The 273970-nt window shown below is 55.4% G+C and overlaps 15 protein-coding genes, 2 long non-coding RNA genes and 9 other non-coding genes across 34 annotated transcripts; 8 read left to right on the top strand and 18 right to left on the bottom strand.

Moving 5' to 3' along the window:
• Positions 1-6747: 6747 nt before the first annotated feature.
• TCEA3 (transcription elongation factor A3) lies at positions 6748-16699 on the bottom strand. Of its 2 annotated transcripts, XM_029080212.2 has the most exons (11): positions 16564-16699; positions 11713-11775; positions 11279-11384; positions 10575-10731; positions 9378-9455; positions 8687-8871; positions 8481-8537; positions 7770-7924; positions 7328-7474; positions 7140-7211; positions 6748-6930 (listed from the first exon to the last, which is right to left on the bottom strand). In XM_029080212.2, the coding sequence occupies exons 1-11, from the start codon at positions 16630-16632 to the stop codon at positions 6922-6924; spliced, it is 1098 nt and encodes a 365-aa protein (XP_028936045.1). In that variant the 5' UTR covers positions 16633-16699; the 3' UTR covers positions 6748-6921. The 2 variants fall into 2 exon arrangements, with proteins under 2 accessions (XP_028936045.1, XP_028936046.1); XM_029080213.2 differs by lacking the exon at positions 9378-9455 and having other exon boundaries at positions 16564-16697.
• A 6413-nt stretch (positions 16700-23112) lies between these two features.
• E2F2 (E2F transcription factor 2) lies at positions 23113-31598 on the bottom strand. The gene is made up of 9 exons (XM_029080304.1): positions 31460-31598; positions 31268-31368; positions 27613-27718; positions 27258-27477; positions 26905-27067; positions 25923-26015; positions 25674-25827; positions 25595-25629; positions 23113-24952 (listed from the first exon to the last, which is right to left on the bottom strand). Exons 1-9 carry the CDS (start codon positions 31596-31598, stop codon positions 24692-24694), a joined length of 1272 nt encoding a protein of 423 aa, XP_028936137.1. The 3' UTR covers positions 23113-24691.
• A 16910-nt stretch (positions 31599-48508) lies between these two features.
• Positions 48509-49332, bottom strand: ID3 (inhibitor of DNA binding 3, HLH protein). Its single transcript, XM_001514193.5, has 2 exons — positions 48953-49332; positions 48509-48839 (listed from the first exon to the last, which is right to left on the bottom strand). Exons 1-2 carry the CDS (start codon positions 49268-49270, stop codon positions 48783-48785), a joined length of 375 nt encoding a protein of 124 aa, XP_001514243.1. The 5' UTR covers positions 49271-49332; the 3' UTR covers positions 48509-48782.
• A 15955-nt stretch (positions 49333-65287) lies between these two features.
• On the bottom strand, positions 65288-75435 carry YTHDF2 (YTH N6-methyladenosine RNA binding protein 2). Its single transcript, XM_029081265.1, is given in 6 exon segments — positions 65288-66182; positions 69335-70108; positions 70111-70980; positions 74021-74100; positions 74430-74454; positions 75362-75435. Coding segments are annotated over 6 exon segments (1800 nt in total). The 5' UTR covers positions 75389-75435; the 3' UTR covers positions 65288-66158.
• Positions 75436-80110: 4675 nt separating this feature from the next.
• On the bottom strand, positions 80111-96676 carry GMEB1 (glucocorticoid modulatory element binding protein 1). Of its 2 annotated transcripts, none has more exons than XM_029081131.1 (10): positions 96647-96676; positions 93221-93577; positions 88742-88824; positions 87937-88061; positions 87121-87224; positions 86565-86722; positions 84412-84543; positions 83748-83885; positions 82567-82689; positions 80111-81567 (listed from the first exon to the last, which is right to left on the bottom strand). In XM_029081131.1, the coding sequence occupies exons 2-10, from the start codon at positions 93346-93348 to the stop codon at positions 80867-80869; spliced, it is 1692 nt and encodes a 563-aa protein (XP_028936964.1). In that variant the 5' UTR covers positions 93349-93577; positions 96647-96676; the 3' UTR covers positions 80111-80866. The 2 variants fall into 2 exon arrangements, with proteins under 2 accessions (XP_028936964.1, XP_028936965.1); XM_029081132.2 differs by lacking the exon at positions 96647-96676 and adding an exon at positions 96103-96228.
• A 9372-nt stretch (positions 96677-106048) lies between these two features.
• On the bottom strand, positions 106049-106190 carry LOC114817576. Its single transcript, XR_003765438.1, has one exon. It is a non-coding gene; the product is annotated as a U11 spliceosomal RNA (small nuclear RNA).
• A 2921-nt stretch (positions 106191-109111) lies between these two features.
• Positions 109112-116351, top strand: TAF12 (TATA-box binding protein associated factor 12). The gene is made up of 6 exons (XM_001520054.5): positions 109112-109257; positions 113647-113898; positions 114239-114316; positions 114797-114911; positions 115046-115134; positions 115849-116351. The coding sequence occupies exons 2-6, from the start codon at positions 113731-113733 to the stop codon at positions 115882-115884; spliced, it is 486 nt and encodes a 161-aa protein (XP_001520104.2). The 5' UTR covers positions 109112-109257; positions 113647-113730; the 3' UTR covers positions 115885-116351.
• Positions 116352-116422: 71 nt separating this feature from the next.
• RAB42 (RAB42, member RAS oncogene family) lies at positions 116423-119187 on the bottom strand. The gene is made up of 2 exons (XM_029080925.1): positions 118793-119187; positions 116423-117877 (listed from the first exon to the last, which is right to left on the bottom strand). Exons 1-2 carry the CDS (start codon positions 119017-119019, stop codon positions 117454-117456), a joined length of 651 nt encoding a protein of 216 aa, XP_028936758.1. The 5' UTR covers positions 119020-119187; the 3' UTR covers positions 116423-117453.
• A 4235-nt stretch (positions 119188-123422) lies between these two features.
• Positions 123423-126017, top strand: LOC107547267. Its single transcript, XR_001604219.2, has 5 exons — positions 123423-123456; positions 124522-124588; positions 125178-125277; positions 125521-125586; positions 125854-126017. It is a non-coding gene; the product is annotated as an uncharacterized LOC107547267 (long non-coding RNA).
• Positions 124293-124426, top strand: LOC114817592. The gene has a single exon (XR_003765454.1). It is a non-coding gene; the product is annotated as a small nucleolar RNA SNORA16B/SNORA16A family (small nucleolar RNA).
• Positions 124965-125095, top strand: LOC114817598. Its single transcript, XR_003765459.1, has one exon. It is a non-coding gene; the product is annotated as a small nucleolar RNA SNORA44 (small nucleolar RNA).
• On the top strand, positions 125322-125449 carry LOC114817571. The gene has a single exon (XR_003765434.1). It is a non-coding gene; the product is annotated as a small nucleolar RNA SNORA61 (small nucleolar RNA).
• LOC114817583 lies at positions 125711-125781 on the top strand. The gene has a single exon (XR_003765446.1). It is a non-coding gene; the product is annotated as a small nucleolar RNA SNORD99 (small nucleolar RNA).
• A 648-nt stretch (positions 126018-126665) lies between the features above and the next one.
• On the bottom strand, positions 126666-133141 carry LOC100089150 (tRNA selenocysteine 1 associated protein 1). Its single transcript, XM_029080924.2, has 9 exons — positions 133040-133141; positions 131238-131335; positions 129997-130096; positions 128796-128848; positions 128548-128679; positions 128173-128292; positions 127491-127653; positions 127126-127159; positions 126666-126888 (listed from the first exon to the last, which is right to left on the bottom strand). The coding sequence occupies exons 1-9, from the start codon at positions 133064-133066 to the stop codon at positions 126752-126754; spliced, it is 864 nt and encodes a 287-aa protein (XP_028936757.1). The 5' UTR covers positions 133067-133141; the 3' UTR covers positions 126666-126751.
• Positions 133142-134498: 1357 nt separating this feature from the next.
• On the bottom strand, positions 134499-139172 carry RCC1 (regulator of chromosome condensation 1). 2 transcript variants are annotated; one of them, XM_029080257.2, is made up of 10 exons: positions 139076-139172; positions 138153-138233; positions 137614-137801; positions 137301-137480; positions 137116-137212; positions 136679-136801; positions 136323-136478; positions 136104-136223; positions 135831-135983; positions 134499-135368 (listed from the first exon to the last, which is right to left on the bottom strand). In XM_029080257.2, the coding sequence occupies exons 2-10, from the start codon at positions 138223-138225 to the stop codon at positions 135193-135195; spliced, it is 1266 nt and encodes a 421-aa protein (XP_028936090.1). In that variant the 5' UTR covers positions 138226-138233; positions 139076-139172; the 3' UTR covers positions 134499-135192. The 2 variants fall into 2 exon arrangements, with proteins under 2 accessions (XP_028936090.1, XP_028936091.1); XM_029080258.1 differs by lacking the exon at positions 139076-139172 and adding an exon at positions 138384-138637.
• Positions 139173-140946: 1774 nt separating this feature from the next.
• LOC103169453 lies at positions 140947-143513 on the bottom strand. Its single transcript, XR_003765023.2, has 6 exons — positions 143449-143513; positions 143119-143158; positions 142696-142735; positions 142269-142308; positions 141854-141893; positions 140947-141484 (listed from the first exon to the last, which is right to left on the bottom strand). It is a non-coding gene; the product is annotated as an uncharacterized LOC103169453 (long non-coding RNA).
• LOC114817568 lies at positions 141576-141780 on the bottom strand. Its single transcript, XR_003765430.1, has one exon. It is a non-coding gene; the product is annotated as a small nucleolar RNA SNORA73 family (small nucleolar RNA).
• LOC114817556 lies at positions 141998-142202 on the bottom strand. The gene has a single exon (XR_003765418.1). It is a non-coding gene; the product is annotated as a small nucleolar RNA SNORA73 family (small nucleolar RNA).
• LOC114817544 lies at positions 142413-142617 on the bottom strand. The gene has a single exon (XR_003765406.1). It is a non-coding gene; the product is annotated as a small nucleolar RNA SNORA73 family (small nucleolar RNA).
• On the bottom strand, positions 142841-143045 carry LOC114817580. Its single transcript, XR_003765443.1, has one exon. It is a non-coding gene; the product is annotated as a small nucleolar RNA SNORA73 family (small nucleolar RNA).
• A 3412-nt stretch (positions 143514-146925) lies between the features above and the next one.
• Positions 146926-197857, bottom strand: PHACTR4 (phosphatase and actin regulator 4). 4 transcript variants are annotated; one of them, XM_029080929.1, is made up of 14 exons: positions 197839-197857; positions 183789-183837; positions 161963-162136; positions 161290-161370; positions 159594-159743; positions 158879-159304; positions 155276-155876; positions 154289-154524; positions 153548-153698; positions 153124-153179; positions 151708-151766; positions 151278-151415; positions 150222-150298; positions 146926-148780 (listed from the first exon to the last, which is right to left on the bottom strand). In XM_029080929.1, exons 2-14 carry the CDS (start codon positions 183802-183804, stop codon positions 148765-148767), a joined length of 2181 nt encoding a protein of 726 aa, XP_028936762.1. In that variant the 5' UTR covers positions 183805-183837; positions 197839-197857; the 3' UTR covers positions 146926-148764. The 4 variants fall into 4 exon arrangements, with proteins under 4 accessions (XP_028936762.1, XP_028936761.1, XP_028936759.1 ...); XM_029080928.2 differs by lacking the exon at positions 197839-197857 and adding an exon at positions 197790-197809; XM_029080926.2 differs by lacking the exons at positions 183789-183837; positions 197839-197857 and adding an exon at positions 172863-173270.
• A 6465-nt stretch (positions 197858-204322) lies between these two features.
• MED18 (mediator complex subunit 18) lies at positions 204323-207948 on the bottom strand. 2 transcript variants are annotated; one of them, XM_007663839.3, is made up of 3 exons: positions 207833-207948; positions 206417-206502; positions 204323-205398 (listed from the first exon to the last, which is right to left on the bottom strand). In XM_007663839.3, exons 2-3 carry the CDS (start codon positions 206487-206489, stop codon positions 204845-204847), a joined length of 627 nt encoding a protein of 208 aa, XP_007662029.1. In that variant the 5' UTR covers positions 206490-206502; positions 207833-207948; the 3' UTR covers positions 204323-204844. The 2 variants fall into 2 exon arrangements, with proteins under 2 accessions (XP_007662029.1, XP_001509575.1); XM_001509525.4 differs by having other exon boundaries at positions 206417-206498.
• Positions 207949-212626: 4678 nt separating this feature from the next.
• SESN2 (sestrin 2) lies at positions 212627-221779 on the bottom strand. Of its 2 annotated transcripts, XM_029081334.2 has the most exons (10): positions 220840-221779; positions 218103-218168; positions 216921-217106; positions 216309-216491; positions 215826-216038; positions 215516-215675; positions 215130-215248; positions 214651-214841; positions 214109-214253; positions 212627-213920 (listed from the first exon to the last, which is right to left on the bottom strand). In XM_029081334.2, the coding sequence occupies exons 1-10, from the start codon at positions 220921-220923 to the stop codon at positions 213834-213836; spliced, it is 1434 nt and encodes a 477-aa protein (XP_028937167.1). In that variant the 5' UTR covers positions 220924-221779; the 3' UTR covers positions 212627-213833. The 2 variants fall into 2 exon arrangements, with proteins under 2 accessions (XP_028937167.1, XP_028937168.1); XM_029081335.2 differs by lacking the exon at positions 218103-218168 and having other exon boundaries at positions 220840-221778.
• A 2495-nt stretch (positions 221780-224274) lies between these two features.
• ATP5IF1 (ATP synthase inhibitory factor subunit 1) lies at positions 224275-226928 on the bottom strand. Its single transcript, XM_029080350.2, has 3 exons — positions 226812-226928; positions 226553-226665; positions 224275-224548 (listed from the first exon to the last, which is right to left on the bottom strand). Exons 1-3 carry the CDS (start codon positions 226896-226898, stop codon positions 224407-224409), a joined length of 342 nt encoding a protein of 113 aa, XP_028936183.1. The 5' UTR covers positions 226899-226928; the 3' UTR covers positions 224275-224406.
• A 5989-nt stretch (positions 226929-232917) lies between these two features.
• DNAJC8 (DnaJ heat shock protein family (Hsp40) member C8) lies at positions 232918-250931 on the top strand. Its single transcript, XM_029081314.2, has 9 exons — positions 232918-233027; positions 238268-238369; positions 241195-241251; positions 242970-243036; positions 243763-243857; positions 244920-244991; positions 249096-249187; positions 249432-249507; positions 250105-250931. The coding sequence occupies exons 1-9, from the start codon at positions 232944-232946 to the stop codon at positions 250225-250227; spliced, it is 768 nt and encodes a 255-aa protein (XP_028937147.1). The 5' UTR covers positions 232918-232943; the 3' UTR covers positions 250228-250931.
• Positions 250932-251637: 706 nt separating this feature from the next.
• On the top strand, positions 251638-273123 carry PTAFR (platelet activating factor receptor). Its single transcript, XM_029080445.2, has 3 exons — positions 251638-251735; positions 265984-266135; positions 271302-273123. The coding sequence occupies exon 3, from the start codon at positions 271342-271344 to the stop codon at positions 272398-272400; it is 1059 nt and encodes a 352-aa protein (XP_028936278.1). The 5' UTR covers positions 251638-251735; positions 265984-266135; positions 271302-271341; the 3' UTR covers positions 272401-273123.
• Positions 273124-273970: the final 847 nt, after the last annotated feature.

Genomic DNA, 273970 nt, shown 5'->3' with positions numbered 1-273970 from the left:
GGTCATCAGGTTGTCCCACGTGAGGCTCCCAGTCTTCATCCCCGTTTTACAGATGAGGTCACTGAGGCCCAGAGAAGGGAAGTGACTTGCCCACAGTCACACAGCTGCCAAGTGGTAGAGCCGGGATTCGAACCCATGCCCTCTGACTCCCAAGCCCGGGCTCTTTCCACTGAGCCACGCTGCTTCTCTGGACGCTTATTAGATGCTTACTGTCAGCAGAGTGCTGTACTGAGCGCTGGGAAGAATTACAATCGAGGTGGTAAGCAAGATCCCTGCCGTCGTGGACCTAATAATAACTATGATACTTATTAAGCGCTTACTCTGTGCCAGGCCCTCTTCTAAGCGCTGGGGCGGATACGAGATAATCGGGTTGTCCCCCGTGGGGCTCATCGACTTAATCCCCATTTTAGAGATGAGGTAACTGAGGCACCGGGAAGTTAAGCGGCTTGCCCAGGGTCACCCAGCAGACAAAGTGGCGGAGCCGGGATGAGAACCCGCATCCTCTTACTCCCAGGCCCGGGCTCTTTCCCCTAAACTATGGTGTCTCTAGGTGGGGAGAAAGAAATGAAGATGAATTACAAGTAGGGGGAAGTGACAGAATATAAGGATATGTTCATAAATGCTGTGTGGGAGTGGGGCGAGTATCAAAGGGCTTACTTAAGGGGGTGCAGACTTGAAGCGCACAGATGACACAGAAGGGAGGGAGAATAGGTGGGAAGATGAGAGCTTAGTCATAGGTGACACAGAAGGGAGAGAGAATTGGGTGGGGAGATGATAGTTTAGTCAGGAATTCGCTCTTTACCACTAAAATACCACCTCCTCTGGGGATTTGCTTCTCTCCACCCCAGCGCTTAGAAGAGTGCCTGGCACACTGTAAGCCCTTAACAATAACTGTGGTATTCGTTAAGCGCTTACTGGGTGTCAGGCACTGTACTAAGCGCTGGGCTCAATATGGACAAGTCGAGTTGGACACAGTCCCTATCCCACATGGGGCTCCCAGTCTCGATCCCCATTTTACAGGTGAGGTAGCTGAGGCACAGAGGAGAGAAGTGACTTGCCCAAGATCACACGGCAGACAATCGGCAGAGCCGGCATTAGAACCCGTGACCTTCTGACTCCCAAGACTGTGCTCTGTCCACTACACCATGCTGCTTAACAGAAATCACAGTTATTATTACGGTCTTGGCCAGTCAGAAACCCCCACGGTACTAACTCTGGGTCAATCTGTCTTCTTTCCTCCCCGGGTGGAGGTAATACAGCCCTACCGCCTTGAGACTCTGCTCATTTTTGAAGGAAAGTGAACCCCAGGAGCCTTGGGCAAATACTGCCAACCCTCTAGACTGTAAGCTCATTGTGGGCAGAAAACGTGTCTACCGACTGTCATGTTGTCGTCTACCTAGCGTTTAGAACAGTGCACTGCACACAAGCAAGCGCTCAATAAATATGATTGATCGATTCCTCTGCTAGTTCAGATTTCCTCTTACCGGCAGTCCTTATATCTTTACACTCTGTGGCTCCCCCCTATATAATTTATTTTAGTGCCTCTTCCTTCCATTAGATTGTAAAGTTTTTGAGGGCAGGGATCATGGCACAAACTTCACAGAGAAACAGCATGGCCTAGGGGAATGGGCACGGGCCTTGGAGTCAGAGGAACTGGGTTCTTCAATCCATCAAGCAATGGCATTTATTGAGCGCTTACTGTGGGCAGAGCACTGTACTAAGCGCTTGGGAGAGTAAGAACAATGCATCATAACTGGGAGATCCGGTCTCTGCCCACAAGGAACTTACAGCCTACAGGGAAGACAGGCATTAAAATAGAACTCTTTTCCCAGTAAAATTCTCCCCCTCTAGACTGTAAACTCATTTTGGGCAGAGAATGTGTCTACCAACTCTGTTATACTGTACTCTCCCAAGTGCTTAGTACAATACTCTGCACATAGTAAGCACTCAATCAATACAATTGATGGATAGAACTCTGTGTCCCAGTTTCCTCATCTGTATAACAGGGATTCAATACCTGTTCTCCCCCCAACTTTGACTCTGAGCCCCACGTGGGACAGGGATTGTGTCTGACCTGATTATCTTGTATCTACCTCAGTACTTAGCACAGAGTAAGTGTTTTACAGATATCACAATTATTACTATTATGATTATTCCAAGCATTTAGAACAGCATTCAGCCCACATTCGGTGCTCGATCAATCGATCGATCGATCACTGGCATTTATCAAGCACTAGGTGTGGAGCCCTATCCCAAGTACTTGGGAGAATACAATACAGTGGAATTAGCGGATCCATTCCCTGCCCATTACGAGTTTATGGTCTAGAATTTGTTGCTCGATAAATACCACAGATTCCACTGGCACCTTCCCCATTTGGAGCCTCCTGCGGGCCAGAACTAGGGAGCAGTAGGTCGTGCACGAGGGACCTGGGGCGGGAGCCAGCTTTGCCGGGAAAGCAGCCTGGTACCTCACCGGCACCCGCCCTCCTAACCTAACCTTACTCCTCTGCCACGACAAGCCAGCCTGCTCACTTCACTCCTCTAACACAGCCTCATCTCTGGACCTCGCTCTTGCCTCTCTCATTATTCACCCCTTGCTCATACCCTCCCTCCTGGCTGGGATCTCCTCCCCCTTGCCATCTGACAGACCACCTTCAAAGTGCTACTAAAATGGCTCTCCTCCAGGAAGCCTTCCCTAACTTCTCCCCGCCACCTTATTCTCCCTCTTTTCTGCATCACCTCTGCATTAAGTCCCTACCCCCAAGCACTTTGACACTCACCCACACAGCACTTATGTATACATCTTTACAATCTACTGCTACCTATAATTAATTTTAATGTTGTCTCCCCCAGTAGATTGTAAGTAGTAGCAGTAATGGTATTTATTAAGCACTGTGTGCCCGAACACTGTATTAAGTGGTGGGAGAGAATACACAGGAGAATACACTGCTCTACCTAGAGGTAGCACTCAAAAAATACCATTGATTACTTGATTTCATTTTTAATGATTTTTGTTAAGCATTTACCATGTGCCAGGCTCTGTACTAAATGCTGAGAAAGATACATGATAATCAGATTGGGCACAGTTCATATTCCACAAAGGGCTCACAGGCTTAATCAGATGAAGTAACTGAGGCACAGGGACATTAAGTGACTTGCCCAAGGTCACACAATAGACAAACGGCAGAGCCAGGGATTAGAACCCAGGTCCCTCTGATTCCCAGGCCCGTACTCTATCCACTAGGCCAACCTGTTTCTTGGCTGATTGACGGCGGGGGTGGAGTTGGGTATTAAGAGTGGAGAGGGTCTAAATACCCAAGGTGAGGATTAGCCCCCCGGCTACCCACCTTGCCCAACTGGAGGAGTCTGGCCCCCCTGGTCCTGGCCTATCCAGCACCACCCACTGAGCCACAGCAACCACTGTGGACTTGAGGCCTGGTTCCTGCAGGAAGAGTAATAATAATAATTTTGGTATTTGTTAAGTGCTTACTATGTGCCAAGCACTGCACTGAGCACTGGGATGGATAAAAGCAAATGGGGTTGGATACAGTCCCTGCCCCACTTGGGGTTTACGGTCCCAATCCCCACTTTACAGATTAGGGAACTGAGGCACTGAGAAATGAAGTGACTTGGCCAGGGGCGGAGCCTGGATTAGAACCCATGACCTTCTGACTCCCAGGCTCGGGCTTTACCCACTATGCCATGCTGCTTCTCGGGATCCATAATTGCCCAGGGTCTCAGGCATCCGTAACTGCCCAGGTTTTGGGGGAGGCCCTGGAGGGCAAAGGACTCAGGTTGTGCTGCAGGGAAGGGGAAGAAAAAGACGAGGGGGAGAGGGAGCATCTCTGCTGGCGTCTATTTTTCGACTGTGCTCTCCCAGGTGCTTAGTACAGTGCTCTGCACACAATAAGCGATCAATAAATACAATTAAGGGAATGAATGAATGCTGGGAACAGTGGCCCTTAGTGAGGATGGGGGAACCGGATCTCTCTACCGCCCCCGGTCTCGCTCTGGGACAAAGTGGGAGGGAATTTACCGGAAAAGATTTCTTCCCCCTCCAATCAATCAATCAGTTGTATTTACAGGGTACTGTATGTAGTACTAAGCACTTGGGCGAGTACAACACGACAATATGACAGACATATTCCCTGCTCACAAAGAGCTTACAGTCTAGAGCGGGAGACAGACATTAATATACATAAATTACGGATATGTACATAAGTGCCGTGGGGCTGGGGCGGGGGTGGTGAATAAAGGGAGCAAGTCGGGGCAAAGCAAAAGGGAGTGGAAAAAGAGGAAATGAGGGCTTAGCCAGGGAAGGCCTCTTGGAGGAGATGCACCTTCAATAAGGCTTTGAAGGTGGGGAGAGCAAACTGTCTGTCAGATATGAAAAGGGAGGGCGTTCCAGGCCAGAGGCAGGATGTGGGTGAGAGGTTGGCAGCGAGAAAAATGAGATCGAGGTACAGAGAAGGTTGGCCCTGGAGGAGCAAAGTGTGTGGGCTGGGTTGTAGTAGGAGAGTAGCGAGGTGAAGTAGGAGGGGGGACGGATAATAATAATAATAATGTTGGTATTTGTTAAGCGCTTACTATGTGCCGAGCACTGTTCTAAGCGCTGGGGTAGACACAGGGGAATCAGGTTGTCCCACGTGGGGCTCACAGTCTTAATCCCCATTTTACAGATGAGGGAACTGAGGCACCGAGAAGTTAAGTGACTTGCCCAAAGTCACACAGCTGGCAAGTGGCAGAGCCGGGGTTTGAACCCATGACCTCTGACTCCAAAGCCCGTGCTCTTTCCAGTGAGCCACGCTGCTTCTCAGGATGGTAAGGAGATTCTGTTTGATGCGTAGGAGGGTAGGCAACGACTGGAGGTTTTTGAGGAGTGGGGAAGCATGGACTGAAGATTTCTGTAGAAAAAGGATCCGGGCAACTGAATGAAGTATGGAGTGGGGAGAGACAGGAGGCTGGGAGATCAACAAGGAGTCTGATACAATAATCAAGGCAGGATAGGATAAATGCTTGGATTAGCTTGGTAGCAGTTTGGATGGAGAGGAAAAGTTGTAGTTTAGCGATGTTGTGGAGGTTGAACTGACAGGATTTAGTGTTAGATTGAATATGTGGGTTGAATGAGAAAGAGGAGTCAAGGATAACGCCAAGGCTCATGTGACAGGAAGAATGGTGGTGCTGTCTATAATGATGGGAAAGTCAGGGGAAGGACAAGGTTGGGTGTGAAGGCTAGGAGTTCTGTTTAGGACTTGATAAGTTTCAGGTGACGGCAGGACATCCAAATAGAGATATCTTGAAGGCTGGGGGAAATGAAAGACTGCAGAGAGGGAGAGAGATCACGGCTGAAGATGTAGATGAAGGAATTACCCACATAGAGGTGGTGGTTGAAGCCACGGGAGCGAATGAGTTTTCCATTACCGTCAGAGAGGGGCTGTAGGAAGCTCACACTCCCGTGGCCTGGACCTTCTTCCCCCATCCTTCATTTCCTGCAGCCCCTTCTCACCTTGTTCCTCAGCCTTGCTCCACCCCCTCCCCTGCAACCCGTGGCCTTCCACCCTGCCCTCACAGGATCACTCACAGACACCTCCGCCACTTACCCCCAAAACCGTGGCCCAGCTCCAAACACACATCCTGAGAAGCAGCATGGCCTAGTGGATAGAGCTCGGGCCTGGGAGCCAGAAGGACCTCAGTTCTAATCCCGGCTCTACCACTTGCCTGCTTCGTGACCTTGGGCAAGTCACTTCACTTCTCCATGCCTCAGTTACCTCATCTGTAAAATGGGGATTAAGACTGTGAGCCCTCTAGACTGTCAGCTCCTCTAAATGGCAAGCTCGTTGTGGCCAGGGAATATGTCTGTTTAATAATAATAATAATGTTGGTATTTGTTAAGCGCTTACTATGTGCAGAGCACTGTTCTAAGCGCTGGGGGAGATACAGGGTAATCAGGTTGTCCCATGTGAGACTCACAGTTAATCCCCATTTTACAGATGAGGTAACTGAGGCACAGAGAAGCTAAGTGACTTGCCCACAGTCACACAGCTGACAAGTGGCAGATCCGGGATTCGAACTCATGACCTCTGACTCCCAAGCCCGTGCTCTTTCCACTGAGCTATGCTGCTCCTCTACTGTTGTGTACTCTATCAAGCACTTAGTACAGTGTTCTGCACACAGTAAGGACTAAATAAATACAAGTGAATGAGTGAATGACATTGATTGGGTCCCATCTGATTACCTTGTATAAGAATAATAATATAAATGATGGTATTTGTTAAGAGCTTACTATGTGCCAGGCACTGTACTAAGCGCTGGAAAGTATACAAGCAAATCAAGTTGGACACAGTCCCTGACCCAGGTGGGGTTCACAGCCTCAATCCCCATTTTACAGATGAGGTAACTGAGGCTCAGAGAAGTGAAACAACTTGGCCAAGATCACGCAACAGACAAGTGGCAAAGCTGGAAATAGAACCCATGATCTTCTGACCCTCAGGCCCATGCTCTAACCACTAGACCCTGCTGCTTCTCTATCTACCCCATCACTTAGAACAGTGCTTGGCACAAAGTAAGCACTTAACAAATACCACAAAAACAATAAAACAAACCCTGCCGGGCACATGTTGGCCCAGGATTCAACTGTTAAGGACAAAGGTCAAAGGAGCCATCGGGATTCCCCCCTCACAACCTCTCAGGGTCACACATGCACGCACATGCGCGCACACATACACACAAACACACACACACACCCTCTCTCTGTCGGGCACACATTGGCCCAGCATTTAATTAAGAACAAGGGTCAAAGGAGCCATTGGGATCCCCCACCACATCCCCCCCTCCCCACACCCCCACTCTACTGGGAAGATCGGGGAGTCTCTGTTTCCTGGGTTCTGTTTTCTCCGCCAGCCGGACACCTGCTGGATCCCATCAGCAGAACTGAAAGGACCAAAGGTGCTGGTCAGTGGTCAACCGGGTCCCCTGGATATCCGCTCTGGGCCACCTGGGGCCTTGGGGGGGACAGGGGAATAGGGGAGGGAATCAAGGACAGAGGGTAGGGGAAGCAGGGAACGGGAGCGTGAGAGCACGGGAGCAGGTAATGGGGGGCAAGGGACGGAGGGGACGGGGGGATGAGGGGACGCCCGGACCTTCCAGCGGTTCCCACACTCGTTGCACAGGACGAAGGTCGTCATGGGTTCATCAGCGCTGCGGGTTTGGACCTGCCCAAGACCCAGAGGGGAAACAAAACCCAATTATGGACGATGGGACTCAGGAAGGGTCAACCCGATCAGCCTCCGCCTCTTGGCCAGGCCCCTGGCCTCCCCCCGCCACCCACCTGGTTGTAGGTGCAGTTCTTCTTCTTGCACTTGCTGCACTGGAAGAGGTCGGTGGTGGTGCCACCCGTCTTGGCCATCTGGTGCTCACGGATGGCCTCCAGGGTCATGGCGTTTCTTAGTTCCTTGAGCTCATCGCTGGCCATCTCCTGCTGGGAAGGGAGCGGCTGAGCCCTGGCTACGGGACCAGTCGACAGCCCGGGATGGACACAGAGGCACGGATGTCCGACCCCTCAACCGCCACTACCCGCGACCAATGCTGCCTCAGGACCCAGGATGGACACTCGGCCCCTGGTCCATCTGCCCCGCTCGGGGCACACTGTCATTTCTGGCCCCAGGTTCCCGCAAGGACAGGCCTACGTGGCCCCTCGCGCTGCTCCAGAGACCACCGTCCCCCCGCCAAATCCCCACCGATTCCAGACCGTGGCCGGCACCGGGCCCCACCTCCGCCGTCATCCTGGCAATGCGGCTGGCGGCGATGCCCCCGCAGAGCACGCTGCGCCGCAGGGCCGGGTTGCGCGGGTCCCGGAGGTTACTGATGCGGCTGCGCACGCGGTTTCGGTACTTCATGTCCGTGCTCTTCAGCTCCTGGTAGATATGTGGCATCGCTCGCACCGTCAAGGAGCAGCACCGGGGGTGAGGCGGGGGCGGTAACATGGCTGGGAGGCCGAGCTCTAAGCCGAAACTGTGCCATCCTCACCGAGCACACTCCCCTCCTCCCCTCTGAGGACCAACAAAGCCCTGCTCTGCAGAGCAACTTGGCGATGGGTCCTGGGGATGGGTCCCTAACGAGACGGGGATTTCGGAGGACAAAGAATCCTGGGGACACAGAGAAGCGGTGGGACCTAGTGGATTGAACCCGAGCCTGGGAGTCAGAAGGACCTGGGTTTTAATCCCGGCTCCGCCACCTGTCTGGAGTGTGACCTTGGGCAAGTCACTTCTCTGTGCCTCAGTCCCCTCATCTGTAAAATGGAAATTAAGACTGAGCCCCACGTGGGACGGGGACTATGTCTGACTCAATTAGCCTCCATCTACCGCAGCACCTGGTACAGTGGCAGGTGCATAGGAAGTGTTTAAATACCATTAAAAACACACACACAAAACACACAAAAACAGCAGAGAGGGTGAACAGGACAATGCTCGACCAAAGGATATGGTCTTCAATCTCTGATGCCAGCTGCTCACAGTTGACCCCGAACTCCTTGTAGTCACCTGCACCACGGAGCCCACCATCAGCATCTTAGACCAGGGGTGGGGGGCAGACAGCACCGGCCCGGTGCCCCCAACTACCCAGCCCTTCTCCCCGCCCAGCCAGTGCCCCCCCGCCCAACCTTTGCCCGCCCGGGCCTGTGGCCTCTCACCGTCCACCTTGAGGACGGCCGCCAGCATCTCCACACACTTGTCCCTGACGGAGTCACCCGTGAGGTAACAGGGAGCCAGGAGGCATCCGGCGGAGCCCAGCGAGGGGGACGGCATGGGGGAGGTGGGTGATGTTGGAGGTGAGGGGCTCTGCGGGATCTCCACCTTGGCTTTGCCGCCGTTGTCTCTGAGGGAAGCAGGGGGGTGAGACCCTCACCGGCAGGGTCGGCTGGGCAGGGCAGACAGAGCTGGGTAGGTTTGGGAACCAGGCTGGGGGCGAGGTGCTTATTGTAGGGTCCTCAGATCCAGTGACCCATTTCAGAAAGTCCCCCAACTCCGGCCTCCCAGTCCCCGCCGCAATCGGAATAATAATAATTGTGGTATTTGTTAAGCCTTACTATGTGCCAGGCACTGTACTGAGCGCTGGAGTAGGTACAAGGTAATTGGATTGCAGACAGTCCCTGTCCCACATTGAACTCACAGTCTTAATCCCCACTGTACAGATGAGGTCACCGAGGCCCAGAGGAGTGAAGGGACTTGCCCAACATCACACAGCAGACTGGTGGCGGAGGCGGAATTAGAAGCCAGGTCCTTCTGACTCCCAGGCCCGAGCTCTAGCCATCAGGCCACGGGGCTTCCCGGATCCCATCCCGGCCCTTCCCCCATGTCCGCCCCCAGGCTTCGCGTGGATACCTGTCCCCCGGGGGTCGCCGCGAGGATGGGGCGCTGCAGGGGGGGGTCGACGGCGAAGTGGAGCCTGCAGACTCTCTCCTGAGAAAAAAACTCTTCACTATTGGCTTCAAAGCTCTCCCATCCCCTTGCCCCCTCCTACCTCACCTCCCTTCTCTCCTTCTCCAACCCAGCCGGCACACTCCACTCCTCTGCTGCCGCTAACTCCTCACTGGGCCTCGTTTTCACCTGTCCCAGGTCCTACCTCTGGCCTGGAACACCCTCCCTCCCCACGTCCGCCAATTACACTTCCCCCCCTTCAAAGCCCTCCTGAAGGCTCACCTCCCCCAGGAGGCCTTCCCTGCTAAGCTCCCCTTTTCCTCAGCTCCCCCACCCCTCCGCGTCACCCCGACTCTCTCCCTTTGCTCTAACCCCCTCCCCACAGACTTGTGTATATAAGTACATATCTATAATTCTAGTTATTTACATTAATGCCTATTTACTTGTTTTGATGTGCATATATATCTCTAATTCTATTTATTTATATCGTTGCTATTGATGCCTATTTACTTGCTTTGATGCCCGCCTCCCCCCTTCTAGACCGTGAGCCCGTTGGGCAGGGATTGTCTCTATCTCTTGCCAAATTGTACTTTCCAAGCGTTTAGTACAGTGCCCTGCACACAGTAAGCGCTCAGTAAATACGAGAGAATTAGTGTTTATTCATATCGATGCTATTGATGCCTGTTTACTTGTTTTGCTGTCTGTCTCCCCCCTTCTAGACCGTGAGCCCGTTGTTGGGCAGGGATTGTCTCTATCTGTTGTCCAGTTGTACTTTCCAAGCGCTTAGTCCTGTGCCCTACACGGTGAGTGCTCGATAAATACGACGGAATGAGTGTTTATTCATATCAACGCTATTGATGCCTGTTTACTTGTTCATTCCAAGCGCTTAGTACAGTGCTCTGCACATAGTAAGCGCTCAATAAATAAATACTATTGAATACTTGTCTTGCCGTCTGTCTCCCCCCTTATAGACCATGAGCCCGTTGGGCAGGGATTGTCTCTATCTCTTCCCGAACTGTACTTTCCAAGCGCTTAGTCCAGTGGCCTGCACACAGTAAGCGCTCAATAAATACGACAGAATGAATGAATGGAGAAGGGGCGTGGCCTGGTTTGGGGGCGTGGCCTCAGCCCCGCTGGCCCCGCCCCCTCGATCGGCCTCACCTGTGCCGGGGGGTGACCCCGGAGCGCCCCCTGTCGTCCCCAGCGGGAGCGGTCGCAGCTGCGCCTGGTCTGTGGCCAGAGGGAGCCGCATGGCCTTTGGCTTTCTTCTCTTTCTCCCCGGACGCTTCTTTGTCCCGGTGCGGGGTCCCTGAGGAATCTGGACGAAAGGACCGACCGTCAGTGACTGCCAAGGCCCCGCCCCGACGTCCCTCTGTGTGGCAGGCCGCAGGCCCGAGCCCGCCCTCCGGCCAGCAGCTCAACCTCAAACTCCTCAACCACCTATGCCACCACAGGATTTCCCCCAACACCGGGAAGTTCTTCCTGACTACTGACATCCAACCCTCTGTGGACTAACTGGCCCGCCCCACCCCCCTGAGGTTCGAGTCGGGGGTCTTTCGGGTGGAGGTCCCCACGAGGGTGTCAGAAAATGGGGCTGGGAGCGGGAAGCGGGGGGCCTCGGAGGAGAACCTCACCCAGAGCCAGAGACGATGTTAGAGGGCTGTGGCTGGGTGTGCATGAATGGACGTGTGTGCCTATGAGAGGTGGATGTGTTTGTGTGGGTGTGGGGGGCGGGGAGAGCACGCACGCACCCACATGGGTGGGCATGTGTGCATACACGAGGATATGGGTGCCTGGGTTTGGAGATCCAAGCACCCGCGGACGGGGACTCTGCCGGGAAATGGCCCACCGGGGCAGCCTCTCACCCAGGAGTCGTTTCCAGTTTTTGATGAGGACTTTAGCGAGCGCCACCACCTGCTGGTCCGGGCAGCGTTTGCGGACGGCATTGACGGCCACCCCGATCCTGGTGGTCTGCGTGGGGCAGAGAGGGAGAGGCAGTGCCCATGCCCTCGGCCCCTTCCCCGAGCTGCTCGGGCAGCCCGTGGGTTTGAGCCGGGGCCCCGGTCCACCCCATCCCGCATGGTGCCCCAGGTACAGTAACTGCCCACCTGGCTGGGTGGAGTGGTGCTCCTTTGTGGCCTACACTGGGCTTCCTCCTGCCCCACCGTGCCCCCCCCCTCAGCTCCGCCCTGCCCATCTTCCAAGCCCCATCGTGTCCTTCGCCAACCCCCAGCCCCACCCCTTTCATCCTACAAGCCTCATCATATCCCCCACTGCCCTCTGTGCCAGATGTGCCCACCTGCAGCAGCTGGATGGTCATCGTGCAGCTGCTCAGCTCCTTCAGCAGCTCCAGTGCCCCTTCCTGCCAGAGACAACAAGTCAATCAATCTTGATGTTTATCGAGTGCTTACTGGGTGCAGAACACTGTACTAAGTGCTTAAGCCCTCTGCTGATCCCTGGCCCTCGCCTGCTTTCAGAACCCATGTCATCTATCTCCCCGTTTCCAAAGGCTCTCAGGCCTCCATCGTCCTGAAGTAGTGTGGTCTAGTAGAAAGAGCCTGAACCTGGGAGTCAGGACATGGGTTCTAATCCTGGCTCTGCCACATGTCTGCTTGTGACCTTGGACAAGTGGCTTCACTTCTCTGTGCCTCAGTTACCTCATCTGTAAAATGGGAACTAAGACTGTGAGCCCCATGTGGAGCAGGGACTGGGTCCAGCTTAACTTTCATTCATTCATTCATTCATTCAATTCAATAGTATTTATTGAGCGCTTACTATGTGCAGAGCACTGTACTAAGCGCTTGGGATGAACAAGTCGGCAACAGATAGAGACAGTCCCTGCCGTTTGACGGGCTTACAGTCTAATCGGGGGAGACGGACAGACAAGAACAATGGCACTAAACAGCATCGAGGGGAAGAACATCTCGTAAAAACCGATGGCAACTAAATAGAATCAAGGCGATGTACAATTCATTAACAAAATAAATGGGGTAACGAAAATATATACAGTTGAGCGGACAAGTACGGTGCCGTGGGGATGGGAAGGGAGAGGTGGAGGAGCAGAGGGAAAAGGGGAAAATGAGGCTTTAGCTGCGGAGAGGTAAAGGGGGGATGCAGAGGGAGTTAGAGGGGAAGAGGAGCTCAGTCTGGGAACGCCTCTTGGAGGAGGTGATTTTTAAGTAAGGTTTTGAAGAGGGAAAGAGAATCAGTTTGGCGGAGGTGAGGAGGGAGGGCGTTCCAGGACGCGGGAAGACGTGACCCGGGGGTCGACGGCGGGATAGGCGAGACCGAGGACGGCGAGGAGGTGGGCGGCAGAGGAGCGGAGCGTGCGGGGTGGGCGGTAGAAAGAGAGAAGGAGGAGAGGTAGGAAGGGGCAAGGTGATGGAGAGCCTTGAAGCCTAGAGTGAGGAGTTTTTGTTTGGAGGCGGAGGTCGATAGGCAACCACTGGAGTTGTTTAAGAAGGGGAGTGACATGCCCAGATCGTTTCTGCAGGAAGATGAGCCGGGCAGCGGAGTGAAGAATAGACCGGAGCGGGGCGAGAGAGGAGGAAGGGAGGTCAGAGAGAAGGCTGACACAGTAGTCTAGCCGGGATATAACGAGATATAACTTCTATCTACCCCAGTTACTGGCTGGCTGAGAGGGCTGTGGGCTGCATGGGGAGGGAAGAGAGGGGAATCAATCAATGAATGGCATTTATTGAGTGCTTACTGTGTGCAGAACACTGGAGTAATTACTTGGGAGAGTACAATAGAATATGTGGACATGCTCCCTGCCCTCAATGAGTTTACAGTCTAGTGGGGAGATGACACTAAAATTGCAGGTATGGGAAGCAACAGAATATCAGACTATGTACAAAATTAATGATAACAATGATAGTAATAATAATAATAATGATATCTGCCTTTTCCTCTTCATCGAAACTGCAACCATGTTGATTCAAGCACTTATCCTACTCATCTCTGACTACTGCATCTTCCTCCTTACTGACTTCCCTGCTTCCTATCCCTCCCTACTCCAGTCCTGACTTCACTCCCCACTCCTCAGTGCAGGGTAACAACTGCTTGGGAGAGTACGATATAACAGAGTTGGCAGATGTTCCCTTCCCGGGACAAGCTTACACAGTCTAGAGGACGAGACAAACCGAGACCAAGAATTAGAACTCAGGTCCTCTGATTTTCAAGCCCTGGTCTTTCCACTAGATCATGCAGCTTCTCCATTGTTAAGGATAAAATGCTTAGGGAGGTACAGATTTAAACAGCATTTGTTAAGTACCAAACACTGTACTAAGCACTGGGGTAGATGCAAGATAATTGGGCTGGACAAAGTTCCTCTCCCACATAGGGCTCACAGTCTTAATCCCCATTTTACAGATGAGGACACTGAGGCACAGGGAAGTTAAGTGACTTGCCCAACGCCACCCAGCAGACAAGTGGCAGAGCCGGATTTAGAACCCAGGTCCTCTGACTCTCAGGACGGTGTTCTTTCCACACTGCTCTTGCATAGCGCATTAAAGTGCATAGATGACGCAGAAAGGAGGGAATATAGAATGGAGGAATGAGTGATTAGTCAGGGAAAGCTTCCTGGAGGTGGTAGTCTCGGAAGAGAGGAAGAAAGGTTTGAAAGGGGAAGCGGGACAAACAGGGAGAGGAGAAAGAGGATTTGGAGGGGGGAGAGCAGCAAAAGGGGAGGAGCAGGGAAGGACGCCCTTTTTTCATGCAGGACTGGTTAGGCTGGGGGTTTCTAATCTCTCATTACGCCACCCTATTTTCCCACCGGGCTCTGTCATCTCTGCGCTTGAGCCTGTACCCCCTAGGTACTCACCCCACCCCCACAACACTTATATACTTATCTTTCTATTACCTGTAATTTATTTTAATGTCTGCCTCTCCAGCTAGAGTGTCTTTAAGGCCAGGGATGAGTTTACCAACTTGAGACGCTGTACTTAGTACAGTGCTCTGCACAAAACAGACGTTCAGTAAATACCACGGATTGACTGGACCTTATTCTCTTCAATCAAATTTAGGGAGTGCTTACTGTGTGCAGAGCATTGCTCTAAGTGTGAGGGAGAATACAAGTACAACAGAGTTGGTAAGACAGGTTCCTTGCCCACGACGAGCTTACAGTCTACAGGGGGAGACAGACATTAATATAAACGAAGAAATCACAGATATGTACATAAGTGCTGTGGGGCTGAGGGAAGGGATAATAAAGGGTGCAAGAGCTAAGCGGAAGGGAGTGGGAGAAGATGAGGGCCTAGTCGGGGAAGACCTCTTGGAGGACATGTGCTGTTAACAAGACTTTGAAGGTGGGGAGAGTGATCGGTTATGAAGAGGGAGGGCGTTCCGGGCTGAGGCAGGACGTGAGCGAGGGGTCGGTGGCGAGCTAGCTGGGATCGAGATGATACAGTGAGTAGATTGGCATTAGAGGAGGGAAGTGTTCAGATTGGGTTGCAGTAGAAAATCAGGGAGGTAAGATAAGAGGGGGAAAGGTGATTGAGTAGTTTAAAACCGAAGGTAAGGAGTTTCTGTTGGACAAGGAGGTGGATGGGCTGCCCCCGGAGGCTCTTGAGGCCTGGGGAAACGTGGACTGAACAGTTTTGTGGAAAAATGATCTGGGAGCGGAGTGAAGTATGGACTGGAGAGGGGAGAGACAGGAGGCAGGGAGGTCACCGAGGAGGCTGACACAAATCAAGGCGAGATAAGGTAACTACTCAGATCAACGTGGTAGCAGTTTTGGATGGCAAGAAAGGAGGGATTTTAGCCACGCTGGTGAAGGTAGAAGAGGCAGGATACGTTTGAAGCCCATGGGAGCGAGTGACTCCTCCAAGAGAGTGAGTGCAGGTGGAGAACAGAAACAGGGAGCCAGAACTGAGGTCTTAGGAACGCGAAGCGTGGAAAGTGCACGAGAAGCAGCGTGGCCCGGTGAACTAGCACAGGCCTGGGACTCGGCGGAGGCTGAGTTTCTAACACCGGGTCTACCACTTGCCTGCTTGTGTGACCTTGGGCAAGTCGCCTAACTTCTCTGACGCCTCAGTTTCCCTCATCTGCCACAAATGGGGATTCAATTCCTGTTCTCCCTCCTACTTAGACTGTGAGTCCCATGTGGGACCTGATTACTTCTGTACCTACCCCGGTGCTTAGTACAGGGCTTGGCCCCCAGTAAAAGCTTAACGTGGGCTTCCAACTATAGCAGATAGGTGCACGCGATGGGTGTGGGTTTGGGCACGGACCTCGGCCACCTCTGGCCTTGTGCAGCCGGATCACCCTCCCTGCCTGCCACGTGGTGGTTTAATGCCCCGCAGGCCCGTGCCAGCTGCTCGAGTGGGGGCGGGAGGCGGAGCGGCTGGCGGTGCTCTAGTGCTGGAGGTGGAGTCCTGGCTTGGCTCTGCCAGCTGGGAGACGTGACCTTGGGCAGCTTCGGCCGCCTCCCCCGGACCCCTAAGGGTGGAGGCTGGACGGAGCCCGCTGGGGCCTGGGTTGGGAGCATCCCGCAGCGGTCTGAGAGTGGGGATAGCCCCGGTGGAGGTCCCAGCGCCCGCCCACCCACGGTGGACTTAGGGGACCCCAAGGGGGGGCAATCCCCAGCTGCCTGTTGCGTGGAAACGGTTTAGGGCCTGGACGGCCGTGTAAGGCGAAGCGCCCGCAGCCTTAACCCCGCAACCCACCTCCCCGAGGCTGCCCGGCCCCAGCAGGGGGAGGGGGCTGGGGGCGGGGCCAGGGGCAAGGAGCCTATCCCAGGGCGACCCCCCACCCACCTCCACCACCCCCGCTTCTAGGCCAGCCCCTCCCCCACCCCTCTCCTCCCTCCACCCCTCCCCTCCCTCTGCTCTAAATGTGGTTGGGCCCGGGCCCGGTGCAGGAGGGCCGGATCACGGGAAAGTCAAAGATGGCCAACTCTCGGGCCGTCCGGGTCCCGCCCAGGGAACCTTCGGCCCCGGGAGGGCCCCCGCCCCTCGCCCCCCGCCCCAATCCCCCTGGGCCGCCCCGCGGGCTATGGGGGGTAAGAGGGTGGGCCCGGGGGTCGCGGCCCGGCCCAGGCCGCTCCGCACCAACCGTCGGGGAATACCCCAGCGGCGAAGCTTGCGTGGGCCGTGTCCGTGTCCCCCGTGGCCGTGCCCCCCGTGTCCCCCGCCCGCTGCCCGCCTCTCACCGCGCTGTCCCCGGACACCATCTTCTCCAGCTTCTTGGCGATCCGCAGCAACTCCTCTTGGCGGCCCATGGCTGGGGGCTCTGCGGACTCGGGGGTCCGGGGGGGGTCGGGGGCCGGAGTCCGGGGGGCGGAGTCCGTTTGCCGTCCGGCGGGGGGCGGGGCCGGTACCGGTGGGTCCGTCCTTCCGTCCCTCCCTCCGTGGGCGTTGCAACGCGAGGCGAAGGGGGCGGGGGACCCCCCGGAACCGCTGGTTTTGTCCCCGCGCTTACACACACACACACACACACACACACACACACTCGTGCACAAACTCACACACACACACACATACACGCAGCGTGGCTCAATGGAAAGAGCCCGGGCTTGGGAGTCAGAGGTCATGGGTTCGAATTCCCGGCTCCGCCACTTGTCAGTTGGGTGACTGTGGGCCAGTCACTTCACTTCTCTGGGCCCCAGTTACACCTGTAAAATGTACAGATGTACATTTACAATTATATCTGTGAAATGGGGATTAACTGTGAGCCTCAGGTGGGACTACCTGATTATCCTGTATCTACTCCAGTGCTTATACCAGTGCTCGGCTCATAGTAAGCGCTTAACAAATACCAACATTATTATTATTATTAACTCACTCGCACACACTCTCACACACACACAAACTCACTCTCATACACACAAACTCACACTCACACACACATAAAAACACACACAAACACACACACACACACACACACACTTTCACGGCCACTCACGCACTCCCCACCCCCAGCTCCCCCCGCGGGACAAGCCTCGGGAGACCCCATCCTCGCCTTCGGGGGCTGTCGGTCATAAGACTAATAATAATGGCATTAAGTTTTTAACTCTGTGCCAGGCACTGTACTAAGTACTGGGGTGGATAGAAGCAGATGGGGTTGGGCACAATGGCTGTCCCCAGGTGGGGCTCCACGGTCTCAACGTGGACTGTCGGAAGGGGGTGGGGAGGCAGGATATCGAGTGCCCTGACACAGGCCTCTGCCCCCCATCAGCCCCTACTTCAGTCACATCATCCATCATAATAATGATGATGGTATTCTGTTAAGCCACTTAGTAAGTTTCAGGCACTGTTCTAAGCGCTGGGGTAGATACAAGGTAATCAGGTTGTCCCACGTGGGCTCAGTCTTCATCCCCATTTGATGGACGAGTTAACTGAAACACAGAGAAGGGAATTGACTTGGCCCCCAAGGTCACACAGCTGACAAGTGCAGAGCTGGGATGAAAACCCACGACCTCTGACTCCCAAGCCCGGGCTCTGCCACTCAGCCCGCTATCCCCCTCCAAGAAGCCTTCCCTAATTAGCTCCGACTCCCCATCTATTCTCCCCAATGCCAGCCTTGTCACTGTACCTCCATCTCCTCTGTCTCGCTGCTGCCGCCCATTTGCCTCGAACCTGGAACACCTGTTCCTTCTTCATAACCATCAGATGATGACTCTCTGCCCCCTTCAAATCCTTACTGAAGGCCCACCTCCTCCAAGGGGCCTTCTGACTAAACCTTCCTTTCCTCTTCTCCCATTCCTTTCTGCATCTCCTTGACTTGCTCCTTTTATTCACCTCCCCTCCCAGCTCCACAGCACTTATGCACTTGCCTGTAATTCATTTATATTAATGCCTGTCTCCCCCTCTGTTTGATGTCTGTCTTCCCCCTTCTGGACTGTGAGCTCGGTGTGGGCAGGGATTGTCTCTATTTTTCTGAATTGTACTTTCCAAGCGTTTAGTTCAGTGCTCTGCACACCGTAAGTGCCCAATAAATATGATTGAATGAATGGGCTGTAAGCTCACTGTGGGAAGGGAATGTATCTGTTATATTGTATTCTCCCAAATGCTGAGTAGAGTGTTCGCACACAGTAAGTGCAGTATTCTCCCTCTTTTCTGCATCGTCTATGCACTTGGGTCCGTTTCCTCTAAGCAGTTTGATACTCCCACCCCCAAAGCATTTATGAAGGTACCCTCTGTTGCTCCCTTATTTGTAGTTGTTTTATAATGTTGCCTTCCCCACAAGATTGTAAACTCCTTGAGGGCAGGAATTGCCTAATGGTCTTGTGGGAAGAGCACAAGCCTGGGCTTTGGAAGACCTCATCTTGGCTTTTCTCTGCCGGTTTCCTCCTATCCAACTAAACATTGGTTATTCATTAAGGCTTTATTGTGCATGGAACATTGTACTAAACATTTAGGAAAGTACATTACAAATAGGGGTCATATACTGAACTAAGGACTGGAATAGATACAGGATACTCTCCCAAGCTCTTAGTACAGTGCTCTGCCCGTAGTAAGCATTCAGTAAACACCACTGACTGATATTGAGGTCAGACACAGGTCCCACACAGGTTTTACTCTAAGCAGAAGGGAGAACAGGTAGTGAATTCCCATTTGACAAATGAATGAACATGCATGGAGTTAAATGACTTACCCAAGGTAGAGCTTGGATTAGAATCAATTGATAATAATAATAATTAATTATGGTATTTGTTGAGAACTTTCTGTGTGTCCTAAGAGCTGGGTAGATACAAGCTAATCCGATTGGACACAGTCCCTGCCCCATAAAGGACTCAGTTAAAGTTAAAAGATAAAAAAGACAGTTAATTCCCATTTTACAGATGAGGAAACTGAGGCCTAGAGAAGCTTAGTGACTTGCCCAAAGACACAGAGCAGGCAAGTGGCAGAATCAGACCCTCTGCCTCCCAGAATCATGCTCTTTGCACTAGGCCATGCTGATTCTCAATCAGTAGTATTTATTGAGTACTTACTGTGTGCAGGATAGTCAATCTTTTCTCTAAATCGTATTGTTTCTACTTTTACAACATCCTTAAAATCTGCCCTTTCCTCACCAACCAAACTGCTACCACACTAATTCAAGTACTTATAATCTGCCTCGATTACTGTTATCAGGTTCCTCACTACTCTCCCTGCCTCAGGTCTCCATGCTTCCGGCCTTCCTTCACTCTGCTACAAAGATCATTTTTCTAAAAAAAAAAGTTCATTCTACATCTCCCTGACTCTATAAGAACCTCCAGAGGTTGCCCATCCATCTCTGCATCCATCAAAAAAGTTCTTACCATTGGCTTTAAGACACTCCCACTCCCTCTCACTTCTGCATTGTCTATTCATTTGGATCTGTGATCTTTGGGCATCTGCTTTTCATCCCACAGCTATAAGTTATATTATAAATTATTTTATATTTATGTCGGACTCTCCCCGGTTGTTATATTGTACTCTCCCAAGCAGTGTGCTGCACACAGTAAGCGCTCAAAAAATAGTACTGAATAAATGAATCCCAGTTCCGCCACACGTCTGGCGGGTGGCCTTGGGCAAGTCGCTTAATTCCTCTATGCCTGTTACCTCGTCTGTAAAATGGGGATTAAGACTGTGAGCCCCACGTGGGACAACCTGATTCCCCCGTGTCTACCCCAGCGCTTAGAACAGTGCTCTGCACATAATAAGCGCTTAACAAATACCACCATTATTATTATTAAGCAGGCCAAACAGGCTCTGTCCCACCTGAAACCCAGTCTAAGGGAGGAGAACGGGCATCCATTGTTGGGCAGGGATTGTCTCTATGGGTGAATTGCACATGACAAGCGCTTAGTACAGCGCTCTATACACAGTCAGCGCTCAATAAATACGAGTGAATGAATTTAATCTCCATTTTACGTATGAGAAAACTGAAGCAGAGAGAATGATTGATGGGAAAAATGGAGTCATAGCCAGTGTTTGCAGTCAGTGGCCACAGGGGGGCGGTCAAATCCAACATAGGAGCGCGCGCGCACATATACACATACACATATATACACTTACATATATAATAATACTAATGTTGGTATTTAAGCGCTTACTATGTGCAGAGCACTGTTCTAAGCGCTGGGGGAGATACAGCGTAATCAGGTTGTCCCACGTGACACTCACAGTTAATCCCCATTTTACAGATGAGGTAACTGAGGCACAGAGAAGTGAAGTGACTTGCCCCCAGTCACATATACACACACGCTCACTCTCTCCCTCTCCTAAACACTGCCCAACTCCCCCCAATTCCTAGACTCAGTCAGACCTGCACGGGCTCAGAGACCCTCCAGACTCTCCCACCATGCCGTAGGCCTGAAGTCCTAATTGCTTTCCAGATTCCGGCACCCTGGGATTGCTTTGCTTGTGATGACAGTTTTATCTGTCAAGCACTATGTACCAAGCAGTGTGGTAGATAGGAGAAGCAGCATGGCTTAGTAGAAAGAGCACAGTCTTGGCAGTCAGAGGACGTGGGTTCTAATCCCACTCCGCCATTGGTCTGCTGTGTGACCTTGGGCAAGACAATTTCTTTGCCTCAGTTACCTCAAGATTAAGACCGTTAGCCCCCGGTGGGACCACTTGATTACCTTGTATCCACCCCAGTCCTCAGAGCAGTGCTTGGTACAGTAAGTGCTTAACAAATACCATCATTATTGTTATGCGAGATAATCACGGACAGTTCCTGTCCCGGATGGGACTTGCAGTAGGTAGGTATCAAACCCCTATTTTTACAGAAGAGGAAACAATAATAATAATAATGTTGGTATTTGTTAAGCGCTTACTATGTGCCGAGCACTGTTCTAAGCGCTGGGGATAATAATGTTGATATTTGTTAAGCACTTACTATGTGCCAAGCACTGTTCTAAGCGCTGGGGTAGACACAGGGGAATCAGGTTGTCCCACGTGGGGCTCACAGTCTTCATCCCCATTTTACAGATGAGGTAACTGAGGCACCGAGAAGTTAAGTGACTTGCCCAAAGTCACACAGCTGACAAATGGCCGAGCCAGGATTTGAACCCATGACCTGACTCCAAAGCCCGTGCTCTTTCCACTGAGCCACACTGCTTCTCTAACAGTCACAGAGAAGTTAAATGACTTGCCAAATTTCAAACAGCAAGCAAGTGGCATAGCCGGGGCACCACAAAGACCGATCTGCCCACGATCTTGTCTCTGTAGCCCCACCAGAGGAGAGCTGAGTCACTGGGGAAGTCACGGATAGAGGGATAGAGAGGTGTCAAGGGTGTCTTATGGCATCTGCACTGGGTCAGTGCTCTGCACACAGTAAGAGCTTAATAAATACGATTGAATGACTAGGGGGGTTTGGATGGCCCATGTGGAATCACAATGGTGAGAGTCAGGGGTGTTGGATGGTGCTGTGCTGGATCACAGAAAAAGACTTGGAGAGCTTTTTTGTTTGGTTTTTTTTTAATGGTACTTAAGCACTTACCTCATACCAGATACTCCACTAAATAATGGGGTAGATACAAGATAATCAAGTTGAACATAGTCCACATTCCACAGTGTGTCACCATAATAATGTTGGTATTTAAGCGCTTACTATGTGCCAAGCACTGTTCTAAGCACTGGGGTAGACACAGGGGAATCAGGTTGTCCCACGTGGGCTCAGTCTTAATCCCCATTTTACAGACGAGGTAACTGAGGCACCGAGAAGTTAAGTGACCTGCCCAAAGTCACACAGCTGACAAGTGGCCGAGCCGGGATTTGAACCCATGACCTCTGACTCCAAAGCCTGTGCTCTTTCCACTGAGCCACACAGCTTCTCATGGGGCTCAGTCTTGATTCCCACTTTACAGATGAGGTATCTGAGCCATAGAGAAGTATCCCAGCTCTGCCACTTGTCAGCTGTGTGACTGTGGGCAAGTCATTTAACTTCTCTGTGCCTCAGTTACCTCATCTGTAAAATGGGGATTGACTGTGTGGCTCACGTGGGACAACCCGATTACCCTGTATCTACCCCAGCACTTAGAACAGTGTTCTGCACATAGTAAGCGCTTAACAAATACCAACATTATTATTATCTGCTAGGCCACCCTGGGGCTGGATGGTTTATACTGGGTCACAAAACCAGGGAGAAAGGAGTTGGATGGACACCTGTACCTATGAAGTTGGGCATCCATCTATTCATTCATTCCATTCAATTGTATTTACTGAGCACTTCCTGTGTGCAGAGCACTGCTTGGGAAAGTACAAAAATAAACAGTGACATTACCTGCCCGTGTTGAGCTCACAGTCTAGAGCTGGGGAGACAGACATCAATACAAATAAATAAAATTACATAGATGGCCTGAGAAGCAGCATCGCCTAGAGGGTAGGTCCCAGGCCTGGGAGTCAGAAGGACCTGGGTTCTACTCTTGGTTCTACCCCTTATCTGCTGTATGACCATAGGCAAGTCACTTCACTTCTCTATGGCCCTCAGTTACTTCACCTTGTAAAACGGTTGAATAAGACTATGAGCACTATGTGGGACAGGGATTGTTTCCAACCCGATTAGCTTTTATCTACCCCGGTGCTTCAGTACAGTGCCTGGCACAGAGTAAGCACCAAAACCCTGCTTTCTCCTAGTATCGGGGGGATCCGTGGGAAAAGTCCTGATCTGGGGGGAGAAGAGAGGATTGTTGTCTGGGGAGGACAGAGATTGCTCACTGAATTGTCTCTGGAAGTCTCAGACCATATGCCTCTCCCACACCCCCAGTCAATCCCCAGACCCACACCAGCTGTTCACTCGGTTCTCACCTTTATTCACAATGGAACACAAAGGTCTCCACCCCCCACGGGCCCCCTGGGCCCAGTACAAGGCAGCCTCAATCCGGTACTCCGTCTGGATCTGCCTAATGCTTTAGGTTTGTCCGGGAAGCAATGGCAGGGCCGGGAGAACTTCCCACCAGCTCCCCTCCCCACAACACACACATGCACACTCACACACACACTCCGTTAAGTTAAAATGCTTAAGTTACACCACGACTGAAACATTCCCCAACAGGCAAAACCCCAACTATGTACAAGATACACCTCTCCCGGCCCCAGGCTGGTCTGCCCGTTTGGGGGGTGGAGGGGTTTGGGTCCAGTCCTCAACACATTTAAGACATAGTTGAGATCCTGCTTGAAACATACATAACTGCAGCCAGATCAACACTGGGCTGGCTGGCTTGCTAAAAGTAGGACTCTGGTGGTTCCCCTAAGACTTCTCCAAGCCCAACTCCCCCTCTCCTAGCTGCACCAAGGTTGGAGCTCTGGTCAGGGAGCAAGGCAAGGTCAGCGGGGCACGAGGTGACAAGCTGGACGTGCCTGTCCAAGCTCAAACCCACCCCACAAGTGGAGGGGGCCTCCCCCTACAAAGTGGATTATTTCTGGACCCTCTACCAAAATCTTGTACCCCCCCCCCCACTGCTTGGAAACATATAGTAAAAATCCGTGGATAGCCCCAGTCAATTGCTTCCATCTCCTCTCCAGCCACAGAGCAGCCCCCATCCCCGGGCGTGAGGTAGGGCATCAGGCAAGGTGCCAAAGGCCTGGATATAATGGAGGCAGCTCCCAACACAGACTGGGCTGTGGAAGACCCGACTCTGGCCCTTTCTAGGCCCAGTTTTGTGGGTGGGTGGTCCCCATGTGCCCTGCAGGATGTCCCAGGCCCAGTTCCCATCCCAGGACAGGAGCCCCGATCATGGTCCCCACAGCCTTCCGCTGAGTACACGGGTCTGACCCTGCCCCGGCCCCCTCCCACCTCCCTGGAAAACCAATCACCTGACATACCCAAAAGCTTCAACTGAGCCAGGGGATCCCACCACCCCTCCCCACCAACACCCTGTGAGGGGGCGCCTGGCCTTCCTCCCGTTCTACACAGCCACAGATTGGCCTAAGATTCCCGTCCCCTCGGTCCGGGCCGGGTGGCTGAGTACCCTGCCCCGGGGCCGCCCAAAAGATAGAGGGTCCTGGAAGGAGCTGACTCCTTCCCCGCTCCATGGGCGAGCCGACTGGGTGGGGAGGAGAGCACGAGAGCTCGGCGGACCCCGGGGGCTACCACCCACTCATGACACAAACCCAAACCTTCAACTCTAAATAAATAAAAAGTATTAAGTGCACTGTGGGTCCCGGCAGGGCTCTGACCCCTCCAGCCCAAGCCCCCTGGAACAAGAAGAGAACCAATCCATCCTCCAGCAGGCTACACGCAGGCTCCTACCCAGAAGCAGGTCAGGGGAAGGGGAGGGCACAAACCAGTGGCAGCCCACCCACCATGATCCACCAAGGAGAGGGCCCAGGGTCAGACCGTCCCACCCATCAGTCACTCGAGGGTCTCGGTCAGTTCTTGAGAAGGTCCCCGAGATCATAGGACTCGAAGAGGTCACTGACCCCCTCGCCCTCATCCAGCCCCCACAGGTAATCGTCGTGGTCGAGCTGGGGGGAGAAACCGGTCATAGGGCCCCCGAAGACCAACTGGTCCTCCGTCTGGGGCAGCAGGCTCTGGGGCAGGTCCAGCAGTCCGATGTCCACGTCCAGGCAGGAGCCGGGCAGCTCCAGCTTCGGGGGGTCACCTGAAGGTGGGCAGAGACCGATCACACCCTTTCTCGGGGCAGGGAGACAAGAAGCCATGCCATCCCCCCTCCCAGGGCAACAAACGATCGGGTTCAGAGAGGAATAGCACCCCATCCCGGATCACCCAGCACGCCTCGGCTGTCAGCGGAGACTCTAGGTACACCGGCTCTCCGCCCGTCCTCCCTCCCGGAAAGGCTTTGAGCAAGCTACAAGATTATGAAAACCGGGCGTGTGCAATCGGCCGGGACCTGACGCCACCTCCGGGGTGCTGGGCACTGGGGGCGGGGGTTGGGGAAAGCAGGCGGTGAGGGATTCTGCACTGTCAGCACTGGCATGGCAGAAACCCCAGGACTGGGGCCTGAGGAGAGCCTCTTGGTCAGACTGGGAGTGACCCATGCTAGTTTCCACAGCGGCGGGGAGGAGAGGGTCAGTGTCTGTTATTTCTCCACAACTGTTGGCCCGGCCAGCGACCACAGCGGTGACCAAGCATGAAAGGAGACCCTCGTCCACCCCGGATATACCCCGGGGTGCTGTTGGTTCTGCCCCGTTCCCGAAGTCACTCGTACGGAGTGGGCTCTTGCTGTTAGGGCCCCCTCGGCTTTGCTTGGGGAAAGGTGAGGGGGCTGGAGGAGGGCGGGGGGTGGGGGAAAGAGAACAGGCCAAGCCCACAGACTGCCCTTTGGCCTCCAAGAAGACGCTGAATCCTGCCGGATGCCCCCAGCCCCCATTGACCCCCAAATCCCTATACCTTCGGTGGCGGCGGCTCGGGGGCTGAGGCTTGCAGGCGCTGGGACGGTCCTCGCCGTCCTTGGCGGGCTGGGGCTCTCGTCCGAGACCTCCTCGGGGCACAGGTACACCTCAATGGGCCCATTGGTGCTCTTCAGGTAGATCTGCAGAGTCTCCTGGGGGCCAGAGCAAAAGCGAAATGGGGGGTCAGGAGGTCTCCAAGGTGCCCCCTACAACCTCTCCCACTTCCCTCCCCCAGACCCTTCCCCACCTCATCGAGGGCCGGGACCTCCAGCCGGGTCTCGGCAGGGGCCTTCACGGCGATCACCGTCTGTTCCCTGAAGTTGCTGATGGCCCGGATGTCCTATAGGTGACATAGGCCAGCGTTGGGGCCGGGGGTTAAGGCAAACGGGAGCCGGGCCTGGGCCTGAGCGAGCCTGCCGCTGGGGTCCGGCCAGTAAGCCCGAGGCCCTCATCTGGGTTGCCTTGCAAGGGAGGACAAGGGGAATCTGTTAGTGCTCTAGAAGCAGAGCAGCCTAGTGGGAAAGAGCACAGTGCCCGGGGTCCTGGGCTCTATCCCAGCTCTGCTGCTGGCCTGTGTGACTTTGGCTAGTCATTTAACTCCCCCGTGCCTCAGTTCCCTCACCTGCAAAGCGAGAATCAAATATGTGTCCTCCCTTCCCCCTTAGCCTGTGAGTTTCAGATGGGACAGGACTGTGCACAACCAGATGACCTTATATCCACCGCAGCACTTTGTACAGTATTGGGCATAGAGTAGGCATTTAGCGATTATCACAGATCCTATTATTATTTACTAGGTGGGGTGTCACCTTTCTCGGCCAGTTGTCTTTTGCCTGTGTTGTTTGAGTCCTCGGCACCAGGCGTGGTTCCCTGGGAGGGTGGTGTCCCCCCCCGACCACCCAGCTGCATACACTCATCTCCCCATGGAGGTAAACTCTCCTAGCCAATGATAGCCAGAGAAGCAGCACGGCCTAGTGGAAAGAGCACAGGCCTGGGAGTCAGGACGTGGATTCTAATCCTGACTCTGCCACTTTCTACTGCGTGACCTAGGACAAGTCACTTCACTTCTCGATGCCTCAGTTACCTCATCTGTAAAACAGGGATTAAGACTGGGGGCCCCATGTGGGAATGTATCCAATCTGATTATCTCTACCTCACTGCTTAGTACAGTGCCAGGCACATAGTAACCACTTAAGTACTATTAAAAAAATATAAAGAAGAAAAGAAAAGGATATCTCTGGTTCTCTGGGGTCCTCGGTCAGGTCCTTCAGGCGGGTGGTGGAGGACTGGATGAGCTCATCCAGCGAGCGCTCGGCCGCGCTTAATCCGCTCAGGTCCCGCCTCAGCGCCTGCTGCTGCCTCACCGCCGTCGAGTCCCCAAAGAGCCCGGTGCCCCTGGGGATGTAGCAGCGACTCAAGCCTTAGAACAGTGCTTGGCACATAATAAGTGCTTAACAAATACCATTATTATTATTGTTATTATTAAGTCCAGGCTAAGCCCCCCACCCCAACGCCCGAGCCCCTCCACCCCCAAGCTCCAGCCATCGCACATCCTTGGCCTGCCCAGCCCCAGACCCGCACTCACACCCACTGGATGTGGTTTTTGGATTTTTTCCGGATGAGCTGGATGCCCTCGAGTACATTGGTGATGTCGTAGATGCGGCGCTTCTGCACCTCCAGGACCTCGGCCGCGCGGTTCAGGTCCAGCACGCCGTCGTCCGACGCACTCAGGAGCTGGATGAATTTCTTGGTCAGCAGCCCCAGTGACGTATCGTAGCGGGTCTTCTCCCCGGGAGACTTGGGGGCTGGAGGAAAGGGGAGGCGTCACCCAGGCCAAGGGGAGGGACCACTGCCGCCTGCAGTGGGGCAGGAGTGAGGTCCAGAGTGCGCGCACGGACACACACACACACACACACACACACACACACACACACACTTACTCTTGGGGCTGGGCAGTCCAGGTGCCGGACTGTGCTTGCCCTTAGGTGTCCGGAACCCAGGCAGACCCTGTTGGCCAATCCCCTCCAGATCCAGTTTCCTCTTGGCCTGGACACACCGTGGGGAGGGGAAAAGACCAATAGATCATTCAATCATCAAAGGTATTTATTGAGCACTTACTGTACTAAGCACTTGGGAGAGTACGAATACAACAAAATCGGTAGACGTAATCCCTGCCCACAAAGAGCTTACAGTGGGAGACGGACATTAATTAAGAACGGCAAATGGGGGAACAGTAGACTATTAAGGGTATGTACATAAGTGTTGTGGGGAGTATCAAAGCATTTAAGGGGTACACGACCAAGTGCTTAGTTGACACTGAGGGGAAGGTGGACGGGGAAACGAGGGCTTAGTCAGGGAAGGCCTCTTGGAGGAGATGTAATTTTAAAAGACACTGTCAGACCCTTACCGTCTTCCCTACTCAGGCTCGCCTTCCCTCTGTCCTCCAACACATCAGAGCAAGGCTGGGCCTCTCCTCCAGTCCCCCCCCACCCCCAGAGTGGAGGGGACATTGTGGGAAGTGAAAGGGGAAAGAAGTCGGGCACCCCTCCCCAAGCCCCCGCCAAGGCCAGGGCACCACACCCATTTCTAGGCGGGGAACCGGCTTGTCCTTATCGAGCCTGGGAGAGGCTTGGTGAGGCAGCTGGCACAGCTTGGCAAGAGGACCAAACAACTCCTTCCTGCCCACATCCTGTCCCCCACCCCATCCCATCACACTCTCCATGCAGGTGACTTGTCAACCAGAGGGATGGATGGGAGGAAGGGAATTGCCCCTAAGTCTAGGGCAGGCACCCCACCATCCCAACTCCTTTGCCCCCTCCCTTTGTGAGCTCCAGTGGTGAGGGAAAGCCGGACTTGTGTGAGGCTGCCAAGTCAGGGGCAGTGATGGGTTAAATGGCTGGGAACACCTGCCCCAAGCACATCCTGCTGCTAGAGCCCGCCCAGCCCCCCCCCCATTTTCCCTCCTAACGACCATGTAAATGGTGTGTGTGTATGTGTGTAGTGGGCGGGTGTCCTGGCTTCCCCTCATCTGTTTGCATTAGTTTAGCCAGAAACTAGGCAACAGGTGACCATGGGGTGGGGGGCGACACTGACCCTTTAAGGGTTAGGTAGGGGATTTTTGCTATGTCTCCACACTCTCTGGGGAAGGGAGGGCTGCAGAACTGGTGGGGGAGAGGAAGGGGAGTGGGCACAGCTGCCACCGGGGTCAGGAGCAGCTGCCACAGTGGGGAGGAGGCGATGGGCAGCGGGAGAGCCCACCCCCTGCCCCCAGGGACCAGCCCAGCCCTCCCAGGCTCATCCTAGGCGGGAAAAGGATTTTGACCCGGGAGCGGGTGGAGCTGTGGAGTGGCAGTTTGCCGCCGTTGCCGGGCGGGGAAGGTCCAGGGAAGCCAGGGGAACTTGGCAGCCTCTGCCTCCCCTCCCCCGACACTGGGGGGTCCTCCCCTAACAGAGGGGGCCCCTGACCGCAGGGCCCGGGGACTCACAGGCCTAGGTTCTAAACTGATCCGCTGGTGACCTTGAGCACGTTAACCTTGGTCTCCCCTTCAATTAAGTGGGCAAAACTTGTCCCGCGCCCCCGCAACCCTGGCGAGGGGCTGCAGTGAACCCCTCCAAAAAGGCAGCTCGGTCTCCCAGGCAGTCGAGTAGGGAAGAGGGAGGAGGAGAGCCCCGGGGCAGGCCTGGCTACCGAGACCAGGAGGGACCTTTTAGGCTAACGTGCCAGTCAGGCTTTCCAAGGTTTAAACCCAATCCCACCCCTCATTTGGTCCACTTGTTCCCCCCCCTTCTCCCCACCCCCACCCCCAAATCATAGAGCCCTCCCTCCGGCGCTGGAGATGTGGGGGCGGGCGAGGAGAGCCCGGGGTAGCTCAGCCCGGCCTGTGGTGACCAAAAGCCTGTAGGCCCCAAATTCAAGAGTAACCCGGCCCCCTCCTGCTTGTGCCCACCGCCACCTCGGAGGGTCGGGCACTGGTCGGAGTTTCTTCAAGGATCATCATGCCCCAGCTGCCGTTGGAAGGGCAGAGCCAACTGGGGGGGGGGGGGGGGGGCCCTCGGGTAAATTGATTTAGACACCCCTCCCCCCGATTCACCCCCCAGGGATGGCGCGAAGAAACCTCAATCATTGCCCTCCTGGCGCCCCACTCCCATTCACCCCCAGCCCAGGACTCCCTCCACCTCAGAGTTGGGGGGGGGACTCCCTGGGTGGGGAAACTGAGGCTCTCCTTCCCCCCACCTTTGCTGGGTCGGCCCAACCCCGGGATTGGCGGGGGTGGGGGTTGTTACCGTATTTTGGGGAGCGCCAGGTCGGGGCTGCTTCCCGCCCGGGGGCACAGAGGGTGGCTCGGAGAGGAGGGAGGGCGGGCAACCGGGAGGCCAATCCCTGCCCCGAGTGGCCCTTGGCCCGCTGCCCAGGTCCGACCCGGACCCCTTATCGAGGAGAAGCACCTTGGCCTTCGGGCGTGTCCGCTCCACCTCGGCCCGGACCCTCCCACCCCGCCCTGCCCCACGGGCCCCCGGCACCCGAGGAACCGGCTCATCAGCTGACCCGGCTTCGATCAAACCGGATCCGTCAATCAATGTCTCCCCACCCCCAGACCGTCAGCTCGTTGTGGCAGGGATTGTCTCTCTTATTGCTGTATTGTACTTTTCCGAGCGCTTAGTCCAGGGCTGTGCACACAGTAAAGCGCTCGATAAACACGACTGAATAATAAATGAATCAATCAATCGTAGCAGACGTGTCCCTGCTCAACCCCCACCAACGAGAGTCCTGGGGAGGGGGAGGAGAGGGCAACCGGGGGGCTCCGAGGCGGGAGATCGGGCCCGGCTGCCGCCCGGCCCAGACTCCGAGGGTGTTGTGGTTCGGACGCAAAGACCCCACTGCCCTTCCCCATGCCCACCACTGCCACAGGGGACAGACCCCACCGTGCAGGCACCCACAGACGGCGGACACACTTCCCAGCCCCCCCAGGCAGGCCGGCGGGCAGACAGAAGGCCCAAGTCCTTATCCCAAGGGAGCCTCGGTTGGAGGGAAGGGGTGCTGCCCAGGGAGGGAGAGAAATGTGGGGGTGCTGCCCGGGGGGAGGGGGAGAAGAAGGGGAGGGAAGAGAAGAAGGGGGTACTGCCCAGGGAAGGAGGAAGAGGAAGGGGTGCTGCCCAGGGAAGGAGGGAGAAGAAGGGGTGCTGCCCAGGGAAGGAGGGAGAAGAAGGGAAGGAGGGAGAAGGTGTGCTGCCCAGGGAGGGAGGGAATAGAACGGGTGCTGTTGGGGGGGGGGTGCTGCCCAGGGAGGGGAGAAATAAGAAGGGGTGCCTGCTGGGGTGGGGGGGGAAGACGGGTGCTGCCAGGGAAGGAGAAGAAGGGGGGCGGCCGAGGGAGGGAATAGAAGGGATGCTGCCGAGGGAGGGAGAAAGGGTACTGTCCGAGGAGGGAGGGAGAAGAAGGGAGCTGCGGGGGGGGGGGGGGAGAGACGGGGTGCTGCCCAGGGAGGGGAAGGGGTGCTTCCTTGGGAAGAAGGAGTCCGGGCTGAGGGAGGCGGTCCCGCAGCCGGGCCGCACAAAGGGCCCGAGGGTTTTTTCCGGGGGTGAGCGGCGGGTTACCGGCAGGCGGCCGGAGGGCGGGCAGCGGGCAGCTCTGGTGTCCGGTCCATGCGGGGTGGCGTAGAGGCAGCGGCCCCGGCGGGGGCGCGGGGGCCGAGGCGCTCAGCGGGTAGAGCGGGGAGAAGAAGCCGGAGGCGGCGGCGGAGGCGGAGGCGGCGGAGGAAGCGGCGGGGCCCGGGCCTGCGCCGGGGCCTGGGCCCGGGCCCAGCTGGGGGCTGCCCAGCCCGGGCAGCAGCGAGTCGGCGGGGAGCAGGCCCGGAGGGAGCTTCTTCTGCAGGGGGGCCGGGGTCGGGGTCGGGGTCGGGGGCAGGTCCTTGATGACCCGGATCATGGCAGCGGCGGGGCTCGGGGGGGGGGGTCTGCGCCCCGGACTAGCGGGCCGCCCGCTCGGGGGCCATCTCCCCCTCCCCCGGGGCCGCGGCCCGGCGAGGCTGGTGCCGGAGAGCCGGGCGGGGGCTGGTCCGGACCCCGGGGGCCCGCGGGCCGACAGCGGGGCCGGGCGGAGGCGGGATGGGGCCGGATTGGGGGACCGATGGCTCCCGCCTTCGCCCCTCTCTTCTCCTTCTCGCCCTCCCGGCCTTTCTCTTTCTGTTTCTTTTTTTTTTTTTTTTTAGCGCCAAACTCCGTGCCGCGAAATTCGGATCTCCCGCGGAAAATGCCGCCCTCTGATTGGCCGCCGCAACGAGCGGGGGGCCCCGCCCGCCGGAAAGGCTCCATTCTGCGGGAGGCGCCCGCACCGCCGCCGGCCCGCCTTAAAGGGCCCGGGCACCGGCCCTCCGCCGCCAGCTTCATTCGATCGGCCTGACGGAGCCCTCGCTATGTGCAGACCGCTGCACTGAGCGCTCGCAAGGTGCAGTTCGGCAACGGAATAGACACCCTCCCTGCCCAGTGACCCGCTCGGACTGCAGAGCGAAAGACATCCAAACAAGTCAACATCATCAAGACCGATAGGATCAAGGAGATGTACATCTCATTAACAATACAGATTAATAAATCATGCATATTCATTCAAGAGTATTTATTGAACGCTTACTATGTGCAGAGCACTGCACTACACGCTTGGAGTGGACAATTCGGCGACACAATTCGGCCCAGTGACAGGCTCCCGGTCTAAACGGGGGAGACAGCAGAGCAAAAGAGAACAAAACCAAAACAAGACAACATCATCAAGATCAATAGAATCAAGGAGATATACACCTCATTCACAAAATAAATAGGGTAATAAATAATATATATTCATTCAATCGTACTTATTGAGGGCTTACTATGTGCAGAGCACCGCACTGAGCGCTTGGAAGGTACAGTTCGGCAACAGAATTGACACCCTCCCTGCCCAATGACCCGCTCACCGTCTAAACGGGGGAGACGGACTGCAGAGCGAAAGAGAACAAAACCAAAACAAGTCAACGTCTTCAAGACCGATAGAATCGAGGAGATATACACCTCATTAACAATATAAATAGAGTAATAAATAATACATATCCATTCAATAGTATTTATTGAGCGCTTACTATGTGCACAGCACTGCACTAAACGCTTGGAGTGGACAATTCGGCAACAGACAGAGACAATCCCTGCCCAGTGACAGGCTCACGATCTAAATGGGGGAGACAGACAGAGCGAAAGAGAACAAAACAAAAACAAGACAACATCATCAACAGAATCAAGGAGATATATAACTCATTAACAAAATAAATAGGGAAATCAATAATATGAATTCTTTCATTCAATAGTATTTATTGAGCGCTTACTATGGGCCGAGCACTGCACTAGGCGCTTGGAAGGTACAATTCGACAATAGACAGAGACAATCCCTGCCCAGTGACGGGCTCACGGTCTAAACGAGCGAGACGGACAGAAGAGCAAAACAGAACAAAACCAAAACAAGACATCATCATCAAGATCGATAGAATCAAGGAGATATACATCTCATTAACAAAATAAATAGAGTAATAATATATATTCATTCATTAGTATTTATTGAGTGCTTAGTATGTGCAGAGCACTGCACTAAGCGCTTGGAAGGTACAATTCGGCAAAACATAGAAACCCTCCTGCCCAGTGACCGGATCACGGTCTCACGGGGGAGACGAAGAGAACAAAACAAAAACAAGACATCATCATCAAGATAAATAGAATCAAGGTGTGCTAGGGGAAGATACAAAGAAAGTTCTCCAAACACCACTGTTGACCCACGAAGAACTTGCCTTCTTTTTGGCTTTCTCTGTTTTCTTTGATTTCCAATGGGGTTTGAGTTTAGGCTTGCCGGGGAAGACCAACACGCTCATATCATAATAACGTGGTATTTGTTAAGCCCTTACTAGGTGATGAGGTTGTCCCACGTGGGGGCTCCCAGTCTTTCATCCCCATTTTACAGATGAGGGAACTGAGGCCCAGAGAAGTGGAGTGACTTGCCCGAAGTCACTCAGCTGAGGAGCTGCTTAGAACAGCGCTTAGAACGGTGTTTGGTACATCGTAAGCACTTAACAAATACCATATTATTATAAGTGGCGGAGTCAGGAATAGAACCCACGACTAATCTGGGTTCTGACTCGCAAGGCCAAGCCCTTTCTGCTGAGCCATGCTGCTTCAAATATGATTGAATGAGTGTAATAATAATAATAATGATGGTATTTGTTGAGTGCTTACTATGTGCCAAGCACTGTTCTAAGCGCTGGAGGGCATACGAGGCGATCAGGTTGTCCCACGTGGGTGCTCCCAGTCTTCATCCCCATTTTACAGATGAGGTCACTGAGGCCCAGAGAAGTGAAGTGACTGGTCCGAAGTCACACAGCTCATCGAGTCGTGCCCCGGGGCACATGCATTGGAAGCGGTGGCATGGCTCAGCGGAAAGGGCCCGGCCTTGGGAGTCAGAGGTCGTGGGTTCTAATCCCCGCCTCTGCACTTGTCAGCTGGGTGACTTTGGACAAGTCACTTCACTTTTCTGGGCCTCAGAGACCTCACTGGAAAATGGGGATTAAGAACTGGCAGCCCCACATGGGACAACCTGATCACCTTGTAAGGTTCCAATCCCGCCTCCGCCACATATAATAATACTAGTGGTATTTGCTAAGCGCTTACTATGTGCCAAGCACTGTTCTAAGCAGCTTCTCAGCTGAGTGATTTTGGGCAAGTCACTCCACTTCTCTGTGCCTCAGTTACCTCATCTGTAAAATGGGATTAAGACTGGAAGGCCCACATGGGACAACCTGATCATTCTTGTATCCCCCACAGCACTTAGAGCAGTGCTTGGCACATAGTAGGCACTTAAATACCATTCTTCTTATTTATTGAGCGATTACTGTACGCAGAGCACTGTACCAAGCACTTGGGAGAGTAGTCTAACAATAGACACATCCCCTGCCCACAATGAGTTTACAGTCTAGAGGCGGAAACAGACATTCATTCATTCATTAAGTCAGTCGTATTTATTCATGATGATAATTATGGTACTTGTTGAGTGCTTACTTACAAGGTGTTAAGCACCATTCTAAGCACTGAAGTAGATACAGGTTAATCAGGTTGGTCACAGTCCCTATCCTATGTGGGCTCACACTTTTCATCCCCATTTTCCAGATGAGGTAACTGAAGCCCAGAGAAGTTAAGTGACCTGCCCAAGGCCACAAAGCAGACATGTGGCAGAGTCAGGATTAGAAGCCAGGACCATCTGACTCCCAGACCCATGTTCTTTCCACTTATGCATTTACTCTGTGCAAAGCACTGTACTAAGCGCTTGGGAGAGTACAATACAGTGATAAACAGTGACAATCCATGCTCACAGGGAGCTCACAGTCTAGAGGATATAATCAAATTAATAAATCAAATTACAGATATGTACATAAGTACCGTGGGACTGGGAGAGGATGGGTCTTGGGGTTTGAACTGGGGAAAATTACCGGTGTCACTGGCTTGCTTACAAAACTGGAGGGTGATTTTAGCTTTCAATTTTATTATGCTCAAGTATAGGGACATCTTTGCCACAGGTAGGCTATTTTTAATGATATTTATTAGACACTTACTATGTGCCAGTAGCTGTACTAATGCGCCAAGGTAGATACAAGGTAATCAGGTCACACAGCAGACAAGTGGTGGAGCTGGGCTTAGAACACAGTTCTTCTAACTCCCAGACCCCTACTATTTCTACTAGGCCATGCTGCTTCTCTACTGGGGGCAGAGATGTTGTTGACAACTGTAACATACTCCCCTAAGCCTACAGTGCAGTGGTCCTTAGGGAGTTGGTGCTCAGTAAATAGTACTGATTGAAGAAAGTGTCCCAACTCCCTACTCCTGTCTATCCCCTCTCCTCCCCAGAAGCCTTCCCCGACTTGGTTCTCATTTTCCCTATTTACCCTCTTTTCAGTATTACTGAAAATATCAGTACTGATATTCACCCCAACTCCAGCCCCACAGCATTTATGTATTTTTCTTTATACTCTCCCGTATCCCCCATCGATCAATCAATCAGTGGTATTTATTGAGCACTTACTACATGCAGAGCACTGTACTAAGCACTTGGGAGAGTACCTTAGCTATACTTTATTAATGTCCTGTCTCTGGGATTATAATAATAATGTTGGTATTTGTTAAGCGCTTACTATGTGCCGAGCACTGTTCTAAGCGCTGGGGTAGACATAGGGGAATCAGGTTGTCCCACGTGGGGCTCACAGTCTTAATCCCATTTTACAGATGAGGGAACTGAGGCACAGAGAAGTTAAGTGACTTGCCCACAGTCACACAGCCGACAAGTGGCAGAGCTGGGATTCGAACTCATGAGCCCTGACTCCAAAGCCCATGCTCTTTCCACTGAGCCACGCTGCTTCTCCAATAAACTTGCTGTGGGCAGGGAATGTGTCTGTTTATTGTTAATACTCTTCCAATTGCTCAGTACAGTGTTCTCTGCACACAGTAAGCCCTCAGTAATAGGGATACAAATAATGAATTATGCCTTCCAATTCTGTTGCACTGTACTCTCCCAGTTCTCTGCAAACAAGTAAGCCTCAGTAAATACCATCGATTTGATGGATTGCCTCTGACATTGGTGAATGATGGAGATTTGAGTCTGAAGCTAAAAACTTTGTTTTTTAATTTAACTGGAATTTAAAATAAGAAATAAAATAAATTTAAAATAAAAAATAAATGGTGGAATAGGGTGAAACCTCCAAAATCCATCCATCCATCTTCAGCTAATATGAGAGAAGAACATAGCCTGGCCCACCCCCTGCCCTAGGGAACTGCAGTGGAAATAATAATAATAATAATAATAATAATAATAATAATAATAATGATAATGGTATTTGTTAAGCGCTTACATGTGCCAAACACTGTTCTAAGTGCTGGGGTAGATACGGGATAATCAGGTTGTTCCCCTTGGGGCTCACAGTCTTAATCTCCATTTTACAGATGAGGTAACTGAGGCACAGAGAAGTTAAGCAACTTGCCCAAAATCACATAGCTGACAAGTGGCGGAGTCAGGATTAGAACCCACGACCTCTGATTCCCAAGCCGTGTTCCTTCCACTAAGCCATGCTGCTTCTGGAAATGCTGGAGTGAGTTGTCATCATCATCATCAATGGTATTTATTTGAGTGCTACCTGTGTGTGAGCACTGTACTAAGTGGTTAGAAGAGTACAATACAACTGAGTTGGCAGACATGTTCCTTACCCACATCAATCAACTGTATTTTATTGAGCACTTACTGTGGAAAGAGCACTGTATTGAGCACTTGGGAGACTACTATATAATGGAGTTGGTAGGCATGTTCCCTGCCCACAACGAGTTACTGTCTAGAGGAGCAACAGACATTAATCTAAATAAATTACATTTATGTACATATGTGCTGTGAGGATGAAGGAGGGGTGAATAAAGGGTGCAAATCCAAGCTCAAGGGTGGCGCAGAAGGTGGAGGTGGAGTGGGTGGATTTAAGAGAAGGCAGGATCTCTCCTCTTGAAATATTGCTGGGAAAGATGGGAGAGTTGAAGAAGAGACAGGAGGAGGGAGGGACAGGAATAGGGGAGATTTCAGGGAGATCACATCTGATGGTTTCAATTTTCTCAATAAAGTATGTGGCGAGGTCATAAGGGGGAAGAGATGGCGGACAGGGGGTTTGAGGACGGAGTTAAATGTCTGGGACAACTGGCAAGGGCAATAGGCACAGGAGTCAATAAGGATGGAGAAATAATTTTGCCGGGCAGTGTTAAAGCAAAGCAAAGATTAATTTGAGGTGAAGGAGATCGGCCCGATATCTGGATTTCTGCCAGCAGGGCTCTGCGGCTCCTGTAGAGGAACGAAAGAAGCAGACTGTGAAGGTGATTCCAGGGCTGTGGGTTGGGTGGTATGAGATCGACAGTGGGATAGGGGAGCGAGTGAGCTGAGTTCAGTAGAGAGGGTGACGTTGAGGGCATCAATTTTGTCGTGGGGGAAGCCAGTTTGGGTCTGGAGGCTAAATGGGGCGTGACAATTTGAGAAAATTGGAAGTAGTCAAAAGACCAGAGGACAGATTTGCGGAGAGGAGGTTTGTGGGAGAGAAGGCAGGTGAGATTGTGGCCAGATAGCAGATTTTCAGAGTAGGTGCGAGTAGAGATTGTAGGGACTAGAAATGATGAGATTGAGTGTGTGACCAAGCTGCTGAGTGGGTGGGTGGGTGAAGCAGGAGGTCAGTGGAGTTAAGGAATGATAGAAAGTGGGCAGTGAGTTTACAGCCTAGAGTGGGAGACAGACCTCGATATAAATAGCTGATTTATAATATATAATTTATAGATAGGTACTGGAGTGCTGGGGGCTGAGGGTGGGACGAATATCAAACGCCCAAAGGTCACAGATCCCAAGTGCAGAGGATCACTGCAGAAGCATTGGCCTGGGGTCAATTTAACTGGAATTAAACTGGGATCGCAGAAGGAAGAGGGAGCCAGGGGGGAAAATAGGGCTTCATCTGGAAAAGCCTCTTGGAGTCCAGGGGAGGAGGGAGGAGGGATTAGCCAACAGGGAAAGAGGAGAGTTACCCTGGGTGCCTGGAGAAGGAAAGCCTGAGGGGATTCTGGCAGTCGTCACATTCCTGTTCAGGGACTCTTTCTTCCCCTTCTGAGAAAGCACAAGGGAAAAGAGGCTGAGACAGCAGGAGAGATCATGGTTAGGCTCCAGGAGGAACTTCCTGGCTATCAGGCGATCAGAGGAGCCCTGCAGCCAGCGAGCTAGGGCGTCCTGGACAGGTAAGCCAATAGCCACCTGAACTACATCGACCAATCGCATTTATTGATACAGATGGCTTGAGAGACAGAGAGAGGAGGAGGATGGAATCTACATGCCCTTGGGTTTTTGGTAGGACTATGTCTCAAGGGGATGAAAGAACTCACAAACACACACACACATTCACACATTTTCTCTCTTTCTGTGTGTCTTACTGGGAGGAGATGACCATGGTCTCCTTGTTTTGGAAGACTGCCCAGACTGATTAATGAAGGAAATGGGACACACACACACACACACACACACAGAAACTGCCTGAATTTTCTTCCTGAAATGCCCCTTAGCACGCAACTCTTCACTCCTCAAAAACCTCCAATGTTTGCCCGTCTCCCTTCAAGTCTCCCCTATCCTACATTTCCACTGTCCACCCAGCACGCCCCAACTTCTTGCATAATAAAATAATAATTGTGGTATTTTTAAGTGCTTACTTTGTGCCAATGCACCATACTAACCACTGGAGTAGATACAAGATCATCAGGTCCCACATGGAGCTCACAGTCTAAATAGGAGGGAGAAGAGGTATGGAATCCTATTTTGCAAATGAGGCAACTGAGGCACAGAGAAGTAAAGCAATGGGATTAGACGCCAGGCCAATGCTTCACTCTTACCAAGCTCACCTTTTAATTCCTTCCTCGCAGCTCTTGGGTCTCCGCTCCATTGCTCATGCAGTTCCCCTGGCTTGAAACATGAACCTACCCGACTCAAGCTCTCCCCATCTTCTAAGCCTAAAATTCCACCTCCTTCAGTCAACTTTCCCCAGTTAATTCCCAAAAGCTATAGTAACGACTCAACAGAATCCCCAGAGCTTAAATTTTCCTTAATCCCACCCTCAGCACTTGTGCATCTAGTCAATTTCATTTCTACCCTCAATTGTTTTAATCTGATTTATTCCCATATATCGTCCTGGCATGTGTACACATTCTTACACTCTAGTGCTTCCCCTCCCCTATAACATTTCCACTGCTAGATTATAATCACCTTGATGGTAGGGATCATGAGTACTAACTCCGTTGCGCTCTCCAGGCACATAATAATTGATAATAATTGAGCTGTTTGTTAAGCGCTTACTAAGTGCCAGACACTGAACTGAGCGCTAGGGTAGATACAAGGTAATTGGATTGGACACAGACCAATCATAGTGCAGGGTTCTGTACACAGTAAATCCTCAATAAATGCTTTGGATTTGTTGATTATTAGTTCTACTCCTTATGCTGATGATAATGATCTTTGTTAAAACACTTATTCCTAGAAGTAGCATGGCTCAGTGGAAAGAGCACGGGCTGGGGAGTCAGAGATCATGGGTCCTAATCCCGGCTCCGCCGTTTGTCAGCTGTGTGAATTTGGGTAAGTCACTTAACTTCTCTGTGCCTCAGTTACCTCATCTGTAAAATGGGGATTAAGACTGTGAGCCCCATGTGGGACAACCTGATTACCTTGTATCCTCCCCAGTGCTTAGAACAGTGCCTTGCACATAATAAGCGCTTAACAAATGCCATCATCATCATCATCATCATTGTTCTCCCTCCTGCTCTCACAGTTTATAAGTATTATAATGCTGCTGCTGCTGATCATTTATTGAGCGCTTACTTTGGGCAGTGCACTGTACTAAGCATTTGGGAGAGTACAATATATCAGAATGAGTAGACACATTTCCTGCCCAGAAAGATCTTTCAGTTTAGAGGGGGTGATAGACATTAAGATAAATGAATAAACTGTTGGTTATATACATAGGTGCTGTGGACCTGAGGGAGGGGTGAGTACAGGGAAAAAATTAAAGTACAAGTGTGATGCAGAAGGGAGTGGGAGAGGAGGAAATGAGGGCTTAATCAGGGAAGGTCTCTTGGAGGAGATATTTCTTCAATAAGGCTTGGAAGACGGGAAGAGTAATTGCCTGTCAGATATGAAGAGGGAGGGTGTTCCAGGCCAGAGGCAGATGTGGGCAAGAGATTGGCGGCAAAATAAATGAGATTGAAGTACAGTGAGTAGGTTGGCATTAGAGGAGTGAAGTTGGAGGGCTGGGTTGTAATAGGAGAGCACCGAGATAAGATAGGAGGGGGCAAGGTGATTTAACTTATTACAGTGCCCTGCACACAGTAAGTACCCAATAAATATGATTGATTTATTTAATGCTTTAAAGCCGATGGTAGTTTCTGTTTGACGCAGAGGTGGATGGGGAACCACTGGAGATTCTTGAGGAATGGGAAAACATGGACTGCACGTTTTTGTAGAAAAGTGATCCGGGCAGCAGAGTGAAGTGGGGAGAGACAGGAGGCAGGGAGTTCAGCAAGGAGGCTGATACAGTAATCAAGGCAGGATGGACTGAGTGCTTGGATTCATGTGGTAGCAGTTTGGATGGAGAGGAAAGGGGGGATTTTAGCTATGTTGTGAAGGTTAAATCGACAGGGTTTCGTAACAGATTTAATATGTGGGCTGACAGTGCTCTGCACACAGTAAGCGCTCAATAAATACGATCGAATGAATGAGAGAGCTGAGTCCAGGATAAGACCAAGGTGATGATGATGATGATGATGATGACTATGGTATTTGTTAAGGTCTCGTGCCAGACACTGTACTAAACACTGGGATAATAATAATAATCGTGGTATTTGTTAAGCGCTTACTACGTGCAGAGCACTGTTCTAAGCGCTGGGGTAGATACAGGGGAATGAGGTTGTCCCACTTGAGGCTCACAGTCTTCATCCCCATTTTACAGAGGAGGGAACTGAGGCACAGAGAAGTGAAGTGACTTGCCCACAGTCACACAGCTGACCAGGGGCAGAGTTGGGATTCGAACCCATGACCTCTGACTCCGAAGCCCGGGCTCTTTCCATTGAGCCATGCTGCTTATAATCAGGTTGAGACACAGTACCTCCTCAAATGAACTGAGGGCTCACAATTTAAGGAGGAGAGGAATAGCTATTAAGCCCCCGATTTTACATTTTGTGGATGAGGTAACTGAAGCCCAGAGAAGTTGAGTCACTTGCCCAAAGTCACCCAGCAGACAAATGGAGGAGCCAGGATTAGAGGCCAGGGCAATGCTCCTCCTGCTAGTCCATGCTGCTTACCCCTATTTATCCACTCTCCTCTCCCATTAAATCCCAGCTTGCACTCTTCATTTCCCTTAAATTGACTTACTGTATGTTCTCATCCATCCTACTTCTGATCTCTTGGGTTTTTTTATGGTATCTGTTAAGCGGTTCCTATGTGCCAGCCACCGTACTAAGCACTGGGGTAGACACTCGCTAATCATGTCCCAGTAGTAATCCCTATTTTTTACAGTTGAGGTAACTGTGGCACAGAGAAAGTGAAGTGACTTGCCCAAGGTCACACAGCAGGCAAGTGGCAGACCTGGAATTCGAACCCGTGTCCACTGGCTCCCAGGCCCATGTTCTTTCTGCCAGGCTGCACTGCCTCCCCCGGTTCTCCTCTGGGTCACTCCTTGGTCTCTTTCCCAGGCTCTGCCTCCTAAACCCTCCCTAACTGTGGAAGCCTGAGGCTCCATTCTGGGTCCCCTTCTATTCTCCATCTCTACCCACTCCCTAGGGGAGCTCATCATTCCCTCAGCTTCAACTACCATCTCTGATGCAGATGATTCCCAAGCAAGTCGACCTGCCTTGCTCCCTTCATTCATCCCCACCCTGTCCCAGCCCCACAACACTTAGGTACATATCTGTAATTGATTGATTTCTATTAATGTCTGTCTCTCCCTCTAGACTGTAACCTCGCTGTGGGCAGGGAATGTGTCTGTTACATTGTACTCTCCCGAAGCACTTAGTACAGTGTTCTATACACAGTAAGTGCTCAATAAATACAACTGATTGACTGATTGCATCTCCAGCCCTGATCTCTCCTTCTCTGCAGTCTCAAATTTCCTCCTGCCATCAAGACATCTCTACCAGGACGTCCCACCAACACCTCAAACCAAACATATCTTAAACAGAATTCTTCATTTTCCCTTCCAAGCCCTTCCTCAGCTCAACTTTCCCATTATGGTTAACAATGCCACCATCCTCCCTTTTTCATAAGTCTAACCAATCAATCAATCATATTTACTGAGTGCTTACTGTGTGCAGAGCACCATACTAAGTACTTGGAAGAGTACAACACAATAAAATAACAGACACATGGCTCATCCCTCTCCTTTAGCCATATATTCAGCCAGGCATCAAACCCTGATGGTTCTATCTTTGTAATCAATCAATCGATAGTTAATCGATAGTATTTATTAAAATTGAAGTATTTGTTAAACACTTACTATAGATCAAGAACTGTGCTAGCCCTGGAGTAGATACAAAATAATCAGGACCCACATAGGGCTCACAGTCTAAGTAGGGGGACACAAGTTTTGAATTCCCATTTTGCAGACGAGGGAACTGATGCACAGAGAAGTTAAGCGACTTGCCCAAGGTCACACAGCAGGTAAGTGATGGAGCTAGTATTAGAACCTAGTTTCTCTGACTTCCAGGACCATTCTCTTTCCCCTAGGCCATGCTGCTTCTCTTTACTGAGCGTTACTGTGTGCAGAGCACTGTATTAAGTGCTTGGGAGAGTACAGCACAATAGAGTTGGTAGAAACAATCCCTGGCCACAAGGAGCTTACCGTCTAGATGGGGAGACAGATGTTAAAATACACTGCAGATAGGAGGAATAGGAGAAAATTAGGATAGATACCTAAGCGCTGTGGGGCAAGTATCAGAGGGCTATAATAGAATACAAACCCAATTACAGAGGCAATGCAGAAGGGAGGGTGAAAAGGTTGAGGAAATGAGAGGTTAGTCAAGGGCAGCTTCCTGGAGGAGATATTTCAGTAGGTCTTGGAAGACGGGGAGAGTGGTGGTCTGTTGCATTGACCTCATGAGCGGAGACCCGAAGTCGGCTGTGGCTGGCTGGAAGGGGAGTCAAGGCTAGAACAAGCCCCCCGTGGGTTTCCGGACCCCCACATCTCTACCTGACCTGGCCCTGACCATTGCTCCGGCCTCTGCGGGCATTCATAGCTTCAGAGTTTGGATTCCTGATATGGTAGAGGGGAGATGTGTGTGTGTATGTGTGTGTGTGTGTGTGTATGTGAGAGAGATTGAAAATGAAACAACTCCTTAAAATGGGGTCTGCAATGTGTGTCTGCTGAGAAAGAGAGAATTAGATCGTTTACCTGAAAACCCCCTCAAAATGGGGTCTGTAGTGTGTGTGTCTGTGTGAGACAGAAAGAGGGGGGAGAGAATCAGATCATTTACCTGAAAAACAGTTCAAAACGGGGTCTCCAATGGGTGTGTGTGAGAGAGAGAAAAGAGAGAGAGAAGAAAATCTGATCGCTTACCTGAAAAAACCCTCAAAACGGGATCGGCAGTGGGTCTGTCTGTGTGAGAGAGAAATGAGAGAGAAAATAAAGAGGTGAAAGAGAATCAGAACGCGGACATGAAAACCCCGTCAGTACAAGGTGGGCAGTGGCGGCATGTGGCCGCCAGGGGGCAGTGAGCGCTCACGCTCCGGGCCGGGCTCCGGGCCGGGCTCGCTCGACCTTGTGGGGAGGGAGGAAGAGGAGGCGGAAGGAGGAGGAGAAGGGGGACCCCCCTTGCACTCGGGACCGGAGACCTGGGCCCCAAACGGAGGAAAATAATGCAACTTTTATCGGGGAAGGCTCCCCAGAAGGGGTGAACTTCAACGTGGACTCCTCTGGCCTTAGCTGGCTCACTGTGTCCGATCTCATCGCTGACCTCTTTCCCATGTGCTTCTTTGTTTTCGTTTTTGTTAAGCCTTCACTAGGGGTCGAGTTCTAAGCTCTGGGGTAGATACAAGTCAATCAGGTTGGACACAGTCCCATGCCCACATGGGGCTCCCAGTTGAAGTAGGAGGAGGAACAGGACCCGAAGCCCCATTTTGCAGTTGAGGAAACCGAGGCGCAGAGAAGTTAAGTGATTTGCCAGAGGTCACAAAGCAGGCAAGTGGTGGAGCTGGGATTAGAATCCAGACCCTCAGGATCCCAGGCTCATGCTTTATCCACTAGTCCGCCCTGCTTCCCACTTCCTCCCTCTGGCCTGGAATACCCGTTCCAGACCACCTCTCTCCCTACCTTAGGAGCTTTACTAAGGTCACACCTCTTCTAAGGGGCCTTCCCTGATTAAGCAGCAGGACTGAGTGTGGGCTAATGGATAGAGCATGAGCCTCAGAGTCAGAAAGACCTGGGATCTAATCCCAGCCTGCCACGTTGCAGTGTGACTTTGGGTAAATCACAACTTCTCTGTTGTGCCCTGAGTTACCTCATCTGTAAAATGGGGAGTAAGACTGTGAGCCCTATATGGGACAGGGACTGGGTCCAGCTTGATTTACTCATATCTACCCCAGTACTTAGTACAGTACTTGGCATATAGTAAGACCTTAATAAATACCGTTTTAAAAAAAAAAGCCCTCGCCCCCGCTGCTCCTTCTCCCTTCTTTGTCATCTAAGCACTTTAGATCTCTCACCTTCAGGTATTTGGTATTCATCCCATCCTCAGCCCCACAGCACTTAGGAATGGTACATATCTATAAATTATATAAATTATTTATATTAATGTCTTCCTGTCTAGACTGTAAACTCACTGAGGGCAGGGAATGTTTCTACCAACTCCATTGAATTCTCCCAAGCGCTTAGTACTGTGCCCAGCACACAGTAAGCACTCAGTGAATACCACTGACTGATTGATTGGGGCCCAAGGGTCTGGCCAGGCCTGCAGACCTCTCCTGAGCAGACACCCCCAGGACAGGAACGCCAGCTGGGCACACAACACCATCAACCTGTTCCTGCTTTGACCCCCCCCATTCTTCCCTTCTTACCCTGACCTCAGGCAAGGGCCTTCATTTCTGAGGATGAGCTGGGGCTCTAGGACTTGCTTCCTTGCCAATCAATCCAATTTTTGGAGCACTTACTATGTACAGAGCACGGTTCTGCTTGGCACATTGATTTCTTCACTCCACAGGAATCCTGGCTTCCAGACTCTTTCACTTGGCCCCACCTTGTCTACCTGTTCTCTTCATCCACTAGTCCCCAGTTCACTAGCTTTGTCCTTCCCAAGCCAATCTTCTAGTTTTCCCTGGCCCTGGATTATCCCATCCCTTCCATCCCCTCACTCCTGCTGCTCAGCTTGGACCTCCCTCCTCCAAATCATCATCAGTGGTGTATATTATGCAATTATTATGTACTAAGGGCTTGGGAGAGTACAACACAGATAGACCACAGCTCTTTCCACATTCAAATCCCATTAAAAAAACCTCATGTCCACTCTCTTTGACCTCTGAAGTTGCATTTTTATGTTCGTCTCTTTTCAGGTCAGGGAATGTCTCCCTTGGTTGTTCTGTACTTCCCATGCACCCAGTATGGTCCATAACACCAATCAATGGTATTTATTAATAATAATGATGTTGGTATTTGTTAAGCGCTTACTATGTGCCAAGCACTGTTCTAAGTGCTGGGGTAGATACAGGGTAATCAGGTTGCCCATGTGAGGCTCACAGTTAATCCTCATTTGATAGATGAGGTGACTGAGGCACAGAGAAGTGAAATGACTTGCCCACAGTCACACAGCTGACAAGTGGCAGAGCCGGGAGTCGAACCCGTGACCTCTGACTCCAAAGCCCAGGCTCTTTCCACTAAGCCACGCACTACTATGTGCAGACCCCTGTATTAAGCATTCTCTTTCTGGGCAGGGAATGTCTCCCTTGATTGTTCTGTACTTCCCAAGCACCTAGTACATACGCAACACCAATCAGTGGTATTTATTAAACGCTTACTATGTGCAGAGCACTGTATTAAGCTATCTCCTTCTGGGCAGAGACTGTCCCACTTGGTTCCTCCATACTTCTCAAGCACCTAATATGGTCCACAATACCAATTGATGGTATTTATTAAGTGCTTACTAGGTGCAGAGCCCTGTATTAATCGTTCTCTTTTGGGGCAGGGAATGTCTCCTTTGATTGTTCCGTACTTCCCAAACACCGAGCACGGTCCTTAATGGTATTCATTAAGGGCTTACTGTGTGCAGAGCACTGTATTAAACGCTTTTGTAAGCATTGGACTTTCCACAACAGATTTAGGAAAGGCCTAAAAGGAGTTGCAGTTCTAGAGGGCGCTCTCTCTCCTTAAATGCCGCTCGTCTTAACCTACCTCTAGGAATCCCGGTTAGGTGGATCCTCAGCAGAGCGTGGCAGACTCCTAAATGAACCAAATTGGGGTCCTGCCCAGTGGTGGACAAACTATTTGGAGCGCCGGTCCTTCTCTGGAGCCGCGACTCTGACTGGAACTTTGCACACGGGGAATGCTCAATAAATAAATACGATGGAATGAACTAGGGGATGGAGCTGGGTGTTGGGGGGGGGGGGGGAGCATGCTAGGGGGGCTGCTATCCCATCTCCACGACCCAAGTGAATTGTTCAGAGAAGGCAGGAGTGTGATAGTGAGTCGCAGCACGACCCTATGAAGGAAAGACGAATGCACCCAGAGCCTCCGCCTTCTGGCATGTCATGTCATTTGATGAGTGATATGCCCACCCACCTTGTTGGGGGCGGAGGGGGGCTGAGCCTTACCACGGACCGTACCTAATGTTGGTATTTGTTAAGCGCTTACTATGTGCCGAGCACTGTTCTAAGCGCTGGGGTAGACATAGGGGAATCAGGTTGTCCCACGTGGGGCTCACAGTCTTAATCCCCATTTACAGATGAGGGAACTGAGGCCCAGAGAAGTTAAGTGACTTGCCCACAGTCACACAGCTGACAAGTGGCAGAGCTGGGATTCGAACTCATGAGCCCTGACTCCAAAGCCCGTGCTCTTTCCACTGAGCCACGCTGCTTCTCCAGTTACCTGGCAGGCCGGGGGCTGCAATCTCGACCCTGTTTTCGCAAACCCGGTTCCCAAACCCTTCTCCTTCTAGCAGTAGGGGCTCTGTTGGGTGGGAGGAGAGAGAACCTTTGTTCGGGGAGGGGGAAATCAAGAGGAGCAGGGGACCTGCCTCTATGTCCAGGAAAGGGAATGTTAGGATAGCTATGGGGGGGGGGGGGGAAGGGGGAACTTTAGGTGAGCCGGTGCCCAGGTACCCAGCTAGCAGAAGGCAACTCTCCCACCCTCATATCTCCGGGTGCCCTCAGGCTCGCCTTTATAGTCCTGCCGGGTTGGGGGACTTACTTGGCTGGGCCTGCCCCGGGTCCTGGGACAGATCCCTCAAGGACCCGGGCCTCTTTGTCCATCTGGGTCACCGTGAGTCCGGCCCTGTCCCGGCCCCTCCGCCCCCACACCGCCGCTGCAACTGCCGGGTGTGAAAGTTTGAGGTCGGTGATGGAGGGACGCCCCACCCCTCACTTCCCTGCCCTCCTCCCGCCCCCACTGCCAGGGACCAACAACCGCCGGACCACCCACCCACCCACCACCTTCCGCTCCCGACCGACACACAGGAACGAGGGGCAGCACTCCTCGACCGACCTCCACCTCCCACGGGGGGAGAGGACCTCTTCGGTCGACCCCCCCCTCCCCCGGGGAAAGAGGACCTCCTGGCCAGCCTCCACCTCCCACCGGGGAATAAGAGGACCTCCTCGGCCGGCCTCCACCTCCCACGGGGGTAGAGGACCTCCTCGGTCGACCTCCACCTCTCCCGGGGAGGATTAGGTGGTCCAGGGAGGCCCCGTCCAGCCTCCACCTCCCGTGGGGGCCTTCGGGTGGCTGGGCCCGGCCCGGGCGGAGAGAAGGAAATCATTCCCGGTGGCGCGCAATGCCAGCCGCGGAGGCGACAACCTTCCCCATCAATCCTCATTTATTATGCCAAAATTACAAACTTTTAATATAAAAGTTGATCGACAGTCCCGCGGAGGGGGGGAGGGCCGGGGCTCCCTCGAGTCCAGTTCGGAGGCCCCCCGCCCCACATCCCGCCGGGCCCCGCGGCCCATCAGTTCGCCCCGATAAATGGGGCGGGGGGTCGGAGGGGACCCGGGCCCGGCCGGCGCCGGCGGCCGCACCTGCAGGCCGGGGGCGGGGGACGGGGGGCGGGGAAACGGGGGAGGGGCCCCAGCGGGCCGGGTCACGGCCGGGGCTGCAGACGGGCTGGCGCCGCCGCGGAAGAAGAAGCCGTTTGCCTCCAGCTGACACACAGCGGGCGGGCGGGCGGAGGGGCGGGGGCGCAGCCAACGCCGACCCCCTCTTTCCCCCCGTCCGTCGGTCCCGGCGGCCGCTCCCGCCTCCCCGCGGGAAGGTCCAGCCTCAGTCTCCGGCCCCGCCGGGTCCGGCCGCCCACGGTCCGTCCGTCCACAACCGGGTCACGGACACAACCGCCTCTCGTCGCCGGAGTACAACTCCGAAGCCAGCTCGGCCGCCTGCGGGGGGGGGGGGGGGGCCAGGAAAAAAGAAGAGGCTCGGTCAGTGTGTCCCGCGGGAGCCGGGCCGCCGTCCCCCGCCCGAGGCCCCCACCCGCTCCACCGCCAGGCACCTTGAGGGAGAGGAGCGGGCCCGTGGGGGGTCCCGCGCCCGCCGCCGGTTCCTCCAAGGCCCCCTGCAAGTCGAGGATGTAGTCGATGACGTGCTGCAGGATTTCCACCTGGCTCAGCGTCGTGCCCCGGGGGATACCGGGCACCAGCTCCCGCAGCCGCGAGTAGCAGCCGTTCATGTCGTAGAGCAGCCCCAGGGGCTCCTCCAGGGCCGGCCTCTTGCCCCCGCCGCCCCGGGCGATGGCCAGGCTCTGCTCCGACAGGCAGCACACGGCCTCGTAGCAGCCGCGCACCGAACGGACGGGGCTGATGGCCTTCATCGCGCCGCTCACCCCCAGCCGCTCCCGGGCCAGTCCTTCCCCGCGCCGTCGCCGCTCCCGCTCTCCCCGCCCCCGCGGCGCGCACTCTTTTATAAGCGCTCTGCTCCCGGACACGCCCTCTTTATGCAAATAGATCCCCGCCTCCCCCTCCCATTGGTCGGAACGGCGGGCGGAGGCGTTACCGAGCTCCCCATTGGCCGGACGGAAGAACGAGGAAGCGCCGACTTCCAAAGGGGCGGGGGTTCCCGACCACAGGGAGACTCTGTTTTCTGTACGGTCGCGAAGGCCGGGGGCTCCGGCTCCTCCGCGCCAGTGATTGAAATTGAAAATGTGTTTTTCCTTTTCGCTCCCCCGAAAGACTCCTCTGACGACAGAGAGCCTCTCTCTGTCCCCGCCGCCCTCCTCGCCAACCCGGAGCCTCCTCCGGCCCCGGCGGCGCACGGGCGGGGTCCCCGCCAGCCGGAGAAACCCTCGGAAACTTTCGGAGAGAAAAGAATCCGATTTGCGGGGGATTCGTCTAAGGAATTAGCGCTGCCTTGTTCTCAATTTGCCGCCCGCGTGACCTCCAGACTCCCTGGCGCCGGGACTGATCCTGTGACCAGGGAGACATTAATTGCGGTGAAGCTGAGGTTACGATGGAGAAAACAGATTTGGCCAGGCCGGGGTGACTTGGGGAGCCGGCTGGGCGAAACCGCCTATCCGAGGGGGGCCGTTTGGCGGGGTCACGGGAGAAAACCCGGCCGGAGATGGAGTAGAAAAACGCCCAGGCCGAGACCTAAGGTCAGGCCTGAGATTTAGGGGTGTTGGGGGTGGAGGGGGAGTCTGTGGCTGAACAGGAGTGGAGCCACCCGTGGGCATGGAGAAGAGACTCGACATTTGCAAGTCTTCTGCTGCTCTCGCCGGCCTAGACTGTGAGCCCCATGTGGGACAGGGACTACTTTTGGCATGATTTTCTCCTATCGCCGCTTATTACAGGATTTGGCAAATACCGACCGCTGAGCAAACCCCTAAATTACTCCGATTACTCTGCAACCTGGTAGTGCAGTCAGAACACTGGGGGCCAACCCGATTCACTTCCGTCCTCCCCAGCACTTGGTACAGTGCCTGGCACACGGTAACCGATGAACAAATACCACAATTATTATTATTGTGACTGTATTTGTTAAGCTATTAGTATGGGCCAACCTCTGTTCTAAACGCTGGCAGAGATTAATGAGTCAGTCAGGTTAGACAGAGTCCCTGCCCCACGGGGGGCTCACAGTCCAAGTTACATCAGACAAAGCAGTTCCCTGCTCAGACACTCCACGTGTGTGGACCATGCTGGCTCTTCCAGTTAAATGTCCCGAGAACCCCTGCTTATTTCTGATCCTCCCCTGGCAGGCTGGCCGGGAGAAGGCAGGTCGTTCGAAAGAACACTGCCAATTTGACTCCCAAGGCCGAAGATGCTGCCCCAGTTCTGGTCAAAAGCCGTGCCACGCTCTCGTGGCCATCAGGCCGGAGAGCCAGTCCCCTAGGGACACCCATTGGCACTGACTAGGACTCGGCCTCCCAAGGCTGGCACTCCAACCGGACCCAACCCAGGTCTACTACACTCCCACATAATCGAGATCACCAGGCCTAAATCGTGGCTCTTTTAGGGCCAACATGCCTTTGGGGGGAGGCCGCGATTTATCTCGATGATAGGCTTTTGGAGGCCCAACCTGCACAATCCAAATTTCCTCTTGGTTTAGGTGTGATCGCATTATTCGGTTTTCCAACCCAAAGGTTCCCGAGATCAGGGGTGCCAGCTACGCGGATTGGGGGGTGATCCCCGGGCTCCCGACTGTGAGGGCCAAACCTTTGTCTCCCCGGCCCCCACCAACCTCGGTTCTCTAGGCTGGACTCCCTACCGGGCTGCACTGCCCCGGTCTCCAACCGGAACCCAGGGCGTCTGAGCGAGGCTGGAAGGACCCAGTATGGGAGGTTCCTGACCTATTAGCTCTGCGCTAAACCCCGTCCCGTCCCCCTCCCTCGGAGCGGCTGGCTTCTACTCCCGGAGCCCGGGGGTCCGCCCGCCCGCACACAAGGCGCCAGCCGGTGCTAAATGGCCTTAAGGGAGGGGACCGGTCCTCCTGGGGAGTTTCCGAGGGCTCTTTACTCTCCGCCCGGCTGTCCCGCACGAAGCCACCAGGTTGGCGTTCAGCTCACTGGGGGGAGAGTCCACCACTCGGGGCGGGGGGGCCGGAGCCGTCCGGAGAGGGAAAGGCGGCCTGGTCCGGCCCCGTCTTTTCTGGAGGGGTTGGGGGGTGGAGGGCTCAGCTTTGCCCGGTCGGAGGCCCGGGCTCCCACGGCGGCGGGGCAGTGGTCGCCCGGGCCGGGGCGACCCTCGCCTCGGCGTTCCCCGCTCTGCTCCTCTGACAGCTCGCTCCCCCTTGGCATTCTTTTTTCTTTTTTTTTTTTTTTAATTTCTATGAAAGGATGTCATTAAGGCCTTTGTCTGAACTGTTTTTGTTTGGGAACTTTTCTCACAATCCTATTTTTTGTGGAGGAATCTGCCCCTTGGCCAGCTGTGCGTTCCCATCCCTCCAGCTGTGTTGATCTAACTCGCAGCTCCAGACAGGCTGGCGCCAGCCCGGCGACGTCATGCATTCACACGGAGCCGCGTGGCCCCGGCAACCTCTCCCCGGGCCTCGTCCGCCGGGAGCGACGGGGCCCCGCAGCCTATGAGCGGCGTCGAGGGGCGGGGACCGGCCCGGTCGGGGGGCGGGACCCGGGCCGGTCCCGGGGAGGCGGGGCTTCCCGGTGCGGCCGGCCGGTCGGCGGGCCGCAGATGCTGGGAATGCGATAAGGCCGCCGGCCTGGCTCTGCTTCCCTTGCTCTCTTCCGCCTCTTCCCCCTTCCCTCCCCTCCCCCGCTCTTTTCTAAACCGCAATCTGGCGGGGCTGCACCTCGGGCCCTTTTCTGGGAACGGCCGCGCCAAGCTCAGCCAAGAGGTCAATGTGGTTATCGCCCGTTGAGGGCGGTGGAAAGTAAGGGGCAGGGCCTGCTGCTTGGCTTTTCGGCAGGGAAAAGCGCCTGGTCGGAGTGATTGCGGCCCGCAAAAGCCCTCCGAGGGGGCGGGCCGGCCCCAAGAGGTCAGAGAAGCTGCGTGGCTCGGGGGAAAGAGCCGGGGCTTGGGAGTCAGGGGTCGTGGGTTCTCATCCCGGCTCCGCCGCTTGCCTGCTGTGTGACCTTAGGCAAATCACTTCACTTCTCTGTGCCTCAATTCCCTTATCTGTAAAATGGGGATGAAGACCGTGAGCCCTACGTGGGACAACCTGATGACCTTGTATCTACTCCAGCGCTTAGAACAGTGCTTGGCACGTAGTAAGCGCTTGACAAATACCGACATTATTAAAGAGGTCGGGGGGGGGGGAGCGAGCGGGACTAGGAGGAAACAGGACCTTCGGGGAACCTCGGGTTGAGGGGGCTACGGCCTTCATGGCTCCCACAGCGGGGAAATCGCGGACACCGGGCTCCTTCTCCCCCCCCATATCTGGGGCCCTCCAGGCCCCCGGGTATTCGCCCCATCGCCCCGGCTCTAGTCCTCGCCTGAGATTCCCTTTGGACCGGACACCGGGGAAAGGACGGCCTGCCGCTGCACGGGGATACAAAAAACGGCGCCTCGCGCAACAGACGTTAAATACCACACCACAACACCAGGGCCAACCTCTTGGTGTGCCGATGCGGGCCCCTCGTTGGCCTTTTCAGACACACATTCTCGATTTAAAGAACTCATTCTCCCGGGGGGGAAACCGAGTTGAGGGGTGGGGAGCGGAGTCCTTTAGCTGATTGCCTACGAGCGCCGACGAGTCCATCAATCAATCAGTGGTTTTTATTGAGCGTTTATCGCGCCCCGAGGGTTATGCCAAGGATTCGGATCGATCCAACAGAGTTGGGAGACACGACCCCTGCCTTCGAGGGATTTGGGCTCAGAAGAGAAGCCACTGAACACACAGGACGGGAGTCGGGCCACCGACAAGGCGAGGAGGGGGCTTCCAGGCGGGCAAGGCAGATGTGGGGCATAGACCCGCCTTCCAGAGCGACGAGCTATTGATCTCCCATTCCTCCTCTTTCTGCTGCAACCCTGAGCCCAACCCTAATTCTTCCCCTGCCTCCACTGTAACCCTGACCTTAACTCTAATCTGGGCCCTAACAATGAGCCCAACCCCGGCCCGGCCCTATTGTTTTACACATCCGCCCGGGGCAAGGGTTCGGCCTGGAGCAATGCTCCAGAAGGTGTAAGAACTTGTGGCCGGCGGCGTCCACATCAAAGGCAGCATCATCCCCCAGCCCAGGGGCTGAGAATCCTTTAAGGTGACTGGTCCCGGGGTCCTGGGGGTGGCCCGAGAAGCACAGAGGCCTGGAGCAAGGCTTGGGGAAGGACCTTCCTGGGGAAAAAACAAAGGCCCCTGAGCCCTAAAGCCCACATTTCCAATCATAGTATCAATCAACCAATCGTATTTACTGAGCATTCACTGTGTACAGAACACTGCGCCAAGCGCTTGGGAGAATACCACATAACAATACAACAGAGTTGGTAGATACGTCCCCTGTAATTCACTTATTTAATGTCTGTCTCCCCTAGACTCTTGGTGTGAGCAGGGAATGTGGCTCCTCTACCTCGTTGTGGGCAGGGAATGTGTCTGTTTATTGGTTTATTGCACTCTCCCAAGTGCTCAGTACAGTGCACTGCACACACTAAGCGCTCGATAGATGCGATTGACTGATCGATCACACGAGCTTAGGGCTCTAGAGCTGGTATTTGTTAAGGGCTTATTTGCCAAGCACTGTGCTTAGCGCTGGGTCCATACAATACAATCAGATCAGACATAATCCATGTCCCACGTGGGGCCCCCGGCCTAAATGGGAAATCCTGTCCCTCCCCTCCCGGCGTCCTGGACAGCTGGAAAGAGATTTCTTTCTCCTTCTGTTCTTTTCTCCGTCTCAGTGTCTCCGCTGGAGCTGCGGAAAGCGGCTGGGCAGTGTTTGGGGCGGGGGTGGGGGCTGTGTCTGCATCTGCGAGGAGAGTCGGCCCCAGGCCTAGCCCCTGCATGCCATCGACCCGAGGGTCCCTGAAATAAAGTCCGGGCTTTGCTCCCTCGCAGGGTCCGGGGCCTCCTCCCTCCGCGGACACGAGTGGGGGCTGGAAGCCCGCCGGAGCCGGGAACCGGGAACCGGGAGCCGGGAGCCGGGAGCGGTCCAGGAAAGAGCCCGGCCCCTCCCTGCATCTGCTCCCTGGTGTCCGGTCTCTCGCCGGCTCCTGCCAAAGCCTTGGGGCCGGCGCCACTTAGCCCCCTGGGTGCCCGGCTCCAGACAGCCCGGAGCTACAAGCCCCCCTTGGCCGTCCGGGCCGGGCCTGGGAGTAGCCCTCGGATCCCGGGAGGGGTGGGGGGCAACCGGGCTGGACCCGGACACCCCACCTGGCCTGGCTGGTTTGGGTGTGCCCCTGCCGGGAGGCAGGCAGAGGGATGGACAGTTGTCCTCCGAGGGGCTCCGGCTACAACTCGACTTTCAGGCAGCCCCGAAAGCTCACCTTTCTAGGAAGGCTCTCCTGAGCTGCTCTAGCCACGGCCCCTCCCCTGGCCTCCCCACCCTCTCGTCCGGGGGCACGGAGCCGGCGGCTCAGAGCTGGGAGCCTCCTCAGAGCCCTCTGCGAGCCCGGCTGGTGCCAAGGAGCCCGACCTCCAACAGAGTTTCTCCCCTCCAAGCTCCCTCCCCGTCCCCACGGCCGGACAGCTGGACGGATCCCAACAGATTTCCTGTCAGGAGTGCTCCTCCTCCTCCTCCTGCTTCCCCATCCACGTCCGGGAGACGGGGGGGGGGGGGGGGTGGCGGGGGGCTTCCACGTGGACAGCTTTGAAAGACCTCCGAAAACGCACCGCCTCCAGGAAGCCATCCCGAGACCCCCTCCCCACTCAGAGCTCTTCTCTGGAGAAAGGAAAGATGCAAAGAGTGCCTCCTTATAATAAGAATAATAACGTTGGTATTTGTTAAGCGCTTACTATGTGCAGAGCACTGTTCTAAGCGCTGGGGTAGATACAGGGTCATCAGGTTGTCCCACGCGAGGCTCAAAGTCTTCACCCCCATTTTCCAGATGAGGGAACTGAGGCCCAGAGAAGTGAAGTGACTTGCCCACAGTCCCCCAGCTGACAAGTGGCAGAGCGGGGATTCGAACCCATGACCTCTGACTCCCCAGCCCGTGCTCCTTCCACTGATCCACGCTGCTTCTCATTATTGAGAGGGTTGGGGACTCCCCCCCCCCACACCCCGCCGAGCGGGAGTCCGAGCTGCGGGAGCAGATCCCGGGTTAATTATTATTGGATTTTCATTCTCACGGGCTGGGGCGGCGGCCGGGGGCGGGGGAGACGCGGCGGCGGCGGCGCGCAGGTGTTTGCCTGGGGGGCGGGACGGGAGGGACGGGAGGGACGGGAGGGACGGGAGGGACGGGCGGGGCGCCACTTCCCGCGGGAACCCGGGGCCGCAGCAGGTGCGGGGGGCGCGGGGCGGGGAGAGGACGGGCTCCCGCCGCCGCCGCCTCCTCCGCGGGGCCTTCCCGGATTCGAAGCAGCGTGGCTTAGTGGAAAGAGCCCCGGCTTGGGGGGCGGGGGCAGTCAGAGGCCGTGGGTTCTAATCCCGATCCCGCCGCTTGTCTGCTGTGACCTTGGGCGAGCCACTTCACTTCTCAGCGTAGCTCAGTGGAAAGAGCCCGGGCTTGGGAGTCAGAGGTCATGGGTTCGAATCGCCGCTCTGCCACTTGTCAGCTGTGGGACTGTGGGCAGGTCACTTAACTTCTCTGTGCCTCAGTTACCTCATCTGTAAAATGGGGATGAAGACTGTGAGCCTCACGTGGGACCACCTGATTACCCTGTATCTCCCCCAGCGCTTAGAACAGCGCTCTGCACATAGTAGGCGCTTAACAAATACCAACATCATTATTATTATCTGGGCCTCGGTGACCTCATCTGTAAAATGGGGGATTAAAACGGGGAGCCCCACGTGGGACAACCTGACTGCCTGGCATCTACCCCAGCGTTTAGAGCCGTGCTTGGCAGCTAGGAAGCGCTTAACAAATACCGTAATTATTATTATTATTATTATTATTGGTGTCTGCGGGACTAAAGGGCGGGGCCGGTCGCCGGAGCGGCGAGGTGTGACGACTACAGAGGGCCCCGACCCGGAGGCCCCGACGGGTCCTCTCACAGGCCAGGGGGAGGGGCCGCGCTTATCCTGCAGCAAGAGGGACTGAGGTTAGACCGCAGGAAGAACTTCCCAGCAGAGTGGGAGAATAGACTCCCCCCGCCCCCGAGGGAGTCTCCCATTCATTCAATTCAATCAATACGGCTCATTCAATCGTATTTACTGAGTGCTTATTATGTGCAGACCACTGTACTAAGCGCTTGGAAAGGACAATTCAGCAATAGAGAGAGACAAGCCCTGCCCACAGCGGGCTCCCATCTGCGGGACCGGCCGGGATGCATCTCTGCCCCTTGCCAGGGGGATGGCCAGAGGGGTTTGGGAACGGCCAGGGTCGGGGGCTGCGGCAAAGCTACCTCCCAGCTGGAGCACGTCACGCTCCTGCACAAACCGCTCTGACCCTGCGGTCATTCTGGGCTCCGGCTGATGCCCGTTCTGCCTTTGCGTTACCGCCGTCTGGTCTGTGGAGACCCAGGACGCCCCCCTCCCAGTTTGCCCCCCACCCCCGAATTTATAGCCCCGGTGCCACGGCCGCCGCCCTGCCGCCTGAAAGATGCTTCCGCCAGGCCTCCCCGCCCCTCGCCACTGTGTTGGCCTAACCTGGCTTCCTGCGGGGCACCGGCTGCCTCCGACCGGCCAGTAGGACCCCCTGCCCAGTAGCAGGGGCGGGAGGCCCCTTCCCCAGCCGCGCAGGGTCGAACCGCCTGTATCCTTGCAGTGGTTGTCAAGGCTGGGAGCCAAGAGACTGTGGGAGGGGTCGAGCCCCCGGGGGACTGGCCAGCGGCTGGCCCGGGAGCCTCGGCGGGGGGGCCGACCGTGTGACTGCCCGCTGGCCACACCCTGGAGGGCAAAGGCAGACTACGTCGGGCTGGGGGCGGTTCCCAAGTGGTGGTGTGCCAGCGTGCGGTGCCATCCCCCCCAGGTAATAATAATAATGATGGTATTTGTTAAGCGCTTACTCTGTGCCAAGCACTGGGGTAGATGCAAGGTAATCAGGTTGGACAGTCTCTGTCCTACGTGCGGCTCACACTCTCAATCCCCATTTTACAGATGAGGGAACTGAGGCTCAGAGAAGTGAAGTGGCCTTACCCAAGGTCACACAACAGATAAGTGGCGGGGCCGGGATTAGAACCCACGATGTCTGACTTCAAGCCCGTGCTCTTTGCCACTCCCCCCGTGCTGCTTCCCAGGTGTCACCAAAGAGGTAGAGCCGTGGGGGTTCAGGCCAGGAAGGTGGGGGCGGGTGCCTGGGGGAGGAGTGCTCGCTCCTTCCCCCCAGGCCCCTCCCGGGACAGTGCAGCTGCCAGGCAGGAGGGGCAGGGAGGGGCAGGAACGGCCCGGGAAGCCCGGGTCACCCAAGAGGTAGGAAGGCCCCTCTGTCCTGTCATTGCCCGCGAACACGGTGATGGGGCAACCAGCGGAGCCTTCGGGGCCCAGCAGCCCTGCCCCGCTCCTGCCAGGTCCCGCCTTAGCCCCCAGGCTAGGGGCAGCATCCTCACGGGCCAGGTCGTTGCAGAACTCAAGTCCGGAAAAATCCACTTTGACCTTAATCATCTGAATTTTTGGCAGGTTCAGACCCGACCGAATCAGGGAATGGAACAGCCAGAAGGAGCCTCAAGGAGTCAGTGAGATCAGGCCCCGCCTCCCTCCGGCAGTCCAGCCCTCACAAAGTCCCTGCCAGAGACACAGCTACGCTTTCCTGTCCTACCTCCACAGTCTTGCAACCCTAAAGTCTAACCTAAATCCTTCCTGCTGCAGTTTCAAATGGGCCGCAGCCTTCTCTCCCTAGGGAGAAAGTGGCTCTTCCCCCTGACTCTTTTTCAGTCTCGTTCCCCCAAACTGCCCCCTCCCACCACCACCCAGCCCCATCCAGCTCGGATGGGCACCTCGCAGGGGAAGGGGGTGGGGTGGTCCTGGACCCTCCCACTGTGACACACCAGCCTTCCCCTCCCGCCCACCTGCCCGAGACCACTTCCTCTGACACACAATTTCCATCATCTCTGGCCTCGGCGCAGGTGAAGGTGAAATCACTCTCGCTTCCGTTCACGTCCTCTTCGCCCTGCTGCTCCCCGCCCCCCCCGCCCGGGGCCCCAACCTGGAGGAAGGAGCAAAATAAGAATCTGTTGCAGGGAGGGGCAGGGCAGGATCAAGGCGGTGAGCGGCAGCGGCGGATGCAACTCGTAAGGGGAACCACAGGCCCAGGGATCCTCCGGGGCCAGGGTGGGGACAGATTGCAGGGCCCAGGGGACAGTGAGGCAGGGGGTTGGGCTGGGGTGTCTGGGAAGGGGAGCTCCGGAAGCAGTGGCTGCAGCAAGGCCAGGAACTGGAATAAGGGTCCCATCCTATTGAGGGGCTCACCATCCAGGGAGGAGCTCACTATCCATCCATTCATCTATTCGTTCATATTATTGAGCGCTTACTGTGGACAGAGCACTGTACTAAGTGCTTCTAGAGTACAATATAACAACAGGAGTATTCCCTGCCCACGACGAGCTTACAGTCCAGACGGGGAGACAGACGTTAATATAAATAAATTACAGATATGGACCTAACTGCCGTGGGGCTCGGAAGAGGCCGAGGGCTCACCATCCAAGGTGGACCGTTTTCCACAAGAGACCCTGGGACTATGCTAAAGAAGCCAGGTGGGCGACCTGCTGGGACCCTGCTCCAGGAGGACCCGCACTCGTGTGCTCCCGTCCGCCCCGGGACAGCCAGCCATCATCCCTCATCTACAGCACTTATCAAGCGCTTACTGTGAGCAGAGCACTTACCAAGCGTTTGGGAGAATACGATAGAGTACATCCCCTACCTGACGGTCTGGACTGCTATCACCGACCTTAGAGTGCAGGCGATTCCCTCCAACTGTGTGGGGCAGAGGGGCTTGCTCCAAGCCACCCCCCTCGGCCCCCGTCTTGTCCTGGCCCTGGAGACCACTGCTCTCTGCAGGTGACCGGATGCCAGCGCTGGCATGCCCATCTGGCTGGTAATCTGCTCTGCTGCTTGGCTATTCCTACTGGGGGGAGTCCAGTTCCTTGGAGGGGGCGGAGACCCAGAGACCCCGGCCCATCCTGCAGGACCGCAGCTCGCTCCAACTGGTGGAATGGACAGGCTGAAACCCAGGATGGACAGAGCAGCAATCTCTGGTACTGCCGGAAGAGCAGGGCTTAGTGAATCAGAAAAGGTGGACCTGGGAGTCAGAAGGACTAGCTTCTATCCGACTCGCACATTCTGCCTGTGTGACCTCGGACGAGTCAGTATAACTTCCTTTAGGCCTCATTTACCTCGTCTGGTAAAATGGGGATTAAGAGTATGAGCCGCATGTGGACGGGGGCTGGGTCCAATCCAACCTGATTAACCTGCTTGGCACTGCACAGTAAAGTCTACCTACAAGTAGGCGTTAATCATCATGTCATTATGAACCTTGGTCCCACTAAGGAAATGGCAAAGAGCACTCAGCCATGCTCGGCACACAGTAGAACTCAATAAAAATGACGAATGAATGGTTTAAGAAAGGGTATGTGGGGTGGAGGGGAGGTTGGGTAGGGAGAGACAGGAGAACAGGGGTGGAGTGGGTGGAGTCTCACGGCCAGTAAAGGTTGTGGGGACCGGGGCCTACTCATTGCCCCTGTGTGTGCTTGCTGGCTGGGCTAGGCTGGCTGGTCCGCTGGTTCCCGCCGGGCGAGCTGCAAGCTGGCGAGCAGGTGCGGGGCTGAGCCCGGGCAGGAAACGGGCGCGGCACAGTTTCCCTGCAGTTTCCTGCAGTTTCCCTGCCTTTCTGATTTGCCTGAGAAACAACTTCACTTTCTAAATCTAGCTGGGCCGCTGACCGTACCCATTGGTCTCTCCACTGTTTTCCCTGCTGCCAGGCTGCCTAGGCTGTCCATGCCAGGATGCCAGCATCCGAGGGGTACAGGCCTGATGCCCACCTTGTGCATATGTCATTACATCAATCACATTTATTGAGCACTTACTGTGCGCAGAACATGGTACTAAGCGCTCAGGGGAGCGTGACCTAACTATAACAATAAAGAGAAGCAGCAGGGTGTAGCGGATAGAGCACGGGCCTGGGAGTGAGGAGGAAATGGGTTCAATCCTGCCTCTGCCACTTGTCTGCTATGTGACCTTAGACCAGTCACTTCACTTCTCTGTGCCTCCGTTACCTCATCCGTAAAACGAGGATTGTGACTGTGAGCCCCATGTGACACAGGGACTGTGTCCAACCTGATTTGCTTGTCTCCACCCCAGTGTTTAGTGCAGTGCCTGGCACATAGTAAGTGCTTAGCGAATACTATTATTATTATTAATAATAGAGTTGGTAGACACGTGTGTAATTGTGTATGGGTGCCTGTGTGTATATGTGTGTGCGTCGTTGGCCCATGGACACCTTTCTGGGCCACACAGTCGGCTCCCTGAACTGTGCACTCACCTCCGGGGAGAACCCGACACGCGTGCATGCCTACGCCTGGAGGTGTCCACCTGGAGCAGGCTCTGGACTGGCAACTCATTCCCAGCCCTCCAGCCCTTATGTCCACCTCTGAAATTTAGTGGTTTCTATTAATGTCTGTCTCCCACTCTCGACTTTAAGCGCCACGTTGGGCAGGGAATGTGTCTATCGTTCTATTGTCCCCTCCCAAATGCTTAGTAATAATAATGATAATAATAATAATGGTGATATTTGTTAAGCGCTTACTATGTGCAAAGCACTGTTCTAAGCGCTGGGGGGGATACAAGGTGATCAAGTTGTCCCTGTGGGGCTCACAGTTTTCATCCCCATTTTACAGATGAGGGAACTGAGGCACAGAGAAGTTAAGTGGCTTGCCCAAAGTCACACAGCTGGCGAGCGGCAGAGTGGGGATTCGAACCCATGACGTCTGACTCCCAAGCCCGGGCTCTTTCCACTGAGCCACGCTGCTTCTCATAGTACAGTGCCCTGCACACAGTAAGCGCTCGATAAATACGATGGAATAGAATGAACGAATAAAAGGGAATGAGAAGCAGCTTGGCTTAGTGGAAAGAGTCCGGGCTGGGAGTCAGAAGGCTCTGGTTTCTAATTCCGCCTCCCTCGCTTCTCTGCTGTGTGACCCTGGACAAGTCACTTCACTTCTCTGGGCCTCAGTTACCTCATCTGTAAAATGGGGATTAAGCCTGTGAGCCCCACGGGGGACAACCTGATAACGTCGGGTCTACCCCGGCGCTTAGAACAGTGCTTGGCACATAGCAAGCGCTTAACAAATACCACCATCATCATTATTATTATTATCGCACCCCCTCCGAGCGCCTAGTACAGTGCTCTGCACCCCGTTGGCGGTCAATCAACACGACTGACAGACGGAATGCAGGCCGGCCTCCTCCCTCTTCCCCACCGCATTGACCAGTCGGTTCCATCGTGTTGACTGAGCGCTGACTGCGTGCAGAGCACTGTACTAAGCGCTCCGGGAAGCGTCTTCTGGTCCGCCGGGGAATGGGGAGGGGGCGAGCCGCAGGACCGGAGGCTCAGCCGGGGTCGGAAGGAGGAAGCGAAGGCCGTCCCCGCATCCCGACCCCCTTCCTTCTCCCAGAGAGCCCCCCCGGGGGGTCGGGGGGTCGCCGGCAACAGGACGCCCCGCCCCCACCGCGCTGCCATTCGCACTGCAGCCGGGCCGCGCGCCGCTAATAAAAGCTCCGGAACTTCCTGTTGTTCCCGCCCCGCACCGCATCCCTCCCCCGCATCAGCATTCCCCCGCCTCCAGCTGCTGAAGCCCCCCGGGAGGGGCGGAAAGGGGGAGGGGGCGTCCGGCTCCCTCGCCCCAGCTTGGGGCTCAGGGTCCCTCCGGACGCGGGCCTGGTGGGAAGGGGCAGCGATCGGGCCGGAGCCCCTGGTCTGGACCCTCGACCTGGGGCGGGGAGGGTTGGGGGGGGGGGTCGGTGACCGGGACCCCGGGGACCCCGGAGGAACCTCGACATAACCCGTTGTTGGGAAGGGATTGTCGCTATCTGTTGCCGAATTGGACTTTCCAAGCGCTCGGCACAGTGCTCTGCGCACAGTAAGCGCTCGATAAATAGGATTGAATGAATGAATAACCCCCCCCCCCACGTCCCCCTCCCCAATATGCACACAGCCCCCACGCTCTGACAGGAGAGGCCCCGAGGGTCTCCCACTTGAACGATAAGCGGACCCAATCGACTCACAAAGTAATAACCAATGATGATATTTGTTAAGCACTTACTACGTGCCATGCGCTGTTCTAAGCGCTGGGGTAGATACAAGGTAATAATAATAATGATGGTATTTGTTAAGCGCTCTCTATGTGCCAAGCATATCTTCAGGTGGCCCCAGGAGGGGCTCACAGGCTTAATCCCCATTTTATAGATGAGGTAGCTGAGGCGCAGAGAAGTTAGTAATAATGTTGGCATTTGTTAAGCACTTACCATGTGCAAAGCACTGTTCTAAGCGCTGGGGGGATACAAGGTGATCAGGTTGTCCTACATGGGGCTCACAGTCTTAATCCCCATTTTGCAGATGAGGTAACTGAGGCACAGAGAAGTTAAGTGACTTGCCCAAAGACACAGCTGACGAGCGGCGGAGCCGGGACTTGAACCCATGATTTCTGACTCCCTAGCCCATGCTCTTTCCACTGAGCCACGCTGCTTCTCTTTTAAGTGATTTGCTCAAGGAAGCACAGCAGACAAGTGGCGGAGGCAGGATTAGAACCCATGTCCTTTGACTCTCAGGCCCATGATCTATCCACTACACTTACTATCAATTATTCTTGTATTTGTGGAGCGCTCGCTGTGTGTCAAGTGCTGTTCTAAGCGCTGGGATAGATAAATGGACTTGGGAGACCCCCCCCACCCCCCAACCCCCATTCCAGGACCCTAGTGGAACGGCTTTCCTTAAGGAGCTGTTTCCAAGGAGAGGTGGTAAGTGGGAAGGGATGGAAAGCCCCCCGACACTTTTCCCTAAGCCCTCCTTTCCTCTTCTCCCACTCCTTTCTGCAGCCCCTGACTTGCTCCTTTATTCATCCTCCCTCTCAGCCCCACAGTACTTTATGTCCATATCTGTAACTTTTATAATAACATCCGTTTCCCCCCACCTAGGCAGTAAACACGTTGTGGCAAGGAATGTGTCTGTTATAGTGTACTCTCCCAAAGTGCTTAGTACAGTGCTCTGCACATAGGAAGCGCTCAAAAACTATAATCGACTGCAATGGGGCTCACAGTCTAAGTAGGAAAGAGAACGGGTATTGAATCTCCATGTTACAGTTGAGGAAACAGGTACAAAGAAATGACTTGCCCACGGTCACACAGCAGGTGAGAGAGCTCACCTCCTCCAGGAGGTCTTCCCAAACTGAGCCCCCCTTTCCCTCTGCTCTTCCCCTCCCCTCAGCACTGTGCTGATTTGTATATATTATTACCGCATTCATTTTGTTAATAAGGTGTAAATCTCCTTGATTCTATTTATCTTGATGATGTTTGTTTTGTTCTGTTTTGATTTTCTGTCTCCCTCCTTTCGACCGTGAGCCCGTCACTGGGCGGGGGGGTCTCTATCTGTTTTCGAATTGTACATTCCAAAGGCTTAGTACAGTGTGATGATGGTATCTGTTAAGCGCTTACTATGTGCAAAGCACTGTTCTAAGCGCTGGGGGGAATACAAGGTGATCAGGTTGTCCCACGTGGGGCTCACAGTCTTCATCCTCAATTTACAGATGAGGGGACTGAGGCACAGAGAAGTTGTGACTTGCCTGAAGTCACCCAGATGACGAGCGGCGGAGCCGGAATTAGAACCCATGACCTCTGACTCCCAAGGCCATGCTCTTTCCTCTGAGCCACGCTGCAGTGCTCCGCACGTAGTAAACGCTCAATAAATACTACTGATTGAAACGAATGAAAGGGCGGCGTTAGAACCCAGGTGCTCGGACGGAGAGGTCGATGCTCTTTTCCACGGCCGCTGCGCGAGGTCCAGGCGCCCCCTGCTGGCCACACGCAGAGAGGCGTCCCTGCACTTGGCACGGGGGGCGAAGGGCAGTTTTGGGGGCCGTGCGGGGCTCCCCCTCCCCGTGTCGGCCCACAACGTGGTAGAGCACAGAAACCCCATGTCCCCTGCCCGGTCCTGCCGAGCAGCCCCCCAAAGGCCTCAAAACTCACCTGTGAGGTCACAGCGCGGCCTGCCGTCGCTCCCCGGGCGGGCACCGTTGGTTGGCGAGATCGGGGCGAGGGTGGGGCAGACAGGTAATGGCCACGTTGCGGGGGGGTCTGCAGAGTGTGCACACAAACCAGAGAGGGGAACCGTTTGGGAAGCAGGCACCACTGGACCGGTCAGAGGGACAAGGAGCTGGCTGCCAGCCCTGGGACCCACCCAGCCAGCTGGGATGGGGGGAGCCCGGGCCGACCCCGGCGGGCGGCATCCCAGGCCTTGGGCCCAACCCTGGCGGCCGAAGGTGGTGGTAGAATCGCTGCTCTTGGGAGGGTCCTTTGTCCCTTAGGACTGGGGTGTGGTCCAGCGCTCCGGACCGGGTGTCCACGTCTCAGCAGCTTCCTCGGGGGCCGGGGCGGACGCTGCCCCACCTCTGGCAGGTCTGGGTGACCTGCGCTAAGAACCTGCTGTCCGGCAGACGGGTGCGGAGCCGGCACAGGGACGGACCGGCTTGCCTGTGCTGAGGAGGCCGCGGGAGCTGGTGGATGAGGATGACGGAGGCGGTCTCCCTCTCCCCCTGGGCTTGGGACCGAACCCTCCCACACGTGGTATCCCACACGTGGCGGGCACAAGCTGAAGCCCATGGAGCCCCGCTCCAGTGACACCCAGCCGGGGAGGAGCACAAGGAATGATGCTCAACAGGATCTCACATTTATTACTGAGAAGTGATTCATGGGAAAAGAAAGGCAGACAGACCCCTTTCCTCGTCGGCTGAACAAGAAACAGAAGAAACATTCACTACACGATTTACAATATTGCGCTCTTTCGCTCTTTCCGAAATGCATTCCCTGGTAGACGAAACAGGTTTTTAACCACTGTCCTTAGCTGAGAAATCAAACGGATCCCGGCACTCCGTAGGACGAGCCGGAACGGTACGATTCTTCGGACTCCGCTCCGGGTGGCCGAGGGTCGGAGAGCCGACCCCCGGGCTGCCGTCGGTCGGCTCACTGCTTCTACGCAAAACAAATTCTTCGCCAAACTTCTCGTCACTTCTCTTCAGAGAGGAAACACTTCGGCGGCGGATCCAAAACCGCCACGACCCGGGGTCCCAAGCCCAAATGTCAAAAATGGAGAAGGGGTGGGGCAAGGAGGAGGAAGGGGCTAAAAATGAGAGAAAACGGGTATACCACCTGCGGACTTAAAACCCGAAAAACATCGTAAAAAGACAAAAAACAAAGCATTATGCTCGGAAATCACAACCAAAGCCAAAAGAAAGGGAGGGGGCGGGGGGCGTTTCCACCTAAGCTACCTAGAGGGACTTTTTGTTTGGATTTTTCTGTTTTTTTTCCTTTTTTTTCCTTTTTCCAGTTAAGTTCGAAGTCTCTGGGGCAGCCCCGGCCCTGGGAGCTGCTAGCCTGCAGCGTCTCTGGGAAGTCAATGAAATAAGAGAAAGTCCGAATTCCTCGCCAGTGGTCTCCTCTCTCGGAAGGACCCTGGGGTGTCCGCGGTGGCTTTTCCGCGGTGGCGGCGGGCGCTCTCCGCTGGCGACCGCGGGCAGCTCTACTTCCCACGGCCCTGGCGCTCCTGGGGCAAAGGGGAGAAAAGACACATGAGCCACCGGCCGAGTCAACGGCGTCGACGACCACGAGAAGGAGGTGGCGAGCGCATCCCCTCCCCCCCATCACCCTCGCCCCCCAGATCCCCCTCCACCCACCCGCCAACAGCTCACAGACTGGGGAAGGAGGAGGTTCAGAGGGAAAGGCAAAGGGATGAACTATCCATCCATCACAGTCACTGGGTGCAGAGCGTCGTACTTTATACTAAGCGCCCGGGAAGGCAATTCGGGAGTCACACCCTAAGATGCAAGACGGACAGAAGGGAGGAAAATTGTGGGGAAGGACAGAGAGGTTAGTCCAGGCCTAGAGGGTCTCGAATGCTCTCCCACTGACCAGTCAGACTTGGAGGGTGTCTGGGATCTTGGCCGGGAGCGGCAACGCGCTCTGAAGCCTTCCCTCTCAGCCCCGCGAAGACTCAGCTCCGGTGCGCGCTCAAAGCTGCGTTTCCACAGGCTATCTGAAACCCCTCCGGGAGCTTGGGCCAGGACACGGCCCGCTGGGAGCCGGCCGCCTTCCCCACGTTGCCCAGCAGCCTGGAGTCCCGAATCGGCACGCCGGGACCCCTCCCCGCCCCTAAAGCCGGGCTGTCTTGGCAGACAAGTTGGCGAAGGTGTCGGGGAAGACCGGGAGAATCGGCTCAGGGCCAACGGCGGGGCTCTGGAGGAGGTGGCCACCCGTAGTTCGGAAGGCTCCGGGGGCAGGGTGGCTCGGGGAGGTGGTTCTAGGCAGAGTAGTTCAGAGGCGGCGGGGCACAGGGTCCGTGTGGGTGAGCTGGGGAGGTGTGAAGCGGGGGAAGAAGCCACTGTCTGGGAGCTTTTAGGGGAAGGAGCTGGCGGTGGGCAAAGGCCATTAGGCTCCCACACCGGAACAACCCTCTGGGTGCCAATGGCAGACAGACACCGCCCGCCGCCTCCACACTTTCCGCCAGCTTAAGGGGCTCGGGCAGCAGGGCAAATGGGCACCTCACGTACTAGAAGCCCCAGGGCGACGGTCGCCATGGTTCACAGGTTCCTCCCAGCCCCTGAGCCTTTCCCCTATGTGGCTTACAGGCAAGGCAAAACCGGCGGGTGAGTCACCCCCCTCCGGCGGGCGACGGTGACAGGGGAAGTGTCCAGGGCGGGCTGAGAGGCAGAGGGACTGTGGGCTCAACCAGCTCCCAGCTCGCTCCTGAGACTGGCCCTGCTAGCTCCCCACCCTTCCCTGCTCCTTCCTCCCCGGGTGGATTTTGGGGTCCCGGGCCTACAAAAGCCCCCTTTGACCGTCCCGATCCAGAGGGGTAGCGGACAGGATACAAGTTAATCAGGTCGGACCCAGTTCCTGTCCCACATGGGGCTCACGTTTGACTCGCCCCATTTACAGATGAGGAAACCGAGGCACAGAGAAGTTCAGTGACTTGTCCGAGGTCACCCAGCAGACAAACGCCAGAGCAGGGATTAGAACCCAGGTCCTTCTGACTTCCCAGGCCTGTGCCCTCCCCACTAGGTCGCGTCAGGGGAAGGCCTACCACTCGGCTCCCGTTCTGACCGTTGGGGCCAGAGGCCGACCACTCTCCTAAGGCCCCAGCAGTAGAGGAGTGAGGTCTGGGGATTGCCAAAATCCCACCCCTAGAATCTCTTTCCCAAGCGTCGCCTCATGACTCAGGCAGTGATGCCACCCTGCTGGTCGCCCCCCACTCGCCAACCCCAGACTTTGGGCAATTCCACCACTGCTGGGGCGGGCTGGTCGCCGTCCGGACCCCAGGGACATCATGCTCGGGGTACACGTGTGTACGTGTCAGTCGGGGGTCAGGACGCAGTGAGAGCGTCCCGGTCCCCGCCTTCTCTACACTGTAAACTCATCGCACAACTCCCCCCTCTATACCGTGAGCTCGTTGTGGGCAGGGAATGTCTATTTTTATAGCATACTCTCCCAGGCGCTTAGTACAGCACTCTGACCCAATAAGCGCTCAAAAATACGACTGATGGGAGACCAGCCCCTCTCCTGCCTGCCACAGCCGCCTTCTCCCTGCTGAACCGGGGCCAGGTGGAAAACACTGGGGGGCAGGGGACACACACGAGGGGCAGACAGCAATTGCAGACACAGGGTGGGGAGGGGAGGATGTGCCACCTGACCCACGTGGCTGGAATCAGATGCCACTAGCCCACCGCCCACAGCAGAGGCCGAGCAGGTGGCGCCTTGCAGGAAGAACTGCTGTTTAGAAGGGAAGCTGGTGACCCAGTCCCTGCCGCGTTGGGTGCCCGGGCACAGGAACGCTTTGAGAGGGAGGGAGGTCTCCCCACTTAGTCCCCAAGCGACAGGAGAAGCCGATGACATCTGCTCCACCGGGCACTCCCTGACTCGGTCCGCGCTGTGACTGGCCAGTGGAGAGGAGGTGAACACCAGCGGGCCAGGCCTCATTTCTGCACCGCCCCCTCCCTACTCCACGCCCCGAAGGAAACCTCTCCCATTTCCACTGACCCCACTCAACACGCAGGTCCCCAACCAGGAGTTGGACTCCGGTCCGGAGGTCGGCTCCACCGTCCGCCCCATCAACCCAGAACCCGGCACTGATTCTGCCCCGCGGAGGGCCTGGGGAGGTCGGGGGAGGGGACAGGGTGGCGTCCCAGATAAGACCATTTTGCAGGGTCAGTGCTGGGAGGGCCCGGTGGGGCTCTGGCTAGCAGAGGTGGGAAAAGGCTCTCGGGCGCCCACTGAGGGGCCGAGATACCAGGAGGTCGGAGCTTAAGACACGGGATGCCCCGCTCTAACGCGAGGAGGAGAAGGGACCGCCCGCAGACACTGCAGGAGCCCAGTTTCCCAGGAATGAGCCTCGGTCACATCAGGCAACCCCGGCCGATGAGGGGCTCTGGACGTTCAAACTCCCATGGCCATTCCGGCCAAGAACTACTCCGCTGATGCTCCTCAAGTTGGGAGGAGCGATGGGGGATGGGGAGGGCCTCCAGGACCCTTCCCCGCCCCGGCCCCTGGGCCAAGGGCTGGCAGTTCGGCCCCGACCCCTGGCCTGAGCTAAACCCTGAAGTCCACAGGCCCCAGTTTCCCAACACCCCTCTCCCCGGCTCCCACGGGGCCTCTGCCGCCCCCCGCCCCCACCCCCGACCGGCGGCGGCCTCCCGGCTTTACCTTTTTAACAGTCTCCTCCTCCTCCTGGCGTTTCTCGTAGTGTGAGAAGTCGTCGAAGATGGAGGTGGTGTGCTTGTAGCTGGCGATGATTTTCAGCACCTGCTTGGCCTTTTCCAGCGGCGCTTCCTGAGTGTCCCTGGAGTTGGTCACGGGTTTGTTCTCGTTGTTCTCCAGGCGGATGTGCCGCAGCTGGCTGTTGGGAACGTCCTTGACAAAAATCCACCGGACGTCAAAGCGCCCCTTCCACTTGTCCTGGGACCAGACGCCGGCACAGGTGTTGTAGTCCACGGCGGAGCACATCTCCGCCACGCCACAGAAGTGGCCGCTGCCGTTGACGCTGAAGAGCAGGTAGACGGGGCCCTTGGCGTTCAGGGAGCGGAAGGCCGCGTCCAGTCTCTTGTTCCCGTGCTCCGTGCTGCACCAGATGTTGTACTTGATGGAGCGGTGGATGTCGTCCTCCGAGTAGCTCTTGATGATGAAGACCCGCCCGTGCTTCAGGTTCCAGTCGAAGTCCTTGGGGTTGTAGTTGTTGAGGGAGCGCAGCTTCTCCAGCACCGGGTGGGGCTCGGCGGGGGCCGCCCCGGGCGGCCCGGCCGAGGGTCCCCCCGCCCCACCCCCCTCCGCCCCGCCGGGCCCGAACCCGGCGCCCCGGTTCCGCGGGGCCACCCAGCGGGCCGGCTGGGTCGGGGCCGGGCCGGGGCCTGGGGCCCGGCCGCCGGGGCTGCACGGGGAGCGGGGCGGGCGGTCCCGCCGGGCGGGAGGCGGCAGGGGCGGCCCCGCGGGCGGCCCCGGGGGGCTGCCGCTCCCGCCAGCGGCGGTCCCGCGGGCTGCGGGGAGGCCTGCGGGGGCTGGGGGCCCAGGCCCGGCCCCAAGGCCTGCGAGGGACCCTTCCCCACCGGGCCCTTGTTGTCCCAAGTCCCAATGTCCATGTTGTGCTTGATGGGGGGCGGCGGAGGGGCGGGGGGCGCCAGGCTGGGCCCCGCCAGCCCGTTCTTGCCCTTCAGCTTGGGCTGCTGCTTGGCCGGCTTGCTGGCGATGTCGGCCCAGGAAGCGGGCTTGGGTGGGGCGATGGTGGCCGGGGCCAAGCCGGCCGCACCGCCGGGCCCCGGGGCCGGGCCGCCCGCCAGGACGCCGCCGCCCACCGGCGAGCCGATCACCTTGGGCGCCCCACCGGCCGCCTCGCCGCCGCCCAGCTTGAGCGCGCCCATGCCCTGGTCCAGAGCGTTCATGCCCGGGGCCTTGTTGAGCGTCTCGCTGGCGAAGGCTGACTGTCCGTCGATCATGGCCCCACCCAGCGAGCTGGGGGCGTAGGCGTAGCTGCTGCTGTAGCCCGAGCTCTGGGCCGACTGGCCCTGGCCCTGGGAGCTGCTGCTGCCCCAGGCCGAGAAGTCGATGCCGCTGGGGAAGAAGTTGAAGCCGTGCTGGCCGAGGAACGGCGTGCTGCCCAGGGCCCCCGGCTGCCCGAACATGGCGTCCGGCAGGAAGTGAGGCTCGCCGTTGCTCAGCTGGCCGTAGGACGTCAGGTAGGGCATGGGCGGGTCTCCGCCCGTCGACCAGGCCGCTTCGCCCAGCGAGTAGGAGAAGCCGATGGACGGGCTGTAGTAGCTGGGCAGGTACGAGTCGGACATGGCGGTGTACGCGTTGTTCTGGGGACGAAGCGGGAGATGGCCACCGTCAGCCCCGGGCGCTGCTGGGTGGGTGGGTGGGGGGAAATGCGCGCGGAGGATCCCGGCCCGTGCCCTTCCCCGGCTGGGAAGGAGGCCCGGAGACAGGCGGGTTCTGGGCCACCGCGGGGGACCGGGGGCAACCCGCAGACCCCGAGAACAAACTGGCGACCGAAAGCGTCGGTGGGCTGGGAGGGGAGACGGTCCTTCCCGGTCTCACCCATCCGCCAAAGGGACCCTCAGGTGGACCGCTCTCGAATAACCAGCTGCTCTGGGGGGTCCCGAGCTCCTTCACCCCCCACCAATGATAAACTGGAACGGCCTGGCCTTTCCGATATTCCAGATAGAAACGAAGACGACCCCCGACTTAGTGGTCTCCTGCCCACCCGGCCCCGGCCACGCCTCGACCCCAACGGCCCGAGGAGCCCCCGGCGCCCGGGTTAGGCCCCCCCCCCCCCCCCAACAGAACGCCACTTGGAGAAGGGCGGGGTGGACAGGATCGCTCATCCTGGCAGCCTGACCCCACTGGCCTCAGCTGGTCCTGAGGGGGTGGGGTGTGGAGGAAATGCTCCTGTGTCAGCCTCCAGGGCAGCCCAGGCAGCACTCCCATGGCCTCTTCTAATTTTGATTCAGAACTAATAACAATAATAAGTGTACTTGTTCATTCATTCTCTCAATTGCATTTATTGAGCACTGTGTAGAGCACTGTATTAAGTGCTTGGGCGAGTACAACACAACAATGAACGAACACTGTTAAGCGCTTATTACGCGCCAAGCACCGTTTTAAGCACGGGAGTAGATGCAAGTTAATCAGGTTGGAAACAGTCTCTTTCCTGTTTGGAGCTCACACTCAGCTACAGATGAGGTAACTGAAGTCCAGAGGAGTCAAATGACTGGCTCAAGGTCACACAGCTGAGATGTGGCAGAGCCGGGATTAGAACTCAGGTCCTTCCGACCCCCAGGCCCGGGCTCTGTCCACTAAGCCAAGCTGCTCCTCACTCCTCAGGAATGGTTCTTGGCTCTTTCCTCTGTCCTCCCCCGGACTAGTGCTGGCTCTCAAGAGCCTGAGCTGGCTGGGGGTCCGTCCTCCCCCGAGGAGCCACCTGGGTTATTTACTACTCGGGCCACTGAGGGCCTCCTCCCCGCCCCAAGAGATCAAATCTTTCTAAGTCACCTGCCTGGGGTGATAACCCGGTGGGGTTCCTCCTTCTGTTTGCTTTAGAGGACTACTCTCAAAAGAGGAAGTTCTTTTTTTTTTAATTCACTGAGTCCTGGGTGGGCCCACAGGGGCAGACTTTGGTGCTGTCCCTGGACTGTGAGGAGCAGCCACACTCACAGTGTGTGTGTGGGTATGTGTGCGTGCTAAAAAAAATACCACATAATTAGTATTATTATAATTAACTGAAACCACCCCTCCCTGAAGGGGGAAAGGGGAGCTGCCAGGCCAGGCCTTCCTTACTGGGGAACACTATTCTGTTCCGGTGTGGCTTTGCAAGTGGGGTCCACGAATTGGCCGAACCACCTGGTCTGGGGAGAAGTGAATATTGCCGTCGGCGGCAAGCTGCTGGGTACGTGCGGCGAGGGGGGAGTGTCCCGTGTTTGGGAGGGACCCTAACTTTTTGAACACTCAGACCGGCTTCCTCGCAGGAACCGGCTCACAAAAAAGCAAGCTTCACGGAAGCAGGGCAAGGAAGCCCCCTGTCCATTTTGAACTATATATCCCACCCTTTTCACCCGAGGTGATGTGACGCAGAGGCATCGGCCCTGCAGCGGGTTGGCAAAAATGTCTCACCCCGACTGGGGGGGCTGCTCGATGGTTCGGGGCTTGCCTCACCTCCCCCTTAGAATGGCCTTTTGGGAAGGGCGGGGCAGATGGGATCCCTTGTCCCTGTTGGTCGTTTGATCCTGGGGGTTACCAGCTCTCTCGGGGCTGGGGAGGGACAAGGGTGGGAGGGGCCTTGTCAGTGCGGACATGGGAGCCTCCTCCCAGTTCTGCTATAAACTGAGCATCTCCCTTCCCCTCCCCAGCGCAGAGGCTCAGAAGGCTGACTTGGCGGTGGCTGTCCCTGGCTCCCAGGGGACCTACCCCCCGCCGTCTCCTCCACTAATGCAGAAAAACCAGGGCCGGGCTGTGCCCTCTACCGCACGAGAAGCCCGCTAGGGGAGGCGCCGAGACCCTGATGGCCGGGAACCAGCGCCAACTCTGCAGTCATGAGGTGGGTAGGTGATGATTCAGAACAGAGTGGCGAAGCAGCTGTTTGAGGGTCTCTCCAAAGGGAGGGGCGGGGCGGGGCAGGGTGGGGGGATGATACAACATCCCGGTCAACTGCTCAGGAAGAGGCTTTCTTCCACTCTGCCTCACACAAGCAATGAGGCAGAAACAAGGTTACGTCCCACTAAGTAGGGCCTCACTATTACGGCACCACCTGCTCTTTCTAGGATAAAGAGAGTCTGGGCAGTTGTACTCCAATTCGGCTTCTCTGGGCACCGATCAGATGGAGAAAATGCCAGAATCGTCGCCGCAGGCTGGGATTAATCCACCGAGCTACCGAGTCAAAGGCGAGAATGGAAAGTTCCCAGTTTCACCGCAAAATAAGAACCTCGGTTCCCATCGGCGAGAACATTACGGATCCACCCTCTCAAATACTGTCATGTCTTCCCAAAATAGAAGGCTTTAGGTAAGAGGCAGAGAGCAGGATCCCCAGTGCAAAAATCCTCGATGTCATCACCTTGCTACACGGCTCTCGCTCCCAATGGGGAGCCGGACCAGAGGCAGGCCCTGGGGCCGTGCCGCCCAGGGATGAATCCACTGCCTCAGAAGGCCGCTGACCCACGAGCAGGACAGTTGACCCCGGGGCCGGAGAGCAGCTTTCCAACAGGTTTTCCTAACGGTCCTAGAAGCCCAAGCCCACCGCGCTGTGCCAAGAAGCCCAGGCAGCGGCAGGGCCCTCTGAGAGTGGGCGGGGAAGGATGCTGCCACCCCACTCCCCCGGATTAGGCAGGCAAAGGGTCGACTACTCACGGGCCTCGTCTGCGGGCTCAAGTACGGTTCGAAATCGTCATCGTTCAAGCCGTCCTTCTGGTGAACGGATCCGTTTTGCACTGCGGGGGGCGGGAGAATTTGCAGTTAGGGAGATGCTCGGGGGCCGATTCCTTCCCACCACCTACAGATCCCCCCCCACCCACGGCCCGGGCACCCCGGGAGCCTCTTGGCTGCTGCTACCATCCCCCGGGAGTGGAATCCCGGCCAGGTTTCCTCCCCCACTCCCACCCTCCAGCCCCCGGAGGACACGACCACCGTCTATCTGAGCGGATGGGCGGGCTTGGGGCACCCGGGGGAAGACCTCGGGCTGGGTGGGGCGGCCTAACGGCAGCTTCCCCCTCCCGTCGTGTCCGGACCGGCCCCGTCTGACCCCGCTGGGCCGGCTCACCTTTGTTGCCTTGACCTTTTGGTCTCTGCGCGGGAGAAGGCGCCAAGGAGGAGGGCGTCCGGGAAGACATGGAAAAGGAGAGAAAAGTGAGCGCGGGATGGGGTCGGAGGGAGGAGCCGGGATGGGGCCGGCGTGGATGCTCGTTACGGGCAGGGAACGGGCCTGCTGATTCTGCTGTATTGGCCTCTCCCGAGCGCTTAGCACAGTACTCTATACACAGGAGCGCGCAGTAAATATGAATTATCGATTGGGGCCGGGGAGGAGGAAGGAATGGGGTCGGTCGGGAGAGAGGACGTGGTGCGGGCCGGGCTGGAGGGAGCTCGTTAGGGGCAGGGGACGGGCCTGCTCATTCTTTTGTATTGCACTCTTCTCCCATGCGCTTAGCACAGTGCTGTGCACCTCGAAAGAGTGCAGTAAATGGGAATTATCGATCGGGGAGGCGGGCGGGATGGGGTGGGGAGGAGGGTGGGGAGGAGGCTCATTAAGGGCAGGGGACGGGCCTGCTCGTTCTGTTGTACTGCACTCTCCCATGCGTTTAGCACAGTGCTGTGCACATCGAAAGGGCGCAGTAAATAGGAATTATCGATCGGGGCCGGGGAGGAGGGCGGGCTGGGGCTGGGGCCGGCGTGGAGGAGGCTCGTTAAGGGCAGGGGACGGGCCTGCTCGTTCTGTTGTAGTGGCCTCGCCCGGGCGCTCGGCCCAGCGCTGTGCACATGGAGAGCGCTTAGTAAATACGCATGACGGATGGGGGGTCGGGCGTGCAGCAAGCCGGTTAAGGGCCGAGGCCGGGCCCGCTCATTCGGTTGGAAGGGGCTGCCCCGCGCGCTCGGCGCATGGGAAGGGCGCGGTAAAAAGGACCGTACGTCCGGAGCGGGCCGGGCCTCCTGCCTTCTCACACAATGGCCGAGGCGTGCGGGCCGCCCGGGCCCTACCTGCTCCAGGAGGCTGCTGGCCGACATGGCGGCGGCGGCGGCGGCGGCAGGGCGGGGAGAGCGGGGGCGGCGACCGGTCCGTCCGGGCGGGGGCGGCGGCGGCGGGGGCGGGGGCGGCGGCGGCGGCTCGGGCTTTGTCCCCGACGCTGGCAGGGCCTCGGCGGACGCGGCGGAGACTGGGCGCGCGGCTCCGGCTCCCCCTCGGCGACGCTCTAGGCCCCCGCTCTCAACGTTCGTCTCTATGCTCCGCTGGCGCGCGCCGCCGGGCCGAGGGTTGGCGCGCGCCCCGCCCGCGCGCTCTCACCCCCCCACGCGGAAGGGCCCGTGCGGGGCACGCCGGGAAGGAGGGCTCGGCGCCGCAGCGCCCTCGGGCGGCCAGGAGGGGCCCCCGCCTCGCCCGCAGCTTCCCACCCCCCTGACAAAAAGCCTGCACTGCCTAGGCCGCCGGCGCCTCTCTGTAATTCCTTTGACGGTAAACCCGTCAGAGGGTATGTGTTAAGCGCTCGCTATGTTCTAAGCGCCGGGGGAGACACAAGGGAATCAGGTGGTCCCACGTGGGGCTCCCAGTCGTCATCCCCATTTTCCAGATGAGGGAACTGAGGCACCGAGAAGCGAAGTGACTTGCCCCCAGTCACCCAACTGACAGGCGGCGGAGCAGGGATTCGAACCCATGATCTCTGACTCCCAAGCCCGAGCTCTTTCCACTGAGCCACGCCGCTTCTCAGACAGGGAGTGTCTCTATCTGTTACCGATTTGTACATTCCAAGCTCTGCACATAATAATAATAATAATAATAATAATGGTGGTATTTGGTAAGCGCTGGCTAGGCGCACAGCACTGTTCTAAGCGCTGGGGGGGATCCCGGGTCATCAGGTTGTCCCACGTGAGGCTCACAGTCTTCATCCCCATTTTACAGATGAGGGAACTGAGGCCCCGAGAAGTGAAGTAAGCGCTCAATAAATACGTGGCTCAGTGGAAAGAGCCTGGGCTTCGGAGTCAGAGGTCATGGGGTCGACTCCCGGCTCTGCCGCTTGTGTGACCGTGGGCGAGTCACTTCACTTCTCTGGGCCTCAGTTACCTCATCTGGAAAATGGGGATTAACTGTGAGCCTCACGTGGGACAACCTGATGACCCTGGATCTACCCCAGCGCTTAGAACAGTGCTCTGCACATAGTAAGCGCTTAACAAATACCAACATTATTATTACTGTTGAATGATTTGCCTAGTACACTGTTCCACCCCCAATTAGCCATCCATAAAATAGCCGGCTAGGGTGGGGCCTGGACTGCAGAGGTCTCTCCTATCCCCGAGGGTCCTGGACTGGAGAAGCCCCTCCCTCTCTCCCCCAAAGCCTCACTTAAAGGCCTAATGATAATAATGATGATGGCGGTATTTGTTATGCACTTACCGTAATAATGGTAATGATGTTGGTATTTGTTAAGCGCCTACTATGTGCAGAGCACGGTTCTCTGATACGGGGTAATGTTTGTTCCACGTGAGGCTCAGGGTCTTCCTCCCCATTTGACAGATGAGGGAACTGAGACCCAGAGAAGTGAAGTGACTTGCCCACAGTCACACAGCTGACAAGGGGCAGAGCCGGGAGTCGAACCCATGATCTCCGACTCCAAGCCCGTGCTCTTTCCACTGAGCCACGCTGCTTCCATATGCCAGGCACTGTTCTAAGCGCTGGGGTAGATACAAGGTAACCTGGTTGGACGCAGTCCCTGTCCCACACCAGGTCTTAATCCCCATTTTACAGATAAGGGAATTGAGGCATAGAGAAGTGAAGTGATTTGCCTAAGGTCACACAGCAGGCAACTGGCAGAGCTGGGATTAAAACCTATGACCTTCTGACTCCCAGGCCCGTGAAAGTCTATCCACTAGACTTCTTTTTCTTGCTTCTGATGCAAGGCCTAATGCATGGCCTGGGGGGAATAGCCCCTAAGCTTTTGACATTCTCTTTTTTTTAATGGTATTCATTAAAAGCATCTACCAAGTGCCAAGCACTGTTCTAAGCACTAGGGTAGATACAAAATAACCAGGTTGGAGGCAGTCCCCTTCCCAAATCAGGCTCACAGTCTAACTTGGAGGGAGGAGCAATTAATCCCCATTTTACAGATGAAGTAACTGAGGCCCAGAGAAGTTAAATGAGGTCCAGGCTTGCTCTAGGTCACACAGCTGGTGAGTGGCGGAGCCGGGATGAGAACCCAGGTCCTCTGACTCGCGAGCCCGTGCTCTTTCCATTAGGCCACACTGCTTCTCTAGGCCAGCTGCCTGGCTGCCCCAGAAATGGTTCCCGCTCAGCCCAGCGTGGGCCTCCATCACTTAACCTGGGGCCCGGTGGGCAGGCAGAGCTGGAGCAAGGGCAGTGAGGGCTACTGGGGGCATCAGGGATTAAGAAGCAGTGTGGTCTAGTGGAAAGAGCACCGGCCTGGGAGTCAGAGGACCTGGCTTCTAATCCCGGCTCCTCCACTCACCAGCTGTGTGACCTTGGGAAATTCACTGAACTTCTCTGTGCCTCGATTACCTCATCTCTAAAATGGGGATTAAGACTGTGAGCCCCACGTGGGACAACCTGATTACCTTGCAGCTGCCCCAGCACTTAGAACAGGGCTTGGCACATAGTAAGCACTTAAGAAATACTTCTATTATTACTATTATTAAGAAGGGGGGTGGACGGGAGAATCCAATCCCACAGGGAGCCGTGCAGGCAGAAACCACAGCGGCTTGGATAACCCCATGTATGAGTATCAGCGTGGGGTCACTGGGGGAAGAGTCAGGGAGGGAGAGGGTGAGTTGGGGTGATTGATGGATGATCCCTGCTGGATCACTAAGGGGGAGAGTCAGGGATGGAGAGGGGAAGAGTCAGAGAAGTTGGATGGTCTGTGCTAGGTTGTTGAGGGAGTCAGGGATGGAAAAGGGAGAGTCGGGGTGTTGGATAGTCCATCCTTAGCCATAAGAGTGGGCGGTTGGAACCCAGTTCCTTTTTTTCTTTGGTACTTGTTAAGTGCTTACTTTGTGCCAGGTGCTGTACTAAGTGCTGGGTGAGATTCAGGTTAAGTGGATTGGACACAGTCCATGTAATCCCCATTTTACAGACGATGTAACTTCTCAACTTCTCAGGTAACTGAGAAGTTAAGTGACTTGCCCAAGTCACACAGCAAACGAGTGTCGGTGCTGGGATTAGAAGCCAGGTCCTGCTGACTCCCAGGCCCAGGCTTTAGCCACTAGGGCCACATTGCTTCTCAAGTTCCTCCCAAGTGTCCTGTTGTCCCTGTCAGAGACAGAGTCCTTGCCTGGATGTGCTGGAGGACGGATGGCGGGGAGGATGCGGAGGGGGGAGGAGAGGAAGAGGGCATCGCTGGGGCCAGATATTCAGTTTATTCATTATTCTCTTCCCCTGCACGAGCTGGGTATAACACCATTCTCCCACTTTAGAAATGTGGAGAATTGTAACCCAGAGAGGCCAAGGGACTGGACTCGAGTCCTCTTGGTCAGACAACCGGGCTAGTGAGGGTGAGAAACCTCTGCCTCACTGGGAGTCACTCCCAAGCACCCCTATTGAGGCACAGGATGGTGGTGGAAGGTGGCTGGGCAAGTGGGGGTAGATGCCCAGCAGACTCAGAGGCCAGTATGGCCCCAACCCAGCCGCCCTGCTCAGTAAGGTCGGCCCTACAACAGGCAGCCCCCTGCAGCCTTCTCCAGACAGTAGCCCCAACCTAGGCTCCCTGCTCAGCCCCCTACTTCAAAACCTTCAAAATGGGAAGCAGCATGGTGGGGGGGATAGAGCATGGGGCTGAGTCAGAAGGTCATGGGTTCTAATCCTGACTCCACCACTTATTTGCTGTGTGGCCTAGGGCAAGTCACTTCTCTGGGCCTCAATCAACTCATCTGTAAAATGGGGATTGAGACTGTGAGCCCCACTTGGGACAGGGACTGTGTCCAGCCCGATTTGCTTGTATCCATTCCAGCACTTGGTATAATGCCTGGTACATAGTAGGGGCTTAATTAACATCACAGTTAATTAAAGAAGGGGTCACACTGACTACACACGCTTCCTTCCACCTGGCTTTTCCTCTCAGCCCAGCCTGGCCCGAGGAGGGGTCTGAACGACCAGCCCCTAGGACCTGGCTGGGCCACACTGCCGGGGAGGAGGCTGCCATGGGCTCACCCTATGCCCAGGGCAGAGGGCAGGGGTGAGTGCTGTGGAGACCCACGGGCTGCCTTTCTGCCCAGGACAGCGGCTAACCAGACAGCCGGATGGCAGGGAGAGTAGCATGGCATAGCAGATAGAGTACGGGCCTGGGAGTCAGGTGGTCCTGGGTTCTAATTTCGGCTCTGCCAATCGACTGCTGCAGGACCTTGGGCAAATCACTCCGCTGTGCCTTAGTTACCTTATCTTTAAAATGGGGATTGAGACTGTGAGCCCACATAAGACAGGGACTGCGGCCAACCTGATTTGCTCGTATCCGCCCCAGAGCTTAGTTCAGTGCCTGGCACATAGTAAGTGCTTAAGGATGTCATTATTACTATTAGTGGATGAGCCAGAGGGCAGAATCCCCGCTGGCCGCCCCCATCCCCCACGGCTGGAACCGGGAGGGGACCGGTCCCCAGCACCCCCATGGAGCTGGGGCCCCTGGGTGTGGGCAGTTTGCCGGAGCAGGACGGGATGGGAGTGGGGATGACCCTCTCAAACCACAGGGGTGAAGCGAGATGGCGCGGAATGACGGCTCCCCGAGACAAGACGGCTGCAGGACAAGTTCCCTCTTTAATTAAAAAAGAAGTCCGCCCGCCCGGTCCAGAGTGTGTGCTTTTTAAAACTTGTATCACGCCGGTCAAGCTGCCCCCTCCCCACCCTCGCCCTCCCCCACGCCCTCCAACAATGCAACAAGGGCATTAAAGTCCAGTCCTTTGTGGCCCGAGCCCGGGGCCGGCACGCGCCTGTCAATCCCGACCCCGGGGCAGCGGGGAGGAGGGACGGACCCAGGCCGGGAGCCAGTCTGCCCTCAGGAGGGGCCCGTGGCAGGGGCCGGGCCCCAAGCGTCCACGGGGAGTGAGCCGCCGGGTGCGTCGCTCCCCGACCCGGCCAGGAAGCGATGGGCAGGCGGCTCGGGGAGGCGGGCGGGCAGGGCCGGACGAAGCTCCCGTCGTCGGGGCGGCCCGTCTCCGCCTTGGAAGAGGAAAGGAAATTCCAATATCCCGCAGCGCCGAAGGATGCGGGCGGGACTGCTCTCCTCGGGGGACCCCGACAAAGATGCTCCGTTGCAGGGAGTCCTGGGCAGGGGCCCCGGGGGGGCGGGACCATCTGTCTGTCATCCCCTGCAAAGGGGGCAGGATCCACCTGCCCAGCACGGGGGTCCTGCAGGTCCAGTCCCACTCCAGACTCCATTCCAATTTGTTTTAATAAAAAGAACAAAAGAAGAGGCTCCTCGTGGGCCCGGGACAGTAGCACCCGGGCAGACGACCGACCGGAGGGGCACCGCAGCCCGGCCCCCCCGCTGGCGGCTAGTCCTCCAAGACCACAATCTCCACGTTGTGGACCTGGTGCTGGTGCTCGTCCACCTCGGCCACCACCTTCTCCTCAGTCCTCAGCTCGGTCTCCAGGATGAGGGCCTTGCCCTGTGTCCCCTCGGCCTCCGGGTCGGGCGCCGGGTCGATCTCGATGATGGTCTGCCCGTCCTCCATGGTGCCCTCCACCGCCTGGATGGCCGAGGTCAGGCCCGACTCCATGGCCACCAGCTCCACGGGGTTCACCACCGCGGCCACGCTGCCCAGCGCCCCGCCGTCCTGCATGGCGGCCGAGCTGAGCAGCGCCAGGCTGGACGAGGGGTGGATGGTCAGCGCGTCGGACGAGCCGGCCTTGGTGGCCGAGACCATGGTGGCGTAGCGGAAGAGCTGGGAGCCGGAGGGCAGGGTGTGGACAGTCACGGGGCTGGAGCCCTGGCTCAGCGTGGCCACGGGCATGTTGCCCACGGAGAAGGACTGCGCCACGGGGGCGATGGCGATGGGCGAGATGACCGTGAACTGCGGCTGCTGGACGGGCGGTGACGCGCTGAGCACCGTGGTGGAGGCCGGGCGCTGGAGGCGGGGTCTCTTGGGGGCTTTGGGCGTGCTGACGGGCATGAGCACCACGTTCTGGACCGCCTGCGGCTTCAGCCTCTGCTCTTGGACCTGCTTCTTCTGCTCCTCCAGCTGGTTCTCCAGCTCTGAAAGAGGAGGAGGAGGAAGAGGAGGGTGGAGGGTCAGCAGGCCAGGGCAGAGCCCGCTGCCCCGGGTATTGGGGCCTGGGCAGTCGGGCCCACAGTCACCAGAGGGCACATCTGATCCACGCCGCACGCTGCAGACACCTCACCGGCTGCTCCTCAGGCCTGATCCCTAGCTGTGCTACACAGTGGGGCAAGAGGGGCACCTGGGCTATGGCCAGGGCAGGGCAAGAAGACAATGTCTGTATTCACCCCAGGGCTCGGTATGCTGCCTAGCACATAGTAAGTGCTAAACAAATCCCATCAAGCTTTATCATCATCATCATCATCCCAGGGGGCTGTCGGGGGGAGAGGGGACCGAGGAGCCTGGTGAGCATATAGACTGGTGGCCCGCTGGGGAAGTCACTCATTCAGTCCTATTTATTGAGCGCTAACTGTGTACAGAGCACTGTAATAATAATTGTGGTATTTGTTAAGTGCTTACTGTGTGTCAACCACTGTTCAAGTGCTGGGGGAGATACAAGCTAATCGGGTTGGACACAGTCCCTGTCCCATGGGGAGCTCACAGTCTTCATCCCCATTTTACAGATGAGGGGAACTGAGGAGTAGAGAAGTAGTCATAATAATAATAATAAATTGTGGTACTTAAGTGCTTACTATGTGTTAAGCACTGTGGGAGATAACACTCTTCAGGTTGGACAGAGTCCCTGTCCCACAGGAAGGTCACAGTCTTCACCCCCATTTTCCAGAGGAGGGAACTGAGGCACCGAGAAGTGACGATAATTGTGGAATTTGTTAAGCCCTTACTACATGCACGTACTGTCCTAAGCCCTGGGTGAGATACAAGCAAATTGGGTTGCACACGGTCCCTGTCCCATGTGGGGCTCGCAGCCCTGAACTAAGCATTTGGGAAAGTAAAACACAATATTAAACAGACACATTCCCTGCCCACAATGAGCTTACAGTCTAGAGGGGGAGTGGCCCGTCTCTCGTCCCACATACCAGTGAGGGTGTACAGCAACTGCTCTTCTCCTTGCTCCATCTGGCTTTTCCGCTCATCCACCACTTTCTTGATGGAGTCCATCAGGCCGAAGGTGTGGGCCACATTGTTGAGCATGGCGGCGTCTGTGGGCACAGTCACGGCACAGAACCCGCGGTTCAGCCCGGCCCCTCGATGGAGATGTGGCCCTGGCTTACCTTCCCATGTCCTGCTAACCCCCCGAGTCCTCGTGGTTCTCTCTCTTCCCACGAGCTCCACTGCCCCCATCGAAGACAAAGCGCTCATTTGTTTTTTTTCCCCTTCAAGACCACCCTCACCCTCCACTCCAACCTGATCCCTATCCTCACACTTTCCTAGGCGGGCAACACTTCCCCTTCTTGCCAAAATATCTGTCCCAAGGATAGTGGGCTATTATCCACACTCTGGAATTACCCTTTGTGGATTGTCCACAGACCAAAAAGGCAAAACTTCCCATCCCTGTTCTCGGCAGTTGGTGATCAGCCTTCCACGGTCTCCTCCCACACTGCAGCCTCCCTGCCCCCAGTTCCATGCTACATGCTGGGGGCTCTATCCAGGTTTTACCTGGCCCGGGGATCACCCCTCACCACCCTGACACGCCCTATAGCTGCCCCCTTTGGGGGCCCAACCCCCCTCCTCTCCCTCCACAGGTTGCGCGGTCCGCAGCCCTGCTCCCCGAGCTTAGCGTGTTTCATCGGGGGCTAGCTCTTCGCAGGACAGATAGCAAAGCCCCGTCATACCCTCGGAGTGCCCCCCGCCCACTGAGCCCTGTTGGGACCTCAGGTCCTTGGGGTTGGGTGAGTGGACACCTTTCCTACTCTCTGCGCTGTGCCTGGTGCCCTGCGAGTCCCCATCGGGGCACCGAACAATAAATGAACCGGCCAAGCGGGACAGTCGGCCCAGGGAAGGCAAAGGCTTCAGCGGCTGGTCTCTTCCAGTTGCAAAGCCCCAGCTTCAGTGAAGCGGAAGCTCTTTGTGGGCGGAGATCACGATTAACACCTCCACTGCACTGTACTCTCCCAAGTGCTTAGTCCAGTGCTCTGCACACGGCAAGGGCTACAATTAATACCATTGACTGATTGACTGTTTGGCCCCAAGGCAGAGCCCAGGTGGCTCCAGCGTTCCCCCCCGCCTCTAGTCCCCTCTCCCCACCCTGACCCCTCACCTGTAACCTGGAAGGGAGACTGGATGAGCCTCTGCTGGACCCCCCGCAGCAGCTCCTCGATCTCCTTTTGGATGTTGCAGACGACTTCCTCCATCAGCCCCACATCCGCTATACCCTTCCAGAACATTAGGGTGTCCTCTGGCCCACGGGAGAGACGGGGCAGGGGTTGGGAAATTACTGGAGGGTGGGTGGGCGGGCACCGGGGCCGAGTCGTATGGCTGGTGGCCACAGGCTCCCTGGGTCCCCCCTCTCCCAGGGGTGGGCAGAGAGAGTGAGCATTGCTTGCCCGGCCTGCCCTGCACCGGCTTGGTGGGGCACAGGGGAGCAGATGGGGCTCGTCCTAAATCTCCATCTCCTGTCCAGCCTTCCAGCCAGGATTGCTGACACGGGTAGACTGGCACACAAACACACACGCTCACCCAGAGATCGATCTCTCACACTTGGGGGTAAATGCCCACTAAGGGAAGTAGGGAAGATCTCTCGGGCCCAGCCGCCGCCCCGCAAGACAAAAGGACAGGTAGATGTCTCATCCACTGCTGTAATCCCCGCGGTGGCCAGAACTGGGGACCCCTGGAACCACCGCGGTGGCCAGAACTGGGGACCCCTGGAACCACCCCCACAATGAGCCGGCCGGGGCGCGGATTGGCGTGTCGAGGAGAGGTACCTGAAATCTCCTCGGGGTCTCGTTTGCCGCCGTCCTCGGTGGCCATGGTGACGGCGGCTGTGAGGGCCGAGTTCCACTCTAGCCCCGCCTCCTCCATGCTCTCCTCGGAGATGGCGATCTGGGTGATGCTCCCTAAAATGGCGCCAGGAGGGGAGTTGATGAACGTTCCCAGAAGCAAGGGGCCGCCCCACCGCCTCCCCGACCACCCCGGGAGTTTCCCAGGCCTCCCGTCAAGAATCTGGGGGGCGGGGGAGTGAAGGGGGCACAGCTGCCAACCGGGCAGACTCCCAGCCAACTGGGAGAGAGCTCAAGCATAGTCTTAGAGGAGAGAGCCCCATCTGCCTGGCCTCAAACACACAAGAGTGAGAGGCCACCACTGTCAGCCCCCTGTCTCCGGGCAGGTGAGATGCTTCTCTGTTCTCCCTGGCCGAAGCACACCCGATCCCACCCTCCCTAAATCTGGCCCGAGAGTCGCCTCGGGGAGAACAGGGCGGTCAGAGAAGAAGGCGGAAAAACGGACGGCAGACACGCCCGAGACCGTGACCGCAGAGGAGAATCACCAGCTAGGGTGATTCCCTGGGGCTCCAGGCCAGGGACGCAGAGGCTGCTGGAACGGCTCCAAGCTTTCCAAAGCCACCCGGGGAGAGCCTATAACAATCATGGCATTCATTAAGCGTTTACTAGGTCCCAGGCGCTGTGCTAAGCGCTGAGGCAGATGTGAGACAATCAGAGAACAATGATGTTAACGATGATGATGGTGGCTTCTGATAAGCTACCGCTGGTAGACACAAGATAATCAGGTCAGACATGGTCCCCGTCCCACACGGGGCTCTTGGTCCAAGAGGGAAGGAGTACAGGTGGCTTTTTCTTTATGCCATTTTAATGGATGAGGAATTGGAGGCCCAGAGAGGTTAGGAGGGTACCGAGCAGGCCGGGGGCTCCGCCAGGCCTGGAATCCGGGTTTCCTGACTCCCAGGTCCGTGCGCTTGCCACTAGGTTTTACGGCGTGCGCTTGCCACTAAGTTTTACGGGGTCAAAAACACCGTCTCTGGGGACTGAACCGAGCGGCCTCTGCTCAGTCCCCGGCTGCGGTGGAGGAGTCGTGGGATGAGGAATCAGAAGAGGAATCTGGGCATGGGCCTCAGGAGAGGCTAGGCCAGGTCTGCTGCCAGATGGTGGGGAGAGGGTGAGGGTCCTTACGGAGGGCACTGCAGCCACAACAAAGTAGAAGAAATGAGAAGGCGGGTGGCTCGGACAGCCATGCCTGGCCCGGCGGGAGGTGTAGCCCAGCTAGACAGGACCACCCTGGCAGGGCGAGTTTCTCTCTCTGGCACAGAGCGCCTGCCCCACTCAGCCCTACTGGGTCTCCTGGGAAGGCTTTAGGGGGCTCCTGGTTGGCGGTAGGCTAGTCCCACATTGGCCGTGCCACCCGGGGTGAATCGAGAACCCCTCGGCGGCGGGGACCCGAGGGAGCTCCCTGCTTGGCATCAGAGGCCGCGGTCGCCTTGGCCCGCCGTACCATCCCGCCTGGGGTCACAGGGGCCAGGCAAAAGATGGGACTCGTCACACCGGGCTCTGTCCCTTGCTTTCCCATGCGAGGGTCACGAGTGTTGGGCTGAAACCGATGAGGCCCTGGCCGAGGGCAGCCACTGCCAGGCCTGCAGCGGCGGTCACTCCAGGCCCAGGGAGCCCGCCCTGCCCCGGCCCGGGAAGCCGCCCCGTCCGTGCCCCAGGACCATCTGTCTGCCTCTTGGGTGCCCCCGATCTGCTTTGCCCTGTCAGCTCCTTGCAGGGGTCCAGAGGACACAGGGCTCTCCCAACTCATCTGGCAAGAACCACAGGGAGGAGAGACCTGAACGGACGGTATGTCTCGCCTGGCTTCTCCCCTATGTTGCAAGATGGTCCACGGGGAGGCAGGACGAGGGAAGACAGGAGGGAGGTGGGAGAATGGAGGAAAGCAGTAGAAGGGGAGATCAAGGAGAGAAGAGCAAGCCGGGAGAGCGGGGGGGGGGGGGGGTGCAGCTGAGCGCTGGGACAACCAGAGTGGGAAGGGGAGCCGGGAGGGCTCCGAGCCCGGCAGGGCAGGGGCCGGGGCAGAGCCAGGGGCTTCCAGGATGAGTGCCAGCGGTTCCGGCTGGCTCCCAACCCCCTACCATCGGCCGTGGGGGGCCCTGGCCCCACGCTGGCCTGCTGCCCGGGCACCGGAGCTCTGGCACTGCTGATCAGAAGGTCAAACTTGGTGCTTCGGCAGGTGTTGGTGCAAACCTTGTCATGCTGGTAAAAGTCAATCTGACCGGAATCCATCATCTTCCTGGGTGGGGAAGGAGGGAGGGAGAAATGACGAGAGGGGAGGGAAGTTGGAGGGGCCAAGGGAGGCGCCCCACAGGGCAGGGGGTGCGCCAGTTCCCAGCCGGCTTTAGCATAGCCCTTCCCGGCTAGGGTAAGGGACGGGCGCCCAGCTTATCGCAGTGTGATCCCCCCCACAGCTGGGGAAGAGGATGGGATGGGGGCGGTGCCCACCTTACCTCAGCATGACCCCCCTGGCTAGGAAGGGGACGGGGTAGAGGGCTGGAGAGGGGATGGTATGGGCGGGGGGCAGCTCCCAGCCAACCTCGCCATGATGCCCCATGTCCGGGGCCAGGATGGGGGTGAGGGAGGGGGCGGGAGAGAGGATGGTACGGGCGGGGGGGGGCGCGGCTCCCAGCCTACCTCAGCATGATCCCCCCTAGGCGGATCGCTCTCTTCCAGTCCTTTAGCGTGGATTTGCCCGCCAAGTGGACAAAGTGCTTGGGGCTGATCAGTTGGTCATTGAACTGGGGACAAACACTCAGCGGTCAGCCTGGCCGAGGACCCAGCAGCGATGGCCATCCGCCCCCGCCCTGCCCTTGTCAGATCCCGATTAATCCGGCGCTTGGAGCCTACTGGGCCACGCTCCTTCCGTCGGCACCACCGGCCCTGCCCGCCTCCGACCACTGTCGGCGCCCCAGGCGGAGGAGGGCCAGTTACCCCCTCTCCTGACCCCGATGCCAGCTCGGATGTGGGCCGGCCTTCTGAGGGGAACTGTTGGGGGCAGTGTCATCCAGGCGGGGAGAAGACACCCAGCCAGGAATCGAGTAGACGAGCAGACCGGCCAAGGGCCGACAGGAGCCCGAAGCCTCATATCCTGCAAGTGCCACTTCAACTTTTCCATCCTCACCACCACTGAGACACCTGGGCAATCAACCTCTGCCCCACAGCATTCTGGCATACAGCTTGACACTCTACTGTTTCCTCCCTACCTGAAGCCTATTTGAGGGTCTGTCTTCCCAGATCCTCGGACAATGAGCTCCTTGAAGGCAGGGATCCTGCCTGTTATTCTCCCAAACGCTTAGTACAGCGCTCTGCCCACAGTAGGTGCAGAAGCAATACTACTGACTGAAGCCTGGGGCGGAGGGAGGCGGAGGGAGGTAGCCGGCTGACCCTCCTCTCATTCCCCGACTGGCTGGCCCTGAGTCCCGAGGCCTAGCCCAGAGAGGGAAGGGCTACCTTGACACACTTGACGTTGATCCCGGGACATACAAACTTCTTCCACAGGAGGATGGCCTTGCTCTCTCCACAGGTGATGGGGTAAGCGATCTCCAGCTCCTCGTGGGTCTCGATGGAGCTGGCGTCTGCACGTGAGATGCCCGTCAGCCGGCGGCGAACCCCTCCCCGTTTCCCGGGCCTGGGGCCGACCCGCGGCAGATCAACGGAGACTGATTCGGCGGGTGGGCAGGGAAGCAGGAGACTATAAGGGTGGGTGGAGGGTGGGCGGCACGGCATCCAAGGGGGAAGGGGATTTGTCCCATCCCCTCACGCGATGCCACATTTCTTGGGCTGAGTTCCAACACTCACCCTGCAAGGCAGCAATGCCAGCCACTCTCCCTGGCCTACCAACCCCATGGTGGCAGCAGCTTGCCCTGCGACATGATCTCCGCAGGCCCGGCAGGTCTTTAAAGTTCTAAGCTGGGAGCATGTGATGGAGGCTCAATGATGTTCCCCACGTGCATGCTCCCAAACCCCTCAGACAGCCACTGGCACAACTGTGGGCTTTGGGGCATCACCATCCCTCCAGACTCTGCCCGTCACCCACCGCTCATCCTGGCCTGGACCCAGACCGACCCTGGCCTCTTCCTTGACCTGGAGGAGAGTTGGGGCTCCCCAGGGCTGCTGGGAATGGTAATCCAGGAGCCCCGTCAGCCCCCCACAACCCCCAGCCCTCCATGGCAGGGAGCGGGCACATGGCAGAAGGTCCAGCCGGGAGTCAGACTCCAAAGGAAACAGCCGATGGGGACTTCCAGCCCAGACTTACCAATCTCGCCCTCGATTTTGTGGATCGTGTGGGTCTCTACGGCCACGACCGCTGTCCCGGGCTCCGTGCCTTCGCCGTAAATCCTGTTGGAAACATGTCCGTCACTAAACAGACTCCATGGTGCACGGAGAGATGAACAATGACAGCCCAGGAGTGAGGCACTCCCTCCGAGTCCTCTGCTCCTCATTGGGAGTCCCCGGGGACCAGGGACTATGGCCAACTCTCACTCAGGGCTTTTTCCTGGACCTTAGTAGGCGCACAGAGAAGGGGTTCAGGCAATACGAGTTAATAGTCCCGCTGGCCCACTCAGCCCAGAACCCGTAGGGGCCGCCCGCCCCGATCGACAGCGAAGCCGTAGCTTGTGGGCTGCTGAGTGTGGGAACCAGTTGGCTGCCCCACAGGGCCCGATCCTGCCTCGGGCAAAGTGGAAACTTGGCGCTGCCGGCCCCGAATCCCCCTGCCCGGCCTGAGGCCGGGGCATCGTCAGAAGCCCTGCTGGAGGTCTCGCCGTTCCTGCTCTTCTGCCCTCCCACCCCCAGCTCTGGCCTTTCCATTCAGCCACTCAGGTCCATCAGACCCCAGCTCACTCCCTGCGCTCCTTCCTTTCACCCACTCACAGTTCCTCATTCTGGGTTTTGCTGTCTCCAAGCCCACGGTCACCCCCTCCGCGCTGTGGACCGCCCTCCCGTCCCTCAAACCCACCACTCCAATTTGCCTGTGTTCACCCCAGCGCTTAGTACAGTGCCTGGTACACAGTAAACACTTAACAAATATCACAGTCTTCATCATCATCCTCCACATCCCTCCCGGCCACCCTCCTCCTGGCCAGATCTGCTTATTGATTTGCTTAATCTAAGCAAATTAGAGCCACGAGAAGCAGCGTGGCTCAGTAGAAAGAGCACGGGGTTTGGAGTCAGAGGTCATGGGTTCGAATCCCGGCTATGCCACTTGTCAGCTGTGTGACTGTGGGCAAGTCACTTCACTTCTCGGTGCCTCAGTTACCTCATCTGTAAAATGGGGATTAAGACTGTAAGCCCCATGTGGGACAACCTGATTCCCCTGTGTCTACCCCAGCGCTTAGAACAGTGCTCTGCACATAGTAAGTGCTTAACAAATACCAACATTATTATTATTATTATTATTATTATTAATGGTGCCTTTCTGTTTATATCCACTACCTCTGCTCCTAATTCTGCTTGCACCGCCGAGCATGGTTGGCGGAATTCCAGGTACCAGGCCCACCTCGTCCATCTCAAATTCATCTTCATGGCATTAACTCTGCCCTCGCCTCCGCCTGGCAACACTACTTCTCCTTTCTTGACTCCCAGGCCTACTGCCCAGAGCAACTATTCTAGATTTTTAACTCCTTTTTCAAAGTGTTATTGCCTCCGCCTTCTCTTGCCCCGATGACTTGAGAAGCAGTGAGGCCTAGTGAAAAGAGCACTGGACCAGGAGGCAGGAGACACTAAAAAAATTAAATTAAAATTGGTATTTATTAAATTTGCTAAGTGCTTACTACGTGTCAGGCATTGTACTAAGCACTGGGGTACATACAAGCTAATCAGGCTCACAGTCTTAATCCCCATTTTGCAGCTGAGGTAGCTGAAGCACAGAGAAGTTAAGTGATTTGCCCCAAGTCACACAACAGGTAAGTGGTGGAGCTGGGATTGGAACCCAGGTCCTTCTGACTCCCTGGCCCCTGATCTATCCACAAGGCCATGCTGCTTCACAACTTGGGTTCTAATTTCAGCTCCACTCTTTGCCTGCTGTGTATTTTTGGGCAAGTCATTTAAGTTTTCTGGACCTCACTTTCCTCCCACGTGAAATGAGGATTAAATATCCATTCTCCCTTCTTCTTAGACTGTAAGCCCCTTGAGGGACAGGGACTGGGTTCGACCCGATTATCCTGCACCTACCCCAGCGATCTGTTCAGTGCTCTCGAGAGATCTCCCAACTGCTTTTGAAATCCACCCCGACCCACTTGCGCCTTCAACTCCATCTCTTCACAGTGAATAAAAACCTCTGCATCTACTCTTCTCCCCTCCCTGAAAACCACCTTCAACCATGCCGAGGGCTCCTTCTGCTTTCAAATGTGCTCACCTGTCTCCTGAGTAAAAACCCTCCATAAGTCAATCGGTGGTGCTTACTGAGTGTTTACTATGTGCAGAGCACTAAACTAAGCACCTGGGAAGCAGCATGGTCTAGATGGCCTGGGAGTCAGAAGGCCTTGCGTTCTTATCCCGGCTCTGCCACTTCTCTCCTGTGTGACCGTGGGCATGTCACTTTACTTTTCTGTACCTCAATTAACTCATCTGTAAAATGGGGATTAAAACTGTGAATCCCATGTGGGACAGGGACTGTGTCCAACCTGATTAGTTTGTCTCTACCCCAGCGCTTAGAAGAGTGCCTGGCACGTAGTAAGCGCTTAACAAACACAGCAATTATTATTATTATTATTGCTACCACATAAGAGTTGACAGAGGTGAAACTTGCCCAGAAGGTGCTTTCAGTCTCCAGGGGGAGCAGACATCCTTCAACCAATGCCCCATCTCCCTTCTCCCATTCCTGTTCCAATCCGTCGAGTGGGCTGTTTGCACCTGCTGCCTGCACTTCCTCTCTTCCACCTCCCTCCTGGACCCTCTACAACCTAGTCCCGGCCCCTGCATTCAAACTGCTTTCTCTCCCAGGTCTTCCGGGACCTGCTACTTCTCACCAATTCAACGGATCCTACCCCAACCCACTCCTCCCTGATCGTCTGACCCTGGACTCACTGCCACCAGTTCTCCTCCTCAACCTCCGGCCGCTCCTTCTCAATCTCTTTTGCCAGCTCCTCTGCCATCTCCTACCCCCTGAGGGGTCCCCAAGGATCAGTTCGGGGCCCCTGTCTATTTTCCATTTACTCCCACCCCCCTGAGGAGTTCGCCTGCTCTCACGATTTCGACTATCATGTCTCTATGGATGACCCCCAGGTTTACCTCCCACGCCTTGACCTCTCTTCCTCATCTTCAATCTCGCATCCCTGCCTGCCTCCGGGACCTCGGAGATCCCGCCGGCACCTCGAGCTCAACGTGTCCCAAACTGAACTCTTCTTCCCTCCCACATCTTCTCCTCCTCCTAACTTTCCATTCACTGTTGACCTCACCATCATCTTCCCTGTTTCACAAGCCCGTAAATTTGGCGTTATCCTCTACTCCTCTCTTTCTTTCAACTCTCGTAAATCAGTCTGTCTCCAAATTTCGTCCTTTCATCCTCCATGACGTCTCTGGAATCCATCCAAACTGCCACCGGCCGGTCCAAACGCTTGTCGCTTCTCACTTTGATGACTACATCAGTCTCCTCACAGACCTTCCTGCCTCCAGTCCATGCTTCATTCTCCTACTAATGTCATTCTGTATACATCTCCCCGCACCTCAAAAACCTCCAAGAGTTGCCCATTCGTCTCTGCATCAAGCAGAAACTCCTGGCCAGTGGCTTGAGGGCCCTCAATCAACTCTCTCCCCTCCCCTCTTACTTACCCTCCGTCCTCTCACGCTTCATCCCGGCCTGCACGTTTTGCTCCTCTAATGCCAACCTACTCCCCGGGCTTCATTCGCATCTCTCCCACCGTCAAATTCTCGCTTATTCATTCAATAGTATTTATTGAGCGCTTACTATGTGCAGAGCACTGTACTAAGCGCTTGGGATGAACAAGTCGGCAACAGATAGAGACAGTCCCTGCCGTTTGACGGGCTTACAGTCTAATCGGGGGAGACGGACAGACAAGAACAATGACAATAAACAGAGTCAAGGGGAAGAACATCTCGTAAAAACAATGGCAACTAAATAGAATCAAGGCGATGTACAATTCATTAACAAAATAAATAGGGTAACGAAAATATATACAGTTGAGCGGACGAGTAGCTTAAGTCCTCCCTTAAGCTTAAGTTTATGCTTAAACTTAAGCTTATGTCCTCCCTTCTCCCTGAACTCCCTCCCGCTTCACATCTGGCAAAGCACTGCCCTCCCCATCTTGGAGGTCCTTCTGAAAACACGTTTCCTCCAGGTCTTCTCTAATTTCTCTCATCTCCCGACCCTGCCTCCCCCATACTGCCACTTCAGCACTTCCCTGTCACTTAAGGACTTAGGTGCTCACTCCCTCACCCCCACAGTAATCATACACACCCTTTAAACTCTTTTGCTTCTCCCGATCTAGAATTTATTTCAATGCTTCCCTCCAGCCCCGCAGACTGTAAGCCCCTCCAGGGTGGGGACTGGTTTTGACTTCTGCTTTAAGGGCCCACAGGCCTGAACAGCACTCTGGCTGCTCTGCTCCCATGTAGATAGCCCCTGCCTGTGGCCAAGCCTGGGCCCACCACCCATCCGGTCTGGTCCCAGCCCGCTGCCCTTGGCCCTCTTCTGGCCCTCCCTCAGCCCTCTCCCTGGCTCCGCCTCCCGTGGCCTCCCTCCCGTGCCCGGCCCGCTGGGAGCCCGGTCACTCACCCTTGGGACACGGGCTGCAGCTGCAGGATGACTTGGGTCTTGGTGTCCTCAGGGTTTTCGCCCTCGTTCCCGGCAGTGGGCACAACGACCACGTCGCCCACGGGGACGCTCACTTCAGCGTTGGCCATCTCTCACATGGGGTCAGGCCCGGGGCCGGGGCCGGACGGCTGACACGGAGACAGAGGTTACTCGGTGGGAGCTTGCGGGGGGAAGGGTGGATCGCCTGGGGGAGAGCGGGGAACGGACCCTGGCCGGCTTCGGTGGTCTGTCCTCGGAGTCCAAGCAGGAGGCCTCAGGTCCTCATGAGAGGGGAGGCTCGAGCCCGGGGGCTTTCAGGCAGACTGCTGTCTCCCGCTCCTGTGGAGAAAGAAGAATTTCCCTTGGTTGTGGCAGCTCCAACTCCCTTGTGCTGGTGTTGTGAAATTCGATTTCCAGCCCCAAACCAGCAGGCAACCTCCCCTCACACCCACACCTTGGTCAGGTGTGGCTGGAGAGAGGGAGGAGCGGGTTCTGTCCCAGTGGTGGTGATTAACTCCTTCCACCTCCAGGGAGCTGGAACCCCGGCCCTTCCTGGGACAGGGGGAACAGAAAGGCATCAAGGTCTGCCTGATGAGGTCCTCTGCCTGCCCCCTCCACGGCCCGGTGGACCCAGCATGGTCTGGGGCTAGAGCCATCACGGTCTGGGGATCTGGAGAGCCAGGTTCTTGTCCCAACTCCACCCCCAGCTGGTGGTGTGAGCGGGGGGAAGCCACTTCACCTCTCTGAGCTTCAGGTTCCTTCTCCCTACAACGGGATCAGCAATCCCTGCTTTCCCCCACCCACCGAGGGAAGTGGCACGGATGTGGTCAGATTTCTGAAGTGAAGGCACCTGGGGAAACTGAAGCCCACGGCTGGAGGGAGAGAACGACACAAAGGCCCCATTCCACTTTGCCTGGGGACTCGGGGATGGCAGCCGTGTCAAAAACCAAGCAAGAGATCGGAGGGTACTGGGTAGCTGGCCATGCCCAGAGAGCTGGGGAGGGAAAGCTGGGACTGAAAGTTTTTTAAAAACCTAGCAACTGATGTCCAAGCTGTGTCTTCTCATCCCAAAGGAGGGCCTGAGATGGCCATCGAGACTGTTGGAGCTGCCAGGCTTGACGCAGGGTCTCGGGTGAATGAGCTCCCCTCTAGACTGTAACCTCATTGTGGGCAGGGACTATGTCGGTTCTATTGTACTCTCGCAAGTGCTTAGTACAGTGCTCTGCGTACAGTAAAAGCTCAATAAACATGACTGACTGTGACTGAGCCCGCATGGCTACTTTGGAATGGAACCCGGGACGTGGGATCAGAACGGTCGGACTAAATAATTGGGGATGTCGGTCTGGAGCGGTTCAATTGAACCGTGAGTGCTGGAGAAGAATGGCAAAACTGGACTGACAAGGGGCGGGACGGAACATCGGGACTGGAATGTGGGATGCCGGGTCAGGAACATCAGAACTGAAGCATGGGGGAGCTGGGACAGAAGAGCAGGATTGAACGGTTAGTGCCCACCCAGCATTAAGTACAGCACCCAGCTTAACAAATGCCATTACAAAAAAAGGTTAGAGATGGCTGATGGAAAGTCATTTAAGGCAGCCTATTCACCCTGCAAACCTCACAACCTTGTTGCCTCTAACCCTGCTTTCTCACCCTCACATCCAGCCCGCCTCTCAAGCCTGCTCCACATCCTTCCTCCTTATTTCCTGGAACCGCCGTCCCTCTCCACCCTTACTGTCACCCCTGGATCAATGCCCGGGCACGTATCCGATCCTCTGTAAATCGGCCATCAGAACCCATCATCCCCTTGCTCTACGGCATCAGAGCAACTCCTCTTCAGTCAATCAAGCATATTTATTGAGCGCTTACTCTGTCAGAGAAGCGGTATGGCTTAGTGGAAAGAGCCCGGGCTTGGGAGTCAGAGGTCGTGAGTTCTCATCCCGGCTCTGCCACTTCTCAGCTGTGTGACTTTGGGCAAGTCACTTAGCTTCTCTGTGACTCAGTGACCTCATCTGTAAAATGGGGATTAAGACCGGGAGCCCCACGTGGGACAAGCTGTTTATCTTCTATCTCTCCCAGCACTTAGAACAGTGCTTGGCACATAGAAAGTGCTTAACAAATACAATCATTATCATTATTATTAAGAGCACTTGGGAGAGTGCAATATAAAAGAGTTGGTAGACATGTTCCCTGCCCACAATGAGCTTTCAGTCTCTTCCCCTACAGTACTTATGCACCTATCTGTAATTTATGTCAATGTCCATCTTCCCCCCTAGACAGTAAGCACTCAATAAATATGAATGATTGATTGAACAAAGCTCAAACGGTCAGCTAGAAGACTCATCCACGCCTGCCTGGCTCTTACTTCCCGGGCCCCGATCCTGCTGGACAAACCAATCTTCCAGCCTCCAGTCGGGCCCTCACTGACAGCTCTTCCGCTTCGTCGGCACACTGCGCTCTGCAGCAGGTGCTGGTGGGCCTACCCGCTTCGTGGGCACCCTGCATGGTGCAGCAGGTGCTGGCGGGCCTAACCGCTTCATGGGCACCGCGCATGGTGCAGCAGGTGCTGGCGGGCCTAACCGCTTCGTGGGCACCCTGCATGGTGCAGCAGGTGCTGGCGGGCCTAACCGCTTCGTGGGCACCCTGCATGGTGCAGCGGGTCCTGGTGGGCCTACCCGCTTCGTGGGCACCGTGCATGGTGCAGCGGGTGCTGGCGGGCCTACCCGCTTCGTGGGCACCCTGCATGGTGCAGCGGATCCTGGTGGGCCTACCCGCTCCGTGGGCACCCTGCATGGTGCAGCGGGTGCTGGCGGGCCTACCCGCTTCGTGGGCACCCTGCATGGTGCAGCAAGTGCTGGCGGGCCTACCCGCTTCGTGGGCACCCTGCATGGTGCAGCGGGTCCTGGCGGTTGTGGGCACCCTGCGCTTCGCGTTCTGCAGGAAAGAGCTCCCGGGCCAAGACACCCAAACTCCCTTTCCCTTCGCCATCCCCACCCCGACCTTCGAAGCGCCCCCGACCCCGGCCGGCCCCTCCCAGGCCAGGCCAAACATGAGCGCGGAGCCGGTCCCTGAGCGCGCCCGCCCCCGCGCTCCCTCGGGGCCCAGGCGCGGCCCCGCTGGGGCGGGGGCGCGCGGGGGCTCCGGCCGGGGGGCGCGCGGGGCGGCCCCGTCGGAGCGCCCGCGCATGCGCCCCCTGCCCGTCCTTCCCCATCCCCCCTTCTCTCCCCCCTCCCCCCCCAGCGGCGGCGCGACGTCCTCTCGCTCCCCGGGCGGCGGTGGCGGCGGCACGCACGGGGCGTGGGGAGGTGCCCGGAGAGGTAACCCTCCTCCTCCTCCTCCTCCCTCCGTCCGTCGTGTCCCCCCCCCCCCTCCCGCCCCCTGATTCGCGCGCTCCCCTTCCCCTCCCCCTACCGTATCCGCCGGGCGGCCGGGCGGGCGACGGCGGGCGCCCAGTTGGGGGGGGGAGGGGGAGGAGGAGGGAGGGGGACGACCGCGCATGCGCGGGAACCGCCGCCGCCACCACTTCGGGCTCGGGCACTTCCGGTAGGCGTCAGGACGCTGCCGTCTTAAAGGAGCCGAGCCCCTTTTTCCTCCCCCCCCCCGCCTCCTCTCCTCAGGGCGGGTTCCCAAAGGCGATGGGAATCGAGTTGGTATTTGTTCAGCGCTTCCTATGGGCGGAGGCGCTGGACTAAGTGCTTGGAACGGACAATTTGGCAACAAGTAGAGACAGTTTCACTTCTCTGGGCCTCAGTGGCCTCATCTGGGAAATGGGGGGTGAAGACTGGGAGCCCCATGGGGGACCACCTGGTCACCTGGCAATAATAATAATAATGTTGGTATTGGTTAAGCGCTTACTTTGTGCAGAGCACTGTTCTAAGCGCTGGGATAGGTACAGTGGGCAAGTCACTTAACTTCTCTGTGCCTCAGTTCCCTCATCTGTAAAATGGGGATGAAGACTGTGAGCCCCACGTGGGACAACCTGCTTCCCCTGTGTTTACCCCAGCGCTTAGAACAGTGCTCTGCACATAGTAAGCGCTTAACAAATACCAACATTATTATTATTATTATTACAGGGTCATCAGGTGGTCCCCCGTGAGGCTCCCAGGCTTCATCCCCCTTTTGCAGAGGAGGTCACTGAGGCCCAGAGAAGTGACTGGCCCACAGTCCCCCAGCTGACAAGGGGCAGAGCTGGGATTCGAACCCATGACCTCTGACTCCCCAGCCGGCGCTCTTTCCACTAGGCCACGCTGCTTCTCGGTGGGCAGAGCGTGTAGCGGAGGTCCTTGCCTCTGGAGGGAGGAGCTAATAATAATAATAATGGTGGTATTTGTCTGCTGTGTGACCTTGGGCGAGTCACTTCACTTCTCTGGGCCTCAGTTCCCTCATCTGTAAAAATGGGGATTCTAAAAATGTGAGCCCCGCGTGGGACAGCCTGGTTACCCTGTATCTCCCCCAGCGCTTAGAACAGTGCTCGGCACATAGTAAGCGCTTAACAAATACCATCATTATTCATTATTAAGCACTTATTATGTGCAGAGCACTGTTCTAAGCGCTGGGGGGATACAGGGTGATCAGATTGTCCCCCATGGGGCTCACAGCTTAAATCCCCATTTTACAGATGAGGTCACTGAGGCCCAGAGAAGTGAAGGGACTTGCCCAAAGTCACACAGCTGGCAAGGGGCAGAGCCGGGATTACAACCCATGACCTCTGACCCACCCTTGGGCAGTGTCCGTTTTCCAGGGGCCGCTCCATCCATCCCAGAGAAGCAGCGTGGCTTGGTGGAAAGGGCCCCGCCTTGGGAGTCAGGGGTTGTGGGTTCTCATCCCGCCTCCCCCACTTGTCTGCTGAGTGACCCTGGGCAAGTCACTTCACTTCTCTGGGCCTCAGTTTCCTCAGCTGGAACTTCCCTCAAATGGGGATCGACACTGTGAGCCCCAAGTGGGACAACCTGATAACCTCGTATCAGCACTTAGAACGGTGCTTGGCACATAGTAAGCGCTTAACAAATGAGAGCCCGTCATGGGGCATTGGATTGTCTCTATCTGTTGCCAAATTGTATATTCCAAGCACTTAATACAGTGCTCTGCACCTAGTAAGCGCTCAATAAATACTACTGAGTGAATGAAATGCCATTATTATTATTATTGGGAGCCCAACCCCTCTCTGCCTCAGCTCCTGTCTCTGAGTTCTGTGACTGGGAAGTGGTGCCTGTGCTCCGAGGGAGGACCTGGGATGGGGAGGCAAACAGCTCTGAAGGTAAGGGAGGGTCAGGGCACCCCAGGGCCGCAATACAGGTTTGGGTGGACTCGGACCGGCTTCTGCCAAGTGTTGCTAAGAGCACGCTGTGTGCCTGGTTGCATGTCCGGTTACAGGCTCGCAGTGTCCCGTACGCCTCGGGGTCTGGTAGTCAAGCTGCAAGTTGGCACCAAGGCAGAGATCCCTGTCAACCCACCCACCCTCATTTAATAATAATAATAATAATTGCAGTATTTAAGCACTTCCTTTGCACCCGGCACTATATTGAGCGTTGGGGTGGATCCAAGCAAAACTGTTGGGCCCAATCCCTTCCCATATGAGGCTCACAGTCTCCATCCTCATTTTACAGGTGAGGTAACTGAGGCCCAGAGAAGTGACTTGCCCAAGGCCACACATCAGATAAATGGGATTAAATCCCAGGACCTTCTGACTCCCAGCCCGGGCTCTATGTAGTACGTCATGCTGCTTCCCATGAAGAAGCTTCATTTAGGATCTTCCCTCTAGATGATCAGAAGAGGATTTGCTCCCTCATCCCAGGTGATCAGGGATGAAAATTCAGGCTGAGGAAAAGGGACCCCTCCCCTAATCCCACAGCAATTAGGTACCTACCCACCTGTCATTTATTTTAATGTCCGTCTCCAGGTCTGGTCTGTAAGCTCCTTGTAAACAGGGATGTCTGTAGCTACTCTTTTGCATTGTCCTCTCCCAAGTGCTTAATTCAGTGCTCTGCACGGTGAGCCCTCAGTAAATACTGTTGATTGATTGATGATCAATCAAGCAGTCAGTCTGTCCTGTTTGAAGGGTTGGGAGTGTTTAGGTTGCTGAAAAGAAAGCAGTGAGAGGTGACCGAGTGTCCTGATTCCAGCCGGGCTAACCCAGGAAGTCAGGATTGGGTTCAGAAGCAGCATTGCCTGGGGGGTGAAGGGTGGTGAGGAGGAGAGGTATGGTCACCTGAACCCTGCAACCCACAGCTGGAGCCCCTTCCCTCCTCTTTTCCTCTCACCCTTCCTTTTTAGAATAGAAAGAAGGTAAGCAGTGAAGACAGTCCCTATCCCACACGGGATTCACTGTCTGAGGGAGAGAGAACAGGTGTCTTTTCCTCATTTTACAGATGAAGAAACTGTGGCCTAGCGAGGCAAAGAGTCTGGCCTGAGGTCACCCAGCAGGCTGGTGACAGAGCTGGAGTTACAACCTGGGCCTCCCAGGCCCCTGCTCTTAAGACTTGACCCCTTTGCCTCCCTTTTCTCTCCCTCCTTCTCCTCCTTTCTCCCCATCTCTGATCTCCTACAAAGGGGCTCTGTGGAGATGACGTGGACCAAATTTCTCCACATACACTGAGGAGAACAAAAAGAAAGAAGCTTGGACTGCAGCAGCAGACGATATAGTTGGATATGAGAACTTCCGGACTGATGAGGGGGAGAGGATTTTAAGACAGGCTTTGTCCGGGAGGATTCTAAAGATCTCAAAGGGAGAGCAGGTACCCACCTGCCATAGGTCAGACCCCAAGCGATGCCCCCGGCTCAGTCCCATGATATGACCCTCAGTCAATCCATCAATGGTATTTATTGAGGGCTTATTATGTGCAGAGCACTGTAGTAAGTGCTTGGGAGAGGACAGTACAACAGAATCGGTATACACATTCCTGCTGGTAACGAGCTTTTAGTCTAGAGGGGGTTTACAGTCCCTCCTAGCCCAGGCCTCGGTATGCCAAGCGGCCCAGAGGAAGCATCATTTCCCCCCCCATCTGAAGACGGGGGCTGTGTCCACCTCTGGGGTCTGAGGGTCCCCCCGGGGAAGGTTGGGGCCTCTGGTGGGATGGAGCCAGGCGGGTGCCAGCTGGGCTCGCAATGATGATCTCTCTCTGGGCTGAGGGGCAGGGGTCGCCTGGGTCTCGGAGGGTCGCCTGGGTCTCAGACCCGGATTCTTGGAACCCCCCAGCCCAGCTGTGGGACCCGGGGGAGGAGGAGGATGACCGGGCTAGATGAGTGAGCTCCCCCTCCCCCCGGAGCCAGTGGCAGAGACGGAAAGCGGAGCTGCTTCATTTGCTCCGGGCTGAGTGACAAAGTTGAGGAAGTGAGGATGGCTAGCTGAGGATGGACAGAGGAAGCGAAAGCACAAACACCAAAGGCTGGGCGGGGTGGGTGATTGGGGGTGGCTCTTGCGGGTGGGAGGGAAGAGCCCAGGATCTGCAGGGTTAAATAGACGGACCTCCCCCTCTGCTCCTCATCTCCCTCCCCTCCTGCTGCTTCCTCGACACCCGTTCCCTCTGCCCCCCCTTCCCCCAGCCCTTCCGGTAGAGTGGGAAATCCCAGCCAGCTGCTGGCCAGTATTCCAGATGAGCTCCTAGGAAAGACCACCAGTAGGAGCCCAGACTGGTCCTGTGACTATTCCCATGTGACTGCAAGTTCCACAAGAGCAATCAGTTAATCAAAAGTATTTACTGGATGTCTGTGGGTGCCAAGCACCGTATCGAGTGCATGGGAGAACACGATAGACTTAGTAGACATGATCCCTGCTGTCGAGGACCTTACGGTCTGGTGGGGAAGACAAGACCAGCCAGCATTGCCCGGCCCTTCTCCACCCAGAACACCTGTCCTTTTTAAATCTACCAAACCGCATCTCTTCCTTCCTTCAAAGTCTCCTAAAGCCCCATTCCTCCAGGAGACCCTCCCTAATTCGTCCCCCCTTCCCAGTCATGCCACCACTTAAGTTTCCTCAGCACACATGGGCTTCTCTGTGTATGATTCATTTCTTGCCTTGCATCTATCATTTGCATCTATTCTCTCCCTCTTTACCGTGGCACATGTGCCAATATGAGTTTACCGTCTGGTCCCTTAGACCGATAAGCTCCTCGAGAGCAGGGATCGAACCTCTTACTCTCGTGCGTGCGACCAAACATCCCGTACAGTCTGTTTTCCGATAAGATGTAGTTGTGTTCTTGAGGAACCTCGCCGTAAGGACGGATCGCATTTCACAAATCAGGTAGCCGCCCTCTGACTGCTGCCTACATGGCAACTATTATTGGATTGTGTTCTCTCCAGACCAGTGAGCACTGTGGAAAGAACGGTCCCTAATTCTTCAACAGAATTCTAGCTAAATAGCCTGCTAAAAACAAGGTCATGGCAGAGCTGGCTGGGCAGCGCTGTGGACAAAGAAGGCTCCCAGCGCACACTCTGAATATGGTAGGTTCCAGATAATAATAATCTTGGTATTTGTTAAGTGCTTACTATATAATAATAATAATGTTGGTATTTGTTAAGCGATTACTATGTGCAGAGCACTGTTCTAACAACCGGTGGGGTAGATACAGGGTCATCAGGTTGTCCCACGTGAGGCTCACAGTCTTAATCCCCCTTTTACAGATGAGGTAACTGAGGCACAGAGAAGTGAAGTGACTTGGCCACAGTCACACAGCTGACAAGTGGCAGAGCCAGGATTCGAACTCATGACCTCTGACTCCCAAGCCCGGACTCTTTCCACTGAGCCACGCTGCTTCCAGTCACAGAAAGCACCTAGTAGATGTGTCGTCTACACACCTGGAGCTGTGACCTTTGGACATTTGATGCTCACCCCACCCACAGCACTTGTGTACATATCTCTAAATTATATATTATAAACTGCTTATTAATTCATATTAATGTCTGTCTCTCCCTCTAGACTGTAAGCTTGTCATGGGCAGGGAAGGTGTCCGCTGATTCTGTGGTACTGCACTCTCCCAAGTGCTTAGTACAGTGCTTTGCACATAGTAAGCACTCACATACCATTTACTGATGGATTGATCTGCCTGAAGTAGGGCTAGGGCTACTAATTCTGACAGCAGCCGGCTTGCAGAGGGCAGGACTGTGGCCAACTTCCACACGGAGCTATTGGGTCCCGCCTGTCCAGAGGATTGTCACCACGACCCTTGGGGGTTGTCTTTCTCCCGACTAGGGAATTGGGCTAATCCACCGTCGCATTCTGGGGGTTTCAGTGAGGAGGCCCCACCCTACCCAACGGGGGCCAGGCCCCGCAGCCATCGGCATTTCCCCCCCTTGTATCAGATCGCTACTCGCTGCTGCTCACCCGGGAGGTGGCATCGACCCAGAGTTCGTCTCTGCCCCAGTGAACTCAGCCCTTCCCAACATCCACATCACACTGGCCTTTCGTTCTTGGCTAGCAGAAGTGGCCCGAGGCCCGTTTCTGCGCCTATGTACGGTACTTACCTTTCATTTCTCAATCAATCAATCAATCAGTTGTATTTATTGAGCACTTACTATGTGCACAGCACTATACTAAACACTTGGGAGAGTATGATATAATAATAATGATGGTATTTGTTAAGCGCTTACTATGTGTCAAGCGCTGGCGTAGACACGGTAACCAGGTTGTCCCACGTGGGGCTCACAGTCTTCATCCCCTCTTTACAGATGAGGTAACTGAGGCACAGAGAAGTTGGGTGACTCGTCCAAAGTCACACAGCTGACAAATGGCGGAGCCGCGATTAAACCCACGACCTTTGACTCCCAACCCCTGCTCTTTCCACTAAGCCATGCTGCTTCTCTCGATACAACAATGAAAGAGTGGTAGACACGTTCCCTGCCCACAACGGGCCTACAGGGTAGAGGGGGAGACTGACGTTAATATAAATACATTATGGATATGCACATAAGCGCTATGGGGCCGACGGAGGACTGAGTAAAGGGAGCACGTCAGGGCATTGCAGAAGGGGGTGAGAGAAGAAGAAATGAGGATTTAGTCAAGAAAGGCCCCTTGGAGGACCCATGCCTTCAGTGAAGCTTTGAAGGTGGGGAGAATAATCGTCTGTCGGATATGAAGAGGGAGGGCGTTCCAGGCCAGAGGCAGGACGTGGGCGAGAGGTCGACGGCGAGACAGATGAGATCAAGGTGCGGCGAGACGGTCGACATCAGAGGAGCGAAGTTTGCAGGTTGGGTTGTAGTAGGAGTGTAGCGAGGTGAGGTAGGCAGGGATGAGGTGACTGAATGCTTAAAAGGCGATGGTAAGGGGTTTCTGCTTCATGCAGAGGTGGATGGACAACCACTGGAGGTTCTTGAGGAGTTGGACTGAGCTTTTTTGTAGAAAAATGTAGTAATCAAATAGGGGTAGAAGAAGGGCTTGGATTAAGGTGGTAACAGTTTGGACGGAAAGGAGAGGGCGGTTTTAGCAATATCGTGAAGGGTGTAGTGACAGGATTTAGCGATAGATTGAAGAGGTGGGCTGAACGAGAGGAACGAGTCAAGGATATCGTCAAGGTTATGGGCTCGTGAGGCGGGAAGGATGATGGTGCTATCTATGGTGATGGGAAAAATCAGGGGGCACAGGGTTTGGGTGGGAAGATAAGGAATTCTTGTTTTGGACACGTTAAATATGAGGTGTCAGCGAGACGTCCCAGGAGAGAGGTCTCGAAGGCAGGGGGAGATGCGAGATGAAAGAGATCAGGGCTGGAGATGTGGATTTGGGAATCAGTTTAGACTGTGAGCCCGTCGTTGGGCAGGGATCGTCTCTATCTGTTGCCCAATTGTACATCCCAAGCGCTTAGTCCAGTGCTCTGCGTGCAGTAAGTGCTCAATAAATACAATCGAGTGAATGAACGAACGATTGAATGATTCATCCACCTAATGGTGGCGTCGACCCTCTCGGGAGCCTGTTTACCAACTCTGTTGTACTGGACCCTCCAAAGCGCTTATGACAGTGCCGTGCACCCAGAAAGCACTCAATAAGTACTGTTGAATGACTGCTGTCTCCACCTCTCCTTTTTGCACTTCAATCCCTCCCTGCTCCGTAGTTTGATACCCTGCCACGTACATCCTCTTAACACTCTGATGCTTCCCCGTACCTGTAATTTATTTTAATTCCCTTCTCCCCGCTTAGACTGGAGGGTGGGTGAGGGCAGGGATGGTGTTAACCAACTCTCTTTTACTGTACCCTCCCAAAGTCCTACGGCTCAGCATTTCACACACCATAAAGTCTGTTGCCGACTTGTTCATCCCAAGCGCTTAGTACAGTGCTCTGCACATAGTAAGCGCTCAATAAATACTATTGAATGAATGAATAAAAGCCCCTGCGAAGTTCATTGACTTAAAGTTCCATTGACTTAACCGTTCATTGACTTAACCTCCCCACATGGACGGAATGAATGAGAAAACTCATTCATTCATTCAATAGTATTTACTGAGTGCTTACTATGTGCATTCATTCATTCAGTAGCTCAGTGGAAAGAGCACGGGCTTGGGAGTCAGAGGTCATGGGTTCGAATTGCGGCTCTGCCACTTGTCAACTGTGTGACTGTGGGCAAGTCACTTCACTTCTCTGTGCCTCAGTTACCTCATCTGTCAAATGGGGATGAAGACTGTGAGCCTCATGTGGGACAATCTGTTTACCCTGTATCCACCCCAGCGCTTAGACCAGTGCTCTGCACATAGTAAGCACTTAAGAAATACCAACATTATTATTTATTCAGTGCTTACTATGTGCATTCATTCAATAGTATTTATCGAGTGCTTACTATGTGCATTAATTCATTCAATAGTAATAATAATGTTGGTATTTGTTAAGCGCTTACTATGTGCAAAGCACTGTTCTAAGCGCTGGGGGGATACAAGGTGATCAGGTTGTCCCATGTGGGGCTCATAGTTTTCATCCCCATTTTCCAGAGGAGGTCACTGAGGCCCAGAGAAGTGAAGTGACTGGCCCACAGTCACACAGCTGGCAAGCGGCAGAGCAGGGATTCGAACCCACGACTTCTGACTCCCAAGCCCGGCCTCTTTCCACTGAGCCACGCTGCTTGTCAATAGTATTTCATTCAAACTATTTCATTTCATTCAATCAATCGTATCTATAGAGAAGCAGCGTGGCTCAGTGGAAAGAGCCCGGGTTTAGGAGACAGAGGTCATGGGTTCTAATCCCAGATCCACTGCCTGTCAGCTGTGTGACTTTGGGCAAATCACTTCACTGTGTCTCAGTTCCCTCATCTGTAAAATGGGGATTAAGACTGTGAGCCTCAGGTGGGACAACCTGATGACCCTGTATCTCCCTCAGCGCTTAGAACAGTGCTCTGCACATAGTAAGCGCTTAACGAATACCAACATTATTATTAGTATTTATATATGAGAGAAGCAGTGTGGCTCAGTGGAAAGAGCCCAGGCTTGGGTCAGAGGTCATGGGTTCGAATCCCAGCTCTGCCACTTGTCAGTGGTGTGACTGTGGGCAAGTCACTTCACTTATCTGTGCCTCAGTTACCCCATCTGTAATATGGGGATTAAGACTGTGAGCCTCAAGTGGGACAACCTGATGACCCTGTATCTCCCCCAGCGCTTAGAACAGTGCTCTGCACCTAGTATGCATTTAAATACCAACATCGTTATTATGATTGAGTGCTTACTCTGTGTATTCATTCACCCAATAGTATTTATGGAGCGTTTACTATGTGCAGAGCGCTGTACTAAGCGCCTGGAAGGGGCAATTGGACAACTTTCCTTCCGTCCAAAAAGCGGCTCGCTAACTACTTATTAAATAAAAGACTCAGGACCAAGATCAATCTACTTTCAAGACGCAAGTGTTGGGGCGCCAGGACAAGCGATCACCAGCGGCCCCGGGGACAAAAATTGTGCTTCCGAAATCTCTTGATGTCGATTCCGCACGAGAAACGGCTGAGGGGACCCCGCCGCTTCCCGTGTGCCACGCACGGCAGAAGCCCTTTTTAAATATTCATTTTGCCGACCGCGGCGGGGCCATTGAGCCTCACACCTAGTACGGTGACGGTGACGAGGGAGTCTGCACCCAACCTCAACGACCGACACCTCCGCCTCCAAACCCCGAAGCCCGGCGTCCCGGGATGCCAACGGCAGTCGGGGGGTTGGCACAAAAGCCCCCAATTTGGAGAAAGACGAGAACCGGATCTATGCAAATGAGACGCCCCCGAGGCCTGCCGGGAAGGCACCGGCCGGTGGGCGGGGTTTAAAAGGTCGGGCGCGGGAATCGAGCTCAGTTTTGCTATAAGTCCGTTGAAAGAGCGCTCTATTCAACAGTATTTATTGAGCGCTTACTATAATAATGTTGGTATTTGTTAAGCGCTTCCTATGTGCAGAGCACTGTTCTGAGCGCTGGGGGAGATACAGGGTCAGCAGGTTGTCCCACGTGTGGCTCAGCAGAAAAGAGCCTGGGCTTCGGAGTCAGAGGTCATGAGTTTGACTCCCGGCTCTGCCACTTGTCAGCTGTGTGACTGTGGGCGAGTCACTTCACTTCTCTGGGCCTCAGTTCCCTCATCTGTCAAATGGGGATTAACTGTGAGCCTCACGTGGGACAACCCGATTACCCTGTATCTACCCCAGCGCTCAGAACAGTGCTCTGCACCTAGTAAGCGCTTAACAAATACCAACATTATTATTATTATTATTTTAATCCCCATTTGACAGATGAGGGAACTGAGGCACAGAGAAGTGAAGTGACTCGCCCACGGTCACACAGCTGACAAGGGGCAGAGCTGGGATTCGAACCCATGATCTCTGACTCCCGAGCCCGGGCTCTTTCCACTGAGCCACGCTGTTGGGCAGTGCGCTTGGAATGTACAAATCAGTAACAGATAGAGAAAGTCTCTGCCCTTTGACGGGCTTACAGTCTAATCGGGGGAGATGGACAGATAAGAACAATAACAACAAATAGAATCAAGGGGATGAACATCTCATTAAAACAATAGTAAATAATAAATAAATAGTAAATACCTCTAGGCGAGGTACTCGCCATGTCGCGACTTGTCGTGCCTTCGCCGTGCTCTCGACGTCGGTCTTGAGTCCTACTGCACAGCCGACGCCCGTCGCCTTATAATTGGTCCTGTCGTGGCGCAGTGGGCCAGAAGTCCATTGACTTGACCTCCCGAGTGGATGAGAGAATAAATAATAATGGTGGCATTTGTTAAGCACTTACTATATGCAAAGCATTCTTCTAAGCGCAGGGGGGATACAAGGTGATCAGGTTGCCCTACGTGGGGCTCACAGTCTTAATGCCCATTTTAAGTCATTGAGGCACAGAGAAGTTAAGTGACTTGCCCAAAGTCACACAGCTGACAAGCGGAGGAACTGGGATTTGAACCCATGACCTCTGACTCCCCAGCCCGGGCTCTTTCCACTGAGCCATGAAATGGTGGCATTTGTTAGGGGCTTACTATGTGCCAAGCACTGTTCTAAGCACTGGGGAAATACGAGGTGATCAGGTTGTCCCACGTGAGGCTCACAGTTTTCATCCCCATTCTACAGATGAGGGAACTGAGACACAGAGAAGTGAAATGACTTGCCCAAAGTCACACAGCTGGCAAGTGGTGGAGCTGGGATGAGAACCCGTGACCTCTGACTCCCAAGCCCGGGCTCCTTCCACTGAGCCATGCAAACTAGCCTCCTAAGCTTACTCAAGCAGCGTGGGAAGAGCATGGGAAGAGTGGGAAGTGGGAAGAGCACGGGAAGAGTGGGAAGTGGGAAGAGCATGGGCTGGGGAGTCAGAGGTCATGGGTTCGAATCCCAGATCTGCCGCATGTCAGCTGTGTGATCTTGGGCAAGCTTCTTCACTTCTCTGGGCCTCAGTGACCTCATCTGTAAAATGGGGATTAAAAACAGGGAGCCCCACTTGGGACAACCTGATCACCTTGTATCCCACCCGTGCTGAGAACAGTGCTTCGCACATAGTAAGTGCTTAACAAATTACCATCATTATTATCACAATTCGGCAACAGATAGAGACGATCCCTGCCCAATGATGGGCTCACAGTCTATTGGGGGCCCGGATGAGCTGTCTGTCTCCCCCGTTTAATAATAACGTTGGCATTTGTTAAGCGCTTCCTATGTGCCAAGCACTGTTCTAAGCGCTGGGGTAGATACAAGCAGATACGAGAAGCAGCGTGGCTCAGGGGAAAGAGCACGGGCTTTGGAGTCAGAGGTCATGGGTTTGAATCCTGGCTCTGCCACTTGTCAGCTGTGTGACTGTGGGCAAGTCACTTAACTTCTCAGTGCCTCAGTTACCTCATCTGTAAAATGGGGATTAAGACTGTGAGCCCCACGTGGGACAACCTGATTCCCCTGTGTCTACCCCAGTGCTTAGAACAGTGCTCTGCACATAGTAAGCGCTTAACAAATACCAACATTATTATTATACAAGGTAATCAGGTTGTCCCACATACGGCTGACGATCTTTGTCCCCATGAGGCACAACCTGATCACCTTGTATCCCCCCAGCGCTTAGAACAGTGCTTGGCACATAGTAAGCGCTTACCAAACACCAACAATATTATTATTATTATTATTATTTACAGAGGTGGTCACTGAGGCCCAGAGAAGTGAAGTGACTTGCCCAAGGTCACGCAGCTGCCAAGCGGCAGAGCTGGGATAGACTGAGAACCCTTCATGGGTGAGGGATCGTCTCTATGTGTTGCCGAAATATCCATTCCAAGCGCTTAGTACAGTGCTCCGCACGTAGTAAGCGCTCAACAAATACTACTGAATGAATGAATGAATGAATGCCTCCAGACGCCCACCCAGGGACGCGCATGCGTATGGCGCCCGTACGGGGGAGACGCGGTGCGCCTGCGCGAATCCAGCTCCTCCTCCCCCCCCCCTAGAGGCTGATGGGAAAGGTGCTTCCGGGGCAGGGCGGGAAGGGCCGAGTGACTTCGGAAGGATTCGCGCCGCCAGCCGAGTCGGCCCCGGCTGCCGGGCCGGGAGCATCAGGCGGGCCGGTCCTTATGGACGACTAGAAGGCGCCGTCGCCGTTCCGGCTCCCGCCCGTGAGTGCCGGGGCTCCGCGGGGAAAACAGAGAGCAGGAGGGGGGGAAGAGTCACGTCTTGGGGGGCAGGAAGGGGCTGCGAGGAAGATTTAGCCGGGTTGGGGTTCCTTGCTGCCACGGGCAGTGGTGCAGGGCAGCCGGGGGCGGAGGAAGCGTTTGCAAATCCCTGCTCGCCCTCCCCGTTTCTCTCTCATTCATTCAGTAGTATTGATTGAGCGCTTACTATGTGCAGAGCACTGGACTTGGAATGAACAAGTCGGCAACAGATAGAGACAGTCCCTGACGTTTGACGGGTTTACCCTTTCCTCTTCTCCCCGAGGTGTCACTAGCCTAGGCATGGAACCATTGCACCCGCCGCTGTCAAGAAACTAGCAAGCCCCAGCTAGACTGACCACCACCCCCGGCCGAGGCAGACTGCCCGCCCCCTCCCCGCTGGCCTGTGGGGTGAATTGGGGCAAATCATTTAACCTCCCCCGGGCCTCTGGAAAATGGGTATATTGGTACCCGATTGCTCTTTCACTTAGATTGTGAGCCCCAGTGGGGACAGGGTCCGAGTCTGGGCTCTCTCTCTACTCTGTGCTTAGCACCTTGCTCCGCACAGAGTAAGTGCTAGATACTATTAACTAACGCGCCCTCCAAAAAGAAAAAAGAAGTGTGTGTGTGTGTGTGTGGTGGTGATGGTATCTCCGATGTAGAGTTTCCCCTTCAGGTGTGGCGTTAGGACCCGTGGGAACCCAGTGCCAAGAAGTGGGCACAGATGGCGGGCGGGTCCTTCCATCCCAAAGTTATCCATATTGCCCTATCCAAGCGCTTTAACTGTGTTCTGCACACAATAGGGGCCCAGTACAGTGTTCCACATCCAGTGAGTAATAAATAGTATCGATTTATTGGTTCCAACAACGCCTTGTGGGCAGGGATTGTGTCTACCAACTCTATTACGTTTTCCCAAGCGCCTAGTACAGTACCCTGCACACAATAAGCGCTCAATAAATATGATTAATAACAATCCCCGACTGCTCATTTTGCCAGACTTGGGACAGAACCTCCTCCCTGCCCCACCCCAAGTTCTGTCTGATGGATTGCTAAACTCAGGTCTGTGAGTGAAAGATGACTAGGGTAATAATAATAATAATAATAATGTTGGTATTTGTTAAGCGCTTACTATGTGCCGAGCACTGTTCTAAGCGCTGGGGTAGACACAGGGGAATCAGGATGTCCCACATGGGGCTCACAGTCTTAATCCCCATTTTACAGATGAGGTAACTGAGGCACAGAGAAGTTAAGTGACTTGCCCACAGTCACACAGCTGACAAGTGGCAGAGCTGGGATTCAAACTCATGACCTCTGACTCCAAAGCCCGTGCTCTTTCCACTGAGCCACACTGCTTCTGTAGGTAGTATCGTCCTACTTACTCCTCTGTGTCCTGAGACCTGTCTTAGGGCAGGTCTGGGAAAAAGTACAAATATCTGCCCTCCAGGCGCTTACAATGAATCCGTCACTAGTACTGATTGAGGGGAGATGAGCACTCAATCAGTAAAGTTCCTTGAGGGCAAAGATCATGCCCATTTACTCTATCGGACTGTCCTAAGAGTTTCCTACAGAGCTCTGAACAGAATAAAAGCTCATTAATAGCACTGACTTAGGCATGGGGAAGGCCTCCTGGGGGATTAATGTCTGTCTTCCCCTCTAGACCTTAAACTCTTTATGGCCCGGAACGTGTCTGTACTTCTCTTTTCCTCCAAGCACTCAGTACAGTGGTCTGCACATAATAAGTGCTAAGTGCACAATAAATATGACCTGGTACCGGTAGAAAGAAGACAAAGGAAGAGAGACATGTTTCCCATCCTCTTGGAACTTCCAGTCTAACAGATGGAACTTTTCTCCAATGCGTTTATTTGTGGCGCTCAGGTGCGATCAGCGAGTGGTCCATTTGCACCACTGCCGAGGGCCCGCAGTGATGCTGGTCCCCAAGACCTAAACGCCTGCCCTCGCCAGGCAGGCAGGACAGTGACCGGCCACAAGCCCCTCAAGACAGGCAGTTCCCGGGGGTCAGGTCCGTGGTGCGGTGAGGCTGTGCCGGGCGGCTGCGGGCCCGCTCTCCTCCCTGGGGAAGAGGCCGCGGGGTGGGCAAATGGGAAGATGCATTGGGCGGCCCTGTATCCTGGAGGGAAGGCTGTCAGACTCTGCTGTGCAAAGGGGTGGGCCCCAGGGGACACCCCCACTCCCACCCTGTCTGTCTGGGGGAGCCGGGGAAGGAGTTTCACTCCCCTGCACAAAACAAAAACTCCTCACTCTTGGCTTCAAAGCTGTCCATCCCCTTGCCCCCTCCTACCTAACCTCCCTTCTCTCTGTCTACTGCCCACACCATATACTCCGCTCCTCTGCCGCTCACCTCCTCACGGTCCCCCGCTCACGCCTATCCCGCCATCGACCCCTGGCCCACGTCCTACCTCTGACCTGGAACGCCCTCCCTCCTCACCTCTGCCAAACTACCTCTCTTCCCCTCTTCAAAGCCCTACTGAGAGCTCACCTCCTCCAGGAGGCCTTCCCGGCCTGAGCCCCCCCTTCTCCTCTCCTCCCCTTCCCCCCACCCTCTGGTCTCCCCCCTTCCCCTCCGCACTGTGCTCATTTGTATGTCTTTATTACCCCGTTTATTTTGTTACTGAGCTGTGATTCTATCACTCTCGATGATGATCTGCTCCGCCGTCCGTCTCCCCCGTTTAGGCCGTGAGCCCGTCGTTGGGCGGGGATGGTCTGTATGTGTTGCCCACCTGTACCTTCCAAGCGCTTAGTCCAGTGCACCGCCCATAGTAAGCGCTCGATTGAAGGAAGGAAGTTTTCCCCGCCGCTTTGGTGTGGGGCCGGCGGCTGGAGTTCCACCGCCCGGCCTCCAGGTGGCGCTGTTTGCGGGCGGGCTGGGGGGGGGCTGATGGGCAGGAGGGGGGCTGATGGGCAGGAGCCCCCCGAGGGGTCTGGCCGGCCGGTGGGTGAAGCCGGGGGGGTGAGGCGGCCCGGTGACCCGGCCCGTTGATTTCCAGGTGTGGTTTGGCATGGCTGCCGCTGCTCCTTGGTGCGGGCTGACAGCCGTGGCTGACGTCATTAAAGACTTAGACACCCAGATAGCTGTGAGTAGCGGCCGAGCGCCCCCTGCCGCCCGGGGCCCGCAAGCGGCCGAGGCCAGGCCCCGGCTCCTGCCCTGCATGATTTGCCGTGGCAGCGCAGTCAACCCCTAATAGGTCCCTTCCCCGCGGCGTGCCTCCGCTTGTGCTTCGGGGTTCACTTACGGTATCAAAGCACACACACCGGCTTGTCCTTTCCGGAATGGGATGCCAACCCGGAGTTTCGCCTGCCCCTCCTCGGGCCGCCGCCGCCTCCACCACGACGGTACCCTCCGAGGGCCGGGGGGGCTGCATGCGTGTGCCTCTGTGTGCGTGTGGAATAATAATAACGTTGGGATTTGTTAAGCGCCTACTATGTGCGGAGCACTGCTCTAAGCGCCGGGGGAGATACAGGGTAGGCAGGTTGTCCCGCGTGAGGCGCACGGTCTTCATCCCCATTTGAGAGATGAGGTAACTGAGGCATAGAGAAGGGAAGTGACTTGCGCACAGTCGCCCAGCTGACAAGTGGCAGGGCAGGGATTCGAACCCGTGACCTCCGACTCCCAAGCCCGGGGTCTTTCCACTGAGCCACGCTGCTTCTCTGTATGCGTGAGCAAGCGGGCCGGGCCCCCAGGGGTGCCCCCGGTGCTCCGACGGAAGAAGACGGCCTTGCCGCTGTGCCATACCCGCAAGGGGCTTGTCTCTTGGGCCAGGTGACGGGTGCGAGAGTGAGGGCCGTGGGCAGCAGTGGCCGTGACCAGAGGGCGGGCACGGGGGTGCGAGCTTCTTGTCAGTGAGCTAGTCACGAGGCAGCAAATCAGGGCGCAATTAACCCAAAAGTAAACTCCCCCCAACGCACGCTCTGTGTTTGCCGTGGGCTTCAGCCTTTAACCTTCGCTCCCCCAGCTGACCATCTGGCCATCGTGCCGAGGGTCTCCTCCTCGGGCCGACCGGCCTGACTTCAAGTCTCTGGCGGGAGACCTGGACCTCGGGCTTCGTGGGCCTGAAGAGCCTGGGCGGCAACTGCCTCCTGGTAAGGTTGGAGCCCGCCAGTGCCCGCCCAGCAAGACCGGCGTTTCGGGGGCTTGGAGCCTCCTGTCTGGGCAAGGTTCCCCAAGCAGGCTCTTGCCAGACAACAGAGGTCAAGGAACAAGGCTGGTTGCATCTCACGTGGTCAGTGCCTGGGGTGTGTAATGAGAACTGCAGGACTGTCAGGTGAAGCTCAGGTGATGAGCAGCATAGGTGCTTTCCTTTCCTCCAACCCCCTCTCACCCTGCTCTTCCCCCCGCAGCTGATTGGCCTTGGCCCCCACGGCCCCAAGAGGAAGCAGGATCTGGACAAGATCTGTGAACTGAAGGCCAAAGCCTGGCAGATTATGAACCAGTTTGGCCCTTCGGCCTTAATCAACCTCTCCAGCTTCTCCTCCTCTAAACCCGAGCCCACCGGCACACCCCCTCAGGGCCCCATGGCCAACAGCACCGCCGTCGTCAAGATTCCCGGGCCCCCCGGCCCCGGGGGCCGCCTCAGCCCCGAGGGCAACCAGGTACCCGCTCGGCTGGGCCAGAGGCGAGTGTGAATCTCTGCCAGGAGATAGTCGGCTGGAAGGACAGAGGGAGGGACAGAAGGACGGGGTGACTCCTCGGATCGTCCCCGAGAGTCAACCACCGGCCGAGGCAACAGAATGAGCCCGTGGCAGGGGCCTCGTGTTTGGGCCTTGGACACCGTGTCTGGGGCAGGGTGAAGGGAGGCGGGGGCTGGCTTGGCACTGAACTTATCCCCTAAGAGTCCCCGGTGCCACCTGCTGTCTGTCGTCCTGGCTCATTGGTGCATTGCCAGCCTGCCTCGGCCCAACCCAGCCCACTGAACTCCCGGTTCCGCCGCAGGTTCTGACTAAGAAGAAGCTTCAGGACCTGGTGAGGGAGGTGGATCCGAATGAGCAACTGGACGAGGACGTGGAGGAGGTAGGTGGGATGGGAGGATAGTGGACGGAGGCCCTGCAGGCCCTAGAGTGGAGAGACTGCGGGGAAACCAGGAAGGGGGAAGGAAAGCTGCCGCTCCCCGCCGAGCCCTGGAGACACTGTTTTGGAGGACTCAGCTGCAGTGGACACTGCCCAAAGCCCTGGGACCATATCTGACCCGCAGCTCCCGCTGCTCCGGGCTGGGGGGGTGGTCCTTCTCCCCCTAAGCAGATCTTGGGAAGGGGTCAGAGTTGGATTGGCCTATGGAGTCTCCTTACTAAAGGCCCAGGTGGAGGGCTAAGGTGAGTGGGGGGGGGAGGCGTTGTTAGCAGGGGACTATGCTTGTGCCACCATGAGGATCCTCTCTCCCAGTGTTTCACTAACAGTGAGGGGGTGCCCGCCCCGCTCCCGCCGCCCCCATGCCGACAGCCCTGCTAACGGTCTGTGGCGGCTGTCCCCCCATCCCCACCCCTGGCCCTGCAGATGCTGCTGCAAATCGCCGACGACTTTATCGAGAGCGTGGTGACCGCCGCCTGCCAGCTGGCCCGGCATCGTAAATCCAACACTCTGGAGGTGAAGGATGTGCAGCTGCATCTCGGTGAGCCACCGCACGTGGGTGGGCGACCTCCAGGCCCCCAGGCTGAGCACGAGGCCCGGTCGGGGGTGGCTCTGAGTCCCACCGGCGGACCCCTCTCCCCTGGCCCCCATCTCAGCTGTGGCCATCTCTTGCAGAGCGCCAGTGGAACATGTGGATCCCAGGATTTGGCTCAGAGGAGATCCGGCCGTACAAGAAAGCCTGCACCACCGAGGCCCACAAACAGGTAGAGATCCAGGGACTCGGGAGTCACCACCGTCATTCTGGCCCGTGGCATCTTCCTGCCCAAATGTTGCCCGATAAGAATAACTGTGGCATTTAAGCACCTACTACGTGTCAAGCACATTACTGAGCGCTGGGGTAGCTACAAGATAATTAAATCCCACAAGGGGGAGAACAGGCATTGAATCCCCATTTTGTGGATGAGGTAACTGGGGCACAGAGAAGTGAAGTGACTTGCCCGAGGTTAGCAGCAGACAAATGGCGGGGCCGAGTTGAGAACTCAGATCCCTCTAACTCCCGGGCCCGTGATCTTTCCGCTAGACCACACTGCTTCTCACAGAGGATGCCAGTTCCGTGGCCTGGCATCCTGTGGCCCAGCCTCTGCTTCTCAGTAGTGCCTGCGTTAGGAGGGGAGGTGGCCGCAGAAGAGAGGTGGATCCCGTGGGCCAGTAGAGGCGGAAAGAGCTGCCGCAACTAGAGTCGGGGTTCCTCCCACCCCCCCGCCCCATCATCTGAGGGGGCATTTGTCTAGACGGGGCCCAAACAGCTAAGCTCTGCCCAATTCACCCACCAGGGCATTCCCTGCCTGCCAGGGCACGGTGCCTAGGAGAGAGGGCTCTGGGGTCCCGGGCTCCTGAAGCAGGGAGGTGTTTACGGGGCCGAGGCGGCCACCTCGCTCCACTCGCCGCTGAGGGCTGGATTTGTGCTCTGATTGCAGAGGATGGCTCTGATCCGCAAGACCACCAAGAAGTAAGACGGCCGTGCAGAGCAGGGAGAGGACCACCGCAGCGCGCTTGGGGCACCGGCCCGAGCTGAAACCTCTGGGATGGCGCCCATGGAGATTTTTCTTTAATGCTTTTCTGAGAAGCATCTATTTTTTATTAACGTGCAGCAGTGCCCACAGTGACTGAGGAGACTGCCACAGTGGAAAGGAACTTGCGGCCCTCCTCCTCCCCCAACCCTCTCCTGTCCCCGTCCCCCAGCCTCGAGCCCACCCTGGGAAGGAGCAGGGTCGGGTGGAAACAGGAACCTGAGGTTTGGTCTGGCGTATCCGCGATGGTCCGAGGAACGCAGCCGCCTGGCCCGGTCCGGCCCGGCAGTATTAGAAGCGTCTGTTGAGATTTCTGTTTCCTTTCCGCTCCTCCCTGTACTTTGTAACGTCAGTGTTTCTATGAATACAACTCTGGTTTGTTTTTCATGAATAAAGAAGAGATTAAGCTACGGCGAGTTGGCGGCCTGGGGTGGGAGTGGAGGGGGCCGGGGCATGGGACCGCCCCGGTGCCCTGCAGGTTGGACAGCATGGGCGCGCTCCAGCAGATGCCCGGTCGGACCATCCGGGGCTCGGGCTCACCGGATGTCGAGGGTCTTGGAGCAGAGAGCGTGAGTGGCTGCTGGCGAGAACAGGAGCCAGTGCTGGCGGTGCCGCAGGCTCGCAGAGACCCGGGAGGGACCCTGTGGGCGTCGCCCCCACCCTCCGTGCGGCCTGTGACGGGTCAAGCCCAGTGGCTCGGAAACGCTGGGTCCCGACCCTGGCAGGAAACCCCCAGGAATGGTGGGGCGGCAGCGGCAAGAGTTGTGGTCCCCAGCAGGGGCCGGACGTGACTATCTTTCTTGAGTCATCCCCCGCTCCCGCTTCGCGTGGTCACCCCAACCTGCCTTCTCTGGCCCCCCGGCTTGCAGCCAGGCCCTCAAGAGGAGGGGTTCCAGGGAGCCGAGCTGGGTGGGAGGAGCCGGGATGAGGCTCAGTTCTGGATCAGGAGAAAGCAAGCGTCTCTGGTTTTCTGGGCTCAGTCCCAGCACCGGGAACATAAGCGTCCAAACCTTACTGGGAAGCAGCCCGTGTTGGTCTTCCCCGCCCCTCCTCCTCTTCACCTGATCCCTGAAGGAGTCAGGACGCAGATACTGCTACCCAAGCGGGCCAATGGCAGCGCCCCGTAGCTGTACAAAGGACAGAGCCGCACACAGCTTGGGATTACTAGGAAGCTGTGGCAGCCAGCCAATCTGGGCAGGCTTCCTGTAGGAGGGGGCTTCCCACTCCTCAAGGAAAGGGAAAGGAATGGGGGAATGGGGGTCAGTGGGCTACTCTGCCACGACTCCCCAGGCCCTGCCGCAAGTCCAGGCTACCTCCACTGGGGCTCAACCCCACAGAGCTGGGTCCAGCTGCTGGCCCCGCCTGCCAAGTGGATGACTTCTCCCTCCGGTGGCATGGGTCCTTCCTGGTTCTTAGCAGCCCAGAAACTTGGCCCTCTCCCCTGGGGGCCCCCCACTCCGGGCCAGTGGCACTCTTGCCCTCTCTGTGCCCAGGCCCCCCCTCCGCCCCAGGTCAGCACTGGCACGGACCAGGCGCTTTCTCTGCTCTGCGGGGGCCGGGGGCCTGGGCCTTGTGAACCACCTTCACCCCGTCCCAGCCGCCCCCCAGTTGGATGTCCCCCTTCTGCAGCGCCCGCTGGATGGCGGAGACCAGCGTGTCGAAGGCCAGGCTCACGTTGCTGTTGGTCTTGGCCGAGGCCTCCACAAAGTCCATGCCCAGGGAGGCCGCCAGCTCCTCCGCCTCATGGGCCGGCACCCGGCGGGGCCCCTGCAGGTCGCTCTTGTGGCCAACCAGCAGGAAGATGGCCTTCTCCAGCCCCTGCACCGAGGTCACCTCCCGGTACCAGTCCGGGATGTGCTCGAAGGAGCTGCGGTTGCTGGAGTCGAAGACCAGCAGCACGCCCACCACGTTCCTGTAGAAGGACCTGGTGATGCACCTGTGGACGGAGAGGAGGCCAGTCCCAAAGCCGCAGATCTGAAGGGAGTCTTCCTTTTTCTTCCCTCTCTCTCTCTCCCCCTTCCTTCCCTCTCTCTCAATTCCCTCCTTCTTTCCTCCCTCCTTTCCAGTTCTTTTCCTTCTACCTCCTTCCTTCACCCCTCACTCCCTTTCTTCTTTGATGGTATTTATTAAGCATTCACTTTGTGCCAGGCAATTTATCAAGCACTGGGGTAGATAAAGCTAATCAGGTACGACACGGTCCGTGACCCACATGGAGCTCACGGTCTTAATCCCCATTTAACAGATGAGGTAACTGAGGCACAGAGAAGTTAAGTCACTTGTCCAAGGTCACACAGCAGAGGTGTGGTGGAGCGGTGAGGAGAACCCAGGTCCGCTGACTCCCAGCCCTGTGGAAAGACCACTGTCTTTCCAATAGGACACACTGATTCTCTCTCCCTCCCTGAGGGCCCCTGCAGCTGCTCCCTGCTCCCAGAGTGGGGTGGGGATTGGCACTGCTCCCTCTGCCAGGGGACCGGCCAGGGCAGCGAGGGCACAGTGAGGCCGTCTCCCCACCAGAACACTAAGGGGCAGCTCCTTCATTCAATTCTTTCAGTCGTATTTATTGAGTGCTTACTGTGTGCAGAGCACAGGATTAAGCGCTTGGGAAAGTTCAGTACAGCAATAAAGAGAGACAATCCCTGCCCACAATGAGTTTACAGTCTAGAGGCGGGGAGACAGGCATCGATACTCCTTCCTGCCCCTCCCTCCCCCTGTGGGCACCCTCTTCTCCACACCCTCGCTCCCTCGTTAGTGCCAGGAGGAGGGAGGCAGGGATGCTCCAGGTGGGTGGGCCACACCCAAACCCTGGTGCCCCCCTGCCCACGAGACCCCCCTCCCCACAACCCCACAGGACCTGAAGCGCTCGTGTCCGGCCGTGTCCCACAGCTGCAGTTTGACGGTGAGGCCGGGCGGCAGGTGGAGGGCGCGGCTGTAGAACTCGACGCCCACGGTGGGGCCTGGGCCGGGCCCAAAGCCTCCCTCCGCGTAGCGCCGCAGCAGTGCCGTCTTGCCCACGGCCGCATCCCCCAGCACCACGATGCGGAATTGGTAGTGCCAGTCCCCGTGCAGGGAGGCGCCCATGGGGCCGGGCCGGGGGGTGGCGGGGGTACCCGGGGAGGGGCTGGCCGAGCCCGGGGTTCCGATCTCCGGCTCCCGCCAGTCCGCCTGGGCTTCGGTGGCTCCGGGCCAGACCCCCGGACGCTGGCTCCTCCGGGGCCCTGGGACTGGGCCGCACTGGGCCAAAGAGGGTCTATTTATCCACATCCCGACCCGCCTCCCCTCAGACCTCCTTCCTGACTTCCCCGCCTCCTCCGGCTCCTTGAGATAAGGGCTCCCTACCTCCTCCTCCCCCCTTCCCCTTCTCCCCACTGTCCCCTCCGTCTCCCCTCTCGCTTTCAGACAAGGCTGCCAGGTACAGAGCAGCCCGGGTCTGTCCTTCCGTCCTTCCCTCTGTCCCTCCAGCCCAACCCAGTCCAGCCCGGGCTTGTCCCTCTGTCTACCTGTCCAGCCCAGCCCGACTGTGAAGACCGGCACTTTTGCAGCCAGAAACTTGCATGGAATTTGCAGATCCTCAGCCCAATTCTTTGGCCACCGACTCTTTCACTATCCTCCAATAGCTCCCAGTCCCTGCCTCAGCCCTGCCTTAGCCCCAGCCCAACCCAGCCCCTGCCCCAGCCCCTGGTCCTGCCCCTGCCCCAGCCCATAGCCCAGTTTGTAAAAATAGCTCAGTCTGGCAGGAAGTTGAGGGCGGGAGCCTGGGATTTGGGTCAGGGGTCTGCATCTGAGGCCTAGCAACATGGCCTACTTGGTAGAGCAAAGACCTGGGAGTCAGAAGGACCTGGGTTCTCAGAGGTCGTGGGTTCTAATCCCGGCTCCGCCAGTTGTCAGCTGTGGGACTTTGGGCAAGTCATTTCACTTCTCAATAAATACTATTGAATGAATTCTCTGTGCCAGGTACCTCATCTGTAAAATGGGGATTAAAACTGTGAGCCCCTCTAGGGACAACCCGCTTACCTTGTATCTCTCCCAGCGCTTAGAGCAGTGCTTGTCCCAGAGTTAGTGCTTAACAAATGCCATAATTAGTATTATTATTATTCTAATCCCGGCTCTCCCACTGTCACCAATGGGCAGATGGACCTTGGCTGGGGACCTCAGAACAGTCGGGAAGACCCGGAGCCAGTGGGGGGGAGATAGGGGAGGGATAAAAAAAAACTGGCTTGCCTAGTGGCCTTGGTTCACAGCTCTTAAGGGCCCTGGAGATCAGCAGAGTCACTCCGTGGGGCAAAGTCTGACAGAGTCACGAAGGGAGAGCAAATAGGCTGAGGGCTTCTCCAAGCCAGCTGCCTGGTCAGGAGACTCTCTGGCCCAAAGCCGGCCTGTCCGTCTGAGCAGAGACTCTGGGTTTGGGGCAGGGAGGTGGAGGTGGGAGAGTGGGCGGGTGGAACCTGCCTGACTGCCTATCTCATCCTCAGGTTGTCTCAATCAGCTGTGCTTATTGAGTGCTCACTGTCTGCAGAGGACTGTAATAGGGTCTTGGGAGGGTTCAATACGGCAGAATTGGTAGATACATTCCCCTCCCAAAAGGAATTTAAAGTCTAGAGGATGAGACAGACGTTAAAATGAATTACAGATGTGTACAAAAGTGCTGTGGGGCTGAGAGTGGGGAGGGTGTGCTTAAAGGGTTCAAAACCAAGTGGATAGGTGACAATTGGTTGATAGGCTCTGGGAATCTGACAGTGTTAATAATAATGATAGTATTTGTTAAGCGCTTACAGTGCCAAGCATTGTTCTAAGCACTGGAGTAGATACAAGGTCATCAGGTTGTCCCACCTGGGGCTCACAGTCTTAATCCCCATTTTAATAATAATAATAATGTTGGTATTTGTTAAGCGCTTACTATGTGCTGAGCACTGTTCTAAGCACTGGGGTAGATACAGGGTAATCAGGTTGCCCCACGTGAGGTTCACAGTTAATCCCCATTTTACAAATGAGGTAACTGAGGCACAGAGAAGTTAAGTGACTTGCCCACAGTCACACAGCTGACAAGTGGCAGATCCGGCATTCGAACTCATGACCTTTGACTCCCAAGCCCGGGCTCTTTCCGCTGAGCCACGCTGCTTCTCTACAGATGAGGTAACCGAGGCACAGAGAAGTCAAGTGACTTGCCCAAAGCTGATAAGTGGTGGAGTCGGAATTAGAACCCACCACCTCTGCCTCCCAAGCCCGTGCTCTTGCCACCAAGCCACGCTGCTTCTCACAACTGTGTTGTGGTTGACTCCTTCGTACAGCATGAAGTGAACTCCATCTGGGCAAACCCACTCAATGGCCCGACACCGTTCTGGCACCTTTGTGCCTTACCCTACTCAGAAATGTCCTCCCTTCTCTTCACCAAATCATGCCCTGTCGCAGCGTGGCTCAGTGGAAAGAGCACGGGCTTTGGAGTCAGAGTTCATGGGTTCGAATCCCGGCTCGGCCACTTGTCAGCTGTGTGACTTTGGGCAAGTCACTTAACTTCTCTGTGCCTCAGTTACCTCATCTGTAAAATGGGGATTGACTGTGAGCCCCACGTGGGACAACCTGATTCCCCTGTGACTACCCCAGCGCTTAGAACAGTGCTCGGCACATAGTAAGCGCTTAACAAATACCAACATTATTATTATTATTAATTCACAAAGCCGAGTGTATAAGGCAACGCATAAGGTGGGGGTGTGGTGAGTTGGGGAAACGAGGGCTTAGGAGAGAAGAACGCAGCGTTAGTATTTACTGAACACCCCCTGGGTGTAATGCACACTGTGGGGTGTACTCGTCTCTCTCGTTCACCCCACACATCCTATCCGTTACCAAGACCTGCCGGTTTCACCTTTACAATATCGCCAAGATCCGCCCTTTCCTCTCCACCCAGACGGCTACCTTTACTGCTACGGGCTCTCGTTATATCCCGGCTAGACTACCGTGTCGGCCTTCTCTCTGACCTCCCTTCCTCCTCTCTCGCCCCGCTCCGGTCTATTCTTCACTCCGCTGCCTGGCTCATCTTCCTGCAGAAACGATCTGGGCCTGTCACTCCCCTTCTTAAACAACTCCAGTGGTTGCCTATTGACCTCCGCTCCAAACAAAAACTCCTCACTCTAGGCTTCGAGGCTCTCCATCACCTCACCCCTTCCTACCTCTCCTCCCTTCTCTCTTTCTACCGCCCACCCCGCACGCTCCGCTCCTCCGCCGCCCACCTCCTCACCATCCCTCGGTCTCGCCTATCCCGCCGTCGACCCCTGGACCTGGTCCTCCCGCGGTTCCGGAACGCCCTCCCTCCTCACCTCCGCCAAACTGATTCTCTTCCCCTCTTCAAAACCCTACTTAAAACTCACCTCCTCCAAGAGGCCTTCCCAGACTGAGCTCCCCTTCTCCCTCTACTCCCTGTACCGCCCCCCCTTCACCTCTTAGCATTTTAACCCTCTTTTCCCCCCATTTCCCTCTGCTCCTCCCCCTCTACCTTCCCATCCCCTCAGCACCGTACTCGTCTGCTCAACTGTATATATCTTCATTACCCTATTTATTTTGTTAACGAAATGTACATCGCCTTTATTCTATTTAGTTGCCATTGTTTTTACGAGATGTTCTTCCCCTTGACTCTATTTATCGCCATTGTTCTCGTCTGTCCGTCTCCCCCGATTAGACCGTAAACCCGTCAAACGGCAGGGACTGTCTCTATCTGTTGCCGACTTGTTCATTCCAAGCGCTTAGTACGGTGCTCTGCACATAGTAAGCGCTCAATAAATACTATTGAATGAATACTTGGGGGCTAGAAAGCACAAAACCAAGGCCTCAACTCTTCGCCAGGAAGGCGCTTACACTAACGTCTGCTTCGGCCTCGCCCCAGTTTAATAATAACGATTATGGTACTTGTTAAGTGCTTTAAAGTGCCAAACACCGTTCCAGGCGTTGGGATGGATAATAATAATAATGTTGGTATTTGTTAAGCGCTTACTATGTGCCGAGCACTGTTCTAAGCGCTGGGGTAGATACAGGGTCAACAGGTTGTCCCACGTGAGGCTCACGGTTAATCCCCATTTTCCAGATGAGGTACCTGAGGCCCAGAGAAGTGAAGTGACTTGTCCAAGGTTGACACAGCAGGGTCACGTGGCCGAGCTGGGATGGCAACCCAGGTCCTTCCGCCTCCCAGGCCCGTGGCTTTCTCCACTGAGTCAGTTTGGAGCAGGCCAGCAAGGGAGAGGCGGCTCCCCCAACGTTTCGCAGAAGGTTTGGAGGGTCCCGGGAGGTGGGGGGCGGGGTCAGTGGCCGGCCGACCAATCAGTGGCCGGGGCTGGCGCGCTCCGCGGACTACAATTCCCAGAGGGCTGTGCAGGTCGTGCGCTCCGCGGACTACAATTCCCAGAGGGCTGTGCAGGTCGCGCGCTCCGGACCAGCCAATCAGCGAGCGCCACCGGAGGGAGGCGCGAGCATAAAAGCGGGCGCCAGGGGGCGTTTCTTTCTTTCTCTGTGGACCCCGCAGCGAGGCGCCGGGTGAGTAGCAGAGCGTTGGTTGCAGGGCCCGACTTCCCTGCCCTGCGGGGGCCGGTCCTCGGGCAGGCACCTTGCTTTCGTCCCCCCACTCGGGATGCCGCACCGTCGCTTGGAATTCGGAAAAGGATGGAAAAAGCAAAGGACTTGGGCCTGAAGGCGACCTGGGTTGCATCCCCAGCTCCGCCATTTGCCTCCTCGGTGACCTTGGGTGGCTTGATTTCCTCGCCTTTTCTCATCGAGAGCCTGAGATTTAAATACCCTCTAAGACCCCCCCCCCAGCCCCTTGTGGGGCAGAGGCTGTAACCGACCAGGTTATTTTTGTATTAACCTGAGCTTTTAATAGAGTGGTTGGGATATAATGATAATGATGACAATGATGATGTTGGTATTTGTTAAGCGCTTACTATGTGCAGAGCACTGCTCTTAGCGCTGGGGGAGATTTGTGTGACTGTGGGCAAGTCGCTTCACTTCTCTGTGCCCCAGTTACCTCATCTGTAAAATGGGGATGAAGTCTGTGAGCCCCACGTGGGACAACCTGATTCCCCTGTGTCTACCCCAGCGCTTAGAACAGTGCTCTGCACATAGTAAGCGCTTAACAAATACCATCATTATTACAGGGGAATCAGGTCATGCCTCACGTGTCTTAAGGCCCATTTTACAGATGATAGTGAGCCCGTCATTATCTGTTGCCGAGGTGTACATTCTAAGCGCTTAGTACAGTGCTCTGCATATAATAAGCGCTCAATAAATACGCTTATTGAATAATAGGCGCTCAGTGGATAATGCACATAAATAACCGGGGAGGTTTGTGGTTGGGGTCCCGGGGGGGGAATCCCCTCGGCCCTTATCGAAGCTGCCCCGCTCCGTCCGTGGCGGGTGTAGTCAAAAAGGAGCCCAAAGTGATCTTTTCCTCGACGGTCGCTGTTCGGTTTGCGGTAACCGGCCCGCAACATTTCGGGAAAAGACATGAGTCGCTGCCCGAATGCCGCGCGGAGTCGCGCTTTGGGAGAGCGTAAAGACTTGGTGGGAACCCAGGGGTCATCCGATTATTTTTTCCGCCCCCAGCCCCAGAACACGCCGTCAGCATGAAGCGGAGAGCGGATCCCTCCCGGCCTCCCGGCCAGGAGTCCAGGTGAATCGCGGGATAATAACTTTAGCATCGGTTAGGCACTTACCATGTGTTAGGCACTGTACTAAGCGCCATCTTCATCACCCTGTTTTGTTTAATGAGATGTACATCACCCTGATTCTATTTATTTGCCATTGTTTTTAGGAGATGTTCTTCCCCTTGACTCTATTGCCATTGTTCTCGTCTGCCCGTCTCCCCCGATTAGACTGTAAGCCCGTCAAAGGGCAGGGACTGTCTCTCTGTTGCCGATTTGTCCATTCCAAGCGCTTAGTACAGTGCTCTGCACATAGTAAGCGCTCAATAAATACTATTGAATGAATGAATAGAAGCGAGTCGGGCCGGAATCGGGTCTGGATGGGCGGCGGTAGGTGGGCTCCCTCGGCATGTTCAAGGGCCGAGGCTGGACGCAGTAGCCTCGGCGTCTCCAACTGCATGCCACAACAGCCTGGAGAGACTTTGACAGCGCAGAGCCTGCCGTGCCTGGTGCTGCCACTCGGCTCTCCCACAGTTGCCCGCGGGCCGCAAACCTTCTCCCGGATTTGCCCCCGGACCCCCCTCCCCAACGCCCCCTGACCCGCCTCTCCTGACCTAGGGCCAACGCGCCGGAGCCCGGCTAGCGCCGATGGGGCCTGACCACAGACCCAACTTGTCAAGGAAAAGAGTGCAGACTTTGCCACCAGCCACCGGCACAGGTGAGAGGCGAATGGCCGTTGCCCCCTACCCATCCACCCTACCCACCCTCTGGATCCCTTTCCCATCAGGTCTGCACACCGACCTGGGTGGTCGTAAATGGAGGGAAAGGAACTGGATGCGGGCCCGAGTGTCCGGTGTGGAGACAGCGGACCAGGCCCGGTCCTCACAATCACCTGAGAGCCTTTGTCCGGTAGTGGGAGGGCCTCAGAGCTGCTTCCTAATTTGCGTTCCCATCCTGACAGAGGCCTGAGCGTTGGCAGTGGAGGCACCAGACCCGGCTGCTGCTGTTGGCGGTAGCCATGTGCTGGGTAAGTCGGCTGGCAGCAGTGCCGCAAGGGGCAGGACCTTGGGAAGGCCTTCCCCATGACAGTGGGGCAGGGGTGGGGCTGTTTCAGTACAGCCTTGGGATGGGATGGACACTACTCTGGTCTTGCTGGTTAAGGATGACACTCAATGGTGGACATGTATGGATGACACTTGCGGATATGGGACTGAGACCAGCTGTGAATTAACCCTGGGTGGGCTGGGGCCCTGGGGCTACCCTCACAGGTCCTCCTCCCCTACCCTCCCTCTAGGCGTGAAGAACCGTGATAAGTTGGAGCCCTGTGTCTTCCTGAGCTGGAAAGCAAGCAGAAGGATTTGTTGTGCTTGTACATGTCTACAACTGACCTTAGGGCCAGAAAGGATTCCTATTGTATATTCTCAACCACCTAATAATAAAGAACCTAAATAAATATCATTCTTTGTTTGGACTTATGACTGAGGGTACTTAGGGGCAAGGGGCAGGAATATTAAGCACTGTACTTACTACTAGGTAGAAATAGGTGGGACAAGGCCTAGTTGGAAGAAGAGGTATTGAATCCACCATGACCTAAGTTTTAATCCCAGCTCAGCCACTTGTCTGTTGTATGGCCTTCATTATTCTGCCTCAATTACCTCATCTGTCAAATGGGGATTAAGACTGAGCTCCATATGGGACAGAATGCCCAACCTGGTTTGCCTGTATCGCAGGGCTTAGTCCATTTCTTTACCTATATTTTGCTCTGGAGTCTGCAGGGCAGGACTATTTGGTTGAAGGCAGGGGGCAGATGGAAGATGGGAGTTTCTCTTGTCTGCTTCAGTCAATCTATTGTGTGGAGAGCCCTGAAGTACAATAAAACACCAGGAATTCTCTTCCCACAATGAGTCTAGAGGGGGAGAAAGACATTAAACTACAGCTTCCTTGGGTGGCAGGGCCTTACCAGGAGGCTGCAGTTGTGGAAGAGGCTGGACCTCAGTGCATTTGGGCTTTTAACCAAAAGGGCTCTCACAGGAGCTAGAGTGGGTCATTAAGAATGAGGCACGGAAGGGCCCCATTCCCTTCTGTGGACTGACAACACAGCACATCTGAATTGGTAATTACTTTATAACTTAGGTAAAAAAGTAAAAGTTTTCAGTTTAAAACAACTGCAGGGTGGGCAGGGGCATGTCCGGCTAGAGGCTGACAGGGATCTCGGCCAGCACTGAGTCCAGCGGCTGCCAGTGACACTCCATCAGGGCTTCGTACAGCTCCTCGCTCTGCTCCATGAACTCCCTGTTGGCTTCACTCACGTCCAGCTGAGGCGTGGGGTCTGCCAGGAGGAGACCGGTGGGGCTGGTGGTCAGTGGCTGCTCCGCCCCACCCGCTGCCCCACTTTCAGGAGTGGGATGGGGAGAGGGGAGAGGGCAGAGGCAGTGGTGGGCACATTTGAGCCCTGAATGGGGTGCTGGTTGGGAGTGAGGGGATTCAGTCAAGCTTGATTAGTTGGCTAAAGTGGGTGGGGAGAAGGTTTTGGGGGGGAGGGAGAGGAGAGGAGACACAACTTCACCTTCCAAAGCGTCGTCACCCACTTCTTCGTACGTCTGTTGGATGTGCAGGGCCCAAGAGGAGGAGCACAGAGGGAAGGGGGAAGTTATTGTTAACCTTGGATCTTTAACAGCCCCAAGGCGATGTGCCAATCTCAGAGTCTGTTCTCGGGGGTAGGGACTGTCTCTGGTTGTTGCTGAACTGTACTTTCCAAGCGCTTAGTACAGTGCCCCGCACACAGTAAGCACTCAATAAATACGACAATGAATGAATGAATGGTGCCCCTCTGAACAGCCCACTAATGTCCTCAGAACAAGTCCCCTGGGCTGGGAGGGACGGGACTATCTGCTGGGAGGGCTCCCGACGTCCACCCCAGGGGCCGCTGACCTGCATGGTGCTCTGGGTGTAGCCGTAGTGTGGGTAGCTGTAGCTGTAGCTGCCCGTGTTCTGGTCGTACCCCCACTGGGCGTAGTAGTTCTGGTACTGTTGGTAGTACTGGTTGTAATTGTAACTGTACATCTGGCTGTACTCCACCGTCTTCACCCGGTTCCTGGCCAGCACAGGGAGGTGTTGTGGCTAGTGCCCGTTTTTGGGGAGCTCCAGGACTGCTCCCCCTCCCCGCCAACCCAGTGTCCAGAGGCCGCCTCTAGCCCACCTGCCCACGGGACAAGGACTGCCCCAGACACCATCATCTGGCCACAGCCTCTTTTTCAAAACTCAGAGCCAATGCCACTCAGGGCTGGTTTGAGGAGGGACCTGGAGGGAGGTGGAGTGGCAGAGGCACTGTGCCCCGAGTGCTAGAGCCCAGGGCTGGGGTGTGTCTTGGGGGGCGGGTGATCCTGCCCTTCCCAGTTGAGTGGGGAGTATCACGGACCCACCGGAGGCCTGGACGCTCCACAAACCCCCAGCCCGATCAGGACGGGAGGGGGAAGGGGCGTCCTGGCAAAGAGGGCCTCCCGGAAGGGGTGGCATCTGACAGGCTTGGAGGACCAGGAAAAGGCCACGGTGTGCTCCTACTGGGTCCCCCCCTCCCTACACTGTCCCTGGCCACCCGCGGCCCACTACTCACGCTTTGGGGATGGCCACACTCAAACGCACCGGCTTCAAGCCGAGCCCCACGGCGCCCTGGCACTCCGTCAGCGCCCGCTTCTGCTCCAGCTCGTCCGTGAACTTCACAAAGCCGTAGCCTCTGCGGGGAAACACCGCTGCTGACCCAGTGCCCGCCCCTTTCTCCCCACAACCACCCCAAATGCGCACCAACAGGTTTCCACCAAAACTGGCAGCATGAGGCCAGGAGCCCCAGGGTGCCCTATGTGGGGGTCAGAGATGGGGCTCCTGCTTCCTCCCCGCTCCTATGCCAGAGGACCCAGGGTCGCCCCAAACGAGCCGTGGGAAGAGGATAAACGGAGCCCTTTGGGGGGGCGGAGGGAGGGTCACGTCTCACTTGGAGATGCCGGCAGGGTCCAGCACCACCTTGCCCCCCCGGCAGGAGGGGTAGGCCTTGACGAAGAACTCGTACAAGATGCCATCGTCCACGTCTGGGCTCAGGTCCCCCACGAAGAGTGAGTACTCGGGACTGTGGGCAGCAGAGGGGCAAACTCAACAAGGGATTCCCTAGCCGCCCCCCCCACACCCATCTGCCCAGCCAGGCCACCCTCCACCCCAGCCCCTGGCCTGCCTGAGCACCCCCACCTGTTATCCGGCTGTTTCCCGTAGGTGGCATAGTTCAGCTTGAAGCGCTTGGACTGCAACAAGAACAGGCTGTGCATTGGTATCGGGCCGGACGCCGGGCACGGCCTTGGGCCGGAAGCTGGATGAGGGCTACGGGAGCACAGGAGTCTATCTGTTCCACCCAATGGGATGAAAGACTGGTTTCCCCTGATGGAGCTACCAACTCTGTTATATCGTACCCTCCCAAAGGCCTAGTGAGTGTTCCGCAGAAAATAAACGCTCCATGAATACGATCGATTGATCGACTGATGGTGCTCTCAGTGTTGCCTTTCCCAAAGCCATAGAGCCTTCCCCGAGAAGCCCTTGGAACAGCTCGACTCCCCTCAGCCCCGGGGCAGGGGCCGAAGGAGGCTGCAAAGGCTCAAACCCCTGTCCCCACGCAACCCCGGGGGGCTCCCCGGTGCGGAGGGCAGGGCCTGGCCCAGGGGCAGAGAAACCCACAGAGAAATCCGCCAAAATCCTGCTTGGACTCCTGGGCTCATTCTAGGCAGAACATGGACTACCTTGGGGCCAAGCCCTCCAAGATCTCGATCCATGGCCCCAGCCATGGTCCGAACTATTCACGTCCACTTCCCTTCCCCTCGGCTGGGGCTAAGCCCTCTGGCTTTTGGCGGGAGAGGCCGGCCCTCCCTAAATGGCTGGGGTAGGTCCTGGTTGGGGCCTGAGGTCCGACTCATTATTTATTTATATTAATGTCTGTCTCCCCTTCTAAGCTGTAAGCTCATTGTGGGCAGAGAATGTGTCAGTTATATTTGTTATATTGTACTCCCCCAGAGCGTTAGTAGAGTATTCTGCACACAGTAAGTGCTCAATAAATATAACTGACTATCTGCACTTTACTGACTTATATTAAAGCCTGTCTTGCTCTCTAGACTCTTAGCTCACTGTGGGCAAGGAACTTGTCTACCAACTTGATTATACTGTACTCGCCTAAGCAGATAAAACAGGACACTACACACAGTAAGCATTCAAACACAAGTGATTGACTGAATGAGCCTAGGTACCTTCCACAATGGGCGTCTGCCAATACCTGTAAAAATGCCAACAAAACCGAGAGCAAAAAGGATGGCCCTGGTCACCCGGCCGGCCGCGCTCCTGGGATTTCTGCCCGGCCCGCAGTCCCGGCTAGCGGGCCGGCCAGTGGAGCCCAGAGGGAATTTACCGGAGTGGCTCCCGGGAGGGGCTTCCCGTTGATTTTGTGCAAACACTTCTCTGCGGTGCCCAAATCGGCAAACTCGACGAAGCAGTAGCCGGCAGGGATCCTGGTCGGGAAGGAGGAAGAGGGAATGGAAACCCCTTACCTTAGGTTTTAAAGCATTCAATCGTCTTGCCCCCTCCTACCTTGCTTCCACAATTTCCTACTACAACTCAGCCCGCACACTTCACTCCTCTAATGCCAATTTAATCGCTGTACCTCGATCTTGTCTCTTTGGATGCTGACTTTTCGCCCATGTCCCACCTCTGGCCTGGAACTCCTTCCCTCTTCATATCTGACAAATGATCACTCCCCCTCTTTCAATGCCTTACTGACGGCACATCTCTCCCATTACCTTCTGTATCACCCTTCTACTTGGATTTACTCACCCCTCCCTCAGCCCTACAGCACTTATGTAGAGAGCCATAATTTATTAATTTATATTAATAACTGTTTCACCCCCTAGACTGTGCGCTCACTGGGAGCAAGGAAGGTGTCTCCCAACTCTTTTAAACTGTACTTTCCCAAGGGATCAGGGGAATGGCTAGAAGCATGGAGAGAGCACCAAGGGGGACGGGGTTCTTTTGCTTCTTTTTTCATGGTACTTGTGAAGTGCTTACTACGTGTCAGGCACTGTACTAAGTGCTGGGGTAGATACAAGCTAATCAGGTTGGACAGAGTTCATATCCCACATTGGGCTCAGAGTCAATCCTCATTTAACAGACGAGGTAACTGAGGCACAGAGATGTCCCAGCTCTGTCACTTGTCTGCTGTGTGACCTCGGGCAAGTCACTTGACTGTGCCTCAGTTACCTCATCTGTAAAATGGGGATTGAGACTGTGAACCTCATGTGGGACAGGGGCTGTGTCCAACCCGATTTGCTAACCCAGCACTTAGTATAGCGCCTAGGATAGTATGAGCTTAACAAATACCAAAATTATTATTATTATTATTGCATCATTTGCCCAGGGTCGCATGGCAGACAAGCGGCGGAGCCTGGAGTCCAACCCAGGTCCTTCTGATTCCCAGACCCATGCTCTATCGAACAAGTCCCTGAGTCTGGGACAGGAAGTAGAGGGGGAGGAGTGGGAAAAGGGCATTTTGGCCTTTCCAACCCACAGACTGGGATACTGCACCCTTCTCTCACTGGTCCACCTCATGGCAGGGTGGGGAGGAAGTGGTGGTGCAGGCTGGGGAGGAGGAGGTACCCTGTCAGTCTGTTGCGGATGATCTTGACGCTCAGCACGGTCTCCCCCATGGTGGCAAAGGCTCTGGAGATGAAATTCTCGTCCATGTAGGGTTCCAGCTGTGGGCAGGCGGGCGCAGTCAGGGGCAGCCGTGGGTTCGGAGGGCCGGGGATGAAGAAAGGGTTGTGGTCAGGGAATATGTCTGTTTCTGGTTGTAATATACTCTCCCGATAATAATAATTTTGTATTTGATAAGCCCTTACTATGTGCCCAGCACTGTTCTAAGCGCTGGGTAGATACAAGGTAATCAGGTTGTCCCACCTGGGGCTCACAGTCTTAATCCCTATCTTACAGATGAGGTAACTGAGGCATAGAGAAGTTAAGTGATTAGCCCAAAGTCACATAGCTGACAAGTGGCAGAGTCTGGATTAGAACCCACGACCTCTGACTCCCAAACTCATGCTCTTTCCACTGAGCCACACTTAGCACAGTGTTCTGAACACGCTAAGCACTTAATAAATACAACTGATGGACTGAACAGAAAAATAAGGTGGGGGGTGGGAGGCCCTGCCCCCACTATAATAGTGGAAAGAGTCTGGGCTTGGGAGTCAGAGGTCGTGAGTTCTAATCCCCGCTCCGCCACTTGTCGGATGTGTGACTTTAGGAAAGTCACTTCACTTCTCTGTGCCTCAGTTACCTCATCTGTAAAATGGGGATTAACTGTGAGCCTCACGTGGGACCACCTGATGACCCTGTATCTACCCCAGCACTTAGAACAGTGCTCTGCGCATAGTAAGTGCTTAACACATTCATTATTAATAATTATTAAAATAATTAATAACATTATTATTATTATTATTCTCTGTGCCTCAGTGACCTCATCTGTAAAATGGGGGTTATGCCTGTGAGCCCCACTTGGGACACCCTGAGTACCTTCTACCTACCCCAGCTCTTAGAACGGTGCTTGGCACCTAGTAAGCACTTAATAAACGCCACTAATAATAATAACAATATTTATTAAGTGCTTACTATGTGCAGAGCACTGTTCTAAGCTCTGGGGTAGATACAGGGTCATCAAGTTGTCCCACGTGAGGCTCCCAGTCTTCATCCCCATTTTCCAGTTGAGGTCACTGAGGCCCAGAGCAGTGACTTGCCCACAGTCACACAGCTGACAAGTGGCAGAGCCAGGATTCGAACCATGACCCATGACCACTATTATTATTATTAATGACGGTATTTGTGAGGCGCTTACTAGGTGCCAAGCACCGTTGGTATTTATTAAGTATATTAAGTTGGTATTTATTAAGCGCTTACTATGTGCCGAGCACTGTTCTAAGCGCTGGGGTAGACAGAGGGGAATCAGGTTGCCCCACGTGGGGCTCACAGTCTTCACCCCCATTTTACAAATGAGGTCACCGAGGCACCGAGAAGTGAAGTGACTTGCCCACAGACACCCAGCTGACAAGTGGCTGCGCCGGGATTCGAACCCATGACCTCTGCCTCCAAAGCCCGGGCTCTTTCCACGGAGCCACGCTGCTCCTCACCTTGTTCACCTTGTTTCCCCCAGCGCTTAGAACAGTGCTTTGCACATAGTAAGCGCTGAACAAAGAGCACCCTGCATTTTTGGCACCAGCTCCTTGGCACCCGTCACTCAATCGGTAGCCCCGCCCCTTCACTTCCGGGATCCTGGCACCTCCCCCTCAGCACGCCCCCTGCCGGCCGGCGCCCACTCGACGGTGGAGTCCGCCGCGGCCCCGCGGCCTCCATGCGCCCCGTTCCCCGCCGTATTCCCCGCGCCCCCCGGTGCCTCCGCCCCCACTCACGTCCCCCATCCAGAGGCTGGCCGCCATGGCCTCCCTGCGCCGCCCCGGGCCGGGGGCCGCCGGAGCCAGCCAGCGCCCGGCCGCCTCGGCCACCCTCCGCCCGGCCCAGCGCGCAGGCGCCGCGGCCCGGCCCAGCGCGCAGGCGCCGCGGCCCGGCCCAGCGCGCAGGCGCCGCGGCCCGGCCCAGCGCGCAGGCGCCGCGGCCCGGCCCAGCGCGCATGCTCCGTAGGGGCCTCCCGGAGCCGGCTCCGATCCGCGCCAGCGATCCACCTCTCCGCATTTTTCATGAGACCCGAGGCGGGACCGGCTCCCAAAGTGATAAAGGGATACTTCTTAAGCGCTTACTATGTGCTGAGCACCGTTAATAATAATAATAATAATAATGTTGGTATTTGTTAAGCGCTTACTATGTGCAGAGCACTGTTCTAAGCGCTGGGGGAGACACGGGGGAATCAGGTTGTCCCACGTGGGGCTCACAGTCTTAATCCCCATTTTACAGATGAGGTCACTGAGGCCCAGAGAAGTTAAGTGACTTGCCCACAGTCACACAGCTGATAAGTGGCAGAGCTGGGATTCGAACTCATGACCTCTGACTCCAAAGCCTATGCTCTTTCCACTGAGCCACGCTGCTTCTCTAGCAGCGTTCCAAGCGCTGGGGGAGCTGTCGGTTAGTGAGGTGGGCCACAGTCCCTGCCCCACGTGGGGCTGCTCCCTGTCTTCGTCCCCATTTTACAGATGAGGTCACCGAGGCACAGAGCAGTGAGGCCACTCGCCCCAAGTCACACAGCAGACAAGTGTGTTGTCGCCGAAGTGGACATTCCAAGCGCTTAGTACAGTGCTCCGCACATAGGAAGTGCTCAATAAATACAATTGAATGAAGTGGTGGAGGGGGATTAGAAACCAGGACCTCATGGACTCGGGCCAGGTTTAGGGAGAAATGCAGATCTCCAAGAAACCCCATTCTTCAAAAACAGCGTGGCTCAGTGGAAAGAGCCTGAGCTTGGGAGTCAGAGGTCATGGGTTCGAATCCCAACTCTGCCACTTGTCTGTCGTGTGACTTTGGCCAAGTCACTTTAACTTCTCTGTGCCTCAGTGACCTCATCCGTAAAATGGCGATTAAGACTAACCCTAACCCGATCACCCTGTACCTACCCCAGCGCTTAGAACAGTGCCCCACACATAGTAAGCACTGAACAAATACCAACATTATTATTATTAGCGTCTCTTCCCGATGTCGTTCAGTCTTTTCAACTGGAGCCACAATCCAGCCTCCTCCTTCTTATTATCCTGTCTTGGCCAAGAACCCTCTCTCCAGTCAGCAAGGCACGGGAGCCTCCAACGAGCCCAGACTTTGGGTTTACACCAGACATGACTCTCATGGCCCCCCCCTCCTCTTGCCCCTTCCACAGCTCTGCTTCAATGCGTCCCTCTGGCTGCCAAAGGTCCCTGGAGAGACTGGTTTTATCCAAACTCAAAAAATTTATTGTTATAAAATGTCCTTCTCCCCAGCAAAATATTTTCAACACTCTGCAAAATCAGAACTCTTTTCCAAGCCCATTAATCATACCACACCCACCCCAACCCCACTATAAATTAGTTTATAAAAGTTCCCCCAGTTCCTGCTGTCGGCTCTGGAGACGAGGAAAGGCGGGCTGCCCCGCTGCCCCGCAGGGGCATCTTCGGGAGAGGGGTCCGCCAGGTCCGGCCAGCTGCTCCGTCGTGCTGTGGGCCGTTTGGGTGTGGAGAGCAGAAGAGCCCCCCTCCTGCCCCACGGTTTGTCTGGCACCGTGGGGGTCTACCCAGATGCGGCTGTGCAGGGATGAGCATGGGTGGGTTTTAAATGACGGCATGGGCGGGGGTGAGGGGGGAGCTCTGGGTGCTCCAGACCGAACATTAAAACACAAGGAGAAAGGGACGGTGCCCACAGGGCTGCAGGCGGAAACATTTTGCTTCTTTGCAAGGCACCAACCGGGCCCCAGGACCGACTGTCCAAGATCCACGGGAGCCTCCGGAGGAGGTTGGGGTAAGGGGGCTGGACTCCATTCGTTCACAGGGGGAGGGGTGAGAGGGACCCGTGTTTTGCAGACCAGTCAGAGCTACCAGCCACTGGGTCAGGCAGGCGCCCTGCCCCGGGGTGGGTAGGGCCGGCTCCATCAGCTCTGGCCCCTGTCTTTCACCAGGAGGACGGTGTGCTGGCCCCCACTGGACACAGACAGGACCATGCGGTTCTCCAGCTGTTTGCCCGCCATCTCCACGGGGCTCCAAGCATCATCCTCTTCCCCGGTTCCCAGCTGGAAGTTGGTGCCCATGCCCCATGCGAAGACTCTACCTGCAGAGAGACAGGGATGGGGTGGTGTCGCCAGGCACATCCAAAATCCGGGAGGGTCCGCCCAGTGTGGGATTGCCAAAGCTCTTTGTTGCCTGGGTTCTCAGTGTAACTTCCCAGAGCAGCAACGGGGAAACCGAGACCTAGAGGAGTGACGTGTCTTGGCTGTAGACACACAGCGACCGGAAGCCAAACTGCTCCCTTCCCGCTATGCTGTGACTGTTTTTAGACTATGCGCCCGGTTTTAGACTGTGAGCCTGCTGTTGGGCAGGGACTGTATCTGTTGCCGCATTGTACATTCCAAGTGCTTAGTACAGTGCTCCACACACACTAAGCGCTCAATAAATACGTCTGAATGAATGAACGAGGGAACTGGTTGCTGGAGACACAGAGAGAGATAAAGGGGGAGGGAGACACAGAGCGACAGAATGCTTCCCTAACCCCCGTGCCCCGTCCAGCACTTACCGTCCTTAGCCACGGCGTAGCCTACAGATGCTCCACAAGCGACAGACGAGACGGCGGGCAGCGCGGGGATGGGCGTGGGGACGCTCTTCTCCTCTGCCCCTGCCCCCAACCCCAGACGGCCGTACTCCGCCCGGCCCAGGCTGTGGGCCGTCCCTGCGGAAGAGGAGCAAAGGAAGACGAGTAAACCAAGGGTGGGAGGGACCCCCAGCAGCTGCACCCTCGTCCCCATGGCACCGGCCCCCTCCCGGCCTACCGCCCGTGGGGTCCGCTCACCCTCCGAGTCCAGGCAGATGGTGTGGTGCTGTCCCCCTGAGAAGCCCACCCAGGACTTGGTCGAGTTCTTGAATGAGGTCAGGTTCTGTGGCGCGAAGCAGGGCTCGGTGCCCTCGGTCCCTGTGCAGATAACCAACAGTCGTCAGCCCGGCCTGGTGAGGTCCCGTGTCCCAGGAACCTGGGAGGACCTCCCCTCGACCCCACTGCTGCCATGCTCACCGAGTTGGTGGTAGTTGGAGAGGCCGAAGCCGTAAACGTGGCCCTCTCGGCTGACGGCGAAGGTGAAGTAGGCGCCGCAGAACACGTCCTGGAAGCGCACGGACCCCCGGCTGCCCTTGGCTTTTAGCACGACGCACTGGGGGACCAGCAGGCGACCTGGGTCAAGTGGAAAAAGGTGGGGACGGGAGGGGGTGTCAGGCGTTGGCTGGCACGGTGGGGGTGCTGCTCCCTGGGACCTGGGCCTTTGGCCCCTCAGCACCCAAGGGAGTCACCTGGACCTCTCCCCTCTCTGGCCCCAGCCCCTAATACCATGGGCCACAGCAGTCCCTGCTGACTCTGGCTAGTGGGACACTCACCCAGTCCTTTCCTGCCCCCACGGTTGGCAAAGAGCTCGGGCACCCTGCCCAGCTGGCCCTGTTCCCCACAGCCGGAGGTGTACAGTTCGCCGTCTGCCGTCAGCATCACCAGGTGGTCGTTGCCTGGGAAAACAAGGGAAGGAGAGAGGGAAGGGGAGGTTCCACGAGTGACACATCTGGGATCGGAATCCTAGCTTCTGCCTGCTGCGCTGGGGGGGTGCTGAGACCCAAGAAATGAGGAGAGACCCCCTCCCACAACACTACACAGGGTAGCCGCTTGGCCAGATCCCTGTCCCGGTCGGCAGGACCCCTGGCCCCATCCCACTGTCCCGGTCGGCTCTGCACCTAGAGGGAGAGGGAAGGCTGGCCTGGAACTGCCCCCACAGTCCCCACAGGGCAGCCCCCCGAGGCGCCCACACCCCCCACGCCCCTCTCACCTGAAGCCACTTTGATGACGGGTGCATCGAGTTGCACCTGTACGGGGACGGCGCTCTTTTTCATGGGCTCCAGCAGCCCGATCACCCCATTGTTGTCCTGGAGAAAGGGGAGAAGCCAGTCATTGGGCAAATTGAGCCAGGGGGAGCAATTGCACGTTAATTCTCTGGCGGGGGCAGGGACCTACCCGGAAGGAGCCCCAGAGGAAGACCCGGCCATCCTCGGTCAACGCCGCCGTATGGCTGTCCCCCGCCGACACCTGCACCGTCTTAGCCGGCAGCTCCACCTTCCCGGGGGTGGTCTCGGAGCCCTCCGTCGTCGTGTCCCGGCCCAGCGCCCCCTCGTCGTTGCAGCCAAATGAGTAGATCTACCCAAAATCAAACCGGAAACTGTCCGTCAGTGCGGCCCCGGGGGCGGGGGACAGCCAGACAGACGCAACCGGCCAGCTCGGGGGGGACGGAGACAATCACGCGAGACAGACAAGGCCCTCAGAGACTCACGGTGCCGCTCTCGCCCAGGCACACGGTGTGCATCCCCCCGGCTTCCGCCTGCACGATCCTCTCCGGCAGCGCCACGAGGGCCGGCTTCTTCCGCTCCATCACGTCCTCGCCCAGGCCCAACTGCCCGACGTCTCCCTGGCCCAGGGTCAGCACCAGGCCAGGCTCTGACCGGTGTGACGGGTGCGAGACTGCAAAGGGGAAAGCAGGGACGGCGTCACGCTCGGCCGGCACCAAGGAGCCACTTAGGCCGAGCATCGAGCTCCGGGGTCGCGGGCCCCAACCCAGACGGACGGGGGACTGAGATTGGTGGGTGGGCCGCTCCGGGGACAGCAGCGGTAGGTTGACCTCTGTGTCCCGATCCCTGCACTGGCGCGGGGCTCCCGGAGACCCAGGAAGTCTGGAAGAAGATTTCAAGAGCACGCCCGCCCCCCGCTCCAGAGCACGTCCAGTGGGCAATACTTTCTCCAGGGTCCCGTTTGGGTATCAGGGTCCAACCTCCCCCCAACCCTTCCATTCCAAACCGGGAGAGACCTCGATACCTTTAACCTTCTTGCTGCCGTGCACTGCCGGTTCAGAGGGGGGTGTCCTCTTGGCGGAGCGCTTCGCCGACATGCTGCTGCCTGGAGCAAAGGATGGAGAGGAAAGGAACCAGGGTCAGGACCCTGCGCTCCAGAAGCTTGCACCGGCCCCTGCTCTCCGACGACCCCCGCGTCCCTGGCGGGGGAGAGGAGGCTCCGTCGCCCGACTTCCATTCATTCGCTCGTACTTACTGCACGCTTGCTGTGTGCGGAGCACTGTACTAAGCGCTCCCCGGGTCTGGCCTCGAACTAAAGGGCCCGGGGAGAATGGGCTCCAGGAGCCCCCGGACTTCTCCACGCCACGCAGCCCGTAGCCCCAGCGTCTTGCACAACGAGCTCTGTGTCCCGACGGGGGAGGGGCCGGTGGCTGTCCCCGCCCCGGAAACGCCGCCTCCAACGAGGTGACGACGGGGCGGGAAGACGAGGTGCAAACGGGCCTGGAGGTGGGGAGGGGGGCTCCGCCATCCCGCGACCCCTCGCCCCAAGGAGCGGAGTGGCAGCGATTTGAATTTCCCGCCCGGCGCAGGCGCAGAGGACGCCACGTGGGGAGGGGGGAGAGGGACGGACAACTCCTCCGGGAGTCCGGAGGGGGGCGCTCTGCCGCGCGGGGGCCGCTCCGAGCGTGCGCGCGACCCCCAGCGTCCTTGCCGGCGCGCGGGGACCCTGGAAACAGCCGCGCGGGCGGAAGAGGGGGGGGGTGCGTGCGCGCGCACCCACCGCTTCCTCCAGCCTGGAGGTTTCACGTGGGGCCGAACCGCGCTCGGCTTTACCGCTTTCCAGACGTCTCGCTGGAGTTAGGCACCAGCTCTCCCTCCCCCGCTCCCTCGGTTTGGACCCGGGGTGGACGATCCGGGGGACGGAGGACGCGGGGGGGGAAATCTTACCTCTGCACGGGGTTACCGCACGCAAGTACACCGCTCCCGGGGCCGGGCCGCGCTCTGCTCCGGAGCATGCGCTCTGCGGGCCATCGGGATTCCCCGAACCGTGGACTGGCGGCTCCTGCTGGCCACTTTGGGAACTGCCTGTCACTACGCCGCCGCGGGTCCGGGCTCCTGCCTGGGCCTCGCTGCGCCGTCGGACGTTTAATACGGTACCATATTTACCGATAACAGGCGCCCGCAGCCCCCTCCCTCCCTGACACGTTTGCCCACTCTCGTCCTCCCACCCCAGACGAGCTGAGCGGACCAGATATGACAGCCAGTGGAGAGGGGAAAGACCTGCATGGGTCAGTTTGAACGGACCAACCTCCATGCCTTGAGAAGCAGCGTGGCGCAGTGGAAAGAGCATGGGCTTTGGAGTCAGGGCTCATGAGTTCAAATCCCAGCTCTGCCACTTGTCAGCTGTGTGACTGTGGGCAAGTCACTTAACTTCTCTGTGCCTCAGTTCCCTCATCTGTAAAATGGGGATTAAGTGTGAGCCCCACGTGGGACAACCTGATTCCCCTGTGTTTACCCCAGCGCTTAGAACAGTGCTCGGCACATAGTAAGCGCTTAACAAATACCTTTCTTATTATTCTTTCTTATTATGCCTTCGGCCCCGGGTCCAGACCTGCTCTCCCACCCGTGGGTTTAAAGATGCCTGCAGCCCATAAGCTCCTTCTGGGCAGGGAATGTGTGTGTATTATTATATTGTACTCTACCAATCGCTTAGTTATAAAAAGTATGGCATTTGTTAATTATTTACTATGTGCCGGGCACTGTTCTAAGCACTGGGGTGGATACAAGATAATCGGGTTGGACAGTCCCTGTCCCAGAGGGCTCACAGTCTTAATCCCCATTTTACAGATGAGGGAAGGGAGGTCCAGAGAATTGAAGAAGTGACTTGCCCAAGCAGACAAGTGGCAGAATTAGAACGCATGACCTTGTCTCCCAAGCCTGTGCTCTATCCACTACACAGTAAGCGCTCAATAAATACAACTGAATGAATGCAGCCCCGACTCCAACCCAAGATTTGCCCCAAACCTCCCTGCATCTTGTCTTCTTGCACTGTTGGCACTGATTCCTTAAAGCAGATGATAGTCACAGCACACCAGCTAACAGAACCAGTGTCTGATTGCTCTGCCAACCTTATCTTTCCTCCAACTTTTGTCCCTGGCGTTGCCACAGCTCTTAGCCCAGTCCCATCTAGGGTAAGCCCAGAGACTGCCCAATTATGCCAGTGCTTGGCCTGAATGACTTCTAAGATAAAGGTGGAGACAAACTTCAGCACAAGGAACCAGAAAAGTGAGCACAGAAATACAGTTTATGTGGGAGGATGAATTAATCCACAAAAAGTTTAGTGTAAAACGGGGAGACTGACAAAATTGATTTACAGCAAAGGGGCTTACAGCCCATAGATTAAATGGTAGACGAGGTTGTTTCCAGATGAGTGCATGTGTCAAGTGATATCTGAAGTTGGAGCCTCTTTGATGGGCCCTAACATGAGGGCAGCCCATCAGCCTGGACAGCATAGCCTGGGGTAGTATATTTAGGAGGTGAAAACCAGGTCACACCCCATGCCTGGGAAAGGGGGAGGGTAGAGACTGGTAATCAGGGCTCAACGCTGGAGGTGATCATTGTCCACAATATCTACTAGGATACTGGTGTCCTATAGTCTGCTGGTATACCAAGATAAACCTCAATGAGCCCCAGCCTTCCCTAATGTCATTATGCAGTGTAAACTGGGACCATTACAAGCTGTTAAGAAGCAGCCCCTGGCCTGCCCACCCAATCCCAAAATATATTAACTATCCAAAGGACTAAGACAGAAACAGACATTTTAGAATAGACTTCATAGACTTTATTTTGTAATAGTATACATGTTTTCTTCACCCCCTCCCCGCCACCATAAATCCCTGCAGGACAGTCCCCCATCCCACCCTGAAATGCAAAAGTTGAATCGACACAAGTTGGAGTCCAGGCAGCCAATGATAATTGTTACTTGTTAAACACTATGTAGCAGGTACTGTACTAAGCACTAAGGTAGATACATGTTTATCAGGCTGGACACAGTCCCTGTCCCACAGAAGGCTCACAATTTTAATCCCCATTTTACAAATGAGGGCACTGAGGCAGAAACATGAAGTGACTTGCCTAAGGTCACACAGCAGACAAGTGGCAGCTGCCACTGAAAAGATCACATCATGGTGGAACCAGCCTGCCTTGGGGAAGTCTTCCTGCTGTTTCACTTGGAGTAGGCAGCCACCGTTTTGCTGATCTGTTGTACCAGGGCTACAAATAGCTTCTCTCCCCAGTAGCTACCTACAGGATATCCCTGTTAGGAGGGAAGGCAGTCAGCTTGGAGTCATTTCTTACCTGAGGAGAAAAAAAAAGGCAACTTATTAGTTAACTGTACGATACAATGCAAGAGCTGTTCACTGGGCAGTTGGAACTGATTGTACTGTCACATTGTATCCTGCATGGTTTCTCTCCTCTGTCACGGCCCAGGGGCTCAGAGAAACAGTAGGAATATGCAGGCGCAGACACGAAGCCCGGCTTGATCTCCAACAGCACGGAACGGGACTGTACGTCACGGGGCGAGCCCTACGCTCCCATATGCCGCTCGGACAGAGCCGGGGAGGGCAACGACCCTCCCCAGGTATCCCTGTTGGATCTCACCTGGTCCTGGCCTGGGAAGCCCACCTCCAACCCTGAACCTCACTGCACAGTGCAGCTCTCACTTACCTGCTAGATATCACATGGTGTCCTCAACCTTCCAGAAGCCCTGTAAATTACAACGGAAGAGTTTAGCACCCCCTGCCTCGGTTCTCGGGCAAGCAGCCTAGTGTCCTATAGTGCGATTCTTCGGGCCGGCCTGGGCAGTGGAAAGCTTGTATCCTGCATGGTTTCTCTCCTCTGTCACGGCCCGGGGGCTCAGAGAAGCAGTAGGAATATGCAGGCGCAGACACGAAGCCCGGCTTGATCTCCAACAGCACGGAACGGGACTGTACGTCACGGGGTGACCCCTACGCTCCCATACGCCGCTTGGACAGAGCCGGGGAGGGCAACGACCCTCCCCGGGTGTCCCTGTTGGATCTCACCTGGTCCCGGCCTAGGACGCCCACTTCCAACGCTGAACCTCACTGCAGCTCTCACTTACCTGCTAGATGTCACATGGTGTTCCCAACCTTCCAGAAGCCCTGCAAAAAGCAACGGGAGTTTAGCACCCCTTGCCTCGGTTCTCGAGCAAGCAGCCTAGTGTCTTAGTAGTGTGATCCTTTAGGCCCGGCCTGGACAGTGGGAAACTTGTATCCTGCATGGTTTCTCTCCTCTGTCACAGCCCGGGGGCTCAGAGAAGCAGTAGGAATATGCAGGCGCAGACACGAAGCCCGGCTTAGTCTCCAACAGCACGGAACGGGACTGTACGTCACGGGGCGAACCCTACGCTCCCATACGCCGCTCGGACAGAGCCGGGGAGGGCAACGACCCCCTCCGGGTGTCCCTGTTGGATTTCATCCGGCCCCAACTTGGGTCACCTCTCCCCCACCCATCCTAGACCCTCACTGCCAGATGCAGTTCTCACCCACCTGCTGGAAATCACATGGTGTCTCCAACCTTTCAGGAGCCCTGAAAAGAAAGCAACGGGAGTTTAGCATCCCCAATCTCCATTCTCAGGCAAAAAACGTCATGTCCTGCAGTCCGACTCCTCAGGCCCAACTTGAGCAGAAGAAAGCCTGTATCCTGCATGGTTTCTCTCCTCTGTCACGGCCCGGGGGCTCAGAGAAGCAGTAGGAATATGCAGGCGCAGACACGAAGCCCGGCTTGATCTCCAACAGCACGGAACGGGACTGTACGTCACGGGGTGACCCCTACGCTCCCATACGCCGCTCGGACAGAGCCGAGGAGGGCGACGACCCTCTCCGGGTGTCCCCGTTGGGTCTCACCTGGTCCCGGCCTGGGACGCCCACCTCCAACCCCGAACCTCACTGCACAGTGCAGCTCTCACCTACCTACTGGACGTCACGTGGTGTCCCCAACCTTCCAGAAGCCCTGCAAAATGCATCGGGAGAGTTTAGCACCCCCTGCCTCGGTTCTCGGGCAAGCAGCCCAGTGTCCTACAGTGCGATCCTTCGGGCCCGGCCTGGGCGATGACCCTCCCCAGGCGTCCGCGTTGGCGGTCACACGAGGCCCGCTCTGCAGGGCCGCATGAGCACGGCGCATGCATCCAACTAGAACCTCCTCCCCCCAGCTCCCTTTCTGTCGGCCGCCACCTAGAAACCAAAGCACAGATCAACCCACCCTTCTGTTCATGAGGTTGGAAAGGTGTCGGTGCAACTTACCATTGCCGCACAAAACACGCCCAAAGCATGACACAGAAAGAGAATGGCCGACTCGGGCCGCGACATTTTATATCCCTCGGGGCGGGGGGTGGAGCGCAAAAATTGGACTCCGCGCGTGCGCAGAACCGGCCTGGCGCAGGCGCACAGCCTCCAGGAGGAGAGCGCGGGAAAGCAGCGCCTCCTGCTGGCGGGGCGCCTCCCTTCACTCCCCTCCCCCCATCCTGTCCCGCGAGCACTTGGGGTCCTGGCCATTCAGTTTACGGAGCTCCCTCCTCTCCCTATTAATTAATTAAATTCATCCGTATTTACTGTGTGTTGAGCACTGTCAAATAAATAAAATAAATGACGGTATTTATTCCCAGGCCCATGTTCTCTCAGGTCTGTACAGAGAGTAGATTAGTGTTAGAGGAATGGAGTGTGCGGGCTAGGTTATAGTAGGGAATGAGAGAGAGAGCTGATTGAGTAAAGTTGATGGTGAGGAGTTTGTTTGATGTGGAGGTGAATGGGCAACCACTAGAGGTTTTAGAGGATTGGAGAGATGTGGACTGAACGGTTTTTCAGAAACCCGAACCAGGCAGCAAAGTGAAGAATGGACTGGAGAGGGGAGAAGTAGTGTGGCCTAGTGGATAGAGTACAGGCCTGGGAGTCAGAAGGATCTGGGTTCTAATCCTGCCTCTGTCACTTGAATGCTGTGACCTTGGGCCAGTCACTTCACTTCTCTGTGCCGCAGTTACCTCATCTATAAAATAGGGATTGAGACTGTGAGATCCATGTGGGATAGGGACTGTGTCCAACCTTGTAAATACCCCAGCCCTTAGTACAATGCCTGGCACAAAGTAAGTGCTTAAGGTAAAACCATTACAAAAAACAAATAAAAAGTGGGCCAGTGAGGAGGCTAATGCAGTAGTTAAGATGGGAATTTATATGTGATGATGATGAAATGATGTGAGAAGCAACGTGGCTACGTGGAAAGAGCCCGGGCTTGGGAGTCAGAGGTCATGGGTTTGAATCCCAGCTCTGCCACTTGTCAGCTGTGTGATCATGGGCAAGTCACTTAACTTCTCTGTGCCTCAGTTACCTCATCTATTAACTGTAAGCCTCACGTGGGGCAACCTGATTACCCTTTTTCTACCCCAGTGCTTACAACAGTGCTCTGCACATAGTAATCACTTAACAATGCCAACATTATTATTATTACTGTTGTTTGGACCAGCATGGCAGTAGTTTATATGGAGAGGAAAGCGTAGATTTTAGAGATGTTTTAGAAGAGACGGGATTTTTTTTAGTGACAGCCCTCTCCCCTTATTAACCACACTTGAAATTTAGTGTCTGTTTCCCCCATTCAACTGGAAGTTCCTTGAAAGCAGAGCTCTTGTCTACTAAACCTAATGTAATAAAATAATATTAATAATAGAATGTTAAGCAGTCACGATGTTCCAAGCACTTAGTACAGTGTTCTGCACTTGGTAAGCGCTCAATAAATATGATTGAATGAAAGAACAATCACTCTTCTAAGCACTGAGGTAGAGACAGGGTAATTAGGTCAAAGCCTTATTAAAATCACATTTCCTCCAAGAACGCTTCCCAGACTAAGCCCTGATTTCCCCTACTCCTTCTCCCTTGGGTGTGTTTTTCATGGTATTTGTTAAGTGCTTACTACGTATGTGCCAGACACTGTACTAAGTGCCAGGGTAGATAAAAGCTAATCAGGTTGGACATAATCCATGTACCACAGGGGGCTCACAATTTTACTCCCCATTTCACAGATGTGGTAACCGAGTCCCGGAGAAATGAAGTGATTTGCATGAAGTGATTTGCCCATGGTCACAGCAGACAAATGGAGAGGCCAGGATCAGAATCCAGGACCTTCTGACTCCCAAGCTCTATCCCCTAGGCAACGCTGCTTCTATGCTGTGGATCTGCACCCTTTTTTACCCCACTCTCGGCCCCACAGCACTTCTGTACATATCCATAATTTATTTTAATGTTTCCCCGTCTATACTGTAAGCTCCTTGTGGGAAGGGAATATGCCTTCAAACTGCTGTATTGCAATAAATCAATCAGTCATGAGAATTTACAGAGCTCTTATTATGTGCTGAGCAGTTGGTAGAGTACCATAGAATAGGTAGACATGTTCCCTGCCCAACTATTCCCTCTCAAGCGCTTTTACAGTGCTCTGAATACAATAAGCAATCAATAAACATGATTGATTGTTCTCTTTGTAACTGACCATCATATCTAGTACTAGTATCAAGCACTTGGAAGAGTCCAGCAATAGTAAGACACTCATTCCCTACTCTCAAGGAGCTTACAATCAAACAGGGAGAGGCACTCAATCAGTCATTGTGTTCAGAACATTAAGTTCTTGGGAGAGTACAATAAAATAGACACACCCCTGCACTAACTGAGTTTACCAACCTAGTGTGGGAGATACGTATTAAAATAAATTATAGGTAGAGGAAGCAACTGAGTAAAAGGATATGCACATAAATACTGTGGGTGGGGTGAGTACGGAAGTGTTTACGGGGTTGGACTAAGTGGATAGATGATGCAGAAGGGAGGGAAAACAGGAGATTGAGAGATTAGTCAGGGAAGGCTTCCTGGAGGAAAAGAGATTTTAGTTGAGGTTTGAAGATGGGGAGAGTGGTGGATTGTCAAATATATCAATCAAAAAAACCCCCAATCAATCAACAGTATTTATTGATCAGGATGATGTTCCAGGGAGGAGGGAGGGCTCAAGGAAGGGGTCGACAGCAAGAGACACAAGAGCAAAGCGCAGTGAGTAGGTTGGTCCTTGAGGAGCAAAGTGTGCAGGCTGAGGTGTAGTGGGAGGGGTGAGACAAACAGAAACGCGCTGGAGCTTGTCTGATCAAAGTGCACTCCGGTCCCTACTCACCCTCCTTTCAGGACATGCTGAGTTAAAAGCAGCAGCAGCAGGGGCCCTGAGTGGGCAAGAAAGGGTTTGTTTTCATGCATGCTCACACCAAACTCGAGGAGGGCAGGGATTGAGTCCATCAACTATTCAAGTTCCAGACTCCACATCCTTGCCCACCTGCATCTCCTCGTAGGCTCCATTGTGTTGCAGGTTTCCCCATAAGCTCCCCCCCACGGTGCCCACTCTGGGAGGCCATGGCACTTCGGCCCCACTCAGGTAGGGGGTGAACCAGGGGATGTGACTCCCTCATCCACAGAAAAGGTCTGGCCCAGCGAATCCCCAAGGACGGGTGGGAGGTCGGACAGTGTGAGGGTTGATCCGGGGTGAAGGGGGATGTAACTTCCCCCGTCTCCCTGGAGCGGCCCTGAGTCCGGGGGTCTGGGCAACGAGGCAATGGAAGGTTTGGAATCTGGGAAGAGTTTGTGAGGTAGGAGAGTGGTTGAGCTCGGCTTTGACTCTGGTTGAACACACCTTCCCTGGGATCCACACAAACACAGACACACGCCCATTCCCGTGATTTGTAAAATTGAAAAAAAAGTTGCTTAGAAAACTCTAAAATACTTTAATAATTAAAATTTGTCGATAGGAAGACTGATATACAATGCAATTATTTCCTCTACAAAGATATTTTGTACATCAGGGAAGCACCTGGAAATACAATATACTCGACTTTATAGGAAGAACACCGCTTCTTTCCATTGTGTTTGTGAATGGCTAACTACAGGAAAGGGGGTAGACAAGAACCATTTCATTAAAAAACGCCTGTAAAAGACTGGACCCCCTGCCCCCTCCTCAAGTCTCTTGTAGCCCAAGAACCTGACTGAGATGAGAGATTGGCTTCCTTGCTGGCTTGATGGTGGCACCTGGGCAAGTTCAGGGCATCCTGGAGGAAACTTGGCACGTTGAGGCAGTGCAAAGAGGGGAGAAGAAGCCATCTCAGGGCCCGGGAGATGCTGGAAGGAGGCTCGGGCCCGGAGGACAGGCCAATCCAGGGGCCTACACCCGGGGACAGTTGGCCAGTGGGCGAGAGAAGGTTTCTGGTGGAAGCCAAGTCTGTGGTCCCAGCCCAGGCAGCCCGGGCTCCAGGAGAGCGAGCGAATGTTCAGTGTGTTCTTCAGTGGTCTCACCAACCACCACCCACCCCACTCCAGTCAGTCAAGACCCTCCAGCTCAAAGCATTCAAAGGGAATGGAGATCTCCCTTCCCCTTCGAAGACGTTGATTCCTCTTGGGGTCGCTTTAGTCTTTTATCCTCCGGCTTTCCATCCTCATGACCTGGCGAGGGGTGGGAAGAGACACAACCCATCCTACCGGGCAGAACCGGGGGCGAAACCCCAAGGGTGAGCATGGGGGAGGGAGGGAAGAGTTCGGAAACTTGCACAGATTTGCCGCAATTTCCCGTAATGCAAAAAGGGATGTATCCCACGTTCATCAGAGAAACAGTACCAAATTCTTGGTGATCTCACGGCATGGGTGGGAATTTGAGGTGGGGAGGGACGAGAGTGGACTTTTGGTTTTCTTAGTGATCAGAGATGGAGCCCGGCACGTTCAAACTGCTGCTCCGTCAGAGGCGGTGAGGACTCAGCCTGGGCACTTTCCCCCACCCCCCAGCCACCAGCAGACGATGGGGCTGGAGCTGGGGACTTGCAGGAAAGGGGGATGGGAGGGGCCAGTTGGGGGAATGCAAGAGAGACTAACAGCACCAGAGAGAAGTGAGGACTGAAGTTCTCCGGTACTGTCCTTTGGGGACCCGTCCACAAATGGTGCCACGACGACCACCCCCGGCCGGCCACTGTGGCATCAGCCATGCCTTCCCGACTGGCTGGACAGCCCAACCCCTAAGGGATGATCAGTCCTCTGGTCAGTAGTGATTCAGGGTATGAGAACCCAAAGGTTGAGAGAACGGATGCGGTGCCGATTTCCTGCTGCGTCGGGAACCCACAGCCCATCTCGTCAGCCCAAGGTTGAGCCAAGGCAGGTCCTGTGCTCTGAGAAGCTATAGAGGCTCCTGGTCACCCCCAACAGGGCTGCGGTACGCTGTTGGCCCTCCCATGAAGGCTGTTGACAAGAGGAAGCCAGGCTGCCGGGAGGAGGCCTGGCCGGAGCAGCGGGGCCCACCCCCGATCTCTCGCTGGTTGATGAAGGCCACGGGAGAACATGACGAGTTGTGAGGTGTCAGGTGTGAGGTATAGTGTTCTGTTGGGGGCCATCGAGCCCTTGGTTCCAGTGAAATGCTACATTCAGAGAGGGGCCGTCCGTCTGCCCCGTTCCTGGTGTCCGGGTGGGGCTCGCGGTTCCCTCTGGGGATCGGTTGCTCTGGAGATGGAAGAAGCCGCGCAGATCCTGGGGCCTTCCGGGCCCACCCTCGCTGACAGGCTGGCATTATGGCCGGTGGTAGCTGAAGGCAGACGAGCACAGAGAGAGGTGGGGGTGGGTCGGTATGAGGTCTCCCAAGTGGGAGGGTGCGGGGCTCTTTCCGGGGAAGCTGGGTCCCGATGGAGCCAGGTGAGGTGGGGCAGAAGCCGGCCCAGGTGGCTAGGGCCGCTGCTAGAAGCCCCTCGGTTCTCCCATAAGCATTGAGAACTCACCTCCTCCAGGAGGCCTTCCCAGACGGAGCCCTCCCTTTCCCTCTGACCCCTCCTCCCCTCTCCATTGCTCCTACTCCCTCCCTCTGCTCTACCCCTTTCCCCGCCCCACAGCACTTGTGTATATTTGTATATATTATTTATTGCTCTATTTATGTTATTAATGATGTGTATATATCTATGATTCTATTTATCTATTTTGATGGTATTGATGCCTGTCTACTTGTTTTGTTTTGCTGTCTCCCCCTTTTAGATTGTGAGCCCGTTGTTGGGCAGGGATAGTCTCTGTGGCCAAACTGTAAATTCCAAGCGCTTAGTACAGTGCTCTGTACAGTAAGTGCTCAATAAATACGATTGACTGAATTAATCACCCCAAGAGACAACTTCCCTGGACGCCTTGTGCAGAAATAACCGCGCTGGCCTCTGGCTACGTTGAGCAGTGCCGGCTGGCCAGTGTGGACAAGTGTGGTTCCTTGGGGCAATCCCCTCGGGGCAAGCACAAGCCTCTTTGCCCTTGCTCAGCTAATTCACTAGCCGTGTCTCTCTCTGGCTGCTTCTCTAGGGAGGCACTGTGGCCGGGGAGGGGGTAATAGCCCGGGACAGGGAGTCAGGACACCTGAATTCTAGTTCTGAACCTCCCTGGACCTCAGTTTCCTCATCTGTACAATGGGGACAATAATCCTGCCTTTTTCCCTCCTTCCCAGGGACGCCATGAGGATGAAAGGACAACAGTGATGTGAAAGTGGTTGGGTAAGTCTCAGGTGCTGCCCAGGTGGAAGGTGTAGCATTTTCCTGTACTGGCTGGAAACCGATGGCCAACCAATGGCCAACCAAGCACTCAAAATCTGCAGTACAGATATGGTCAGTACCTTCCACTGCCTCCTGACAGCAGCAGCAATCTTAGAGCAGCGACAGCAGGTTTTACCAACCATCTGCTTTTTGCAGCCTCCAACAGCTGCCACTTTCTCCAACGTGGAATTGTTTAGCTCCCTTGCCCCAGGCTGGCTTCAGATTGAAAGCCAGAGAGATGTGTACCTCAGAGCGCAGGGTGGGAAGTGGGGTGGGAGGCGGTTAAAAGTGTCAGGCGCTCACCAAGGAGCAGGAGACTGGGCAAGGCATGTGCCCCAGGGTCAGGGCTACGAAAGGATGCCCATGTGATGGGCCGTGGCTCCGTGGAACTGGTGGAAGTGACTGAATCCCCAGTGGTGGCCTGAACTCCAGCTCCCAGAAAAGCCCCTGGGCTCAGCCTCTTACCGTGTGAAATGCTTGCTTTCTTCGTGGACCTCCATCTCTGAGCTCTTAAACTCATTCAGTTCCTTCCGGATGGCAGCCTGGGCAAGGAGAGACAAAAACCACCTCATGGCTACTTTTTCTTGAAATGGGGGCCCTGTTTACTCCCACCCCCACAACCCCGACCACGCTTCCCACCCAAACAGCTCAGCTCCCTTGGAAGGCCTGCTTCCACTGAGCCTGCGCACACACCCGGCCTATGCTGCCCATTTTCTGGTCTTGCTCATCTGGAGAGGAACCAAGAGATGTGACCAGAATCCCCAAGGGAAGGGCCTTTTGTCCAAGGCCTTTTGACTCGGATAGCTGGCCCTTCCCATGGGGACTCTGGCTTTTTGTTTCTTGCCCCCTCTCTCTGGGACCTGAAGGGCGTGGCATACTCTCCCTGTCCTCGTTCCCCTGGGTTTTCTGCCATTCCCAGTGGAGCTCGGGGGTACCGGCCCTGACTGCCGAAGGCAACTGCTGGCTGTTGTCCAGCCATCCGGGATTCCATCCAGGCCTGGATTGGGGCAGGGGCCATCCTTTTTGGGAAGTAGGCCGGGACAGCTTACAGTGGAGGGGAAGAAAGGAAACACAAATCCCACGGGTCGGTAGCTGGATTTTTTCTGAGAATTTGTCCCATCTGGAATGCCAGGAAGGTTGGGATGACTTGGGCCGGGCAGCAGTTTTTGACCACTGTTGTTGTTTCTGATTGTTGATTCCTTCCCCCTCGGTCCACTCTCCCCTTCTCAGCTGTATGTATGGTATGTGCCAAGTGCCCACAGGGTGCCATGTGCTATACTAAGTGCACCAGAGCACCAGACTAGTCCCATGTCCTCAGGGAGCTTTCACTCCATCCCTTGGTGAATCCCTTGTCTGAACTGATGCCTAGGCCTTCTCCTGACATTTGAAACAGAGCTTCGTGCCCTGCAAGTGCTTACTGGATATTCCAGTGAGGATGGCAGCCCTCCTGTGGACCTCCTCCTCCTCCACTCACCCACCCTACTGCCTCTAGTGAGGCAGAGACATTCGTCTCCCAGTCACCTTGTCGGCCGGGGTCAGTTTTGTCCATGGCTTCTCAGCTCTCCGGTCATAGTCCTGAGCATCGGTGACTTCCACGTATTCGTTAAACCTCAAGATCTTCCTGGCCAGGAGTTCAGCCACGGTGGGCCTCTGGCTAAGCTGGAAGAAACAAGACAGCTTGGTTACTGCCATTCCTTTCCATGAAGCCCAGGGAGCCAGCCTCCCCTACCCGATCCTCTGACAATCTATCCATCACCACCCCGGGGTCTGGGTCGAATGTTGCCAGGAGGCCGCTACCATGTTGGAAGAAGGCTCTAGCTGTGCTTTCTCAGCTAATAGGAAGGGCCTGGGCCCAGAGCCAACCACATACCCCAACCCACGATTGCTTTTCACCATCTGGACCCCTCGAGGTGCCCAGGGTGCCCACACGACCCGGTTGGCGTTGTGGTACCTTTCTGGTGAGCCGTCGTTTAATCTCACGTTTCTCTGCCTGGCGGTCGGCTTCGTTGGCTGCGATTGGAAGGAGGAGAAAATGAATGATACTACAAACACTGGACCCATGAGAGCTGCTTGGAAAAAAATTTCCTGGAAACTGCTGCTTTAAGATCCAACTCGGGGTCAAAATTGCCCTCACCCACTAAGTCCAACACCAAGTACTGGTGACAAACTGCTCAGGCCCCTTCAGAGCCCTCGGTGACCCATCTCCGCTGGGAACCAGGAGGTTCGGGGCTCAGATCAAGCAAGGGCTGGCCACACTGCAGCTTACCAAGCAGCATGGCATAGTGCATAGAGCATGGGTCTGGGAGTCAGAAGGTCATGGGTTCTAATCTCGACTCTGCCACTTGTCTGCTGTGGGACCTTGGGCAAGTTGCTTAATCTCTCTGTGCCCCAGTTATCTCATCTGTAAAATGGACATTGAAACTGTGAGCCCCATGAGGGTCATGGACTGTGTCCAACTTGATTTGCTTGTGTCTACTCCAGCGCTTAGTACAGTGCCTGGCACATAGAAAGCACTTAACAAGTACCATTATTACTATTATGGGGATTTTCAGGATTTTATCCCCTTAAAACCATACAGAGTGTTTTTAAAATGATAGACTCTCCACCAAAATGTAACTTAAAAGGTGGTTAAAAGTTTAACATTCTGGCTGCCAAAACAGATTCAAGTAGATCCTTCAAGTAGAGCCTGCCCTGGCTCTGCCACAGTTGACAAGTCCACCTGGGACGTGTGTGTGAAGTGCAACCTGGGCTTCATGGTACAACTGAAACAACGGGGCTTTTGGCCTGTGCTGCCTGGAAGGTTTGGGCATTGGTTTTGGATGTCCCGAGGGGGAAATTCCTCTGTACCCATTTGGAAAACCCTTGGCGCTTTTCTGGGGTGGGCCAGCGGAATTAGAGTCCGGGTCCAGCTGAGTATGGGATCAGGTCAGCAACAGTCAGGTCCACAGTAATGCTAGCCCCTGTCCTGAGGAAGCACTTCCATAAATCCTTGGGTCTGACCACCGATACCCAGAAACAAAATAGGACCTTCTAAAACCAGGCTAGGACCTGGAGCAGGGCAGCTGGCACACAGGTCCGGCTTACAGCCAGGGAGCAGTCGGCTCTGTCAAACAGCGAAGACTCAACCAGCTTAGACATCTCGAACAAAAGGTAAGATCGAAGACCAGGCTTGCGAGGGCAGGGTTCATGCCTACTAATTTTCCTGGACTCTCCCAAGCCCTCAGTGGTATGGTGCCCTGCACCCAGCAGTTGCTCAGCAAATGCCTCTGCTCGATCAGCTCCAAAACAAACACACGACCTGCGACACGGAGAAAGATGCAGACAGAACCCCTTTACCGCCGCGTCACGGGTCGGGGCAGGCACTCACGCTTAAGTATGTTCCTCTGCTCCAACTCTTCTGCTGTCGGTCTCTGACTCAGCCGCCTAAGGAAGTACGGCAGAGAAGGGGAGAGAGAGGAGTGAGCTTAACCCACCTGCCTTCAGTGGTCCTTCAAATGGAAGAATTCCTTTCTCCCACTGGAGTAGCCACTCCATTCCCACGAGCGCATGACCTTCCCAGAATCTCAGGGGAAATGATGGGATTTCATTTTAACTGGTCACTGTGGCCACTCTGGTTGGGACCAGGCAGGCCTTTCCAGACCCTTTCCCTAGGGGGACCTGAAGGCCAGGACAGAGCCCTGTTGAATCCTCTGGAGGAGGGAAATGGGCATTCAGCAGCGGAGAGGAGGGCAGCACCCCAAGGACCGGACCAGGGAAGCATCCCCGCATACCACCCCTCCCCAGCTCCCTACCGGATCAGTGTGTTGCCAATCTGGTGCCGGATTTCATTCCATTCCTCCTTGCTCTTTCGGGGCCAGGAGCTCAGTTCTGGGGCCGGGTCACTGGGCCTGCTTAGCTTCAGGGCCAGAGTGTCTTTCCTCTTCACTTTGTTGGCCAGTGCACCTGGGCCAAAGAAAGGGAGTGACACACATGCTCGGGCCAAAGCCACCTGGTCTGGCGCATCGCTCTCCGCTTACTGGACTCCCACCAGTCCAGAGGCAGGCACTCCCTGAGTGCTGGGACGAGGGAAAGACAGGGTGTCCACACACCCCTACCCCTCGCTGGGATGAGGGTAGCCCCTTAACCCAGCCCCCTCTCAGACCGAAACTGCCTGAGCAGACCGGGGACCCGCGATGTCTCTTCCTCATCTTGGGACCCCACTTCCCCAAGCTCCTTCTCTCTCTGTCTCCGTCACCACCTCCCGCTCGCCCACCCCCCGGACTCCTGAGCCACGGAACCATCAGGATGTGACTTCCCTCTCTCCGTAGACAGTTTGACAAAAAGGGAACGGTGTAGACTACAGCCCCTTGCCAGTGGCTTTCCCCACATGGGGTCCAGCCCCTAAACCGATCCTCCTGGCTTCCCCAGCCCGTGGGCCCATAGTGCTGGGAACCAGGAGAAGAGGGAAGTGCAGGCTCCTTCCCCATCGGTCCAGGAGAACAGGAGCCCTGGTTCTACAAGACACACACATACACACTTTGGCACACACTTACTGTTTTGGCTTTCATCTTCATCTTCTTCATCCCTGTACAGGACAGGCCCCTCTGAATCCGAGTCACTCTCTCTCTGCTCCTCCTCCCCGGCATCCTCCTCCTCCTCTTGCAGACTCTGTGGTAGGAGTTTGGGGATGATGGTGACAGACGGCTCTTCTCCAATATACACCGATGACGGATGAGTTCGCCGTCCTTCCTCAGGCTCCTCCTCCTCTTCCTCCTCTTCATCGTCTGGACTAACAGACCAACGTAATCAGAATCAGGGAGTGGGATACAAGGCAGAAAAGTAAGCAGAATTTCTGCTGGGCAAGGTGTGCCCACTTCTGTTCTCCCTCAGCTCCAGGAGGGCCTGACGAACAGTAGGAAGTCCTGACACTCTGAGGCCGGAGACGGCCCCAGGCAGGGTCTGGAGGGGTGGGCGCTGAGCCCTCGATGATGGTTACCCTTTCTGTTGCTGAACCATTTGAAACAACTTCCCCTCCCTCCCAAATCCTCGCTCTTCAGAAACAGGCACAGGCTGCTGGGGAGGAAGGGAGGGAGGGACCCGGAGTCAATTGAACAGCCCTGCCCTGGGCGGCTGCGAGACCTGCCTCCGGGGAGCACAGACCTGACGGGTTGTCTTCTCGTCCCACCGGCCTCTAGGCCAGCCCCAAACTTCCCTCCCTCCCAGCCTGACCCAGTGCCATCCCCTTGGAGAAGGAGATGGCAAAGGCAAGGAGGGCAGGGAGGGCGTTTCCCCTATCTGTAACTTATTTTACTGCTTGACTCCCCAACGACGGAGAGGCCAGAGATCTTCATTGTATTTCCCAAGTGCTTAGTACGGTGTGCTGCACCCAGCTCATGCTCGATAAATACCATCGATTATTTGACTGAGACGGGGAAGAGAGAGAAAGGAGGTGGGGAGCAGAGAGGAGGAGGAAGGGAAGAGAGGGAGAAGAGGAGAAAGACAGGAGGTCCGCCTGACGGCGGTAGCTCAGAGGCACTCACACTTTGAGCAGCTCAATGGTGATGGGCAAGGACACAGCCCGCCCCAGGGAGGAGCTGTCCTCTCTAAGGCTGTCGCTGCTCTCGAAGAGCAGGGAGTGGGCCCGGTGGGAGCCTTCCAGGGGCGGGGTGGCCGGCAGGGGGCTGCTCAGGGCCTGTTGGATCCGGATGTGCAGGGGGAGGTGGGCCAGGCGGTGCGGGGCGGGCTGCTGCTCCCCGAAGCCCAGATCCGACTTCCACTTGGGGACCTCCGGAGCCTGGTCCTCCGAAGGACACTCAGGGGAGGGGGTCAGCTCCACCGACGGCACCTCTTGCAGAGTCTGGGGGTAGGGGAGTGAGGTGCGCGGGGGCTCGGGAGGTGTGTGGGAAGGCAATGGTGGGGAAGGGGACGGAGGAGGGATTTTCGGCCCCGGGACTGAGACGGGCCTGCTGCCACGCTCTCTTTCTCTCTGGTCGCTCGGGCCTCTCTGGGAGGTGGGTGCCGGGGCAGCTGAGGGCAGAGCTGGGGTCGGGGCTGCGGTGGCCGGGACGCCTCTCTTGGGTGGCAAGGGTGGAGACGGCTTGCTGAGCAGGGAGCCACCGGGAACCGCTGATAATCGCTCCGCTGGAAGGGAGAAAGGTGCATTGTCAACCAGGCCCCTGCCTGTGGCCCCTCAGTCCCATCCCAGTGGCCTCCAACCTCCCTCCTCCAAAAGGCTCCTCGGGCCACCAGCTTCCTGAACCCCATCCCAGCCTCCCTCCTCAAACCCACGTCCCAGCCTCTCCTTTGCCACTCAGCAATCTCAGATCTCATCCACCGTCCCACCACCGCAAAAGGGTGCTCCAGCTCAGAAACAAGGTCCAGAGGGGGGAGTCTCGGGGACTCGCCCTCTTGGCGCAGGCCAGGCTGGCACTAGGGGCCACCGTCCTGGTCCCCGAGCCCGGCCCTTGCCTGAGGGCAGCTGGCACGTTTCTGGCCAACAGGATTCCTAAAGCCAGATCAAGGGAAGGTGGAGCAGAGTCCACATCCGACTCTGCTGCTGGCTTGCTGGGAGACCTGGGGCCAGCCCCCGATCTCCCTGGCTTTCTGCTTGCCCTCTTGCTCTAGAACTTCCCCTCTAGACTGTATGTCCGTTAGGGGCAGGGAACATGTCGGCTAATTCTGTTGTGTTGTACTTCCCCAAGCACTTAGTACACTCCTCTAAGAACAAAACTTATAGTGAGCGCTCAATAAATAAGCACTTAGTATACTGTTCTAGCACAAAGCACACAGTAAGCGCTCAAAGAATACAATGGACTGATTGATATAGGACCTCTGAAAGGCCTTGGGAAGCTAAGTGACAGAATGTGTCACTATCAATCAATTCTATCAATGACAGAATGAAGCGTGTCGAGCTCAGAGCGGTGGTGGTGATAGTAACGATAAGGTGAAGTCAAACAACTCCATCCTGTTTACTTCCACCTGCAACTCGTCCTACTCTTGCTGAATTCTAAACCAGTTTGTCCGGGTACCAGCCACCGCGGCCCACCCAGCTCCACTGGCGCCCATACCGAGTGACTACGCAGTCGTCTCCTTCAGCCAAGTCACTGGCAGAGACTACCACAGCCAGGATGGCCTGAGCCATCTCCCTTCCGACTGACTCACCACTAGCTACACGGCCAGAACCACCTGCTATCCCGCCCAGCCTGCTATGCCTGCTTAAACGAGGCCAGATGGGCTGGAGTGAAATGTTCACTGGCGCCGGCTGAAGGAGGAGCCCTTTGGGAGTAAGCCAATACCAGGTCCCATCTTCTCCTCCAGCCGGGACTCTCCTGGGCACATGTGCCTGGTGTTGGGGAGAGGAGGCAACCTGCCAACCGAAGCCTGAGGGGGCTGAAGTCAGGGCCGCCTCAGGCAGCTCAAGGTCAAGATTCCTGCCATTCCGGGCCCATTCCCTCCCTCGACACTGCCGAGCTGGCGTCCCTGGAGGAAAACCCCCCACCTGGCTAGGTGGATCGGGAATGCCGTGAGATTCAGGCAGAATTGATTAGCACAGGGCCCCTGCCCTCCAAACCCCACCCGCCTGGCTGTTCGCTTGCTGTCCATCCACCCACAGGGCATGGGAAACGAGTACCTGCAACCCCGGCTCCAGCCCTGGTGGCTTAATAGGTCTCGGGCCGATTCACCGCTCCCGACGCTCGCTGACTACTAGTGCTAGGGGTGGCCTGACCCCGAGCCCAGTCTCAGCCCGAGGAATGTGGGGGACCTCAGCCTCCTGACCCCAAGGGGCTACAGCAGCAGCAGAGCACCTGGGTCGTGGAACCCCGGGGCCACTCCCCAAGGCCCCAGCCAGATGCAGTTATGCAGAGAACCTGTGGCCAGCGGTCTCCACTCTTTTTCAGTTTCAGACCCCTCGGTAGCCCCTACCATCCTCCCTGGCCACAGGCCAGGCCGGGAGAAAGGGAGATAAATAAATAAAATAAATTGTGGTATTTGTTAAGCGCTTACTATGTGCAAAGCACTGCTTTAAGCACTGGGGGATACAAGGTGATCAGGTTGTCCCACATGGGGCTCACCGTTCTTTTTTAATCCCCATTTGACAGATGAGGTAACTGAGGCACAGAGAAGTTAAGTGACTTGCCCAAGGTCACACAGCTGACGAGTGGCGGAGCCGGGATTAGAACCCGTGACCTCTGACTCCCAAGCCTGCACTCTTTCCACTGAGCCACGCTTGTTTAAGGAGGCTCGGGGATGTAGTTCCCTCACACAATGCTGCCGGGATGGGCAGCAGAGCCAGTGGGGGGCACCTGAGGAGGCGAGCAGGGTCAATGGGGGAGTAGCCTGAAGCTGGGGAGATGGAGAGGCCACGGGGCATGTATGGGACGGGGAAAGAGAGGCCTGTGTGAGAAAATCACCCCCAGCCAGGCTGGCAGATCCATGCCCAAACCACCTCCAGATGCGGGCATTCCAAGTGCTGGCTGGCACCCCTCGGTTCCCCTGGGGGCGGGGGGAGAATGTGTGGCACGTGGGATGGGGACCGGTTTAGGGATCAGAGGAAGGGTAGAGTGAAAATTGTACAGTCTCTCTTTGCCCCTCCCCATAGGGTGGCCCAGGGGTCCCCGATCCTCGCCGCCATCTCCCTCCCAAGGCAGCCTCATTCCCCTCCAAGACCACTCTGATGCAAGCTCCTGAACGCACCAGACCCTGGTGGCCCACGGTCTAGGGCGAGTCCGGCGCACCCAACTTGGGTGGCCCCAGTCCCTCCTGGCACCACCGAACTGAAAGCTCACCAGCCCTTGGACCCCAACAGCTGTCCCTTATATACTCTGTCCCTAGATGATAAACTTCCTGTGGGCAGGGACTGGTCTCCTTACCCCACTACTCTCAAGCCCTTAATAGAGCATTCTGTATCCAGGAGGTCCTCGACCGATTGACCGAACTGACTGTGGCAGGTTGAGACAAAAGAATTCGACTCTTTGGAGGGGTGATGGGCTCAGCAAGACTCCCTGACCCCATCCCTCTCTTCAGGCCCCTCAGCGAGATGGGGATTACCTGCCCCCACCCTAGGCAAAGTCAAGAGTGGCAGCGCCGCCCTCCGGGGAATGAAACTGGCCTGGTCGGGCCATGGGCACCGTGGAAGCACCTACCGATGCTGGGGTTGCTGTTCCTGTTGGCCGGCTTCGGGGGAGGCACAGGGGGCTGCTTGGAGGGGGCCGTGGGTGGCAGGCTCAGGGTGGTGTTAGAAGGGGCGCAGGGAAGGGCGGCAGGCAGAGTCCGGGGGGCCGGGGTCGGGGCGGCGAGGCTTGAGGCAGCAGAGGTGACAGCAGGTGCTGGGCAGGAGGTGGAGGCAGAGGATGAGGAGACAGAGGAGGTGGACGAGGAGGCAGAGGAGGCGGTGGCAATGGGTCTCGGGGCGCTGCCCGCGGAGGGGTCGTCCTTCCCCGGGTCGTTGCTTGTCTCGTGAGAGGAGGACAAAGGCCTTTTGGGCAGGAGCAGAGGCTGCTTGGGGGCGTGCTCTGGTCCGGGCTCCACTTCAGAACTGGGCCGACTCCCAGACGAGCCTGGAAAGAGGCCTATGGTTTTTGGAGGAAGGAGACTCACCAGTACAGCGGTAACACAGTGGGATATGCCCCAGGGTTGACGACCCGGGACGCTCGCTTCCCCAAACCACCCTCATGCCCAATTCTTCTGTGGGGGGCAATGTGAGGCGGCAATCAGGCACCACTGCCACGGGGCCGGCAGAAGACTAGAGCCCGTCAATCCCATGCCGCTCCCCGTTTGGTTCTGACGCCCCGGTGTTGGCGGCACCTCCCGGGGGCCCTCGAACAAGACCGGCCAGGCCCAGCCTGCCCTTCCCCTCACCTGGCCTTTTCCGTGGCTCCGGGGCTGGGCTGGGCTTCCTGAGGGTCACTGCCGCAGCAGCATCATCTTCCAGCTGTCCCAGGGTGCCCAAGGGGACCATGTGGCCATTCTTTACTGTGGTGGAGCTGAGCTTGACCGAATCCTCGCCGCCTGCCAGGAAGCAGAGGTGAGGGCCGAGATCCCGGGGATGGATGGATGGACAGACACACACATATACACAAACACACACGCGTGTGCAGGGCATTTTGTTGGGGAGAAAGAAAGAGCGGGCAAGCGGGAGAAAGAGCGCCAGCAGTGCCTTGTGATGACTGGACTGTGTGAGCTGGTTTTCCAGCTGGGCCTGCCGGCCTTGAACTGGGAGGAGCCTGGGTGGATTCAGAATGACCTTTAGCCCCCAATAGGGAAATAAGCGACTGTCTGCTGGGCCGCTGGCCTCAGTGGGTGAGGGCGGGGGTCATGGACTACTTTCTAGACTGTAAGCTCGTTATGAGCAGGGACAGTATATGTTACACTGTTATGTTGTACTCTCCCATGCACTTTAGTACAGTGCTCTGCACACTGTAAGAGCTCAATAAATATGACTGACTGTCTGGCCCTTTGGGGTGCTCAAAGCATACTGTCACTTCTGCCCACCAGTGCTCCCTCCATGGGGCAATGGGGGAGACGGCCCCCAAGGCTGGGTCCACTGGACTTCCAGATTTGCTCATAATAATGTTGGCATTTGTTAAGCGCTTACTATGTGCAGAGCACTGTCCTAAGCGCTGGGGTAGATACAGGGTAATCAGATTGTCCCACGTGAAGCTCACAGTCTTAATCCCCATTTTACAGATGAGGGAACTGAGGCACAGAGAAGTGAAGTGACTCGCCCACAGTCACATAGCTGACAAGTGGCAGAGCCGGGATTCAAACTCATGACCTCTGACTCCCAAACCCATGCTCTTTCCACTGAGCCACGCGGCTTCACTTGCTCATCCCAAGTGTCTGAAAAAACCCAAGCTCTTCAAAGCCTGTCCCCTCCCAGTCCTCATTTGTCCCCTTAAAATCCCTACCCCCGAGCTCAAAATGACAAGTCGGCCCCTCTGCTTTTGCCTCTAGAATGCCCAAACCTGCCAGCAGTCCAGCGGTCCCAGGGGCACCCTGTCCCTCGGTCCCAACCTCCAGCTGCTCTGAAAGGCTCTCTCTTCTAGCGTCGTTCTCCCCAGTGAGACCGGAAGCTCCTCGATGTCACGACTGCTAACTCTACTGTACTTCTCCCCTCCCCCGACCAGCGGCACCGAGTATAGTGCTCTGCATCCAGTGAACGGTCAATTCTAATGACTGATTCAAATGAGCCACATCCAGCCCTCCTTCCACAACCCCACCCCCAACCCACCCATAGGGAGGATTTCAATATAGGAGACCCCACCCAGCTCTCTCCCTGTAAGAGGTGAGGAAGGGTGGCCAGGAAGTGGGAGAGCTGAGGAGGGCAAGAGTGATTCCTCATCTCTTTAAAAGAGCCAAACGCAAAGGAACTGAGTCACCCTCCTATTGGAACCATTTCCCTTCAGCAAAGACAGGGCTTCCTGGAGCCTGAAACCAGGGTCAACTTCAAAGCCCCACAGGGTGGATCACACCAAAGCCCCACCGGGGGATGGGGGCGGTGGGAGAAAGGCCCCAAAGCCCCATGGTGGGGGGGTGCTGTTCATTCCCAACTTACTCGGCTCGGAGTCTTCTAAAAGCACCCCCCTCTTGACCAGCTCTTCTCTCGGCTTCCGCATGGAGATCTTCCTCTCTAAAACTGAGAACAAATTGGAAAACCACACACAGATCAGGACGGGGTTCGGCCCGACTCTTCAGCTGCTGGGGCCTTGGTTGGAAGAATTCAGGGGCTCGAGTTCCTCTTTGCAGAAGGAACCAGAGAAGGAGAGGGGGAGGAAGCCTATAGAGGCAGACAGGGGAATGGCTGTGGGGTGGCTGGATGGGGGGAAAGCAGGAAGGAGGGGGAGGGCCCAGGCACTGCGCCTGGGGCAGGACCCCTGCTCCATGAAGAACCATTTCTACAGCCTTCTGGATTCTGCACCTCAGACTCTTGGGGAAGGGTTTCCAGGGGTCTGGGCTGGAAGCCATGCACCTGAGCTAGGTAAAAAGAGCAATGTGAAAGGGCCAAGTCTGGGGGCCAGCAATGGGACTTCTGGCCGGCTGTGGCAGCAGCTATGGCCCCCACAGGAGTAAACTCAGATTCCTTAGCCACTTGGTTGTTTGCATCCTGCTCAGGGAGTAGAAGAGGGGGCAAAGGGAGGACAGTGGAAGGCAAGTACAGAGAGCACTGGGGGTCACTTCCCCGACGGTAAATGAGAGGACGAGACCCCGCGCCATACTGGGGCTCCTACCTTCCGAAGTCTCCTTGAACTTGTCACTCCGTTTTTTCCGCCATTTCCATGGCTTGAAGATCTTGCCGAAGCCGGAGAACTTGCTCTTCCTCTTGGTGGGCGGCGTAGTGTCCCCCGACTCCCTGCCGTCCACACCCATGCCCAGCTCCGGCCGGGGTCGGTCAGCCTCCTCCCCTGCGGGGCCACAGTGGAGAGAGAGCGAGAATGGTCAGCGGTGACCTAGCCCATGACCTTCCCTGCCCGAGGCTGTTCCGGCTGCAAATGGGCAGGACTGAGTCAGGGGAGGGAACCCTCCAGGGGCACGGGCCACCCAGCCCCATGCCGTCCCTGGGGAGACATTCTCGAGCCAGGTTATGGACATGGCTCGGGCAGGCAGGCCCTCCTAGACATTGAGCCCCACCGGCTGGGTAGGACACAACTGCAGCAGCTTCTGCTCCTGGGAGGAGGGGGTGGCCAAGGGGAGAGGCAAGGACAGTGGGAAGACAGAAAGGACCCCACCTGAGACTGGGCAGAAACACTCCTGGAGGAAGCCACACTCAAAGTCTGGGGCCCAGACCTGGGGGGCGGAGGTGGCGGCCACGCTGGCTCTAAAGGCAGACTCTCATGGAAGAGGGGAGGCCCAAAAGCATGCAGTAAGGGAAGATTCAGGCTTATCAGGTTTGTTTGGAGAAATTCTCACTCCTGCGGGCAGGGGCCATGAACAGAGAAGAGGGAAGAGCAGAGTCACCCTCCCCTGCTTCTCTGCCCAAGCTTGCTGCCCAAGGCAAGCAGGAAGAGAGACCGGACTCACAGTCCCAAACTTCCGGCCCCAATTTTGGCCGCTGGCCCATGTGAGCTCCAGTTTTCCTTGTTCTCAGAAAGAAAAGCAGCTCTCTGTTGCCCCAGCCACATCACTGCCCTGTGGCCAGTGCCCCAACGCCGAGGCACTTGGAGATGGGCTTTAGCCCTGACCTTAGGAACTCCCAAACTCCCGAGCCACAACTGCCTAGCCGGTCTCTCCACTCATATAATCTTTCTGCGAATGTTAGTTCTGCGCCACTGCCCCATCGAGCCTCAGAAGACAGAGGCACTGGTGCACTGCCAGGCAACCACCTCAATTAGAGGGCAACCACCCATCACAGCCACTGAAGCCGCTGCAGTTCTAATTCCCTCTGGTGAAGAGCTATCCACACCCTGTGAACATCTCCAAGCTTGCCTGAGTTCCAGATGCCCTACAAGGGTCATCTGTTCAGAAGGTATCATGGGGAACAGACATTTGAGCCAGGGGACGAACCATCTCCACCCTGCTCCAAGCACTTATCCTATCCTTATTTGATTATTCCTCCAGCCTCCTTGCTGACCTCTCTACCTCCTGTTTCTCCCCATTCCACTCCAAACTTCACTCTGCTGCCTGTTTCATTTTCCTACAAAACCGTTCAGTGCATGTTTCCCCACTCAAGAACATCCATGGTTGCCTATCCACCCCATATCAAATAGGATCAAATGAATGGTATTTACTGAGTGGTTACTGTAAGAAGAGCACTTTATGCAGCACTTGGGAGAGTACAAAGTTGGTAAACACGATCCCTGCCTATCAGGAGCTTACTGAAAACAGGAAGAAACCAGAAGTCCTTACCGTCGGCTTTAAGACCCTCAGTCAGCTCTCGTCCTCCTACCTTACCTTGCTGATCTCTACAGCCCTGTCTGCACACTTTGCTCTTCGAATGCCAACCAACGACTGTCCCTTGATCTTGCCGGTCTCACTGCCTTCCTTTTGTTTACATTCTTCCTCTGGTCTGGAACTCCACCCATCCCCGTTCATATATGACAGTGCACCACTCTCCTCTACTTCAAAACCCTCCTAAAAATCACATCTCCCTTTCCCGACTAAGCCCTTATTTCCCCTACCAGTTGTCCTCTGCTTCACCTGTTCACTTGGAGCTGTACCCCCTATGCGCTTAAGATTTATCTGACCCCCCAGGCCTATAGCACTTATGTATAAAACCTCATATTCTGCTAATTCCCTTGTCTGTAAATTATTTTAATGTCTGCCTCTAGACTATAAGATCCTTGAGGGCAGGGATCATTCATTCTTTCAATTGTATTTATTAAGTGCTTACTGTAAGCAGAGCACTGTACTAAGCACTTGGGAAAGAACAACAGAACAAAAAGCAATAACAATCCCTGCCCACAATGAGCTCACAGTCTAGAGACGGGGAGACAGACATCAATACAAAAAACTAAAATTACAGATATACACATAAGTGCTGAGGGAGTTTTGGGGGGGTGGCGGGGGAGGAGGAATCACGCCATACCAGCCACTGTATTATACTGCAGGGTTTAGAACAGAATTCAATTAAGTGCTAAATAATACAACTGATTGATTACCACATGGGGACACCGGGATAGGCGTGGTTTAAATTCCTCTCTGGGAAAGACCAACCGTGACCCAAGCTGAACTCTGGGCAAACGCAGCAGAGACGCTGGATATTTCTCTGTACTCCACGTACTTCCCCACATATTCCCTCAGAGATTGCTTTCTAAATCTAAACCAGAATGAGTTGAGCCTAACAGTATTAATAATAATAATAATGTTGGTATTTGTTAAGCGCTTACTATGTGCCGAGCACTGTTCTAAGCGCTGGGGTAGACACAGGGGAATCAGGTTGTCCCACGTGGGGCTCACAGTCTTCATCCCCATTTTACAGATGAGGGAACTGAGGCACAGAGAAGTTAAGTGACTTGCCCACAGTCACACAGCTGACCAGTGGCAGAGCTGGGATTCGAACTCGTGAGCCCTGACTCCAAAGCCCGTGCTCTTTCCAATGAGCCACGCTGCTTCTCTTGGCTGTGGGGTGGTCATCGCCAACTTCTGCCCACCCTCAAAAGTTTCTCTCCCTCCCCACTAGCTGTGCTCTTCCCCACCCCGCTCCCATGATTCTAAAGCCCCTCTGATCCTCCCTGCCAAGGACTCCCCGACCCACCGCAGCCCCGGCCCCAGTCCCAAGTAGTCCCGGTTCCAGTGGCTCACAGCTCAGCCCCACTCCCAGATAACTCTCTGCCCCTGCCCAAGATCAGTGGCTTCTGTGGAAGACATATTGGGACCACCGTCGTTGGCTCTGTAGGAAGGGAGTGCCCGATGTCCAATCAGAGCCTCTTTCTCTAGACCGGGAGCCAGTGGAGCCAGGTATGCCGGGGACCAGGAGCCAGCTGATGGCAGGTATTTGGCAGACAGATGCATAGTTGACAAACTCTGACCCTAGATCCCACTGGACCTTCCCCCTCACCCATCAGGCCTCCCAGGAAAGGGGTCTGGCACTGGGGGCCGATTTGCCCAGAGAAAGCAACTGCCCCAGCAGAGGAAGGGCATCTTGGGCACTCAGAGATGAGGCTGTGGGTTCTTGGGGACACAGCAAGGGGGCCCGCCAGGTCAGGGTGCTCAGAGCTGACTCTGGCCTGCTGGCACCCTTCTCCACCCTTCTGTCTGAACAGGGAGACCAAGCACCAGTCGGAGGAAGCGTCGCAGGTGACCGGACCGCCTGTCGCCCCAGGCTTCCCAGGAATGGAACCACCGAGAGGGCCCGCGGGGAGCGGGGAGGGGAAGCCGAGCTCCTCTGGGCGGGGTCTCAGGACTGAAGATGGTAGATACTGGTCTCAAGTAGGTGGAAGGAGAGAAGGAAAGAGTCGGGGCGGAGAACACCAACCTACTTATAAACATGACGGCTGCTAGTAGAGGAGACCCTCAGCCTCTTTGGCCCCTTTGGCCGGGGCCTTTCCTCCAGGAGGTCAGCTGCCAAAGAAGAAAGGGCTGCTGCTGTTTGCTCCAGGTGCCTCCTCCCACCAATGGGTTGTGCAGGCACTGACCGCCCAGGTGGAGGAGGGGTTCCCACTGGAGAGTGGGCTCCGGGCTCTGGGCTCCAGCCTTGCAGGCTGTAGGTAAGATCGGATTCACACAGCCCACTCACCAAGTCAAGACACGCTGGTCGCGCGTGGGTGACTATGAGGGAGGAGCGCCCGCCGCTCCCAGGCCCTGCTGCCAACTCGCTGGCCGGGACCCACCTGAAAGGGATGGGAGGGCTGGACCAAGAGGGAGGCTGCCGCTCACAAGCAGCCCCTGGAAAGAGCCCGGGCTCGGGAGTCAGGGGTCGTGGGTTCTAATCCCGGATCTGCCACTTGCCAGCTGTGTGACTTTGGGCAAGTCACTTAACTTCTCTGTGCCTCAGTTACCTCATCTGTAAAATGGGGATTAAAACTGAGAGCCCCACGTGGGACAACCTGATCACCTTGTATCCCCCAACGCTTAGAACAGGGCTTTGCACATAGTAAGTGCTTAACAAATACCACCGTTATTATTATCAGCCCCCTTGCCCCTAGAGGAAATCTGGAGTGCTTGGCATGATGGGATGGGGAGGGGGGAGGCGCTAGACAGTTGCCTCAGGCAAAGGACACTCTAGGACCTTGTGCTCTTGAACCTTGCCCCCGCCTAATTTACCATTCTCCCACTACAACCCAGCCTGCACACTTCACTCCTTTAATGCCAACTTTCCCACTGTACCTCGATCTTGTCTATCTAGCTACCGACCTCTCGCCCCCGTCCTGCCTCTGGCCTGGAACGCTGTTCCCCTCATATCCGACAATTACTCTACCCCACTTCAAAGCCTTATTGAAGGCATTTCTCCTCCAAGAGGCCTTCCCTGACTAAGCTCTCCTTCCCTCTTCTCCCACTCCCTTCTGTGTCGCCTTTTCTCCCTTTATTCGACCTCCCTCCCAGTCCCACAGCACTTATGTACACATCTGTACTTTAATGTCTGCCTCCCTCCGGCCTCACGACTATAAGTTCACTGTGCACAGAGAATTTGTCTATTTATTGTTATACTGTACTTTCATAAGCTCTTAGCACAGTGCTCTGCACACTGAAAGACCATATACGACTGACTGACTCCAACTTCGAGCCGGAGGGGAGCAGGTCCTCAGGCAGACCCTCAAGCTGGCCCACACGCAGGCCAGACAGTTTCCCCTTCCCAAGCACCCCGAAGACCTTTAGTTGGGACGAAAACAGCAGAATTCCATTTCCCCAGACACTGCGGGCAGCCAGGGTGGGCTGGCGGACAAGAGGTGGAGGAAGGACCCAGCCGAGGCCTCAGGCTTCAGTTTCTGGAAACCCCCTGCCTGGAGAGCTGGCTACTGACGCTTTCGCCATCAAAGCATCACGTTCAGGAACTAAAACTCTCCATCGACACTATTTTGTCTGTCTGCTTATCTCTCTGGGAAGTGCCCTCCCAACCCCGGCCATGGCCCAGCCACAAGCAGGAGCAAGCCCTGGGCTGCTGGACCGTTCATTACTTTGCTCGGCTTGGGCTGCTTCCGGTCTGGGGCTACGGAACTGGAACAGGTCCCAGGAGAGAGGGTGGGTGTCAGTGACCGGCCAACCTTGGCTGGTGTATGCACCCTTATTCAACCCTTCCTCAGCCCCAGAGCACTTAAGTACATATCTATAATTCATTCATTGACATTAATGTCTGTCTCCCCGTCTGGATTATAAGCTTGTTGTGGACAAGGAACGTGTTTACCAACTCTGTTATACTGTATTCTCTCAAGTGCTTAGTACAGCTCTCTACACGGTAAGTGCTCAATAAATACAACTGATCGACTGACTGACTGGATCCCTGATCTGGGATTCCCTGGAACTCCAGGAGGAGTGTGGATGTCAGGCTATATTTGGACGAGAAGCCCCCACATCCCACTGGCCCAGCTCGATGCAGGGAAAACTAGGTGGACTACACGGGCTGTGGCTCTGCGGTCATGTGGTCCAAGAAAAACACCTTTCTCTTGGAGTCACGTGGCCACGGGCAACCGGAGAAACGTGTTCCAGGGCTGAAAGCTCGGGGCTCTGGGCGACAGTGGGAGAGACAAGCTGACTACGAAATTACAGTTTGGCGTCTCCTGTGCTGGCGGGCCTGGGCGCCCGGCCTACGGCCTCCCCGGCCCAAATCAGGGATCCTGGCTGAGCACTCCCTTCCCGGTCTTCCCCGGTGAGGTGTGCTTTTTTTCTCCCGGCTCAGATGCGGTTCGCCAGGGCCTGCAGCGAGGCACTGGGCTGAAGGCTGGTCTGTGGCTCCAGGCACCGTGCGTGGCCGACTAAGTGAGTTTAGAGAGCCTGGGCAGTTAAATTCAGCTGAACTCCTGTTAATACTACTACTACTACTACTACTACTAATAATGACTATGGTATTATTTGTTAAGTGCTTACTGTGTGCCAAGCACTGTTCTAAACACCGGGGGTATATAGGGTAATCAGGTTGCCCCACGTAGGGCTCACAGTCTTAATCCCCACTTTACAGATGAAGTAACTGAGGCACAGAGAAGTAACTTGCCCAGAGTCACAGACTTGACAAGAGGCGGAGCTGGGATTAGAACCCATGACCTCTAACTCCAAGCCCGTGCTCTTTCTACTGAGCCACTCTGTTTCTCTAATAATAATGGTCATGGTATTGTTAAACACTTTCTAGGTGTCAGGCACCATTCTAAGCACTGGGATTGATAGAAGTTTATCATGCTGGACATAGTCCCAGTCCCGCATGGGTTCATTCTTAATCTCCATTTTACAGATGCGGTAACTGAGACACAGAGGTTAAGTGACTTTCCCAAGGTCACTCAGCAGACAAGAGGCAGAACTACAGCGTGGCTCAGTGGAAAGAGCACGGGCTTTGGAGTCAGGGCTCATGAGTTCGAATCCCAGCTCTGCCACTTGTCGGCTGTGTGACTGTGGGCAAGTCACTTAACTTCTCTGTGCCTCAGTTCCCTCATCTGTAAAATGGGGATTAAGACTGTGAGCCCCACGTGGGACAACCTGATTCCCCTATGTCTACCCCAGCGCTTAGAACAGTGCTCGGCACATAGTAAGCGCTTAACAAATACCAACATTATTATTATTATTAACTAGGATTAGAAATCAGGTCCTTCTGATTCTCAAACCCGGGCTCTATCCACTAGGCCATTCTGCTTCCAGGACTGTCGCCCGTCCTCTCTCGTCTCCAGAAGAGAAGCTGCTGGAACCGACGAGGAGGAACGAGAGGAACTACTGTTCCTTCTCCATCCCCCCTGCTCCCCTCCCATTGTCCTTCTCATCAACTAAACGCTCCTCCCATTCGGCGCCAGACTTTCCACCATCAGCTCTCCCAGGTTTACCTAGCTAATAATTGTGGTATTTGTTAAGCGCTTACTTAGTACCAACCACTGTACCAAGCCCTGGGGTAAGATACAAGATAAACAGCTCCGACACGGTCCCTGTCCCAGATGGGGTTCACGGTCTGTGTAGGAGGGAGAGAGCAGATATCTGATTCCCATTTTACGGATGAGGACACTAAGGCCCAGAGAAGGGAAGTGACTCACCCAAGGTCACACAGCAGGCAACAGGCAGATCCGGTATTCGTAGCCAGGCCTTCTAACTCTCTGGCCTGTGCTCTTTCCACTAGGCCATGCTGCTTCCCTGTGTCCTCATCACCGGCTATTTTCGAGCTCACTCTCTTCATTCCTTCCAAGTCAAACTTCTCAAACCATGCCTCGCTCTCGCCTCTCTCACTGCCGTCCCCTCAAGGCTCAGGCTGTTCCCTGAACCTAGAGCTCCCCACCCTAATCCAACAGACCTCCTCACCATCAATACCTTCCTAAACGCCCCACATCCTGCTAAAAAACATCCCCAATTAACTCCCAACTCATCAGCAAATCTCAGCAAACCATCAGGCACATTGATTTACCTACACCCTCCCTCGGCACTTATGCACGTATGATCAATTGGCCAGTCAATTTATTTATGCCCTTACTGTTTTTAGAAATCTTTTCCTGCTTCCCCATTAGACTGGGAGCTTCTTGTGGGCATGGAAAGCATCTTGTACTTCTGATCTACTTTCCCACATGTTCAGTATAGTGCCCGGCACCCAGAGTGCTCAAATACTTTGACGATAACTACACAGCTACTACTCTTCCACCAGGGGTCTGGGCAGCCCTGAATCCCTCACCAAAAATAGGTTTTACTTCCAGAATTTCTTGGGTAGAGTTAAGACCCTCATGGTTTGCCAGGAACTCTGCGTTAACCAGGCAAATTCTGGAGCATTCAAGTAGCTCCAGACTTAGAATCCAGAGCACCTACTAGGAGCCCAGAGTGGTCACATTTCTTCAGGTCTAGAGCCCAGAGCGCCTGCCAGGAGGCTCATCCGTGGCTCAGTGGAAAGAGCATGGGCTTTGGAGTCAGGGCTCATGAGTTCGAATCCCAGCTCTGCCACTTGTCAGCTGTGTGACCGTGGGCAAGTCACTTAACTTCTCTGTGCCTCAGTTCCCTCATCTGTAAAATGGGGATTAAGACTGTGAGCCCCACGTGGGACAACCTGATTCCCCTATGTCTACCCCAGCGCTTAGAACAGTGCTCGGCACATAGTAAGCGCTTAACAAATACCAACATTATTATTATTATTATCTTTCCAATCCCTAATCATTTTCCTTGTCCAACTGCGGGCAGGGGCCAGCTCCCCTTCTGGCACATCACTGCTCATGGTCAGAGCTGCCCACCTGGGACTCGAGTCCCAAGAAGGGGGGCCCATGCCCATTTCCTGGGGAAAGGAGGTCCCCAGAGGGTGTCCATGCAAAGTGCTGGGGCGCACTTCTCCAAGGAGGGGCTTGGGCCGCTCACCCCATTCAATTCAGGAACCCTCTCAGGAGCCCCACAGCTGCTCTGTTGGCCAGGGATCATAGACTGGGTTGGGGTTCCCACAACTAAGGGATTGGGTCCAATTGGCTGGGCTGGCAGCCCCAGCTGGCCCTTGCCCTCTGGAAGAGTCGCAGTTCAGGGGCAGAATCATGTCCTGGGGGACATCCGGAGAAATAGCCAGGACCCAGGCTGCCAGCCTGGCTGTGAATGGACTCTCAGCCCTTGGGATCCGGGGCATGCCCAAGGCAGCAGCAGGGTAATGGCCCCCTTGGGTCAGAGCTGAGAAGGGGAGGGCCAGGGCCTGGAAGCAGACCAAGACAGAACCATGGCAAGTCTCTGTCTGAGCTCCCTCACCAGGCCTCAAGCACGATGAAGACTGGGACAAAGTTGCAAAGGCAGTGGCAGGGCCGGGGTAGGGGAGAGGAAGAGGGTAGCAATGGGCCAAGTCAACAGCTGCCAGACCCCAGAAATGGCCTGAAGATGGGCCCAGAGGCCATGAGCCACACAAAACTTCAAGTTGGTCAGGGTTCTTAGGGAGATCCCGACATGACAACCCCTTGCTGTCCCTGACCTCTTCTTACTACCTGTCCCCAGCTGGGTCACAGGGCCAGGATGGTACAGCCCCCAGGCACAGACAGCAGGAGGGGAGGAAAAAAGGGTGGCATGTCATCAGAACATTGCTCAGACCCTCCCTCCTGCCCGGAACTCCCTCCCACATCCCATCTGACAGACCACCGCTCTCTCCATCCTCAAGGCCCTTCTGAGGTTTCATCTCCTCCAGGAGGCCTTTTCCAATTTCCCTCCAGCCCCCTGGAGTCAGATTTGGGCTTTGGCGGCTATCGCCATGGTGCTGCCCGGAGCGTTTGGGTCTCCAGGAGCCCAAAGAGAAGGCACTGGGAGGTGGGGGGGAGAGGCCCTGCAGCCCGGGGCCACAGCCGTGACCCCCATGCAGCCCGACGGCTGGCCTGGAAGCCTCTGAACCCGTCCCCAAACCAAAGCCTGCCTGCACTTGCAGCAACCCCGATGGTCTCCCTGACTTGCCGGAGTCCTGGGGCTCACGGGCCCCCCACGGTAGTAACCCACGGGTTACTCCGGTGGCCACCCAACCTGATTCTCCTTCTACTTGTGCAGGAAATACTGGCTTTGGCCGGAACTGGGCCAAGTCCCGGGGGGGAGGCCCAAGGGGCCCTAAGAAGTGACCTGAGGGAGACAACCGGCCCTGGCGACGGAAAGAGAGTGAGTCAAGTCCCGGCTTGAGTTTCAGCCGTAAGGCTGACTCACCACGGGTGACGGCCGGGCCCCCGAGCCAGGAACACGGACTGCACACACACAAATACACTCTGGGGAGACAGGCCTGAAAACACCCCCACACACCCCCACACACCCACCTCCGGGAGCAGTCATGGGACGTGCAGTGTCACCGTCCCTTCCTGCCTGCCTCCTCCCAGAGAAACCACTGTTGGGCCTCTAAGCCAGGGACTGAGAATGCCCGCCCTTCTGGCCTGCCCGGCTCCATCTTCTCTGGCCGGCTTGTGAGCGGCGAGAGACTTGTCTCAGCAGCTCCAGAGCAGTCGCGGGCTCGGCGAACGCACCTGCCTGGGCTTAGCCACTCAGCCCTTGAGGGGTTTCTATAACAACCAGGCAGAGGAACCAGGCCCGGGGCTCCAAGGAACCAAAGTCCACCCTGCGCCCTGTGGCCCACGGGTGAGGTGGGGGGGTCTCCATAGGAAGAGCAACGGCAAGGCAGCAGGAGCGGGCGGCCAAGCAGGGTTGAGGGGTTGGGAGCCCAGTGCCGGCTCTCAGCCCTGCCACCCACCAAGATAGCGTCCCGGCCCCGGCCCGAAGCGAGGACTCGGGGCCACCTGCAACTCCTGCGACCCTGGCCCTGCTGCCCGCCCCCGCTCTGTGGGAACCCGGCAGGAGAGGGGGCTGAAAGTGGGGGCTGACTTGGGGCTCCAGAGAGGCGTTGGAGTGCACCGTCAGGAAGCCGGCCAGAAAAAGCCGAGTTCTCCGCTCTCTTTCACCCTGCTGCCAGGCACCGGCACCAGGGAGCCTCCACCAGCCACCTTCCAGCCCTCCTTCCGGACGCTACTTGTTCGTAGCAGCGGCGGAGGCCAGACCCCAGCTGGGGACTCCTCAGGCCCCCGCGGGAGCCTCCACCAGCTGCCTTCCAATCCCTCCGGGAAAGTCGGAGCCACCCTGGCTCCCGTGACTCACCGACTTCAGCTGGACTGACCGGTCCGGAGACGCTGGCCACTGCAGCCTGTCCCATGGTGGAGTGTGCAGCCTCCGAGGGGGAACCGGAGCAGGGAGAGGGCAGCCCCGGTCCCGGGTCAGGGCCGGGAGGCAGGAAGCGGCATGGGAGCCGCTCGAGCTGCGCGGCGTGTGCTCTTCCTGCTGCCGGAGCCCAGGAGCTAGGGCCTCCCCCGGCTCCAGGTCCGTGCCAGCCCTGGGTGAGCGGGAATACCTGTCATTCCACAGCACTCACAGCGGTGGCGGGCTGAGGCTCAGGAAGGGGAGGAGACAGCAGGCAGCATAATAGTCGTGGAGCTGCCTAACCCAAATAATCAACACCACTCTTCCCGTCCACCAAGGCGGGCTGGGACCGCCCTGGAGGCTCCGAGCCCAGGGAGCAGAGTAAAGGGTGGTGCCAAGGGCGGAGGGAAGCGGAGGCGGGGGTGAAGGGGAGGGGCGAGGAGGCCAACAGGCGGGGAGATGGGGCAGCAGGGTAGGGGGTGGGGCGGGGGAGAGTCTCTTCCGGTGGCCTCGATTACACCGAGCTCTGGCCGGCCCACAGTTCAGCACCCGTTTCTCTGGCACGCCATGCCCCTCCGTCCTCCTTGGTCAGTGGGCCATGTCGCCCCCCTGACTCTGACCAAAGGCAGTTTGCTAGAAGTTGATGGAGAAAGACAGCGAGAGAGAGAGAGAGCGACCGCACACGCGAGCGCATGCGTGCCTCTGGACTTCCTGGCCTACCAGCTACTTTTCATGAACAGGGACACAGGAAAGTCCTGGCTCAAGAAGGCCAGCCTCACATCATTTCACCAGATGATCCCTGAGAGGTCTGTCTTAGCCACTGTCTGAGGAAAAAGGCGGCCGTTCCTCCCACAGCCCGAGTCAGAGCCCCTCTCGGCGCAGGCACTGCCATCACCCACGAAGAACACAGCCCGGAGATCCCTGAAGACACCGCTTGGCCACACTGCAAGCAGGGCTCCCGTCTGCAGCCTTCGAGCAGAGAAATGAAGCCAGAAGCTCCTCTGAGCCCGTGCAAGGCTCCTGGGGAGACCAGCTGGCCCCCGGCAACTGATGTTAGAAGGGCGAGAGTTTGCAGTGAGGGGGAGGTCCGGAGGCGGGTCCATGCTCCTTGGCCCAAGCCTGGCCCCGGAGAGCCCCACACTCTCTGCACACGGTCCCACTGGGAGTGGAGGCGGGGGAGGCAGGCCATGGACACACACATTGTACTTCGAGTCCCCCAGGAATAAACACCGACAGGTCCTGTGCTCACTTCCTTCCTTCCTGCTAGGAGGGAAAGCAGCCCTCCCTGTCTTCCCTGTCCAAAACAGGCTCGCTGCCCGCTCTCACTGCCCCACTTCAGTAATGCCCAGCTCCAAATCTGCACCCCCAAGCCAATGCTTCCACCCACCCAGCCCGGAAGGCGAGTAGGGTCAGGCTAAGGAGAGGTGGGGTCCCCCCACTTCATTGCCGGTGAAAGGGGAAGAGCTGACCTTTGCTCGCTTCAAAAGACAGAGCTGTCCATGGCAGCAGAAACCAAGCCCACACAAACACGCACGACCAGAACGATTTCATTTCCTCAGACCAGAGGGACCCCTCAGCCTCTACGCTCCTCAGCTGGGAGCCAAATCTTCCAAAGGAACCAAGGGACCTGGACTGAGGCTGTGGGCCTATGGCCACGGGCCCCCTCCCCGGTATCGCCTATAGGAATCCGAAGCCACAGTTCAGAGGGTCTTTCAAACTCCAGGTGCATGGGCCAACAGTGTCTGCTCCTAGGACGCCATGGAGTTCTGTCGGCTTTGGGCCAGTTTGCCGGGAGGGCAATATGGCGAGGGACCTCCACTTACCCACAGGCTTCAGCTCCGATTTGGAGTTGAAACCGGTCCTGGGTGCCTCCACCCTGAGTTCTGGCTATCCTGCCCGTGGGCCTCATCGCCTCGGGCCATCCCAGGATGCAGAGCTGGGGGTTCAGTGGGAGCCAGCCCCATAGGACTGATGCCTCCCCGGCTCTGGTTTCCAGTGCCATGGTACGCCGGCCAGAGCTTTCAGGGAGTTGAGGAGATGACAATCCCAGCTTGGAGAGATCAAAACATTTTGGTGTCCCAGGGGGAACCTTGGTGGTCCCTGGCAGACCCGGGTTGAGTTTTTACTCATTTTGCAAGCTTTGCTCAGGGATCCCGGCCAGCGCTGGCTCGGCAAGCGGACCCTGGCACCAGCAGGCGCAGCTGATCTGCTCTCTGGGGGGATGAAGTGAGTCCCGGTTCCTAAAGGAAACCTAAATTACACCCAAGCTAAAGGGATTACAAGAATCCAAAACACTGACTCAGACACTCTCTGCTCATTGACAGATATGTGCCCGAACTGGTAACACTACATTTTGGGGGGCGGGGAGGGCGGAGGAGGGCGGGAAAGAGAGAAGGAAGGAGGGAGAGAGGGAAGGAGGGTGGGGGGTTTCTCCCATTCCTCAGGCCCCAAGAGCAAGCTTCACAACATCTCTAAAGTCCGTCCTTTCCAATAGTATTTATTGAGCGCTTACTATGTGCAGAGCACTGTACTAAGCACTTGGAATGTATAATTCGGCAACAGATAGAGACAATCCCTACCCAATAACGGGCTCACACTTAGTTTCCTCTTCATCCAAACTGCTTTTACGTTGATCCAGGCACTTATATTCAACTTTGACTACTGCATCAGCCTCCTTGCTGACCTCTCTGCTTCTTGTCCGCCCCCCCAGCATTGAAACTTCACTCTGCTGCCCAGTCTTTGTTCTAAAACATTGTTCCACGTCTCCACACTCAAGAACCTCAAATGGTTGCCCATCCACCTCCGCATCAAACCGAAACTCCTTACCCTCAGCCTTACACCACTTAATCACTTTGGCCCCTCCTATCTTCGTTCCTCTAATGCTAACCTTCTCACTGTACCTCGATCTCATCTATCTTGCCGCCAATCTCTCGCCCACATACTACCTCTGGCCTGGAATGCCCTCCTTCCTATCAGACAGATAATTGCCCTCCCCTACGTCAAAGCCTTACACTGAAGGCACATCTCCTCCAATAAGCCTTCACTAACTAAGCCCTCCTCTCCTCTTCTCCCTTCTGAACTGCTCTTATTTGATCCTTCATTTACCCTCCCTCCCATCCCCACAGCACATACATATAAATCTGTAATTTATTTATCTACTTATATTAATGTCCGTCTCCCCCTCTAGACTGTGAGCTAGTGCTGGGCAGGAATGTGTCTGTTTGTTGTTATACTGTACTCTCCCAAGCACTTAGTACAGTACTTTGCACACAGTAAATGCTCAATAAATATGACTGAATATCTTACCTCACTGATCTCTGACTACAACCCAGCCCAACCACTTGATTCCGCTACTGCCAATCTACTCTCTGTACCTCCATCTCGTTTGTTTCACCACCTACCCCTAGTCCAGTCCTCCCTCTGGCCTGGAGCTCCCTCCCCCTTCATATCTGACAGACCACCACTCTCCTCACCTTCATAGTCATTAAATTACATCCTCTCCAAGAGGCCTTTCCCCAACTGAGCCCTCATTTCCCCTTCTCCCTCTCTCTTCTGCGTCACCCTCGCGCTTGGGTCTGTACCCTTTATTCACCCACCCTAGCCCCACAGTACTTATGTGCATATTCATAATTTATTTTGATGCCTGCCTCTCCTTTAGACTGTGAGCTCCTGATGGGCAGGGAATGTGTCCACCAACTCTGGTGTGTTGTACTCTCCCAAGTGCTTAGTAGAGTGCTCTCCACAGCATAAACACTCAACCAATATCACTGATGATGATGATATGACAATTTCCATGTGCCCTTCAGGGCAGGCCTGCAGGAGTGGAAACACCCTGCATCTGTATGCCCTTCTTCTTGTCTCCCTCTGCCCGTGCTCTCCTGCAGAGGAAGCCGGCTGGGGAGCGTAAGTCATAGGAAAAGAAGGCTAGCCTGACCCGGTGAGTCAGGTTCCAGAGAAGGAGCCAGGCCTCTTCCTCCAGCTGTCACTGAATCCTGGGGGTTGCTGAAGGGGCACCCCTTTCTCCCCAATTTCCAAAGACAAACCTTGTCAGGGATGGTGCTAATTACCGAGGGCAGCTGGCTTGAGGGAGGATGGGAGGAGGTGGGGGGGGGGGGGGGCAGGCACTCCTACTCTTCCTTGGTCCCGTGAGAATAATCAGGCAAGCCACCTCCTCCTCCACGTGCCCCCTGCCCGCCCACTGACCCAGCCTGTGGCCTTGGCAATACTGGAGCAATGGAAAGGAAACTCCCTTGCTCAAAGAGAAAGCAAATGGGTCACTGCCTCTGCCTGGAAATATCTTGCTTCAGGGCTGTCCAAATTGGACAACGCAATAGGCTGTCAGAGAAGACAGCTCACCGGCTGTTTCAAAGGAGGTACCGGGAGCGAGGTACCAGGAGCACCTGGGCCGTAGTGTGCAGGGCCGCCTGGTGTGTGTCACGTGGCAAGCATTATCGTCTATTTGGAGGGACAGCTGCCATCCCCTGCCCCACCTGGGCCACTGGGCTGGGAGGGCAAAGCCACAGGACAGATTTCTGCAGTGGAGAGGGGTTTCATCAGCTGGCTTTACTGGCCTGCCTCCCAAGCTGCAGAATGCACATTTACACCCCCACCCACTCTTACATTTGCCCAAACAGGGGACGCTCAGACACCAGTTTCCACTAGCGCCACGGGCTGGGCCCCTCTATCTGAAATTTGTAAAAGGCCCCAAACCACCCGGCGCCCAGTCCCAAGGACTCAAGGTTTCATTTGGAAGGAGAGAATTAAGCACCTGAGCTGGCTAGGGCAGGGAAAGGAAGGAGAGCTCCGCTCCTTTCCCTACGGGCTGGAAGCTCGGGCACCGGAGCGCAGGGTGGTCACACCTCGGGATGAACCCAGGAGCCCCAGAACCCGGAATCAACGTGTGTCGTGCAAGCCCAAGCATCCAAGCCCAAGTCTGCACCAATGCCCACCCTGTACTGGGGGGGGGAGGGGGTGGCAGTATGTGGTCGTCCCTCTCTCGGGGATTATTGGCATAGTTGGTGGGAGGGCTCCAACTGCACTCTGAGTGCTGGGATCTGGGGGAGGGTGGGGAAAGGGGAATCTGGCTCCAGATCTTTGGGGGAACCCAAACCCCCCAACCCTCCACTTCCATGCCCTCCTCTAGCCCCTTATAGAGGGGCAGAGCCCAGCTGTGCTGCGGTTAGACCACCAAGAAAAATTGACTAAGTCCAGATCTGAGAGCCAGGTGGCTTTTCTGTTCAGCCCCACGTGTTGGGACCACAGGATCCTCATTATTGGCTTTAAAGCACTCCATTACCTTGCCCCCTCCTACCTCACCTAGCTTCTCTCCTTCTACAACCCAGCCTGCATACTTCACTCTCTGTGTCTCAATCTCACCTGTCTCGTTGCTGACTCCTAGCCTATGTCTTGCTTCTGGCCTGGAACGCCCTCCCCCCTCAAATCTGACAATTTCTCTTCCCGCTTCAAAGCTTTATTGACAGCACAACTCCTCCAAGAGGTCTTCCCAGACTAAGTCCCACTTTTCCTTATCTCCCACTCCCTTCTGCATTACCCTGATTTGCTCCCTTTGCTCTTCCCCCCTCCCAGCCCCACAGCATTTGTGTACATATCTGTGATTTTATTTCATTTATTTGTATTGATGTCTGGCTCCCCCTCCTAGACTGTATGCTCACTGTGGGCAGGAAGTGTGACTTTACCGCTGTAATGTACTCTCCCAAGCACTTAATACAGTGCTCTGCACACAGTAAGCACTCAATAAATACAACTGATTGAATGAACGAATCAATGCTGGGTGGAGTGCCCTTGTCTCCGCTCATGGGTTTAGCACCGGCTCCAGGAGGGCAGACTCGGCTTTTCCAGAATCTCCACGACACTGGCCCAGCCCTGCGCCTGGCAGTGCCCAGGGCTGGATGGCTACTGGGGAGGACAAAGGCCCCCGCCAAGTTCCTGCCTGCCTGGCCATCTGCAACCAGGGCCGAGAGAAATCACCCGATCAATCCCTGGCTCCCTCTGACACACGCTGCCCGTCCTTAGTCGTCACACCGCAGTAGCAACCAATCTCCCCAAATCTGGTACTTGCTGCAGCTCAGGTGGCAGAGCCTCCTCACTACGTGGACAGCCCCCTCATGCCATCGACCACTGTACCTGCAAGAACCACCCCAAGGCTCTCCTTGAACATGGAGTTTCTCAGGACTTGTTTTGTTGTTTTGTTTTTAGGGCCCTTGTTAAGCACTTACTATGTGCCAGGCACTGTATGAGGCCCTGGGGTAGACATAGGCTAATCAGATTGGACCCAGTCCGTATATCACGTGGGGCTCACAGTCTTAATCCCCATTTTACAGATGAGGTAACAGAGCACAGAGAAACGAAGTGACTTGCCCAAGATCACATAGTAGTCAAGTGGCAGAGGCAGGATTAGAACCCAGGTCCTTCTGACTCCTAGGCCCATGTTCTATCCACCAGGCCACGCTGCCTCTCGCAATGTGCTAGGATGTGTGTTCCAGGTTGGAGGCTGTCGATTAAGCCAATGTCATTGGCACGGGGCGGGGAGTGGGGACTAAGGAAGAAAGCTGGTGCCCAGTGGGCCCGACATGGACCCTTGAGGGATAGCTGGCCCTTTGTCCCAGATGCACTAGGACAGAGATCAGAAGGCAGAGGAGGTTTTCCTCCCCTTGCCATTTATCTAGCTCAGCACCAGGAAACCCCGACTAATTAGGCAGGTATTTTCTTACTGCATGCCTGATAGGGAGGGAGGAAGGGAGGAAAGGAGGGCTGGAATGTGTCAGAGCTGCACTTTGGGCCCGGAGAAAAGAATTTCCGCACATTCTTTGCCAGCGGCTCGCGGGGCAGGGAGGGAAAGCAGGCACCAGGAGCCAACCATCCCCGAGCCAGAGGCAGGTGCATAGAGCGGTCTGGCCCAGTTAGACAAGACAGACTCCTACCCTCAGAGAGATTATAGTCAGTAGGTCATCCGGAGGGGCTGCACAGAACTCCTCCGGTGCCATTGGAGGGACTTTTCCCGCCTGACTGCATTTGGTGGAACAGAACTGGCTTAGTGGGGGGGCCGATCGTATGATTTACGCGTGAACCAGCACCAATGCCAAGCATCCTGGGCCCCACCCTATGTTCCCCTAAAAAGGGGTGCAGGCCAAATCAGCAGTGGGCTCAAGAAGAGCTGGAGGGCCCTCTACCCCCGGCCCAGGACAGAGACCCGTGAGGAGCTACTATGAGAATTAGTGGTGCCTTGGGCGCAAGAGTCAGGAGACCTAGGTTCCAGTTCCCACCTCCACCTCTAGGCTGTGTGACCTCGGGAAAGTCGCTCAACCTCTTAGTTTCTTCATCAGTGAAATGAGATTAAGGTAAATGTACTCCGTCCCTCGAAGACTACAGGCCGAGTGTGGGACTGAGTCTAGCTCTGATGTGATGAACTTGCACCTTCCCCGGCTTAACAATTCTGGGAAGAAGCCAGGCATAGTGGGTAGAGCACAGGCCTGGGAGTCAGAAGGTCATGGGTTCTAATCCCAGGTCCACCACTCATCTGATTAACGAATCCCACCGTCATTACAAGGCAGCCACTCACAGGGACACAGTACAGGCCAACAGAAAGAGAGGAGCGGGGAAATCCAAGGCCCCTAGCCGGCAGGAAGGAGGGCGAGAAGAGGTGGGGCACAGCCCAGCGTTCAGACAGCACTCTCTCAGTCACAAGTAAGGGGAGAGGAGGTTTGCGGGGGGCACTGGTCTGACCCCTAACCCAGCATGGCCTTGCTGAAAGTCCCGAGGTCTCTCAGCTTCATCCAGCCAAGACCCTCAGGTCCTCTTGGACATTTCAAACGAGCTCGGATCCATGCTCATGGGGATTCACCCCACTTCCCTACATAGCTTTATACTGGGTGGCTTCTCTTACCTATAATTTATTGGAATGTCTGTCTCCCCTACTAGACTGTGAATTCCTGGACGGCAGAGATCGTGTCTACCAACTCTGTCACACTGTACTCTCCCAAGCACTTAGTCCAGTGCTCTGCACATAGTAAGTGCTCAGTAAATACCGACTGACTGAATAATTACTTGGTCATACTGCCTGCGCTTGGATGGCTCTGAGGGGGCTATGGAGAATCAATCAATCAATCGTATTTATTGTTCACTGTGGGCAGAGGACTGGACTGAGTGCTTGGGGGTATTTAATATAACAGAGCAGACAAGACACAGTCCCTGCCCACAATGAGCTTACAGTCTAGAGGGCTCTTTACTCACTCAATAGGCCAAGGAACACCCCAACTCTCTTCGACTGTCTGCCCGCTGAGGAAGCAGTGGGACCTGCTGGAAACCAGTCTCTCCACTTCTTGTTGGGGGATGGGAGAGGGGATGACCGGACCCGTCCTCAGAAAAGCAGGCTTTGCCAGAGGGTCGCTGATTTCCCGGAAAACCAGGCCACCAGCTCCACGCTGGCAATCCCTGAGGCTTCGCCTGGGGAGGGGACGGGGGTGCTGAACGTGGGGGCGGGGATGGCAGCAAACACAGGTGGGAGATGGGAGATTGTCTTTTGACAATTCCACCAAACGGAAATGGAGACCAGCCTTTAATCCCATTGGGGATTGGGCATTCAGAAGACTCTGATGGCCTGTCCTGAATATGTGTGGGTGCATACGCACACACACAAATATACATATACAATCTTCTCCGGGGGGACCTCTGCTAGCTGAGCACCTGCACATAGCCCTCACGTATGCACTGTCTTGACACCCCTTTCCCCAGGGGGAGCAGGAGCATTTTTCCACTGTGCTTTGACGGGCTAGTCGACTCCCCGGCCCCAACAACCCCTCCAACTGGGGCGGGTCCCAGACTTCTCAGCTTTCCCTGAATCAGCGCAGTCTCCCTTGGGATGTTCTCCGGAAAAAGCCTGAGTACAGTCCACCAGGGAAAACCCTGGAACAATTCTGGGAAGAAGCCTGGCATAGTGGATAGAGCACAGGCCTGGGAGTCAGCAGGTCATGGGTTCTAATCCCGGCTCCGCCACTTGTCTGCTGTGTGAACTTGGGTGAGTCACTTTATTTCTCTGTGCCTCCATTACCTCATCTGTAAAATGAGGACTGAGACTGTGAGCCCCATGTGGGACAGGGACTGTGTCCAAACTAATTTGATCGTATCTATCCCAGGGCTTAGTACAGTGCTTAGCAAGCGCTTAATACTATTACTATTATTATTATTGTTATCACCCCCCATTCACCCCCTCCCTGCTGAAGGCATATCCCTCCAGGGGTTGAGGGGAGGGAAGGGGCAGAGAGGGGTGACATTCAATCTCCAAAATGCCCTTTTAAGCACTGTCCTGGGCCAGAAAACTGAGATGTGTAGCAGGCAGAAAACTGGATGAATGGCCAAGCCATTACTGAGGGCGATCTGCCTCCTAGCGTTTGGCCTAGAGATTGGCTTGCTGCACAGCACCGTTCCCTGAAGAGGCCCCGTTGCCTTGATTAACCCCATGTTGTTGGGTTTCAGGTACAGTCACACCTACTAAGCGCCCCTTCAGAGCAACTGCCCCAGCTTATTTCCCCCCGCCCTCGCCGGGGCTGGGGGGAGGGGGGCGCAGATCTGAGGGGTGTCTGTCACACAGAGAGGAGACTGGGCAGGAACAGCAACCACCCATGGTCAGGCTCTCCCAGGCACAGGAAGGCAGCTGGGTTGGGCCCCAAGGGTGCACGCAAACTCTTGAAAGCTCCAGAAGGAGTCCCGCACTGGGTTCCTTACCAACCTCCAGCAAGGGTCCCAGACTCCCCGACTCTCGACCTTATGCGGGGGGTGGGGAGGGGCCCTAGCGATGCTTCCTTGGTACCCGGCAGAGGCCACAGCTCCCTCATACCAGCTGAAATCTAACCCAGACACCGGTGTGCCTCAGAAGGGCACTAGGACAAGAGCCACATGGCCAAGGTGCTATCCTGGGTCCCAGTGTGTCCCAGAGTATGTCGGTGTGTGTGTGTGGGTGTCTCCAGGATTAGAAGGGCCTGGTGCCTGGCCCCGCGATGAGGGCCCTGACTCACCGGGATACCTCAAGCTCTTCCCTGGATCACCTATAATAATAATAATAATGTTGGTATTTGTTAAGCGCTTACTATGTGCCGAGCACTGTTCTAAGCGCTGGGGTAGACACAGGGGAATCAGGTTGTCCCACGTGGGGCTCACAGTCTTAATCCCCATTTTACAGATGAGGGAACTGAGGCACAGAGAAGTTAAGTGACTTGCCCACAGTCACACAGCCAAGTGGCAGAGCTGGGATTCGAACTCATGAGCCCTGACTCCAAAGCCCGTGCTCTTTCCACTGAGCCACGCTGCTTCTCTATGCTGCTATGCTGCTTCTCACCTCCCTCCATGGCTACGAAAGACTGGATCTTTCTTCCCAGTGCCAGGAGCCAATGGGCTAGTGGGCCAACGGAAGCCGAGTCGCAGCTTTATTATGCGTGGAGTAACCCCCAGACCCAAGCACGACTCCAGCCCACGCCAGTGGTCGGAGGGAGCCCAGGGGCAGCCTCCGGCCGAGGAAAAAACGGTCTCGGCCAACCTGGCCAAGCCCAACAGACGAGTCCAGCACCATTCCCGGCCTGGCCGGGGATGACCATACGGTGTTGGGGAGGCTCTCCTGGCTCCCGATGAATCCCAGCAGACTGATGGGGCTGGGGGAGCCGAGCGGAGCTCTGGAAGGCCGCCTGCTTCTCCTGAACGCTCCGGGCCACTTCACACCACACGCGCCTTCACCTCAGTACCCGTGACACCCCACGGTTGAGGAGGTGAAAGACTCCGTCTGCCACCAGCAGAGCAAGGGTGTGCGTGGGCTTAGGGGGAGCAGGCGGAAGAGTGACAGTCTCGTTGGACCGCGTGAGAGGGTTGGGTTGTACTCACCAAACGGCTCTTCCATGCCACCAACAGCTGCCGTGTGCCGGGCTGGCTCCTACAAGAACCCAAAACAAACGAGGTCAGTGTAGCGGCTCCAACGGACCTGCCTGGGCTGGAGGGCAATCAATCAATCAGCCAGGAGATGGGTTTCTCACATATACGCACACGAGTGAGGTCTCTCTCTCTCCCCACCCCCCTGCTCTTCCGGGAGCAGGAAGGGGGCGTGGGGGGTAGGGAGAGAGCAAGACAGAGCACCTCCCGCTGGTGGTGCAGAGCTCCTCCCCCGGGGAAGGGGCAGACAGCCCGTGGCAGCCGGACACCCAGATCACACATCATCAGCCCATACTACCACCACCATCGCCAGACACGGCACCCACGTCACGGTCACTTCTGTCGTTCCATTTTGGGTTTTCCACCGTCTGGTTCAAACGCAGAACGGAAAATAAAACCACAGGAGAATGGGGTGGAGGGGGGTGGGGGCAGGGAAAGACTGCCAAATTTCTCACGCGGCAAGGAGCAGGGAGCGGGGTGACGATCCGAGCAGAGGGTCAGATCGGCCCACGGGAAGTAGAGGGTTCCCTGAGGCGAAAGGAAAAGTACAGAAAAAGCAGAGTCTGCAAGGGAAGGGGTCGAAAGTTGGTTTTCTCATGCAGAGCCAGACTCTGTCTCCCTACATTGGGCTCCGGTCCTGGGCCCGACCACCACAATCTCCCGCTTGTCCACCTGACCGCCGGTGGGCCCAACTGAAACTCCTCTCCAAAATCCGCTTTCTCCCCAGAGGTCCCGACTGCCTTCCCAATAAAATCAGGCTTCTGACCCATGTGGCTACTTAGAAAAAACCCGATGAATGGACTGGCCTCCAGTAATGACCCCTCCACCTTAATTTAACTCATTACACTTTTACTTTCTAGAGCTTGACTCTCATTTGCCCCATGCACATCCCTGGGGAGCAAGGGCAAGATGTGGAAAAGGGGGAATCGGTCTCCCCATTTTTCTGACAAGGAATGCATGGTGCAGGAGGGGTGAGGTGGATTGCCTAAGGTCACCCAGCACACCAATGGCTTTTTCCACTACCTCACCCAGCTTCCTATTCAGAAACCACTGAACATATGAATACAAACTCAATGATGGGCAGTGTCCATGTCACCTGCTGCTGGAGGTGTGTGGGGGGAATGGGGGCGGGGTCAGGGAATGAGGAAAGGAAGGGTGAAGGAGATGGCTAACCCCGATGCCAGTCATCCCCCTCAGCTCAACTCTCTGAGAGATCCACAGGCCTGTGAGCCAGTCCTCAGCCTATACGGAACACTCACAAATGAACATTTCAGCTTGACCTCCTTCCCGGGACAGCAAGGACGGACCTTCCCGGGGCGGGGGCCGAGCCGGCCGTGACGCTCCGGAAGTGTTGGCCCTAGGCCGGCCTGACATCTCTTGAGGGGTAGACAAGGATAGCTGCCTCTGCATGAAGATGCCAAGGAGGGCTGCCTATAGGAGCCTGCCAAGGGATGGCCCAAAGGAGGTGAACCGCTCCCGCAGGCTAACAGTCCCTCCCCACTACCAGAGCCGGGTTGGGATCACCGCCGGGGGGGAAATGCAAGGATGTCTGGCTGCTTCGGGAAGGCCAGCGTTCCCGTAGCTTAACTCTGGTGCAGACAGGGTGGCCGGGGTGAGAACGACCCCAGCTGCTCTCCCTCCTGGGAAGCTCAGAGAATCTTCATCCCACCTGGAGATGCCAGCCAGGTGAGACCTGGCCAGGTGCAGGGATGGGACATTCCCGGGGAGGAAGGATCCCACCCTCCCTGCTCCCCATCAGGGCAGCCCCCATTGCTATACCCTTTAGGGGCTACCTGAGCAGAAGCCACGGTGATCTCGCCCCATCACGGGGCCCTATCTGGGAGTAAGACGTGGTTACTGCATTCATTCACTTGTCCTGAGCAGGCCACACGTGTATGTGCACCCCCCCCCCCCAACACACACATGTATCTCATCTGCCAGCCACCTGACCAGACCTATCCCAAGCCACAGGATGTGGTCGTAGTCCTGATCAAGAGCAGAATAGCACTGGGGCAACTGGGCTTGTGGGGAGCCCCTACTTGTCACCCTCCTCCTCCTCCTCTGCCCCTCTGTACAATCACCTTGGCCAAACCTCCCTGGAGAATCAGCACCACATCCTCTGGGCACACACACGCCCACAGAACCCTCAAAAATTCTAGAGCCAAATAAACAACATTCATCATTATCATTACCATTATTATTGTGGCATTAATCATGGGCTTACTCCACACCGAGCACTCCACTAAGAGCTGGGGTTGAATCAAGATTATTGGTTCAGATTTAGACCTTTTTCTGCCTGGGATTCAAGGTCTAAGAAGCAAGGAGAGCAGGGATCACAGCCCCATTTTAGGGGTGAAAAAACTGAGACCCGATGTGGTTAAATGTCTTGCCCAAGGTCACACGGTAGGCCTAGGATGGGGACCCGGCTCCCCTGGCTCCCGGCCATCCTTGTGCTTCCCCAGCAGGGCCCAGCTGCCCAAAGCCCTCCTCAGGGGCCAAAGCATTTTTTCCCGCCCAGAAAGGTGTTCGCCGATAATTAAAACCCTTTGGTCCAAAAGCTCCCTCCCACCACCAATCCATGTGCACGACCACACATACGGACGGGTGAGGCCCTCAGTTGGGCTGGAAGGGCCTGTGCTCAACTGTGGAGGTGGCTAGTGGCCGGCGGGGAAGGCTCACCCGGTCCCATCTCCTGTGATCTGCAACAATGGCCTCCTGCCCTCATCCACACCCCCTTCCCCAAACAGCGCCCATCCCTTCCCTCTCCTAAAGCCCCCCTCCAGCCTGCTCTTCTCCAGACCACTGGCCAAGACAGCCGCTTGCTCCAATGAGAACAGTTCCAGCAATGTGCAAGAGCACCCATCGATGGCATTCACCGAGTGGCAACCACCGGAAGTGGAGCCCTGGACCGAGCGCTTTTGAGAGAACAGCAGAATTGGAGAGCACAAAATCTGCCCTCCAGGAACTTGTAGTCGAGCAGGGGAGATGGATACTGAAATAATTTACAGACGGAAGAAGAACAAGTGGCTCTGCAGGAGTACGTGCATAAGTACGTATGAGATCCTTATCTTCCCTCCCAAACCCTGTCCTCTCCCTGACTTTTCCATCACGGTGGACGGCACTACCATCCTTCCCGTCTCACAAGCCCGCAACCTTGGTGTCATCCTTGACTCTGCTCTCTCATTCACCCCACACATCCAATCTGTCACAAAAACCTGCCGGTCTCACCTTCACGACATTGCCAAGATCCACTCCCGCCTCGCCATCCAAACCGCTACCTTGTTGGTACAATCTCTCATCATATCCCGACTGGATTCCTGCATCAGCCTCCTTTCTGATCTCCCATCCTCCTGTCTCTCCCTGCTTCAGTCTATACTTAACTCTGCTGCCCAGATTATCTTTCTACAGAAACGCCCTGGGCCTGTCACTCCCCTCCTCAAAAATCTCCAGTGGTTGTCTATCAACCTTCGCGTGAAGCAAAAACTCCTCACTATTGGCTTCAAAGCTCTCCATCACCTTGCCCCCACCTCACCTCCCTTCTCTCCTTCTACAGCTCAGCCCACACACTCCGCTTCTCAGCTGCTAACCTCTTCACAGTGCCTCATTCGCCTGTCCCGCCATCGACCCCGACCCACGTTCTACCTCTGGCCTGGAATGCCCCGCCCCCTCACATCCTCCAAACTAGCTCTCTTCCCCCCTTCAAAACCCTACTGAGAGCTCACCACCTCCAGGAGGCCTTCCCAGACTGAGCCCCCCTTTTCTTCTGCTCCTCCTCCCCTCCCCATCGCCCTACTCCCTCCCTCTGTTCTATCCCCTTCTCCGCCCCAAAGAACTTGTGTATATTTGTACATATTTATTATTCTATTTATTTTATTAATGATGTGCATATATCTATAATTCTATTTATCCATTTTGATAGTAGCGATGCCTATCTACTTGTTTTGTTTTGTTGTCTGACTCCCTCTTCTAGACTGTGAGCCCGCTGTTGGGTAGGGATTGTCTTTATCTGTTGCCAATGTACTTTCCAAGCGCGTAGTACAGTGCTCTGCACACAGTAAGCACTCAATAAATACGATTGAATGAATTAATAAGTTGCAGAGTATGAAAACTGCAATGTTCAGAAATGCCAGGGGTGGTGATGAGGACTCCAGCAGGGAGGCCTATGGATTTTTGATTTCTGCTCTAGCAATGTCACCTGTTTGAATGACCGGATGTAGGGTCCCTGCTCCACTCAAACTGACAGCCACCCACTGGCAAGTCCAGGCCTGTGTCTGGAATTCTCCTGGGTGTCCACGACAGTGCTTAGCCAGACCCAGGCCCTCCATGGGCACTGCTACTGCTGCTGCTCCACCATCCCTGGCAAACCCTGCCTCGTGCCGGGATCACCGGCACGACACCCACACGGCTCCCATTTCAGAACCATGACAACCTAGGGATACAGGGAGGGGAGCGGTGACTGGCTCTGGGGGCGAGTCCATCTACACTGCCAGGCTTAGTCCAACAACAACCCAAGACCACAGGCTGAGGGGAGGGTGCTGTCGGCGACTTCCTGGAGCTAGAATCACCCTGCTGGAGCATGGGGGGCTGGCCGAATGCCCAGACCTGCCATATCTTCCCTTCCCGCCAGCCACAACACCCCCGCAGCCCTGGACAAATTCCGCAGCGTCTCCCCTCCCCAGGCCCCCAGGCAAAAGCTCCTGCCCCTCATACCGTGGGGACCCCAAGAGCCCCTCTGGGTGCCACATCCTAAGAAAGCAGAGCACAGATGGCGAGGGGCAGTAAAGGGAAGACTAAATGGTCAGAGGGGAAGAGTTGCATCCGTAGAAGGGCAGACCGAAAAGTCTGTCTTGAAAAAAGTCTACCTTCACAACATCTCCAAAATCTGCCCCTTCCTCTCCATTGAAACTGTTACCATATTAATGCGAGCACTTATCCTACCTCACCTTATTGTATCAGCCTCCTTGCAGTCCTCCCCACCTCCTGTCTCTCCCCACTCCAGTCCATACTCCATTCTGCTGCCCGGACAATTTTTTTTCAAAAAAGTTCAGATGTTCTTCCCACTCCTCAAGAAACTCCGGTGGTTGTCCATCCACTCTGCATCCAACAAAAACTCCTCACCACTCACCACTGGCTTTAAAGCACTCCATCACCTTGTTCCCCCCGACTACAACCCAGCCCGCGCATTTCGTTCCTCCAATGCTAACCTTCTCACTCTACCTCGATCTCACCTATCTCACCCATCCCACCTCTGGCCTGGAACATCCTCCCTCCTCATATCAGAGAGATAATATCTCTCCCTCACTTCAAGGCCTTACTAAGTGCCCATCTCCTCCAAGAAGCCTTCCCTGACTAAGCCCTTCTATCCTCTTCTCCTACTCCCTTCTGCATCATCCTGACTTGCTCCCTTCAATCAACTTCCCTCCCACCCCCAAAACACATATGTATTTATCTGCAATTTATTTACTTAAAATATTTATTTATATTAATGTCTGTCTCCCCCTCTAGACTGTGAGCTTGTTATAAGTAGGGAATGTGTCTATCAACTCATGAAGATGAGCAGCAGTGTGGCCTAGTGGCTAGAGCACGGGCTTGGGAGTCAAAAGGACCTGAGTTCTGGTCCTGGCTCTGCCACTTGTCTGCAGTGTGACCTTGGGAAAGTGACTTCACTTCTCTGTTACCTCAACTATAAAATGGGGATGAAGACAGTGAGTCCCATGTGGGACGTGGACTGTGTCCAACCTGATTAGTTTTATATCTACTCCAGTGCTCAGAACAGTGCTTAGCACACAACAAGCACTTAAATACCATAAAAAAGATGTAAGGATGTCACTTTCAAAACTGATTTTTAAAAAATCATATTTATTGAGCGCTTATTTTGTGTAGAGCATTGTACTAAGCACTTAAAAGAGTACAATAAGCTTACGGTCTAGAGGGGGAGACAGACATTAATACAAAGTATGGGTATGTACATAAGTGTGGAGAGGTTGAGGGAGGGGTGAATAAAGGGAGCAGATCAGGGCAACAAAGAAGAAAGTGGGAAAGGAGGAAATGAGGGCTTAGTCGGGGAAGGAGATATGCCTTCAGTAAGGTTTTGAAGGTGGGGAGAGTAATTATTTGTCGAATAGGAAGAAGGAAAGGGCGTTCCAGGCCAGAGGCAGATAAGAGGGAACAGTTCCTCCATAGTACACGGAGATGAAAGTTTTGGCGGCAGACAATTCCAACAAGTTCAGAAAGGAGGTGGACCACCTCCCAGACAAGACGCCCACCTCAGATACCAGAAAGAACAGCACAGACCTGGGAGTTAGAGGACCTGGGTTCTAATCCCAGCTTGGCCAATTGCTTGCTGCATAACCTCGGGCAAGTCACTTAACTTCTTCGTGCCTCAGTTCTGTTCTCCCTCTTACTTTGACTCTGAGCCCTACGCAGGACAGGGACTGTGTCCAACCTAATTAATCTGTATCTACCCCAAGGCTTAGAACAGTATTTGACAAATACCATATTAAAAAAAATGCTGGGGATGTTTGCAGCAGGTCTGCGGTTTCCTCATCAGATGGCTGGGTGTCAAAGAGGACAAACCGTCCAGGGGGTCCTCCAAAGATATAACATATCTATTATATTGCTGTAATATATTCTCTCAAGAGCTTAGTACAATGCTCTGCACACAGTAAGGACATAATTAAAAACAACCGATTGTTTGATCTTGGCATGCCACTGCCATAGCCCCAATCCTCCTACCTGTAAAGTATTTCAACATCCTACTCCCTTCTACACTGCCTAGGCCCTTGAATCCAAACCTCTTTAAGCACTTGCTATTCACCCCACCCTCAGCTTCACAGCACTTACATACATATCTGCAATTTATTTTAATGTCTGTTTCCCCCTAGACTATAAGCTCCTTGTGGGCAAGGAATGTGTCTACCAACTCTAATAATAATAATGATGGTATTTGTTAAGCACTTCTATGTGCCAAGCATTGTTCTAAGCACTGGGGTAGATACAAGGTAGTCAGAATGTCCCATGTGGGGCTCACAGTCTTAATGCTCATTTTACTGATGAGATAACTGAGGCACAGAGACGTTAAGTGATTCGCCCAAAGTCACTCAGCTGATTAGAACCCACAACCTCTGACTCCTAAGCCTTTGCTCTTGCCACTAAGCTACGCTGCTTCTCTTACTGAACTGGACTCTCCCAAGTACTTAGTACAGGGCTCTGCACAGAGTAAGTGCTCAATAAATATGACTGATGAGTTGACTGATGAAGGTGGAGGGTTCACTGGCCTGACCCAGGACAGCATGAATGATGGTGTTGAGACCTGGCACAGAAAAGTGGCACGGCCTAGTGAAAAGAGCCCAGGCCTGTGAGTCAGGAGAAGCAGCTCCAATCCCTGCTCTGCCATTTGCCTGCCGTGTGACCTTGGCTTCCTGGAGGAGGTAAAATGGGGAGGTAGAGAAGCAGCATGGCTCAGTGGAAAAAGCACGGGCTTTGGAGTCAGAGGTCATGAGTTCGAATCCCAGCTCTGCCACTTGTCAGCTGTGTGACTGTGGGCAAGTCACTTAACTTCTCTGTGCCTCAGTTACCTCATCTGTAAAATGGGGATTAAGACTGTGAGCCCCATGTGGGACAACCTGATTCCCCTATGTCTACCCCAGCGCTTAGAACAGTGCTCTGCACATAGTAAGCGCTTAACAAATACCAACATCTGTTCTCCCACTGCTTAGACTGTGAGTCCCAGGTGGTTCAGGGACTGTGTCTGGTCTGACTGCACTGAATCTATGCCTAGCATAGTGCTTGGCACATGGTAAGGGCTTAAGAACTACCCCAAAAATCATTATTACTTGTGCCCTCACAATCACTCGTAGCACTTCCGTACAGATTGACATACACGTTCTACTATTTAAACTCTAACTCATATACACATCCATGCCTTCCTCCTGACCATAAATCATTACAGGTTGCTGTCTCCTCCGCTAGATGTTATGCTTCTTGAAGGCAGGGATCGGGTTTACTAATTCTACCGTACCCTCCCAAGCGCTTAATCCAATGCTCTGTGCAGTGTGGGCATTCGGTACAAAGCTTAGATTAATTGACTGACTGATGTGATCAGGATGAGACGGGCAGGGTGGGCGCTGTGCTCTTACCCTCTCCCAGCCCACCAGCCGCCTCGCCAATCGAAGCTGCTTTTCGTGAGGATGCCTGGGCAAACTGATTCCCAACTGCCGGGAGCCCTGAGAGTCACGACTTCCTTTTGTTTGTCAGAAACTCGGAAGTTTCGGGTGCCACTGTATCTCAGGAGAGCTGGTCGAAGAAAATCCAGAGAGGTGGGCGGGAACTCTCTGTCGCCTGGCCCTGGCCCAGATGGCTTCCTGCCTGCCTGCCAGGCTCCCAGAGGCTCCGAGGGGCAGGTGGAGAACCGTTTGTCTGGGGAATGAAGTCATCTGTGTTTGTCCCGGGCCCTCAGGGTGACGCAGAGCCTCCGGCCACGATCGCCACTCTGGCATCGGTGAGCCTGGCCGAAGGAGAGTGTTCACAGCCTGGCACCGGCCACAGCTGACAAGGGCCCCCCGCCCCCCCGGGAAGCGTCCCCCTGGAGCAGGGTCTGTCAGGGTCCTCTGGCCTCTATCCGGGGGGCTCCGGTTCCCCAACGTACCTGGAACCCCTCTGGTCCAGCTGACAGGTCGGGTCTGCCTGTGGCCGACCCCACTCATAGCGGGCACAAAAGACAGAAACTACTTCTCCAAGACAAAACCCACAGACTCCACTTGCAAACCTGACATTTCTACTTCAAGTTTCCACATCAAAACTTTCGTTGCCACAGAGAAAAAAGGTATTCAGAGCTGTGACTGGCTCAATCCCAAGACAGTACTTGGCCCAGATGCCTTTTGCGGGGCTGAGCTTCCCCCCACGGAGGAATAGAACAAAACGGCCGCGCGTTGAGCCAAGTGGGGAAAAAGCACCCCAGACAACGATGCCGTCGATGCCAAGGCCGGCGGACCTTCCCGGCAGGCCCCGCCCCGGACTCCCTCCCCGCCTCGCTGAAGCGGGCGAAGAGCAGGCCGGCAGATCCCTGGAAGGCAGCAGCAGCCGGATTGATTGGTTGAAGAGTGGCCAGGGCAGTCCAGGGACTCTTTCATCTTCTACTGTTTCTTTCCACTGAGTGAAAAAAAAGGCTTTGCCCTGGCCCAGCTGCCTCAGCCCCACCCAGGATCACTGCCGGATCTCCTGCTTGGGTTCCCAGCGCTGCCCAGGTGGGCCCTGAGGCAGGCGGGCAGTGATCAACCCACTGACCAGGCTGCGCTGCCTCCTTCCCAAAGCCCCCTTGTTTTGGCCAGGCAAACATGGGGTGGGGGGAGGTGGTTCCCATCTTCCCAACTCAGGCGGGCACCTCCTCATTTCACCTTTCTTTACTCTCAGATGGTCATCCCCACTTGTCAGCTGTGTGACTATGGGCAACTCACTTCACTGTGCCTCAGTGACCTCATCTGTAAAATGGGGATTAACTGTGAGCCTCATGTGGGACAACCTGATTACCCTGTATCTACCCCAGCGCTTAGAACAGTGCTCTGCACATAGTAAGCGCTTAACAAATACCAACATTATTATTACTATTATTCCCGGCTCCGCCCTGGCTGGACACCTGCCCATCCCGCCTGTTCCCCCTCAAGCACTGCCTGGGTTCTCCTCTCCCTGCGGGCAGCCCGGCTCCCATCCAGGCTGGATTATCCACACAGCCTCCGCCTTGGCCTCCGGCCCTGTGCTCCTGCCCTCTTCAGACTCTCCTACGCACAGCGGCACGCATCTCCTTCTTGGACGCCAGTCGGCACCCACTGCTTCCCGTGTCCCTCCATCCCTCCCTCCATCCCCCAGGGAGCCCTCGGGCAGCCAGGTGCTGGGGGCGGAGGCTGCAGGAGGGTGTGCTCAGCGCAGAGCAGAAGGTGGGACCTGCCAACCTTCACCCATGAGCTCAGAGAGAGGAACCCAAATTGCTCTCCAGGAACGTTTCCAGCCAACGGGAAAAGCTGTGGCTTCTGGGCCAGCTGGGAAGAATCTTGAGTGGGCAGAGTCCGGCCTCCTCCTCTTCCTCCCTTCAGCAGGGCCACAGCTCAGCCAACCAGTGGGATGAGGATAGTAATGATGATGATAATAGAAATTGTGGTGTTTGTTAAGCACTTACTATGTGCCAGGCACTGTGCAAAGGGCTGGGGTGGATATGGCGCCATTCCCTCTGCTTCAACAGTGACAGCCTGAACTCTTGGGGGTTATTCTGGCTGAGAGAGGTGGAGATCAGGCTTTCCATCTCCATTGTTCTCTCCCAAGTGCTTAGTACAGCACACCACACACACTTGGTTGCAACCAATCAGTGACAGTAGAAGGTATTTAATCTAACAACTCTCTGTTTGGCAAAATGATACTTTCCAAGCCTTGTACATCCTGGACGCTTACAGAGAATCTGATGCAAAAATCCCACTGGGAAAATGATGATAAAGATCTTTTTAGCGACTAGTAAATTCCCAATCAAAAAAACATATTACAAGCCATATGGGCTCTTCTCCTACGAAACTCCTTTCTAAGCCTGATAGCCACCCCAACCTTCCCACACTGATGAGCTCAGCCTGAAGCCGGCTCCAACCTGACTTACACAAGCATCTTCCAGCAACTCCAAGGACCCTCTGAAGCGGCCCAAAAGAGTCATGAAGCCCAGGACCTGGAAAGACCAGGGGGAGAACCTCATCTACTTAGACCGGGAACCCCAAGTGGGACAGGGACTGAGTCCGATTTGGTAAACTTGTATCCACGCCTGCGCTTAAAACAGTGTTTGACACCTAATAAGTAATTATAATACCATAATTAAAATAATGACCTAGCCACAGAACGTCAGCTCCTTGGTCTTGCAAGGGTTCGAGAGAGTGCTCTGCACACAGTCGGAGCCCAGTTGATGTTATTGGTATAGTGACCTAGCCTGGTGTCCATCACCCTCTTTCTCTTTAGCCTCCAAGTCCAAATCATTACACAGAGAACAGACAGTGAGTGAGATCTTGGGACTTGTTTGGGCACCAAATAAGAAATTCTTCTTTTTAGTGGGAAATAAAGCAGACCCAAGGCAAACACCAAAACAAGAAAACCTCATTCATTATGTTACCCTCCCTACCCTCCAGCAGCCACATCTGGGAGAGACTTCTTTAAAAAAAAATCAGGCTCCAAGAAGTTTTACTGACTCAATCCCACATTTGTCCCAGGCAGAGAATTGAAATAAGCAATGGGAGCTCATGCCTTGTGCTGCCAAACAACTCACCGCTTGTAAAACATTTCACCCAAAACACAGACCTCTTCAAGGGCAGAGTTTTAAGGCCTCCCTTGGCCACAGCTGAGTCTAAATCAGGTCCCTGAGGGCTCTCTCGGGCCAGCCCAAATCAGAGGAAACTACATCCCACATCAGGGAATACTACGTCCCACCTCTTCCCTCCCCTCCGCCGCCGGCCTGGAGCGGCCCAGGAACAGATCCCTGTCTCCACTGGGATGCAGTGAAGGATTTCATGATCTCCTTGGGGCGGGAACCCTCCCCCTCACCCCCCAACCAGGGTATGATCACAAAGGTCATCCCTTCCCCCCACCCTGCTGGGAATTGCCCACCTCCCAGGGCAGGGTGGTTCCCCCCTCCCCTTGTGGGAGGTCACCAATCTCTCAAGACAGGGTCACACCCCTCTCTACTGGAGGTCACCGACCTCCGGGGGGGGGGGGGAGGCAGGGCCCTCCTCATCCTGCTGGAGGTGGCCCCCCTCCCGGCTGACAGTGGACACACTGGCCACAGCTGAGTTACTTCCCCTTTTCCCCGCCCACTCCTATCTGTGCTCCGGGGAGAGAGGGGGGCTCCTGGCCGGGCCCTGGTTGGAGGTCGCACTCAGTGCTGGGCCAAAAGCACGATCGCACTCGGGACACCAAACCAGTATACTCAGGTCTACCCAAACACCAGCTTTTAAAACGACTGCAGCTCCTTGAAGCATCTGCCCAAGAGAACACGGTCCTGTATCTGTTTCCCCACCTTGAACCCACACAGACAGGCCCTAAGGAGAGGCTCCTGCAGGGAGGGGTGGGGTGTCGTTATCAGCACCCTTCATCCCCTGCGTTGCCGGATTCTTTGGGCCTAGAGGCTCGCTCCAGTCCTGGAAGCAGGCATATTTGAATCCCACACCCACGGCTCTCGTTAAGATGAGCGTGGTCTAACGGGGGAGGACGGGGACTGAAGAGTAACTGTTCCTGGAGCTCCTTCCCTCCCCATCTTAATCGATGATATTTACTGAATGCCTACCCTGCGAGGAACCCTCTACCATGCGCTTGAGAGAACATCACCGAGTTAGTGGAGGCGATCCCTGCCCTCAAGTCAATTTAGCGGGAACGGGGCCACTAGGACAAATTAGAGGTAGGGTCAGTTATGCAGCCTAGATTCCCAAAGTAAATTCGTTTCCTCCCCGTTGGGGGCCGGAGACCCATACAAGTGACCCAAAGTCTCAAAGGACCAAAGTTCTTATCGATCTAGGATCGGCAGTGACGGATCGCCCCCTGATTCGATGCAAAAGAGGGAGCAAGAAGCCACGTCCGGGTACCCGGAATGGTAATTAGGGGAAAAAAACGAGTCATCTGAAAAGATCTTTGAGGAACCTCACATTCTCAACCACGGCAATCGTTCCGCTTCCTAACTCCAAAGCGAACGGCCCTCCCAAGCGCTTAGTAGAGTGCTCTGCACGCAGTAATTGTTCAATAAATACGATTGATTGAACGGGGGAATAAATATAACCGATTGATCGATGGACTGGTAGCCCCGAGGGAGCCGCTGGGGGAGTGGGCAGGGCACCAGGCCAGTTGCCTTCGGCTCCTCCCTCGTTAGCCAGATCCTGGATTCTCACGGGAGACCACCCCCCCCTGCTCCGCCCCTCCCCCAAAGTGGCTTCTGACCTCCTGACTTGTGGCTAAGGACTGGCCTGGGTCCTTTTGTTGCAAGCCCCTGGGCTTCTCTGTGCCTCAGCCCTCTCTGCTGCCGCGGGGGGTGGATTTCTTGGGACTTTTGGCTGAAGTCGAGGAGGGAAGTGGGAAAGAAACGGCTGCTTGGGCCTCAGTCTCCCCGCGGGGCGGAGGACGGGAGGGTGGACCCTCTCCAGAACCCCCCACCCCCACCCCAAGGCCGAGGCTCCGACCGCTCGTTGTGGGCCACTAACAATACTAATTGTGGTATTTGTTAATAATAATAATGATGGTATTTGTTGAGCGCTTACTATGTGCAAAGCACTGTTCTAAGCGCCGGGGAGGATAGAAGGGGATCAGGTTGTCCCACGTGGGCTCGCAGTCTTAACCCCCATTGTACAGATGGGGTAACTGAGGCCCAGAGAAGTGAAGTGACTTACCCAAAGTCACCCAGCTGACAAGTGGCTGAGTCAGGGATTTGAACCCATGACCTCTGACTCCCCCAGCCCGTGCTCTTGCTAAGCCGCGCTGCTTCTCTACCACTCCGGGCACCGTACTAAGCGCTGGGGGCAGATACAAATGTAGACGACGGGGCTCAGGTTCTTAATCCCCATTTCACAGACGAGGTAACTGGGGCCCACCGAGGCGAAGAGACTTGCCCGGCAGATAGGAGGCAGGGGCGGGATGAGAACTCAGATCCTCCCGACCGCCAGGCCGGGGATCAACCGGTTGCAGCGGGCTGGGTGGCTGCATGCCCCCGATCCCGGGCAGGTAGCCGCGTCTCCGAGCCAACAGTGACCTCCCGGGCGGGTGGGGTGGGGGGGGTCCTCGGGATTCGCCCGCCGCGGCCACAAAGGCCCGGGGATCCCCATGCACGCAGGCACACACCCACACACACACACACAGTTGGGAGAGGGCCGTTACCCCCCACCCGCGCAGGACGCGGGAAATGGCCCCTCCCGGGAGCCGTCAATGCGGCCTGGATCTCCCCCCCCAACTCACCCCCGGAGCGGCGGCCGTCGCCTCAACCGTTTCCCCCCGGAAATCCTACCTGTGCCGCCGCCGCCGCCCGGGCATTCACCTCTCCCGCCCCCCCTCCCCGCTCCACGGGGCGGGAGAGGAGCGAGAGAGGGAGCGGCGCACAGCACCATGGGACTTGTAGTCCGCGGGGGCGGCGGGACACCACAGCGGCCACAAAATGGCCGCCCCGCCGTTGCGTGCTCGCTCCCGGCGCAGGGCCGAGCGACGTGCGCGCCCCTGCGGGGGCCCGCCTGAAAGGCTGAGGCCCGCTCGGTTTGGAGGCCACCTTTGGGGGAGCCTGTCCTTCGGGGTTGGCCGGGCGACCTTCATCGAGCCCTTTCCTCTTCCCCCACTCCCTTCTGCGTCGTCCTGACCTGCTCCCTTTATTCATTCGATAGTATTTATTGAGCGCTTACCTCAGTTACCTCATCTGTAAAATGGGGACTAACTGTGAGCCTCACCTGATAATAATAACAATAATGTCGGTATTTGTTAAGCGCTTACTTTGTTTAGAGCACTGTTCTAAGCGCTGGGGGAGTTACAGGGCTATCAGGTTGTCCCCCGTGAGGCTCACAGTTAATCCCCATTTTACAGATGAGGTAACAGGCACAGAGAAGTGAAGTGACTTGCCCACAGTCACACAGCTGACAAATGGCAGAGCCGGGATTCGAACCTATGACCCCACCACTTAGAACAGTGCTCTGCACATAATAAGCACTTAACGAATACCAACATTATTATGATTATGTGTAGAGCACTGTACTAAGCACTTGGAATGTACAATTCGGCAACAGATAGAGACAATCCCTGCCCATTGACGGGTTTACAGTCTAATTCATCCCCTCACCCTTCCAGCCTCACAGCACTTATGTCCATATCTCTAATTTTCCTTATATATGATGATGACGTTTGTTAAGCACTTACTAGGTGCCAAGTACTGTTCTAAGCACTGGGGGGATACAAGGTAATCAGGTTGTCCCACGTGGGGCTCGCAGTCAATCCCCATTTTACACATGAGGTAACTGAGGCACAGAGAATAATAATAATAATGTTGGTATTTGTTAAGCGCTTACTATGTGCCAAGCACTGTTCTAAGCGCTGGGGTAGACATAGGGGAATCAGGTTGTCCCACGTGGGGCTCACAGTCTTAATCCCCATTTTACAGATGAGGGAACTGAGGCACAGAGAAGTTAAGTGACTTGCCCACAGTCACACAGCCGACAAGTGGCAGAGCTGGGATTCGAACTCATGAGCCCTGACTCCAAAGCCCGTGCTCTTTCCACCGAGCCACGCTGCTTCTCACCGAGCCACGCTGCTTCTCAGAGAAGTAAGGTGACTTGCCCAAAGTCACACAGCTGACAAGTGGCAGAGCGGGGGGTTAGAACCCACAACCTCTGACCCCCAAACCCAGAGTCTTTACTCTTCCCCTGCATCCCAGTCCCACGGGTCTTACGTACAGATATGTCATTTTACTGGTGTTGATGTCTGTCTCCCCCCTCCCCGCTTTAGACTGTAAGCTCATTGTAGGTGGGGAATGTCACTGATTATTGTTGTACTTTCCCAAGCGCTTAGTACAGTACTCTTCACACAGAAAGTGCCCAGTAAATCCGATTGAATGAATAAATGAATATAAGCAAAACGGGCATGGGTGCAGAACATGGTGAAGGGTAAATGCGGCCTTGTTAGCCAGCTGTAGGACGAGAAGGCGGAGTCCTGGATTCCACAGCAGGGCTCCATGGGTCTGGCCTGCTGCATAATGTGCAGGCTGAGCCCCCCTCTTTTTCTCTGCTCCTCCTCCCCATCGCCCCAACTCCCTCCCTCTTCTGTACCCCCTTCCCTCCCCCAAGCACTTATGTATATATGTACATATTTATTATTATATCAATTGTATTAATGTATATGTATCTATAATTCTATTTATATTGATGCTATTGATGCCTACTTGTTTTGTTTTATTGTCTGTCTCTCCCCTTCTAGACTGAGAGCCCGTTGTTGGGTAGGGCTTGTCTCTGTTGCCGAATTGTACTTTCCAAGCGCTTAGCACAGTGCTCTGCACACAGTAAGCGCTCAGTAAATACGATTGAATGAATGAAGGTGCAAAATGGGAGCGAGGCTGCCACCCAGAGGCCAAAAACGCGCCTATGGCTCAGGCCCAGAAGAATGGGTTGGCATCAGGTAGGTAGAGGGGTAGGTAGGTAGGGGGGTGGGTGGGTAGATAGGTGGGTAGGTAGGTGGGTGGGTGGGTGGACCTGGACGGGGTAAACGGGATCATGGCTATGGCCAGCTCTAGCCACCCAACAGCCGGACCGTCAGCTGCTGCCGGTAGCACCCTGCACAGATCAAACCTCCAATTGTACTCCCTTATGTCTGGACTGGTGGTGGAAGGGCCAGAGAGAAGCAGCCTGGTCTATTCATTCATTCAATAGTATTTATTGAGCGCTTACTATGTGCAGAGCACTGTACTAAGCGCTTGGAATGCACAATTCAACAACAGAGACAATCCCTGCCCAATGACAGGTTCGGTCTAATCAATAATAATGTTGGTATTTGTTAAGCGCTTACTATGTGCAGAGCACTGTTCTAAGCGCTGGGGTAGATACAGGGTAATCAGGTTGTCCCACGTGAGGCTCACAGTCTTCCCCATTTTACAGATGAGGTAACAGACACAGAGAAGTGAAGTGACTTGCCCACAGTCACACAGCTGACAAGTGGCAGAGCCGGGATTCGACCCCATGACCTCTGACTCTCAAGCCCACACTCTTTTCACTGAGCCACGCTGCTAGTGGATAGAACCCGGGCCTAGGGAGTCAGAAGAATCTAGGTTTTAATCCCAGTTCTGCCACTTTGTTGTGTGATCTTGAGTAAGCCTCAATTCCCTCATCTGAAAAATGGGGATTAAGATTGTGAACCCCATGTGGGACAGACACTGTGTCCACACTGATTAGCTTGTACCTATCCCAGTGCTTAGCACACTGCTTGACTCACAGTACACACTTAACACATACCGTCGTTATTATTTTACTTCCCTTATCTGTCGTTTATAATCTATGGTATTTCTTAAGCACTTACTGTGTGCAGAACACTGTACTAAAACACTCGGAAGAGTACAATATAAAGTTGGTAGATGTGTTCCCTGCTCTCGATGAGCTTAAAGTCTAGAGAGATATTAATATAAATGAATAATTTATAACATATAATTTATAGGTAGGTACATAAGGGCTGCGGGGTTGAGGGTGAGGCAAATGTCCAAAGTTTATTTGAACGTCTGTCTCTCCCACTAGATTGTAAGATCCTTAAGGGCAGGAATCACGTCTACTATTTAAGTTTTCCAAACGCTTAGTAATAATTGTAATTCTTATGCACTTACTTTATTGCCAAGCACTGTACTGAGCACTTGGGTAATGATGATGAGTATAATGATGATGATATTTGTTAAGCACTTACTATGTGTCAAGCACTGTTCTAATCAGGTTGGACACAGTCCACGTCCCACATGGGGCTCAGTCTTAATCCCCATTTTAGAGATGAGTTAACTGAGGCCAGAGAAGCTAGGTGACTTGCCCAAGGTCACAAAGCAGATGAGGCAAAGCTGCAATTAGAACCCACGTCCTTCTGACTCCCGGGCCCATGTTCTATCCACCAGGCCATGCTAGCTCATGGGTAGATACAAGATAATCAGGTCAGACGTTCCTGTCTCACAAGAGACTCACAGGGAGAGGGAGAGCAGGTACTTAATCCTCGTTTAACAGACTGGGGCAGACTTGAGATGAGTGACTTGCCCAAGGACACACAGATGTGGCAGATCAGGGATGAGAACCCAGGTCCTCCTAGGCCTGTGCTTTTTCCACTAGGCCATACTGTTTCTCTGTACTCTACGACGACTGAAAACCATTGATTAAATGAGCAGCGGTGGCACTGGTCCTGGGGGTTCCTGGGATTTCAATTATCCCCACCACCATCATCAAACAGCACTGAACTGGATGCAGAACTCTAGACTGAGCACCTATTGTGCCTAGGACACTGTATGAGGCACCGGAGGAACAGAGTAGCAGTATGAACTGCAGTCCTTGTCCTTGATGAGTTTTGAGCTTTGTACCCAAAACGCCAGTGGCTCCAGCTGCCAGGGCTGGTCCAGCCACACATACCTCTTTGAGGAAGACAAAGATGAAGACCAGGCTCTACAGATGGTCTTCTGGGGCTAAGCCTGGCCATGTGCAGGCTCCCCTGGGAGGGGCAGATGCCAGGGGGCTGGGATGTGTTCACAGTGGGCAGGAGGGTTTGTGGAGACAGGATTGCAATCCAAGTACTGGGGTGAAGGAAGTCTATGCCCTGTGCAGTTTTGTGAACCACAGTGTACGTACACACATGAGCAGGCACGCATGCATCCCCCCCCCCACCGGCCGGGCATAATGTTATTCCTCTGGGGTACAGAGAGGGAGGTGACTGGTCTGGAATGGTGCATGAGGGCAGCTTGTTTAGCTAAGCCACTTCCTGACCACCACCCCTAGCCAAAGACACAATACAGGGAAGACTCTGAACCCCCTCGCAGCCTGGGGGTGGAGCCACCGCAGCTCCAGCTGATCAAGAAGGGTCCTACAACCAGACCCCCCGAGCAAGAGGGGAGGCCAGCAGTGATCAGGTCTCCCTGCCCCGAGCAGGGAAGCAGTCACTAACATACATCTATGGCTTGGGCTCATAGTCTACCAGCAAATCCAGGTTCCCCGCTGTCTGCTCCCTAAATCCTCAGCAACGAGGAGGCTTGAGGCAGTTCCCCAGCCTCTGGGGCTAACAACAGCCTCAACACACTTTCCCATCTCTCTTCATTGGTTTGGTTTGTAACCTTGTGATGTTGAGGTGACCATGATCATTCACACTTTTCAGATGGATATGATAAGGCCCTCGGACACACTTGGCCCATCCCCTTTTCCTATTCCATCATTAATTCCTCCACATGCATGGGTGGGGCGGGGGGGCAAGAGACCCCCCATCACCTGCCCCACCCTGCTCCTGAAGAGCAACCCTCACGGGTGGCCCTGGGTCCTGACAGCAATCGAGTACTTGGAATTGTTGTTGCTCTGGCGTGCGGGAGGGCGCTTCCTGGCCTCGTAAAGACAGTGATGCTCCTGTGGTGGTGCGTGATTTCTGAAGGGCCAGTTCCCGCCTACCATAGTCACGTAACCACAACTTGGTCCAGCCCCACTTCCACCGAGGGGTCCGGACAGATGAGAGGGGAAGGAAGTGATTTTCTTTAAAAGAGCTTTCAGTCCCAAACAGATGAGGCAACCAGGCCCGGGAGACCCTACTTCCCCACCACCTCTCACAAATGGGGGAAATTGTTTAAGGGCTGCTGGACCACGAGAGAAAAAGGGCTAAAAAGAAGACGGGAGGGGTGCCCTCCACCATCATGTTGACTCAATGTGGACATTCTGTCCCGGTGAATAACCGGAACACCACACATGCACGTACACACGCACACGCCAGGGTGTTAATACCGTCACCCGACTCTGGCCGATTGCTGAGTGGCAGCAGGGAAGGAGCTCCTGGAGCTTCCGGGGTTCAGGAAGATCCAGTCCAGGCAGGCATTCACCTCCAGAGACTAGCCCTTCCCGTCCAACGGCGCCCTGGTTGAAGAACTCGCTCCATCTCCTCCTCCCTCCCCCAGGGGCAGAACTGTAGGGTTAGGTGTCTAGGAGAATGTGCCAGTGGATCTTTGGGTTGGGGAAGAAAGGTTCCTTGGCCTCAGGGAAACTATGCTAAATTGAAGGTGGTCAGGGAAGCAGAAGATTGAGCCTGGGAAGACCTGGGTTTTAATCCTGGCTCCACCACTTGGCTCCTGTGTGACCTTGGACAAGTCACCCAATTTCCCTGGGCCTCAGTTACCTCATCTGTTAAATGGAGATGAAATTCCTGTTTGCCTTCCTACTTAGAACTGAGTCCTGTGTGGGATGGGGACTGCGACCAATATGTTTATCTTGTATCTGCCCTAGTGCTTAAAACAGTGCTTGGCACATAGTAAGCACCTAACAAATACTACAGTTATCACTTTACCATCATTATTACTATTAATAATACAGCCTTAAAGGTGTCACACCCACGGGTGCAGAGTTGAATCTTCACTGCCGAAAGTTTCCTGAACTGAACCCCTCTTTCCTTTGAAGTCCGAGTCTCCCCACCCAAGCCTCAGGGGGCAGAAGGCAGGCGATCAGCAGCATAACTTCCAATAGTCCAGTGACCCAGCCCCTCACAACTACACCCAGTCCTCCCGCGTCCTTCAGCCTCCTGCCACAGGACTGCTTCCCACTCACCGATCATCCTGTCATCATACCCTTCCCAGCGTCGGTGCCCTTCTATGCTATGGCATCGCCCAACAGAGCCCAGGGCCTTGCCCGCCAAACCGTCCCCACTGGCCACTTACCGAGGGAGCCGCCCTGCCCCAGACTGTTGCTCTCCGCATTTTCTCTGACCACTCATCTCCCCAGTGCACAACCCCCAACTGACCACAGCACTTCCGTACATACCTGTCATGCTCTTATCACTTCCTCCTATCTTTAGTTTATTTTAGTGTCTTTTCCCCCCAGCTAGGCTTCACAACCCAATGGTGCTCTCCCCAAATGCTTGGTCCAGTGCTCTGCAGATGGTAGGTGCTCAGGAAATATCGTTGATTAGGTGGGAGTTCCTGGGCTTAAAGACAATGTGGCTACCAGTTGTGAACTGGGGACTCCCCACATAAGGGCCAGGGTGAGCACATTCTGGTGTCCCGAGATCCAATTTCTCTGGGGCCCTGGTCAGAGAGGACCCCCCCCTCCACCAGCCTGGAGTCGGCGGCAAAAGACGCAGAGGAATACCAGGCCGGATCCCGCATGAACAGGCTGCCTCTGCTCTTTCCTCACCCACAGGCAAAGGGTCAACTGGGCTCCCCCTCAGGCCCTTGTCCAAACCCAAAGGTGAGGTTTTGCACCCAGCCCTGTTGCTCGGGGCCAACTCCCCAGAAAACAGGGGAATGGTGTCTGTTTCCGAAGGGCCACGCGCCCTCCCCATCACATCAGCCTCTTGGGGTCAATCTTCTCCAGGTGGACCAGAGGCTTCAGCTGCTCGGCAAAGTTGCGCATGTCCTCGGAGACGCCATCCTGGCCGGCGGGGGCCACGACACTCAGCTCCACCAGGTAGGACAGCGACAGTGCCTCGATGCTGTCGGTGTTGCCAGGCAGCAGGACGCGGAAGACCTTGTACACGCACACCTTCATGGCGCCTTTGCGGAACAGATGGCCCTTGGCCACGAACTCGTGGTCCAGGCGGAAGCCCATCTCCATAAGGAAGTCGGTCAGGTTCTCCGACGTGGCGATGTCCACCGAGTTGCGCACCAGGGCCTGGCGGTTCTTATCTCCCATCTCCGGCTGCCCCAGGTAGCGCAGGTGCCAGGGCATGCCCGCCGGAGCCAGGGAGCGCCGGGCCCGCAGGACGAAGGGGCTGGCCTGCTGGCCCTTGAGCAGGAACACCATCTCGTGGTCCAGAAAGGCCTCGGGCTCCACGTTGTCACACAAGCCACGCAGTCGGTGCAGGAGGCTCTCCAGACTGTGGTCCAGCACGCTTCCTGTGGAAGCGGACAACTGGCGTCATGAGGAAGCATGGGCCGACTGGGCAGCCTGGCCAAGGGAGGCACATGTCGGGTGTCGGTGTCTAGGGCCCCATCCCCGAGCCCTCCGGGAGCCTCATCCTAAGGCGGGGGGCAATGGGAGAGGGCCTGAGTCCACCAGCGATCTCTCCCATATGCACCCCCACAGAGCCACTCCGGTTCCAACAACCGTGATACCCCAGAAGTGCCTGCAGGTTATGATGTAAGGGGCCCAAGGGTCGACTTCCTGATTGGGCTTGCCACGTTGCACCCCACCCTGCCTGGGCTCCTGCCTTCAACTACACTTCTGAGGCTCTGGGCTCCTGTCCAGGGACCCTCTGACCACCTCCACATCCTGCAATAGCACATCTGGCAGCCCCAGTGACTCCTAAGCCCTTGGGCCTTTCCCAGACCCGCTGCCTCTGGGCAGAAGGATGAGATTCAGGAAGTAGTAGCCAGCAGAGCTGGCCTCATCTCTTCATGCAGAGGGCTCACTGGCACTGTGAGAAGCAGCGTGGCCTAATGGATACAGCACGGCTGGGGAGTCCGAAGGACCTGGGTTCTAATCCCAACTCTGGTACTTTTCTACTGTGTGTCCTTGGGCAAACCACTTCGTGTCCCTGGGCCTCAGTTACCTCATCTGTAAAATGGGGATTGACACTGTGAGCCCCATGTGGGACATGGACTTTGTCCAACCTGATTAGTTTGTATCTACCCTAGTGTTTAAAACAGTGTTTGATAAATAGTAAGCACTTAACAGATACTATTATTATTATTATTATTGTTATTATTATTATTATTACAGCCTTTCCTCCTACTAGCTCCCCTGGGGGCCGGATTGCCTCTCCTCCTCCTTTCCCCTGGGGCCAAGTCTCCTGTCACAGCTACCAAGGCCCAGCCTGCTTGCCTGGACTCAGACCAGCGTGTCTGATTAAAAGTAGGAAAAGAATGGGGTGGGGAAAGGAGGGAATGAAGCCATATTCCCTGGCCCAATTACCTTGCAGTAAATACTCCATCATGTTGACGGTGCCACCGGTCACAGGCATCATGGTGACCGGGGGGGCCTCCATGGTGGCCGTCTACCTAGGAGGAAGAAAACAAGACCTTTTTTCAGGGCTCATGGCTGCGGTGTGGCAGCAAGAGTTTTGGTATTTTGGTCCGGGCTGAGGCTCAGAAGGGGGACGTTCTAGGCCCTGCTACCTAACCTTATGATGATCCCTGCCCATCCCACATCCTAAGGATGAAGATGGTGATGATGGTAGGGGGGAGATTGGGGGGCCCAACGGAGAGAGATTGGAGAAAGCTCTGAGTTCTCAGAAGATTGCAAGGCCCCCTGTAAACGCTCCCAACCCACCCCGAACAACAATCAATTGTATTTATTGAGCATTTATTGTGTGCAGAGCACCATACTAAGCACTTGAGACTACAATCTAACAGAGTTGGTAGACTGCGTTCCTTGCTCACAGGAGTTTTAAGATAAATAAATTAATTACGGCTATGTACATAAGTGCCGAGGGAGGGGTGAATAAATGGTGCAAATCAAGTGCAAAGGTGACGCAGAAGGGAGTGGGAGAAGCACTAAGTAAATATCCTTATATCCGGATGTCTCCCCTACCTGTAATTTACTTTAAGGTCTCTCTCCCCCATTGGATTGTAAGCTCCTTGAGGGCAAGGATCGAGTCCACTATCTCTTCTACTCTCCCAAGGGTTTACTACAGTGCTCTGCAAATAGTAAGCGCTCAACAAATACCACCGATTGAGGAAACTCTGACACCGCTCCCTCCCCTGCCCTGCCCACGGGGGTGCGAAGGCCGAGCATGTGCGGGGTAAATCTGAAACAACGTGACTCAATGGAAAGAGCCCGGGCTTGGGAGTCGGAGGTCCTGGGTTCTTATCCAGGCTCTGCCGCTTGCCAGCTGTGTGACTTTGGGCCAGTCACTTCACTTCTCTGTGCCTCAGTGACCTCATCTGTCAAATGGGGATTAAAACTGTGAGCCCCACGTGGGACAACCTGATCGCCTTGTATCCCCCCCAACGCTTAGAACAGGTTTTTGCACCTAGTAAGCGCTTAACAAATACCACCATTCTTATTACTACAATCCTGGGGGGGAAATACTACTAATGATGGCATTTAAGCGCTTAGGAGGTGCAAAGCACTCTTCCAAGCGCTGGGGAGGGGACAAGGTGATCAGGTTGTCCCACGTGGGGCTCACAGTCTTCATGCCCATTTGACAGATGGGGTCACTGAGGCCCAATGAAGTGACTGGCCCACAGTCACACAGCTGACAAGCAGCAGAGCTAGGATTTGAACCCATGACCTCTGCCTCCCCAGCCCGGGCTCTTTCCATTGTAGGGGAAGAAAGCGGGGCAGCTCGGCTCTCTCCCCTCCTTCCCGCCCCAATCCAGAAGCTACCTGAGGGCTTCGAAGCCCCGAAACCGCCCTCCTTTGGCTGGTCCCGTCCGTCAGCAGGCCACGCCGCCCCCCCGTCCCCCTTCCCGCTTTCGGCAACTCTCGGGCCGTCCCGGCGCTTCGCGCAGGCGCGGCCGCCACCGAGGCCCCGAGTTTGCGCAGAACTCACCGCTCTCTCCCCTCCTAGCAAGTGGCGCATGCGCCGAACCCGACTGTTTTGTACGGAACATGGCGGCCTCCATCTGAGAGACGCCATTTGGGGCTTCTGACGTCACCCCGTCCTGACGTCTGAAGAGAAAGTGTCCTCTTTTTGAAGTGAGAGACCATTCAGTGATATTTATTGGACCCCTGCTGTTTGTAGAGCATTGTACTGAGTGCTTGGGCGAGAACAGTGAGAAGCAGCTGTGGCTTAGTGGAAAGAGCCCGGGTTTGGGGGTCAGAGGTCGTGGGTTCTGATCCTGCCTCCGCCACATATCAGCCTTGTGATTTTGGATAAATCGCTTGTCTGGGCCTCAGTGACCTCATCTTTAAAATGGGGGTGAAGACTGTGAACCCCACGAAGGACAACCTGATTACTTTGTATCTACCCCAGCACTTAGAAGCAGCGTGGCTCAGTGGAAAGAGCACGGGCTTGGGAGTCAGAGGTCATGGGTTCTAATCCCCGCTCTGCCACTTGTCAGCTGTGTGACTGTGGGCAAGTCACTTCACTTCTCTGTGCCTCAGTTACCTCATCTGTAAAATGGGGATTAAAACTGTGAGCCCCATGTGGGACAACCTGATCATCCTGTATCTACCCCAGCGCTTAGAACAGTGCTCTTTACTTAGAACAGTGCCTGGCACCTAATAAGTACTTAAATACCATTATTATTATTATTACCCCAGCGCTTAGAACAGTGCTTGGCACATAGTAAGCACTTAAATATCATCATGTTTATTATTATTATTACCCCGTGCTTGGCACATAGTAAGCGCTTTACAAATACCATTATTTTATTATTATATTACAGTAGAGTTAGTAGACATGTTCCTGTCCTCAAGGAGCTGACAGTCTAGAAAGGTGAGGGCTAGGGACAGACTCCTGGCTCTTCACCATTTTCAAAGGGAATTGGCACCTGGAGAAGCCTCAGGAGTCGGGGATGCTGGGCTGGAGACCCCAGGTCAGCCCAGGACTCCATCCTGAAAGACCTCCAGAACAAATGGGGTAGCTTCCCTGGGATTTGGAGACCAATTGACTGAAATTTCCCCGGCACCATGTTCACTTTGAGAAGCCCGGTCTGTTTTTCAGGAGCTTAAGCTAAAGAAGATTTTACAGGTCTCCCCAGCTGAACAGGCAACAAATGTCCTGTCCCACACAAGATCAGGAGTTGAGGCCCCAAGCAGGGTCTGCCTGCACCATTCTCTCTCCCAGGTGGTTGTTTCAGAGGCCAGGTGGCTGGGCTCCAGGGGGAAGGAGGGCAGGGTCCAGGGTGGTGGCAAAACGACTGGAGTGCATCAGGGTGGGCTGCCCCAGGAGCCATGGGGAGGCCAGATGCCTGGGTCAACTGGTCCAGCGTACTAACCTTTGGCAAGAGCCCCAGGTTGCCAAGTGCCTGTGCTCCTATAATAATAATAACGTTGGGATTTGTTAAGTGCTTACTATGTGCAGAGCAATGTTCTAAGCGCTGGGGGAGATACAGGGTAATCAGGTTGTCCCACAAGAGGCTCACAGTCTTAATCCCCATTTTATAGATGAGGTAACTGAGGCACAGAGAAGTTAAGTGACTTGCCCACAGTCACACAGCTGACAAGTGGCAGAGCCAGGATTCGAATCCATGACCTCTGACTCCCAAGCCCGTGCTCTTTGGCAGTCCCTTCCTACCATCCTGAAGTGCCTGGCTGTCCCTGACTGTGCTGACTTGTTGCTAGTCCAGGTGGTAATGACTGCTGGGGACAGCAGGACCGCACAGCTCACACAAACACACAAACCACGCGCTGACACAGCCCAGACATTCTGAATCGAGCAGCCCCTGCCCTCTGGCAGTTAATATACCAACCAGACAAGACAGAAAAACATTGACTTTTTTTGACGCTCGTAGGTTAGGTTCAGAGATTCAGGTTTGCTGACGCACGGGCTGACAGGAAGCCACAGCTACGCAGTGTTCCCTTCTGGAGGTGTGACCCAAGAAAGTCTGATTCAGAATGCTAATTAGCCGGCTTAATTGTCTCCTTCCACTCACCCGGATCCCACCGGCCCAGCCTCTTGTTGACCGATAGAGAGGTCTCCAGGGAACAGACTCTAATAGTTAATGGATCCCACGCATTACAGAGATTAAAGATTAGCCCTGGCCCCTGCCCTCCCGGACTGAAACTCTTCTGTTTGGGTTTGTCCTCTCCCAGGAGAGGCTGCTGTCTTGTCTGAGAGAATCTGACCCCAGGTCTGTGCCTTTGCCGGTGCCCAAACTGGTTCTTTCTGAGCCCTAAACACCCTGAGAATCTGGAGCAGCCGGCCCGATCTTGACCCATAATAGCCCTGATTAAGTGCTTACCGTGGGCAGGGCTGCAGGCTGAGCACTAGGAAACATAGGGGCACAGATGCAAGGGACCCAGAGAAAGCCTTCAGCTACTGCCTCCTATCTCCCTGGCACCATCCACTGTCCAACTGAGAGGGGAGGAGTGGCAACCACCCTCTTGGGTGAAGTGGGGAGCAAGGGCAGGACTCTTCGAGTGGGGCTTGGAAAGGGTGTGTCCAGCAAAGGAGAGGGCTCAGGGCAAGGAAAAGGGTGAGATAGGGGTAAGGACACAGGGAGAGATAAGGAGAGGCGAGGGTCTTACCCCCCCTCCTTCATCACCTCTGCTGCTCACGGTCCTTCCTCCGGCAGTCCCTGCCTACTGAGTGCAGAGTGTTATGTATGCCGGATGCCTGTTGTGTGCAGAGAACTGAGCTGGGCCCAAACCGTGTACAGAGGGCTGTGCCAGGCACATACTGTGTGCCAAGCACAGTCCTGACATTTCAGAGAGCTCAATAAAAGTAAAAGCCCTTGAGGAGTATACAATATAGGACTGGGGTGATGGTAGAAGCAGCAGCAGCTGACAGTAGAGGCCGGAAGCCAGAGGTAACCACAGGTGCCTGGCATCACAGCTGAGAAAGGAGATGTTTCTGAGCCTCGGGGCTGGGCAGGGAGGGGATCTGAGCGGAAGAGGGAGCCCAGATTGCTGAAGGTCAGTGGGGGTGGGAACAAACCTTTCAGCTTGGAATTGACCCGTTTGGCTTCTGAGGCTCAGAGGTGCATCCTTTCTAAGTGGAGGGAGGCCAAAGTTAGAGGTCTGCAGTCTGAGAGGCTGGTGAGAATGGAGTCTATGAGCCTGCCCCTCAGGCTCCTGGCCACAGCTGGGCCACAGCCAGCCCTCTGTCCTGGCTGCCACTGCTTGGCCCTAAGTCAGAGGAACAAGGGCCAGTGGGATCAGCAGCCCCAGTAACCTCTGCTGCCCTGCCTCCTCAGAACACAAACAGGTCAGGAAACATCACGGCTGTGACTCAGTTCTGGCACCTTGTTCCCCCAGCCAGCAATCACTCAGACTGTTTTCCCCCGAGATCCAGGAGGACAAACAAGGTGCTCAGTCAGACCCAAAGGGAGGGCAAGGGGTGGATCAGGGGCGGGTGGTGAACCCTGGCCAGGCGCTGTCCTCGACAGTGTGGGGCCCCTGGGAAGTGGAATTCCTGGACATGCCGTTTCCTTGTTATGATTCTGGTCTGGCAGGCAGGCAGGTAGGCAGGAAGGTAGTCTCAAGGGGACAGATGGCAGAAGGGTAGGTTAGTGCCCAGGGACTGAGGAGGCCCCACCCCAACCCCAGTTCTCTCAGCTGCTGTCCCCTCTGCCAACCTAGGGCCCAGGGGGAATGAAGGAAACACGAGGCAGACCCACAGCCAAGCCCAAAAGACCCCCAGCAACCAGAAGGGGCTTCGCTCATGACTGCAAGTGACCTATCCTAACAATCATACTATTCTTAGTAATAGTCATAAATAATATTACTGCTACTACCACCATCCTCACCCGCTTTGGCCACTCGCAGCTAGGAAGGGGAAAATGGGTGGACTGGGGAGAAGTACTCCCCCCAATCCTCAGATCAGAGAGCAGGTGTGCCCCATCCAGCTCAGGAGGGTAGGTCCCCATGGGCAGACTTGGCCCCAGAGACTAGAGACCAGAACCTTGGGTCCAGGTGCCAGGTACCCAGATCTGGCCGCTTGGAGGGATCCAATCAGCAAGTGCCAGCCCAGGGACTTCCAGGTGAATTGTAGGTGGCTCGGACACAGAGGGAGGAGGGAACCATGCCCTAGTTGGAGAGTAAACCCTCTCAAACTCCACTGGGACAAACCAGGCCCCAGTCATCCCATCCTCCTCCTTCCTCCAGGCTCGCAGGGGTTCTAGGGGACACTGGATCAGGGACTTCACCCTAGGAACATATGCCCCAGTTCCAGAATCTCTCTGCTGCCGGCCCAGATGGGCCAACATGGCTCTCACGGGAGACCACATGCCCCCAAACTCGATGGGGCAGAGAAGGCCCCTCAGAGGGAGCAGCACGAAATCCAACCGCACAAACAGCTGGCGCCTGGAAAGCACGAATGTCTGCAGTGGCTGAAGCTAGGGTTGCGGGGGCTGGGGTCGTGGACTCCCACTCTTCCCTCTCCTACATGCCAGGCAAGTCCAGAGTATGAGGACTGAGATGACCGTCAGCCCCAGCTTGACGTTTCCCCGAGAGATGGGACTCGAACCCCTTTCTGTCCTACCTTGGAAGGGAAAAAGCATCAGCAGGACAGCCTTCGGTTTACAAACATTGCTGAACGTTTATTTGTCACCGGAGAGGGGGTGGGGCCTGGACAGGACCCCCACCCCACCCTTACTGCACGGAACACCATGTCCCTTCTTCCTGGCCCAAAAATTCTCAGCTTGTCTCCCTGGGGCTTTCAGTGCCCGAGTCAGATCCCGGCCCTGGTCTGGCAGTGGGGGCCTGTGACCATCACTGGTCTCCAGCCTCGACCAGCGTGGCCTGATCAAGCTGTGCCCCCAAAATCCCCACCCGGATAGCCCCCATTACCAGCCCAGGGTCTGGCTTCCCACCTGCTGGCCCCGTTCCTCGGCAGCCATCTGGCTGGCCCGCCCCCTCTGCCCAGGGAACAGAAGGAGAGAGAGCAGTTCTGCTCTCAGCCAGCCCTCGCCAGGCCCCGAAGGGCGGGCCGCTGGCCAGCAGCAGGGGACACAGGCCTGGCCGAGCAGGTGGTAGCGATGGTGGAGAAGGTGGGCAGGGGGTGAGGTTCAGAATTCACAGTTTATAAGTCCTAAAAGTGCAATGGAGGCAGGGCCATGGGTAGACCCAGGGGAGGGGGAGAAAACTGGGACCCTGGGGGTTGGGAAGAGTTAAGGACCCAGGTTGCTCCAGAGAGCCTGGTTACTCTTGGAGCTGCTGCCACTTCTTTCCAGGTCCCAGAAGGCAGCGTGGTGAAGATGGGTCGATTTTGTGATGGGTTTGGAACTGGGGGGAGAAAGGTGTGAGGGGACATGTCTGTGTTTGTGGGAGGTTGGTGTGTATGTGTGTGGGGGGAAACAGCTACCAGTCCTGCTGAGCTGTGAATGGAGATGGAGGGTGGGGGCGGGGGTGAAGAAATCCTTGCCTCAACTCTGCCCATCCCTGTGGCAGCCATACTAGAGGGCCAGACATGAAAAATGCAGAAACCTATGACAGGAACCAAAGGGATTGAGGAAAAAGTCTCCCCTCCTGGGGTGGCAAGTGGGAGGGGGGTAAGAGGGCAAGAAGGTCACTTCCCCACTGCGCCTCCAGCTCTGGAGTGTCAGGAAGTAGGGAGCTGCCCCCTAACCCCACACACCCCAACCCCAAGTCCATCAGAGGCTCCAAGCCCCCAGCCCAGAGCAGGCTCAGGCTCTGGGCCCACTCTTTCCTCTGCTCCTGAAAAATGGGAAACGGAGAGAGCGGACCCCTGGGACTCAGCTGGGAGACGGGTGGGTCCGTGTCAGGTCATGTAGCGTGTGATGGCGCGGAGGGCGTAGAGCAGCGCGGCCTGCATGCGGGCCTCCAGCAGCAGCAGATTCACGTGGACCTGGCGGGGAAGGCAGTCCGTCAGTCGCTCAGTGGCACCGCTCCCTCTCCCCTAGCCACTGGGCCGAAGCACCGCTCCCGTGGAGTCCCGCTCACTTCCCCCTCCCATGCCAAGCTGCCGCTCCCCTGGGCTCCCACGCCCCACCCCATTCTGGGCCCCAGCCAGTCATGACCACCCCCCGGCCCCACCTTCTCTGAATGGCGAAAGTGGGTCCAGCAGTGGCTGTACATGCTTCTGGATGTCCTCTCAGGGTAGCAGGCCACCGTCTTGATGTACAGCTTGAGGCTCCGCTCCAGCAGCTGGTTCACCTCGCTATAGTCGTAGTCGTCATACCTGAGCATGGGGCAAGGGGGTGTCACCCTCCCAGGCCCACGTCCGCTGAGCGTGGCCCATGTCTCACCCCACCTCCCTGGCAACGCCCAGCCTCATGGCTTCTTGGCTCAGAACCCACTGCCAGGGTCACGCTCTGTATGGATGCGGCCTCACCCACTCTGCCTGAGACGTCTGTTCCAAAGGCTGTGTAGGGCCTGGACACCCATCAGAGCCCCAGGGCAAGGAAGAACCAGAGCTGTGGATGGGTGGGGTTTTCATCTTGGGGTTGGGCAGTGCCAGTCAGTGGTCTCCCACCTGCCATCATGCAGAGGGGAGGCCAGCACACGGAGGAGGAGGAGAAGGAGAGGAGGGCCCGGGCAGCCTGCAGGAGGGGCGAGGAGCCGGGGCAAGAACGCACCTGATGCCGAAGACGCAGTGGATGTAGTTCCAGATGGCCCTGCGAAGCACGGAGGTGTCAACGCCGCGGTGCGTGGCCAGGGTGTTGTAGGTCAGACTGCACACAGCCTGGAACTTCTCATCCAGCAGCTGGCCCACCTCCGGGTTCAGCCGGCTGATCAGGGAGTAGCCATGATCCTCCCAGCTGTAGTCCTGGCGGGAACGGGGGCTGGTGAGTCAGGCTGGGGCCACCGCCAAGAGCTCCAGGGGCCCAAAACGAGTCCCAAGCCCATGGAGGGGAAACGGACTCAGACTGGCCACCCTCCCTCATTGCCCATGCTGTTCCCCACCACCCTCCGCTGGGGTGCAGCGGTAGGAGGAGGGAAAGGCGGTGACAGACCCGGGCCCCACCGCAGCGCAGCTCCCCCTCTCTCCTGCTCAGCCCTCTCAAGCCAGCCGGACCCCTAGGGCTAGGTCCCCATGAGTCAGACAGGTGGATACCTGAGCTCGGAAGGTTGGTGGAGTCTGCTCCCCTCGTCGAGTGAAGTCCTGGTATTCAAATTTTGGGTCTTCCACAAAGCCCAGCATGTCCGGGGGCAAGGAGGGTTGCATCAGGTCAGCTAGGGGCCAAAGCAGAGCTGCATTCTAGTGACCAGTCAGTCTCTTCCACTCCCAGATACAGATACCAACCCCCTAACATCCATCTCCTCAGGATCCTCCAGAGCTTGTCCCGGTCGTCCGGGACGAGGCCTTCGCAGTTGGGGACAGAATGGGGCTCCCCTTCCCCAAGCCAGGAGAGGTCTTCCCCCAGCCCCTGAGGGAGTAACCAGCTGGGTGCCTATAGGACAGGGTTGACCCAAGCCCCCCTCTGGCCTCAGCTCCAGTACCTGAGGGGCTGACCAACAGGCTCTCGGTCTTCTCCAGCTCGAAAGAGTTCTCCATCTCCTCTTGGGAGGCTACCCTCTCCTTCACCCCTCGGCCCTCCTGCAGCTGCTTCATGCGCTCCATCAGCGCCTCTACCTCATGGACTGCGTCACAGTCTTGCACCTGTGAAAACCCACGACACGTTAGCCCCTGTCAGAGCACAGTGCAGTGAGGCCCAAGAGGCAGTCTACCCCAACTCTCCTGGCCAACTGGCCCTTACGGCTTGCTCTCCCCTCATCCTTCCAGGCCAGCCCACCCCTCTGGTTCACTCACCCTGCCGCTGTCCAAATCATCCCGGCTGTGTGGGCTGTCCTGACCGCTGTGAGATGGGGAGTCCTGGGAAGTCGGGGTGCCGGCCAGGTCACGTTCTGGCAGGATGCCACAGCCGAAGACAAAGGAGGCGAGGGCGTGGTGGTGTGTGAGCAGGACCAGGGCCTGGGTCAGCTCTGCCAGTGACCAGCTGTGCTCCCCAGGCTTCAGCAGGGCCTGTGGTACAGCCCGTCAGGACACAGCGTGGCCCCCCGGCCACTCACCCCCTCCCTAGGCTGGGGCGCAAACAACTGAGACACGGCCCAGGCTGCTGATTTACCCACCCCCTCCCTGGACTTGGGCTCTCAGACCCCAGCCTGCCCCTCCACGGCCCAGAGGGACCTGCAGAAGGGCTGTGTCCTGGGCTGGGCTGAGCCCTGGGGCCGGGGTAGTGGAGGGCAGTGGGTTTCCCTCCACATACCCTCCCCAGATCAATCTGCCACCCACCTCGATGTGTCCGCAGGTAAGCAGCCAGGGCCGGTGGGCCAGCAGCTTGTTGACCTCGCTGAGCCCGCGTAGTTTCTCGGGGGCCCGGTGGACACCTCGGAGCCATGCCGGGTCCCCTCCCACACGGAGGAACTCAGCCGTGTGGAAGCCAACCAGGTAGGAGCATCGGTGTCTGGCCGCGGCCTGGTGTGGAAGTGGGGATAGGCCCCGCTCGAATTAGTTCCTGCTCCCTCCTTGTGCTCAGTAACCCCAGCGGAAGGCCTCTGCTCATATAGCCTTACCGCTGGACGGGGCAGTCCCCCCGGCCACCCTCTGCTGACTGTGCAGGTAAGAGGAAGAGCGGGGGCATTTCTGTGGGGCGGCCCTCCCAAAGCACTGCCCCACCCACAGCGATTCACTCAGTGGCCCTAGTGTGGGAGGCAGCAGGAAGTGAAGGTCCTTGTGCTCCAGGGGGGAAATCCTGGCCCAGAGGGAATCGCTGACTTTCCCAAAGTCACCCAGCAAGTCTGGGACCTCAGTCCTGAACCCAGGGCTCCTCATTCCCTGCCCATTCAAGAAGAACAAAGGCCGGGGACAGAGCAGCTTCCGGCCCAGGCAGAGGTCTGGTCGTACCATGATGGCGATGTAATGCCTCCAGTGGCAGGGCAGGGCCCCATCCATGCGCAGCAACAGGTCCTGCATCTTCCAGAAGCTACTCCGGTAGTGCGGATGCAGCCCCATGACCATGGCGATGTTGGCGGGCCCGGCCCCGGCCCCCAAGGCTGGCTCTTCACAGCTGCCGGATCCTCCTTGCAGGACCTGGGGGTGAAGCCAGGCTCAGGTCACGGACACCACCCCCACCCCGACCCACTTGGAGACTGAGGGTCTCTGCCACTGCCACCGCCACAGTCTGCTTAGGGTGGCGAGGTGCAGGCCTCAGGCCTCAGCCCTCTGGCCGGACCCACAGCTCGGATCCCTTAGCCCTAAGCCCCGCGGCCGGATCTGCAGCTCAGATCCCGCCCTCGGCTCTGCTCCGAGGCAGAAGAGCCAGAGACCTGGCTATGAAGGGCTCCCCCTCCGTGCCCAACCACCAGCTGCCCCACCCCTGAATAGCAGCTCCGCCCTAGAGGGCTTGGGGGGCAACCAACAGGACAGTAAAATGAGGGCAGATAAGGGGTCTATGAGACTAAGTCCCCCAACTCTCCCCCAGCTCTGAGATTCACAAGTAGCCTCCCTAAGTCCCTGCCAGTCCTGAGTTCTGACGGACCAGGCTTAGGGGCATGGGGCCCCTTCCATCCCTCACCAACTCCACTGTGGAAGGCAGCGGGAGGAGCAGGCCCTACAGCTGTTGGTGGCCCCTCAATTACCCCCACCTTTAATATGCAGAGACAGACACAGCCATCTCAGAGCCCCAGAAGTATAGGGCCAGTAGGGCAGCGGGAGAGGTGGATCAGAATGGGCAGGGGCGGGACACACGTCAAGACCAGGCAGGATTAGGCCTTTTGAGGTTGGGGGTGGGGATAGGGAGGGGGTGCCGAGGAACTGGCTATGTGGGGACACGGCCCCTCTCTGGCCTGGATGCCTCAACTGACTGATCGTCTTTCAATCGATCAATGGGAGCTACTGAGTGGGGAGCAGAAGCAAGGTTCACAATCCCTGTCCTCCAGGAACCTGCACTTTAGCTGGGGCACAGTCTCAGGGCTCAGTCCGCTGTGCGCAATGGCAAGAGTGAGGGCCCCTCTGGCTTCAGCGCAACGGCAGCTGAGGGCAGAGCAAGAACTGGGGGTCTTTGATGCTTTGGGGAGCCCCGCTCACCTCCTCCGCGGGAATGAAGACACTGGGCCCCCAGGACAGCTGCCGGGAGGGGCCCCTTCCCACCTCCTACAAGGAAAGATCCCATTAACACCATCAGCCCTAGCCTGTCCCCAATACAGAGGCCTGAATGTGGTCCCCGGACCAGAGGTATGTCCCAGTCCCTCCATCCCCTGTTCCCCCTCCCCAGGCCCTCTGTTCCCCTGCTCATCTTTTATCATAACCCAGGTCCTCCATCCCCATTCCCCCTCACCAGTGTCCCAGCACCTCTAACCTCATCTCTCTTTAGTGTCCCAACATTCCCGCCAGCCTGGCACTAAGTACCCCAATCCAAGGCACACCCACAGCACTTATGTACATATCTGCAATTTATTTATTTACTTTAATGTCTGTGTCCCCCTCTAGACTGTAAGCTCATTGGGGGCAGGAGATATGTCTTTTTTTTGTTACACTGTACTCTCCCAAGCACTTAGTACAGTGCTTTGCACAAAGTAAGCACTCAATAAATACAACTGAATGAATGACTATCTGGCTTTCCTGGATCCTCTACCACCTTTTCCCTTGCCGGGATGGTGGGGCAGGAGTGAAGTCTCGGGGAGGGGAAACGTGGGGTTCCCTGCATCCCTGCTCCTGGCCTCTCTCCCAGTTCCTAGCTTCACTGGGAGCATGGAACAGACACCCATGATCAATGCCATTCTGGGCCATCACTTTGGCAAGTCAACCAGAATGTGGCTCCCTGGCAGAAACAGGGCTGCACAGGGTTCTGGCAACAGGAGCCAACAGCAATCAGCCATGCTGGGTCACTGGGGGAGAGTCAGGGGTGTGGGATGGCCCATGCTGGATCACGAGGGGGAGTCAGAGATGGAGAGGGGAGAGTCAGGGTGTTGGATGGTCTGCCCTGGATCACTGGGGGAAAGGTCAAGAGTGTGGGTTGGCCCATGCTGGGTCATGAGGGAGAGTCAGGGATAATAATAATAATAATAATAATAATGATGGTATTTATTAAGCACTTACTGGGTGCCAGGCACTGTTCTAAGTGCTGGGGTAGATACAAGGTAATCAGGTTGTCCCATGTGGGGCTCACAGTTTTCATTCTCATTTTACAGATGAGGTAACTGAGGCACAGAGAAGATAAGTGACTTGCCCAAAGTCACGAAGCAGATAAGTGGTCGAGTCGGGATTAGAACCCACGACCCCTGACTCCCAAGCCCGTGCTCTTTCCACTAAACTACGAGAGAGGAGAGTCAGGGTGTTGGATGGGTTCCTCCAAAGGATTTGGTGCCCCTGGGGTAGGGAAAGTCCCAGTCTGAGAGGGCTAAGGGTCTTCTCTGGTAGCACTGCCAATGGTTCCATCAGCTCCAGAATACAATTTGGTTACTGGACCAATTCTTATGTACTTATGGAGACCAGGGTCAGGCAATGAGGGGCTCAGGGGTCCCCCGCCCCCTCGGTGAAGTCCCAGGGTCTGATTTGTCCTCTAGCTCTCGGAGAAACGGCGTTCCTCCTAGGTAGCTTCACCCCCACCCCCCAACTCCCCAGAAATCATCCTGCTCCAGCCCTGCCCTGACCCCACTCGTCCTTCCCAACTCTCCAACACCAGGCACCATGGCCGGCCATCCAGCCCGCTCATCATCTGGACCTGCGGCTCTCCAGCTAGTGGTAATCCCCCCCTTCCGAACGCCCTCCCCTGCCCTTGTTCACATCGCCCCCCCCTTCCCTTCCCCTCAGCACTGTGCTCATTTGTGTATATTATTTATTACCCTATTTATTTTGTTAATGAGGTGTATAGCTCCTTGATTCTATTTATCTTGATTATGTTATCTTGTTTTTGTTTTGTTCTCTTTTGCTTTGCTGCATGTCTCCCCGGTTTAGATGGTGAGCCCGTCACTGGGCAGGGATGGTCTCTATCTGTTGCCGAATTGTCCACTCCAAGCGCTTAGTCCAGTGCTCTGCACATAGTAAGCACTCAATAAATACTATCGAATGAATGGGCAGGGATGGTCTCTGTTGCCGAATTGAATACTCCAAGCGCTTAGTCCAGTGCTCTGCACACAGTAAGCACTCCATAAATACTATTGAATGAATGGGCAGGGATGATCTCTATCTGCTGCCGAATTGTCCATTCCAAGCGCTTAGTCCAGTGCTCTGCACATAGTAAGCACTCCATAAATACTACTGAATGAATGGGCAGGGATGATCTCTATCTGCTGCCGAATTGTCCATTCCAAGCGCTTAGTCCAGTGCTCTGCACATAGTAAGCGCTCCATAAATACTATTGAATGAATGAATGGGCAGGGATGATCTCTGTCTGTTGCCGAATTGTCCACTCCAAGCGCTTAGTCCAGTGCTCTGCACATTAAGCGCTCCATAAATACTACTGAATGAACGAATGAATCCTTCCCCTTCTTCGCCCCTCTGCCAGGGCCACCCCTTCCAGGAAACCTTCCGGGCTAACCCCTGCTGCCCTCTGACGCCAGTCCCTCTCCCCGGTCCATCGCCGGGAGGGACTTCCCAAGGGGCCCGGGCATGTCCCAACTTGCGAGAGGGGCCGGGGTCGAGAGACACCCGGAGGAGGAGGAGGAAGAGGAGGAGATCCGCCCCCCCGCCCCGGTTGGTTGATGCAACCCGGTTCTCGGATTACCCCGGCTGCTCTCGACCCCGGGGGGCGCGGCCCGGTCCGACGGGGGCCAGACAAGTGCGGGGCGGCGGAGAGCAGCCCCTGCCCGTGCCGGACACTCACCTCCCCGGGCCCGGCGGCGCCGCACTGGGCGCAGGGGAGGAAGGACTGGCTGTCGGTGCAGCCGTCGGGATCGGCGACGATCATGGTGGGAGGCGGGCGGCGGCGCACAGCCCCGCTCCGCAGCGAGCCCGGAGCTTCGCGGGAGGTGTGCGGGGCTCGGGAGCGGAGACTAGGGTGTTGGGGGGCTGCAGCTCGGTCGAGGGGGTGTCGAGGCTCCGGAACGATTGGAGAGATCCCGGGCTCCGATCCTGCGGGCTCCGATCCTCCGAGCTCCGGTCCTCCGGCAGCTCTCCTGCATCTCCCGGCCCGACCGGCTCTGACACCAGCAACAGCTGCTCTTCGGAGCCGCACGTCCCTCCCTCCCGTGACCTTTGACTCGAAGCTTTGGCCAACGGGCGCCGAGAAGGACGCGGACCTCTGGGAGTTGTAGTTCGGCCGGGGGTGGGAGGGGAAGGCCAACTTCTACCAGAGGAATTGCGAAGTAACTGCAGAGCGATAACAGTCTAGGCTCGATCGTCATTTCCCCTCGCATGATGAAATGGCACTTTCTGGAGTTTGGACTACCGTGCAGTCCCCTGCGTTCAAATAAGCTCCCCGAGAAAAGAGTCCTCGGCTTTTAGTAGGCTCTGGAGAAGTCCTAGAAAACCGTGGAAGCTTGCGGAAAAACAGGGGCCTCTGCCCGGAAAAACCTGTCTGAGTTTTAGAGCTCCCTGGAAGATCTTTCTGGAAAAAAAACCCTGCTTAGTCGGGTAACATTTTTCTGGAATAAATCCCGACTTCCTGTGCCTAAACCCTTAGGCCAGAAAGTTCTTTAGGTCCAATTAAATAACTCCTGCTGAAATTTCAATCCTTTGCTTCTCGTTCCTTCATAAGAGAAATGGGTTGCAGGGTGCCTCCACCCTCTTCTTCAGCCCCACATTACCTGAAGAAAGGGAATATAAGATCTCTGCTTTTTACTCTTCTGGCTTGATGATATGGAATTCAGATTTAAGAGGAGGAAGAGCAGCATGGCTCAGTGGAAAGAGCTTGGGCTTGAGAGTCATAGCTCATGGGTTCGATCCTGGCTCTGCCGCTTGTCAGCTATGTGACTTGGGCAAGTCACTTAACTTCTCTGTGCCTCAGTTACCTCATCTGTAAAATGGGGATTTGACTGTGAGCCTCGTGTGGGACAACCTGATTACCCTGTATCTACCCCAGCGCTTAGAACAGTGCTCTGCACATAGTAAGCGCTTAACAAATACCAAGATTATTATTATAACCCTGACTAAAATGCCCGGGTGAGGCTTGTGACTGCTTTCGCAGGATAGAGCGGGGCTAGGGACTGACTTTGACTCGCTGTAAGCCTTCGGTAAGCAGAACTGACTGTTGGTTAAGAACTGATGGAATTCTAAAGACAATGCGCTGAACCCATTATGTACTTTATTATTTAAGCACGTATGTATTCACCTAGGCATTTCTTTTTCCTCCTACTTGTAAAATATTCAATGTGTCTCCTTTGTGATATTTTTAAGTTCAAGGGCAAAGATTGAGTCCACTGACTCAAATCAGTACAGTACACTTCACGTAGTAGGTGTTCAATAAAACCATTGGTCGATAGATCCAAGGAATTCAGGGAAGAATGGGCTTGGGCTCAGCCTTAATCTGTGTTTGTTCTTGCAGCCCGGAATTCTTGATCCCTCTTATTCACCATCAATGGAATTTACTGAGCTCTTACAGTGTGCAGAGGACTGTACTAAGCGCTTGAGAGAGTACAATAGTTGGTAGAAACGTTCCCTGCCCACAGTAAGCTTAATGTCCAAGATATGCCGTCACCCCACCAACCACCAGTAATCCAAAGAGGTATATTAATAGTACTAATAGTGGTATTTGAAATGTGCTTACTCTCTGCAAAGCACTAAACTAAGCAATGGGACTGATATAATACATGCAAATTGGACACAGACCCTGGTCCACCTAAGGCTCATAGTCTAAGCAGAAGGGAGAGAACCCGTTGTTGAGTAGGGATTGTCTCTATCTGTTGCTGAATTGTACTTTCCAAGTGGTTAGTACAGTGCTCTGCACACAGTAAGCGCTCAATACGAATGAAAAGGAACTGAATCCTCATTTTACAGCTGAGGAAACTGAGGCACAGATAAATTGACTGACTGGCCCAAGGTCACCTAGCAAGCAAGGGACAAAGCCAGGATTAGAAGTGAGGTCTTGACTCCCAGGCCAGGGCTGTTTCCACTAGGCCTTGCTGCTTCTCCAATCACTCGCCAAAGGAAAACCCAAACCAACTCTTTTCTTAGCCTTGTTTGGGCAGGACGGATTAGGTCGGGGAGACTCTTTCAACCTGGACCAGGGAGTGCCAACCCAACCACCTGTGCTCACAGTCCAAAACAAGCCCCAACCTGTCGCCACAGTTGTGCGGACCGGAGGCAGGCAGCACTCTGCGCAGGCTCGGCCTTGCCCCTTCCCTGGGTGGGAAACAGCCCCAAGAGACCCCTCAGTTTGGATTCCCTGCCCCTCCAGTCACCAGGGCAGGCTGCCACCCTTAAGGGAATTCTATAGATTTTTGGGACCTCCGCAGAGGGTCGGGAGGCCTGGGATTTAACCAGTCTGGAGTTGACACCTCTAGGAATCCAGGGGTGTTTAAATGTAGGAGTTCCCTGGGGGAAGGTGGCTGGGATTGTACATCCCTGCCTGTAGCTATGGGGAAAGCAGTTTCAGGCCTCCAGTCAGAGACCTGCATCTGCCCAGGGGGCATTAGCTCAAACCTCTAGTAAACGCTTGGACCTCCCTCCCCTCTGTAACCCGCTCCCTAGGACATGTGTGCTCTGCACACAGTAAGCACTCAATAAATATGATTGAATGAATGAATGTAGGCCATGTTCAGGACAAAGGAGATGTCCTAGAACCAACAAAGGGAGAGTGAGGGGGAAACAGATTTTCCATGGATGTAGCCAGGGTGCTTTTTAAAATTTCCCTTTCCTGCTTTCTCAAACGATGATTATCACAATAGATTATTACTACTTTTATTTTTCCTCCTTGGCCTCTTCAGCATTCAAAGCCAGTAAGACCTTTGGTGAGGGGAACACTTCTGGTTTCCAGAGTGTCTTTCCTCCCTTCTTTTCCTACCATCCTCAGGAGACAGGATAATTTTCCCCAGGTTACAGGTGATCCTCCAAGGCCCGAGGCCCACAGAAGTCCATGACAGAGCTAGGATTTGAACCCAGCCAGGTTTCCTGCCTTCCAGACTATTGCTCTTGGACCACCAAAGGCCAGCCCCCGGACAAGTGGCCACCTATCTATGCCTCTGCTGGTCAGTCAATCGAATTTATTGAGAACTTACTGTGTGCAGAGTACTGTACTGAGCACTTGGGACAGCATGCATGCAGCCCCCTCTTCTAAATATGGGCCTGAGACCCTGGACCCACAGTCAAATCAGCAAGGCCATTGGTTTACCCATCAGTTTATTACCACGCTGGGATGCAGCAGAACACAAACAGAGAATGTCACGCTTGAGGCAAGTGGGAGCCCGGCACACACTGGGCCCTGATTAATGGGGGGGACCTCGGGGGCCACGGCTCAGTCATCACCGTGGAGCTTCTTAATCTTGTGCTTATGGCGCTCGATCTCTTTCTGCAGGCGCTCGATCTCCATCTTGTGGTGAGAGATCTCCTCCTCGTGGTGTTTCTTCAAGGCAGCTAGCTGCTCCTGCCCTTTTTCCCTACAAGGACACCACCCCTGGGGCTGATTATGAAATTCCAGCCGAGGCCAGGGAGTCAACCGTTCCCGACCCCTTACTGCCTGCTCCCCGCCAGGGACCCTGGGTCACCTGGAATGGGCCACCCCTGAAGTGGAGGTTGGAGCCAGGCACTCAATGGCTAGGGCTGGGCTGGCTTCTGGGAATGGGTAACAGATGGGGCTTTCGGGGTGGGGCAGGGTGGGCTCTCCTGTTGCCCCTACCCTACCTGGTCTTCTTGATTGCAGCTCGATATCCAGCCTAAAGGAGTTCTAGGGCAGCCCCTTCCCTGGGCATCCCCAGGGCTGCCCTGCAGCACACTGTCCGCACATGAGGTGTACATCCCCTTGATTCTATTTATCTTGATGATGTCTTGTCTTGTTCTGTTTTGCTGTCTGTCTCCACCGTTTAGACCATGAGCCCATCATTGGGCAGGGATGTTATCTGTTGCCTTATTGTACATTCCAAGTGCTTAGTCCAGTGCTCTGCACATAGTAAGCATTCAATAAATACTACTGAATGAACAGGGCCAGTCTTCTCTGGAGTTGCCACTCCCGAGGCCTTCAGCAACTTGCCCTACCCACCCCCGCCCTCAGGGGTGAGGGTCTATCGTCGGGGATGTAGCCAGGGCCAGGATGGCACAGCTTATTCCGCCTGGGGCCTGAGCCAGAGAGGGTTTCTTCCCGGACCGTAGGTCAATTCGGGCTCGGGCCAGCCCGGGATGGCGGAAGAAGAGGGAGAGAGAAAGTAAAAAAGGAGGCCTTCAACCCCTGGCCTTGCCCAAGCAATACTACCCCCTGCCCTCTCATGTGTCCCCGCCTGTGGGCTCACCTGGGGGTAAGGTGGGGATAGAGGGCCAGGGAGGAAAATAATATTAATGGAATTTGTTACTATGTGCAAAGCACTGTTCTAAGCACTGGGGAGGATACAAGGTGTTCAGGTTGTCCCACGTAGGGCTCACAGTCTTCACCCCCATTTTATTCATTCAATAGTATTTATTGAGCACTTACTATGTGCAGAGCACTGTACTAAACGCTTGGAACGTACAATTCGGGCAACAGATAGAGACAATCCCTGCCCAATGACGGGCTCATGGTCTAGTTGGGGGGAGACAGACGGACAAAAACAAGACAACAGTCACGATAAATAGAATCAAGGGGATGTACACCTCATAAACAACATAAATGAGGTAATAAAAATATATACAAATGAGCACAGTGTGGAGGGGAAGGGAGAGAGATGGGGTCACTGAGGCCCAGAGAAGTGAAGTGACTGTCCCCGAGTCACAGAGCTGACAAGGGGCTGACCCGGATTTAATAATGTTACTTGTTAAGTGCTTACTATGTGCAGAGCACTATTCTAAGCGCTGGAGTGGATGGAGGGTAATCAGATTGTTCCACGTGAGGCTCACAGTCTTCATGCCCATTTTACAGATGAGGTAACTGAGGCACAGCGTAGTGAAGCGACTTGCCCACAGTCACACAGCTGACAAGTGGCAGGGCCGGGATTCGTAGCCATGACCTCTGACTCCCAAGCCCGGGGTCTTTCCACTGAACCACGGATTTGAACCCATACCTCTGACCCCCAAGCCCGGGCTCTTTCCACTGAGCCACGCTGCTTCTTTAGGGAGGAAAAGGGTCCTCCCCACCGAGGGGAAGTAATTGCTGCGTGGCTCAGTGGGACATGCACGGCCTTGGGAGTCAGAGGTCATGGGTTCAGATCCCGGCTCTGCCACTTGCCAGCTGGGTGAGTTTGGGCAAGTCACTTAACCTCTCTGGGCCTCAGTTACCCCATCTGCAAAATGGGGATAGAGACTGTGAGCCCCACGTGGGACAAGCTGATCCCCCTGTATCCTCCCCAGCGCTTAGAACAGTGCTTTGCACATAGTAAGCGCTTAACAAATGCCATCATCATCATTAATTGGGGGGTCTTTTGGAATTGGGCTCCCGGTTGTTGGAGGCTTCGGGGGCGGGGGTGAGAGGGCCTCACCTGAAGTAGCGCTCCTCCTCTGCCGCCTGCTTCTTGCCGAAAGCGCCGCCCGCTTCGCGGATGGAGCCGCCGCCGCCGCCGCCTTTGCCGGCCCCTTTGCCCAGCTCCCCGAGCTGCGGGGACATCGGGACAGGCCGAGTCAGGGCTGGGGGGCCGGGGGAAGGAGAAGAAGGAGAAGGAGGAGGAGGAGAAGGAGGAGAAGGAGAAGGAGGAGGAGGAGGAGGAGGAGGAGGAGAGGCCGTCCCGGGGTCCGCCGTACCTGGCCGGCGTCGGAGCCGTAGCCGCGGGCCTGCAGGGCCCTGATGCCGCACACCCCCAACCGCGTCGCCGTCGCCGCCGCCGCCATGGCTCTGAGTCCGCCGGCGCGTCCCGCCGACCTCGTCCCAGAGGGGGCGCTACCACCGGCCCCCCGGGCGGCCCCGGCAGCCAATCCTGGCGGGAGCAGGGCCGGCGACGGCCAATCGCCGCCGAAGGGGGCGGGGCCACCTGGCGGCGGCCCCGCTCAAGGGTACGCTCGGCTAATGAAAGGGCGACGGATGTGCGCGTGCGCCGTGACCCACTCGCGGAGGGACAAGGCCCTCCCCATTTCCCCCGGCATGCTTTGCACCGGGCTTGCATTCATTCATTCCTTCAGTAGTACTTATGGAGCGCTTACATTCATTCATTCATTCACTCACTCATTCATTCAATAGTATTTATGGAGCGCTTATTTTCATTCATTCATTCATATTTATGCAGCGCTTATTTTCATTCATTCATTCATTCAATAATATTTATAAAGTGATTACTATGTGCAGAGCACTGTATTAAGCGCTTGGAATGTACAATTCGGCCACATTTATTCATTCAATAGTTTTTATTGAGCACTTACTATGTACAGAGCACTGTACTAAGCGCTTGCGGCAACATTCATTCATTCAATAGTATTTATTGAGCGCTTACTATGTGCAGAGTACTGTACTAAGCGCTTGGAATGTACAATTCGGCAACATTCATTCATTCAATAGTTCTTATTGAGCGCTTACTAGGTGCAGAGCACTGGACTAAGCGCTTGGAATATGCAATTTGGCAACAGATAGAGACCATCCCTGCCCAATGACGGGCTTACAGTCTAATGGGGGGAGACAGACGGACAAAAACAAGACAACGTAATCGCGATAAATAGAATCAAGGGGATGGACACCTCATTAACAAAATAAATAGGGCAATAAAAATATCTACAAATGATAGTGCTGAGGAGAGGGAAAGGGGGCTTAGCTGAGGGGAGGTGAAGGGGGAAGGGGGAGGGAGAGCAGGGGGAAAAGGGGAAGCTCAGTCTGGGAAGGCCTCTTGGAGGAGGTGAGCTCTCAATAGAGACCATTCCTGCCCAGTGTCGGGCTCACAGTTTACTATGTGCAGAGCACTGTACTAAGCCCTGGGAATGTACAGTTCAGCAACAGTTAGAGACTGTCCCTGCCCAATGGCGGGCTCACAGTCTAAACGGGTGGGGGGAAAGACAGCAAAGCAAAAGAGAACAAAACAAAAACAAGACAACATCCTCAAGATAGAATCAAGGGGATGTACACCTCATTAACAAAATAAATAGGGTAATATATACAAATGAGATCAGTGCTGAGGGGAGGGGAAGGGGGCTTGAGTCGCAGAGGAACGGAGAATAAAGGCGCTAAAGGGTTTTGTTTTTAAATGGTACTTCTTAAGCGCTTACGATGTGCCAGTCACGGTTCTAAGTGCTGGGGTAGAAACAAGATAATTAGGGTGGACATAGTCCATGTCTCACATGGGGCTCAGTCATAATCTCCTTTCACAGATGAGGTAACAGACAGAGAAGTGAAATAATAATAATGAAATAATAATAATAAAGGTATTTGTTAAGTGCTTAGTATGTGCCAAGCACTAGAGTAATACGGTAATCAGGTTGTCCCATGTGGGGCACACAATCTTAATCTCCATTTTACAGATGAGGTAACAGGCACAGCGAAGTAGAGACTAAGCTCCACAAACAATAACTTGCACAGGTCCATGTCCGTTTGTAACATTATTGGGCCATACTCAACGTCGAGTGGCAAGATGGGATCCTAAATTATAAAGCCCTGGGACACAGTTTTCTGGAGCTGAAGGTCGGCTCACTTTCACTGGTGACTTCGAATGAGTGGAACAGGGTCCCCAGAGAGCTGCTGACAGGTGTGCTGAAATGTGATGTCAGCAGCAGGGGGACGAAGAAACCTTCAAGGGAGTGGTGAAGCACAGCCTCAGATGCTGCGCAACATGACAGCTGAAGTTGGGAGATAACTGTGGGACGCAGGCTGGCCTGGTAGGAGGTAATCAGCAAAGGAGTGGTTCTTGACGGATGGGAGCTTTGAGGGGATCGTGGGGCAGTGACAAAGCTGAAGACAGTGTCAACTGCAGCAAACGGAAACATGTCACCCCACAGGAGAATCAATCGATCATATTTATTGAGCACTTACTGTGTGCAGATCACTGTACTAAGCACTTTGAAGGGTACAGTATAACAGAGTTGGTAGACAAGTTCCCTGCCCACACTGAGCTTACAGTCTAGAAAAGGCACAAACTCTTCCATACCCATGGGAGACTCTCGCTAGAGTGATGCCCTCTCCACCGAAGGAATAAATCTTCCCAGCTAAATACCCACACCCAGAATTCCTGTCCCTGCCCCCCAAGGAGGTCAAGCATTGACCAAGTATTGACCAATACTTGGCCTTCTCAAGGGGGCAACAGAAAAGCAGACAGGCGTGCTTGACTGTCTATGGTTCTGGTGATAGGGCAAGGACAGTCAAGGAATCTTTTTGAAGAAGGTGCAAAACCTTTGTGCTCTCTCATCTGAGCTCTCAGGTCACAAAGGCCTCTCTCTCTTCCCACTTACATAATAACTGTGGCATTTGCTAGGCGATTACTATGTGTAAAACACTGTACTAAACGCTGGGATAGAGACAAGATAATTGGCTCCCACATGAGGCTCACAATCTAAGTAGAAAGGAGAACAGGTATTAATAACAACAACTGTGGTCTTATTAAGCACTTAGTTTGTGCCATGCACCGGAGTGGATACAAGCAAATACGGTTGGACACAGTCCCTGTCCCACATGGGGCTCCCGAACTCAATCCCCATTTTACAAATAAGGTAACTGAGGCACAGAGAAGCAAAGAGACTTACCCAAGGCCACACAGCAGACAAGTGGCAGAGCTGGGATTAGAACCCATGACCTTCTGACTCCCAGGCCTATGCTCCATCCACTCTGCCATGCTGCTTCTCCATTTTGTAGATGAGGGAAATGAAGCAAAAAACGTTAAAGTGACTTGCCCAAAGTCACAAAACAATTAAATGGAAGAGCTGGGATTAGAAGCCAGGTCTTCTGACTTTTTCTTTTAATGGTATTTGTGAAACATTTACTGTGTGCGAGGTACTGTTCTAAGAGCTGGGGTGGATACGTGCTGTAAAAATTGTAGAAGCTCTACCCCCCTCCCCACCCCACAGCATTTGTGTATATATATACATATTATCTTATTACTCTATTTTATTAACGTGTATATATTTATAATTCTATTTAGTAATATTGACAGTATTGATGCCTGTCTACCTGTTTTGTTTTGTTGTGTCTCCCCCCTTCTAGATTGTGAGCCCGTTGTTGGGTTGGGACTGTCTCTATTTGTTGCCGAATTGTACTTTCCAAGAGCTTAGTAGAGTGCTCTGCACTCAGTAAGCTCTCAATAAATATGATTGAATGAATGAATGAGAGCAGTGTCGCTCAGTGGAAAGAGCTTGGGCTTGGGAGTCAGAGATCTTGTGTTTTAATCCACTTGTCAGCTTTGGGCAAGTCACTTAACTTCTCTGTGCCTCAGTTACCTCATCTGGAAAATGGGGATAATAATAATAATGATGGTGATTGTTGGGGATGGGGACAGGGAGGCCCACATGGGACAACCTGATGACCTTGAATCTCCCCCAGTGCTTGGAACAGTGCTTGGCACGCAGTAAGCCCTTAACAAATACCGTCATTATTATTACATATTATTATTACAAGGTAATCAGGTTGGGCACAGTCCCTGTTCCACACGGGGCTCACAGTCTTAACCCTCTGCTCTTCCCCCTTCCCCTCCCCACAGCACTTGTGCATATTTGTATTTATTATTTATGACTCTATTTATTTCGTTAATGATGTGTATACATCTACGATTCTATTTATCTTGATGATATTGATGGCAGACTACTTGTTTTGTTCTGTTAGTTTGCTGTCTGCCTCCCCCGTTTAGACTGTGAACCCGTTGTTGGGCAGGCATGGTGTCTACCTGTTGCCGAATTGGACACTTCAAGCGCTTAGCCCAGTGCTCTGCACATAGTAAGCACTCAATAAATAGTATTGAATGAATGAATGGGGAGGGATGGTCTCTATCTGTTGCTGAATTGTACGGTCCAAGCGCTTAGCCCAGTGCTCTGCACATAGTAACTGCTCAATAAATCCTACTGAATGAATGAATGGGGAGAGATGGTCTCTATCTGTTGCTGAATTGGACACTCCAAGCGCTTAGCCCAGTGCTCTGCACATAGTAAGCACTCAATAAATAGTATTGAATGAATGAATGGGGAGGGATGGTCTCTATCTGTTGCTGAATTGTACGGTCCAAGCGCTTAGCCCAGTGCTCTGCACATAGTAACTGCTCAATAAATCCTACTGAATGAATGAATGGGGAGAGATGGTCTCTATCTGTTGCTGAATTGGACACTCCAAGCGCTTAGCCCAGTGCTCTGCACATAGTAAGCACTCAATAAATAGTATTGAATGAATGAATGGGGAGGGATGGTCTCTATCTGTTGCTGAATTGTACAGTCCAAGTGCTTAGCCCAGTGCTCTGCACATAGTAACTGCTCAATAAATTTATTTATTATTAAATTTATTTGCCATTGTTTTTACGAGATGTTCTTCCCCTTGACGCTGTTTAGTGCCATTGTTCTTGTCTGTCCGTCTCCCCCGATTAGACTGTAAGCCCGTCAAACGGCAGGGACTGTCTCTATCTGTTGCCGACTTGTTCATCCCAAGCGCTTAGTACAGTGCTCTGCACATAGTAAGCGCTCAATAAATACTATTGAATGAATGAATGAATGAATAAATGCTATTGAATAAATGAATGGGGAGAGATGGTCTCTATCTGTTGCCAAATTGGACATTCCAAGCGTTTAGCCCAGGGCTCTGCACATAGTAAGTGCTCAATAAATCCTATTGAATGAATGGGGAGGGATGGTCTCTCTCGGTTGCCGAATTGGACACTCCAAGCGCTTAGTCCAGTGCTCTGCACATAGTAAGCGCTCAATAAATAATGTTAATGTTGGTATTTGTTAAGCGCTTACTATGTGCCGAGCACTGTCATAAGCGCTGGGGTAAACACAGGGGAATCAGGTTGGCCCACGCGGGGCTCACAGTCTTAATCCCCATTTTACAGATGAGGTAACTGAGGCACCGAGAAGTTAAGTGACTTGCCCAAAGTCACACAGCTGACAAGTGGCCGAGCTGGGATGAATGAATGGGCAGGGATGGTCTCTATCTCTTGCCGAACTGTACAGTCCAAGCGCTTAGCCCAGTGCTCTGCACATAGTAAGCGCTCAATAAATACAATTGGATGAATGAATGGACGCCGAGGGCAGCGAGGCCCAGTGAGGTGAGGAGGCCAGGGTGTCAGGGCAGACACGTGTCTCTGTGCTCTGCCCGAGGTAAGCGCTCAATACAGCGAGAAGCAGCATGGCTCGGGAGAAAAATAATAATGTTGGCATTTGTTAAGCGCTTACTATGTGCAGAGCACTGTTCTAAGCACTGGGGGAGATACAGGGTCATCAGGTTGCCCCACATGAGGCTCACAGTCTTCATCCCCATTTTACAGTTGAGGTAACTGGGGCCCAGAGAAGTGAAGTGACTTGCCCACAGTCACACAGCTAACAAGCGGCAGAGCCGGCATTCGAACCCACGACCTCTGACTCCCAAGCCCATGCTCTTGCCACCGAGCCACGCCGCTTCTCTAAGAAAGCCCGGGCCGGGGAGTCAGAGGTCGTGGATTCGAATCCCGACTCCGTCGCTTGTCAGCTGGGTGACTGGGGGGCAAGTCACTTCACTTCTCTGGGCCTCAGTTCCCTCAGCTGGAAAAGGGGGATGAAGCCGGTGAACCCCGCGGGGGACCACCTGTTCACCCTCTCCAGGGCTCAGAACAGTGCTTTGCACTTAGTAGGCGCTTAACAAACGCCATCGTTATTATTCTGAGGGGAGGGCGTGAGGGGAGGGCGTGAGGGGAGGGCGTGAGGGGAGGGGGGGCGGGGCGGGCTTCCCTCGCGCCGTTACAAACGTCACGTGGGACGCCGGCTGGGTCACGTGGGGCGGGGGCGCGGAAAATGGCGGCTTCGGGAGTCAGCGGGGCCTCCGGCGGCGGAGGAGGAGGCGGGACGGAGGAGGCTTTCATGACCTTCTACTCGGAGGTGAGAGCGGCGCGGGCGGGCTGGATCTCGGCCCCTCCGGTCCCTCCGGTATCCGGTCCCTCCTGTCGGGGCCTGGCTCGGGCGCCGTTTTGGGGGGAGGATGATCCGGGCCCCGCGCGCATGCGCGCCCCCCGCCGCCTTCGCCCCTCCCTCTCCCACCCCCCCCCCCCCCCCCCCCGCTCCTCTTCCCCCCAGCTTAGCCCGCAACCCCGTCCCGCTTTCCCCAGCGCCTTGCACAGTGTCCCGACACCCACTCCCGACTCCCAGCGGGGGTCAGAGGTCATGGGTTCCAATCCCGGCCCCCCGCCGCTTGTCAGCTGGGTGACTTGGGACAAGTCCCTTCTCTGGGCCTTAGTGACCTCAGCTGGAAAATGGGCATGAAGACTGGGAGCCCTACGTGGGGCAACCTGATGTATGCAGTGGAAAGAGCACGGGCTTTGGAGTCAGGGCTCATGAGTTCGAATCCCAGCTCTGCCACTTGTCGGCAGTGTGACTGTGGGCAAGTCACTTAACTTCTCTGTGCCTCAGTTCCCTCATCTGTAAAATGAGGATTAAGACTGTGAGCCCCACGTGGAACAACCTGATTCCCCTATGTCTACCCCAGCGCTTAGAACAGTGCTCGGCACATAGCGCTTAACAAATACCAACATTATTATTATTATTATGTTTTGAGCGCATACTAGGTGCAGAGCGCTGGACTAAGCACTTGGAATGTGCTGTAAGGTAACAGATAAAGACCAGCCCTGCCCAACGATGGGCTCACTTTCGAAACGGGGGAGACAGCAAAGCAGAACAAAACAAGCAGTCTGGCAGCAAAACAAGATAACCTTGTATCCTTCCAGCACTTAGAACAGTGCTTGGCACATAGTAAGCACTTAATAATAATGTTGGTATTTGTGCAGCTCTTACTAGGTGCCAAGCACTGTTCTAACCGCTGGACTAGATACAAGGCAATTGGGATGTCCCACATGGGGTTCACAGTCTTAATCCCCAGTTTACTGATGAGGTGACTGAAGCACAGAAAAGTTAAGTGACTTGCCTAGAGTCGCACAGCAGAGAAGTCGCAGGAACGGGATTAGAACCCACGACTTCTGACTCCCAAGTCCGTGCTCTTTCCACTAAGCCACGCTGCTTACCAAATGCCATTATTATTATTATTCAGGTTTCCAGCCCGCAGAGGGAGAGCTGTGCCCACCTGGGGTCGGGCAGCCGATTCGCCTCCGTTGGACTCTCCCAAGTGCTTAGAGTACAGTGCTCTGGAGAAGCAGTGTGGCCTAGGGGCTAGAGCACGGGCCTGGGAATCAGAAGGACCTGAGTTCTAATCCATGTTCTGCCACTTGTCTGCTGAGCGATCTTGGGCGAGTCACTTCACCTCTCTGGGTTTCAATTATATCATCCGTAAAATGGGGATTAAGATTGAGAGCTTCATGTGGGACCTGATTGCCTTGTATCTACCCTAGTGCTCAGAACAGTGCCTGGTACATAGTAAGCGCTTAACAAATGCCATTTTGAAAAAAAGTGCTCAATAAATGCCAATGATTGATTGGAGAGGAGTTACGTACTGGTCGAAGTATTTGGTGGTATTTTCTGAGCGCTTTCTGTGTGCCGAGTACTTTACTGGGCACTTGGGAGAGGGTTCAGTAGAGATTATAGGCACATTTCCTGCCCCCAGAGAGCTCACAGTCTAGAGAGGGATACAAATATTAAATTACAGGTTGGGGAATGGGAGAGTATAATGATGTGTACTTGAGTGCTGTCCAGAGGTCTGGCTACTATGTGAAGCTGCATCACCTAGTGGAAAGAGCATGATCTTGAGAGTCAAGAGGACTTGAGTTCTAATTCTGGCTTTGTCACTTGTCTGCTGTGTGACCTTGGGCAAGTCACTTCATGTATCTGCGCTTCAGTTACCTCATCTGTAAAATGAGGATTAAGTCTGTGAGCCCCATGTAGGACATGGACTGTGTCCAATCAGATCATCTTATGGCACGTAGTAAGCGCTTAACAAATAACATTTAATAAAAGGGTTTTAAGGGCTTGGTGACTGGGAGAAATGAAGGGCTAGTCAGGGAAGGCCTCTGGGAGGAGGTGTGATTTTTAGAAGGGCTTCAAAGGTGGAGAGAGAGGTGGTCTGTTGGATACAGGAGAGGGAGTTTCGGACCAGGGAAAGGACATGACTAGGGCATGGCCAGCGAGAGGGAAGATCAAGGTACATTGGTTAATGTCTGTCTCCCCTTCTAGGCTGTAAGCTTGTTGTAGATAGGGAATGCATTGGTTAGTTATTTGTTATACTGTACTCTCCCAAGTGTTAAATACAGTGCTCTGCACACAGTAAGCACTCAATAAATAGGATTGAATGAATGAAAGGAGTAAAATTTGTGGGTTGGATTGTATCAGGTAGTGAATCAATGGTATTTGAGTGCTACGTACAAACTAAGTGCTTGGGAGAGTACAGTCTAACAGAGTCGGTAGACTTGATCTTTGCCCAAAATGAGGGTCCGATCTAGTGGGGGAGACGGACGTCAAAATAAATTCCGGCTATCTATGTACATGCTGGGGCCTGAGGATGGAGTCACTATCAAGAGCTTAAAGGGTACAGATTCAAGTGTATAGGCTATGCAGAAGGGAGAAGAAGGTGGAGAAAACGAGGCTTAGTCGGGGAAGGCGTCATGGAGGAGAGTGGTGTTCTGTCGTATATGAAGGAGGAGGGAGTTCCAGGCCAGAGGGAGGTCGTGCGCAAGGGAATGGTGGGTGAGATAGACAAGATTGAAGTACGGTGAGTAGGTTGGGGTTAGAGGAGCAAAGCATGTGGCTGGCTTGTAATAGGAAATCAGTGAGGTGAGGTCAGAGGGGCCAAGCTGACTGAGTTTTAAATGACCACTACATGCATCAATTACTGACTGGCGGGAGGTGTCATGGGAGAGAGAACTGGTGTTTAGGATTTTTCTCTCCCACCTCACTTTCCGTTTCCTGCATGACTCCCATTAAAACCACTCGAAATTTCTTCCTGCGTATTTGAGCCCCAGTCTGGGCACTAATTCCCGTGAGCCAAGACACCTAACCATTAGAGGCCTCCATTTCTCATGGTCATTATTGTGAATTTTAGATTGTGAGCACCCCCTTCCCTAAGAGACGGGGGACCCTGACTAATTCCCACCTGTGTGTTTTTTTCCATTCATTCATTCAGTTGTATTTATTGAGCGCTTACTATGTGCAGAACACTGTAGTAAGCACTTGGAATGTGCAGTTCGGCAACAGATAGAGACAATCCTTGCCCAACAAAGTGCTCACAGTCCATAAGTTTCCAGCACTTCGAACGGTGTTCTGTATGCAGTAAGGACTTAATGAATATTATCACTACCAATACCACGGTTGTTTTTGACATTTGTTAATAGCACATGGCACCAAGCTCTGTGCTAAGTGCCGGGGAAACTTCTGAGGATGTTGGTTTAGAACAAGGAGCTCACGGTCCAAAAGGTGGACACTTGAGCGAGAGCCACAATTCAGATACAAGGTGAGCAGTTCAGGGATGCAGTGTCCTGTACTTCCTGCCCCTGGCTCTGGGTTGGGCTGCCTACCAGGACCCCTGGTTTAAACCGGCAAGCCTTTTCCAGAGATTGTTTTGTTTTGTTTTTATGGTGCTTATTAAACTCTTACTCTGTGCCAGCCACTGTACTGAGCCTTGGAGTAGATACAGAATAATCAGGTTGGACACTGTCCCTGTCCCACATGAGGATAATAATAATTATGGGACTTGTTAGGCACTTACTATGTGCCAAGCACTGTTTTAAGTACTAGGGTAGATACAAGTTAATCGAATTGGACACAGAGTTCCAACTGTGAAGGAGAAATGGTCTGCCCACCACCGACTTGCGGGCAACAGTGGCGGGGTGCTCCGGGCTGTGACCCCAAAATAGAAAGAATTAGGGGTTTCGAAGCCCTACCAAAATCAAATCTCCTCCAGGAAGCCTTCCCTCGCCAAAATCTCATCTCCCTACCTCATTTCCCTCCCTACAGTTTCAGCGATGCACTTGAATCCTTATCCCCCAAACACCTAGGTACAAATCTTTATACTGTATTTTAGCATCTGTCTCCTTCACTAGATTGTAAGCTCCTTGAGGGAAGGGACCATGTTGACAACTCGGTTGTTCCCTCCCAAGCACTTAATACAGTGCTCCACACAGAGTATATGCTCCATAAACGTAGTTGCTATTCAAAACCTTGCGGGGGTTGGAAATATGCCCGGTACTTAGTCCTGCTTCCAGTTTCCAGTATGGGTCGCATAGGTAGGTATTAATCTGGGATGAATTTCCTTGGAATCCACAGGGAGGCCCCACCTCACATGCAGTCCAAGCCACAGGCTGAAGGTGCAATATCCGATACAGGTGGTCCATACCTTGGCAGCAGCTGGCATCTGCGGAGAATGTACTTCCATCCCAGTTTCCCCACCTGGACTGAAATTCCTTGAAGGAAAGGATTGGGTCTATTACGGGAAGCTCTTGACAGGCCAAGTTTCAGCCACCAACACAGACCATCTCTAAACAGCCTCCCTGGGTCAGCTTTACAACCCTCCAGCTTTGATTTTCCCATATCAGCCGGATCCGGGGATGTGGCCAGCAGGGACAAAAGTCTACCGGCACCCCGAGTAACCTCTCCCCACGCTTTCTGTGCAAAACCAGCTGGGCCCTGCTGAAGGCCCCTGCCATTTGGGTGAGCGTTGCTCTGACCCTAATGGGGAAGAGGGGAAAGGTTTGTTCCACTGCCAGCAGGGCCTGCCTGCGTTGGGCCACCCACTCTCCCACCTGGGACATGCCCATGCCCAGCGGCCCCCCGGTGATAGATTGGAGGAAGTGTGTTAAGCAAAGAGCCCTAAATTAATTGGGTAAATTTGGGATTAAAGAGGAGGCAGGATCCCAAACTGACTGCCAAGCCTTTTCTGACTTGTATTGGGGGGGGGGCGGTTTCCACAGGGCCTTGGAGCTAATGGGCCCCGTTTCATTCATAGCGGAGGAATGCCTGCTGACTGTCTGCCCTTTGGGAGCTGGAAATTGTCCCAAGCACATGCCCCCTCACCCTTCCCCCCAAAACAAACACGTGGACACGTGTGTGCACACACACAGACACACACACACACACACGGGTTTTCAGGGTTCCACCCACTGGGAGCCACTGCAGAGAGAGGGAGACCAGCAACATGCCCTGTCCCCAGTCCTCGCTAACCAAGCCTCCCTCTTCTCTTCCAGGTGAAGCAAATAGAGAAGAGGGATTCAGTTTTAACATCAAAAAATCAAATCGAGAGATTGACCCGGCCTGGATCGTCGTATTTTAACTTGAATCCATTTGAGGTGAGCTTGACTTCTCTTGTAAGCTGGAGCTCTGGACTTGGGTTCAAATCGGAGCCTTGCTGGAACTTGGTGTGGCTGGATGTGCCCTGACTTGGAAAGTCCTTGCCCAGCAGCCCACAGGGCGCTCCTTCCACGCAGTTTCAGAAATGAACAGCACCCCCTTGCTCTCCTCCCCTCCTGAGAAATGTGTGGCTTTCCCTCTCCTTCCCTCCTGGAAATGAGCAGTACCTCTTCTCCCCGCCCCCTCCTCTCACCCCCTGTCCAGTCCAGGCTCCCGGTCCCCAGATTCCCACTCAGACATAAGTGCAGGCTGGGGTTGGGCTGGCCTGGGACTGACCCTGCAGGCCTTCCAGCCCAGCAGCCTTCGGCCGCCATGCTGACCATTTGTTCCCTTCACATCCTGTGGGCAGTCGGCCGGGTTCCAGAGCTCTGACTGTCAGAGATAGCTGCGGGGCTCCCCGGGAGCAGCAGTAGGCTCAGTCTGGTTTTAGCTGGGTGGGACATGGGACACAGGGACTGGGCATCTCCCAGTAGCCTCAGTTTGGGCACCAAAGCACAGCTCTCTATTAGCCTGGGCAGCTCCATGGAAGGCAGGTTGGCACCCAGCTGGAGGGCACGTTTGAGCTCCAGAGCTGCCTCCCACTTTTCTCAGGGCAGCTTGGCAATAGTGAGATGTCTGGATGGGGACCCACCTGGCTTTGGGGAAGAAGAACGGCCCACCTACATGTCCCAGGGGGTCCTGGCAAGGGTTGACTGTTTCCGGGACCATCTTGCTGAAGTCCGAACCCTCCTGAGTACCATCCGGCAGAGCAGCGAGGCTGGGTGGAGAGTTGTGTTATGGGGACTGGAGCCAGAGCCTGTAGCCCCCTCAACCCCCTCCCTGCCCCTCTCAGTCACTGAAGTCTCATCGGGTTACGGCTTTCTTCAGGAGGGGCTGTTTGCCTCGTTTGCTTTTCCCTCCTCCGACCATCTCTCCCTGGATAGTGCTTCCCAGAAAGTCTGGCCTTCTCACCCGTGGGCAGGGAAAACCCCTTCCCCAGCTGCCCCTACTGCAAGCTCCAGAGGGTTCCTGCATCTGTGTCTTGTCATTTAGGGTGCTAGCCCCTAGAGAGGGAGAGTTTGGTCAGAGGGCTGGCCTTCTCTCTACGTGTATGTGCGGGCTGGGCATTTCTAATGGAATTTCTGGGGCGGTTATCCTAGTCGGTGGGCCAGCAGCTTCCTCCCTGGTGGGGTCTGTGGCTCCAGGTGGCTACTGTACCCGGAGAGAGTTTGGGGCCATAGTGTGAACACTGCATCCCCTGCAGGGCTCTCCGAGCCACCGCTAATCCCTCTCCCTCCAAACCATTGGTGCTCCCGAGCTGACCCTTGACCCCAGACCTTTTCCACCATACACCACCACCACATTCTCTTTCCTTGTGGGCCTCATCAGATTCCCCCAATGATCAGGCCCCTCTCTGTGTCTTCTGGTCCCCTTAGCATTTTGGAGTCCACATTCCACTCCTTCAGAGTCTAGTACATTCCCTTCCTTCTAGGAACACAGGGACCCAGCTTTGTCTGTGCAATCACACCAGTCCCCGGTACCTGTGTGACTTCAGCTCTCTCCTCCCCCTGGGAGGGCTGGCTGGACTAGTCGGGGGGCTGGCTGGACTCTGGCTTAGCCCCCAGAAGCAGTGGGGTCACATGTCCTTTGGTCTTGAGGGAGTTGCTCCTGGGAGCAGGCCCTGCAACCCAGAATGCTCCGCTATTGGGAAAGGTTTGTTTTCCTTCCCGATTCAGTTCCAGTTAGCCTGGTCTCAATCAGGCAAGAGGAGGAAGAGGAACGGGGGAGGTAGAAGGGGTCCAGGCTGCTGCAGCTCTCGGTCACTTTCCCTTTGAGCTAATGATTCTGGTTTAACCAACTGGGATTCCTGTTGTCTCTCGTGGCCCCGGGGGCCCCAGACTCTCTCCCATAGCCCCAGGCCCCACAACACTCAGATTCCCCAGGCAGCCCCTTTCTGTTTTCCCCACCACCTCTGGCTAGCCGGCCCAAGAGCCATATGGGCCTCACCACCCTGGTCCCTCCTGCTCCTTCCTCTCTTTCCCCTCTCCTCCTCCAGCACCATCTGGCCCTGAAGACTCCAACAGGAGCCACCGATGACCCCTCCGAGCCCCTGGATTACCCTCTGGGCCACCCTGCTTTAGGTGCTCCTCGGCCTTAAAAACACGCCTGCTAGTGAGTTCTCAGGCATCAGATCATCTGTACCCAAATTCCCGGTAGCTCCACTCATGACCGTGGCTGGGAATCTCAGCATCCCAGGGCCTCGGAAAATAATACCCATGGGGGAGGCAGGGCTGCCCTCTTCCTTCTTCCTTAAGTGAAGACCAGAACTGGATCTTGGCTCTTCTGAGACCAAAACAGTGGCCTTATGTCCTCATATTCACCTGTTCAGTAGCGGGTGGCCTCAGGCTTCCTTCCTGGGGGCAAGGCTGATCTGAGCACCACCGTCAGAGTAGGAAGTGGGAGGAGGAGGAGAGCGAGACCTGGCTCTGGGGGATGGGAGGAGCGGCAGATGTGAAGGGGAGTCATTCTTCCTGGGGCGGGTATAGGCCAACAAAATCTGGGGAGAGATGAGGAGAAAGATGAGAGAGCAGGGCAAAGTGAGGAAGAGATGCCACACTGAGAGGATATATGGAATGTGCCAGGAAGGAGGGAGGAAGTGCCAAGGGGCCCTGAGCATTTCTCGAGGACATGTACCCAGTAGAGGCCAGGCAAGGCCCCGAGAACCTACCATGCAGAAGAGACTTTCCCTGCTGGGCTCAGAGTGTCACCCTCCTCTCCTCTGCAGGTGCTCCAGATGGATCCCGAAGTCACAGACGAAGAAATCAAGAAGCGGTTCCGGCAGGTACTCGTCCAGGTCGCCTTCGGCGGTCATGGTTGGACTCCGGTCGGGTGGTGCCGGCCAGCCCGGGATCTGCAGATCTGGATCGGGCCTACCCTCTGCGCCCCTCCCCCACACCTTGGCCACAGACCATCCCCTTCTACATCACGTTCCCAGCCTTAGCGGCCTTCTGCCTGGTCTCCCTGCCCTCTACCTGGCCCTCCCTCCCTCCCTCCTTTCCTCCTTCCCTCGCCAGCCTGAGGGGACTCCCTGAAATCTCTCCTGGGCTCCTTCCCTCCCCTTCCCAGAGCCCTCCAGAGGCTCTTGACTGCCCCTCTCTGAAGTTCCTCCTCCAGTCTCCTCAAGCCGTCCACTTCTCCATTCGGCTTTGGCTGCTCCTCTGACCACGACCCATCTTGGCCTCTTCCTGTCTCTGTCCTTCCACTCTCCCACCCTAAGCCTGGAATGCCCTCTCCCCTCCCGTTTGCCAGATCATTGTCTCTCTGTCCTTCCTCTCCCTGACCAGATCCTTCTCCCTTCTGTTACCTTAGCCCTTACAGACACCGCCCATCATTCTCACTTATGACTGGACTTGTCCTTGGGCGGGTATCCCTACTGTCTGTTTGTTGCATGTTGGCTTTTCTCCCTTATGAGATTATAAATTCTTCAAGAGGAGGGCCTCTGTCTTCTGCCTCCCCCCTCCTCGGTCCCCTGCACAGAACCGGGCCGCCATAAATACCAACGGTGGGTGGTGGTGATGAGAATGATGATGATGATGGTGTGTATGGGTGTGGGTGTGTGTGTCCATCCCATCACCTCTATTCCGATTCCAGAGCAGTTTTCCAGCAGTTACTGGGTTTGCCCTGAGCACAGTTAGTCAATCGTATTTATTGAGCGCTTTCTGTGTGCAGAGCACTGTGTAAGTAATAATGTAATAATAATGTTGGTATTTGTTAAGCGCTTACTATGTGCAGAGCACTGTTCTAAGCGCTGGGGTAGACACAGGGGAATCAGGTTGTCCCACGTGGGGCTCACAGTCTTAATCCCCATTTTACAGATGAGGTAACTGAGGCACAGAGAAGCTAAGGGACTTGCCCACAGTCACACAGCTGACAAGTGGCCGAGCCGGGATTCGAACCCATGAACTCTGACTCCAAAGCCCGTGCTCTTTCCACTGAGCCACGTTGCTTCTCTATAAGTGTTTGGGAGAGTATAATAGAACAATAAACAGACACATTCCCTGCCCACAATGAACTGTCAGTCCAGAGGCACTGACCGTCCCCATGGGGCCCCCACTGAGCAGCAGCAGGAGTCTCCGCGGGATGCCAAAGCTTTGGCCCACCCAAGTCTGGGCAGGAAACCGTTCCTATTTGGGGCTCTACACAAAGCCCTTCTGCTCCCAACTCATCCCACCAGAACACCAGGACAAATCGTTTGGCCCCTGGAACCTCAGCCCTGCCCCACTGCCCCCTTGCCCTGAGAAATAGGAATGTCCACTTTCCCATGTCACCCCCAGGTCATTGGGAAGGTGGATGGGTCACCGACGGGGCCGCTGCTCTCAGGTCCTTGGCCTTCTGCAGCCAGCCCCTCTCTTTCTCCAGACCATTATGAGTCGTGACTGCATCGAGCAGTCTGGGCTGGACCTCCAGATGGAGAAACTTAGGGAAAACACGTGGCAGATTTTTGGGGATTTCATGCCCTTGGCAAGGGAGGCAGCATAACCTTCTCTGGTTTCTTTGCAGCTGTCCATATTAGTCCATCCCGACAAAAATCAAGATGACGTGGAAAGAGCCCAGAAGGCTTTTGAAGGTATTTGCTCCCCAACCTGTTTTTTGGGGGCGGGGCCCCACAAAACAGTGGGTGGGAACTTTCCCAGCTCTCCCTTGCCGTTTGGCTCTGTACGGAGGTGCAGCCCCAGTCTGTTGACTGGCCGGCTGACTGACTTTGGTGCTTGGGAGAATCTTCAGATAGAGCCGTGGCAGGGGTCCTGCAGGAGCAAGGAGGGCCCACTCAGCCTCAGACTTGAGCCTCCTGATTTAAAGTGGCCCGAAAGCGGTATCCCGCCCACCAAGTTTCTTTCCCTTTCAGCTGCAAAATTATCTCAGGCAAGAACGGCTCTCTGGTTCCACTCCCAGAGGTGCGATTTATGATCAGGATGAGACGAGCGAGCCCCTTCCCCCAAGAGGCTAGCTGCATCCCCTTATGCTGGTCCCCCAGTTTGTTGCATTGGCTATAGCCCCCCAGTTCCTGGGCTGCTCCTGACTGGCTCAGACTGGCTACTTCAGCTATATCCTGCGGCCTCGTCTCCCCCGCTGCCTACGCCTGTGGCCAGTGTTGGAGAAATGAGAGGTGACTGAGACCTCTCGCTAGTTTAAGATGGCTGCACTGGCTTCCAAAGCCTGTCTGTCTTCCCCTCCGCTCCCACATGGCCCAGACAGTCCAGAAGTCTGGTGGGGGCTGGCTCCCGATGGGCTTTTCTAAAAGTCATTTCAGAGGGGATCTGCCAAAGCTGTTCATTTTACTGTTTTGCCATAGCTGTAGACAAAGCATACAAGCTGCTACTGGATCAGGAGCAAAAGAAGAGGGCCTTGGACGTGATACAGGCCGGAAAGGAGTACGTGGAGCACACGGTGAGGAGGATCGCGGCTGGTGGGCAGGCAGGGTGGGGGCTGGGCTAGCTGTTTTTGGGTGTCCAAAACCTGGGGAGATGGCAGCTTTGTGGGCTGGGCCCCAGACTCACCCAGCAGTCAGGTTCACAATTCTGGTGGACAGAAGGGAGGGCAGATTTTAGGGGTGGAGATGGAGAGTGGGTCAGGCCCCTGGGTCATCTGGGGTGCGTCGTGGCCCCACCTGGTGTGTAGACTGCTGGGAGGGAGGCGAGGTCTATGGGCACAGCTGGCCTCTCCAGTCCTGGCTGGAGTTGTTGCCAGCGGGGCATGGGTTGGATGAGGGTGGCTGCCACGCTGGACAGAGTAAATGCCCCAGAGTGACGCTGCTGTCAGACACGCATGTCACACCTTGGTGTTTGGGCCACTCTTTGGGTGTAGTGCCACCCTCTGACCCAAAACAAACACACCCCACACCCCCTGAAAGGTGGGGAGTACAAGCGCCTCTTGGACTGCCCCGGTCTCCATTGGTCTGCCACCAGGGGGCAGAGACGCCATTCCTGAAAGCGTTGGATGGGAGCTAGTCTTCCCTGGAGGTCAGTTGCTGGGAGGGTCAGCAAACCCGGGGAGGGGGCTCACTGGGCCCTACACCTGGGTAGGTGACTCCTCGGCCCCTGATCGCCCACGTTTTCTGGAAATCTGCTTGGAACTCAAAGGGGTGAGAGAACTCCGGAACGCTGCGGCACTGTGTTGCTGCAGTGCTGCTATTACCGACCCACAGACCCTGCCCTGGGAGCCCTTGGGGCCAGAGTAGCCACACAATGCATGTCGCACCCAGAGGACTGAGCGGAGTGGTGGCCGCTTCCAACACTCCTCTGGGACTAGTTGGGGTGGGGGAGCTGGGGGGGGGCACTAGCTCAGGCAACAGGGGTGGGGCAGCAGGCGGCTTGGCAGCTTCACCAGCCATTTGGGAAGGGCCACGGAGGAAACATTTGCCTGCCCCTCCTCCGACTTCCTAGCCTGGCTTCAATACAAAACATCGAGGCGGGCTTCTGGGGGCGTGATTTCACGGGAAGTGATTTCCAGGTAAAAGAGCGGAAGAAACAGCTCAAGAAGGAAGGGAAACCCACAAACGTGGAAGAAGACGACCCCGAATTGGTGAGTTAAAAAGAAAGCATCCCTGTTGGCTTCTGCCATCGAGGCAACTATGACTGAGCCCGTGTGGTGGTCACAGCCCTGGTTCCGGCATTTGGAGAACAGACAGAGGCAGCGAAAGATATGAGCCCTGTCCTTGGGGAGCCTACCAGCACAGCCGGGGAAGCGGTAGACAGATTCTGATGCCTAACCCTATTGCAAAAGGAGTAACAATGTTTGAGTGCTCTGCACTGTACTAAGCTTTGGGGAAGTGTAAACAAGGGACACAGTCCCTACTCACAAGGAGCTTCCTCTCTAATGGAGGAGACAGGAGTTCAAAATTATAAACTCCAATGAGCAGATGAACAAGTATGTTCTCCTGAGTTGACATGACTCGGGTGCCAGGTGGCACAAATGGGGATCGCTTCCTTTGGGAGGGCCTTGAGAGGGCAGGTGGGGTGCGATGTGGCAAATCTGAGTTGGGGGGGGGGGGCATGGCCCGGGGTAAAAGTGTAAATGATGGTCTGGGGGCGGGGGGAGAGTTGAGCAGGGCCAGGCGGTGGCTTGGAAGCAACAGAGATCATGAGCTGGGACCGAAGGAGTGGGAAAAGAAAGCAGATAGGGAATCATGATAATTTTGGTATTCTTTAAGCACTTACTATGTGTCAAGCACAGTACTAAGCACCAGGGTAGATCGGACACAGAGCCCGCCCCACACGGGGTTCATAGTCTAAATGACAGAGAACATTCCCCATTTTATAGATGAGGAAGCAGGCCCAGAAAAGAAAAGTGACCTGTCCCAGATCACCCAGTGGGCAAGTGGTGAAGCTAGGATTATAACCCAGGTCCTCTGACTCCCAGACCCAGGCTCTTGCCAATACACCATACTGCTTCTCAAAGAGGCAGCTGACGGAGGGCTTCAGGGCTGCAGTGGTCAGAAGTTACGGCATTGTCAGAGAGGTTTCTGAGCAAGGGAATGGTGGCAGGGGCCCCAAGCGTTTTTTTCTGAGTGTGGTCTAGGCAGCTCGATGAAAGGAGACCAGGCCAGAGGAAGGGAGACCAATAAGGAGGATGCTAGAAGGAACCAGCTCTTCAGAGATTGGGCTAGGGTTTTCAGCCTCTCTTTGTGTCCCTGTATTCTTAAAACAGCCTAGGGGTGGGGAGATCAACTCAGGACTCTTCCATCGGTCAATCTAGCATGATTATTAGACGCCTGCTCTGAGTAGAGTATTGTGCTGAGAAAGTGCTTGGGAGAGGATGGTACATTTAGGAGATGTAATCCCTGCCCTTAAGGCAGTAGGGGTGACAATCACAAAATAATTTACGGATAAAGGAAGAAGCAGGAAAAGCGGATGTGTAGATGAATAAATGCTTAAATAGTAGGCTTCGATAGTTATGAACAGAAGTGCTATGGTTGGGTGTCAGTGTGTAAGATTGAAGATGGTACAGACCTGCCGAGATGGGAGTTGGGAGAATGTGACTTGGGAAGAAGAGAATTAACGGAGGGAGGAAGGCCTCCCGGATGGAGGAGCAGTAGTCTGGTCAATTGAAAGGCCGGGAAAGTTTCAGCCAGGAAGGAGAGTGTGAGCAAGGAGTCGGGTGTGGTAGAGACGAACCTGAGGCATGGTGAATAAAGTAGGTTAGTGTTTGGGGAACAAAGTGTGCAGTGGAGGCTGAGTTGTAGTGAGAGAGGAGTGAGTTTAGGTAGGAGAGGAAGAGAACTGATGGAGGACCATAGAGCTGACGGTCAGGAGTTTCCATGTGATGTGGAGATAGATGGGCAACCATTGGAGATGGGAGTGGGGACGTGCGGGCAGAAAGACGTTTTAGCAAAATGACAGGCCACAATGTAAAATGTGGATAAGGAGTGGTGAGCTCAGCGAGGAGGCCAAAGCAGTACCAAGTGCCTGCACCAGGCTGGTGGCTGGCTGAGGGTGGTGGATCTGGAAAATGTGGAGGAAGAACTGACAGAATTGGGCAACTTCATGCCCCCTTCCCAGTGAAGGAGTTGAGGACTGGGAAGGAAGCAGCTCCCTGAAGTTAGGCGACCTTGGAAGACCGTTAACTGTACCTGGGGGCCAACTGGGAGCCCACCAAGGTTTGGAAGGAACAATTGAGAACTCAACCGCTCCGTTTCCCAGAAGAGAAATGCCAACCGGAGATTACTTTCCCTTGAATTGTTCCTTCCAAACCTTTGGCAGGTCCTCCCCCACCTTCCTTTTCCCCCTATAGTGCTCTCCCTTTTACACACAGTGCCCTTCCCGCAGTGCTCCTGCTAGGAATTGGGAAGGGGAGCGAGTCCAGGCACAGCGGGGTAGGTGACCAATGGTCAGGGTGGAGAGAGGAAAGGATCAGTAGCCGAAGGTAGTGAGGTGGAGAGGGCTGGACATGGAGGGGAGCACCCAGAAGGGTACGTGGGAGGAAGGAGGCCACTCTTACCTGGGGCCTCGGCCTGTGCCAGGCACCCTAGTGACTCTTACTGCTGGGCTCTGCTTGCTCCCACCGGGGTCGGGCACTGCACCCCTGACCGGGGTTCAGCGAATGACATTGTTGATAATGTTCTCTCTTGTTCTCCTGCCTTGAGCCATTCCCTTGCCTAGTTGACCCCCACGAGGCACCTAAAGCTCAGGGTGGCCCAAACCAAGAGACTTGCTCTTTCCTGCCCCTCTCCTCCCAGCGATACCTTCCCTGCCAGCGACTCCGCCTGGTTAACCGGGCCGAGCGCTACTGCTGCTTTTTACTGTCCCGTCTCCATCTAGTTGTAGAAGTGGTATTTATTGAGCCTTTGTGGAGAGGTGCCCCCTGGGTTAAGCATCTGGGAGGGGAGACACTGCTAGAGTTGGAGGTTGGGTCGATACCCCTCTGTATGCGGGACTCCCTACCCCCCCGGCTTTTCATTGCTTCACCTCCTCTTGAGTAGAACAAATGCTCCCGACCCCAACAAACCTAGCAGGCTGTGGTCTCCAGGAGACCCGACCCCACTACTGGCCGGCCTGCCAGCCCCCTGACCCTTGGGCTACTCCCTCCTTTGGTGGGTCTTACCACGTCTAACCATAGGGGTGTAGAGTTGCCAGCGGGACCCATTGGGTGTGGGGGATGAGCCAGCAAAGGGGCGGTTTCTCCTCATGGACTCAGGCCTGAAGTCTCCACCCAGAGAGTCCACCTGCCGCTGAGAAGCAGCCTGGCCTAGTGGATAGAGCACAGGCCTGGGAGTCAGGACCTGGGTCTGATCTCGGCTAACTCTTATTTGTCTGCAGTGTGACCTTGGGCAGTTGACTTAGCTTCTCTGTTCCTGTTACTTCTCTGCAAAATGAGGGTTAAGACTGTGAGCCCCATGTAGGATGCACAATATGTCCAATCTGATAAGCTTGTATCTACCCCAGCTTCTTAGCACAGTGCCCGACACAAAATAAGCGCTTAACAAATGCCATTAAAAAAAAGGCTTATCTGCCTATTGTTTTTTCATCACCTTCCTCACCTGGCCCTATGTCTGCCTGCCTCCCCCATTTAACTGTCAGCCCCTTTAGGGTAGAGATTGTAGCTTTCGGGTCTCATGTTTCTCCCAGGACCCAGCCCAGTGCTTCACCCACAGGCGTTGGATAACTGTGGCTGGAGCGGAGCCTCCCCCTCTCGCCATGTTGGTGCCGGGGCTGAGACAGCATTTTTGGCCAGGCCCCACCAGGGAGCATTATTCAGTACTTTTCTAATGCTGTAATCCCTGAGGCCCCCCCCGGCAGTGGTGTCTTACTGCCATTATTGCCTCTGCTGCCGCCGCTCTGTGCAGCAGCCTCCCCAGGCCTCGGAGCTGGGAGCAACGCTTGGCCGGGATTTTCCTCGAGGAATGTTGGAAGGGAAACGACAGTAAGCGGGCAAGGCCCCATCCCAAGGTCGAGACACCAGGCAGATCTGTTTTCCCACAGGCAGGGGCTAAGGGAGTACAGTTAAGACTTCTTCAGAGGCGGGGTCTGCACAAGTGGGGCCTGGAGTTTTCTGTCTGGTGAACCACGACTGCTCCTCGTGACCCATCTCCCACCCCCGAGCTCAAGGGAGGACAGGGCTGGGCCCCCAGAGAACTTCATTAGATAGCGGGTTCAGCAGAGAACTGCTCATTCGCTTTCACTTTTGTAGTTCAAGCAAGCCGTGTACAAGCAGACAATGAAGCTCTTTGCCGAGTTGGAAATCAAAAGGAAAGAGAGGGAAGCTAAAGAAATGCATGAAAGGTAAGGGCTTCCAGGTTCCATATTCAGGTCCGGACAGATCCTCCGTCTTAGATGTGGGGGCGAGCGTAGCTGTGCCTGTGTGTATGTGTCAGTATGGGATGTGTGTGTGTGTGTGTGTGTGTGTGTGTGTCTTGAGGAGATGTGGGTGTGTGTGGTGGTGGGGGAAGTTTCCTGGAATTGTTGCTGTAACCCCATGTATTAATTTGGTCTGTGAAAACCCTGTGAGCATCTCTCCTCTTCCCAGGAAGCGGCAGAGAGAAGAAGAGATTGAAGCACAAGAAAAGGCAAAGAGGGAACGGGAATGGCAGAAAAACTTTGAGGTAAGCCTCACTGCCACAGCCCCCAGAGTTCCTGGGCATTGATTGGGTGAAGGTGGAGTCCCAGGGAAACTATCTGCATTCTCAGGTGGCGAGTGCGTACCCTTTGGAGTCTCTTCAGGTGCTGGGAGTGGGGCCCCTGGGGTCTCTCTGGGTGGCGGGTATGGTGCCTGGTCTCTCCAGGTGCTGGGTACGGAACCTGGTCCAGGACCGAGAGCGAGCCCATCGTGGAACATGATCTCAACCTGGGGTCTCTGGACTGAGAGGTCACCTGTGCCAAAGTGAGGCAGGGCTCACGTGCCTTGGAGTCTTTAGCCACTGGCCTTGGGCTTCAGGTTTCCTCGCTTTTCACTCTCCAAGTCTCTTTCCACACTTCTTTCCACACTGCACCTAGTCTCCCAGGTAGACAGGCAGGCCTCAATCTAGAGCACCCTGGGAACCCCAGCCTGTGTGGGGCCTGCCTAGGGGCAACTCGGCAACAGGCCCTGGGGAAAGAAAGAAATTTCCCAAGGGAGCTATGATCCAAGTCCCCGCTCCTTGGCGGGAGCTGTCAAAGCCCTGAACGGACCCCCGACATTCCCCCCCACCCTTTGCATTTAGGAAAGTCGAGATGGCCGTGTGGACAGCTGGCGGAACTTCCAGGCAAACACAAAGGGGAAGAAAGAGAAGAAAAATCGGACCTTCCTGAGGCCCCCCAAAGTAAAAATGGAGCAGCGCGAGTGAGGCCTGCCCGCCCTCCCCGAGGGTGCGGCGGTGGCGGCGATGGCAGCGGTGGTGGCGGCGGCGGCGGTCCCTTCCAGACCCTCTCCCGCTTTTAAGGACTCATCCCCACGTAGAGTAGAGTAGCATTTGCTTTTTAGTCAGATGGTTGTTTTGAAAACAATTGAACATTGAGCGGAGGCTCCTTTTGTACATTTCTCCGAGGGGCTTGGCTGGATGGAGCGCCCTGACCCCCCACCACCCCGAGTGACCGGCTGTGACTGAGGCCACCGCTGTCTGCTGTCGTGCGCAGCCTGTAATTTAATGTTTTGTACTTCCACTGAGCTGTGATGTTTTTGACTTCATGTATAGTTTGGGAAATCATCCAATTAAACCGTTGCTTAAAACGGGTTCCTGTGACTTAGAAGCCGCGTCGGGCTCAGGGCCCCCGCACCCGCTTTGGGCCAGGATCGGCTCCAGGGCGAGCCTCTAGTTCGCTGAGGCGGAGCGCGGCCATGGGGGGCTTCCAGGTAAAACGTGGAGCAGTGGCTCGAGTTCCCAAGCCAGTCCCGGGACTGAAACCAAACCCAAGACCGGAGACTCGCCGTCGGGTGTCCTCCATGCCAGTTAAACTCCGAGCCGGTTGTCCGTGCAGGGCATTTCCGGCCCCATTGATTTACAGCGGTCAGCAGCAATGTTCTGTACCTGAAATAAACTTGATACCCAAACTGGTGTTCCTCTTCCTCCCGTGGTGGTCCCAAGGCCCAGGCCGGCCCCTAGCCAGTCCCACGTAGCCCCTCGGCAACTGGCTCGCTTTGGCCTTGGCCTCGAGCGTGAGTGGTGTGAAAGGGAACTGAGCACTTAGCACAAGTGGTGGAGCCACTCTGGCTCCAGGTGTTTCCTTTGCCTGGCCAGATTAGATCTGGCAGCTTGGAAAGTTGGCCCTGGTGTGTGGAGAGTGAGCCCTGTGGCTCTCTGCTCTCAAGCCTTTCCTCTTCCCATCGGTCCCTGAGGATATGCCCACATGTCGCACATATGGGTGCCGCACGCACTCTTCCCAGCTTTGCTGGGTTGGCTCCACGTCCCATCTTGGCCTCAATGAGGGTTAGAAGCCCCCTGACCGTTCCAGTGGGTTGGGCTGAACCTTCAGGGGGACAGGTCCGGGTTCCAGTCGGTGGGGTGCTGGGTGCCGGGGAAAATTCCAAAGACCTGAAACCTGTCCTTGAGCTTCAGGTCTAAGTGGGGAGACAGTAGATATACCTTGGTGAATAAGTTAAAGTGAGTAAATAATTTTAAATAATTTATGAATAAATAGATAAGTAGAGTGCCGCAGAGGCTGCTAGGATGGCATGACCGGGAGGGTGGGGACGTCAACAGGGCTGGGAGGAAGGGGGGGTGGTTTGGCGTTGCTGAGGCGAGGGTGTGAGCAGTAAGCCGGAGGCAGGAGAAGCGAGAGCTGGCTGGCCTGCCGGCGGTTTGCATGGGAGGAGTCAGGAACAAGAACTCTGCGCTCAGAGGAAGAAGAGGCAAAGGTGAGAGGGTCACTGCCCCCGGGGGGAGCTATGAGCTAAGGGTCAGGACTTTCTGTTCCCCTAGAGAAGAGGCTTGGAGCTCCTCTGCCTTTCTTCTCCATCCCCATTTCACCTGCAGCTTATGGTTGCGGGAGTGCCGGGGATGGTGGAGAGCCATCAATCCTGGTCCTTTCTGGCACATGATCCCATTCCCAGATTGCAGACTCTTCCCTTGACTCTTTTTGGCTGGAGCCTCCCCCACAGGAAGCCTGTTCCCTCAGACAATCATTCAGTCTTTGATGTTTACTAGTAGAGCGCCTACTGTGTACAGAGTGCTGTACTAAGCACTTAGAGTAACAGACAGGATCTCTGCCCTCAAAGAATTTAGACCCAGGGAAATACAAGGGCAGCTTACCCAATCTGGCTGAGTGCTGCAGAAACAGCAGAGGCAGATGGGTGGTGGACCAACCTAGGGGCAGCGGGCAGGCCAGCAGACTGGCTCAGTAGGCGGTGGACAGACCGGCCTGGAGACGGCGGATAGGTGGGCAGGGACTTTGGGAGGGTCAGGCTGGCAAAGGCAGGGCTCTGTGGCCCTGCTCATACTCCCCTCAGTCCAGGCAGAGTTGATGTGAACAGCAGTGGGAAGGGATTGCCAATCACCACACCCACCTGTGCTGAGGGATAAAAATCTCAGCCCAGAGGGCAACTAGATCACTCCATGGGGTGGGAAGAGGCCCCGGGAGGTGGGCAGGCCCAGGCGAGATGATTTCGGGAAGGAAAAGCATGAGGCCGAAGCCTCTCAAATGCCAATAGTGAATCTCCCTGGCAGAGAGGCTGGCACAGGTGCCCAGATGGGGCTAGGCTCTGGGCATTAATTCCCAGCTTTCTGAGCACGGCTGTGCTCCTCCTTGCCCCCTGCCCACCACCAAACACACAGGGAGAAGATAACATTGCTGTGCCTACTTCCCCACAGGGTTGTTTATGTGGTTGTGCATGTGCCCATCCCTAAGTGCTCCAAGGTTTTGCTGGGCTCCAGAGACCTGCAGAAACTCCAGGATTTCCTGCTTGAATGGCTGGTGGGTAGTGGCACCTCACTAGGCACTGCAGAGCCCGCCCTAGGAGAGGGTAGGTGCCGCCCTGCCTGTGACTTATGGAGGCTCTACCCTCAGCAAGGGAGCAACAACTCTTCCTGAGATTGACTTCCCTAGCAGCAGGGCTATGAGGACAGGCCTTCAAGATTGCCTGTGGTGCCCGGGGGAAGTGGTGTCCTTCAGGGCCGGGTTTGGTGCCCGCCCGGCCTTGAGTTCCTGCAGTTGACTGGCTAATGGCAACAGCTTTAAGGCCTGAAAGTAGTCTGTTCCTGCTGTTTGTCGTGTCTCTCCCCACCCCACTTTTCCTCCATAGTCCCAGGCTCCTACACCTCCCTCCCCATCCTCACTGCTCCCTCCTCCCCACCCTCAGGGTACCCCCTCCCGCCAGTGCTTCTTCTCCTAGCCCTCCCCAACCGCTCTTCCTTCCTCACCTCCATTGCTCCCCCCTTTACACTTCACTGCTGCCTACTCATACCCCCTCCTCACCCAGCGCAGCCTGATGGCGGAGGGGGGCAGGGCCATGCCACGTCCCTTGAGTGCTCAGAGCCCCCTGCCATGCCCTGATCAGATGCGGGATGCCCCCTCTCAGCAGCTCCTGGGTGGACCCAGGGCCGGGTCCTGGCCAGGGGGAGGGCTGGCGTCCCACCCGCCCACCCTCCCGTATCCCGCTGCCGACAGCTCCGGTTTCACTCGCCCCGTGTACACGGCTCCCGGGGTAGATGGCACGCCAGGTAGACGGAGCCCTGAGGCCTGCGGTGCCTTTCCGACATCAGGAAGGACTGAGCCGGAGTCGGCCGGGGCAGGGAGAGGGTCCCAGGGGGCAGACAGATCAGACTGACAGACTGTAGCATTCCCCCTCTGGCTTCGGAGCCTCCGCCCGACCGAGGCTACGGGCCGAGTTACGTGCGGGGAAGAGCTGAGTTGACTTCGGGGACCGCAGCTACCTCTACCGCCTCGAACATCTGAGAAAGAGCCGGCAACCTCTCATCTCCTCTCCCCTCTCTCCTCCTTCCCCTTTTCCCCTGCACTCTCCCTTCCTTCTCCTTCCCCCTCCTCTCTCCCCCTCTTCATCCCTTCCCCTCCTGGCTCCCTTCTTCCCCTTTTGTTTCCCCCTCTTCCGCCTTCCCTCTGTGCTTACCCTCTTCCTCTTTCCCTCTCCTCTCCATCCTCCCCCTCTCCTCTCCCACTCTTCCTCCTTTCCCCTGTGCTTTCCCCCTTCCTCCTCTCCCCTTCCCTTTCTCTCTCGCCTTTCTGTTCCCCTTCTCCTACTTTCTCCTTGCCTCCTCCCCCCTCCCCTCTCCCCTCTGCCCCTTAATAATAATAACAATAATTGCGGTATTTGTTAAGCGCTTAATGGGTGGCAGGCACTGTACCAAGCGTTGGGGTGGATCCAAGCAAATCGGGGTGGACACAGTTCCAGTTCCACGTGGGGCTCACAGTCTCAATCCTCACTGTACAGATGAGGTAACTGAGACCCAGAGAAGGGAAGTGACTTGCCTAAGGTCACACAGCAGACCAGTGTGGGTTTAGAACCCATGATCTCCCGACTCCCAAGCCCGTGCTTTATCCACTACGCCAGATTGCTTCCCTGTCCCTCCTGCGCACTGCTCTCTCTCCCGTCTCCCCTCCCCTCTAAGGACCCTCCTAAGCTCGGGAGCGGGCAAGGGGAGGAGGGTCCGGCCAAGGCGGGTCAGCCTGGCTGCCTTCGCTGGAGCTGAGCCTCAAGGGCGGGCTGGCCCCGTACCAGACCCGCAGAGGCCCTCCCGCCTGCCCCGCCCGCCCTTTCCTGCTCGTCCTTCAGCCGCCTTCCTGCCCGCCCCGGCCCGGGTCCCTCTCCCACCAGCCTTCCCACCCCCCACGACCCCCCGCGGGTTTGGGGAGGGGGATTCTTGGCGGGCCTGAGCTTCCCAGACCGCCTCTCGGCCGGGCTCTTTCTCTGGCTGCCGAGAGATGGAGAGATGGTTCGAGCCTGCGGGGACCGTTTTTCAGCTTCTCCCACCTCGAACACAGACCCCTCGGCATCCAGCCCCGCACTCCGACAGCCAGGCTGGCAGGCTACTCTTCCGGTGGGGTCCCAGTGCCTGGGCGGTGAGGGGGTGGGTCTCCAAGCTCTCAGACAGAGGCCACTCGATCAGAGCAAATGTCTCCAACGGTCATCTTGTCTGCTGTATGACCTTCGGCAAGCCATTTCACTTCTCTGGGCCTCGGTTACCTCATCTGCAAAATGGGGATTAAGATTGTGAGCCCAACGTGGGACAACCTGATTATCTTGTATCTACCCCAGCGCTTAGAATAGTGGTTTGCACATAGTAAGCGCTTAACAAATACCATTTTTATTATCATCTGTCCGGGGGCACTCCACCCTCTTCTCCACCCCCCCACCCCCCATTTCACTCGCCTGTCCGTTGATCCTCAGCCAACCGGGACAGCCTCCCCCGCCCCAGTTCCCTCCTTCTCCCCCCTCGATAATAATAATGTTGGTAACTCTCCCTTCACCTCCCCTCAGCTAAGCCCTCTTATCCCCCCTTTCCCTCTGCTCCTCCCCCTCTCCCTTCCCCTCCCCTCAGCACTGTGTTCGTCCGCTCAATTGTATATATTTCTATTACCCTATTTATTTTGCTAATGAGATGTACATCACCTTGATTCTATTTATTGCTATTGTTTTAATGAGATGTTCATCCCCTTGATTCTATTTATTGCTATTGTTTTTGTCTGTATGTCTCCCCCGATTAGACTGTGAGCCCGTCAGTGGGCAGGGACTGTCTCTGTCACCGATTTGCACATTCCAAGCGCTTAGTACAGTGCTCTGCACATAGTAAGCGCTCAATAAATACTATTGAATGAATGAGTGGAAAGAGCACGGGCTAGGGAGCCAGAGGTCATGGATTCGAATCCCACTGTGCCACTTGTCAGCTGTGTGACTGTGGGCAAGTCACTTAACTTCTCTGCGCCTCAGTTCTCTCATCTGTAAAATGGGGATGAAGACTGTGAGCCTCACTTGGGACAACCTGATGAACCTGTATCTCTGCACATAGTAAGTGCTTAACAAATATTCATTCATTAATAATGTTGGTATTTGTTAAGCGCTTACTATGTGCAGAGCACTGTTCTAAGCGTTGGGGTAGATACGGGGTGATTAGGTTGTCCCACATGAGGCTCACAGTCTTAATCCCCATTTTACAGATGAGGTTACTGAGGCACAGAGAAGTTAAGTGATTTGCCCACAGTCACACAGCTGACAAGTGGCAGAGCTGGGTTTCGCACCCATGACCTTTTACTCCCAAGCCCATGCTCTTTCCACTGAGCGACACTGCTTCTCTGAGCCACGCTGCCCACCCTCTGTCATTGTAGGCACCTTTCTAATAATAATTATGGTATTTGTTAAGCACTTACTTTGTGCCAAACACTGTGCTAAGCGCTGGGGTGGATACAAGCAAACAGGATTGGACACAATCCCTGTCTCACGTGGGGCTCACAGTGTCAAACCCCATTTTACCGATGAGGGAACTGAGGCCCAGAGGAGTAAAGTGACCAGCTCAAGGTCACACAGCAGACAAGTGGTGGAGCGGAATTAGAACCCGTGACCTTTGACTCTCAGGCCCGTGCTTTAGCCACTGGGCCACACTGCTTCCCTACCGTTACGGTCTCTCGTCCCTCCTGCGGACCTGTCACTATCTGATGGTATCAAGTGGCCCGGACGCTCCCTCCCTCGCCAGCCTGGCCATCCCCCTGCCTCCGCGCAGGCACGTCCGGCTCTGGAGACCCTCGGGGAAAAGAGTCGGACCCCCTCACTCTGGGGGCTCCTCCTGCCACCCTCTCTCCTGCCCGAACCTCCCCTCGGTGGAGTCAAAATTCCTACTGCCGCAGCCGGGCCTCGTCCTGCCCTGCCCTAGCTGGGCGTCCCCGACGGGACGGGGCGGGACGGGACATCTCCGAGCCCCCCGCGGGCCCGTCGGGGGGATAGGGGATGGACTCCCGAGGACCGGATGGCCCCCCGCAGCCCGCTCCTCGACCTCCACTATCCGGCTTCCTGCTCCCCGCGGGCGTTAGGTCGGAGCTCGGGCTAAGCAGGAAACTGAGTCAGCCACCTGGGACCCAGCCCTTTCCTCGCCAGTCCCGCCCCCCCCAGCTCCCCGCCCCACTGCAGCTCCTGGAAAGCGGAGCCAGTCCGGGAAGCATGCGGTGCGACGCTGCCCCCGCGCCCCCCACCCCTCTGGACAGCCACTTCTCGGGTAAGACGCTTCCCACCCTCTTGGCCTGGCGGCTGGGCCGGGCGAGGGTTGGGTCAGCTGTACTCCGGGGGCCCGGGGGCGGAGGAGGAGGGAGGAGGAGACTGCAGGTTCAACTCGGGACTTAGCCTTCCGTCATTTGGGATTCTGTCGTCCCCCAAGCACGGACTCTTCCACACCCGGCTCCCAGGCTGCAGCAGCATGGCGTAGTTGAAAAAGCACGGGCCTGAGAGTCAGGAGGTCATGGGTTCCAAACCCGGCTCCACCACTTGTCTGCTGGGTGATCTTCACTTCACTCCTCTGGGCCTCAGTTGTCTCATCTGTAAAATGGGGATTGAGATTGTGAGCCTAACGTGGGACGGGGACTGTGTCCATCCCGATTTGCTTGTATCCACCCCAGCTTTTAGAACAGTGCCTGGCACATAGTAAGCGCTTAACAAATACCATTACTATTATTGTCAGTCGGGCCGGGAGGGTTACCGGGTCTGGAGGCCTCTGGGTCCAGGACTGAGTCAGATGTTGTCAGCGGGAGGTCGGGATCCAGCCCCAGTACTGGGGGGCCGGCAGAGGGAAGGGGAGAGTGTGTTTGGGATTAGTTGGGATTCCAGACCTGGCTGGATCTTGGAGGGAGAGTGGGAAGGGGTGGGGAGAGGTGGAGTGCCCTGTTCCCACCCTGCATCGACCCTGCTCTGACTAGAGGCTTGTCTAGGACCCTGGTTCAACAAAAGTCAGGTCAGTGACATCAGGGCACAGGAGTTCTGTGGTCCAGGCTAAGGTTCAGGTGGACTGGGGGAGGGATGTGGTCCCACTAGCCCCCATAGTCTAGCAGAGGAGAGGGGCTCCAGTTAGGAATCGAAGGAAGGTCGGGAGCTGCTGGTGTCTGGGAGTCTCTCACCTCCCTGATTGACCTCTGTGGTCTCAATCCAATCCCTAGCAGCCTTGGGGCTAGCCTGGGACCCTGGACCAAACTTTGCAGCTTCTGGCTACCCTCATTCATTCATTCATTCATTCATTCATTCATTCAATAGTATTTATTGAGTGCTTACTGTGTGCAGAGCACTGTACTAAGCTCTTGGAATGTACAATTTGGCAACAGATAGAGGCAATCCCTGCACAGCAATGGGCTCACAGTCTAAGAGGGGGAGACAGCAAAACAAAACAAGTAGTCAGGCATCAGTTCCATCAGAATTGATAAATACAATCATAGATACATACACATCATTAATAAAATGGAGTAATGAATAATATATCCAAAGATACACAAGTGCTGTGGGGAGGGGAAGGGGGGGCCCGGGAGAAGGCCACCTGCCCTTTGGGACTCTTTAGCATGAATGAGGCTCCTCAGAGCAGGGTGGGTGATTGTGGAGGAAGCCCAGCTAGGCCAGAGAGAATAGGGAAATGGGTGAAAGCAATATCCTCCTGAGTCCTAGCCACTGGTCCCTGGCTCCTAGTCACTGAACCCCAACACCCAGCATATGCCAGGTCCCAGGGCTCAGGAGATGGCATGGGCTTGGGGAATCCCCTTGGCTAAGAGCCAGTTGGAGGCACATCCCCCTGGTGACAGCAGAACATCAGGCCAGGTGGGGGTTGGCAGACGGAGACAGAGGAACATCAGGCCTCTGTCCAGAGAACAGAGGGGGCCAGACTGGTTCTGGCCTGGGCACTTGTGGGTGCCAATCTGTGTGTGGTGGTTAGCGTGGAGATCACTTAACTGACAGCCACTCCTGAGGTCATGGACAAAGTAGAAATGGCAGCCAGAAGGAGCCAGGAGGCGAGGCTGTTGGGGAACAAACCCTGTGTGGGCTCTTCTGGAAAGCCTCACGCTAAGCTGACAGCCTCAGCACACAGACCTGGACTCACAAGGCCAAGTGAGACTGGAGGGCAGGGACAGTCAGTCAGTCAGTTATTTATTGAGCACTTACCATGTGTAGAGCACTGTACTAAGTGCTTGGGAAAATACAATATAACAATATACCAGACACATTCCCTGTCCACAACGAGCTGATAGTCTAGAGCGAGAGACAGACAATATTAAAAAAAAATACAGATGTGGACACAAGTGCTGAGGGGCTGGGAGGGGGGATGAATAAAGGGAACAAGTCAGGGTGACGCAGAAGGAAATGAAAGAAAAGAAATAAGGTTTAGTCAGGGAAGGCCTCTTGGAGGAGATGGGCCTCAATAAGGCTTTGAAAGTGGGGAGAGTAACTGTCTGTCGAAAATGAGGATGGAGGGCATTCCAGGTCAGAGGCAGGATGTCGGCGAGTGGTCAGCGGTGAGATAGACAAGATAGAGGTGCAGAGAGAAGATTAGCCTTAGAAGAGCAAAGTGTGCGAGTTGAGTTGAAGAATAGCAAGGTGAGGTAGGAGGGGGCAAGGTGATTGACTGCTTTAAAGCCAGAGGTAAGGAGTTTCTGTTTGATGCGGCAGTGGATGGGTAACCACTGGAGGTTCTTGAGGAGGGGAAAAACATGGCATGAACATTTTTGTAGAAAAAGGATCCGGACGGTAGAGCGAAGTATGGACTGGAGAGGGGAGAGACAGGCGGCCAGGAGGTCAACAAGGAGGCTGATCAAGGCAGGATAGGATAAGAGCTTGTATTAGCGTGGGAGCAGTTTGGATGGAGAGGAAAGGGAGAATTTTAGCGATGTTGTGAAGGTCGAATCGACAGAATTTAGTGGTGGATTGAAAATGTAGGTTGAATGACAGAGAGGAGCCTAGGAAAACGCCAAGGTTACAGTCTTGTGAGACAGGAAGGATGGTGGTGCCTTCCACAGTCAGGGGACAGACAGAATTTGTGTTGAAAGATAAGGAGTTCTGTTTTAGACACGTTAAGTTTGAGGTGAGAGAGGGACATTCAAGTAGAGATGTCTTGAAGCAGGAGGAAATAAGAGACTGCAGAGGGGGGAGAGATCAAGGCTGGAGATAGAGATTTGGGAATCATTTACATAGAGGTGGTAGTTAAAGCCACGGGAGCAAATGAGTTCTCCAAGGGAGTGGGTGTAGATGGAGAATAGAAGGGGACCCAGACCTGAGCCCTGAGGGACACCCATGCTTAGGGAATGGGAGGCAGAGGAGGAGCCCTCAAAAGAGATTGAGAATGAGCCTCCAGAACAATCGGAGGAGAACGAGGAGAAGATGGAGTCAATGAAGCAAAGGGGTTGGATAAAGTTTCCAGGAGAAGGGGATGGATGGTCGACAGTGTTGAAAGCAGCTGAGAGGTCGATAGGGATTAGGATAGAGTAGAGGTCATTGGATTTGGCAAGAAGGAGATCATTGGTGACCTTTGAGAGGGCGGTTCCGGTGAAGTGAAAGGGAGGGAAGCCAGATTGGAGGGGGTCAAGGAGAGAAATGGAGAAGAGGAAATTGAGGCAGCGGGTGTAGACAACTCGCTCAAGGAGTTCGGAGAGGAATGGCAGGAGGGAAATGAGACAGTAACTGGAGGGAGCCGTGAAGTCAAGGGAGGGTTTGTGTGCTTTTTTAGGTTAGGGGAGACATGGGCATGTTTGAAACTTGTGGGGAAGAAGCCATTTGAAACAAACAGTTGAAAACGGCTGTTAGGGAGGGAAGAAGGGAGGGGGCAAGTGTTTTGATAAGGTGTGAAGGGATGGGGTCGGATGCGCAGGTGGAGGGAGTGGATTTTGAGAGAAGGCAGGAGATCTCTTGAGATTCCACTGGGAAAGATGGAAGAGCTGAAAAGTGGGCAGTATGGGGAAGGGACTGGGGACGAGCAGGGGAGATTTTAGGGAGATCACGTTTGAGAGTTTGAATTTCTCAAAAAAGTAGGTGGTCAGGTCACTCTGTACTTCACTCCGCTGCCCCGATTATCTTTCTACAGAAACGCTCTGGGCATGTCACTTCCCTCCTCAAAAACCTCTAGTGGTTGCCTATCAACCTTCACGTGAAGCAGAAACTCCTCACTCTTGGCTCCAAAGCTCTCCATCACCTTGCCCCCTCCTACCTCACTTCCTTTTTCTCCTTCTACAACCCAGCCCATACACTCTGCTCCTCTGCCGCTAACCTCCTCGCTGTGCCTCATTCTCGTCTTCCTGCTGTCAACCCCTGGTCCACGTCCTACCACTAACCTGGAATGAACTCCCTCCTCACATCCGCTAAACTAACTCTCTTCCCCTCTTCAAAGCCCTACTGAGAGCTCACCTCCTCCAGGAGGCCTTCCCAGACTGAGTGCTCCCTTTTCCTCTGCCCCTCCTCCCCTCCCCATTGCCCCTACTCCCTCCCTCTGCTCTACCCCCTTCCCTTCCTCACAGAACTTGTGCATATATGTATATATTATTTATTTCTCTATTTTATTAATGATGTGTATATATCTATGATTCTATTTAACTATTTTGATGGTATTGATGCCCGACTACTTGTTTTGTTTTGCTGTCTGTCTCCCCCTTTTAGACTGTGAGCCCATTGTTGGGCAGGGATTGTTTCTATCGTTGCCAAATTGAACATTCCAAGCACTTAGTACAGGGCTCTGCACACAGTAAGCGCTCAGTAAATGTGATTTAATGAATGAATGAATGAACTAGGAACAAAGGATGAGGGAGGTGGGGGGGTAGGGGGTTTAAGGAGGGAGTGAAACATATGGAACAGCTATTGAGGGCAATGAACATGGATGACAGTAAGGATGGAGAAATAATTTTGCCGAGCAAAGGGGAGAGTAGAAGTTAAAACATGTAAGGATAAACTTGAAGGGGATGAGGTCTACCTGATAGCTAGATTTTGGCCAGCAGGCTCCTGAAGTTCGTGCACAAGAGCAAAGGAGGCAGACTGAGGAGGTGACTCAGGGCTATATGAGATCCACAAAGGGTTAGGGGAGGGAGGGAGCTGAGGACAGAGCAGGGCAGGATGGGTCAGGGGAGGAGTGAGAAAGGGGAGCATCAAGGCTGTGGTGACCATCACATTATTTATATTAATGTCTGCCTCCCCTTCTCTACTGTAAACTCGTTGTGGTCAGGAATGTGCCTGTTTATTGTTGTATTGTTGGGCAGGGCATTTTGACAGGGCACTGGGAGGAGTTGACCAGCTAGCTGCCTGTGCCCACTGAGGACTGGGAAGAGCAACTTGGCAAGGCACTGGGAGGAGTTGACCAGCTGCCTCTGCCCACTGAGGACCAAGCAGGGCATCTTGTCTGGGCGAAAACTCACAGAATGAACACCTGAAGGCTGCGACTGGAGCGTGGAGGTTTCAGGAAATCCTGTTTCCAAACGGCTGTGGTGGGAGAGGAGGAAGGGAAGATCAGACAAATCTGGGGGGTGGGGAGGAGAGGGTATTTGTTAAGTGCTTCCTATGTGCCAGGACCTGTACTACACCCTGGGGTGAGTACAATACAACAACGAACAGGCACATTCCCTGCCCACAACACTGCGGTGGATGCAAGCAAATTGGGTTGGACACAGTCCCTGTCCCACAGTCTCAAACCCCATTTTACAGATGAGGTAACTGAGACTCAGAGAAATGAAGTGATTTGCCCAAAGCAGCACAGCAGACAAGAGGCGGAATCAGAATTAGAACCTATGACCTTCTGACTGCCAGGGCCAGGCTCTATCCACTACACCATGCTGCTTCTCAACATCACCTCCCCTGTAACCAGGTGTTCGGTTGCTCTCTCTTTAGCTATCAGTAAATGTCACCTCGAGACAGTTATATAGAACAATCCAACCAAGAAAGAAAAGTGTTCTAATGGTCTTGAAATCCCCATTTTTGTTCAAATGATGCTGAGATCCAAAGTCTCTGGGCCAGGTGGTCTGGTGAGATCATGTCCCTGCCCCCTTTTATTTAATGGCTCCTCTGAAGACAGGCTCTCTGGGAGCGAGTTGAGCGATGAATCCTTCTCTGGAACTGTCTGGAAGCCAATGTGCCCTACTGGGCTAAAACCTAGAAAGATACAATCTTAACCACAGAATTGTTAGCCAGATAAGTACCCAGTAGCATCATATGGCCAGATCAAAATTGATCAGTTGTAACAGCTCTTTCCCAATAATATTTAACAGTAGCACATATTCCCAATTATTATTCTTCCGTAACTTTCCAAATCTCTGTGATCTAAAACTTTGCTGTCCCCTTTAAAGGAGACACAACTGCAAAGGCAAAATAAACATCTTTCCTTTACCCATGATCAAAGACAGCATTCAGGGTTTCCATTTGTTTTAACCTGTAACACAGTGAAAAATTTATATTAAAAATCATTTGAACCAAAGATCAGAGTAACAAGCAGAGATGAACAAATAAACCCCATTTCTAAAAGATCTAACTTGTAGCACTCAGCAATTAAATCTCTCATTTGTGCGCAGCTGCCTCCCTTATCACAAGCTTCTTTAAGATTAATGGCTGAAAAAGTTTCCCAGCTTAATCCTATTCCAGTTAATAGTCGTTTTGAGGCTGGGGTTTTGTGTGAATCTAAAACCCCTTGTCAAATAAGGAAATGTCCCACTCTGATCGTCGTTCAGGACACACTCTCTGTAGTTAGCCTCCCTACAGCCTTCTGAAGTCCTCCAGGGTGGCCTCCGGGGTTCTCTCGGGGAATTCCCCGCACCAGACTCAAGACTGCCCCGCACCAGACTCATTCATTAATTAATTCAAGGAAACCTTCGGCTTCCTTATCCAGAAGCTTAGTCACCGTGGCTCCCGTCCTCCAGAGCCTTCGGACCCACTGTAACCAACTCTCTGACGGGAACTTCCGATGCTTCTCCTGGAGGCCAGCTAGCTCCCCTCAGGTAAAGCGGGGTAACCCTCCGTTGCAATCCCTCAGGGTCGACGGACCCGGCCGTTGCCCCGGCAGGGGAAGGGGCTGTGGTCAACTCTTCCTTAATGCCCGGGCACTTCCTCGCCAGGCGATGGAGAAGGGGCCGATAACCCAGCCGAGAGGGACTTTCCCCTAACTCATCCTCTTCCCCTTCCCTCTCCCGCTTCTCTTGGGTCGTACCGGTCCCATTCCGGCCCGTGGGAGGTCGTGGGTTCTAATCTCGGCTCCGGCACTTATCAGCTATGCGATGATGGCATTTGTTAAGCGCTTACTATGTAATAATAATAATAATAATGTTGGTATTTGTTAAGCGCTTACTATGTGCAGAGCACTGTTCTAAGCGCTGAGGTAGATACAGGGTAATCAGGTTGTCCCTCGTGAGGCTCATAGTCTTAATGCCCATTTTACAGATGAGGTAACTGAGGCACAGAGAAGTTAAGTGACTTGACCAAAGTCACACAGCAAACAAGAGGCTGAGCCGCGATTTGAACCCATGACTTCTGACTCCCAAGCCCGGGGTCTTTCCACTGAGCCACGCTGCTTCTTTGGGTGCCCATGGGCAAGTCACTTAACTCCTCCGTGCCTCAGTGACCTTATCTGTAAAATGGGGATTAAGACTGTGAGCCCCACGTGGGACAACCTTGCATCTACCCCAGCGCTTAGAACAGTGCTTTGCACATAGTAAGCGCTTAACAAATGCCATCATCACCATCATTCCGCGACGTTCTCATACATTCCCGCCTGTACCGAATCTATTAGAGTCTTTCTCTTCTCTTCCAAAACTTCCTCAACCTCTGGAGCCCCTTTCTTTTCCAGGATCTAAATCCTCTCTGTCCCGCTCAGCCTCTAAGGGTGGTCACTGCGACGTCTCCGCCCGCTCCTCCACCGCCTTCACCTCTTCCCTAGCACATTCCAGTGCTTCCAGGGGGAGTACGATAAAGATCTCCTCGCCCCCCGCCTCTTTCTTTGTCTTACTAGCCTGCTGCCCTTCGTAAACTGCTCACAAATCGTTGCTCCGCTACTCCACGCCGCGGACACTCTTGACCGGTCCTATCGGGAGAGGTCTAATTTAGCTCCCCCAAAGGATTTGTGGTCCCCTTGCCCTAGCCATATCACACTTCTGACACCGAGAAAACGTCTGCACAGAGGTCCCTACTCTGATCTGTGTGGGCGGATTCGGGATAAGGCCGGGAAAAGGAGCACAAAGTTCAGACCAGTCACTTGTTTAAACAACCGCGATTTATTATACTGACAAAATACGGGATAAACGACATCCGCGAACAAGCATGCTAAGGACCACATAATCTATTCGCGAAGACCGCGTTCTTCCAAACATTTCCCGACTGGGGAGTCATAATCTCGTCGCATACGACCGCACTCTTGCAAACGCTACGCAACTTGGGAGTCAAAATCTATTGTCGTACAACCTCGCTCTTCCAAACACTAACCGATTTGGGAATCATAATCTATTCGCCTACAGGGCTGGAGCACTGAAATCCTCCCTTGTCAGTGGGGGTCTTATAATATCTGGTAATAAATAAGGGCGGCTTCCGATTGGTTGCTGTTGTCCAAATCCATTCCACCACGGCCAGGTTGTAGCAGGTGTTGGTTCTGTGCTTCCATTCTCCTGTTTACGCGCGTTATTCAAATGTGTGAATCGGTGGGCTAACAAAGGACCGTGGGCGAGGCGTGGACAAACATTCAAGCGTTTCCCTGTCTCGTACATCGACTTTCTTCCGCATTTTTCCTGACTTGTCCTGAAATAACGGTTCGGCCAAAGTGGAGTCCCTTGGATCTCGTATAACAGCCACCTAGCTTGGCTGTGGGGCAGAGGATTTTCCAAGGCCCGGTTCAGTCCTCATCGGGCCCCTGGGGACGCGGGCATCATGAGGGGCAGGCTCCTGGCTCTGCCGCCTGTGAACCACTCCCGCGATCGGTTGACGACATCTCTCCTGGAGGCATTAGTGCTGACACTCCTGCTGCTGGCTTGGGGGCCGAGAGGAGCTCAGAGCATCTCCGGCGGGGGTCGAGCCCTTCTTCCAGGCCCCTACTCGGAGCCGCACAGGTTCCCAGGTCGCTCAGGCCGGTGGGAGAGAGGTTGGGAGAGCACTCTCAGGGTGATGGTAGAGGCCAAAGGGGATGATCGCCTGCATTTCCTCTCTCTGAGTGACTCGGCAGTGGCTTTCTCTGTTTCCTCAGTTTTGCAATCTTCAGCACCCGCGCCGAGCCAAAGACAGCTACTGGAGTTGAGTCAGGCAGCGCAGGGCTGGGCCTCCCAGGACCAGGCCCACCAGGACTGCGGGGTCCTGCTCGAGGGTGGCGGCTGAGGATCCTCACCGACCACAGCACAGGTGAGCGTGGGACGGCAACAAGACGGGCTGGGGCGGGGGGGGGGGGAGGGATTTGTGGGATTGGGCTGGGAGGAGGAAAGGAGCCTGGAAATCCCACAACCTGGGTCTATAGGGGACCTTGAGAGGTCATTTAGGACGTCCTTCTGCCTCTGGCCAAGCCCACCCCAGCCCACTCAAGCAGAATAAGATCTAGAGAATCCGAAGATCCACAGAAAAGGGAAAACAACTCTCTGCTTCAGCCACCATCCCATAGTCTGCCCGAGTAATGTCCCCCGGCAGTCCCGCCCTGGACTCTGGGGGTCAGGTGGCCCCAGGGGACCTCAGAGTCTCCTCCTAAGTCAAATGAGGACTAGGTCAGTAGCCAGGTGCTGACAGTTCTTGCCCTCCTTGACGGGGCAGGCTGTAGTGTGCCCTGGTTAGGGGAGCAGGAGGATGGGCAGGAAAAAGAGAGCCCCTCTTCTCCGCAGATTCTGGACTCTGAATATGGGTCTGTCTCCAGGCAATGGGGTGTGTGTGTGGGGAATCAATCAATCCATCAAATAATCAATCGATCATATTTATTGAGTGCTTACTGTGTGCAGAGCCTTGTACTAAATGCTTGGGGGAGTACAATATAATAATAATGATGGCATTTGTTAAACTCTTATTATGTGCTAGGCACTGTATTAAGCACTGGGGTGAATGCAAGCAAATCGAGTTGGACACAGTCCCTGTCCCATGTGGGGCTCAGAGTCTCAATCCCCATTTTACAGATGAGGTAACTGAGGTCCAGAAAAGTGAAGTGACTTGCCCAAGATCACACAGCAGATAAGTGGCAGAAGTGGGATTAGAACCCATGACCTTCTGACTCCCAGCCTTGTGCACTATCCACTACTGACATGTTCTCTTGCCTATGAAAATTTACAATCTAGAGGGGGTGGTGAATGTGTGTGTGGTTGGGGTAGGTGTGCACATGTGTGACGATGAGCGTGGTCGTGAGGGTGTGGCAAGCATGAGTGTGTGCATTGGTGATTGGGGGGTGCTCGTATGTGTGCACATATGGGTACCAATGTGCATGTATGTTTGTGTGTGTGTGTGTGTGTGAGAGAGAGAGAGAGAGAGAGAGAGTCAGCCAGTCTTTCTTCGTATTTATTGAGAACTTACTGTGGACAGAGCACTGTACTAAGTGCTTGGGAGAGTACAGTATAACGATATTACAGACTCATTCCTTGTCCACAACATGTGTGTGCATGTGTGTGTTTGTGTGTGATAGGGGGTGTTGCAGAGTGAGATGCCCACTGTGTCCTCTGGGCAGGGACCCTAGCAGCCCCTTGAAAGCCCAGTCCAGTTCCGAGCTGGATCTCTTGGCCAACGGGAACCAGAGAGGAGGAAGCAGCAGCAGTAGAGGAAGAGGAGGCCCAGCAGGGCGGGCAGGAGGAACTCCAGAGGCAGCAGGGTGGTGAGAGTCACAATTATAACAGTGCTATTAAGGGCTGACTACGAGCCAAGTACTGTATTAAGCACTGGGGTAGATACAAGATAATCAGGTTGGACACGGGCCATATCCCATATGATGCTTCCATTCTAAGGTATTCAAGAGCTTAGGTACAGTAATAATAATAATGATAATAATAATTGTGGTATTTGTTAAGTGCTTACTATGTGCCAGGCACTGTATTATCTCAGCTCCTCCACTTGATAGCTATATGTCCTTGGGCAAGTCACTTAACTTCTCTATGCCTCAGTTACCTTATCTGTAAAATGGGGATGAAGACCATGAGCCCTACGTGGGACGACCTGATTACCTAGCACTACCCTAGCGCTTAGAACAGTGCTTGGCACATCGTAAGCGCTTAACAAATATCAACATTATTATTATTGTTATTATTAAACGCTGGAGTGGATACAAGCAAATTGGGTTGAAACAGTCCCAGTCCCACATGGGGCTCACAATCCCCATTTTACAGATGAGGTAATTGAAGCCCAGAGGAGTTAAGTGACTTGCCCAAAGTCACGCAGCAGACATGTGGCAGAGGCAGGATTAGAACCTAGGTCCTTCTGCCTTCCAGGCCTGTGCTCTATCCATTAGACCACACTGATTCCTCTGTAGTGTGGAGTGCGAGGAAGGAAAGAGTGTAGGGTTTCTTCTCTGTGTCGCTGCCCCTGCCAGGCTTATTTTCTCCCAACTGCTGCTGTCCTTGAAGCTGGCTGTTTATTGGCCTCTCCCGGTGGATGGCGGGACGGGGCCAGTCCTGGAGTGATGGCCTGGTGGGGCTGACCTGCAGGCAGGTGGGGGGCAGGTGGCCGTGGTAGGGCTATCAGCACGTACTCTCTGAGAGTGGCACTTTGGCTTCCAACAGCTGCCATCGTGGCCGTCATTGGCCCTCGAGCTCTGGAACTCAGGTTCGACCTTTCCCTAGCCCGGCCCTTGTCCACCTGCCCGAGCTGGAGGGATAGAGGCCGTGCGGGTTTCCAGCCATCCGAGGCCTTTGGTTAGAGAAGCAGCGTGGCTCAGTGGAAAGAGCATGGGCTTGGGAGTCAGAGGTTATGAGTTCGAATCCCAGCTCTGCCACTTAGCTGTGTGACTGTGGGCAAGTCACTTGACTTCTCGGTGCCTCAGTTACCTCATCTGTAAAATGGGGATTAACTGTGAGCCTCACGTGGGACAACCTGATTACCCTGTATCTACCCCAGCGCTTAGAACAGTGCTCGGCACATAGTAAGCGCTTAACAAATACCAACATTATTATTATTATGAGAGTCGCTGCCGGGGTGGAGAGGGCCCCAGGACAGGGTTCAGCCCTCTCCTTGGGGAAGCCCTGGGCGGTGGCCGTGGTGGCAAGCACTTTCTGGACTAAGGAGGAAGAACAGTCAATCAGGGAGGGGCCGACGGTGTCTCTCAGCACCGCCCGGGGCTGCGTAGCTCCTCGCCCAGTCCTCTGCCTCTGGCCTCAGGTGAGAGAGATTGCCCACCCAGCTCGACCCAATCCATCGCCTCCACCCCCGGCCCCACCGCTGAGCAGGTGCGCCTGGTTGCCGTCAGGGGTAATAATAATAACTGTGGTATTTGTTAAGCACTTACTATGTGCCAGGCACTGTACTAAGCGCTGGGGTGGATACAAGTAAATAGGGTTGGACGCAGGTCCCCGTCCCACGGGAAGCTCACAATAAATCCCCATTTTACAGATGAGGTAACCGTGGCCCAGAGAATAATGATCACGGCATTCGTTAAACGCTTACTATGTGCCAAAGCACTGTTCTAAGCGCTGGGGTAGATACAAGGTAAGCAGGTTGTCCCACGTGGGGCTCACAGTCTTAATCCCCATTTTACAGTTGAGCTAACTGAGGCCCAGAAAAGTGAAGTGACTTGTCCAAGGTCCACACAGCAGACAAAAGGTGGAGTTGGGATTAGAGCCCCTGCTCTTCTGACTCCCAGGCCCCTGCTCTATCCACCATGCCATGGTTGCCAAAGGCTCCCTAACCCGCTTGCCCGCAGGGATTAGGGACTCGGGCGGGCCGATCCGGGGGCCGGGAGAAAGGCAGGTAGTTCTGCCAGTCCTAGGGCCCGCCCCTCCGCCCAGGGGGTTAACGGGAGCCGCGGTCCTCTTCCCGGGTGGGCGGCGTTTTCCCACGACCACTTGTCTCAGAAGCCCTCGGGGCCGAGCGCGCCCACGCCCCCGGGGTTTGTGCCGGGCCGCTGGCCGGGTAGCCGAATAGGGGCCGGGGGTGAGGGGGCGAGGGGTGAGGGCGTGGGGCGGGTCGGCCATGGGCCCGAAGGTGCCGCGGCCCGAGGAGTCGGGACTGAACCCCCAAGGTCCTTCCCGCCCCCATCTCTGCAGATTTGGATGGTATCAGGCCCGCGCTCGGCCCGGGCAGGGCCTCGGGCCCGGGTTCCGGAGAAGCTGGACCCAGAGATAAGCCTGCGGTCTGGGCGAGCGAGGTTCTGCAATCAGATCAGAGACCATGGGGACTCTGGGGAGACAGCGGGGCGAGAGAGGGGGGGCCCCCAAGGGTCCCCTTCGTCGGGGGCCGGGGTAGGGTCCGGCAGGAGGAGCCGGATTTGGGCAAGGTGCACTTGGTCGGCGCGCCCTGAGCCGGGAGGCGCACGTGGCCGTGGGCGTCAGCCCCGTGAAGGCGTCACGGAAACACCGGGCCTGCTGTTGGGGTGACTCAGCCCCGCTGCACTGGGCCGCCTGCAGGGGCGGGGGCTATTGTGAAACTCCAGGGGCGCCCTGGGCCTCCCCGCTTTCTCCTGAAAAGGGAGGCTCTCCAAGCTCAAACTCCCCCAGCTCCGAGCGACCCTTTCGGCCGCGACCCCCGCTTCGGCTGGGGTGAGCTCCTATTCGGGGACAGCCAGCGGCCCCTCGCATCCTCCAGCTCCGTCGTCCCCCCTCCACGCTGCCCTGCAGGCGGACACGGGGAGGGCCGGAGCCGGTCCGGCCTGTGGGGCGAAAGTCCGTGATTCGAGTGCGGGGACGATGCGGGAGGGACCGGGCGGGCGGGGCCCTCGACTGCCACACCTCTATGGTGCGGAAGGGGTCAGTCCCCCTCGTCTGTAAAACGGGCAGGAAGACGGTGAGCCCCACGTGGGACGTGGGCTGTATCCAATCTCATTAGCTTGTATTCACCCCAGCGCTTAGTACAGTTTCTGGCACGGAGTAAGGACCTACTATCAAGAAAGGGGGTCCCCCAGGCCCCTCCAATCTCCCCACGAATGTGTATGTGCGTGTGTGGGGGGCCGGGGATGACGGGCTGAGCTCGGTGGGGCAGAGCGCAGATCTGGACGACCAGAGAGAAAGAGAGGTCCTGGGAGAGAGCGACCCTGCGTGAGAGGCGAGACGACCCATTCCAAGGAAGAGGCCCGAGCCCGTGGGAAGAGGGTGGGTCTGGGTCTGTGCCAGGCGTGGCCAGGCCTTCCCTGAGGGCACTGGGCATTTCCCGGAGGCCCGGGGCTGGCGTGGGTGGAGTGGCCGTCACTGTCCTCTTCAGGCCCGTCCCTCCCTCCGCCCTCCCTGAGGCCCAGGACGCCCTCCCCCGCCCCCATCTCATTCACAACATTCCCTCCCACAGAGTCCTTGCAGGGAGGGGGAGATGTTGGGTGGGTGGGCCCTGCCCCGGGCTGGGAAATGAGAACCAGGAGCGCTTCCAGTCACGGCCCCAGTGACCACCGAGAGCTTGCTTTTGCAGGAGTCCCAGGGAGCCCGAGGGTCCGTCCCCCAGCCGGGCCATGTCTCCCCAAGGAGCGATGTCGCCGGGCCCCAACACCACCAGGCGAGTGGACTCCGAGTTCCGCTACACCCTATTCCCCGTGGCCTACAGCATCATCTTCGTGCTGGGCATCTTTGCCAATGGCTACGTGCTCTGGGTCTTCGCCCGCCTCTACCCCACCAAGAAGCTGAACGAGATCAAGATTTTCATGGTGAACCTGACGGTGGCCGACCTGCTGTTCCTGGTGACCATGCCGCTGTGGATCGTATACTACTGGAACCGCGGTGACTGGATCCTGCCCCCGTTCCTGTGCAATGTGGCCGGCTGCCTCTTCTTCATCAACACCTACTGCTCCGTTGCCTTCCTGGGCGTCATCACGTACAACCGCTTCCAGGCCGTGACGCGGCCCATCAAGGCGGCCCAGGCCACCACGCGCAAGCGGGGCATCGTCTTGTCGCTGGTCATCTGGGTGCTGATCGTCTCCAGCGCCCTATACTTCCTCGTAGCCGAAGGCACCAACATAGCCATCGAGGCATCCGGCCGGAACGTGACCCGTTGCTTCGAGAGCTATGAAAAGGACAGCCAGGCAGTACTGGCCATCCACATCTTCATCGTCGCCAGCTTCTTCGCCGTCTTCTTGCTCATCTTAGTGTGCAACCTGACCATCATCCACATGCTGCTGGCCCAGCCGTCTCAGGCGCAGTCGGTGCGCGGCGCGGGTGTCAAGAGCCGCGCCCTGTGGATGGTGTGCACCGTGCTGGCCGTCTTCATCATCTGCTTCGTGCCCCACCACGTGGTCCAGCTGCCCTGGACGCTGGCCGAGGTGAAGTGGCACAACCACCGGAGCCACCAGGGCATCAACGACGCCCACCAGGTGACGCTCTGCCTGCTGAGCACCAACTGCGTGCTGGACCCGGTCATCTACTGCTTCCTCACCAAGCGTTTCCGCAAGCACCTCACCGAGAAGCTGCGCAGCCTGCGCGGGAGCCGCAAGTGTTCCCGGGCCACCACCGAGACGGGCACCGACGGGGTCGCCATGCCGCTTAATGCCTTCGCCGGCTACTCCGTCAAGCAGTAGCCAGTCGCTGCTCCCAAGGACCAGCCCTCTCAGGCCGGGGACGGGACAGGGATCTGGGCCGGGAGCCTGGAATGGGCCTGCCCCCGCCAGCCACCTCCCGGCCCCAAGCCAGAGACCAGTAGACCCGGCTACCCACCGCTGGCCAGAACTGGGGGGAGCCACCCCCTCAGACCATCCCCCTCAGGGTTCTGATGCTAAAGAGGCCTAGCCTCCTTCAACCTCCACCCCACCCGGACGCCCCCACACTCCACCCTGGCACCCGGCCAGGAAAATATCTGGGCCGGGGGGCCCGATTCTCCCCCAAGCCCCCACGCACCCCATTAAGCCTCATTCTTGCAAGCATAAGATTCCGTCACTGCCACAAGGCCAGGAAGGCTCAAGTCAAAGGGCCGGAGAGCCCCCAGGTGCCGCAGTGCTGCCGCCAGCTTTGGGCAATGCTGCCGGCAGGGCGGTGTGGGTGTGTGGGTGTCGGGACATGAGCGTGCATGTGTGTGAGTGCGAGTATATGTGTGGCAGCGGCAGCATGAAGCATGGAGGCTGCCTGCCCCACCCCCGCCCTCCCTCCACACTCCCTGCGCTTGATTGGCATCTATGGGGAGCCAGCCAGTTCCCCGGGGGGCCGGGGGCCTTCCCCGGGGTTCCACGGTGATCCGAACCCCCCTCTGCCTGTCTGCCTGGCTCTGCCATCGCAAGGTATGGATTAGTAAATCTATTTTTGATACACAAACAGCCTCGTTAATATTTACAGCCCGGATGGAGCAGCAGCGGGCCTTGGGGAGGCTGCCGCCGGGCTGGATCAGCAGGATTGCTGGGCTGCTGGCAGGCGGGGCCAGCTGCGGGCAATGAACCAGGCCTGCAGCTTTCAGGGGGCATTGCGTGGCAGGGGCGGCTGCCCGGACCTTCGCAAAGATGGTGGCCGGATGGCGGTTGTCGCTTAGTGGGGCAGAGGTTGGGCTTTCAGAGCTAGGCTGCCTGGAGTGCTAAGCCAAGGGGCACCCGCAGGGGTGGTGGTAGGGATGTGGGGAGGAAAGCAATGAGGCTTAGCGGCTAGAGCACAGGCCTGGGAGTCAGAAGGACATGGGTTCTAATCCTAGATCTGCCACTTGTCTGCCGTGTAACTTTAGGCAGGTCATTTCACTTCTCTGGGCCTCAGTTACCTCGTCTGTGAAATGGGGATTAAGACTGTGAGGTCCATGTGGGACATGGTCTGTGACCAACCTGATTAGTTTGTATCTATGCCAGCACTTAGTAAAATGCCTGCCACATAGTGTGTGCTTAACAAATAACATAATTTAAAAAAACAGGAGAGATGCTGTTCCCTAAAACATGAAGTAAAAGCAGCATGGCCTCGTGGAAAGAGCATGGACCTGGGAGTCAGAGGATCTGGGTTCTAATCCCGGCTCTGCCACGTATCTGCTGTGTGACCTTGGGCAAGTCACTTTATTTCTCTGTGCCTCAGTTACCTCATATGTAAAATGGGGATTAAATCCTACTGCCTCCTACTTAGATTGTGAGCCCTGTATGGATCAGGGACTGTGTCCAACCTGATTAACGTGTCTACTCCAGTGCT

This window comes from Ornithorhynchus anatinus, chromosome 16, assembly GCF_004115215.2.
Source record: "Ornithorhynchus anatinus isolate Pmale09 chromosome 16, mOrnAna1.pri.v4, whole genome shotgun sequence".
NCBI lineage: Eukaryota > Metazoa > Chordata > Mammalia > Monotremata > Ornithorhynchidae > Ornithorhynchus > Ornithorhynchus anatinus.
This window is presented reverse-complemented; position numbering and strand designations above follow the sequence as displayed.

Coding starts and splice junctions, on each gene's coding strand:
- DNAJC8 (XM_029081314.2), top strand. CDS start 232,944: ATGGCGGCTTCGGGAGTCAGCGGGGCCTCCGGCGGCGGAGGAGGAGGC. Junction 238,370..241,194: donor TTAACTTGAATCCATTTGAG/GTGAGCTTGACT, acceptor TCTCCTCTGCAG/GTGCTCCAGATGGATCCCGA. Junction 243,037..243,762: donor AGCCCAGAAGGCTTTTGAAG/GTATTTGCTCCC, acceptor GTTTTGCCATAG/CTGTAGACAAAGCATACAAG.
- RCC1 (XM_029080257.2), bottom strand. CDS start 138,225: ATGTCGGCGAAGCGCTCCGCCAAGAGGACACCCCCCTCTGAACCGGCA. Junction 137,213..137,300: donor TCCTCTGGGGCTCCTTCCGG/GTAGGTCCCTGC, acceptor CCCTTTCTCCAG/GACAACAATGGGGTGATCGG. Junction 136,479..136,678: donor TGGGGGCAGGAAAGGACTGG/GTGAGTGTCCCA, acceptor CACTTGACCCAG/GTCGCCTGCTGGTCCCCCAG.
- RAB42 (XM_029080925.1), bottom strand. CDS start 119,019: ATGGGCGCCTCCCTGCACGGGGACTGGCACTACCAATTCCGCATCGTG. Junction 117,878..118,792: donor GCCGGACACGAGCGCTTCAG/GTCCTGTGGGGT, acceptor CTCCGTCCACAG/GTGCATCACCAGGTCCTTCT.
- MED18 (XM_007663839.3), bottom strand. CDS start 206,489: ATGGAGGCCCCCCCGGTCACCATGATGCCTGTGACCGGTGGCACCGTC. Junction 205,399..206,416: donor GATGGAGTATTTACTGCAAG/GTAATTGGGCCA, acceptor CCGCTTCCACAG/GAAGCGTGCTGGACCACAGT.
- TCEA3 (XM_029080212.2), bottom strand. CDS start 16,632: ATGGGCCGCCAAGAGGAGTTGCTGCGGATCGCCAAGAAGCTGGAGAAG. Junction 8,538..8,686: donor GGCCGTCCTCAAGGTGGACG/GTGAGAGGCCAC, acceptor TCCGTGGTGCAG/GTGACTACAAGGAGTTCGGG. Junction 7,212..7,327: donor AGAACTGCACCTACAACCAG/GTGGGTGGCGGG, acceptor GGTCTTGGGCAG/GTCCAAACCCGCAGCGCTGA.
- ATP5IF1 (XM_029080350.2), bottom strand. CDS start 226,898: ATGGCGGCGGCGGCGACGGCGACGCGGTTGGGGGTGTGCGGCATCAGG. Junction 226,666..226,811: donor ACGGCTCCGACGCCGGCCAG/GTACGGCGGACC, acceptor ATGTCCCCGCAG/CTCGGGGAGCTGGGCAAAGG. Junction 224,549..226,552: donor GAGGAGGAGCGCTACTTCAG/GTGAGGCCCTCT, acceptor GTGTCCTTGTAG/GGAAAAAGGGCAGGAGCAGC.
- PTAFR (XM_029080445.2), top strand. CDS start 271,342: ATGTCTCCCCAAGGAGCGATGTCGCCGGGCCCCAACACCACCAGGCGA.
- E2F2 (XM_029080304.1), bottom strand. CDS start 31,598: ATGATCCGGGTCATCAAGGACCTGCCCCCGACCCCGACCCCGACCCCG. Junction 25,828..25,922: donor AGGTCCCGGCCCTCGATGAG/GTGGGGAAGGGT, acceptor TCTGGCCCCCAG/GAGACTCTGCAGATCTACCT. Junction 25,630..25,673: donor CCGAGCCGCCGCCACCGAAG/GTATAGGGATTT, acceptor GGCATCCGGCAG/GATTCAGCGTCTTCTTGGAG.
- TAF12 (XM_001520054.5), top strand. CDS start 113,731: ATGAACCAGTTTGGCCCTTCGGCCTTAATCAACCTCTCCAGCTTCTCC. Junction 113,899..114,238: donor TCAGCCCCGAGGGCAACCAG/GTACCCGCTCGG, acceptor GTTCCGCCGCAG/GTTCTGACTAAGAAGAAGCT. Junction 114,317..114,796: donor TGGACGAGGACGTGGAGGAG/GTAGGTGGGATG, acceptor CTGGCCCTGCAG/ATGCTGCTGCAAATCGCCGA.
- LOC100089150 (XM_029080924.2), bottom strand. CDS start 133,066: ATGGCGGCCAGCCTCTGGATGGGGGAC. Junction 127,654..128,172: donor AGTGTGGCCATCCCCAAAGC/GTGAGTAGTGGG, acceptor TGTGCTGGCCAG/GAACCGGGTGAAGACGGTGG. Junction 127,160..127,490: donor ACACCCAGAGCACCATGCAG/GTCAGCGGCCCC, acceptor CACATCCAACAG/ACGTACGAAGAAGTGGGTGA.
- ID3 (XM_001514193.5), bottom strand. CDS start 49,270: ATGAAGGCCATCAGCCCCGTCCGTTCGGTGCGCGGCTGCTACGAGGCC. Junction 48,840..48,952: donor GCCCGCTCCTCTCCCTCAAG/GTGCCTGGCGGT, acceptor CCCCCCCCGCAG/GCGGCCGAGCTGGCTTCGGA.
- GMEB1 (XM_029081131.1), bottom strand. CDS start 93,348: ATGGCCAACGCTGAAGTGAGCGTCCCCGTGGGCGACGTGGTCGTTGTG. Junction 88,062..88,741: donor CAAAATCGAGGGCGAGATTG/GTAAGTCTGGGC, acceptor TCTCACGTGCAG/ACGCCAGCTCCATCGAGACC. Junction 83,886..84,411: donor AGACCCCGAGGAGATTTCAG/GTACCTCTCCTC, acceptor CCCGTGGGCCAG/AGGACACCCTAATGTTCTGG.
- SESN2 (XM_029081334.2), bottom strand. CDS start 220,923: ATGATCGTCGCCGATCCCGACGGCTGCACCGACAGCCAGTCCTTCCTC. Junction 218,169..220,839: donor GCGCCGCCGGGCCCGGGGAG/GTGAGTGTCCGG, acceptor CTTTCCTTGTAG/GAGGTGGGAAGGGGCCCCTC. Junction 213,921..214,108: donor ACTTTCGCCATTCAGAGAAG/GTGGGGCCGGGG, acceptor CTTCCCCGCCAG/GTCCACGTGAATCTGCTGCT.
- PHACTR4 (XM_029080926.2), bottom strand. CDS start 172,917: ATGGGACAGGCTGCAGTGGCCAGCGTCTCCGGACCGGTCAGTCCAGCT. Junction 161,371..161,962: donor GTTCAAGGAGACTTCGGAAG/GTAGGAGCCCCA, acceptor ATTTGTTCTCAG/TTTTAGAGAGGAAGATCTCC. Junction 154,525..155,275: donor ACCATTGAGCTGCTCAAAGT/GTGAGTGCCTCT, acceptor TTGGTCTGTTAG/TCCAGACGATGAAGAGGAGG.